Raw genomic sequence first — 288,358 nt, forward strand, 5'->3', positions numbered from 1 at the left:
TATATGCAAAATTCACTTTGTTACAAAACCTGTCCTTTACTACTCATTCAAGAACATGAAAAATATAATGTGCAACTTGGCACATAAAATGGCACTATTTGGTATATTTATGAAATTTAAATATTGATGCCTTTGATTGATTCAGACCATAACTGCAAGTCTACCCAGTGTGATAGATGGCACTGCAAACAGCTGCACCCCAAGGGCCCAATCCTATCCAACTTTACATTGCTGATGTAGCCATGCCAACAGGGCAGTCACAGAGGCCTTCTCAGTGTAAGAGAATATTTGTTCCCTTACCTTGGGGCTATACCGCAACTGCATCAGTGCTAGGAAGTTGGATAGGATTGGGTCCAAAGATACCTAAGTATTTCTTAGTTTTACCAGTTGGGAAACTAGAAAAAAAGAATTAGGCTAAGCATTATCATGCAGAAATTTAAAAACAAAAATATAATTTTTTGATGAAAACTATAAAAAAAAATTCCTTGAACATAATTGAGTAGCAATACGTTTGGGTACTATACATACTTGTGATTTGGGCTCACTGAGTTCAGTGGGATTTGCTTCTGAATAAACTGGCATAGGCCCAGGTTCAAGTGACCATAGTAAAAAATTGAAAAAATTAGTTGAAAAAATTAGTCTATCCAGTACCCATGTGAATTCTGTAAGTAAGAGAACACAAATCACGAGTATAACTCAAATGTTTTTTCCCCTTAAATCACTGTCTGAAAGATCTGTACCATCTGGTTTTTAAATTCAGTTTGAGCTTAACCTTTACAAAATGGAAGTTTTTTGTGAGTTGTGAAAGAAAGTCCTTAACTCTTTCATGTGTTTTTTATTCCTTGGTGGCATGTGTGTATTTTCAGACAATCCTCAGTTTACCTCATGATACTGAAGGGTGGTGGAATCTGAGATAATTAAAGTCCAAGAAGAGGCTGAGGCCTTACCCTGACATTGTCCCCCAGTTTTTCTCTTCAACGCTACAGGTTGAGACACATGCCTTTTTTAATTGAACAAAACTGTGTGAAGGAAATTAAAATACATTAAAAATCAAAACGTCTTCCTGCAGTTGTTGAGAAGAAAGATACCTTAAATCTATTGTCTGAGCTCTTTATGTAGAGAAACACGCCCCCCCCCCAAACTGCTTGTAATGTTGTGTCTTCATTCTGGAATACATAAGAAGCTATTCTGTGTCTGAAATAGCTTTCTGCTCACATTATGTGGGAAGCTATTCAGATATGGAGCTAGAGTAGTTTGCAATAGAATTAATGGAGGGAAGAGTCAATTGTGACAATATTGCAAGTTTAAAAAAAAACAAAAAACCTTTGAATGAAAATGGTCCCGATTTTGGTCAAGAAGCTATGGAACTATAAACACTTCTCTAAAAGCTCTTGCAAAAATACTTATCTGAGTAAAATGGAGGTCCTTCAACTTATTTAGGTGTACTGCATCTAACATGACTGGCAGTGTTCTATCCTATACAGTTCAAGGGCGTTGCTTAAGTAAAATAATCTTTGTGAAGTGTACAGTACAGCGGAATAGGAAAGAGGATGTGACCGTAGTTTGTTTCATTCTGGAAAAGTCTATGTTTGATCACAGTCCTCTCTGCTTTTTTCCTTTCCCTTTTTTCTTTATATATCCCTGCATGTTTGTTGGAAAGAAACATGGATAGATCTTGTCTGTCTTATTTTCTGTCCCCTCATTTTTATCATCATGGCTGTTTCTGTATATTCATTGGGGCAGTACAGTGTGCCTAACCAGCTGCTATCAAATGACAAGATATGCACTTTATTGGAGACTCATCAAAGTTCTGATAAGAGATTCGTCATTTGCAGATTTGGGGCTCCTTTTACTTCATCATCAGTATTAATGTTTGCATTGAACTTGCAAAAGTGCTTAGCAGGAGAGCATCACAACCTTATATACACACACCTTGGGGGATAATAGCTAACAGCGGTGTGATTCCTCCACAGTATCTTGCAGAAAAGTGGCAATATCCTTTCAGTTGTACTCCTTATCCATATTTTATTGCAGAAACATGCTCTAAAAGAACATAAGTTGTGTTTCTCTGGTGCCTTCATGTTGTAACCTTAGTTGCGAGTTATCCCCTCGTTTCATTATTTCCAAAAGGTACAATATTTGTTCTAATAATGCTTCATTTAAGGTCTGTATAGCATAATTGTTTTTGTAGTGACATGTAAAGAGAAAATGGCATGGCTTACTGCACTTGCGAAACTTGAACCAGATTGAACAAATGTGCATGCAGTTCTTAGAACTGTGTTCAGTTATCCAGGTAAAATGATAGATCCACCTCTCCTTAAATTGTTCCACCCCAGAGCTACACATGATACTCAGAACCACATTATGCAAAGCAATTGTATTTACATATAGATCCTTATTTTGCATGCTCTTCTTCAAAGGGCAATGGTTCCAAAGAGAATTTGATTTTGGACTTACATTGGCAGACTGTTCAGAAATGGGGACAGAGAGCTGTACTAAGTCCTGAAACCATGTTCTTAGAGCACAGGGAATCCTTCTGACTGCCTCTCAGGTCTAGAGCAATGTTTCTCAAGCCAGTGGTACGGGCACAACAATAGTACTTGAGGTGGTGTCTGGTGGTACTCACAGAACCCCTGAACTCTGCCACCCAACAGTGAGACCAGGAATGCAATGCAACAAATAGTGGTAAGAGGCTCAGCTTGGTGGGCAGGCTTGAAAAAAAAACCCCTATCCACCCTGAGGCTCTTACTGGTGTTTGTCGCATCTGGCACCCCAACTCAGAAGTAACTGGTGATGATGTTATTGCCAGTTATTTCTGGTAGTATTTCAAATAGATGGACCATGTGAAATGGTATGGCGGAGGACAGACCTTGAGAAACGCTGGTCTAGAGAATTTACATTTCCAGGTCTTATTTCTGCTACCAAGCAGCCTGTTTAAATGAGGGAGGAAAAGCTGAAATTGATTCTCAGAATGCCAAATTCTGTGACTGTCACCTTTTGTTGCTTGTGAAGTCATCCTGAAGACTCAGAGTGCATGCACAACCATGGTCAGGGCACCCTTTTGAGTTAATTTCATCAGTTCAATTAAATCACATCCCACCAAAATGTGAGTTAAGAGGATAATATTGCCTCGTGTTATCATCTTACTAGTTTTCCAGTGAAATTGCTAATTTATTTCTGTTAAAGCTTGGTAAAAATAGTCATATTGAATGCAGATACTAAGCAGGGGCAGATTGTCTTTCTCTTTCATTTTGCTCTAAGGCGGTGTCTGTGTAATTTAAAAAAAAATTACTGAATCTGCCACTGATACTGTTGTGTATAGTGGACACAATTTATGCTGTTTCCGGTGAACTCTGTGTTGGTGCTCAATTTCTTGGGTTTCTTGCAAAAAAGGTGTTAGAGGCTAAAGCATTTTGCATCATTGGTACAGATTGAATATTTCCTTTTTGTGGCCAATATTCTGTCTCTCCTCAGTTCCAAATGAGGTTTCATTATTGGTTTAAAATGAATTTGCACCATTGCACCCATTTGCTTAGACTTCTTACTAAGTTCACCTGTTTAATAGAAACTGAGAACCTGACCATAATCTCCAGATTTGGGTACTCTGTGATTCCAGCAATCAGGCTCATTACGTTCCAGCTCAAGTCTGTCTAGTGTCCTGTTCTACCCACCTCCATTTTTAAACTTACTGGACTTTTACACAATGTGGTAAAGGTCAAAAGTGCATGAGTGCAATTGCATACTGAAGGCTCACCAAGATTTATTGCTAGCCCACTGAGGAATGATGAAATGAATTGTGAAAAGTGTTAGAACAAACACAGCCTGAGCGTGCACAGGTTGAGCAAAGTTCATTTATCACATCCGTGATTAAGATATGTGACCTGGAATTTCAGTTGTGACTGGTACAGTGTCTTCCATTGTACTGTGAGTTAGTTTTCTACTGAAGAAAGATGGAAGTCTGTCAATATTTGATAGACAAACTGATAGTGGGCAAGACGTAAACAGTATTGCATGTCACCTCATTCTACAGTGGCTAACTTTGCAGGGTTAGGGTTTTGGGCTCTCCTTCCTAAGATCCTGATGGTTTCTTTTCCATTTCTGTGTTTATCCTTTGCAGTCATCTAGGCAGGGCTGAAACTGATAAACCACCGTTTCAAATTCCCCAAAATGGAAGGCAACAATAAAAAGATTTTTAAAAGGTTGAACACTGAAAGCAAATTATAAATGTCTGAATTATATTTTGACATCTAGAATTAGCAATATTATCTGAACAAACACTTTGACACTATATTACTCTTTTCCCCCTTTCACAAATACTAGCCAGAGTGTAATCTTTCTTGGTAAGTTACTAGTGCTTCCTATTTCTAGGCTTTTGCTGTCTTTTGAATTATTGTGCATTCACATCTGGTGGTATCTGCATAGCAATAGTAAAATGTTTGATGGCTGTATTTATGTAGATTATATCGGAAGCTGCCTTGTAATGATTCACACCATTTGTTCATCTCACTCAGATGGTACTCACAGAAGTGGTCTGTGCCAAAAAAAAGGTTGTAAAACCTTGCATTAGTGTGACCAGTTGCAAAGGGACTGAGGGCCAGATCCTATTCAATTTTCCAGTGTCGGTGCAGCTGTGCCAATAGGGTGCGCACTGCATCCTGGGGTGGAGAGGAAGTCACAGAGGCCTCCTCAAGGGAGGACAAATGGGAACATTTGTTCCCTGAAAAGTTGGATAGAATTGGGCTCTGAGCTTCCTGTATCTTACTAGTTGCATAGGGGTGGGAATTTTGGCAGGTGCAGCTTTACTCACTTGCCTGTACTTATCCACTACACAACTGTTCAAGGCACAGAGGCCCATCTTTGGAGTAGATCACGTCACACTCCAAACAAGATCCCAACAGTTATTCTGACTTAGAACTCTTAATAATACATAGTTACAGTTCCTGATGACTTTCGAGGTTTATATGCAAAAAAACCTTTCTTTCATTTCTTCTATATTCATCCTCAAACCTGATCTCTTGTTTTAGATAACATATACCAGAATCAACCCATCAAAACAAAAGAGCAGAATGATTCTGGCCACAGGCATTAAAAGTCTTCATAATTATTGCTTTTGAGTGTGGCCAGGATATTTGTCAGATAAGACTACTATCCTAATACACTTTTTATTATAGTTGAATGCAGTATTTGTGAGGAAGGATGAGGGTGAAATTTAATAATTTACATGTTGTCTTTATAGTCCATTAAGTGTTTGATTTAAAAAAAATACAAAGGGCATTTTAAAATACTTTAGCAATTTTAATGTTGGTAAACGATATATTTGGTAAAATACAGATCTTCTGTTATATCCTTAAATTGTACCTTTTGTGTACACTTAATGAAATGTGTGGCTGTCATTAAGAATTAGAACACTGTTTCTCTTGGCACAGGGCAATCTTCCTAGGTATTCGTAAAGGGCCTGTCCTGAAATGAAAAGCCTCCTTTCCAAATAAACTTTTCCGAATAACGTACCTGAGCCTCCTACAGCCTCCGGGGGTGCGTGAATTTCTGCAGGGCTCCCCACAGCTTTGAAAGTGAAAGTGGAGTGATTGCAACCTGCTAAATCAGAGGTGGAGTGCAATTGATCCACTTTTACTTCTGAAGCTGCGGGGAGCCCTGCAGACGATCGCACAGGGCTCCTTGCGCTCCCGGGAGGCTGTAGGAGGCTCAGGTAAGTGCAGCCAAGCTCCTGCAGCTCCCCTGAGTGGCGTGATCCTGGGGATTGCGCAGCTGCCTTCCCCTTGCCCCCGCTGCCTCCCCCTGCCCCCGCAAGAACCTAGAGCGGCTCAAACTCTCCCTGAGAGTTTGAAAACTACTGGGCTAGACCCTTACCTGCAGTGGAGCACGGAATGTGAATATCAGTTGGATTAAGCACATGTCCAGCTTGAGGCATGGTAGTACAGACCGACAACTTCTATAAAGTGTGCCAATAGCCAAGAACTGACAGTGTAAAATTTAGTCAAAATTAGGACTGCAATCCTATATGCTTTCCTGGGAATACACCCCATTGAATGCAATGAGATTTCTTCTGAGTAGAAATATATAGGATTACTCTGGAGGATTGGTGGTGATATTTTTCTCCATCCTTTATCTGATTGCAGTGAAAAAGTGGGTGTAAAGGGAGGAATAGGTGTGTTGCCATAAGATTTCACCTGTTCGCTCCCTCCCTAGAAGAGGGAGGAATTAGTCTTCTTGGGCATAGCTTATGTGTTGAAGTTCTGCTAGCAGGAATTGTCTGTCTGCTTCTAGCAGAATGATGTGGCTGGCAGACTTCTTCAACTAATGACCTGAGCATATGTAGGACTACATGCAGTTACATGAAAAATTGAGGAGGTTTCTATTTGCCATTAGAGTTGAAATAACTGACTGAATTCTTGTTTTCATGTATTGATTTTGAGGTATTATGTGTGAAACAAATGATTTTAAAAATGGAGAGGAGCTTTCACTCAGGAATTTCTATATCTTGCTTTTTGTTTAGCAGTGGATATCAGCCTCTAACTCCCTGTTAATTTCCAATGCTAGCAGAACATAATTATATAAAGTACATATATATGGTACTAATTATGTATTTTCCCTGATACTTGCCAAACTTTCAATGCAGGCAACTGTCTTGTTTTGTAAGACATTGATTGCTACTGAATGTATAGGAAATGCTTCCATTTTGTAAAAGGAAGTAGTGTACATTTGGTATACCACAATATGGTGTGTCCCAACCAGCAAGTATGGTGCCTTTCTTCTTTTTTTCCTTTAATTTTTAAAGTATAACATTTCATTCCATTGTAGCATTACGTGAAACTGTCTTCTAAAACATCATTTGCTTCTCTAACTGTACTGTGGTTCCGAAGTTATGTACAACTGATCTGCTGTTTTAGCATGAAAATGGACAATAATAGTTCAGTAATCACCAGTGTGCCACAAATGCATTTATTAAATGCATAAATATACATTTCTATAAAAGCCAAAACTGTATATGTATGTTACTTTGTCATTACATTGTAAAATACTGTAAAATTTTATGTCCTAATTTTGCATTATAAAAATGTTTTCTTACATAAAGGCATCAGTATAGCAACTTTGTATAAAAGTAGCTTTCTAGAGTTTTATTTTATAAAAAAAAGTCTAAAGAGTTGGGTATAACCATTGCCAAATGCTCCTGAAAAAAATAATCAAATCATGTGTTTACCATCCTGCCCTGGTGGTATGGTTCTCCCCCCCCCCCCAAGCATTCCAGGTTTCCTTTTAAAAGAAAGTGGTGATATACTATGCATAGTATGTATCTGATTTCAACATCCATATACTACCATTTTAATTTTGGCTTGTATTTTTCATTGAGCTTACCAGATGTCTGTTTTAAAATGTGTTCGGTAATATTGACAACATTGTCCCCTCGTCGATGCCAGCTCCACAAGAATTGTAGCATGGCAATAAAATATTGATTTTTACTATGTAAGAGTGTGCACTGTTCCTTGGGGGTGGGGGATTGGCTATGTAGTTCAGAAGCATTTTGTGTGTGTACGTTTTTCCTTTATTTTCAAACCTACATACAATATAATTTATTTTAAATATTATATATTTTAAAATATATTTTAAGTACACATTGTACTTCCTCATTGTGGCCTAGGTGTTGAAGGTGGTGGACATGGAGCTGTGCCAGGTGGCTTGGTCTTTATAACATACATGATGCTTACGTTTGCAGTGTGACAAAACCAACATGACGGCCCTCTGCCCTATGAAATTTAGACTCTAGCGTTGCTCTTGGCTCCTCTAGTCAGATTTTTGTGCTGGCCTAGATCAAGTAAGAGATTTTACATGCAAAAGCGGAATAATGTCCCAAAGTTCTTTGTCATATAATATGAAGGAAAGTGTTGAACAGTTAGTTGCTTTAGGGAATTCAGTTAAACCCTCCTGTTTAATTGAAAACTACCCAACCTAAAGCTTGTACTGTATATAGGGCGAGGCCGTATGTTTAGGGAAGGGATAAGCAGCAGGTGATCCAGGAGTTCAAAAGACTCCTAAGGAATTTCTCACCTGGCTCTTGTGGTAGTTGCCAGTTTTTGTACCCCACAGTTTGTTTCCTCTGAAAGCCTTGTAAAATATCTGTCCTGTGGGAGTACTTCTGTATGGCATGCTCTGGGCTCATCAACCTTTCTGTTGCAAGTACTGTGTTTCAGAGTACTGCTGCAGTGTGCAAAAGTGGGTGACTTGCCCTACAGCCAACCTTCTCTCAGGCTGCGCAGCTCTGTTTGAAGCCCTGCACAGCAGCCCCCTCAGTGCTTCAGAGCCTGATGATAGCATCATTGCTGGGCGCTCCACAGCCAGCCCTGCACAGCCATCTTATAGAGTTTTGCATACTCCAGGGGTAGATTAGAAAGTTTCCTGCAACAAGGACAAGGCATCTCAAGATGCTGCCTCCTGTCTCTGCTTTACACTCTTCTTGCCCAACCTTGACCTTTGAATGGCCAAACTGCCCCACAGCCACAGTTGGCTATCAGTGCCCAGCTCTCTAACTGCTGTCTCATCAATAACAACATGCAACAGGGTCTTTGGGAGAGTTTCACCCTTGGGTGCATCTTAGCCCATGTCTGCCACATTTCATCTTGGCCAGAATGCTGAGAATCCTCTTACATAATTGATAGAAAAAGGGCATCAGCTACTTTAGCTACAATAACTGGATCTTAAATTCAGAAATTTTTTTAGCGTTTTTTGAACATCATAATGCCTTTATAGTAAAGGTTTAACCAAAGATTCCAATTGCTGGCATTGTAATTACCTAAAACAGTGGTCCCCAATCTGTGAGGCATGGCTCCTGGGGCAGCATGGCGAATGTGCAAGGGTATCATGGGATGCTTGCTGCCCAGAAGCTATCGCCTGTTGCAACCATGAAAACAGCGCTAAGAGGCTTGGCAGGCATAGTTGTGTGCAAGGTTTTTGCTGTTGGAAGGGCCAGCCCACCTGCTCTGGGCCTCTTACCCCTGCTTTTAGGGTCATTCTATGGTCTCCAACCCAGAAGTTACTGTCTGTGACGTTCACATCACACATCATTGTCATTTCCAGGTCCCAAGCGCTGCACCTGCAGCAGGAGAGTGTCACGGCGGAGGTATGTCTGGGGAGCACTGACCTAAACCATCACTTAAGCACATGATGTGGTCTTGCACAGAGATGGTATTCTTTTGGGAAGAAGTTTTGGCTGTATTAGTTTTGTATTACAACTTACATTGCTGTTTGTTGGTGGTTTTATTCTTTTGAATTATTTTCCTGTTTTATGGAAGTTAACAGCAGGTCAGTGGAAACTGACATTTTATGCTCTGTGGCTAACAGGCTTACACTAAAACAGTGAAAGGATGTGTGCCTTCCCTATTATTAGCCAATGGACTGAGGCCCTTTTAACATTTGAACGGCTTATAGATGGCAACTACATATGGATCATTTTTGAGACGCTTGAAAGCCTCTCTGTGATATGTATGCATACATAGACTGTTAATATTGGAAGTATGCTTTGTAACCTGTATGTATTTTATTCATATTATGTAATAATTTTTTAACTAATAAAGGAAAAGGAGGGAAAAAAACGGATGCATGGGAGTTAGAACTTCAAGCTTTGTATAGAACCAATGTTTTATTTGGCCCTTCATATTTTGCTTATATAGTACCCTTGCTGAAAATAAGAAACCTGTTTTTCCTGTGAGTTGAGCTAAAGTCCTGTAATTTGATAAATTTGACAGTGCAGCCTTACGTATACGGTATTGATCTAGTAGTCCTGTTCTCTTCAGTGAACCTTGCTCTCACAAAAATGTACATAGGATTGCAGCCTTGGTTGGTTGAGTTTTGATTAAGTAACTGATTAAATCAGCATATTGTGCATGACCCTGCACATGCCTGATCTCATCTGATCTCGGAAGCTAAGCAGGGTCAGGCCTGGTTAGTACTTGGATGGGAGACCGCCTGGGAATACCGGGTGCTGTAGGCTTATACCATAGTCTTTTGAGACTGAAGGTTGCCAACCATTGTGCATGACCTAAAACCAGTGGCATAGCTAGAGGAGGTGCAAGCACTAAATTTTGCAGGCCCCTCATCTTGCCGTGCTAATGGCCCTTCCCCTTCTGAACCATTCTGGGCTGCTACAGTAAAAAGGCGGCATTTGCTTCTGTTTTGTTCTAGCAGCCCTGAATGGCTCGGAGAGGGAGGGGCTGCTTGCATGGTGCATTCAGGTACAGTGCTTTACACCTCCTCTAGCTATGCTACTGCCTAAGGGCCCAATCCCTTCCAATTTTCCAGTGCCGGGGCAGTCATGCCAATGAGATGTGCACTGCATCCTGTGGCGGTGGGGCAGTCACAGAGGCCTCCTCAAGTTATGGAAGCATTAGTTCCCTTACCTCAAGGCTGCATTGTGGCTGCACCATTGCTGGGATATAATTGGGCTCTAAAACAATAGTTATGGAGAGGATGGGTGGGAAAATGTGCCCACTTGGAGCAAATGGTTGTTGGGAGTAGGTAGATCTTTGGTCTTATGTACTAAAACTTTTTCTATGTTTTTAGGTGATGTGCCCATTCATGTGTCTCAGTGGTCACCATCTCAAGAAGAGACATATCTTCCTGTGTGCGTGAGGGAGGAGAAATGTCTTTTGGCACCACTCACCTCTTGGATTGGTAAGTAGTTGCATTAGCAAAAATTTTTAAAAAATCTGCCCAATTAATGAGGGACTAGCGTTTTAATTAAACAAAACAACAGATCTTGTTCTCAAACTTTTTGGTACCAAGACCCAATGACAGTCTATCGCAGCAATTTTCAACCTTTTCCATCTCACGGTGCACTGACAAGGTGTTAACATTGTCAAGGTACACCATCAGTTTTTGGACGTTTGTCAGAGCACACTGTACTGCCAGCAGGGGGCTCACATCCCCCAATGGCCCAACTAACAAATGACCCTCCCCCAAACTCCCGTGGCACACCTGTGGACCAATGTGCCATGGCGCAGTGGTTGAAAATGGCTGTTCTGTCAGGATCTGTCTAGATTTAAAAGACTTTAAATAAAAGGAGCTATAGAAAGAAATTATTTATTTATTTACAAGCAGTAATAACCAGAAAAAAAAACCCTCAGCCATTTATCTCCAAATGTTGACACAATTTTGCACACTGCAGCAGCTCAGTTCCTTGTGAAGCAGTGAGCAGCTGCCTTGCGTGCTGCGGGAGCCGAGCTCTTGTCATGGTCACCGGCTGCTATCTGATTTTTGGAGCAACTTCAGGCCTGAAGGCCACTAGTTGTCTGACCTTTCCATGAGCCTTTGGCGACCCACCAAAAGTCAGGCCGTGACCCACCAGTGGGTCCTGACCTCAGTGGGGGAAGCAGTGCCATGGCTGGTGGAGGGCTGCAGCCACCAGCCTTCCAAGGCTCAAGGCAGTCCTGCGCCTCCTTCCAGCCCTGCAGGGCCCGGAGCATCCTCTGGGTGGCTGAAGCGGTCCCCAAGAAGCCGCTGCTGTCAACCGGCGCTCTCTAGCGGCCACCCGTCGTATTGCAGTGACACCAGCGGGGAAGCGACGCAGACGGAGGGACTACATCTCCCGGCATGCCACCCACCCCTCGCGGCGAAGGCCCGTTTCCGGTGACGGAGGGCCATTTCCGGCCTTGGTCTCCGCGGCTCAAGAGCGCGGCAGGCACGAGGCGGCCGGAGAGACCCGAGCGAGAGGCCCCGAGAGCGTCGTCGCCATGGTGGGTCCCCCGGGAGGGCTTCGTGCCGCCGCCTGCGGGGCGGGGGGCGCCTGGCGGCCGGGAGGGCGCGGCCTGGAAGGTTCCAGCAGTCTCTCAGGCGGCCGTTATGGGCCTTGCGGCGCCCCCCAGTGTCCTCGGGCGGGGCGGGGCGGGCGCGCGCGCGCGCGCGTGTCCCATTCCCCTTCCCATGCATGTCTACTCAGAAGTAAGCCCCATGTTAGTCAATGGGGCTTCCTCCCAGGAAAGTGTGGGGAGGACTGCAGCCTCAGAGCCCATCCTATGCGGGTCTACTCAGAAGAGGTCCCATTCTAGTCAGTGGGGCTTCCTCCCAGGAAAGTGGGGACAGGGCGGCAGCCTCAGAGCCCCACTTAAGCATGTCTACTCAGAAGTAAGCCCCATTACAGTCAGCAGGGCTTACTCCCAGGTAAGTGCAGAGAGGATGGCTGGATAGAGTGGCCAGAGGTGCTGGTCTGTGGAACTCCTTGCCACAGGATGTGGCGATGGCATCTGGCCTAGATTTCAGAAGCGGGCTACCTTAGAATGCCAGATGCAGGTCTCTTGCTGTCTTGTGTGCCCCCTGGGACATCTGGTGGGCCACGCAGGAAGCTGGTCTAGGTGGGCCCCTGGCCTGATCCAGCAGGGCTTTTCTTTTGGAGCCTCAGACCCCCTTCCTGTGCAGGCCTCCTCAGAAGTAAGCCCATTAGAATCAATGCAGCTTACTCCCAGGAAAGTGTGGATAGCACTGCAGCCTCAGAGCTCCTATGCAGGTCTACTCAGAAGAACTTGTTTCTCCCAACACTCAGTGTTAGTGGCTTCCTCCTGGTTCTGGTGCTGTGTGAGAGGGAAGAGAGCATCCCTCTGTCCACCCCCTGCATGATTGTGCATGTCTCAATCATGTCTCCCCTAAGAGCCCCAAATGCTGTAACCTTTCCTTGCAAGGGAGGTGCCCCAGCCCAGTCATCATTTTGGTCCCTCTCTTCTGCCCCTTTTCCAGTTCCATTGTGTTATCCTATCCATTGCGTAACCCTTGTGTTATCCTTTCTTTCCTTCCTTGTCTAGCATAGGTTTGGGAGGCACCAAGCTGAAAACACAGTTGAAAATCCTGCTGATGGGGAGATGCTTTGCCTCCATTATATAATAGTATTCTCTGTAGTCTCACTCATGAGCTTGGGGGCAGGGGGTTAAAACACAGTGACACAGCTCTTATAAAGACATAAGTGGTTCAAAAACAACTTGACTAGCAAATGGTTGGTAGAACTTTGAAGTTAGAATAGGGTTTAATTGTCTGGCCCGAACCCTAATAAGTGTTGCCTGTTTAGAAGTCCGTCTGTGAAACTGAGAGGATAGAAAAAGCACAAATCTGCTACTTTGAAGTACTTGAAATATTAACTGAGATTCACTTCATGAGTTTGTTGCCCTGAACAGCAACCCGTGAGAATTTCTGCTGAAACAGATTAGTTAGTCTTTATGGTACTGCTAGACTCTGTTTTCAGAAACAATGTATTTGCTATGTGTGAAAAATTACCACGACTGCTGTTATTTCAGGCGTCCTTGTCCTTAGCTCCCGTGAACATTTTCAAGGCTGGTGCCGATGAAGAGAAAGCAGAGACAGCCCGACTGGTAAGTGTAATTTGAATTGACAGGAATTTTATGCTTCATGTGAGAAATATGAAAGCTTGAGCCCCTGTTCTGTGTGTGAATTTTCTTTTTCTTTTTTAATTCTAGTCATCTTTTGTTGGGGCTATTGCCATTGGAGACTTGGTTAAAAGCACCTTGGGGCCTAAAGGAATGGTAAGATATTTGTACGTCCAGAACTACATTGTGCTTGTCTCTGTTATCACTGGGAGTAAAATAGCTAATATTGTGAAATTTGGATCTGACAGGACAAGATTCTTCTGAGTAGCGGAAGAGAGGGCACAGTGACAATAACCAATGATGGGGCAACCATCTTAAAAGCTATTGGAGTCGACAACCCTGCAGCCAAGGTTTTGGTTGGTACGTCTGACTAAATGTATTCTAATGATTTTGATGTATAAGGCTGTTGCTTTTCTGTTTTCTTTGAAAAATGCAGTACATCTCCCTGATCCAAGATTGACCCTGTATCCATTATATCCTGCTGCCTCTCTGCACAGGAGCAGTCAAAATTATGTCAAGAAAAGCTGGATGTGCAACCGATGCTTTTCTTAATTCTGCTCTTGCTAGTCGACAGAGGTAGTGGAGTAAGGACCTATTTGAGTAGAAGCAGAACACGTGCAACCTCTTAGTCCCATGAGCATGTACACAATGTGGCTAAAGCTTTTTATTTGTAGCACCTGTACCAGGTCTCCACTTTACTGGAGTAATATTTGATATTTCAGTAATAAAACTGATAATGTTAATGTTCTTACAGATATGTCAAAGGTTCAAGATGATGAAGTTGGAGATGGAACTACTTCAGTAACTGTTCTTGCAGCTGAATTGCTAAGGGTAATAAAACGTTGATATTTACATTTGTTTTATTTGTTTATTTATTAGATTTGTATTCCGCCTTTAAGAACATAAAAACAGCCCCACTGGATCAGGCCATAGGCCCATCTAGTCCAGTTTCCTGTATCTCACAGCGGCCCACCAAATGCCCCAGGGAGGCACCCAAGACGACTAACAATCAAATTTAAAATATAAACAGAGTAAAATACAAATAAACATTAAAAATAAAAAAACAAAAATAATTAAAACAAATGTATAGATCCTAAAACATTGTAGGATCTATGCATTGTTTATCTTACTAACGTAAAAATATCTCAGCATGTTGATATGTTTTAATCCTCTGATCTGATATTTTAATCTAAACTAGCCTAATTGTGTCTAGGTTTTTAGTTTGGCACTGTGTAATTTGAAATAAAACAGCTCCATAAAAATGTATGATAAGTTAATAAGTTCCATTGAAATGTAAATTGTAAATTCATTTTTTAATTTATATTGTAAATGAACATAGATGTACCAGAAACAAGTTTTGTAGATAGTCAAAACTTCCACATCATTTTCAGGGACAACTCTGAATCCATAGGCTACTGTTTTAGCCATTGAAGCAATTAGAATGTGTCTGACAAAAAATGAAATACATCCTGAAGTAGCATGTGCTCACTGAAGAACAAGCTATAGGTATTTAATTTCAGGTGCTCGTTAAGATAAACTGCATTTGTGTGTGTGTTTTTAAATAGGAGGCAGAGTTATTAATTGCAAGGAAGATCCATCCTCAAATCATCATTGCAGGTTGGAGAGAAGCCACAAAAGCAGCAAGAGAAGCCCTGGTGAAATCTGCTGTGGATCATGGGTTAGTTCTTGCCTTGGTAGTAATGTTTGTTTCCCTGTTAATACTAAGTGCATGATACTAGGAGTTAATGCCACTTGGGAATGAGAGACTTTTAAAGTGTTTTCTAGTAGAGAGAGAGGAATCTCTTTTCATCCCAGCATAGTGTCTCTGCTAGTACCTTTTTGCTGGTGTCTCTCTTGTAGCTTTTTAGATAGGCAACCATTTTCTCAGTGCTTTTGCTGTGTAACCTGCTCTGTGGTCTTTTTGTGGAAAAATACACAATATCTTTAAAAGCCATATAATACAAATGTGCAACCTCTGCACAGTTATCAGGAATATCCCCCTTGTTCTGCAGTCTGCGTCCCAGCACTGCAATCCAATTCTCAGGAGCTGTATTTTTAAGGGGGAGGGGGACTGGAGAATTGCCCTGCTAAGGAGGGGCCAGGCATGATGGGCAGCATGGATGCTATTGAGCCCTTGCTACTCAGAATACAGCCCAGTGTAACAAGCACCATTAAACATGCCTGAGGGCTCATATATGTATTTTGGGCTTTTTCACATGTTTCTAACATATTGTACTGTGCTACAGGCTAATACAATCGTGGGTAAGTTCTTGCTACTGGTGGCTGCTGTTCTAAAGAGTGGAGACTTAGAAAGCCTGCTATTATATACAGAACTTGCTGTGTGGCTCAGTGAATCAGGGCCTCACTTTTTGAATGAATAGTAACTGCATTTTATGTTCACTGTTTCTGCTTTTCAGGGAAGATGAAACCCAGTTTCGTGCTGACTTAATGAAAATTGCCGAAACAACTCTCTCTTCAAAACTACTTACTCATCATAGAGAATACTTTGCTAAACTTGCAGTGGATGCTGTCCTGAGGCTGAAGGGATCTGGTAACCTGGAAGCTATTCATGTTATCAAGAAACTCGGTGGTAGTCTGATAGACTCTTATTTGGATGAAGGTACCATTTCCCTTATTGACAGCCATTTCATTGAACTGTGTGTGAGAGCCACGATTTGTTTTGCAGGAAATCTTTCATTGCTTAGTGTGGTGGTAAAATAGCAAGGTTGTCACTACACAAGCATGTTAGTTACTGGAAGGAAACAGTGAGGGCTCTTTTAGCTTTAGCAATTTTTAAAGGCAAGTCTCTCCCCCCCACCACCCCCAATAATACTTTGCACCCAAAGTGTGGTCCCTGGAGTGATGGTCATCATTGCAGCTCTTCCTGAGTGGTTCTGGTTTGCATCATTGGTCAGCAGATTCCATAGCTCATTTTGATTAAAAGATACTTTGATTATTGTACTTGAAGGCTGTTGTGAATTGAGCATCTGAACTAACTTCAACTTGCCCTTAATTCTGAGCTAGCCTCAAATTGTCATTATTTAAGGAGCTTTAAAGTCCAAATAATTGCTCAGAACTTGTTCTTTGAATACATTACTTTGACTTAGCCTATTTGTAGGTTAATGTTCTCAAGTCAAATCCCATTATGCAGGTCATTATGTGAAGCAGATCTAGGTCTGATCAGAGCCTGAATAGATGACCACTTGGGAACCCATGTATGCCCCCTTGAGTTCCAATACAATTGAAAAGATGGTATATAAATAGAGGTGTTTGAAAATGGTGTTATTTATTTTACTCAGAAGTAAGCCTGTATTCAATGAGACTTGGGTTGTAATCCTATCTTTCTAATCCGGAAACAACCACCTCTAGATATAGTTGTCATAAGTATTTGAGTTTTAAAACTACTTTTATTCTAGGCAGTGGGATAGAAAACAGTTTTTCTTCCCATTTTGTTTCTGTCACCCAAATAATAGTTTATGTTGTTGCAAAATAAATTTTGTACTTTGCTATTAAGTCTGCACCTTCTAATGCTCCTTCTAATGCTGTACACAAGCTTGGTTCTTCTCTTCCACTTTAGGTTTTCTGTTGGATAAAAAAATTGGAGTCAACCAGCCAAAAAGAATTGAAAATGCAAAGATACTTATTGCAAATACTGGCATGGATACTGATAAAATTAAGGTAGGTTATTTTGTGGGGCAAATCTTTTTAAAGCAATCAAAACAGTTTAAATTTATGAATGACAGTTGCTGTCTTTATCAATTTAGATATTTGGCTCCCGTGTAAGAGTAGATTCTACTGCAAAGGTAGCAGAAATTGAACAAGCAGAAAAAGAGAAAATGAAGGAAAAGGTTGAGCGTATTCTGAAGCATGGAATAAATTGCTTTATCAACAGGTATGTGTTACTGTAAAATGCAGTCAGTTATTATCTACTGTGGTTAGGGTCCTGAAAAACCCTTATCCAGTGTACTTCCCCTACAGCCCCTATGGGTCTACTTGGATCTACTTGGCCGGCTTCTCCCGGCCGCTGCAACGTGCACATGTACATTGCCTGGGCAGGAGATCAGGCTGTGAGTCACGCATAATTTTAGAGAGGGAGCCTGTTATTTTAGCTGGCATGTGATGAAATGTCTTTGTGCTGATTTTTTGTTACACCCCAGTGATTTGATATTCTTGTAGGGGATCGCTCTATTTGTCAGTCCCACAGCACTCTGAATATTAAGTACCCTCTTTGTGTGTGCATTGAAGTACTATAAAGGCAGAATAAGTGTATTTTCTAAATTGCAGGCAATTGATCTATAACTACCCAGAACAGATGTTTGCTGCTGCTGGTGTTATGGCCATTGAACATGCTGATTTTGCTGGAGTGGAACGTCTGGCTCTTGTTACAGGTACAGTGTACAGTGTAAAATTATTCTATTCTCGTGCATGGCTGAAAGTGGGGTTAGAGCTCAGATTGTATTTTCAGTGACTTTCAGGCTAAGTTGAGGGAGTAGTTTCAAAAGCGAACAAATGACTTTATTGTAGTAGCTGACAATGTCCAACTCCCAGAGGTGTATCAGCAGGAACACCATGGAGTCCCTAAACTGTATTCAGGGTTTTAGCAGTAAACTGAAGTAGTACATGACTACATCCTGCATCCTGTGGGAAGGGCAGGGATGGCAGTCAGGGAGGCTTTCTCAAGGTAAGAGAACATTTGTTCCTTTACCTCGGGGCTGCATCGTGGCTGCATCAGTGCTGGAAAGTTGGATTGGATTGGGCGCTTGGGCTTTTGGTCAGCCTTACAGTGTAACCATCATCAAAGCAACATACCTGCGAGGAAAGGAAGAAAAAAAACACCAACACACACCTGTTCTAAGCCAAGGGCACAATGAGAACAGCAGAGTCCACACTGAGTGGCACCATCTGTTTCCATAATCCCAATACAATAATCCCCAAACCTCTGTGTACCTTGAATTTGGCTGATAATGGACTACTTAGTCATTATTGGGACAGTTCCAAATATTTTCAGTGCATGTTGGCTACAATATTTTTTTCTTGAAAGCAGAGAGTGCTATCTTCAGTTTACACTGGAAAATGAAGGATAGCACAGCAACAGCAGCCTAAGAGACTGCAAGTCAGGGCTTTTGTTTGAGTCTCGCCTCAGCCATGAACTCACCTTAGCAAGCCATTTCTCCTCAGCCCCATCTGCAATATGGGGATAATATTTATTTTGCAGGGTTGTTGTAAGTACAACATCTAGATAATGTGTGTGAAGTGCTTCACACACTCAAAACACTGTGCCAGCCGTAACTGTCATGTTTCATTGTGTAAATTTCTCTTTCTAATCGAGAGAAACTAATGTATGAAAAGACATTTGTTCGTGCTGGTAGTAGAGCATGTTGCAGTTTTAGGAAGTTCAACTTCCAAGTGCTATAAAAAAGCTAATTTCAAAAACTGTCTCATACTAATTAGCAAGATTAACATGAGCTTGTATTCTCAGGTGGTGAAATTGCTTCAACGTTTGATCACCCGGAGCTAGTCAAGCTAGGAAGCTGTAAGCTTATCGAAGAAGTCATGATTGGTGAAGATAAACTTATTCATTTCTCTGGAGTGGCCATGGGTAGGTTTTGTTATCATTTAGAACTCTTGACAGATGTGTAGCGTTTCACAGGAGTGATTTTACTCAGTGGGGCTTGCTTCTGAGTAGACATGCTTAGGATGTAAATTCTGTTAATTTCAGTGGGAGAGTCCCTAACCTAGGATACAACACAGTGTTGGGTTTTATTACCATCGGCAATAATGACAGCATTCAGTAATTAGTACATCATATTGAAGTAAAATATCTATGTAGCTCTAGTTGTAGCTCTAGTTTGTCACTTTGGTATACTGTTGGAAATGGATTCATACCTGTCATCTTTTGAGGCTTAATTTGGAAGTATAGGTTGGGCATCCTTATCAAAGTGTTTGGGACCAGAAGTTTTTTGGATATTGGAATGCATTTTGGAATACTTACATATACATAATAATATACATATAATATACATATGCGTAATAATACATAATACTTACATGTACATAATGTAATACTTATATATACATATACATAACAATATATATACATAATACATATACATAATATACATAATATTATGTATTATGTACATAATAATGTACCTATACATTATGTAATACATAATTACATTAATTATATACATAATGTGGGGTAATACATAATACCCCAATACTTGGGGTTGGGGCCCAAGTATAAACACAGAATTCGTTTGTTTCATATACCCCTTATACACATGGCCTTACGGTAATTTTATACAATAATTTTGCACATGAAACATTGTTTGCATGAAACAGTTCGTGATTTTTTTTTTTTATGCAAAAAAGTTAAAAAAAAAAGGTGGTGCTCAAAAATGTTCTGTATTTTGGAATATTTGGAATATTTTGGAATTCTGGATAAGGGGTTCCCAACCTGTACTATAAATGATGGTACGGTATTGCCATTTACAGTGTACATCTGATAGGCAACCAAACAGATATTGTCCAGTCCAGAGGATTATGTTGAATTCTTGATGACTGCCTAACCTTGTAAATATCAAGTGCTAATGTTAGGTTAAAAATTAAGGATATCCATATGTTCTCCAGTGGGATCTCCATGGAGACCACTGAGAAGGGGGATTCACGGTAAGTACAAATCTCCCCGTTTTTGTTTAAGCTTTGTTCAGAAGGTGCTTTTGTGACCTGGCTGTTGCTGAACCTCATTAGCTGCATTTCATTAATTTCAACCTCTCCCATCATGGGTATTTCTCCATACAAGCATCAGTAGCTCTGATGGAAGGGTGGGATCCTGAGATGCTGTAGATGCTGTAGACCCACGTGGTGTAGAATTTCAGATACTACCAATGCAGTATGTGAGCCAGTTGGGAAGAACACCAACCCATGTGTAAAAGTAATATTTGACAGGTCTTGGTAGCTCAGTTAGTGGAAGACTGAAATTTCTGAACTGCATTTGTTTTAATTTCAAATATTTTGAATGTTTTTCTTTGCGATTTTGTAACTTTCTAGGTGAAGCATGCACCATAGTTCTGCGTGGTGCAACACAGCAGATCATAGACGAGGCAGAAAGGTCTTTGCATGATGCTCTCTGTGTTCTTGCTCAGACTGTAAAAGATACGAGAACTGTCTACGGTGGAGGTGAATAGTCAAGCTTTTTATTTTCACACTTTTCACTGATGCAGGGATTATCTTTAATACTTGCTGAGATTGATGTAAAATATCTGGACTCCTCTAACTTACAGGATGTTCAGAGATGCTGATGGCTAATGCTGTTACAGAGCTTGCAAACAGAACACCAGGCAAAGAATCAGTTGCAATGGAGTCTTTTGCTAAAGCCTTAAGAGTGGTAAGCTTAATGTTAGTCCTTTACTTGATTAGATTTTTCATATTACCAGAACTGCAGTATATGTATCTAGAGAAGTGACTCATTGAATCAATATCTGCCAGTCATCTTAGAAGAAAATATTGTTCTTACTTTTTTTCATTACTTCCAACAGTTCACATGCCGGAACCAAAATAGCTTCAAAAATAACCAGACTTTGTCTTGTCTCCACCAATTAAAATTACTATTACTTTTAAAATTTCTATTACTGTCCTCCTTTAAACTTTCTTAACCTTTAAATAGAGTAGGTCAGTGATATCTCCAGTAGCTGCTAAGCTGCAATATGTGTGTGTGTTGTTGGGGGGGGGAGAGAGGGGAGAATGGGACTGACCAAGTAGTTTGGAAGCTTTGTTCAGAACTAATGTATAACAACCTCATTTTACTAGCTCCCAACCATCATAGCTGATAATGCTGGTTATGACAGCGCAGATCTGGTTGCCCAGCTTCGAGCTGCTCATGTTGAAGGGAAAACTACCTACGGACTTGGTGAGTGTCTTTATGTAGAATTTTTGTGGAGAGATTTAGGCTGCGATCCTATGCGCACTTAACCTGGGAGTAAGTTCCGTTGACTCAGTGGGGTTTACTTTTGAGTAGTCATGCCTAGGATTGTGACTTGCTGTGTTTTTTAAAACTGCTAGTGATCCATGGGGTGCTGTTCAGGGGTAACAATGAAAATTATATGAAATTAATTTTGCATTGGTAAGTTTGAATTTCATTGAAGCTTTGAGCAAGTTATACAGTTTGTTAAAGCAAATTTAAAATAGTATGTAAACTATGCAGCAGTTCTTATTCTTCCTACGTACAGGCATGCCCCTGCAGAGCTCCCCTCATCTCTGAAGGGTGCACAGGGGGGCGTGTGGATCTCTGATCTACAGATAAGTGAAACCGCGGAAACAGGATTCACAGATATAGAGCCCCATATTTACCAGAATACATACACTAGGTAGAGCTTGAATAATAAGAGAGCTCATTTTAAAGGGTCCAGATGGCGAAAGCAAATTATTCTGGAAATTGCTTGCTTGCTGATATGGCTTGCACAGCAGGAAGCTAATAGTTTTAAATTCTCTTGAAGATATGAAGCAGGGTGCAGTTGGAGACATGGCAAGTCTGGGAGTAGTTGAAAGCTTTCAAGTGAAACGGCAAGTTTTGCTGAGTGCTGCTGAAGCAGCAGAAGTGATTCTCCGCGTCGATGACATTATTAAAGCAGCTCCAAGGTAAAACAATGTAAAACGTTTTCAGTTCTTGTGAAAATGCATTGAGCTTAAAATAACAGAAGAATTGCTTTTTAAAGACAGACTATGTCTGTCTTCTAAGTGGTGATCACCTGAATGTTTGACGGCTTTTAGCTTTACTAGCTAATATGTAAAAGTACTTCTGTATTACTCGAGCATAACTTGAACTATAGGCTCAATGTCATTTTGAGAATTTTTGAAATCTGTTTATACTAAATTCTGACTTTGCCTCTTCTTTTAGAAAACGAGTACCAGACCGTTACCCATGTTAAGATATTCAACGGTCAGCAACAACCTCTGGACCAGAAGTTTGCAAAGTAGTCAGTGTTTTGCTTTTAATGGATTACAGAATAAAGAGTGGCATATCCAGCACTGACATGTGATAATTTTTTTGTTGGTTTAACTTATATTGTGTTAAAAGACCAATTCGTCCTTAAATGTACAACATCTACATTTTCCCCACCATTCCCTTTGTAGTATTCTGCAATAAAAGTTACAGGTGCCTATATTGACCTTTTATTTTCTTTAGTATAGTACCATGGAGTTAGTGTTTTATAGAAAAGGCAGTGTGTGTGTGGAGTGTAACTGAAGTCTGAAGAGTATCTATTGAAACCTTACCAATGATAATCTAGTCATTTAAGTGGACTTGAGTGCAAATAGCTAAAAACTGTTGCATCCTTTTTGTGTTAAGGCCTCAGATAACAATATCCTGGAAATGTTCACACAAACTTTTGAATGCTGCCATTTTTCATGGCCATTTATACACAGGTATTCCCTTACACAGAGATTGTTCTGCTTGTCCTGTTGAGGAAAATGTCACTATTTGCAAGTGATGGAATGGATACACACACAATAGATTGTCTGAGCAGATATGGGTACATATTTGGAACTTGTAGTAAAATTCAGGCCAGGAGCACCTCTAACTTCAGTTTTATCAAGGGCTATCTCTTGTGTGCTGTTTTTTCTTTAGCCTCATTGTGAACAGTTTCTCTTCCAAGATTTAATTTAGGCTTATATCTCATGTATGTGACAAAGCTGATTACACGCTACAAAAATCGAAATGCAATATATTTGCTAGTATTTGTGGTACCTCAAGTCTTGTTTTGTGCAATGAAAAGTGCCATTTTTTTCTAGATTTTGAGAAAGTATGTTAGCTAGAAAGTTAAATGATAAACTTTTTGCTTATTGTAATTTATAGTTTAGATCAGGGATCTCCAGTTTGCAGGTTGGATTCAGCACGCTGCCTTTTCTCTCCCCCATGTGAATGCCATTTACCATTCCATGGGGGAGCCATCCTTCCCTGCTGCCAGTCTCCCCCAAACTGTACTCTGGCCCACCACTTCCAGTTCCCTCACCCCAGCAGCCACTGCACCTGGATTTCCAGGCAGACGTGGCAGGCTGGAGCGCAGTTTGAGGGAGATCCGAGGGCAGAGAAGAAAGGCTCCCTGGCAGAACAGTACGTGCTGGTCGCACCAGGGACACCTTTCCCTTCACACAGCGGTCTCCAGTTTGGAGATGTATGATTTCCACAATCAAGGTTTAAGCAACTTCCCCTTGCTATGGTTTGATATTAAATACAAGCAGTTGAGTTTGGACAGCTGAATCATGCAACACTTAAGAATCAGCTTTTTAAATCTAAAATGCATTTGTGGGGGGGGTAGAATTCCCTGTCTGATTCCCTGTCGTCTGATTTTATGCCTCAGATTGTCACGAAAAAGATTTTATACCACTTTTTCAAGAAGTCAGTAGCTCATAATACAAAAAAAACCTGCCGAATTAACAAAAATTTAAAATCACAGCAGCTGGAAAAGTTTTGCAACTCCTCTGAAATTTGGACAAGACTGCAGAGAAGAATTAGGCAGGAAGATCAAGGGTGAAGGAGAAAACTTGCTGGCCAGGTTCCGGAGGATTCATAACATGGTTATACCAAATATAGTGCCTTCTTGAAAACTACAATTCCATTAATTCTGGTGCACAGAATTTACAATTCCATTAATTCTACGTAAGAAACTAGAATAACATTTTCCTCATTTTGTTTTGATCATATCTTGGAACACTGACGTAAGCCTAGCTATATTTGCAGTTGTAACCTGGGGCTTTAATTCCTTCCTATTAAAAAAAATGAGAAACATTACTGTGAAGGTGCATGAATCTTACCATCTGTAGCCACGTTTATGATTGGCTAATGCTGAAGAATTAAAAGACAACAAGCCTATGTTATCAACATACCTACGAATATTGCCTTTGCACCACTTTAGTTATGATTTCACCAAAGAATCTTGGCAATGTTAATTTGGTGAGTGTGTTGCAAATTATGGTAGAGATCTTATGCTAGCTGCCCCAGCCCTTTCCCCTGGGGAAAGGGACTGTGTTAACTGGTGTGCTGCTGAACTGTATGTTGTCTTCAGTATCCCCTGGTAATTATAGGGCTTGATTCTGTGGCCACTCAAGCACAAAGCTTTGTATTAACCAGAACAGATTCAAGGTAATGCGTTACTTACATCAACACCTCTAGACTGCTTGAGGGCTGTCACAGTTGTAGTTCTCATTTTGCAGAAAACAAAGCATCAGGTTTGCCCAGCTGTTGCATTTAGTTGCACTCCCCCAATTTGTTTCAGATGTGCTTTTGCTCCTCCAGGTAGTTTCTTTAGAAGAGAGGCTTTTGCAGGTATTGAAAGCATTGCAGCTACTGATTCTTGCTACAGTTTGAAGTTTATCTTACCCAAGCATTGCTTGTTGCAATTCAGGGATGTGTGGTGAGTGGGGTGGGAGGTGAGGCAGAGCCTACCCACTGGAGTCCTTCGAAAAGTGCTGCTGCATGTGAGGTGTGCAAGGGTTGCACATGCACTGTACGCATGGATTGTGTGTGCTTGCACACCTCACACACAGTGGTGGTTTTCAAAGGACTCCGGTGGGGAGGCTCTGCCTCATCTGCCTCCCCACCCACCGCATGCCCTTGCTGCAATTCCTCAGAGTTATGCATACACATATAATGTAGAAATCAAGTGAAATCATACATGGAGAACTGTATGCAAGATTATAGTCAGTAACAACCAACATTAGCCCCTTTAAACCACTCCAGAGGCAAAGTTTTTCACTGCTGGGATACAACCTGACTGAAAGGGGATCTGTGGCAGGCTGCCAGCACTGTGGTCTTGTGTCAACTGAGGAAGGGTTTGTTGCTCCTTAACTAGACTGTCTGCAGGAAAGAGGAGGAGGGGGGAGAAGGGAAGTGATGTCCTCAACTCCTTTGTCCCTGCCCATCCCGGATCGCTTCCTTGGCTCAGGGCTCTCTTCAGACCACCGCCCGACCCTATGCACTCCCTTAGCCACCTTGGGTGCGTTTTGACAGGGGTTACGGTCGTAGATCACCAAGCTGCTAAGGTGCATGAGGCTGGGGAAGTAATGGATGTTGTTGTGGTCCATGTCAATGACCTCCAGAAAGGGCATGTGCAGCAGCACCGATGGGAAATCGGTCAGGAAGTTGCTTGAGAGCCAGATGGTCCGAAGCTCCCGCAGATGCTGGAGCTGTCCAGGCAGGGAGCAGAGTGCGTTGGATCCAACACGCAGTGTCTTGAGCTGCCTCAGCTCGCACACAACTTTGGGCAGATGATACAGCCAGTTGGATTCTATCCATAAGGTCTTGAGATTCTGCAGGTGGCAGAGCTCCATCGGGAGGTCCTCCAGTTTGTTGTTGCCCAGGTAAAGGATGCACAGTTGCCTCAGCTTGCACACCACAGGCGGCAGAGTTTGGAAGTTGTTGAAATCCAGTGCCAGGATCTGAAGGTTCTGCAGCTGCTCTAGTTCAGAGGGTAGATGGTTCAGGTTGTTGTCACTCAAGTACAGCTTGACCAGCTCCCTGAAAGAGCAGATGCACAAAGGAAATCGCCTCAGCTGCCTGCCGCTCAGATCCAACATTTTATCAATTGGCATCTCTTCAAGGTCTCCTAGGAGGTATTTCTGGCAGCTGTCAGCAGGGATAAAGGCAATGATGGTTCTGAGAGTGTTGCCCATCCTGAACAATTGGTGAAGTTACTTTGCTACAAAAGGATAAGCCTTGTGGACTGGGGGGGACTGCCTGCTTTTTGCAGTCTGTGGTGGTCTGCTGGCTTTTCCTCCTTCCCACTGTAATATGTACATGCTGTACATAGCAACAATCATTAAGAGCCCTGAAATGTTTCTGATAAGTGAATGAGTGTCTGTTGATGAGTAGTGCGGACATGATTTTGGAACCGCTCTCGCACGGAAAGGAAGCAAAGCCATTATTGTGAAGTTATAAAATTGTACTGTGGTTGATCAAAAGTATCGGCCAGAATCCTCTATCCATTTAGGACACGCAACTTTTAAGGGACAGTCATTTGTACGTATTACAGCCACCTGATAGTGGCATGCATGAGCTAGGCTGTCAAGGACTTGTCTACCCACTTGTTGATGTACATGCTCTCAACTACTACAAATAGAATATATTGCAATAAATGTTTTTGTGACCAGCTCTGTAAAGAACATGTAAGGATGTGACATTGTTCTCTTTTCCCAGAGGGATTATTAGAGGATAAGAGAGATGTGGCACAGAGATCAACACAGGTGGTGGAGATGGACTGGGGTGAGGTCAAGTGGGTCAAGTCAAATATGCACGGAACTTTATCGAGAGTGTGATGTTCTCCATGTTTCGTATTGCCTTGGGTTGCCTTGGGGTATGGGAGAGATTTTTGGCATTTGAGGAGAAAGTAGATGAATGAGGAGAAGTTTTTATTATTATTATTATTATTATTATTATTATTATTATTAATATTATTATTATTATTATTATTATTATTATTATTATTATTACCAGTATTTAGATACCGCTTTTCAACAAAAGTTTACAAAGCGGTTTACAGAGAAAAATCAAATAACTAAATGGCTCCCTGTCCCAAAAGGGCTCACAATCTAAAAAGATGCAAAAAGAACGCCAGCAGACAACCACAAAAAAGACACTGCTGGGGTGAGGTGGGCCAATTACTCTCCCCCTGCTAAATAAAAGAGGGGCACCCACTGTCACGGGGTGGGGCAAGTCTCTTTCCCTTTAAGATGGTTTAGGCTGGGTGTTGGTTAACCAGGTGTAGGGTAACTTAAAGAATAAAACCTGGGTGCCTGAAAACAGAGAGCAGGGGGAAGGGTGCTCACAGCTTTTATATTGGAAGTAATACTGAGACCTGTAAGATGGTAGTTTTAGCCTCTATTTAGGTAAGATCTTTCTTGTTTTTAAAGCTATTGTGATGCATGTAGTTATGTCTTTTTGGAGCAATTGAAGCTCCCTTAAGCTTTAATAAAAATCTTTTATAAAACATTGGGTGCAGTGATTGACCAGGGACATGTATGATGGGACCTGGGGCTTGGAGTGAGCAAAAATAAATAAGCATTGCTCTTGGGGGTTGTGGAAGGTGGTGTAGGTGGAGGAGGGTTGAGCCCTGGCTGGTTTGGGGTCTCCCTTGGTCCTTCCCTACCCCAGGGGTGATGTTTGTTACATGGTGGCAGCCAGGGTTCTTAAGTGCCTGACACGGTAAATAGTAGTGGACTCTGCTAAGTGTCTGGCATGGTAATTAGTGGTGGGTACCTCCAGTGGTGAGTTGTTAGGTGGGTGTGGTGAGTCACCAGTGTTTGGTGATGCACACCTGTACAGAAGGAATAGTGTTGTTGGTCACTTGGAATAGAACTGGGTGGTGCTAACCAATGATACATGGTCCTTGGTCAATTTGCACTGGTTAACATGCATTTTACAGTAGCTGTTTTTTGTTTTGTGGAGTGAGGAATGCAACAAGAGATTAGGACAGATAAGGGAGCTGCTGAAGTAGTCCCAGAAGCGGTGTAGCTTCCTGTCAGTGATTGGGAGTTGTTGTGGAATTTTCCTACACCCAAAACGGAGTGCTTGGAGTTTTGTCTGTCCCAGAAGCAAGAAGGTGGTGTAATGATGTCGGCAGTGGACAGTTTGATGCCTACTACTAGTTTGCAAGGGTCAGAGGCCAGAGTACAAATTCTGCGGCAGATGTTGAAAAATCAAATTCAAATGCTAGTCCAGTGGCGGAAATTTGCCAAAGCTACTTTCCCACAGTTGCAATGGCAAGAAAGAGAGATGGAACCAATTAATGATATATTGGAGTTACCAAAAGTGGCATCTGGAATGGATGTGTCTGATTCTGCAAACTGGAGGCAACCAGTGGAGCAGGGGGAATCGGAACCAGTGAAGAAGCTGCATGCCATGGAGTTGGCAAAGGAGAGAATGTGTAAGTCTGGTTTAGACTATACCAAATGTTGGCAACTGAGTGCAGTTTTTACAGAAAAGATGGCAAGTCTGCCTGAGATGCAACTGGAATTTGACTATAAGAACTTTTACAGAAATAGAATGGTTGCTTCTAAGATCCAAGTTGTGGCCCAAGAGAACATAAGTGAAAGTGGGAAGGAGGCTTCCAGGAAAGAAGAGGTTAAACAGATTGTGCTGGGTGCAGGAGAGAAGGAGTCTGTGGAAGTGGCTGCAGCTGTTGAGCTATTAGCATTTTCTTCTACTTCTGCTAGGCACAAAGGTACCTCTCAAGGGCTCAGTGAGTTAAAGGAGATAGAGACATGTATCCCAACTGCTTGTTTGTCTTTTGTAAAGCAAGTTGTGGAAGATCTATTCCAGGATACTGATGATTTGTCTGGACTTTCCTTAACACAATCTGAAGCAAAGGACTCCTCAGAAGAACTTTTTCCAGGTGTGGATGGTCCATTGGAGTCTGTTTTGTGGCAAACTGAAGTAAAAGCCTTTTCAAAAGAACTGTTCCCTTACAGTTATGAAATGACTGAACCTGTATTATTGCCAGAAGGACTGAGATCTGCTGAACTAGCCCAAGAGGCAGTTGCAGGATGGGAGGGTGTACCTTCATGTCCAGAGAGTGGGAGTAAAGTTTTTCAAGATCATAAAGTTCAGGACATTGCTTTACCAGCAAAAACGTTGAACAGGCTAAATAAGGGAGAATTAGGGACTCTACAGTTCTCAATGCAAATGGGAAAGCAGTCTCTAACCCCTGTAGTTGATCTATGTAAGCCAGTGTTGGAATGTTTAAAAATACCTGTGTTCTCCCCAGTAATTGGTGGAGGGGGATGGGTGTGTCAGATGTTAAATTGTAAGTACCATCATGAAATTATAAAGGGTGAAGCAGTGGCTTTAAAAGATCTTTTACCTGGCAGAAATTTTTCTGTTCCCAAACTTTCTTTTCAGCTACAAAGCTATTTGTGTACATTTTGGGTTTGGTTCCAGCAAGTGCACCCTATGGGAGCTGTGTGTATGTTGATTTTCTTGCTCCAGTTGGACTATGAGTTTTGCAGAGGCTTTTTGGCTGCAGTGATTTCAATACAATGGAAGACATCTGGAACTGACAACCTTGCTCATGGTGGAATATTGAAGAAGGAAGAGAGTTGTGATATACAATCTGTTTTCTGTAACCCCAAATATTGGCTATATTTTTGTAAAGGAAAAGTTGTGGAGGGATTTTTCTTCCTTTATGTAAGGTTTTTGTTCCTTTTATGTATGTATGTTCCTATACCTGTAAGATCTGTATCAATAACTACAGTATGCCATTTTCTTTTAGGCACCCATTTTCAGATCCAGAGTGATCATAGTCCCCTTCAGATTAAGGTGGTCTTTGATTTTACAAGTTTATTCATTTTCTATTTCCCATATTCAGGGAGTTTTAAATTCTGTGGCCAATTCATTGTCATGGAGATGGGGTCCATAAGATGATGATTGACAGTTCTAGTATAAGCATAGTGCAGGCACTGTGTCTTACGGGATACCGAAATGTTTTATGGTTTTAATTTTAATGTGGATCTCATTCCGTGGGTTGGAATAGTTCCAGTTTTGGCTGGAATCTCTTCCAACTTGGGAGGCGCGTTTCACAGGATGGGGCAAGTCCCTTTCCCTTTAAGATGGTTTAGGCTGGGTGTTGGTTAACCAGGTGTAGGGTATTAATAACTTAAAGAATAAAACCTGGGTGCCTGAAAACAGAGAGCAGGGGGAAGGGTGCTCACAGCTTTTATATTGGAAGTAATACTGAGACCTGTAAGATGGTAGTTTTAGCCTCTATTTAGGTAAGATCTTTCTTGTTTTTAAAGCTATTGTGATGCATGTAGTTATGTCTTTTTGGAGCAATTGAAGCTCCCTTAAGCTTTAATAAAAATCTTTTATAAAACATTGGGTGCAGTGATTGACCAGGGACATGTATGATGGGACCTGGGGCTTGGAGTGAGCAAAAATAAATAAGCATTGCTCTTGGGGGTTGTGGAAGGTGGTGTAGGCGGAGGAGGGTTGAGGCCTGGCTGGTTTTGGGGTCTCCCTTGGTCCTTCCCTACCCCAGGGGTGATGTTTGTGACACCCACTTGAAAAAGTGCCTCTTACCCAGTTAGCAAGGGATAACACTTTTCTGCAAGGTCCCTGTGGGATCCTCTGATTAAACAGATTAGCAGGAGATTCAGGACAGGCAAGAGGATATATATCAGAATTAATTTACTGCATTTATTGCCACAAGATATGGTGATGATTTAGACCAGTGTTACTCAAACTGGGACTCACTAGGTGGGTTCATGAGCCAATTTCAAGTGGGTCTCCGTTCATTTCAATATTTTATTTTTAATATATTAGACTTGATGCTACCAAGGTATGTGACTGCATTTGGGGAAACGTGACAGACGTAGGGAGGTTGTGCTCCTGGGCAGTCCTCTGGGGGTAGCAATCATGACGCTTGCTTCTTCCGCTTTTTTTAAAGCAGTACAAGCGGGTGGCTGAGCCACTCTGAGAGTGGCTGCGAGGGACAGAGTAGGACTCCTGCCCCCCCTTACAGCCACTGAGCACCACTTTGAACAGCAGCCCAGAGTGGTGCTCAGTCAGCCGCTGAGGTAATTTGTAATGGCGGAGAATACTTCTGACCTATACAGGTCATTCCCTGACAGCCCTACTTGTGGTGGGTCACTATGGGAAATAGGATGCTGAATGAGATGGATCTTTGGACTGACCCAGCAGGACTCTTCAGCATCAGCTTGGCCATCCTAGACGGAATTGTTCCAGTATTCCTCCCTTGAATGGTTAGCAGGGACAGATCTGGCCTAAACTGAAGCTGTGCTTGAAGCCCTGCCGCCTCCACTTCATCCTTAGAGAGGAGAAACATAGGAGTGGACAAGGTTCTGCTCCCAGAATTCTCCTGCCTATCCAGTCTAGAAGAAGAGGTAGGAGAACAGAGGCGGTAGAGGAAGGCAACTGTCTTTCTGATTGTCGTCACAATCACTCTTGGAAGGACAGTGACTGGAAATAGAATCACAGTGGCTGCTATCTCCAGCTCTACCACTGTGGTCTTTGGTAGCAATGGAGGAGAAGGAGGTAAGCCCCCCCCCAGTTCTTTTCTCACTTGCTGTCCAAGAACGAGCAAGAAAAGATTGGGATAGCAACCGGGGGGATCAACCAGGCAGACAGCAGGTTGGGGAGGTTTGGGCACCCCCTGGCAGTTTGCCACTTTCCCGAGTTCACCACCCAAAGCAGTTGCTTCTTCTGGCTTCATGAGGTCCAACTCTGAGGTAAGCTCTCCCAGTCTTTCCAGCTATACAGGGGAAAAGACAAAATACCATGACCTCCCTCAAGCTGGTACCCTTACTGCGGCCTCCAGGATTATGTGGCTGCCTTTCCTCTTCCCAATATTCCAGGGGAACAAAGCAAACAGAGGCAGCTTCTCCAACTCTGGGGAGAAGCTTTTGAAGGATCAGACGAAGGGAAGACGGGCTCTTGAAAGACTTGGTGCATCTGTGGAATTCTGTGTACTCGTCTTTGGATCTGGTCTGGAAAGCAAAGTACATTCAGAAAGGTTGCACCAAATTTGAAAGTTCAAGGAACACTAGTATATAGAGGAATGTTCCCAGTTCAAAACTGAACAATGTTAATAGATAATGTGTAAAATTTATGTTTTTTTCTGAATATGCAGGAGAATCCAATTTCATTCTGATAAACTAGAAATATGATAGTTCATAAATATATAACTTGTTAAGTGAAATATTTTTAACTGATTGACTATTTTGGGGGGGGGGGGGTAAAAAACGCTGGCTCATAGTTTAACTATTAATCCGGCTTATCAAAGGTCCCTATGACTGTAGATCACTGTACTTTGGTTGGCAAAGCCAAAGTCTCCTTAAAATGAGCTAGTGAGATCATAGCATTGAAAAACTGACCCAGAGTACGTCGTTTTGCAAGAATGCTTCCCTCACACACAACATCACGTCCTAAGTGTATGTTTTTTTTAAATTAATAAAGTAGAAACAAAACCCAGAGAAAAGACTTAGAAGAACTTAGTGGCCCTTAGGGAGCACTTCCGAGGTAGAAAGGCAGGATATAAATACCTAGATGGATGAATAAGGAAGAAAGATTTGGCTATTAAAATTAGCTATCATCACAACCAACTGAATTCATAAGATATCAATAAAAAAGAATATTGCCTTTTCAACTGGAATGTAACTTCTCAAGTTATATTGTTAGTGGCATAGCTGGAGGGGTGCAAAGCATTAAGTTTTGCAGGGACCCTCAACACAGTGTGCAAGCGACCCCTCCCCTTCGGAGCCATTCCGGGTGGGGAAAGAAAATGCAAATGCCTGAATTTTGCTTCCCCCCCCACCTGGAATGAAGGGGTCCAACTCAGAGCTGATCTCTCCCAGTCTTTTTATCCCTGTTGCATATGTACAACTTTGGGGCAGAAAAAGCTTAAAGCATTCATGGAGATCACCTATCCCACAATATCTCACTTTTGTAATAAGTTTGAATGGATTGTAGTATTTGCACAAATCAGTGGTTACTTCAACAGCCCATCACAAATGTTCTACCAACTGCTGACCTCCAGCCATTGATTGACCTGATGAAAAGCTGATTATGATTCAATGAGGTATAAAGAGGGACTAGAGAAAAACAGTCTCGTATTTGTTTAGACTGAGCCGAAGCCATGAGGGTGCTTTCAGCTGTGCTGATTCATATTTCATTCATCACAGCTCTCGAAAGGGAGGGAAGCATTTCAGATATCCAATAGATTGTGGTTTTGGTTGAGTGTCTGCCTTTTTGCAAAGGAATCTCGTCTGTGTCTTCAAGAACTTCTTCAACGGAACTCTTGGTGCGTGCATGATGTGGAGTGATATATTTGCTCTTAAGATGTTGCAGGCCTTAGGCAAAATCAACTAGAGAACATCCCAGCTGAAACAGATGGAGTCTGCATAAGGCCCCATCCAGATCTGTGCACAAGTCCCATTCATTTTGATGAGGCTTCTGCAGGTGACTTGCTTGGTGCATTGCATCCCTTAAATAGTAGTATTCGTGCAGTGACTTTTAAGTATGCAAAGTACTTCGCCTGTATTACAACAGTCTTGGAAGGTAAGTAGCAGCTGAGAGGGAAAGCCACTGGTGAATTCATGGTAGAGGTGAGACTTGAAGCAGGGAAATCCCAATTCACAGATCAATGTTTAACAGTGCAGTCCTATATATATCTACTCAAAAATTATTCCAATTAAATTCAGTGGGACTTATTCTCACGTAAGTGTGTATAGCATTGGTTCCCAAACTTACCTGGTCATGGTGCCAGTTGTGAGCCACCTTGGGCAAAGGTGCCCAATGAGGAAAGGTGGGGTAGAAATCTTTTAATAATAATAATAGCAATAAAATCTCAGCCCAGCCAAGATGGTGGTGCCCAGAAGAGCCGGGAAGAAGAGGCCACTATGGACATACCACAGTGCCCCTGTGAGTTCATCATGGCGCCCTGGGGCAGCCATGGCACTCAGTTTGGAAGCCATTAGTGTACAGGATTGTGACCTCAGTTTGTTCCCTGTGACTGCACCTGTTCCTTGACATTAGATACTTGCCCACAGTGGGAAACAAGGACAAAGCCTGGAACCTGGTCACCCATTGTATGTCACACCCACAACATATTTCTGTTGTTCACTCAGGATCCCTCTAACTCGATTTCAATCAATCAGTGGACAGCTTCGGAGAAGAGGAGAACTGAACCAGTTTTTGCAAACCAATCAACCAGATGTTTTTGCGCAGAAGCATCTTCACTGCTTCCCTCCAGACATTTTTTTGGTGCGATTTACAAGAGAAAAGCTCTATAATTACTTGAATGTGAGTTTGGACCTCAATCGGATAAAAAAGTGCAAGGAGGTTTTGTCAAAGCATGTATCTTTATAGAGTATAATGGATAGACAGGCATGCATTTACGTATGTTTTATAAATCAGCCAGTAGTACTTCCCCAGAAGTATTTCTTGTTGTGCTGTAAATTAAACCTTAATTGCCTTGAAAACATCAGATCATCTGGTTTCATTCCAGAACAAAGTGGGATCAACACTTGTAATTAGAGGTGTTTGAAAACAGTGTTATTTTTACTCAGAAGTAAGCCCATTGTGTCCAGTAAGACTTAAGTTGTAAACTTATCTTATTCACTGGAAACGCACACCTCTACGTATAACTCAAGTCAGCAAGAATAGATTGTCATGATTATGTTTCTGAAGGTATAGTAGGGGCCTTGTAAATACCTGTTAAGCACATGTTTATTTTAATAGACTTCAGAGGGAAGGAGGATGGGGGCTTGGGAATAAAAACAGTGACTATCCTTGAATGTTGCCAACTGCTTCAGATTTCTGGTTTAGGAATTTATGGCTGATCTGGGTTTAGATCTGTTCATATTTGCTTGAGGAGTCAGCTAGGCTGAAGACAGGTCTTGTGGCAAGGGTTGTGACCAAAGGGGAGAAGAGTGGGATGTTGGGGGCATGCCTTTGGATGACAGATATGGAAAAAGCAACGCCTTCCCAAACTGGTGTACAGAAGGCTACAGGCATGGAAAACGGTTTCCTTTCATTTGAGCGAAATGTGTTTTAAAGATTGTCCAGTGTCACTATCAAAAATGTGGCCTCCCTTGCCATTTTTGTTTGTTTTTTCAAGCCGCTCTGTTTAAAAATTGCATATTAACTAATAGGCCGGACACACAGATAGCAATCCTGAGTGAAACTTAGCTCCCCTTTCTCCATAACCCAGTCCTGATCGGGATCAGTGTTCTTAAGGCTGCTGATTAGCCCCATGCAGTGGTGTAGCTAGAGGGAGGTGCAAAGCACTAATGCAAAGGTGCAAAGGTGTTTCGGAATGAAACACCTTGAATGTAGTCGTTCTTGAAAGAAAGAACCTTCTTTGAAATTGTAAAAATCCCTATTTAATAGGGATTTAATAAAGCCTGCCTATGTAAACCGCCTTGAATAAAGTCTTGAATAAAGACCAAGAAAGGCGGTATATAAATACCTGTTGTTGTTGTTGTTGTTGTTGTTGTTGTTGTTGTTGTTGTTGTTGTTATTATTATTATTATTATTATTAAGTTTTTGCCTCTATTTTGTTTCCCCCCACTTGGAATGGCTCCGAAGGGGAGGGGGAAGGGCTGCTTGCACACCACGGTGAGGCTCCCTGTGAAACTTATTTTCACCCCCTTTAGCTATGCCACTGGCCCCATGAGTAAAAAAAATCAGTCACAGAAGGCCAAACAGCATCTTTCATGTCATGTCTAGCTTGGTCCTGGGCTCTTTGGTGCAAGAAGCAGTGAAAATCACTCCCAGATTTTCACCTGAGTAGCCTCCAACCAACTCCTCAGGCCTTTTTGCTTTAGACTTTGCTGAGTCCATTAAATATGCAAAAGATACATCACTAATCAAAGCAGGGAAAATACTAATCAGACACCAGCAGAATGCTGAAAATGTTTTTGGCAGACCATATCACTTTGCGATCGGCAGCAGGTGGTGGAAACAGCATGTCCTATAAATAGAGTGTGAGACTCTTGCTGTGCTGCTCCAAAGGTTGATGTGGGGGTGGAAGATTGATAAACTCCTGACGCCAGGGGTCACTGGGGCACTCATGAGTACCTCTTGGTGCCCAGCATGCTTTGTCTGGTTTCTGAATCCACTTGGGTAGTTTGTGTAGTCCACAAAGCAGAGATTCCATTCACTCCCCTTCGGTATTATTCAGGCTCACTAAGAATTGCTTAATGAAGCATAATTGCATATGAGAAGATCCGTGGCGTAGCTAGAGGGGGTGCAATGCAGCCCCCCCTGCTCCCCTTCAGAGCTTTCCACCTCTGTTTTGCTCCCACCGCCTGGAAGGGCTCCAAAGGCGAGGGGCTGCTTGCACAGTGCATTCAGGCACCTGCAAAACTTAGTGCTTTGGCTACACCACCCACACCACCCTTTGGCTACACCACCGAAGAAGATGAGTCTCAGCAAGTGTATTACACGTTGATAACAGACATTTTCTGTTCTCCGAATTTTAAGAACTGTAAAGAAAGGTGGTGTTAGAGGTTTGTGGACTTCTACCCCCATGGACTGGTGCCGCTAATGTTGACCCTGTGATCCCCCTACTTTGCTATATAGCCTGCTTGGGCAGGGGGGACCATTGCAGGCTATACACAGTGATTGTATCTCAAGGCTAGGATGGGCTTGTGGGTGGCTGCATCTGAATCTGGAGAGCATTTCTGACCTTGAGAGTCTTGAGGTCAGTAGTTTGGCCTGAAGGACAACAAGCCAGAGATCCTGCTCTGTTGACTGGCAAAGGCACGGGGCAAGACTCCTTGTATTTAAAATAGGGTTGCTAAATCCACAGCAGTGTAGTTGCCATTCTCCTTTGTTCATTCACTTTTCTTGGAGAAACAAAATCAAACGTGTGACTCGACTGTGGACTGCAGAGATTTCTGTGTTGTCCTCCTGTGTTTTTTTCAGACCTGATTTTTGGTAATTGTTTTTTTTTAAACAATAAAATGCGATTGCACCACCATCCTGTCCAGTGTGGGGAGCAAATGCGATGCAGGTTTAAGAGTCTTTAGGAGTTACTGTGCCTTTATTCAAAAGCTTCCTATCTGCTGGTTCTGTGCATTCTGTACAGCCTGGTTGGAAGATTAGCATTTTCATTTAACTGACCCGGACTAGGTTCTATTACCTGGAGGAAGAGTGGAGGGCTTTACTGGTTTTCTTGTATTTTTTCCCCACTCTATTCCATTTATTAGAGGAAAAAGTTTTCCTTGGATTATTTCCCTTCTAGGCCCAGTACTATGGCGTGGTGAGCGTTGGCACCCCCCCCCCCCCAGAAATTCACTGTGATCTTTGACATCGGCTCCTCCAATTTTTGGGTTCCATCGGTGTATTGCATCATTTCTGCATTCAAGGAGCAGCAAAGGAAAGTTCAAGAAAGTCCAGATTCACAAACTAAATAATATAGAATGCATATGCCTCTGTTTTGCTCCCACCCCCCGAAATGACTCTGAAAGGGGGGTGAGTCAATGACTCACCTTGAATGATGCGGTGAGGCTCCCTGCAAAACTTAGTGCTTTGCACCCCTTCTAGCTGCACCACTGGGTACAATGATTTAAGTATAGGTAAAAGCCACTGAAGAAAATAGGTGATACCCCTAGGATTGTGCTGCAAGTTACATAAATGAAATATCACTGTGGCCATCCTTAAGAAGCTCTCCGCAAAATACCTGGCAAGGATACCTGAAAGGAAGGTTTATAGAGGAAGAGGGAAGAGGGAAAAGTCTGGTTTAAGAGAATGGTTTAAAGAAAAGTGGTCGATCATTGTGTTGGCCATTGGAAAAACCCCAAGGTCACAGTCTTCTAATTGGAACAACAAAAGTGACATGTTCTTGGTATTGGACTAGGTATTATTGAATAGTTCCTTTTTTGTCTTTGTGATGCACTGAAAAGTGATACCTACACTGGAGGAGGGGGAATCCTGCTTATTACCAGGGTTTTGAGTGGGCTTTGTTTTCACAGGGAAGCATCCAAAATTCAAGTCATTTCTTTCACAATCCTATGCGCACAGAGGGAATCCATTTTCTTTACACTATGGTACTGGACAGCTGATGGGCATTGATGCCAGTGAAACACTGAAGGTGAGTGCGTGAAACTCAAACTGTTATTACCTTTTAGGGGCCTGCTTTTCTTTGGTTTCCTGGCACCTGTAAGGGAATCCGACTTGGGAGACTGGCAGCAGAGTCCAGATGCCTTAGTCCTTGTGCCACCAGGGCAGCTTTCAGGCAGGAGTGACAAGCCTGGTCTTTGATGCACTGCAACATCCAGGAGTGACATCAGAGGTGGGGCAGTGGCCCAGCCTCAGCCTGGCCAAGTCAATCCTGAACCTTCAGTACTGTAGTGCCCAATACACCATTGTGGGAAGCCTCCAGCAGAAGAGATCAGGCCCAGGAGGGAGGTGGATTTGGTGGCGTCAGTGCACACCGTATCCTGACCCCCTTCCCAGGCCTGATCCCCCTTAACAGATCAACTTGGGCTTGTGTCAGTAATCAAGCTGGCGCAGGTCCAAGTTGACCCATGGCAACTGCTGGGAGTTCCTGCATGGTATATAGCAGAAACTGTGCCAGTACTGTTGCATCACTGCCCAAGGATTTAGTTAGGATTGGGCTGTTCCTCTGCTAAATATAAGATGAGCACCCCTTGAAAAAGTGCTTCTTTGCTCAGTTAGCAGGGTTTGGATTTATAGGTTACAGTTACAGGTATGAGTTACAGTTAGACCTTCTGCTTTACCTTGATAACCAAGGCAAAGAGTATGAGATAATGAGATAAAAAAAAAAGATGGCTTATGTTCTTGCAAACATTCTATGTACAGAATAACAGAAACTGAAAATATTTGAATGAAGTGGTTGGCTTTTATTGTATTTTCTAAAGAGAAATTACACTTGGATATTAAAGTAGAATTTTTTATTATATGAGGGAGAGGTTCATGAGTATAGCTATTTTGTGAAATGAATAATATTTTAAATTGGTGAAAAAGGTACTTCTTTGGAACCAGTGGCGTAGCTAGAGGGGGTGCAAAGCACTAAGTTTTGTAGGGAACTGCACCACAGCATGCAAGGGGCCCCTCCTCCCTCCCTTTGGAGCCATTCCAGGTTGTGGGAGCAAAGCAGAGGCATATGCCTTCTGGGAGCATTCCAAGGATGCCTTCTGGGCATATACCTCCGTTTTGCTCCTCCCACCAGAAAGGGAGGGGGAGGGGTCTCTTGCATGGTGCAGTGAGGCTCTCTGCAGAACTTAGTGCTTTGCACCCCTTCGAGCTACTCCACTGCCTTGAACTATTCTGCAGCTGGAATGCAATTGTTCATTTTTCATTTCTTTTTTAAAATCAATAATTTATTATTACAATATAATCAGCAATCTGAAGACACTCATAAAAGAAGCAATACACAAGGAAAAAAACACCAAATCCATTTTCCTCTCCTTTCATTTTGGGAAATAAATCAACAGATCGGCAATATGACCATTGCAAACCAGGGCTTCGGAGAGTCTGTTTTTGAGCCTGGCCCAACCTTTACCTATGCCCACTTCGATGGGGTGCTGGGCTTGGGCTATTCCTCCTTGACGGTTGATGGTGTGGTGCCAGTATTTGACAACTTGATGATGCAAGGTTTGGTAGAGCAACCAGTGTTCTCCTTCTTCTTGAGTAGGTCAGTATCTTGCAGGGAAATGAGAGGTAGTGACAAATCACTCTTTCTGCATTTATTTTGTATTTATGGGATATTTCTCCAACTACATCAGTGGTTTGACATTTACAATCTTGAAGAACTTTAGTTCAAAGCCCCAACCTCCAGGGAACTTTCTTTTGCTGGTCTTGACTAAGATGTTATGATAAGATGTATATCTCTGGCATCCACAAATTTGACTCACTGTGGATGCAGTGGATACTGGGGAATGCCACAGTTTGATGAGCAAACTGCCTTTCTCAGGTCTCTGGCAGGCCTTCTAAGGCCCATGGAGGCCAGTGTTCAGAAAGTCCAGGTTGCTTGTCAAACTGGAAGAGGCTCAAATCTGGAACAGATCCCCCGCAGATAATGAGGTCACACCTGTAATTTGAAATGAGGTTGTCTGTTGAGTTTCCTGAAGTCATCCCAACTGTGTTTGAGTTGCATTTCAGGTTTGGATTTCATGGCCCTTAAGTACTGAAAACTACTTTGATATAATGACAGGTAGTTAAAACTTGGGGTCTCCCCTGTGATTTCAATCATCCTTATGAAAATGTATGCAAACTTTGAAACAAGTTCAAATAAGTATAAAATCTCCAGTAATCTCAAAGATGTTCTTGTCCAGGCTAATTTTGAGGGTGTGTTTTTTTTTCGCCAGCTCTACTCACAACAAGGATGCTTGACATTTCCAGACTAATACACATCTCTGAGATGGCAGAATTTGGTTCCATTTCGGTTGTTCTGTGTCACACCAGGATTGCATGTTTTGCTGTTGTCTATTGAATCGCTTATCTTGAATGTTTCATCTTTTTAGAGATGACGTTGAAAATGGGGGTGAATTGATCTTTGGGGGGATTGATCATTCCCTCTACAAAGGTTCCATCCACTGGGTTCCGGTCACCGAGAAAGGATACTGGCAGATTCATATTAACCAGTAAGTTGCTTGTTTAAATACTAGGAACCTTGGTGTGGGAATGTAGAAAAGGAAGTGTCTTCTGAGTTGGCTGCACAAGCTACTAGAGACCAATTGCCTCTTCTTTACATTAAGAGCCTCTTTGTTGTGTAAACTGACACTGTGCCTCAAGCTATGGGAGACCTGATCGCTTCATATACAGTCCCTCGTTAAGCAGAAGGTTGATAAGTGACACACGCCTGTATATGAAATTTGAATTTCCTGTTAATATTAAAGTAATAAAATCTATATTAAAAGAAATGGCTGATAGACTGTAAAACAAAAGTCTAACTCTTTCCCTCCGTATGTCTGTGGATTATATTCTTGCCCTTAAGAATCAGGAAATCAGAAGATAGGGTTGCTTCAATCATGAAGAGACAAAGCAGTTATTTGCCGCGTGAATGTGTTTTACAATATTCAAAGTTAGAACAGACAATTGCCTACAATTAGGTACCAAGGTAGAATTCTCCATAAGATAACTTCATCTGAAGAATTTATCTTTTAACTGCCAATATGTCGTGCTCTTTTTCCCATGCACAATCTGTTTGAAGAGCATCTACACTGGTGCCCTTTTTTCTCCCCAGCGTGAAAATTTAGGGACAAAAATTATTGAGTGATTCTGGCTGTGAGGCCATTGTGGATTCGGGGACTTCCCTCATCACTGGCCCACCTGCAGAAATAAAAAGGCTACACGAATACATTCCTACCCAACAATATAAGCCTACCCAACTTCATATGGAGAGGTAATTTGACCTGTGAGGCAGGTAAGCCCTGCAGAAAAACTGTGTGATCTGATGATGAGATGGTACATATTGGGTCCAGGGGTCTGATGGTTCATTTTGAAGTGCGTTGGCTTAAAGCGCTCCAAGACTTTTGGTTGCTTTCTCTGCCACAATCTAAAATTCTTTGAAATACTTGTGGTACCTTAAAGGCCAACAGAGTTATTATAGCAAGAGCCCGCACTGGCCAGTTTCTCAAATGCACAATATATCTGACGGCCCATGATGGCTTACACCACAATTAACGTCTTGGTGTCTTAAGACTCCTTGATATCTTTGACATTGACAAGCCTTGTTTCTTTGACTTTCACAGACATATCTGACAGGAGTGTTGCCACAATTGTTCTAGAAACTGGCAACATCCTAAATCTGGATCTAATCCCTGTATTATTGTTCATGTCTCATCTGATCCAATGAGTTATGCATGTCTTGAGGTGTGTTCCTTTCTCTCCCCATGAGCAGGAGGGATCTTCTGCTCTACAATGGACAACTGTTAAGTTCACAGACAGCCCAATCCTATCTAACAGCCCAATCCTGAGCTGCCAGGCACATGGGGCTGCTGCGGTGCCAAAATAACTGCCGCAGTATCCTGAGCACACTGGGCAGCCTTGGCCCCCGGGGGGAAGCGACATTCATAACGAGTAAGGGAACAAGCCCCAAATTGGGGCTGTTCGACTCTGCAGTGGCTATTTAGTCAGAGAAGAGTAAAGATACCTTGTGTCAGGCCACAAGGCCCGACAGGGCTCTGAATCCAGCAAAGCAGGGTGGCCCTTTGGAGCCATTCCGGGCTATGAGAGCAAAATGGGGAGGGGGAGGGGCCGCTTGCATGCCAAGGTGAGGCTCCCTGCAGTGCCTCAGGGGGCACTGGGCCCCCTTTGGTCCCTTTGCTTTGCACCCCCTCCAGCGATGCCAATACAAACTGGGATTTCTGCCCATCACCTTCATGACCCATTTATGAAGTTACCCAATCCCTAAAACCGATTTGTCATTTGATGTGGCTGATATGCTTATTTGAATGACAGTGGTTCTGTGTTCAGTGAGTAAATTCTTGTACATTACAGTACATTGCAGACTGCCAAAGACTGTCCAGTATGCCACAGATAACATTTACTATTGGAGGCAGAGACTTCACATTAACAGCAGAGCAATATATAATTAAGGTATGTATCTCAATTCTCACAGTCTCCCGAACAATGTAGTAGAAGCCAGTGCAGGGCTGAGTTTTCACAGGTTCGATTTTTGATATGAAAAGTGGGTTTTCTAGGGGTGTACAAAGGCCTGTGAACACTTCCCTATCTTGCTGGTCAGTTTTTTAATGCTATTTACAACCCCAGTAAGGCAGTTGTTGCTTTACTGCCACTTTTAAAACGTGTTTCTTTTCCACTAGTAAATCAACCCAGCCAATCAGGGATAGCACAGTGAACATGATGACATCACAGTACCACCTAACCAATCCACTTTGGCTGTGTGATAACATTACTGAGGTCAAATTACACCCTTCCATGGTTCTTACTCTGAATGTGGGGGAAAATGGGTCTACATTGCCCAAATAACTGGGTAATGCTTCTTGCCTTGCTGATCTATGCTGCATATCTCATCCTGATGTGCTTTGAGTCATATGTAGTTATGAATGACTTGTTGGGGCAGAATGTGGATGGTGATACACATTGAGATGTAGGTCTGATCTGCCTGTAGTGCATTACTTTTAATTGGATGTAGATGTGGTTATATATCTGAATGTGCATCGTCATCCTATTGTACATTAGCTAGACATAATGTGAGGTCTGGTTGTCTTGGCAATAGGGCTGTCGTTCCCAAACTTACCATGATCAAGGCACCCTTCTTTCATGGTGGCCTCTTCTTCCCAGCTCTCCTGGGTGCTGCTATCTTGGATCATGTGAGACCTCATGAGTCGAAGATGGTGACGCCCAGGAGAGCCTCTGGGGACATCCCGTGGTGCCCATGAGCTTGCTGTGGTGCCCTCAGGCACTGTGGCTTACAGTTTGGGAACCACTGCAATGGGCTACATCCCCCACCCCATCTTCTTCCCAGTGCTCATTCTCTTGCAAATACATTTGCAACTTTTCATGAAAATGTCAAAAGGAGTGAATGTTTTACAGATCCCGAAACATGTCAGTTTCAGCTCAACCCTAGTAGAACCACAGCATCTAAACAGGTATTTGATTTTATGTTTCACAGGAACGAACAGAACTTGATGGTGTTGTGTGTATAAGTGGTTTCCAGGGTATGGAACTTGGTATCCAGCATCAACCTATGTGGATTCTTGGAGATGTATTTATGTCCACTTTTTATTGCATTTTTAATCATGGGAATGATACGGTTGGATTTGCAAAAGCCGTTCATAAAGTGAAAAGGCATCATGAAACTTCTCATAAAGTGAAACTTTCAACTGTATGACCCCAGAGGGCAGAAATGGGAAAAGAGAAATTTGCATAATGTTTATAACTCTACTCTGTATGCAGTTCATAAAAATCATTTCTCATTGTTTGGGTGGAGAATGGCAAAGAGAAAATGTTGAGAGGGCTTGAAATTCTGAAGTCAGGTTTTGAACCTGGATCCCCCTCTGTGTGTACATGTAGTTGAGCTGCACTTTTATTATTAAATTGCTTATTTGACGCCCCAGTCTTGAAGAGCCACACTGCAAACCACCAAATCTAGAATGGCCAGTACAATCTTAACATCCTGTGTGATGCTGCGGCTTCTGCTGTATCATGCGGGGATGTTTTAGCATGTTGAGGCCTCCTCAGGGTGAGGAAACATTTCGTTCCTTGCCCAGGGGCAAGTCCCAGCAGCTCCCATGGACCAACTTGGACCTGCGGTAGCTCAGTAGCTGGCAGAAGTCCGCATTGAATTGTGCAAGCAGATCAGGCCTGGGAAGGGGTTAGGATTTGGAGGGCACCTTTGCTGAATCTGACCCCTTCCCAGGCCTAATCCACCCACCCTGCCCCATTTCCTCTGCATTCTACCTACCCCATTCCACCTTCTCCCTCCCAAACCCTGGGCAGCCTTACCTGTTCTGGCAGGAAGGCTTGATCTGTCCTTTTTCTGACCACGCCACTTGCAGCAGTGGCCAGGCTGTATGCGCCAGTGGTGTTGCAGGTGCCACAGCTGCAGTGTGCCAGTGCATTATGCCAGTGGAATGCACAGCTCGGAGCAACCTTTACCTGATCTGGCACAAACTCCGTCTGGATCTGGTGCAGGCGAGACAGCGCCACTGACTTCTGCACTGTTGCAATGTGTTTGTGACAGCTGAATGCAGACTCTGCTGGCGCAGACGGGTGTTAGGATAGCTTTTCTCCAGTTATCATCTTCTCTTTTTGTCCTGGTTTGTACTGCAACTTCTCAGGGTCATTTCAGCTGTGTGATGCTATGTAGGGAATTCATGTTTGATACAATGCCCATGTTTCTAGCAGGCATGTGAGGAGGGCTTTTGCATGTACAACTGAAAAAGTCATTTCGGGTGAAGTCAGGCAGTATATAAAAAGAGAGCCAACAGCAGGATCCCTCTGCCAAGGGGTCAGCCTTGCTTCATAACTGAAAGGACAGCCATGACTACCAGTGAACTGAATGCTGGTCCGTCTGCCAGACCTGCTCCAGCCTCCTGCCTTTTCTAATACTTAAAAAAAAAAATCCTGCATCAACATTCATTTGTCCATTGCCTTTTTCATTCAAACAAGGAAATGTTTTATACAGTGCAAAATCACCCTAGGGATGTGAGCGGATGGGAGGGTTTTTGGTGAGTCAGCCAGCTAGCTTCTTACTCATAGTTTTTTGATGCTTAGGCCTGGAGAAGAAATGTATATTTGGGCTGAATGCATCAAGCACCCTACCAGAGCAGCCAGTAACGTGGGCCTTTACCCAGCGGATGCATGTAATGGCATGGCTCTTTTCTTCTAACGCAATCCTACCTGAGAGATAGGCTGGCACAGACCCCCTACATTGGCCTAGTAGTGTTGCATATGTGCTCTAGTCTAAAGCATGTTCACGACTACTCTCAAGCCAGCTGGGCTGGTTCAAGGACATGCACTGGTCTGCTAGCACTGGATCCTGTCCTGGAGGGGATAAGGCCAGGGCAGACCAGCACAGGGGTTGGGATAGAGTGATGGGAGGTCAGAATGGGGTGGACAGGGGTGTTTTTGGGCAGGGAGGCAGCCCAGGAGGCAGATGGGGCCCGGGAGGGGGTGGGATCGGCGGTGGCAGGGCAGGCTGTATCCTAACCCCAGTCCCTGGCCCAATCCGCCTTACAAGGGATGCTTGGTTTTGTGCCAGCAATTGCATCTGCTGGCACAGATCTGAGTAGCCCCATAGGATTGGCTGGAGTGCTACAGGGTGTAAGGGAAAAAATATCCTTTTACCCCAAGTTTTCCTCCAACCAGCTCCTAGCCTGCCATGGATACAGTGCAGGCCACTCAGCCTGTCTGTGCCAGCACAGGTTAGGACTGGGCTATTGGTGGGAGAACTCAGCTGGTATCCTAATGGAAAAGGAGAAAGAACTTTGCTCTTGGAAAACTGGAGTTTCTCTTTCTTTTAATTGTGCCGAGGGGAAGAAGAAACCAGTTCAGGGGGCTGCAATGTGATAAGCATGGGCACTTTGGGCTTCAATGCTACTTAAATGATTTAGTAGAATGATAAAAGAGATTCTTTTTGTAAGTATATCACTTGAGTAGTGAAAAAGAGACCATTTACAAATGGAATATACAGTATTCCATATACAGTCAATGCAGTTTTAAAGTTGAATTTGAGAGATGTCAAGTTCCATGACCAATTTAACTATTACTCCTGAAAAATGGCACGAATCTTCTACGTTCAAACCCAGGTTTGTGCTGGTCCCCATGATGAAAACCACACTTCTGATGAAAACCTATTTTTGCAGAGGTCAAATATGTCCAGAGCCATTGTGGCCAAGAGGCCACAATTAAAATAGCATTTCTTATGATGAAATTCTCAACGATGCCTTCTTTGCTTGTTAGATCTGATTCCAGATTCAGATGTACAAATAAATTAAAGTTGATTGAGAAAATGACCGCTGGGTTTGTGCAGTTCTCACTTTATCTGACCATTTTGTTTTCTGCTGCAAATGACATCATTCAATTTGTGTCCTCTTATGGATTTCGTCGTGGGAAAGGGGAGTGGTAGATGTTAACTGTGCTATGCAAAGGATCTGTTCTTTGTCGAGAGGCTTGAAAGGTGGAAAATCCAAATGTAATAGGGTGGAAATCTCCAAAGGGATTGCAAGGAATAGCAGTCACTGCCTCTTACTCTGATTTACTCTGATTTCTCCTCTAAAGACAGTCAGTTCCTCATATGACAGTTGGTTTGGAAGGAGATCTCTAGTGAGGCTGACATCGTAACTTTAAAGGATTATCATTGCCTGTCACATATACAGGATAGTCCTTCCTCAGAGCAAGAGGACAGCAATCCTGAAGATGACCTTGACAGCTTGTATGCATTGAGCATGCTTTGATTTTGCTTTCATTATTATAGGTGCCCCATGACCTTACATGAGTATGGCACAGTTAGTGCCAGACATGCTGGACCCCTTTCCTAGACTTGATCTGCTTGCACAGATCAATGCAGACTTGCACAAGCAATATGACAGGCACAGGCAGTGCTGCTGGGGCTTACTTTGGGACAAGGGGACAAATGTCCTCTTACCTTGATGAGTCCTCTAGCAGCCAAAATTCCCCTGCGGGATGCAGCGTAGCCTGCGCTGATGCCACTGCATCACCAAGCGGGGATTTAGTTAGAATTGGCCTGTTTGTATTGGGAAATTAATGTGCATAACTGAGGTCGAACTAGACCTGACATGAGAGTTTCTTACTTTCGCTGCTGACTCTCTAATCACAGCTCTGCTATCAGTTCTAAACACTTCTAGAAATGCATATAGGGATGTTCAGGGTTGATCTTGATCTTGGTGGAGGCAAAGCAGTGAAGACACAATTGTCCCGACAAATGGCAGAGCACACAGATCACACAGGAGAATACAAAAGGGCGGAGGCACACACAACAATGAAAAGGTTCTTCACTCCAACAGGACCCTGTAAGCAGAGATCCAATGAATCTCATGTCTTTTCTGACCTGAACAGCACTGAAGAACATTCCCAGGTGAAGCATCATCAATCACAGTGTTATAGGAACAGAAACAAATGACACCTGCTGAGGGTTGACCCCCACCGGAGTTCATACAGAAGATAGATGTGGTTCCCCCAACACCCTCCCATCTCCCGTTTGCCTGCCCAGTCTGAACTGATGTCTGTTCAAGAAAAACACAAGAGGGGAGGTTTCAAACATTTGCACTGTTTTATCCAAAGGAAGCTATTCCTTTAATTTTCTCACCATTAAACTATGTCAACGATATCAGTTTCTTTAGTATCAAGCTGTTCCAGTAAGTGGCTTATGCCAAACTTAATTGCAGAAGTGGTGCTTTCAGGGCTGACACTGTTTTTGATACAGGGTGTTCCAGACTCGGTTGACAGAGGTTCACTTGTTGCGCTGGGTGCCACCTGGTGATCGTGAACGCTTGGGAACAGCCACATCTGATTATCTGGGCGGTCTGGTTGCTTCCCAGCTTTTTCACTGGTGGCTGAATCCTGTGGTTTGGTTTCCAGAAGTGGTGGTGCAATTTCTGAAGGAGATCCCTGAGAATCCACAGGACTATGGTGTGGCTCAAAAAGGATCAGGGTGAGTCCTTCAGAGTCCGTCGGTGACTCACTTGGACTGCTTGAACTTTTTCCCGTCAGAATATTAGGAGTGCTGTTTGTTTGTGAATCTGGCCTGGCTTCTTTCTTTTCGGTTTCAGGGACAATCTTTCCAGAGCCCAGTGAGTCCATCTGGGCTGTACTCTCATCCACGCTGAACTGGGAGCATGTCTCTAGGGCTTCAGACTTGCTGGCTTCTCGAATGACTCCTAGATCTTCGCTCCCATGCACTTTCATGTTCCGGTCAGGTCCTTCATGGTTTTTCCAGCCATTGGAGGGGAAACGTCTCCCTCTAGAGTGCATTTCTTGCAAATTCCCAATGTGGCGCATCTCATGAGATGGGAAAAAAACTGAGTTCTCACTGGACTGTCTTTGGTACCTTCTCCTGCTCGGGGAAGGGGACTCTTCACGGACACTCAGAAATCGCTTCATTTTTCTCAGTACAGAGTGTTGCCTTTTGGGTCTCCCATCATCCCTGTGCCAGTTTTCTCCATGGAGGAACTGGCTGTCCGCCAGACTGCAAGATGAAAGCAGGAAAGGAGTCAGGACTTTGCATGGCATTTCTTTTCAGCATTTGGAGTTTGGTATTGGGGCAGTAGCATGATATTAAATAGGAAAATATTTTTAACGGCGTTGCAGTGTGTACAGTACAGAGCTGAAATACTGTGACTAGTTGGACATGAAGAAGCCCCACTGATTTCAAGAGGACTTGCCTGTGCATAATCTATAGTCTATCTGCAGAAGGAATCTTTCATGCTGATGTAGTGTGGCTTCCCACCCATGCCAAAATGAGAAACCTCCAGGTTGCATAGGCGAAGCTCACACTTTGGTTCCTTCCACACACTAAACTCGGGACAATGCAGCCATAAGAAGAGGTCACTGTGTGGTCCCTTTCTATGTACAGCTGGACTCCTGTATCCGTGGATCCCATATCCATGATTTCATATCCATAGATATGGGGGAACCCCCTTGCGCACCCATTTAGTAATTTAAAAGTTTACTGTCTATGAGTTTTTTTTATTAAACTGAGTGCTGTAAGCCTCAGCTTACAGTGCTTTTCAAGCTACCTTCCAGCAGCCAGAACACTTTAAAAAAACTCCAAGGAGGTCAATGGGAAGTGATGTTAGCACTTCCTGTTTACATCTTTTGAGTTTTTTCAAGTGTTCTGGCTGCAGGAATACTTAAAAAAACCCAAATAAGGTCAACAGGAGTACTTCTGTTTTGCTCTGGTGGCCTGGAATGGCTCTGAAGGGGAGGGGGAAGATCCACCTGCACACCAAGGTGAGGTGCCATGCAAAATTTAGTGCTTTGTACGCACTTTAGCTATGTACTGCTGCTACCTACTGTTTTCTTGTTTTATTTGTTATAAGCTACTCTGAGCATCCTATTTAGGCAGGTCATCAAATAAACTAATACATTAAGCACCTTATAAATACTACAATAGATATTATGAAGATAGAGGGCCATCCAGATGGAATCATCTAGTATTTGCTCTGCTCATGCATTTCAAATCTCTACTGAATTAGTCATGCTTAGAACGCTGATCTTTATAGGAACGGTGTGTCAACATGTTGGCATCCTTCAGTCTCGGAAGACTATGGTATTGCACTCTGAATGGTGGTTCTGGAACAGAGTGTCCTCTCCAGTGTGCGAAGCCTGGGTAAAGCAAGTATGGAGGATAGGCTGTTACCCATGCAGCAAATCCCCCCTCTCCACGTCGCTGGAATGGTCCAATGGAAAGGAGGAAGCCAATATGGTTGGTTCCAGCGGCGTCGCAGGAGTTGCCAGAACGTGACTGTGTTCAGCCATGAACTGCCTCAGGGACTCCGGCTCCAGATTTTGCCTCGAGGTTGACTCCTGAAGCCTTTTCCATAACTGGATGTAGCCACAAGGCAGTGGAGGTTTGGGATCAGAGTCTTCCTTCTCTCAGATGAGCTGCTTCCCAGGCTGACGAGTCCCATCTACCTGGTGGCTGTTTAGTCACGATAAGTACAGCCAAACTGAGGGCCTATTCTTATCCCCCAGCCCCCAGGGGTCAGTGTGTGTCAATACACTGGGCTAATGAGGAATCATCTTTCCATATAAAACTACAGCAGTAAATTGCAGAGGTACCTACCCCATTTCGATCGTGGATCCGAGGAAGGATGGAATGCAGTAATCGGCAGCTGCTAGTGTATATGGTGGGCGGGCGGCAGAATCATCCCAGTACATATCTTTCTTCATTTTGGGTAAATTCATATGCATTTCATCAACAGCCAGAAGTGAGACCTGGGAGAAGAACTATAAATTAGAATATTTGGAACACTGTTTGAGGCATAATATAATTAGAGCCCCTTCCTATTCATGGCCAGCCTGGAGCATATAGCATTGCCAACAAAACATGCGCTGGATGTCAAGGGTTGGCCAGGGACCAGGCAGCATGGAAGAGGTAAGTAAAGGAAATTTCTATTTACCTCTCTGTAGGCATCTTCCAAATATACATTTTGAAGTAGATATTGTGCCCTTACGTAGACAGAAAGGATATTTTATGGTAAATGAATGGCTTCATGATTGGGAAAGGTGAAAAAACAGAGGATTCTGGCTGTGTGATCTGCTTTGTGGTTTAATGATCCATTGCATAAAATAAAGATTATATCATCTGCATACTCAAAGAAAAGAGTAATAAGTAGAAGCAAGATCATCTCACCTGCAGATTTCTATCAATGCACCAATTTGTTTCGAAATCATCATCATCTTCACCAAATGGGTTGATAAGCTGCTCAGCAACCTGCAAGCAGAATTGCACCAAGAAAGTGTGTGGGTACATCACCTAAAGTTGCACTCTTTAATGCTCTTGGCTTCAGATTTGAATTGATGCAGTGGTTCTCAAAGATTTTAGCACCAGGATCCACTCTTTAAAATGACACTCTATCAGGACCCACCTGGCTTAACATGACTTAAAAAAAAACGGTGAGCTAGAAAGAAATATTTTATTTATTAATTTATTAATGTTTGTTTGTTTGCAAAAAACCTGATCCATTTCTAATAATGAGACAGCTCTAATGAATAGCCTAAAGGCTTAAAGGGCTTAATTATGTGACCAGCCTTCACCTGCCCTCACTACCTGTCATTGATGGACTTGGAAAAAAAAATCCCAGAAAAAAGATGCTCAAAATATTTATCTCCTTATATTTACTCAAGCTTGCAAACTGCAGGAGCTCAGCTGTTTGCAGGGCAACTAGCCGCTATCTTGCAAACTGCAGGACTCAGCTCTTTGCTGGGCAGTTAGCAACTATCTGATTTTTTAATAGCCTCAGGGTGCAGTATGGCTTTTAGAGACAAAACTGATTGAGATATTGCCAGTCATAGACCTCAAAGGGATGAGCAGAATAGGTAATGTGTGTTTACTCTCAGGTACTTATAGCACAACCGTTTATAAGATGGCTAGAAATTTATGGGTTGTGTTTTTATTCTATTGCTGTCTGCTTCCTACATTCCCATTCCACCTAGCAAACTCCATAACAGAATGAAGAATTAGACCCTGAGTTTCTCACAAGGCAAACCCAGCATGATACTAGTTTCTAGAAGAATTGAGATTTCATGTATATTTATTTATTTCACCATTTTTTGCAAGAACGTTACCCTGCTCTTCAGTTGGAAGGTTTTCAGAGCAGCTTCCATTAGCTTAAAAAAAGGGGGGGGGGTTAACTGCAATAAAATCAACACAAAGTTAAAAACAATCAGCAGCTCTACATAACCCCAGAATTAAACAATACAAACCATGAGATTCCAATGCCTGCAAACTCTAAAAGGTCTGGGCAAATGAAAATGTTTTCATCTAGTGCTGAAAGCAATGCCAAGTGAGTAACGCTGGGGAGAAAGTACCATAATTGCATTGTGGGTCCCTGTTACCCATCTCTAGGGCGGCACAGAGTCTGGCCACATTGGGAACTGGCCGAGAGCCCATGCCCATCAGAAGACCACTTGGCCAGATGACCCTGAATCCTTAATATTGGTAGCAATGGAACAGCCCACTGCACCATCAGGGAGTGAGAAGGGATGTGTGCCGTGGGGAGTCCACTGCAGGACCTTTCTCCAGGGCCCCTAGCAACTTGGGGCTGTGCTGATCCATCTTATGTTCAAAGGTGGGGGAATTCAGAGAAAGGCCTCCAAGGATGATCACAACACACCATGATGTCACTGTCAGCCCAGGAGAAAGAGGATGACAAGACTCACTGCCCAGTTCGCTGGCCTGATACTTGTGAACAAGCAAGCACACATCAGGGCATCCTGAAACGAATGTGACCGATATATGTGAGAGTGACTACAGGGGAAAACATTGTCCTGGCTGCATCAATGGCTGTCCTGCCACAGGCATATGGCTCATGATCATCACAGCCTGAAAAAGAATGCCACACACTACAATTAAGTGCTATTTTTGGACTCCTGGCTTTGACAGCCAAGGAGATTAGCGACTAAACCAGGACAACGAAGAGCAGGATTAAAGAGACCTCATGTGAGAGAGCCATTGTCCGATATAGAAGCCATGCGCCTGGCAGCCCATGAATGATTTCCAGTAGCCTGCTTTCACGACAACTGCACTTACAAAGGAATAGATGAATGTGGTAATTAAATACCCTTTCTACAGCAAGGCAGAGTGATTAAAAATGCTTCAAAAGAAAATATTGTGGAATCCAACATGCTGTTATATCATATGGTCAGCTCTGTAGCGACTGCTTCAAGATCATTACAGTGGAGAGCATCATATCTGTTTTGATGGCCTAAACCTGACAAAAAGATGTACCAGTGCTCCTTAATTCTGGGTTGTCACAAATGTGCTTTATGGCGCAGCTAGCATGGGTGCAACATGCAACCCATAGGATTGGGCCTTTAGTCCCCAACATATATACCAGCTCCATTCCAGAGGTCTCTCTGGTAATCAAAATGTACGTATCTTGAAGCTGTGCTATCGCGCCTGTATGAAAACACACAAAGGACATACTGTCCCTGTGCAAACATGCGATGCAGCCATTCATAATTCGGAGGTCTGTAGCTCAGTTATCTGATGTATTAATGAGAACATTCCATGTGCTGCACAACTTGCATTTGTAATGAACTGCTTTGTTGGTTAGCAGAGGGGCAATAAGTATTAGCTTGAATTGTTTAACGTGCTGGAATCCCTAGCATATATGCACTACTGAAACAGAGACGCCTGCGTTGGCTCGGTCATGTCTTGAGAATGGATGATGCCGGATCCCAAAGGATCTCCTCTATGGAGAACTTGTGAAAGGAAAGTGCCCTACAGGTAGACCACAGCTGCGATACAAGGACATCTGCAAGAGGGAGCTGAAGGCCTTAGGAGTGGACCTCAACAGGTGGGAAACCCTGGCCTCTGAGCAGCCCACTTGGAGGCAGGCTGTGCAGCATGGCCTTTCCCAGTTTGAAGAGACACTTGGCCAACAGTCTGAGGCAAAGAGGCAAAGAAGGAAGGCCCATAGCCAGGGAGACAGACCAGGGACAGACTGCACTTGCTCCCAGTGTGGAAGGGACTGTCACTCCCGAATCGGCCTTTTCAGCCACAGTAGACACTGTTCCAGAACCACCTTTCAGAGCGCGATACCATAGTCTTTCCAGACTGAAGGTTGCCAACAACTATGGTATTTAGTAAATTCTTTAATGGGCAGTGCAATCCTGACATGCGCTGGAATGGGGAGGCCGGTTGGCCTGCCCTGTATCCAGCGTGAGTTTGGGGTTGAAGGAAGCTCAGCCTGGGGTAAGGGCAATCGCTTCCTCTTACCTTGGAGAGAGCCACAGCAGTCCCAATGGGTCTACTTGGATCTATGTCACCTAAAGAGGTGGCTTGAAATCATTCATTCAGACTCTGCCTGTGGTGTCTTTCTCAAGAGAAACAAAGCAGGTAACATGATACCTCCACATCAAATGCAACATGTTCTTGGTGCCTCCTGCCCCTCCAGTTATGGAGACTGTTCATGCAACTGGGCTGGCACATACTATTAAAGATTTGCAAATGTTATGGGCTCCCTCTGACTTTCATGGACCTCCATAACGAGCCTGGAGCATATAAAGTAGGCCCCAGCTTAGACTGGCAGAGAAATCTGCAAACACTGAATATCACAGAATGACAGGCAGCAGTGGTGTAGCTAGAGGGAGTGCAAAGCACTGAATTTTGCAGGGAGCCTCACCACAGTTTGCAAGTGACGCCTTTCCCTTCGGAGCCATTCTGGGTGGTGGGGGCAAAACGGAGTTGTATGCCTTCTGGGAGAGTACCAGGAAGGCCTTTTGGGAGTATGCCTCTGAAGGGGAGGGGTCGCTTGCATGCTGTGGTGAGGCTCCTTGCAAAACTTTTAGTGCTTTGCACCCCCTCTAGCAACACCACTGGCAGGCAGAATGGAAAGAGATTGTACAAGGGGTGGGGAGCGGTTGGAGATGGAGAAATATTTCCAGTAATGATAATGGGCTATATATAAACTGGAAAATTATGTGCTACTGATAATGAGCTGTTTGTGAGGGAAGGTTATAAGTGGCTGGACACATTTACATTGCTGATAATGAACAGGACAACATAAAAGACTTGGAATTGGTAAGTAGAGTAAGAGATACAGAAATATTGCAAACAACTAGAGTTGCAAATTCCAGATGTTTTGCACGTGTTCAACCTCTTGTAACAAAGCAAATACAGTCCGTGCAGAGGGTTCACACAAGCATCTGGTGTCCAGGTATTTTTGAACAGCTCTTAAAGCAAATGCTGTACGGGAACAGAACAATTGTTAAATTTCTCTTCCGCAGCCTGCTGTTAGACACGGGTGCCAAACACATTGTTGACCCAGCACTAGAGATCACAGCAAAATGATAGATGGCAGTCTTAACAAAGGGCCCATGACGTCTTTTCACTCTGAGAAATTTCATTCCCAGGCATCCATTTTGTACAAGAAAATGCCAAACGTTTGAAACTACTGAGGCTCTTTACCTTCAGCCATCCTGCATAGAAGAAAAACTGTAACAATGTGAAGATTGGAATGTAAAGATCTAAATCATGACCTGCGTAGCTTTGTTCGGGGTCCAAAAACTGGCGTCCTATCAGGCACGCAAAGAAGAAGGTGTAGACAGCAAGTGTGACAACCTAAAGTGAATTAAAACCCATGTTAAAATACTTCTCCAGAAAGTCTTACTGAGTTTCTATCAAATATCACTAGGAAAAAAACCCTGGCCAGAAGTTTTGTTTCAGCAACCCAAGGCATTTAGTCATTTCCCAATCGGACACTCTCAAACCTTGAGAATAAACCTCAAAAAGGGGGTCATAAGGGAGAAGGTTCTCTCCCAGATATTCAGAGCCCAGGCAATGGATGGTTCTAAAGGCCAAAACCAGCACCTTGACTCCATCTATTGACATTGGGGTGGCCACATTTTGAGTTTGTTTCTGAATCATCTTCAAAGGGGCCAAAGCCACTGGGAGGTTTGGGGGTCTGTAGAATGATCAGAGTTCTTGGTTCTTCTTTCTGGGGGCAGCATTAGGTGCTAGCCACTCTCATGCTGGGTGATATAAATGCGTCATGGCAGAGGGCGGGCAGTTCTAAAGTTGGACTTCTGTGGTTTGACCTCAGTTTAATGTTTTCCTAGTTGCATGGTGTCTCCCTTCCCTAACTATGCCCAACAGCATGCACCTCTTGGAAGAAAGTTAACCATTGGTGAAAGAAGGGGAAGAGAGCCACATAAAGCTTCATGCTTAGGTTTAAACTTCTTAGAGACCAAGATTTCTCAGCCTTTGGGAATAGTGAAGCTTTATACTTTAGTACCTGTGTATACACTAGTGGAATCCCGACCCAGTCATAACCAAATAACAGGCTACACCATGACCGATACTTATTCATCTCCTAAAGGGAAAAATGAAAGAAAAATATAAGCTATGCTATCCAAAATATCCACCATAATTACTACTATTGGCTGATTGACACTGATAGTAGGGTGGGGGCTTGGGAGATAGATATGTCATGGCCTCTGGCTGTCATTGGCTTAGGTTGATCTGATATCACAGGTTGCTAGAGCAGGCTAGTACTAGCAGTTGCTTGCTGAGGAAGACTTTGGAGATCTTGAGTTGAAACACTGAAGTCAAAGAACTTCATTTTATTATAGTAAACTGCATAAATATTGTCCATGTGTAACGGACTTCCAAATTTTACTTTGCAGTGTCTTGCATTGCCACACACAGTTTGATGACCCTTGTGAGGCAATCATCTCTGGGTTCTCCCTGGCGCAAGACTGTGACATCACTGCCCCAGGCACTGGTGCAGTCAGTTATGCCCCTAACCAGGACCAAGGAGGGGAGACTGTCTGGATAAAGACTTGCTGCTTCACAGCATCCACCCTTACATTGGCAGGCTGAGAACTTGCAAAGCAGCCAGTCACTTCAAGAGGAATCAGGCGACCTGGGGAGGCAACAAGGGCCCTGCTGGTCTTGCATAAGAACTCTGCTAGACTTGACTCCACAGCCTGGCAGCTAATCATAAAAAGGAGCAATGCAGATTGCCTTGCCTCATCAAGTCCGTCTCAAAGCTTGTCTCAGAGCTTGGTCGAGGTCTGATGCTCACTGTCAGCCTGTCTCAGAGCTTGGCGCTCACACATTCAGACACAGACTGCATGCAGTGTCCCTTAAAGGCTGCTAAATGTGTTGGATTTGTGCACCTGATCACAGGACTAGCACAGGGTGTGAAACCCAGTAATCCATGGAGTGGTGGAAAGCAAACAAGACTGGCTAGTGGTCTAGACAGAACAGACAAGTTGAGGATGAAGCACAATTGAGGCTCAGGTTTTAAGTACTTTTCATAACTTTCTGCTGCATTTCCTTACTTACATTCATCAACGTCTGCAAATCTATACTGTCTCTGATCCTTCCATCTTTTCGTGCTTTAGCGACCAAATTTCCGAACCAGACAAATGGGACCCAGTATTTAAGATGGGGAGACTGAAGATTATCAAATAATCTTCTTTCCTCCACTGTCATAAAACCTGTTCAAAGAGAAATATATCTGGCTTCTAATATCCTCTTTCCTCTGAGAATACATGCTCTGAACAGGTGCTGATAGAGCACCAATGCATCTGAACACAAGTGGTTCTGAATATCTTATGAACGTGTTCATATTTTCCACTGAGTGCCCCTTCAAATAGCCATACATTATTAACCCGGAGGGCTGACTGGCAGCCCATAACCTGGATCTGTCCCTTGAAACAATGATATCTATTCCCCATGGCCTGACCAAATTTTATTTAAATATTTAAATATAGTTTTAAAAAATCCAATGCTCAAAATTTCACCTGTAATTTAAAAAAGCAATGTGTCCCCAATGTGTGTGTGTGTGTGTGTGTGTGTGTGTGTGTGTGTGTGTGTGTGTGTGTGTGTGTGTGTGTGTGTTTTTTAAGAAACTTTACTGCATAGCTATCTCATACTCATTCTGGAAAAATCAAGTAACACAGCTAATCACACTTGTTGCTCAACCTCCCCTCCAGCAACTCAACAACTTCATGCCAACCAGGCCCATGTGTGAAACTCTGTAATGCTTTGAGATGCCAGTTCTATTATAGGAAGTACATGGCTGCTTATGAGGTGGGTCAGATTGTTCTGATCCCCTGGACAGGTGTCTGGAGAGCAGCGTGGTCTACAAGAATACAGAATTTTACCATCCCCAAATAATGAAACTCAGTGTCTCAATCCATAAGAAGTTGTAGCACCCAAGTCTCATTGAAATTCATGGGATACATTAGGGCCAAACTAGGTGGTATGCAGGAGAGTCAGAAGTAGAATTCCAGATAGGGGAAAAAGATGCACATGCCAGGACTTCAAACCCTCCTGCTCTCCTGCCTTTGACACTAAAGATAACCACTGTGATTGAGACAACTGAGGGAGTTGTTGATGGCTGAACAGACATTCTGCCAGGCACCTAAATGAACAAATGCTCATTTATTATGATTGGAGCACACAGGGATCACTATAAGAATCACACATATTTAAATTTCAATATTTAAATTTAAGTGATGGTTTTTCAGCATTTTGATTCTTAGCTTCTGAACTTCAAACAGCACCGGCTTGTGGAATTCTTGTAAAACAATTCCATATCATGTAGGATTGTTCTGTCCCTCTGTTGATCGTTCTGCTCACCACCTACAGTGGTGTAGACGGGGGGGGGGGCAAAGTACTATGTTTTGCAGAAAGCTCACCACAGCGTGCAACTGGTCTCTTCCCTCCCCTTTGGAGTCATTCAGGGCGGTGGGTGCAAAATGCATATGCCTGGCTCGGAAGGGGAGGGGGAGGGGCTGCTTGCACGCTGTAGTGCGGCTCTCTGCAAAACTCAGTGCTTTGCCACCCCCTCTAGCTATGCCACTAGATAGCACCATCCAAAGCAGATACTATTCATTGATGGAGCATCTCTTAAGAGGAGGGTAAAAGTGGTGCTTTTGCTTTTGATGGCCCTATTTTTTTTATGGCTGTGCACCATGAATACAGTGAGGATTGTCATCTGCTCAGTTACTGCCACTAGAGCTGGACAGAGATGGAGAAGAAGGGGGTAAGAAACAGACGGTACCTGCTTCCACCACATGGTCTATGGTTGGAAATCGTTTATAGACAGCTGTGCTCACAGAACGAAAGATGAGGAGGGACGTCAAATTCACATAACGCATTAGAGTCCTCCTGAGTAAGCGGCCATATTCATCTCTTCCCTCGACAGTACTGGAGATCAAGAACATAAGTCTGTCTGGCCAGGGTAGATTTACAAACTGGTTCCACCAGCGGTTCACCACCAAAGTAACATAGAACCCTGGAGATTTTGAAAAATTTTGATTCACATTTCTTGCTATGAAGCTTATACAGATTTGGGTCTCCTAACAATGTACACAGTTTAAGATACACCTAGATTCACAATAATTCTCTATCACAAAGCACTGTGAGGCTGCACTCTGATAAAACTTTCCTAGGAACAGCAGCATAGCAAACGGGGACGGGGCTGGTCTGCCCCAAGTACCAGGCCAGGAAGGGGTGCCACATGAGGCCCAGCCAAGATGGCAGAGCAAGAGAAGCAGCAGAAATATCAGGCATGGTTGCAGGTATACACTAGAGACCGCTGCCTCCTTCTCATATTTTGGCAACCTGGTGATCTGGCTGCTGCCCCCATTCCTTCTCCTTTTGAGGCTCAATGACAGCCTCCAAAAGAGAAGGAACAAGGGTGACAGCCAGCTCATGAAGCTGCCATCGCCTCCTCCTTTGAGAGGAACTAGAAGTGATGTCATGAAGCCACATGATGTTGGGACATCACAAATGTCACCACCCTGGGTGCTTCTGCCTCTGCCTGGGAGTAAGTCTCATTGAATTTAATGGGACTTACTTCTCCTTTCCCAGAACAACCACTGACACTGTGACTACACACTGAAACAGCACATACTGCACAAATTATAGCCGTATGAATCTGCCCTTAGACCACTGACGTCAGTGAAAATTCCTGATTCAGCTGTGCATCAGGTACATCGTGGTTGAACATTCAGTGTGCAGCTAAGCTTACAATCTGCACTGATGCTGGGTGTGCAGCTGAATCAGGACTTTTCACTGTTGCAGCTGGCCCAAGAACAGATCATTCAGTTTGAATCTAGGCTAGGGAATTGTATGTGCTGCTGCAACATATTCAATCTTTCCACAGGAAGGGAGAGTAGGCTTCAACCTGCCGGATCCTTCATTCATTCATATGGTACCCCACAACAAGGGGATCAAGGCAAGATGTTTTCAGTTTGCATGGTTTACTGCCTATAGGAAACACATTAAGGAAAAGATTCCACCTCAACCTGAAAGTCCAGGAAATTGCTATGTATTTTTCAGACACAGTGTGTGTCTTGCTGACTGACCTGACTTAACATGAGCCAACTGCAAGCTATATAAGGTTACAGAATGCCAAGATCTTTCACCACCACAGCATAAAGAATTGATGGCAAGCCTGAAGAGTTGCCAAGGAGCATGCTTCTTCCCATTTTGTTCTCACACAAACAACTCTAGAAGCTTTTCTAAACAGACAAGAAGCATATAAGTATTTTAAAGAGATTTTTTTTGGGAGAAAAACACCTTGAGAATATTATTACGAGGGATGGTGATTTTACTGCAAATGAATAGTGACTTTACAGCTTTCGGCAGAATGACACACCGAAAGGGCAACATGGGGTTGCATAGTGCAGGGCACTGGGTAAGTCAGCTACGAGGGAGAATTGGCAGGTGGGATGATGGCTTCACCACATAACTTTATAAAGGCTACTTCCGATCTTGATTTATCTTTTTGTCCAGTGGATTTTGTCCTTTTCCCCACCACCTGTACTGGGCCTGCAACTCCAGCAGTAGGGCAGCCTAGCATCCGGCTGTTTGTTTTTCCCAGTACAGGTGGTGGGTGTCACAAACATGCTGTACATGTCACATGTTTGTGACACCTGGAGAAGAAGCAGCACCAGTGGGGAGGCCTGCTGACACCACAGATTGACCCCTGGCCGGTACTGCCAAGCAGGTATGCACCGAGTGGCATGGGGAAGTGGGGAGGGTGGTGGGAGGGTAGGGGGAGGCATTCCTGGGCAGCCCTGACATAGGGCTTCCCAAGTCTATGATAGTGAAATAACTGGCGCAGACTTGAGAAGCCCCATTGAGCAGGCTGGGGCTTTACTCGGGTAAGGGAAGAAGACATCCAATCTGCTTGGATCCAGCACAGGAGTTGGTGGTAACCATTTGGAACTGCTGTTCCTGTGCAGAATAGGTTGGGCTATAAGATCCCTTCGCTCAACACACTGCTATTCCCTTACAAATAGACCCCCACCACCATCACAGCCACCTTCATGTTTACTCAGCAAACATGGGCTTTGGAATATGTGTTTGAGGAGATAACATACAGTTCTGTCCCAATCTGCTTTTCCTGGGGAAAAATTGGCAAGTCCTAATAAAGACACACTGTGGGTTCAGACATCATGGAATGTATGCTCACCAAGCACAAAAGTCACTGGGATTTGTTCAGCATATTTGTCACAATAAATGGACAACTTTTCAAAGTACCGTTTCTGGCTTCCTGTAAGAAAAAATCTGTAAGGAAAAAAAGTACACGGCCTTTTTAAAAATGGGGTGACATAAAAAAACAACACAAAATGATTTAATTTTAAACCATTTCCCCCCAATATATGCATATATGTTGCATATATGCAACAGGGATAAAAAGTGTACACCTCTGGACAGGGCAGAAATGGGCTTAAGGATATTCTCAGGACAGCATAGGAAGCTTACAGTGCAAGCCTGTGCATGTCTACTCAGAAGTCGGCTCCACTTAGTTTAATGGGCCATAGTGAATGTGCACAATTGAGCTGGATTATAACCAAATTCAGCAAGACAGCAAAGTACTTCATTGATAGTTAATGTCAGCCATAAATAGTGGCGGTGAGTTCCCAAGTCAACAAGTCTCACGGGTCGAAACAAAATGCACAGGAGCTGCAGAAGAATATAGAATGCTCTTGCATACTTTAGTTAGTTCCAATGGTGCTTTGCAGGAAAACTTCCTTGTTGGTTAGGCTCCATTTAATATTAGGCTGCAATCCTATCCACACTTACCTGGAAGTAAGCCCCATTGGCTACAATTGGACCTACTTCCTAGCAGACATAGTTGCATTCTTGGTTCTTCTGCCACCCAGGGCCAGGAATGCAAATGCTGCTACCCTAAACCAGAAGCAATTGCAGTGACAAGATGAAGTCACTGCAATTACTTCCAGCACGCTCTGGGCAGCTGCCCACTTCTTACACTTTTTTTAAAGCAAGAGAAGCTGGCGGCCACTTTGAGCAGCCAAGTGTGCACCATGGGTCCAGTGGATGGTGGCATGGAGGTGCCTCCCCGGCATGCTACCCAGGGGCACTACCCCCTGACCCCCCTGTCAGGTACACTCATGAGTTGACCTGCATAGGATTGGGCTGAGTTAGTGGGCACTGCATTTGACACCAGAAAGGTGGAAGGACTTACAAGAGAAAGAAACAAAGATGTACCTGTACAATATACTTATTGATGTATAAAGACTAGCAAAGAGAAGAAATTCCCTGTAAAGCAGTTTGTAGATGCTCCCTCGCCACTTGAGAAGAAGTCTGTGAAACCCAAAGAAGGTGGCATTGGCAACTTTACTGGAGTAAGTGACGGTCATCGTCTCTGCTGACTGCTTCTGGAAAAACAGGGGCTAAAATGCAACAGATCAGAAATATTTTGTGACAGAATATCGACTTCAAAATATGTGATTGTAGTTATCACTATGAATTGTCTGTGTCATGAGGGTAATTATAATTGGCACAGGAAGGTGTGATTTTAACAGACACAGATTTCATTTTTTGCAAGTGTTTTACAGAACCAGAAGGGATTGAAACATATTTTTTTGTTGCTGTTATTTGTAATAAAATATGGTGATGATGGATGTTGCACAGACAGCAGGCCCTGCATTCATGTGGCAATTCTGCTGACAGACTGAATGCATAGAGCCCTTCTTAGCCTCCAGTAATGGTCGCCTTACAAGCTATTAGCAAGGATGCTGCATCACACATAGGAAAAAAAACAAATACATCTTCTAGCAATCACTGCCTTGGACAACCAGTTAAGGCTTTGACATTCTCAGGAAATGACTTCCCATTTCCTTGGTACAATCCTTAGCCGGAGAAATAGATGGTTTCAAACTGATGCAACATTCCCTTGATGAACCTGGAGCTGTGACCCAGAGGTAAAGAATGCATTTGTTTTGTTGTTATTAGCAGCATCTGATTGTATAGGTTAGTCACAGCTCACCTGATGGTGGTTAGCCTTTTCTAAATATCAAGGCCTTCCCAAGGACTTGGGCTATTCAGAGGCATTTACTGACTGACTGACTGACTGACTGACTGACTTACACACACTTTATCACAGCCTATGCTGGACTGGTTATAGCCTACAATTTGAGATCTGTTATTATTATTATTGGGATGGTGCAGTGGTTCTGATGTTAGACTTGGAAGATCCAGGTTCAAATTCCTGCTCAGCCACAAAGCTTTCTGGGTGTAGGAGCCTGCAGAGTAGGTCACGCCCATCAGCAGCCGTTTGCCTTCCTGAGCTTTTGTAAACTCACCTGGGAAGGCCAGCCCCCCTTTCAATCAGGAAGGAAGGAGGGAGGAGGAGCCAGCCAGGAGTATAAAGCTAGGCGGGCCATCGCGTGAGGCTCTCTGCAGATGCGTGTGGCCTCTGGGAACCAAGTGCCTAGGGAACTAAGTGCCAGGTAAGGCACAAGAGTTTAGTATCTGGGCGAGGAGAAGGCAAGGAGACCTCTGAGTTTTGGAGAAGGAGAGGAGGAGGAACAGGAGGAGGAGGTAAGTGTACTCATTCTAACGCTTTGTCTTTCTAACTCCCTGTCTTCTAACCTTAACCTTACCTTTAAAGCAACCTTAAATCAAAATTGAAAGTTAGCACCTAAGGGAGGTACATAGGGCTACTTGTGAGTAAGAGCAGAGTCCTACTCGTGAGTAAGAGCCCAAGGGTCAGGCATTTAAATCAAAGTTGAAAGTTAGCTGCACCTAAGGTAGCACCTAATCGAAGGAAGGGAGGAGGATAAAGTGGAAAGCAGGTTTTTCTACTTGTTTAAATTAAACCTATACTTAACCCAGGTTAAACTTAATCTAAGTTAGAACATAACCTAAACAGGTCAGTAAATTGGGACACAGGATCTAGAGAGCAATAAATAATTAAACAAACCCAAATAAAAACTAGCTTGAGGTTACAAAAACAGTCCAGCCTAAGAGAACAGAACTAGGAGGGAAAGAACCTAGGAAGGGCCAATTCCCAACCCATTAAGAGCCCCATTAGGCTAATCCAAGCAGTCCATTCAGGAGCCTGCAGAGTAGGTCACGCCCATCAGCAGCCATTTGCCTTCCTGAGCTTTTGTAAACTCACCTGGGAAGGCCAGCCCCCTTTCAATCAGGAAGGAAGGAGGGGGGAGGAGCCAGCCAGGAGTATAAAGCTAGGCGGGCCATCGCGTGAGGCTCTCTGCAGACGCGTGTGGCCTCTGGGAACCCAGTGCCTAGGGAACTAAGTGCCAGGTAAGGCACAAGAGTTTAGCATCTGGGCGAGTTCAGCAGCAGGGCGAGGAGGCCAGGGCCCCATACACTGCCCTTCCTCTTCCCTAGAGAAAAGGGCTGCTATCCATTGTACGGTTTTTAAAAGGACCCCTAAATAAAACAACAACAACAACAACAACAACAAAAAAGCTATGCAGTCAGACAGCCAGCAGCAGGGTGGGGGCTATCCAGTGTTCTGCATCGAGTGCCACATGTATGATTATATGCCTCTGGGGCATAAGTCATGGGTGTGTCCTCGGTGCAAGGAGCTCCAGGCTCTCAGGGAACGCGTCCGCTCCCTTGAAGCCTTGGTGGCCAACCTGGAGAAGCGCAGGCAGCCAGAGGAGGACCGTGGGGAGACTTCCGGGGACGATCAGGCTTCGTCCCAACCTCAGGTGTGCAGCTCCTCGGCTGCCCGGGTGGGAAGTCTCGGGACTAGAGGACGTCATCCTGGAGAGGAGGGAAACAATCCCCTGGGGGGGGATCCCTTCTCCAGGGGATGGGCCCGTATCCGAGCGCACTCGGGATACTCCTCGGCGGGAGGGGGGTCGGGGGCTTCTTGTAGTGGGGGATTCGATTATTAGAAACATAGAGAGGGGGGTTTGCGACGGATGTGAGGACCGCATGGTGACTTGCCTGCCTGGTGCGAAGGTTGCGGACATCACTTCTCGTCTAGACAGGCTAGTAGACAGTGCTGGGGGAGAGGTAGCGGCTGTGGTGCATGTCGGCACCAACGACGTGGGCAAGTGTAGCTGGGAGGTCCTGGAGGCCAAATTTAGGCTTTTAGGCAGGAAGCTGAAAGCCAGGACCTCAAAGGTAGTGTTCTCTGAAGTGCTACCTGTTCCGCGCGCAGGGCCAGCTAGGCAGGCGGAGATCAGGGGTCTCAATGCGTGGATGAGACGGTGGTGTAGGGAGGAGGGGTTTAGATTCGTTAGGCACTGGGGAACGTTTTGGGACAAGCGGGGCCTGTACAAGAGGGACGGGCTCCATTTGAACCAGAATGGAACCAGACTGCTGGCGCATAACATTAAAAAGGTGGCAGAGCAGCTTTTAAACTGATCCCTGAGGGAAGGCCGACAGGAGCTGAGGGGCATCCGGTTCGGGACTCCTCATCCCTATGGGATGATGATGGGGAGGTTAGAGAACAACAAGACAAAGGCAGGGTAGGAGAAGAAATTGGGAAAGGTAGGGTGATGGGATGTGATAGACGGTTTGGCACAATGAGAGGATGCGGGGACAAAGGAGTGAATAAGCAGCCCATCCTGGGGCATTCCGTGTATAAATGCTTTTATGCGAATGCCCGAAGTCTACGAGCAAAGGTGGGAGAACTGGAATGTCTGGTGACAAGGGAAAATATTGACATAGTGGGCATAACGGAAACCTGGTGGAATGCAGAGAATCAGTGGGATACCGCAATCCCGGGCTATAAACTCTACAGGAGGGACAGGCAGGGGCGTGTTGGAGGTGGGGTGGCCCTTTATGTTAAGGAAGGGATAGAATCCAGCAAAGTAGAGATTGAAGGTGGGTCCGACTCCACCGTAGAATCTCTGTGGGTTAAATTACCAGGCTTGTGCAGCGATGTAATACTGGGGGCGTGCTATCGTCCTCCAGACCAGAAATCTGATGGGGACCTTGAAATGAGGAAACAGATCAGGGAGGTGACAAGGAGGGACAGGGTTGTAATCATGGGGGACTTCAATTATCCTCATATTGACTGGGTCAATTTGTGTTCTGGTCACGATAAGGAAACTGGATTTCTTGACATGCTAAATGACTGTGGCTTAGATCAGCTAGTCACGGAGCCCACCAGAGGATAGGTGACTCTGGATTTAATTTTGTGCGGTACGCAGGCCCTGGTTAGAGATGTAAACGTTACTGAGCCATTGGGGAACAGTGATCATGCTGCGATCCGTTTTGATGTGCACGTTGGGGGAAGAATACCAGGCAAATCTCTAACAAAAACCCTTGACTTCCGACGGGCGGACTTCCCTCAAATGAGGAGGCTGGTTAGAAGGAGGTTGAAAGGGAGGGTAAAAAGAGTCCAATCTCTCCAGAGTGCATGGAGGCTGCTTAAAACAACAGTAATAGAGGCCCAGCAGAGGTGTATACCGCAAAGGAAGAAGGGTTCCACTAAATCCAGGAGGGTGCCCGCATGGCTAACCAGCCAAGTTAGAGAGGCTGTGAAGGGCAAGGAATCTTCCTTCTGTAAATGGAAGTCTTGCCCTAATGAGGAGAATAAAAAGGAACATAAACTGTGGCAAAAGAAATGTAAGAAGGTGATATGGGAGGCCAAGCGAGACTATGAAGAACGCATGGCCAGCAACATTAAGGGGAATAATAAAAGCTTCTTCAAATATGTTAGAAGCAGGAAACTCGCCAGAGAAGCGGTTGGCCCTCTGGATGGTGAGGGAGGGAAAGGGGAGATAAAAGGAGACTTAGAGATGGCAGAGAAATTAAATGAGTTCTTTGCATCTGTCTTCACGGCAGAAGACCTCGGGCAGATACCGCTGCCCGAACAGCCCCTCCTAACCGAGGAGTTAAGTCAGATAGAGGTTAAAAGAGAAGATGTTTCAGACCTCATTGATAAATTAAAGATCAATAAGTCACCGGGCCCTGATGGCATCCACCCAAGGGTTATTAAGGAATTGAAGAATGAAGTTGCAGATCTCTTGACTAAGGTATGCCACTTGTCCCTCAAAACGGCCACGGTGCCAGAAGATTGGAGGATAGCAAATGTCACGCCTATTTTTAAAAAGGGAAAGAGGGGGGACCCGGGAAACTATAGGCCGGTCAGCCTAACATCCATACCGGGTAAGATGGTGGAATGCCTCATCAAAGATAGGATCTCAAAACACATAGACGAACAGGCCTTGCTGAGGGAGAGTCAGCATGGCTTCTGTAAGGGTAAGTCTTGCCTCACGAACCTTATAGAATTCTTTGAAAAGGTCAACAGGCATGTGGATGCGGGAGAACCCGTGGACATTATATATCTGGACTTTCAGAAGGCGTTTGACACGGTCCCTCACCAAAGGCTACTGAAAAAACTCCACAGTCAGGGAATTAGAGGACAGGTCCTCTCGTGGATTGAGAACTGGTTGGAGGCCAGGAAGCAGAGAGTGGGTGTCAATGGGCAATTCTCACAATGGAGAGAGGTGAAAAGCAGTGTGCCCCAAGGATCTGTCCTGGGACCGGTGCTTTTCAACCTCTTCATAAATGACCTGGAGACAGGGTTGAGCAGTGAAGTGGCTAAGTTTGCAGACGACACCAAACTTTTCCGAGTGGTGAAGACCAGAAGTGATTGTGAGGAGCTCCAGAAGGATCTCTCCAGACTGGCAGAATGGGCAGCAAAATGGCAGATGCGCTTCAATGTCAGTAAGTGTAAAGTCATGCACATTGGGGCAAAAAATCAAAACTTTAAATATAGGCTGATGGGTTCTGAGCTGTCTGTGACAGATCAGGAGAGAGATCTTGGGGTGGTGGTGGACAGGTCGATGAAAGTGTCGACCCAATGTGCGGCGGCAGTGAAGAAGGCCAATTCTATGCTTGGGATCATTAGGAAGGTTATTGAGAACAAAACGGCTAGTATTATAATGCCGTTGTACAAATCTATGGTAAGGCCACACCTGGAGTATTGTGTCCAGTTCTGGTTGCCGCATCTCAAAAAAGACATAGTGGAAATGGAAAAGGTGCAAAAGAGAGCGACTAAGATGATTACGGGGCTGGGGCACCTTCCTTATGAGGAAAGGCTACGGCGTTTGGGCCTCTTCAGCCTATAAAAGAGACGCTTGAGGGGGGACATGATTGAGACATACAAAATTATGCAGGGGATGGACAGAGTGGATAGGGAGATGCTCTTTACACTCTCACATAATACCAGAACCAGGGGACATCCACTAAAATTGAGTGTTGGGCGGGTTAGGACAGACAAAAGAAAATATTTCTTTACTCAGCGTGTGGTCGGTCTGTGGAACTCCTTGCCACAGGATGTGGTGCTGGCGTCTAGCCTAGACGCCTTTAAAAGGGGATTGGACGAGTTTCTGGAGGAAAAATCCATTATGGGGTACAAGCCATGATGTGTATGCGCAACCTCCTGATTTTAGGAATGGGTTAAGTCAGAATGCCAGATGCAAGGGAGGGCACCAGGATGAGGTCTCTTGTTATCTGGTGTGCTCCCTGGGACATTTTGTGGGCCGCTGTGAGATATAGGAAGCTGGACTAGATGGGCCTATGGCCTGATCCAGTGGGGCTGTTCTTATGTTCTTATGTTCTTATGGTGTCTGTGAGCCAGTCACTCTCTCTCTCACCTATCTCACAGGGTTGTTGTGAAGTCAAAAGGAGAGGAGGAACTATGTACACCACCCTGAGCTCTTCGGAGGAAGGGCGGCACTCAGCCACACATGGAACTCACATGTTTGAGAACTCAGCCACACATGGCAGGATCACACCATGAGTGCCAATAAAGCCCACTTCCCAAAAAAAAACTTTAGCACTGGACCACTACCCCCCAAAAAACTTTAGGGCTGGATCACTTATTCATTGAATTTCTAATTCAGACTATCCCAAGAGCATAAAATGAGTTTTAAAACCAAAAACCTATCTTAAGAATTAGTGACAAAATGTAGTATAAATATATATCATGAAGACAGAACCCATCACCCTTCCTTTGAGATCAGGTCACCCAAAAACCACCCAAACTTGGTGGTCACACAATGTTTTGAAACACGTTTGAGATTTACCCATTAGTCTTGAGGGGAGGAGGAGTCCTCTATCAGGAAACAAAGCCACCAAGAATGGATCTCCCCTTAAAAATGATTTTTTAAAATACAAAATCATATTGGCCAAATTACTCCATAAACTCTGATGTGTGTCTTTGAATATGTGTGCGAGTCCTAAATGCATAGTTGACTACCCAACCATTATAGGTGATGAAGAAGGACCTTGCAAGAGGGACATCATCTCTTCCTACACACAGAAATATGACAGCACTACGTAAATGAGATGCTGCTGCATTTTTTAATGAATCAAATTACATGTGCACACTGTAAATGCCATTTCAAGAAATCATATACTGATGAACCTGAGCACAAAGAGATAACAAAATCAAAGGCAGATACATGTACTAACCTCTGGTACTGATTAGGTCACAGATAGTGAAGTGAGGCCTTCTGTGTTCCTCCTATGTTTCCAGAGAAGGAGCGTTCAGGACAGGTCACTTGGCTCCCCTCTTCACCTTCGGCACCCAACCTATCAGTGCTTTAATTGCTCTGGAGGTCTCACAGGGGTGAACTGACAAGTGTAGGGGTGAACTTATCTTTCCACTTCTGGAAGCCTGTTTTTGCCAAGTTCTCTAGTGCTGTCAGTTACAGCAGGGGACAAATGCAAGCAGCAGCTGCTGAACCGGCTCTTTTCTAATCTATAATTATCACACCACTTGTTATCCAAAGGAGGACCCCTTTGGTTCAAATGAGGAATCACCGAAGGGATTTGCATCAACCTTTTTGGGTTAGGCATCAGTCCTTTGGTCTTCTGTTTGCTGAAGAGCAAACAGCAACTTTAAAACAGTAATTGGAGCCACAAGGAATTCTGCCAAGCTCAAAAGCCTGTGCAATCTAGCCAAAGGAAAATAGACCAACCGTATTGGCCTCTGCCTTTCCATTGGACCATTTCAGCGACGTGGAGAGGGGGGATTTGCTGCATGGGTAACAGCCTATCCTCCATACCTACTTTACCCAGGCTTCGCGCACTGGAGAGGACACTCTGTTCCAGAACCACTATTCAGAGCGCAATACCATAGTCTTCCGAGACTGAAAGATTCCAACAGTGTCTGGTATATCCTTGCAGAGTTCCACTTTCCCCTCCCCTCGCTGATGCCTGCCTAAGAAAAAGCACTGATCACCTGTTGGGTGATGATGGGCAGAGAACTGGAAAGCAGATGGTGTTTAGACTCAGCCCAGAGTTTTCTCCCTCCAGTCATCAGCACCTGGGTTGAGAAACCTTGTCCCATTTTAGATGGGAAGGGAGTTGCTGCCAGTGTCTTCTGCTGGATTTGGGCCATGGACTTTTTGCTCAGGGGCACGGTGGCTGCTTCATTTGATCTTGGCAGTCCCTGGAAAAACATTGGTTGACTGAGCAGCTGATACAAGTTTCTCAAGAGTCAGAAACACAACATCCTGGCAGACTCATACACAGAAGGAAAAGTGCACTCCTATACGGTAGTGATGATGATGATCCCGCCATGCTGGTCGGACGCTGATGTAGTGGCAGCCAATTCCATCACTTGCCCAGAACCAAGGCAAAGGCCAATGGAAAGACTCAGCAGATTCTGAGTGCATGCAACCCACTGAGCCCTCCCCCAATCCTGATGGGACTAGGGTTTGCCAAGAGGAAACAGTCAGGGGGCAGCTGAAGCAGGCCCAATGCACGGTGGCTGCCAGGACGATGCCTCTCAGGTGGCTTCTTGGAAGAATAATACATATAATTTAGTTTATTGCACAAATCAAATCCATCAGACTACTTGACAGCGCCTCCTCCGTCTTGCTCCCCCAGCCCGGAATGGCTCCAAAGGTGAGGGGGAGGGGCTGCTTGCACAGCGCATTCAGGCACCTGCAAGACATAGTGCCTTGCCCCCCCTCTAGCTACGCCACTGTGGTTGTGAGCCCTGCACATCCATGCACAGGGAAAAGACGGCCACAAAAAAGCGGCTCCAGAGATTTCTGTCCAGTGTTTGCACAGCGTCCTTCTTATGGGGGTGCTTGTGAGCGTTGTGGGGGGCACCCGTGCAACACAACCATGCACCGTGGGGTGTATCTGTGCAATGAGCCTGCAGGGGCCACACAAGGCACTCCTGGCTGCTCCTTGTGCGCAGAGAGGCCAGGCCAGGCCAGGCTGGGTGTGCTGCCACCGGTGCCTCCTGCCTGCCTCCTGCCGGCTCGTGCCTCTTGCAGTCTTCTCCACGCGAGGGCGGCAGTTGCAGGATGCCACCTCTAGGGGGAGCCGCAGAGCTTGTTCCGGCTCCTTTTGAGGCTCCGCCCACCCGGGCTTTTCTACCTGGCTTTCCAGTCGACCAATTCCGCCCGGCTTGAGGCTGCCACGTCACGCGCCGCATGCGCGTCCCTGCCTACGCAACGCCCCCTCGCCTGAGGAGACCGGAGGAGGAGGAAGGTGAGACGTCGTCGCTGTGTCGCCTCCGCCTGAGGACCGGCTCGCAGCAGGTGAGTCTGGAGGCACTGCGGGGCGCTCCCTCGGCGCCCCGGGCGGGGAGGCAGCCACCCCGGACTGGAGCAGCAGCCGCTACTCCCTGCCTCCTGCCGTCAGCGGCGCCTGGAGCCTGCGTGGGCGCCTGGCTCGGGGCCTCTCCTCAGCCCCCTGCGCTGCGTGGCAGGGGGCTCGCTTCCCCCAAATGGCCTCCTCCTCTGTGCCCCCCACCTGGTCCCCCCCACCTGGTCCCCTCCTTTTTCTGTGCCCCCCACTTGGTCCTTCCCCCAGTCTGGTTCTCTTCCCCCGCCTGCTCCCTTCCCCTCCACCTGGTCCCTTCCCCCAACCCGGCCCCCTCTTCTTTCTCCTCTGTGCCCTCCCCCACCTGGTCCCCCTCCTCTTCTTTCTCTGTGCCCCCCACCTGATCCTTCCCCCACCTGGCCCTCCCCCACCCTTCCTAAGGGTTCTTTTTGGGTTGCCTTCCTGAGGGTCTCATTTGGGGTCCCTTCCAGCCTTGGCTCTGTACCCCCTGGAATCCCCTCTTTAGCTCTATTCTGTTCCAGTGTGCATGTCTTGTGGCTCTTCTAAGCCTCAATCAGTGTTTCTCAGCCAGTGGTACAGGTATGACCAGTGGTACTTGAGGGGGTGTCCGGTGGTACTTGTGGGACCCCTGCCACCTGGCAAATTGGTTGGCAACCTTCAGTCTCGAAAGACTATGGTATAAGCCTACAGCACCCGGTATTCCCAAGCAGTCTCCCATCCAAGTACTAACCAGGCCTGACCCTGCTTAGCATCCAAGATCAGATGAGATCAGGCATGCGCAGGGTAGGCAGCAAGGCCAGAAATGCAACCATGGCAACAACAAACCGTGGCAGGAGGCCCCCAAGCATGAAAAAAGCCCTCCCACCCACCTCGAATCTCTTACTGATGCCTGCCTTGTGGCTTTTCCAACCCTAGTGCAGTGTTTCTCAACCAGTGGTGGTTGAAGTGGTGTCTGGTGGTACTTGCAGGATCCCCTTGTACTTACAGTCTCCTGGTACTCAGTGTGACCAGGAAAGCAGGAAAGCAATACAACAAACTGTGGCAGGAGGCTCCAAAGCACACTTTCCCCTGTTTGAAAAAGCCCTCCTTTTCTTACTGGTCTCTTACTGATGTTCGTTGCATCACATCTGGCCTCCGAGTCCAGGAGTAACTGGCAGGGATTTCAGTGCTTGTTACTTCCAGTGGTACTTCAAATAGGTGGACGTTGTGAAGTCATATGGCAGAGGGCAAATGTTGAGAAAAACTGTCCTAGTGCAAGTTCAGAAATGGTTCTGTGATTCAATCCAGTATGCAGTGCTTAGGAGACTGTGATATCAATATGGTGTGTTGTGTGTGACTGATACCCAGTCTATGATATGCACAAGGATGTGGCTGTAGCTGACTGGTTGACCCCCCCCCCCCCCTTGTCTTGTTTGTGTTTTTTATCCTTGTGTTAGGATCCCAAGGTGACTTACAGCTGATGAAAAATATAGTTAGTTACTAAATACAAAGGAGGACAGAGTGCCTATATCTTTAACCATTGTATAAAGAGGGCATTTTGGCAGGTGTAGCTCAACATGGAAAGGTTTAAAAAGCTGCACCTGCTAAAATTCCCTCTTTAACAATGGTTAAAGGTATAGACACTTTGTCCCCCTTTGAATCCGGTAACCCTATAAATTCATAGGTTAAGTTAAACCAGTTCACAAGTTATAAAAAAAAACCATAATCTCCTATAGGGGGCTTGGTACCGAGCATTTTTGGACTTTTTTAAGCCCTTAGTACAGTGGTTCTCAAACTCTCTGGGAGGGTTTGAGAGCCAGTAAGTCCTTGCAGGGGCGGGGGGAGGAGGCAGCAGGGGCGGGGGGAAGGCAGCAGCGTGATCCCCAGGATCGTGCCACTCAGGGGGCTGCAGGGGCTTGGGTGCACTTACCCAAGCCTCCTGCAGCCTCCCTGGGGTGTGGGGAGCCCGGCCCAACTTCTGGGGGTCGCACCACTGCCTTCCCCCTGCCTCTAGGCTGCCCCTGCCCCTTAAGGTGGCAGAGACCAGGGTCCTCAGGCTGGGGCATTGCGACGCCCCAGTTTGAATATTATTATTATTATTATTATTATTATTATTATTATTATTATTATTATTATTATTATTATTATTATTATTATTAACAGTATTTATATACAGCTTTTCAACTAAAGTTCACAAAGTGGTTTACAGAGAAAAATCAAATACCTAATGGCTCCCTGTCCCAAAAGGGCTCACAATCTAAAAAAAAAAAAAATAGCACTGCCTTAGTATTTTGAACTTCTTTCCACCTATCTGACATCCATGTCTGCCTCCCAGAACCCCAGCAGTCCTCCCCTCCCCCACCCTGCTTCAGGCATCCACAACTCCTCATATTTTGCATTGTCAGCCTTCTGTTTTTCAGAAACCTGGCTCACATAAGTTACCCCCAAAGCCTGTATATGTGTAGAGCAACACTTGCACCCATTTGTAGCTGCGGTTTCTTAGCTGTGAACCTTGTATGAATGCTCTCTGATTTCCTCCATCTAGAACCCTGGTCCTTTGCCCTCCTTCTGCCCTTATCCTTTATATCTTGAAAGCGGAATAAATTATACAAAATAACTATGCGGAAATGTAATCACCATAATTTGAGCTCAGAAGCTTGATTGATGCAGAATTAAGTGTGTGTTGGGCATGGTATACAGCAAAATATGTAGTTGGCAACCTTCAGTCTCGAAAGACTATGGTATCACGCTCTGAAAGGTGGTTCTGGAACAACGTCTAGTGTGGCTGAAAAGGCCGATTCGGGAGTGACAATCCCTTCCACACCGGGAGCAAGTGCAGTCTGTCCCTGGTCTGTCTCCCTGGCTGTGGGCCTTCCTTCTTTGCCTCTTAGCCTCAGACTGTTGGCCAAGTGTCTCTTCAAACTGGGAAAGGCCATGCTGCACAGCCTGCCTCCAAGCGGGCCGCTCAGAGGCCAGGGTTTCCCACTTGTTGAGGTCCATCCCTAAGGCCTTCAGATCCCTCTTGCAGATGTCCTTGTATCGCAGCTGTGGTCTACCTGTAGGGCGCTTTCCTTGCACGAGTTCTCCATAGAGGAGATCCTTTGGGATCCGGCCATCATCCATTCTCACGACATGACCGAGCCAACGCAGGCGTCTCTGTTTCAGTAGTGCGTACATGCTAGGGATTCCAGCACGTTCCAGGACTGTGTTGTTTGGAACTTTGTCCTGCCAGGTGATGCCGAGAATGCGTCGGAGGCAGCGCATGTGGAAAGCGTTCAGTTTCCTCTCCTGTTGTGAGCGAAGAGTCCATGACTCGCTGCAGTACAGAAGTGTACTCAGGACGCAAGCTCTGTAGACCTGGATCTTGGTATGTTCCGTCAGCTTCTTGTTGGACCAGACTCTCTTTGTGAGTCTGGAAAACATGGTAGCTGCTTTACCGATGCGTTTGTTTAGTTCGGTATAGAGAGAAAGAGTGTCGGAGATTGTTGAGCCAAGGTACACAAAGTCATGGACAACCTCCAGTTCATGTGCAGAGATTGTAATGCAGGGAGGTGAGTCCACGTCCTGAACCATGACCTGTGTTTTCTTCAGGCTGATCGTCAGTCCAAAATCTTGGCAGGCCTTGCTAAAACGATCCATGAGCTGCTGGAGATCTTTGGCAGAGTGGGTAGTGATAGCTGCATCATCGGCAAAGAGGAAGTCACGCAGACATTTCAGCTGGACTTTGGACTTTGCTCTCAGTCTAGAGAGGTTGAAGAGCTTTCCATCTGATCTGGTCCAGAGATAGATGCCTTCTATTGCAGTTCCAAAGGCATGCTTCAGCAGGACAGCGAAGAAAATCCCAAACAAGGTTGGTGCAAGAACACAGCCCTGCTTCACGCCGCTTCGGATGTCAAAGGGGTCTGATGTGGAGCCATTGAAGACAACAGTGCCCTTCATGTCCTTGTGGAAGGATCTGATGATGCTGAGGAGCCTGGGTGGACATCCAATCTTGGGGAGAATCTTGAAGAGGCCATCCCTGCTTACCAGATCGAAGGCCTTCGTGAGATCTATGAAGGCTATAAAGAGTGGCTGTTGTTCCCTGCATTTCTCCTGCAGTTGTCTAAGGGAGAATACCATATCAGTGGTGGACCTGTTGGCTCGGAATCCGCACTGTGATTCTGGATAGACGCTCTCTGCAAGTACCTGGAGCCTCTTTAGTACAACTCGGGCAAACAGCTTTCCTACAACGCTAAGGAGAGAGATGCCGCGGTAGTTGTTGCAGTCACCCCTGTCACCTTTGTTCTTGTACAGCGTGATGATGTTTGCATCCCTCATGTCTTGAGGTACTCCACCTTCTCTCCAGCAGAGACAGAGGATTTCATGCAGCTCAGTGACGATGATCTCTTTGCAGCACTTGAGGACTTCAGCAGGGATGCTGTCTTTTCCAGGTGCCTTGCCAAAGGCAAGGGAGTCCAGGGCCACGTGAAGTTCTTCTAGGGTTGGTTCACTGTCAAGCTCCTCCAACACAGGCAGGCACTCAATGTTGTTCAGCGCTTCTTCGGTGACTACATTTTCTCTGGAGTATAGCTCAGAATAGTGCTGCGCCCAGCGTTCCATCTGCTGCGTCCAATCCTGGGTGACCTCGCCTGTGGCAGACTTCAGAGGGGCAATTTTCTTCTGCGTTGGACCTAGGGCCTGCTTGATACAATCATACATGCCCTTGATGTTGCCCGTGTCAGCTGCTATCTGTATCTCAGAACAGAGCTGGAGCCAGTAGTCGTTAGCACATCTCCTGGCAATCTGCTGGACTTTGCTGCGAGCAGCTCGGAGGACCTGCAGGTTGCGCTCACTGGGACAGGCCTTGTATGCTGCTTGAGCTCTCCTCTTTTCCTCAATGACTGGTGTCAACTCCTCAGAGTGGGCTTCAAACCAGTCTGCCGTCTTGTTGGTCTTCTTGCCAAATATGGACAAGGCATTGTTGTAAACGGCATTCTTGAAATGTTCCCATCTGTTGGATGCGTTTGCATCGACTGGGCCTGGAAGAGATTCCTCAAGCGCTCGTGCAAATTCCTCCACTTTTCTCTGATCCCGGGTCTTGCTGGTATCAATGCGAGGTCTTCCTTCCTTTTTCGTGTGATACAGTCGCTTTGTTTGCAGTTTCACTCTGCTGCACACCAGGGAGTGGTCGGTGTCGCAGGCAGCACCCTGATAGCTGCGTGTGATCTTGATGCTGGGAAGGCTGGAGCGTCTGGTGAGAATCAGGTCGAGCTGGTGCCAGTGCTTTGATCTTGGGTGTCTCCAAGAGACTCTATGTTGGGGCTTCGTGTTGAAGAACGTATTGCTGACACAGAGACCGTGATGACAGCAAAACTCTAGCAGGCGTTGGCCATTTTCATTCATCTTTCCAGTGCCGAACTGACCTAAGCAAGTGGGCCACGAACTGTTATCAGCACCAACTCTAGCATTGAAGTCGCAAAATATACAGCAAAATATAATAATATTAAATGAACTTAAGAATCCTGGCATTTCTTAGAAGAAATATTTGGATGATTTGTGTGATTCAGTGGTAATTATTAAAATACTTGACTGTGTTAAATCTAGAGAGTGCATTAGCATTGCTCAAAAATGAGTGAGGGTAAAGGTTTGTTCCTGGAGTTAAACATTCTTAGTTTGTCTTCCAAACATTGCCTGTGACCTGAGCTGAATTGTCACAGCATCAGGATATGAAGCATAAGTACCTTGTTTGTAATTGCATACATTACAATGCATATTTTCAATCTCTAGAATAAGTTGTTCATGGTAGACCTACTTTTGGTAGCAAAGTTAATACCTTGTAACTGGCTATTTACTAATACAGTTTAAGTACTACAGATTTAAGATAATAGCATTATAAAACCTGAGGTTGGCAGAACCCCTCCTTATGGCCTGCCCCAGTCATGAGTTCTTTCAGTTTCATGTTAAGTCCTGAATGGTGGACTGTGTGGAATGAAATGTAACAATTTTAAAAGTGCTTTTCTGAAGCAGTATTTGGCTTTAAAAAAACAAAACCTGTGATGAGAACTTTGTGGTTTGTCTGTCTTTAAATCTTTTACACCAACTTTCTGTAGAAGTTGTTGATATCTAGAATCTAAGAAAAAACATTTGAAGAGGAACAAATCTTGGGTAGTTCGTTTGAAAGCTACTTTCAGCACAGATGGAAGGCTGATAGCGTATGCATTTTAATATCATTACTATGAACCTAATAAATTATACATGAAACAGGGGCATTGGTGTGCAAAAATTGAAGCAAAATTATGCTTATTTTTTCTTCTGGCAGATTGTGTATGTTTTATATATTGTGTGCATGGCCACATCAAGCCCTTTGTCTTTATTTTCCTATTAGTATGGTTGAGTTCTGTTACACTAGGTTAACATTGCCTTGAGAATGAGAAGGGATAAATAATTTATTCTCGTCATTACGCTTTTAATAAATAACTAATGTGTTTGTACTCTGCAGCTGATACTGAATACTTAACTCTAAAGGGACAACACTTGGTGGGGAATATTCCAGTGTAATTCAGGATTTCACTTTTTATAGCCTTCATAGATCTCACAAAGGCTTTCAACCTGGTCAGCAGAGACGGCCTCTTCAAGATTCCTCCCAAGATTGGATGTCCACCCAGGCTCCTCAGCATCATCAGATCTTTCCACAAGGACGAAGGGCACTGTTGTCTTCGATGGCTCCACATCAGACCCTTTTGACATCTGAAGCGGAGTGAAGCAGGGCTGTGTTCTTGCACCAACCTTGTTTGGGATTTTCTTCGCTGTCCTGCTGAAGCATGCCTTTGGAACTGCAACAGAAGGCATCTATCTCCGGACCAGATCAGACGGAAAGCTCTTCAACCTCTCCAGACTGAGAGCAAAATCCAAAGTCCAGCTGAAATGTCTGCATGACTTCCTCTTTGCCGACAATGCAGCTGTCACTACCCACTCTGCCAAAGATCTCCAGCAGCTCATGGATCGTTTTAGCAAGGCCTGCCAAGATTTTGGACTGACAATCAGCCTGAAGAAAACACAGGTCATGGTTCAGGATGTGGACTCACCTCCCTGCATTACAATCTCTGCGCATGAACTGGAGGTTGTCCATGACTTTGTGTACCTTGGCTCAACGATCTCCGACACTCTTTCTCTCGATACCGAGCTAAACAAGCGCATCGGTAAAGCAGCTACCACATTTTCCAGACTCACAAAGAGAGTCTGGTCCAACAAGAAGCTGACGGAACATACCAAGATCCAGGTCTACAGAGCTTGTGTCCTGAGTACACTTCTGTACTGCAGCGAGTCATGGACTCTTCGCTCACAACAGGAGAGGAAACTGAACGCTTTCCACATGTGCTGCCTCCGACGCATTCTCGGCATCACCTGGCAGGACAAAGTTCCAAACAACACAGTCCTGGAACGTGCTGGAATCCCTAGCATGTATGCACTGCTGAAACAGAGACGCCTGCGTTGGCTCGGTCATGTCGTGAGAATGAATGATGGCCGGATTCCAAAGGATCTCCTCTATGGAGAACTCGTGCAAGGAAAGCGTCCTACAGGTAGACCACAGCTGCGATACAAGGACATCTGCAAGAGGGATCTGAAGGCCTTAGGGATGGACCTCAACAAGTGGGAAACCCTGGCCTCTGAGCAGCCCGCTTGGAGGCAGGCTGTGCAGCATGGCCTTTCCCAGTTTGAAGAGACACTTTGCCAACAGTCTGAGGCTAAGAGGCAAAGAAGGAAGGCCCACAGCCAGGGAGACAGACCAGGGACAGACTGCACTTGCTCTCGGTGTGGAAGGGATTGTCACTCCCGAATCGGCCTTTTCAGCCACACTAGACGCTGTGCCAGAACCACCTTTCAGAGCGCGATACCAGATTCTTTCGAGACTGAAGGTTGCCAATACAATTCAGGATTATCCTTTTCGTTGGGGGAAAAATTATCTAGAGTCTGTACACAAGGAGGCTGTTTGGCATTTTGAAAATCAAAGGATTCAATGATTTTTAAATTACTTGGATGGCTATTCTGATAATGCGTATTCTATCATTTAAGTTGGTGTCATACTGTGCACATATTGTTTGAGACAGGTAGATTAATTTTGCTCTATGCAAAAAGTAGACAACATTTACTCTTAGCTTGCTTGTGAAAACAGTCCTGGCTTTTTGTCTAGCTCAGTGTTTCTCAAACGTTTTAGCACTGGGCCCACTTTTTAGAATGACAATGTGTCATGACCAACCAGAAATGATGTCATTAAGCAGGAAATTGTTTATTATCCCCATACAACAAGATGAAATTTAAGTTTTTAAAAGTTACAATAAGTATAAATTTAGCAATTTATATTAAAGAAGAACCCTCTTAAAGCTCCCAACCTGTTTAAAAAAAAATCCCCAAACATTCCAAATGCTGCAGTCCTATCCATACTTATCCGGAAGTAAGCCCCATTGACTATCATTGTCAAAAGCATATACATAGTAGCCTGTTAAAAGTACAGATCTGTCACACTTCCTCAAATGCAGTCACGTGCCATTGTAGCATCAAGTCTAATATAATAATAAAATTCACATTGAAATGAATGAGGACCCACCTGAAATTGGCTTATGACCCATGTAATCAGTCCCGACCCACAGTTTGAGAAACACTAGGCTAGAGAACATAATTAGTTCCATGGGTGTATTACTGCAATTTGTTTAAAGTTGCATCTGACAAAATGGGCATTAGCACTGCAAACAGGATTTGAGACTTCATTACCTAATGAACATGGCACTGGATGGGGGTTTTAAAAATTCACAAGCAATGCACATTCTTTTCTCCCCCCATTAAAAAGATGCTGAATGGTATTCCTTTTAGTTAAATATAACAATTAGGCTTGGTGTTCTTGAACAGCCACTGAAATTGGAATTTCTTAAAAATCCATGGAAGAGGCTGAGAGGACTATTAGGCAACTTCAAGGTGAGCTGCTGTTGTTCTCTCTGTTCTGGTTGAATGCAAAGGCCAGTGACCATGGCAGAAATTTGAGGGATCTGGACAATGTCCCAGCATTGTCATTTGAATATATTGGAATAAAAGAGCTTTTTGGGAGGGGGTGGTCCCCTCCAGAATTTGTTATAGCTATAACATTTATTAAACTTGTACAGGTTGGGCATCCCTTATCCAAAGTGCTTGGAATCAGAAGTGTGTTAGATTTCAGATTCTTCTGTATTTCAAAATACTTTCATACACATAATGAGAGATCTTGGGGATGGGGTCAAAGTCTAAACAGAATTCATTTGTTTTATATACCCCTTATACACATAGTCTGAAGGTCATTTTATACAATATTTTTAATTTTGTACATGAAACAAGGTTTGTGCATGGAATGCATCAATTTGTAATTTTATTTCTTTAGGCAAAAAATGTTTTTTAAAAAATCATGTTGGTGCTCAAAATAGTTCTGTGTTTTAGAATATTCCGTATTCAGAATTCTGGATAAGGAGTATTCAATGTGTATTTATTTCAGTCTCTTGCTTTGTTGGGGTAAGTGAGGTGGCCTTACAGCTGTTTATTCAGTGATATCCTGAGAAGGGCTACTGTTAGTGTGAAGGTTTTTACACACCATGGGAATAGTTCTTGAATCTCTGTGCTGTGTGTGGTTTAGTAACATATGAATTCAACTCAGAAAAATTGGTGAAACCGCAACTAGCCCTGCATCACAAAGGCCTGTTGCTGAGTAACTTGTATATTCTTGGTTTTTGTTCTGTGTGCTTGCAGAAGTGGCATTAAAGGTGAGAACTGACAGAGGGCTGCTTGGCCTGTTCTCCAAGTCCTTGGTACCACTTGCAGTGGTGGCACCTCTAGTCTGATAATGTATCTGATGGTACATTGGGTGCTATTAGAGGTCCAGTGTAGGGCTTTCTGTCAGGGTCCTTGTTAACCTGGCACCACCAGTGCGTGCTTGCAATGTGCTCTTCAGGAATTCATTCCTTATATATAAACATGCGATAGTCTAGTTAATCCTATTGAGAACTGCTGCTTAAATGAAATGGGAATTGCAGGGTGCATTTTTTCATATGATCAGAAAAAGCACAAGCACTTCTGTATTTGTAGATGGCAATTAGACCTGTTTGGGGATGAGGGCATTTTTGCCTAGTCCACAGATGTGTATATTTGGTCCCTGTTGCGTATATGTGATGTTGGGCAGAAATGACTTAAGGCAAAAAAATTACTGAATAAAAGAGTGGCAGATTACATATTAGAATGGAAAATCTAACTAGCATTTGAGAATATAAGATGAGCCCTGCTGGATCAGACCAAAGGCCCATTTAGTCCAGCTTCCTGTATTTCACAGCGGCCCACCAGGTGCCTCAGGGAGCACACAAGACAACAAGAGACCAGCATCCTGTTGCCAGTCCCTTGCACCTGGCATTCAGAGATAGGTTGTGTCTAAAACCAAGCTGTTGCACATAGTCATCATAACTTCTAACCTGTTATGAACTTTTCTTCCATCAATCTGTCCAGCTCCCCTTTAAAAGACATCTAGGCCTGGTACCATCATAACATCCTGGAGCAAGGAGTTCCACAGATTGATCATTATGCTGAGTAAAGAGAAGAGCTGCAGAGAGTGATTTTAGTATCTGGAATATACCTTTGCTATATATTGACACACAAATTCTTAAGCATTGACTTGACTTGATCTGAAAAATGTGTTCATGGTTCTGTTTATGAACTATGAGTTTCGTCTCTTATAGAAATAAAAATGAAAGGCAAGGCCTTATTGGAGTTTGGAAGCAATCCGTGTAGTGTAGCACGTGACTATGGGTGCAATCCTATGCACTTACCTGGATATAAGTCCTAGTAAACTTTGTTGGCCTTACTTCTGAGTAAACATGGCATAAGATTGTGAGGTAGGTGGGCTTGGGTAAGCCACACTGTCTGTCAGTCCCTTCCAACTAAAATATGGTGATAATGCTTTTTCTATAGGGTTGTAAAGTTACATCATAACGGATATGAAGTACTTTGCATGCTCAAAAAGCATAATACAAATGTCAAGTGGAGTGTCAGAAAGCTGCCTTTGTGGCGAAAAAACAGCCAGCTCTTAGAAAGCTATGTGGCGGAAGAGAGATCTAGCGTGCTCTTCTCCCTGCAGTGATTGTATTCAGCGGCCTGGAGTTTGTTGTGTGAGAGAGTGTCCAAGTGTTCAGTCTCTTTCCCTTCTACTACCACTATATTCTAAAGAGGTTCCATTCTAAGGAGGGCTAGTTTATATTTTGTCTAATGTTGTCCTTGGGTCACTCTGTTCTGGAACTGAAGTGGCTTCTGCTTAATGAAAATGATGTCCATAGTGCTACTTAATAGTGACTTGTCAGAAGTGAAGTACAAAGCCCTTTGTAGTTGGAGGCATTTTCCTTTTGTTTGGTTTGACAAATGAGACTCGGACTTGTTTTATGGGGTTGTCTCAGGGTTATAGAACATGTACACAAGCCCTGAGTGACTGTGAAATGTTTATCACTTTATCTCTGTTTGTGGAACTAAAACACTAGTGCTCTGCAATAGTGATTTGTTTTGATAGCTTGTTTTGCGTTCATGACTTTGTCACTTTAATAAGGAACAAAATACTGGCCTTGGGTCATCTTTTCACATGAGACTGGATTTTATCACCTTGTGCATAACGTATTTAGCAATTAGGCACAGTTATCAAATGCCAGTATGCAACTTACCATTGCACACAGTTATCAAATAACTGGCAGCTGAATTGTAGGATAGTGCCTAACTGTAGTGTAAAACATGGGTAACTGTTGACTGTTGCTGCTGTCTTTCAAAACATGAAATCATTTCTGTAATCTGTTTACATCCCATTCAGTGCCATTTACCATACATTTCTTGTCCTTTGTCTACATGCATCTGTCTGAAAATGTTGCTGAAAATGTCTAACACCCTCAAGACTTGCGAGGGAAGGGAGGCCTTGCATCAGGTGGCAGCCAACTCTCTGGGGTCCAGCCTCTAGGAAGGGTTGGATTACATGACACAAAGGTTTAGTGTGGTACTGCTTTTCTGTCTTCAATGTTACCACTAAATACAGAGTTATGACATGTGCTGCCACTTTGCTTGTGTTCCCATCCTGATGAAATTTATGAGTTTAAAAAAATGGATGCCATAAAAGATCTTCCCAATAAGATTAAGACCGAAATAATACATAGTGTTTACATAGTACGTACTTCCAGATGTTCAAAGAGAACATAAGAACAGCCCCACTGGATCAGGCCATAAGCCCATCTAGTCCAGCTTCCTGTATCTCACAGCGGCCCACCAAATGCCCCAGGGAGCACACCAGATAACAAGAGACCACATCCTGGTGCCCTCCCTTGCATCTGCCATTCTGACATAGCCCATTTCTAAAATCAGGAGGTTGCACATACCCATCATGGCTTGTAACCCATAATGGATTTTTCCTCCAGAAACTTGTCCAATCCCCTTTTAAAGGCGTCCAGGCCAGATGCCATCCCCACATCCTGTGGCAAGGAGTTCCACAGACCGACCACACGCTGAGTAAAGAAATATTTTCTTTTGTCTGTCCTAACCCACCCAAAACTCAAATTTAGTGGATGTCCCCTGGTTCTGGTGTTATGTGAGAGTGTAAAGAGCATCTCCCTATCCACTCTGTCCATCCCCTGCATAATTTTGTATGTCTCAGTCACGTCCCCCCTCAGGCGTCTCTTTTCTAGGCTGAAGAGGCCCAAACGCTGTAGCCTTTCCTCATAAGGAAGGTGCCCCAGCCCCGTAATCATCTTAGTCGCTCTCTTTTGCACCTTTTCCATTTCCACTATGTCTTTTTTGAGATGTGGCGACCAGAACTGGACGCAATACTCCAGGTGTGGCCTTACCATAGATTTGTACAACGGCATTATAATATTAGCCATTTTGTTCTCAAAACAAAAGAGCTGCAGAAGAGCTTTGCAGATGTCCTTTTAAGTTGGCCTGCATCTGTCCCCATGTTGTAGATTTGCTATGTTTTAGAACACTTAATAAAATCAGAATACATTGTGCAAATATGGTCATTTTTTTTTGTAATTGACACATGAGCATTCCATTTTTAGCTTGCACAATTTGCTGTTCAATCTTACATTTTAGACCAGGTGACGGACTCAAACTTCTGAATTTTTTATAGCATCAATGCAATCAATTCCCCTGGGGGCTGGGGATAAGAATAGGCCCTCAGTTTGGCTGTACTTGTCGTAAGAGGCGACTAAACAGCCACCGGGTAGATGGGGCTCGTCAGCTTGGGAAGGCAGCTCATCTGAGAGAAGGAAAACTCTGATCCCAAACCTCCACTGCCTTGTGGCTACATCCAGTTGTGGAAAAGGCTTCAGGAGTCAACCTCGAGGCAAAATCCGGAGCCGGAGTCCCTGAGGCAGTTCATGGCTGAACACAGTCACGTTCTGGCAACTCCTGGGACGCCGCTGTAACCAACCGTATTGGCCTCTGCCTTTCCATTGGACCATTTCAGCGACATGGAGAGGGGGGATTTGCTGCACGGGTAACAGCCTATCCTCCATACCTACTTTACCCAGGCTTCGCGCATTGGAGAGGACACTCTGTTCCAGAACCACCATTCAGAGCGTGACACCATAGTCTTCCGAGACTGAAGGATACCAACAATGCAAGTGGCGCTTCACAGAACAACCTAAATTAAACGAGCATCTAAGATTTTAAATTCACAATGCAAGCCTATGCATGTTTACTCAGAAGTAAGTCTCATTGTATTCAATGGGGCTTAACTGTTGAGGACAGTAGCCTTGCTGTCCAGTCCTAATCCGCTTTCCAGCACAGATGCAGCCCCAAGGTAAGGGAAACCCCCTTACTTTGAGGAGATCTCCATGACTGCTCTGCCTTTGCAGGATGTGTGTCTCATTGGCACAGCTGCATCAGTGCTGAAAAGTTAGTTAGGATTGGGCCGTCTGTTTATAAACTTTTGTTGAAAAGCGGTATATAGATACTGTTAATAATAATATGCTTAATATTGAAAGTTGGGAGATAACAAACGGAGGAAGAGAATAACAGTAGGGTGATAAGGGGTGTATGTGAGCAAGTGCAATTGCACCAACAGGCTTAGTTTTGGGAATTGTGTTACCCTTTATGCAAATGTAGGATTGGGGTAGACTTTAAATTGTACGCAGTTTGCATTACAGTGCAATACACACATTACTGCACAGGTGCTCAACTCATCATTTAGGGAGGAACTGAAACTACCATGAGATGGGGAGATGTTTTGAATATATGCCCTAGAATAATTTGCTCAATGCTGTCACAAATGTGGTAACTTCTGGGCTCTTGGGTGTAGTCAAATTCTGCAGTTTTTAGCTTGAATCAGCTTTATGTGCTTGACTTGTGACTCATTGAAATTTGGCCTTTTCAGGGTGAATATGCTTTAAACCGTGAGGCTCAGGCATGGACACAACAAGTGATGGTAAGCGTAGTTCCTGAATAAATAGGCACTGAGAGAAACTGGGGGCCCTATGTGTCTCTGCTTTATAAAATGTAACTGAATGCTGAGTTTGTTGCAGGCCAGAAAGGAAAGTTCTGGTCCAATTTCATCCTGAAGCAATAGCCTTAACTTTGAGAGCTCACCTTCTCTCTCAGTCTTCTGCATGTATTAAAAGTTTTTATTATAGTTCAGAAGTGTGACCGCAAAATGAGGTGTGCAGTTTGCATAAAACATAGATCTAAAATTTTCTCTTCTTGTCACAGCAAACATTGAAATCAGATTGGATATGACCCTTTTTCTCAATAGTGTGTGTTAATAGAAAGGTAATTTGCAGTCTGACAGGCTAACAGGCTCCTCATTGTGTCTTGAGTGGGGAGGGGAGTTCTTGGCAGAGCATTTTGCAAGTAGCAAGGTGCAGCATTCCAGAGAATAACAGTGTTCCTTGTGTTTGTGCTTCTAGGTTTTTAATCAAAGCTTAAGCAGAGTTGTCGTGGTATTAATTTTCCTCACTTCTCTGCATGCAGTATGTAATACAGGAGACAGAATAATATTTTGAGGTACATTTAAGCCACGGTTTAACTATTTTCAGTAGTTATATTAAATCATTGCATTGTATCTTATGTATTGGTATGTTGTAGGTATCTCAGTAACTCTGTGAGATACAACGGACTCTCCACATCTGCGGGTCATGTGTTTGCAGATTTGACTCGCTGCAGACATAGCTCCCTGGATGTGGAGGGTCCCCTTTGCGCAGTTACTGTATAGTACTTACCTGAGTTCTCCAGAGGCTGTTCCTGGCCTGCAAGGCGCTCCCTTGGCCTCTCCAGGCCTCAGAATGCCTTGCAGAGGTGTCTGGAACTGACAGGAAATTGTAAAGTTGCTTTTCACAAGGCGCTCTGAGGCCAATGGAGTCTAAAGGAGTGTCCTGTAGGCCTGGAATGGCCTCCCAGGGCCTTAGGATGCTGGAATTCAGCATCCACAGTTTTTGGTATCTGGGGATTCCAAGAACAGAACCTGTAAGTATGAAGGGCCAACCTGTAGTTGTCAACGGAAAGGAGCCATTCTTGGACCCAGGTTTCTCAGCCCAGCACTCCAGCCACTACTCTGTGCCCACTCTCCATACAGGTTTGCATGTTGAGTGGGAACATGTTTTCTTTCACCAAATATATTTGGGTCACCTACTTCAGTACTAATAGCTGTACCAGTTTCTTCTCTTGTCCTTGCTGCTGAGCATTGCAGAATGGAAACCTATTAAATAAACTCAGGGATAAGTAATGACTGTAAGATGTTGTAGATCCTTGTAACAGCTCTTGAATCAATGACCTTCTGGCACCTGATCCAGTTTACCCTGTGCACAGAATTGTTCATGTGCATTTTCTGCTTAATGTGAATAGTATGATATTGGAGGAGGGGATTTGTGTAAGATAGGAAATCTGTGACTGGGTGATAAGGAGATGCAAAATGCAGTTTTCTGTATACAAAACTTAATGCATGTGGATGATTGCTTATGATTCCAAAACTTAATGATGTGGATGATTGTGGATGACCAGCCTCATTCAGAACTCTAGTAGGATGGTTAAAAATGATTTCTAAAATAGATAATTTCTGTATGAATATTGTTGAAGATAACTACACATGGCACAATTGGCTGTGTACTCTGTTGTAGTAGTAGTGGGTTTAATCATGAATGCAAGTTACTAGAAAGTTATCACAGCCACAGGGATGCATTCCCTGACTTCAGGAGAAACCATTTGTAATAACCTAAGGAAGCTCATTCGCTTCCATAGTACCTAGAGGAAATGGAATGCTTCTTGTATTCTGTTTTTTACTCACCTAAGATCTGGAATTTGCTCAGTTCGCAAATATTTACTCTCTAAACAAGGGTGCTTCCTTCTCAGTTGATGAAAAGAATTGCATTGCTTTATAACTACCAACTCTAGCTCCTGGATTTTGCAGGGACCTTTAGTGATCTCTAAACAGGCCAGGACATAGCCCCTGAGAAGAATTTTATAAGGGAGTACATAGCTTCTTTTGAGACCCTTCCCTTCTCCCTTCAAATATGAATTTGGTTCCCAAGTTTCCTTTTTGACCCGAGCCCAGGTACTGTTGTCTTGTGTGCTCCCTGAAGCATTTGGTGGGCCACTATGAGGTACAGGAAGCTGGACTAGATGGGCCTTTAGCCTGATCCAGCGGGGCTCATGTTTTTATGTACTGTACAATGTACTCCCTCCCCCCTGACCCCTGTCAGGACACATGGGTTGCAGTGAGCAAAAGTTTTAGATTTTGAACTTTTCTGTTTCAGGGCTGGCAATGGGGTAAAAGTATTGCAGAATATAAGAGAAGGAAGAGAAGTGAAACAGGAAGCCACAGTAATAGAAAGGAAAGAAGGAAGACTATGTTCTGTGTACAGTTTCTTGTATTTGTTTCAACACAGTCTCAGGAGGGGGAAAACATCTTAGTAGTTTAACCAATTAAGCTTCATCATTGCTTAGGAAACATGACCAGTGGAAAACATGATATTTATATACAGATACTGCTTTAGATAATCATCATTGGCATCCTTTAGTCTCTGGAGACTCAGGTACCGTGCTCTGAAAGTGGTTCTGGTACAGCGTCTAGTGTGGCTGAAGAGGCCAATTTGGGAGTGACAATCCCTTCCACACTGGGAGCAAATGTAGTCTGTCCCTGGTCTGTCTCCCTGGCTGTGGGCCTTCCTTCTTTGCCTCAGTCTGTTGGCCAAGTGTCTCTTCAAACTGGGAAAGGCCATGCTGCACAGCCTGCCTCCAAGTGGGATGCTCAGAGGCCAGGGTTTCCCATCTGTTGAGGTCCATTCCTAAGGCCTTCAGATCCCTCTTGCAGATGTCCTTGTATCGCAGCTGTGGTCTGCCTGTGGGGTGCTTTCCCTGCACGAGTTCTCCATAGAGGAGATCCTTTGGGATCCGGCCATCATCCATTCTCATGACATGACCAAGCCAGCGCAGGCGTCTTTGTTTCAGCAGTGCAAACATGCTAGGGATTCCAGCTCATTCCTGGACTGTGTTGTTTGGAACTTTGTCCTGCCAGGTGATGCCGAGGATGCGTCAGAGGCAGTGCATGTGGAAAGCGTTCAGTTTCCTCTCCTGTTGTGAGCGAAGAGTTCATGACTTGCTGCAGTACAGAAGTGTACTCAAGCCGCAAGCTCTGTAGACCTGGATCTTGGTATGTTTCGTTAGCTTCTTGTTGGACCAGACTCTCTTTGTGAGTCTGGAAAACGTGTTAGCTGCTTTACCGATGAGTTTGTTTAGCTTGGTATTGAGAGAAAGAGTGTCGAAGATTGTTGAGCCAAGGTACACAAAGTCATGGACAACCTCCAGTTCATGCGCAGAGATTGTAATGCAGGGAGGTGAGTTCACATCCTGAACCATGACCTGTGTTTTTTTCAGGCTGATTGCCAATCCAAAGTCTTGGCAGGCCTTGCTAAAATGATGCATGAGCTGCAGAAGATCTTTGGTGGTGACAGCTGCATCGTCGGCAAAGAGGAAGTCACGCAGACATTTCAGCTGGACTTTGGACTTTGCTCTCAGTCTGGAGAGGTTGAAGAGCTTTCTTTCTGATCTGGTCCAGAGATAGATGCCTTCTGTTGCAGTTCCAAAGGCCTGCTTCAGCAGGACAGCGAAGAAAATCCCAAACAAGGTTGGTGCAAGAACACAGCCCTACTTCACTCCACTTTGGATGTCAAAGGGGTCTGATGTGGAGCCATCGAAGACAACAGTGCCCTTCATGTCCTTGTGGAAAGATCTGATGATGCTGAGGAGCCTGGGTGGACATCCGATCTTGGGGAGAATCTTGAAGAGGCCGTCCCTGCTGACCAGTTTGAAAGCCTTCATGAGATCTATGAAAGCTATAAAGAGTGGCTGTCGTTGTTCCCTGCATTTCTCCTGCAGTTGTCTAAGGGAAAATACCATATCAGTGGTGGACCTGTTTGCTCAGAATCCGCACTGCAATTCTGGATAGATGCTCTCTGCAAGTACCTGGAGCCTCTTTGTACCTGGATGCTGGAAGTACCTGGATGCTCTCTGCAGGTACCTGGAGATTGAAGGTGGGTCCGACTCCACCGTAGAATCTGTGGGTTAAATTACCAGGCCTGAGCAGTGATGTAATACTGGGGGCGTGCTATCGTCCTCCAGACCAGAAATCGGATGGGGACCTTGAAATGAGAAAACAGATCAGGGAGGTGACAAGGAGGGACAGGGTTGTAATCATGGGGGACTTCAATTATCCTCATATTGACTGGGTCAATTTGTGTTCTGGTCACGATAAGGAAACCGGATTTCTTGATGTTCTAAATGACTGTGGCTTAGAGCAGCTAGTCACGGAGCCCACCAGAGGACAGGTGACTCTGGATTTAATATTGTGCGGTACGTAGAACCTGGTTAGTGATGTCAGTGTTACTGAGCCATTGGGGAACAGTGATCATGCTGCGATCCGTTTTGACATGCACGTTGGGGGAAGAATACCAGGCAAATCTCTGACAAAAACCCTTGACTTCCGACGGGCGGACTTCCCTCAAATGAGGAGGCTGGTTAGAAGGAGGTTGAAAGGGAGGGTAAAAAGAGTCCAATCTCTCCAGAGTGCATGGAGGCTGCTTAAAACAACAGTAATAGAGGCCCAGCGGAGGTGTATACCGCAAAGAAAGAAGGGTTCCACTAAATCCAGGAGGGTGCCCGCATGGCTAACCAGCCAAGTTAGAGAGGCTGTGAAGGGCAAGGAAGCTTCCTTCCGTAAATGGAAGTCTTGCCCTAATGAGGAGAATAAAAAGGAACATAAACTGTGGCAAAAGAAATGTAAGAAGGTGATACGGGAGGCCAAGCGAGACTATGAGGAACGCATGGCCAGCAACATTAAGGGGAATAATAAAAGCTTCTTCAAATATGTTAGAAGCAGGAAACCCTCCAGAGAAGTGGTTGGCCCTCTGGATGGTGAGGGAGGGAAAGGGGAGATAAAAGGAGACTTAGAGATGGCAGAGAAATTAAATGAGTTCTTTGCATCTGTCTTCACGGCAGAAGACCTCGGGCAGATACCGCTGCCCGAACGGCCCCTCCTGACCGAGGAGTTAAGTCAGATAGAGATTAAAAGAGAAGATGTTTCAGACCTCATTGATAAACTAAAGATCAATAAGTCACCGGGCCCTGATGGCATCCACCCAAGAGTTATTAAGGAATTGAAGAATGAAGTTGCAGATCTCTTGACTAAAATATGCAACTTGTCCCTCAAAACGGCCACAGTGCCAGAGGATTGGAGGATAGCAAATGTCACGCCTATTTTTAAAAAGGGAAAGAGGGGGTACCTGGGAAACTACAGGCCAGTCAGCCTAACATCCATACCGGGTAAGATGGTGGAATGCCTCATCAAAGATAGGATCTCAAAACACATAGACGAACAGGCCTTGCTGAGGGAGAGTCAGCATGGCTTCTGCAAGGGTAAGTCTTGCCTCATGAACCTTATAGAATTCTTTGAAAAGGTCAAAAGGCATGTGGATGTGGGAGAACCCCGTGGACATTATATATCTGGACTTTCAGAAGGCGTTTGACATGGTCCCTCACCAAAGGCTACTGAAAAAACTCCACAGTCAGGGAATTAGAGGACAGGTCCTCTCGTGGATTGAGAACTGGTTGGAGGCCAGGAAGCAGAGAGTGGGTGTCAATGGGCAATTTTCACAATGGAGAGAGGTGAAAAGCGGTGTGCCCCAAGGATCTGTCCTGGGACTGGTGCTTTTCAACCTCTTCATAAATGACCTGGAGACAGGGTTGAGCAGTGAAGTGGCTAAGTTTGCAGACGACACCAAATTTTTCTGAGCGGTGAAGACCAGAAGTGATTGTGAGGAGCTCCAGAAGGATCTCTCCAGACTGGCAGAATGGGCAGCAAAATGGCAGATGCGCTTCAATGTCAGTAAGTGTAAAGTCATGCACATTGGGGCAAAAAATCAAAACTTTAGATATAGGCTGATGGGTTCTGAGCTGACTGTGACAGATCAGGAGAGAGATCTTGGGGTGGTGGTGGACAGGTCGATGAAAGTGTCGACCCAATGTGCGGCGGCAGTGAAGAAGGCCAATTCTATGCTTGGGATCATTAGGAAGGTTATTGAGAACAAAACGGCTAGTATTATAATGCCGTTGTACAAATCGATGGTAAGGCCACACCTGGAGTATTGTGTCCAGTTCTGGTTGCCGCATCTCAAAAAAGACATAGTGGAAATGGAGAAGGTGCAAAAGAGAGCGACTAAGATGATTACGGGGCTGGGGTACCTTCCTTATGAGGAAAGGCTACGGCGTTTGGGCCTCTTCAGCCAATAAAAGAGACGCCTGAGGGGGGACATAACTGAGACATACAAAATTATGCAGGGGATGGACAGAGTGGATAGGGAGATGCTCTTTACACTCTCACATAACACCAGAACCAGGGGACATCCACTAAAATTGAGTTTTGGGTGGGTTAGGACAGACAAAAGAAAATATTTCTTTACTCAGCATGTGGTCAGTCTGTGGAACTCCTTGCCACAGGATGTGGTGATGGCGTCTAGCCTAGACGCCTTTAAAAGGGGATTGGACAAGTTTCTGGAGGAAAAATCCATTATGGGTTACAAGCCATGATGTGTATGCGCAACCTCCTGATTTTAGAAATGGGTTATGTCAGAATGCCAGATGCAAGGGAGGGCACCAGGATGAGGTCTCTTGTTACCTGGTGTGCTCCCTGGGGCATTTGGTGGGCCGCTGTGAGATACAGGAAGCTGGACTAGATGGGCTTATGGCCTGATCCAGTGGGGCTGTTCTTATGTTCTCTTTAGTGCAACTCGGGCAAACAGCTTTCCTACGTCGCTAAGGAGAGAGTTGCCGCGGTAGTTATTGTAGTCACCCCTGTCGCCTTTGTTCTTGTACAGCGTGATGATGTTTGCATCCCTCATGTCCTGTGGTACTCCACCTTCTCTCCAGCAGAGACAGAGGATTTCATGCAGCTCAGTGGCAATGATCTCTTTGTAGCACTTTAGGACTTCAGCAGGGATGCTGTCTTTCCCAGGTATCTTGCCAGAGGCAAGAGAGTCCAGGGCCATGTGAAGTTCTGCTAGGGTTGGTTCACTGTCGAGCTCCTCCAACACAGGCAGGCACTCAGTGTTGTTCAGCACTTCTTTGATAACTACCTTTTCTCTGGAATACAGCTCAGAGTAGTGCTGCACCCGCGTCTCATCTGTTGCGCCCGGTCCTGGATGACCTTGCCTGTGGCAGACTTCAGAGGGAAGTTCTCTTCTGTGTTGGACCTAGGGCCTGCTTGATACCATCATACATGCCCTTGATGTTGCCTTTGTCAGCTGCTATCTGTATCTGGGATCAGAGTTGGAGCCAGTAGTTGGCACATCTCCTGGCAGTCTGCTGGACTTTGCTGCAAGCAGCTCGGAGGACCTGCAGGTTGCGCTCACTGGGATTGGCTTTGTATGCTGCTAGAGCTGTCCTCTTTTCCTCAATGACTGGTGTCAACTCCCCAGAGTGGGCTTCAAACCAGTCTGCCCTCTTGTTGGTCTTCTTGCCGAATACAGACAAGGCGGTGTTGTAAACAGCGTTCTTGAAATGTTCCCATCTGTTGGATGCATTTGCATCGGCCAGGGCTGGAAGAATTGCATTGGCCGGGCCTGGAAGAGATTCCTCAAGCGCTTGTGCAAATTCCTCCACTTTTCCCTGATCCCAGGTCTTGCTGGTGTCAATGTGAGGTCTTCCTTCCTTTTTCGTGTGATACAGTCGCTTTGTTTGCAGTTTCACTCTGCTGCACACCAGGGAGTGGTCGGTGTCACAGGCAGCACCCTGATAACTGCATGTGATCTTGATGCTGGAAAGGCTGGAGCATCTGGTTGAGCTGGTGCCAGTGCTTTGATCGTGGGTGTCTCCAATAGACTCTGTGTTGGGGCTTCATGTTGAAGAAGGTGTTGCTGACACAGACCGTGATGGCAAAACTCTAGCAGGTGTTGGCCGTTTTCGTTCATCTTCCCAGTGCTGAATGAGCTAAGCAAGTGGGCCACGAACTGTTATCAGTACCAACTCTAGCATTGAAGTCGCCAAGGATGAACAATGACTCTTTCTCGGGGACTTTCTTGATAGTGGCGGCCAGGTCATCATACGAGTTCCATGTACCTGGTGGCTGTTTAGTTGCTTTAAATCAGGGGTCTCCAAACCCTGGCCCTGGACCAGATACGGTTGGTTCCAGCGGCGTCGCAGGAGTTGCCAGAACGTGACTGTGTTCAGCCATGAACTGCCTCAGGGACTCCGGCTCCTGATTTTGCCTCGAGGTTGACTCCTGAAGCCTTTTCCATAACTGGATGTAGCCACAAGGCAGTGGAGGTTTGGCACACAAGGCAGTCAGAGTTTTCCTTCTCGCAGATGAGCTGCATTCCCAGGCTGACGAGTCCCATCTACCCGGTGGCTGTTTAGTCGCCTCTTACGACAAGTACAGCCAAACTGAGGGCCTATTCTTATCCCCTAGGGGGAATTCTAGGATTGAATTCTAGGATTGAATTATATATTGGGAAAGGCCAGTGAGATGTCTGTACCAAGTACCTGCTTAAATATTTTGGTTTGGCTCAGTCACAGATATTAGTGATGACAAAATATGACATGTTTCTTGATATGCTGTGTTTGATAACCAGAACTTGCAGGCCTGTTCTTGTGTCTTTGAAGACCCATGCAAGAAGAAGAATACTTACAGTGGCACTTTTTTCTGAAACCAGTGCACCAATTCGTAACTAAAAATACCATTTTTTCAATTGCACACCAGTTATTATGTGAGCATATTCTATGAACAAGTTTTTGGACCGCATGTTCTAAAAAAATTAAGATGGCAGGAAATTGTATATTCACTCTTAATTACAGTGGGCCCTCTCTATCAGCGGGGGGATCTGCTCCTGGATCCCATGGATACTGATTTCCACACATAATAGAATCCATGGAGAGGCCTGGCCCGGAAAACCAGAAATGCATTTCACAAGGCTCCCAGCAGGCCTTCTGAGGTGTAGGGAGGCAGTGCATGACCTCCCAGCACCTCAGAAGGTCTGCTGGAGCCTTCTGAAAGGCATTTCTGGTTTGACGGAAAAGACCTGGGGAGGCAATGTGCTGCTTCCCCTCAGAACACCTCCCAGAAGAGACCAGAAGGTCATGTGCAACCTTCCAGCAAGGGTCAGCTCCTATATCGAGTCAAATCTGTGGGTGCCAAGCTTGCAGATAAGGAGGGTGTACTGTGTATCCTTTAACACTTTGCAAACTCGCAACCATAACTATTAAGAATTAATATTTAGTCTTAATATGATTTATTATGTCGTTGTTCGTTTATATCCTTCAGTAGATGTTGGCCTAAGCTGGGTAATGCTCTATAGTTCCCTTGGGGTCTTAGTCCTTTTTTTACCTCAGGAAAAAAACATGAATTGGGCCTCAGTTGACAAATTTGATCAAATTGAGAATTTCTGTTCTAGTGAAATTTTTGTTTGTGGTGGTCTAAATTGCTCATGCCCACCGTGATTATGGCTTGTTTGATGGGCAATGTACATGTCAACTAAAGTAATAGCCATCTCCTATCCCCCTATTTTAGATCTTTGTATGATGAATCTTGTATTATGGCCAACGACTCTCTGGAAGGTTTTCATGAAGTAAATCTAGCTTCACCCACCACACCAGATCTTCTGGGAGTGTATGAATCAAAGACTTCTGAACAATCTACCTCGCCTACTGTCATCTACCGGCTTCATCCTTCAGCTGTGTGCTCTACACCTGTTCAGCCAAGTGCTCTGAATGTTTCTGATCTCCCTACGCAACCTGTCTATTCATCTCCCAGGCATCTAAATTGTGCCGAAACAACAGGCATCAGGTTGGTTGGGAGAAATGCCTATTGATGATTCCTGTTTAAATGGAATCGCCCATAGCTGTAGAAAAGTATTGCTAAGAAATGTTCTTCTCTTTCAGCATCCATGTTACAGAAACTGTCCCTTGTTCTACCTCTGGACCCCAGGGTGGCTTGTCCAAGTATGATAATTCTAGAAAGAACAGCAGTAATGCAGAGAGAGAATTTTTGCAGAGTGCAGGAATAACGGACTATTCAGAAGGGAGCGATGATGTGATGGGGCTGAGCACAGACAGCCTGTCTCGCCTGCGGAGCCCATCTGTATTGGAAGTAAGAGAAAAAGGTTATGAAAGACTGAAGGAAGAACTCGCTAAAGCACAGAGGGTAAGATTTAACACTTTGCGATTAATGCAAGCATGGAATTTTGGCACTGGCACAGAAATCAGCATTCTGAAAACTTTAACTTTTGTTATATAAACAGCTTCTCTCTACAGTCACGGTGATCCTGTTTATTTACAACATGCCAACATTTTTAAACAGTTGTTCACAAAATGGGATATGGTGTAGAACAATGGCTCCCAAACTTTTTGGCACCAGGACCCACTTTTAAAAATGACACTGTATTGGGAACCACCTAGGTTTACCAGACTTTAAAAAAAGATCTAGAAAGAAATTCTTTACGTATGAACATTCTAAGACTTTTGTGGCTGGATGAGTTTATATGTTGCTCAAGTCTTTAAGCCACAAATTAAAACACTTTATAGAATCTAGTCCCAACATTTCACTTTCAACTGTGGAAAGCATCTTCAGGGGTTGTAAAGAACTTGTATCTAATTTGTACAAACTTTTATTTGTAAATAAATTTTATTTATAATAACCAGAAAGACCCACAAACATTTACCTCCATATTTACACATGTTTGCAACTTGCAGGAGCTCAGTTTCTTGCAGGGCAGTTAGCAGCTACAGTACAGTGGTACCTCGCATAACGAATGCCCCGCGCAGCGAAAAACTCGCAGAACGAAAGCGTTTTGCGAAGTTTGGTAACTCGCACAACGAATTTTTATGACCCGTGCTTCGCAAGACGAATTTTTTGTTTGTTTGTTTTGGTTTGACTTAAGGGGGGATCTTCATGCCAGTTTATGATCCCGTTCACCCTAGTAAGGGGCAGATCTTCATGTCAGTTTATGATCCCGTTCACCCTAGTAAGGGGAGGATCTTCATGTCAGTTTATGATCCCGTTCACCCTAGTAAGGGGAGGATCTTCATGTCAGTTTATGATCCCATTCACCCTAGTAAGGGGCGGATCTTCATATCAGTTTAATCCCGTTCACCCTAGTAAGGGGAGGATCTTTATGTAAGTAAGTCCCATTGTGCTTGCTCCCAGGAAAGTTTGCACAGGATTACAGCCTTCAAACTCCCCACTCAGCACCCCCCCATCGCTCATTCACCCTCTCACTGCCCCATTTCCTTCACGTTTCCCCCCATGATCACGGCAAAAGCAAGCAATTGAGTGCAGCTGCTCTGTCCTTCCCAGCTTAGAGCACAATCCTGTGCGTGTCTCCTCAGAAGTAAGTCCCATTGTGCTTACTCCCAGGAAAGTGTGCACAGGATTACAGCCTTCAAGCTCCCCACTCAGCATCCCCCCCCGTTTTTGAAATCCTCTGTACAGTATGTATGCCTTTAAAGAGCACTTAATAAACACTTTGTAAACCAAATTTGACTTTGTTCTGACTTTTCTTGCCCATAGGAACGCATTAATTAAATTTCAATGCATTCCTATGGGAAAACGCGCTTCGCAAAACGAAAAACTCGCATAACGAAAGGACTCGCGGAACGGATTAATTTCGTTATGCGAGGCACCACTGTATCTAATTTTCCCATCACCCTTTGGCGGCCCACCAAAAAATCAGGCCACAGTTTGGAAACCATTGGAATGGAACATAAACTAATAAAATCACCCTTCCTCTTAAGCACAGTTGACTTGCTCAAATTCAATTTCATGCTGTCAGCAAACAAACAAACAAAAAACCCAGCAGTTTAATAGTGCGGTTTATTTCACCCATCTTTCTGCTTACTAAATAACTGCCTAAGAGTGCGACTGGAGAATGAAGCTACTGTTTCCTCCATTGGTTTTAGTTCTTGGCTGCGTCATCTTTATTTTCAGATACAATACTTACATTCCAAATGCACCAGGTTGTGCCTGTTGTCTTGTGTGTTCCCAAGGCATTTGGTGGGCCACTGTGAGATACAGGAAGCTGGGCTAGATGGGCCTTTGGCCTGATTCAGAGGGCTCTTCTTATGTTCTTAAGGGATAATCAAGGCAATTCTGAATACAAGCATCCTCTGGTATCTCAGATCCATTATCCGCTGTTTCACTTATCTGTGGCCCCCCTTCAGCCATTACCTCCATTTTTCTTTACTAACTGTGGAAGCAAGCATTTTTTTTGCTTAACACAGGAATAGTTTCTTTAACTGAGGAATGCGACATGCAGGCAGACATCCTGCACACTAGAGGGACACAGCCAGAATGTTAATGGGAAGCAGGAACTATTCTGTTTCCTGTTAACATTCTGGCTCTGTCCCTCCAGTGTGCAGGCTCCCTGCCTGCCTGTCATGTTCCTGTGTTAAGCAAGAAAATGTGCTTCCACAGCTAGTCAAGGAAAAACAAAGCTAATGGGTGCGGGATGGATACATATTGTACTTTATATAGGGTTCTCCTATATCCATGGTTTCTGCATCTGTGTGGAGGGACAGAATGGAACCCCTACAGGTATGGGGCATGCGCCTGAATGTGCTATTTAATTTTACAGTGTTTCAGGATTGTAATCCTTGCATAAAATTAGGGGCAAGTGTGCCAACAAAAATAATCACCTCCGTACAACAGATCAAATACAGTAGTATACAGATCTTTAAATCACAGTTTAATGAGAGTTCTCATTAACAGTTCTCCTGTTTAATGGCTTACTCTCAAAAGCCAAAGTGTGCTTGCTTATTCCCAGAGGAGGAGCCTTCCATAACATTAGGGTGACTGAAAAAGCCCTGCTGTTAATGGATACTAATCTTGCAACTAAACAGGACCTCAGAAGCAGATTTTAAAGCATGGGATTATAGGGGTTTCCTTGGACCATTGAGGGCTTTATAGCCCATTGAAATTAAGCCTGGAAGCAGTCTGGTAGACAGTAGAGCTGTTATAATACACTCTTTTTGGAATGCCTGTGAAACATTGGCAGCAGCTTTTTGAAGTAATTGAAGTTTACAAGCAGTTTTCAAGGGCAGCCACGCAGAGAATTACAGTAGTCCAGAGGTTCTCAAAGTAGAGAATAGTGACATCCCAGCCTGAGAGGCTCTGCCTCTAGTCTTTTAAGGGTGGGGGAAGGTAACAGTGTGATTCCTAGGATTGGGCTGCTTCCGGCGACAGGAAGGTTTTTAAACTTACCAGCAGCATGGTGTTGGAGTCCTAGTAAAGTCCAGGGGAGAAAAAGGGAAAAAATGGGCACTTCCAGTTTCCAGCACAAAACTGGAAGTTAATTTGTAGATGTTTGGATGTGCAAGGAGCCTTGCAGAACCGACCCAGGACTCTGGCGCTGGCTGCTGGTAAGTTAAAAAAAATCTCATCCATTCCTGGCAGCAGCAGGATCCTAGGGATCGTGTCTCTGCCTTAGCCCCTTCCCCGCACACACTTTTCTCGATTCTCAAACTCCTGAGGAGGCTGGAAGTCACTTAAAAATTAACTTTCCTTGGTGCATTAATTTTTAGCACATGCAGCTTTGTAAATGTCTTGCTTTATCATCAAAGTACCTAATAGTCTTATGAATTATGAATTCATAATTATGAATATGATTATGAATATTATGAATAGTCACGTTTCAAACAGGAATTTTGCAAGGTTATTACAAAAAAGAACAGACTTCTGAGGACATCTTGTTAATTCCTCCCAAAATTCTAGGTTAATGGTTCCCAACCTTTTTAGCACCAGGACAAACTTTTTAGGTATGACAACCTCTTGGGGCCCCCTGAGACTAGAAGTGATGCCATTGTTTAATAAACCACATTGGTGAAAAACTGAAGAAAAGAATATTCTTCCTCGGTCTTTAGAGACATACACATAATGGACAGACTTGGGCTTACTACATATTCTTCAAACATCGATCTAGAACAGTGGTTCCCAACCTGGGGGTCGCAAGCTGATTTTCAAGGGGTCGTAGAGACGCCACTTACTATCGTAGATGCATTTGTGCAATATTAAAAAGTTGCAGTTTTGCAACAGTTTCAGAGAACCTCCAAACAGAGAAATAAGTTCTTGAAAAATTTCAAGGTGTTTCCACATACCTGAAAACAACTGTTGCATTAGGTAACCTATGGCAGTCTACATACATGGTTTTTACAGGTACTGTACTGGGTGCCTGATATAAATCAATGTGACTTATTAAACAATGACATCACTTCCTGCTTATTGAGATCACTTCCAGTCTCAGGAGGACCCAACAGGTTGTCGTACCTAAAAAGTTTGTCCTGGTGCTGAAATACACCAGGCATCTACAACACAGTTGTTCACTGATTTTAGTTTACAAAAGCTCCTGTAATAAGGTCTGAACCTTTACTAGTTGTCTGGGGTTTTTCTGTCCCTGTTCTGTGTAAAAGAGCACATATGCCAAAAACTAGGGAAGTGCTGTGTGGTACAAGCACTAGTGTTCTAGGAACTTACACAGCAGAGAAGAAACAGCCCTCCCATGTGTGTTCTGCCTTGCTCTTAATCAAGGTTATTCTTGTCACAAGCTTCAAGCTGCTTAGTTCACAGTAATGTGTACCTGTGTGTGTGTGTGGGGGGGGGGCTTAGAGATTGCAGCCTGGAGTTCAGTCCTTGAAACTTGCTGCTCTGCTTTGTTTGCTTTCAAAATGAACCCCCCTTGCTGCGTGCAATTCTAAGATACAGGACTTCTAGAGAGCTTTGCTATCCTTGACTTGAGACTTGAGAAGTCTTCTAATAATAGAAAACATGATTGCTGCTATTGATATTATTGTTGCAGTCTTTTCTCTCATAGATATTATGTAGCTTTCTGCTCTATAAGTTTGGAATCCTTGTCATGTCCTATGTTTTGATCAGGCTTCTAAATATTGACTGCTGCCTAGTGCTGTGTTTTGTCATCTACATTGATGCTACTAAATAGAGATGTAAATGGAACTTTGATTTTTTTTTTCCTACTTGGTTTTCTTTTGGCTAACAGACTCTTTATAGTGTTCTGATGAGTTTGGAATGGGAACATGGCAGCCTTATTGATCCTGCAAGATGCACATTGTGCTTCATTACTAGCAACTCAAACCAATACCAACAGTTTATAAGAACAACAAATGCAACAGTGACAGCCAGACCTAGAACTGTGGGTGTTTACAGTAGTTGTAGCTAGACTACATGGACGATCTTATTGAGGACACAGCAGCTCCTCTAGACAGGCTGGTAGATAGTGCTGGGGAGGAGGTAGTGGTTGTGGTGCATGTCAGCACCAATGTCATGGGGAAGTGTAGCCGGGAGGTCCTGGATACCAAATTCAGGTTATTAGGTAGGAAGCTGAAAGCCAGGGCCCCAAATGTAGCATTCTTGGAAGTGCTACCTCTTCCACGTGCAGGGCCAGCTAGGCAGGCTCAGGGGTCTCAATGCATGGGTGAGACGGTGGTGTAGGGAGGAGGGGTTTAGATTTGTTAGGCACTGGGGAATGTTTTGGTACAAGTGGGGCCTGTACAAGAGGGACGGGCTTCACTTGAACCAGACTGCTGGCGCATAATATTAAAAAGGTGACGGAGCAGCTTTTAAACTGATCCCTGGGGGAAAACAGACAAAAGCCAAGGGGCATCCGGTTCGGGACTCCTCATCCCTATGGAACAAGGATGGGGAGGTTGGAGAACAACAAGGTAAAGACAGAGTAGGAGAAGAAATTGGGAACGGAGGTATGATGGGATGCGATAGACTGTTTGGCACGAAGAGAGGATGCGGGGATAAAGGAGCTAATAAGCAGCCCACCCTGGGGCATTCCATGTGAAAATGCTTTTATGTAAATGCCTGAAGTCTCAGCAAAGATGGCAGAACTGGAATGTCTGGTGACTAGGGAAAACTTTGATATAGTAGGCATAACGGAGACCTGGTGGATTGAGGAAGATCAGTGGGATACCGCAATCCTGGGCTATAAACTATATAGGAGCGACAGGGAGGGGCGTGCTAGAGGTGGGGTGGCTGTTTATGTTAAAGAAGAGGTAGAATCCAGCAAAGTAGAGATTGAAGGCGGGTCCGACTCCACCATAGAATCTCTGTGGGTTAAATTACCAGGCCTGAGGAGTGATGTAATACTGGGGGTCCTCCAGACCAGAAACCTGGACCTTGAAATGAGGAAACAGATCAGGGAGGTGTCAAGGAGGGACAGGGTTGTAATAATGGGGACGTCAATTATCCTCACATTGACCGGGTCAATTTGTATTTTGGTCATGAAAAAGAGACCAGATTTCTTGACATGCTAAATGACTGTGCCTTAGAGCAGCTAGTCATGGTGCCCACCAGAGGACAGGTGACTCTGGATTTAATATTGTGCAGTACTCAGGACTTGGTTTGAGATGTAAATGTCACTGAGCCCTTGGGGAACAGCGACCGTGCTGTGATCTCTTTCGACATGTGCATCAGGGGAAGAATACCAGGCAAATCTGTCCCAAAAACTCTTGACTTCCGATGAGCAGACTTCCCTCAAATGAGGAGGCTGGTTAGAAGGAGGTTGAAAGAGAAGGTAAAAGAGTCCAGAGTGCATGGAGGCTGTTTAAAACAACAGTAATAGGGGTCCAGCAGAAGTGTATAGTGCAAAGGAAGAAGGGCTCGACTAAGTCCAGGAGGGTGCTCACATGGCTAACGAGCCAAGTTAGAGTGGCTGTAAAGGGCAAGGAAGCTTCCTTCCATAAATGGAAGTCTTGCCCTAATGAGGAGAATAAAAAGGAACATAAACAGTGGCAAAAGAAATGTAAGAAGGTGATACGGGAGGCCAAGCGAAACTATGAGGAACACATGGCCAGCAACATTAAGGGGAATAATAAAAGCTTCTTCAAATATATTAGAAGCAGGAAACCCACCAGAGAAGCGGTTGGCCCCCTGGATGGTGAGGGAAGGAAAGGGGAAGTAAAAGGAGACTTGGATATGGCAGAGAAATTAAATGAGTTCTTTGCATCTGTCTTCATGGCAGAAGACCTCGGGCAAATACCACTGCCCAAATGGCCCCTCCTGACCAAGGAATTAAGTCAGATAGAGGTTGAAAGAGAAGATGTTTCAGACCTCATTGATAAACTAAAGATCAATAAGTCACCGGGCCCTAATGGCATCCACCCAAGAGTTATTAAGGAACTGAAGAATGAAGTTGCTGATCTCTTGACTGAAATATGGTTGCTGATCTCTTGACTGAAATATGGTGCCAGAGGATTGGAGGATAGCAAATGTCACACCAATCTTTAAAAAGGGAAAGAGGAGGGACCCGGGAAACTATGGGCCGGAGAGCCTAGCATATATTCCAGGTAAGATCACTGAAGATAGAATCTCAAAGCACATAGACAAACAGGCCTTGCTGAGGGAGAATTAGCATGGCTTCTGTAAGGGTAAGTCTTGCTTTTAGAATTCTTTGAAAAGGTCAACAGGCATGTGGATGCAAGAGAACCCGTGAACATTATATATCTGGACTTTCAGAAGGCGTTCGACACGGTCCCTCACCAAAGGCTACTGAAAAAACTGTGGAGTCAGGGAATTAGAGGCAGATTCTTTCATGGATTGAGAACTGGTTGAAGACCAGGAAACAGAGAGTGGGTGACGATGGACAATTTTCACAGTGGAGAGAGGTGAAAAGCCGTATGCCCCAAGGATCTGTCCTGGGAGTGGTGCTTTTCAACCTGTTCATAAATGACCTGGAGACAGGGTTGTGCAGCGAGGTGGCTAAGTTTGCAGGCGACACCAAACGTTTCCAGGTGGTGAAGACCAGAAGTGATTGTGAGGAGCTCCGGAAGGATCTCTCCAGACTGGCAGAATGGGCAGCAAAATGGCAGATGCGTTTCAATGTAAGTAAGTGTAATGTAAGATGCGTTTCAATGTAATTCATGCACATTGGGGCAAAAAATCAAAACACATATAGGCTAATGGGTTCTGAGCTGTCTGTGACAGATCAGGAGAGAGATCTTGGGGTGGTGGTGGACAGGTCAATGAAAGTGTCGACCCAATGTGCGGCGGCAGTGAAGAAGGCCAATTCTATGCTTGGCATCATAATGCCGTTGTAAAAATCAATGGTGAGGACACACCTGGAGTATTGCGTCCAGTTCTGGTCACCACATCTCAAAAAAGACATAGTGGAAATGGAAAAGGTGCAAAAGGTGCTAAGTTTGCAGACGACACCAAAAGTTTCCGAGTGGTGAAGACCAGAAGTGATTGTGAGGAGCTCCAGAAGGATCTCTCCAGACTGGCAGAATGGGCAGCAAAATGGCAGATGCGCTTCAATGTCAGTAAGTGTAAAGTCATGCACATTGGGGCAAAAAATCAAAACTTTAGATATAGGCTGATGGGTTCTGAGCTGTCTGTGACAGATCAGGAGAGAGATCTTGGGGTGGTGGTGGACAGGTCGATGAAAGTGTCGACCCAATGTGCGGCGGCAGTGAAGAAGGCCAATTCTATGCTTGGGATCATTAGGAAGGGTATTGAGAACAAAACGGCTAGTATTATAATGCCGTTGTACAAATCTATGGTAAGGCCACACCTGGAGTATTGTGTCCAGTTCTGGTTGCCACATCTCAAAAAAGACATAGTGTAAATGGAGAAGGTGCAAAAGAGAGCGACTAAGATGATTACGGGGCTGGGGCACCTTCCTTATGAGGAAAGGCTACGGCGTTTGGGCCTCTTCAGCCTAGAAAAGAGACGCCTGAGGGGGGACATGATTGAGACATACAAAATTATGCAGGGGATGGACAGAGTGGATAGGGAGATGCTCTTTACACTCTCACATAACACCAGAACCAGGGGACATCCACTAAAATTGAGTGTTGGGAGAGTTAGAACAGACCAAAGAAAATATTTCTTTACTCAGCGTGTGGTCGGTCTGTGGAACTCCTTGCCACAGGATGTGGTGCTGGCGTCTAGCCTAGACGCCTTTAAAAGGGGATTGGACAAGTTTCTGGAGGAAAAATCCATTATGGGGTACAAGCCATGATGTGTATGCGCAACCTCCTGATTTTAGAAATGGGTTAAGTCAGAATGCCAGATGTAGGGGAGGGCACCAGGTTGCAGGTCTCTTGTTATCTGGTGTGCTTCCTGGGGCATTTGATGGGCCGCTGTGAGATACAGGAAGCTGGACTAGATGGGCCTGTGGCCTGCTCCAGTGGCGCTGTTCTTATATGTTCTTATGAATTGCTATGTGCATGTGCAACCTCCTGATTTTAGAATTGGGCTCTGTCAGAATGCCAGATGCAAGGGAGGGCACCAGGGTGAGGTCTCTTGTTATCTGGTGTGTTCCCTGGGGCATTTGGTGGGCTGCTATGAGATAGAAGATGCTGGACTAGATGGGCCTATGGCCTGATCCAGTGGGGCTGTTTTATGTTGTGGTGGCATAGACTGTGGCTCATTCCCCCATCCATTCTTTTCTCATACCAGGGCAACTTTTCTGGCTTAATCCCCCCATTTGTTCTTCCTACCTTTCCCATTGTTTTCTGTAGTAATTATTAGCATCTCTTCTAGGAGATTGTTTGTGTTAGTTCTCCTCTATCCCTTATTGAGGCACTAGCAGCATCTGAGTTGTTTATGCCAGTAGCTAAAGAAATGGGATTTATTGGGTCTATCAAGTCCCTTCATGCTTGAAAGTGTGGTGGACTGTCCAGGGAGATGCAAGTCTTATCCCTGTTAGGCCACAGGTTGAGGTAATTGGTACTAGCCAATCTACCCCTCACCATGGGAATGTATCCCACATACATGGTTTAAATTTGGAGATGTGTGTTGAGCTGGCTCTTTTTATTCAGAACCATCATAAGGGCAGGGGATAGAGTTGAAATCGAACACTTCATGTTTGTAATGGCTTCAAATAGGAACAGCTAGCGCTTCTGTAGTCACAGCTGCTGTGGGCCTCTCTTATCATCTTCATGGCACCAGGTGGGCCTTCATGAGTGTTGCTTGGATGCTTATGGAGAGACAAGGGGTGCTTAGCTGTGTACGTTTTGATTTGCCTGGAAGCATATGATCAAGTTGAAACTACTGGCTACATACCAGTAGTAATGATTGTTGTGGAAGGCTTTATTTAGCAAAGTGTATTTGTTCCATTGAAGGCTAAGTGTTGTATCGAGTTCTGCTAGCTTTGAAACACTAAAAATTATTACACTGTCTGAACAAATGCTATCCTTTTTTTGCTAACAGGAGCTCAAGTTAAAAGATGAAGAATGTGAGAGACTTTCGAAAGTGCGTGACCAACTTGGGCAGGAATTGGAAGAACTTACAGCTAGCCTGTTTGAGGTTTGCTAGGAGGATTATGCTTTGAGGAAGGGGTGGCTATTTTCTTAATGTGTCTTCTCCTCCAAACCCAAGGTTGGGGACTGGTTTCTTCTTGTGTTAAGAAACAAAACAGCTTCCTATTCAGATTGCGATAATTTGACCACATCAGTGTGCATGCACTTGAACCAGGCTGTGATGAGGTTGAAATTTCTCAAACTACACTGGCAAGTTGCTTTTAAGTGGGGTAAGGTCAACACAACTCCCTTTTAAGTGGGGTAAGGTCAAATCAGAGTGAATGTTTGGCTGAATCAGGCCTCAGTCATGCAATGTAAAGTCAATTCTCATTAACCGCTGGGGTTAGAGTCCTGGAAACATGTGGTTACAGAAACCTGAACTGAGAAGCTTTGCAAGTTTGACCAAATTCTTCCAAAATCTTGTTCCCGTCTTATGATTTTTATGAGGCATAACTTTTTTGAAAAAGTTCCTGTTTTCAAGTTGCATGTAAACTTGTGTATTTATATCACAAAAAACATTTGTTCTCACAGGAAGCACATAAAATGGTGAGAGAAGCTAATGTAAAACAGGCTACAGCAGAAAAACAACTGAAAGAAGCACAAGGAAAAGTGAGTTTAAGTGCTCAGATATTTTGTTAAAGCACAAATGTTCATGGATGCTATGAGATGGGATCCAAAGGGTTTCATGTATGTGTCCTGTGATCATGTGTGACTCAAAAAAAACCTTACCCATCCCATTCACAAGTATCCATATTGCTCTTTAATAGCCTTGACATAAGTAAACATTTGAGTGGGGCTTGCAGTTTGCTCATGAAAGCAGTATAATGGAAAACGCCTGGTATTTGTGAGCACATTCCGTGTACAAATTCCGGGGCATTCCGTGTACAAATGCTTTTATGCGAATGCCCGAAGTCTCCGAGCAAAGATGGGAGAACTGGAATGTCTGGTAACTAGGGAAAACATTGACATAATGGGCATAACGGAAACCTGGTGGAATGCGGAGAATCAGTGGGATTCCGCAATCCCGGGCTATAAACTCTACAGGAGGGACAGGCAGGGGCGTGTTGGAGGTGGGGGTGGCCGTTTATGTTAAGGAAGGGATAGAATCCATCAAAGTAGAGATTGAAGGTGGGTCCGACTCCACCGTAGAATCTCTGTGGGTTAAATTACCAGGCTTGTGCAGCGATGTAATACTGGGGGCGTACTATCGTCCTCCAGACCAGAAATCGGTTGGGAACCTTGAAATGAGGAAACAGATCAGGGAGGTGACAAGGAGGGACAGGGTTGTAATCATGGGGGACTTCAATTATCCTCATATAGACTGGGTCAATTTGTGTTCTGGTCACGATAAGGAGACCGGATTTCTTGACATGCTAAATGACTGTGGCTTAGAGCAGCTAGTCATGGAGCCCACCAGAGGACAGGTGACTCTGGATTTAATATTGTGCGGTACGCAGAACCTGGTTAGAGATGTCAATGTTACTGAGCCATTGGGGAACAGTAATCATGCTGCGATCCGTTTTGACATGCACGTTGGGGAAAGAATACCAGGCAAATCTCTGACAAAAACCCTTGACTTCCGACGGGCGGACTTCCCTCAAATGAGGAGGCTTGTTAGAAGGAGGTTGAAAGTGAGGGTAAAAAGAGTCCAATCTCTCCAGAGTGCTTGGAGGTTGCTTAAAACAACAGTAATAGAGGCCCAGCAGAGGTGTATACTGCAAAGAAAGAAGGGTTCCACTAAATCCAGGAGGGTGCCCGCATGGCTAACCAGCCAAGTTAGAGAGGCTGTGAAGGGCAAGGAAGCTTCCTTCCGTAAATGGAAGTCTTGCCCTAATGAGGAGAATAAAAAGGAACATAAACTGTGGCAAAAGAAATGTAAGAAGGTGATATGGGAGGCCAAGCGAGACTATGAGGAACGCATGGCCAGCAACATTAAGGGGAATAATAAAAGCTTCTTCAAATATGTTAGAAGCAGAAAACCCGCCAGAGAAGCGGTTGGCCCACTGGATGGTGAGGGAGGGAAAGGGGAGATAAAAGGAGACTTAGAGATGGCAGAGAAATTAAATGAGTTCTTTGCATCTGTCTTCACGGCAGAAGACCTCGGGCAGATACCGCTGCCTGAACGGCCCCTCCTGACCGAGGAGTTAAGTCAGATAGAGGTTAAAAGAGAAGATGTTTCAGACCTCATTGATAATCTAAAGATCAATAAGTCACCGGGCCCTGATGGCATCCACCCAAGAGTTATTAAGGAATTGAAGAATGAAGTTGCAGATCTCTTGACTAAGTTATGCCACTTGTCCCTCAAAACGGCCATGGTGCCAGAGGATTGGAGGATAGCAAATGTCACGCCTATCTTTAAAAAGGGAAAGAGGGGGGACCCGGGAAACTATAGGCCAGTCAGCCTAACATCTATACCAGGTAAGATGGTGGAATGCCTCATCAAAGATAGGATCTCAAAACACATAGACGAACAGGCCTTGCTGAGGGAGAGTCAGCATGGCTTCTGTAAGGGTAATTCTTGCCTCACAAACCTTATAGAATTCTTTGAAAAGGTCAACAGACATGTGGATGTGGGAGAAACCGTAGACATTATATATCTGGACTTTCAGAAGGCGTTTGACACGGTCCCTCACCAAAGGCTACTGAAAAAACTCCACAGTCAGGGAATTAGAGGACAGGTCCTCTCGTGGATTGAGAACTGGTTGAAGGCCAGGAAACAGAGAGTGGGTGTCAATGGGCAATTTTCACAGTGGAGAGAAGTGAAAAGCGGTGTGCCCCAAGGATCTGTCCTGGGACCGGTGCTTTTCAACCTCTTCATAAATGACCTGGAGACAGGGTTGAGCAATGGGATTGCAAAGTTTGCAGACGACACCAAACTTTTCTGAGTGGTGAAGACCAGAAGTGATTGAGAGGAGCTCCAGAAGGATCTCTCCAGACTGGCAGAATGGGCAGCAAAATGGCAGATGCGCTTCAATGTCAGTAATTGTAAAGTCATGCACATTGGGGCAAAAAATCAAAACTTTAGATATAGGCTGATGGGTTCTGAGCTGTCTGTGACAGATCAGGAGAGAGATCTTGGGGTGGTGGTGGACAGGTCGATGAAAGTGTCGACCCAATGTGCGGCGGCAGTGAAGAAGGCCAATTCTATGCTTGGGATCATTAGGAAGGTTATTGAGAACAAAATGGCTAGTATTATAATGCCGTTGTACAAATCTATGGTAAGGCCATACCTGGAGTATTGTGTCCAGTTCTGGTCGCCGCATCTCAAAAAGGATATAGTGGAAATGGAAAAGGTGCAAAAGAGAGCGACTAAGATGATTACTGGGCTGGGGCACCTTCCTTATGAGGAAAGACTAAGGCGTTTGGGCCTCTTCAGCCTAGAAAAGAGACGCCTGAGGGGGGACATGATTGAGACATACAAAATTATGCAGGGGATGGACAGAGTGGATAGGGAGATGCTCTTTACACTCTCACACAACACCAGAACCAGGGGACAGCCACTAAAATTGAGTGTTGGGAGAGTTAGAACAGACAAAAGAAAATATTTCTTTACTCAGCATGTGGTTGGTCTGTGGAACTCCTTGCCACAGGATGTGGGGATGGCGTCTGGCCTGGACGCCTTTAAAAGTGGATTGGACAAGTTTCTGGAGGAAAAATCCATTACGGGGTACAAGCCATGATGTGTATGCTCAACCTCCTGATTTTAGAAATGGGCTATGTCAGAATGCCAGATGCAAGGGAGGCACCAGAATGAGGTCTCTTGTTATCTGGTGTGCTCCCTGGGGCATTTGGTGGGCCGCTGTGAGATACAGGAAGCTGGACTAGATGGGCCTATGGCCTGATCCAGTGGGGCTGTTCTTATGTTCTTATGTTCACTGTATTTCTTCCCTGGGCCCTCTTTCTAAATGTGATTCACTTTCAACAATACTATGCTGGCCATGCTCATTTCTTTTTGAATAACATTCATATTTTTTTGATGTGGGCTAAAACTTGTTCAGACTATATAAAAGATTCCTGTTCTGTGAGGCACTTGATCCATGGTAAAACTGTGTTTTTTGGAGCATATATAGAAACTTTCTGTGGTACTGATATTAATGTAGGGTTGCTGGTCTCAGGAATAACCTTGTCACTGGTTTGCTACCGATGTGGTGAAGACCCGAGTCTTGGTGGGGCTACATGTCCTTGCTGCTTCAACTCTTAACCTTATGACCTGCTTCCCTCCCACCATAGTACTTTAGGGGCAAATATGCCAGTAAGTTGCCATAAATAAGCAAATGGAGTAGAAGAATGTCTCTCCCTGCTGATTCTGTGCAGCTTGCAGATCTAATGTGGCTCTCTGCCTGTTTTATTTAGATTGATGTCCTTCAGGCTGAAGTAGCAGCTCTGAAAACATTAGTGCTGTCCACTTCGCCAACCTCACCAACAAAAGAACTTCAGTCTGGTGGGAAAACTCCCTTCAAAAAAGGCCATGCAAGGAACAAGAGTACAAGTAGTGCAATGGGTGTCAGTAACCAGGATCTCACCATGATGCAACCAATTGTGAAAGACTGCAAAGAGGTATTTTGAAGACTGGATAATGGGATTGCATGTTGGCAACCTTCAGTCTCGAAAAACTATGGTATGGCGCTCTGAGAGGTGGTTCTGGATCAGCGTCTAGTGTGGCTGAAAAGGCTTGTGCAGCATTCCTATATGAAGGGGCTATTGCCTCCATGAATGGTAGTTGTGGCATGAAGTGTACATTTTCTGTCCAGATAATTGGTTATTACTGTAGATACTCACCTACAGTACCTGAAATTTTTGCCAAGCAATCAAGCTCCAATTCTCACTTCGCCTTATCTCCGGGTCAATCAGAGGGCAGAGACTTTCAAGTCTGAACAGTTTCCTTTCTCTGCTAAGCTTAGGCAGGCAGCTGGTTAGTTGCTATAGTACTTTCCTGGGATGTTCCAGCCAAAGTTAACCTTTTATTCCCCTCCGTTCCCTTTTGCTGCTGCAACCTGATTCCCTTTTGCAAAGGCTTTGCATTTGGCAGAGGTCTTTATTTTTCAACACTAGGATGGGATCCCCTTTCCATTTGAAGCAACAATTCCCAGGCAGCATTACTTAAGAATAACACCCATGGAAAGCAGTGGGTCTACTTCTGAGTAAAAAGGGTTGCAAATATATGCAGCTGCATCTCTCTGCTGTGAATTGAATTGCACACTCCCAGTTATGTGTTATGGGTTGCATGTTGTATGTGGAACTTCTGGCTTAACACTCCAGACACCTTAAAGGTGGATTTGATTCCTGGTTCTCCTGCAGTGGTTCCCAGCCTTTTTCACTTGCATAACCGTTGGCAGCCCATTTCCATAAATTGTACCCTTCATATTAGCAAAATGTTTGTAATTAGTAAGACAAGCCCTCCTCTCCTCTCTGACTTCATGTATTCATCACATATTTTCTCTTTTTGTCTGTTTGAAGAACAGAAGACTCTGCCTTTGCACTGTTTTGCACCAGAAGTGTGCTGAGAAATTCTGGGTGATTGATCACTTTGCATATTATGTTTCAGCTTATTTACTGTGCTGGTTTTCAATCACTGATTCATACATGAATTGATGACCAAAAACTAGCTGTTGGTGGGGCTTTCACAGCCAACTAGCTACCTCCCTTCCTGCCTTGCTGGCCCTTGCAAGGCATTCTGGAGCAGGACCTGCCTTTTTCTGCCATTATTCCGTTCTTTTTCAAGTACCCCTAAAGGTCCTGTTGAGTGTCCCTGGGAGTACGTGAATACCAGGTTGGGAACCACTGATTTACTGGTATGTTGTTTACAGTGCACTTACTCTGATAGTGTTTACAAAAAGGTGGTGAAGACTGCAGCGAGTCATGGACTCTTCACTTACAACAGGAGAGGAAACTGAATGCTTTCCACATGCGCTGCCTCCGATGCATTCTCGGCATCACCTGGCAGGAAAACGTTTCAAACAACACAGTCCTGGAACGTGCTGGAATCCCTAGCATGTATGCACTACTGAAACAGAGACGCCTGCGTTGGCTCGGTCATGTCGTGAGAATGGATGATGGCCGGATCCCAAAGGATCTCCTCTATGGAGAACTCGTGCAAGGAAAGCGCCCTACAGGTAGACCACAGCTGCGATACAAGGACATCTGCAAGAGGGATCTGAAGGCCTTAGGAGTGGACCTCAACAAGTGGGAAACCCTGGCCTCTGAGCGGCCCGCTTGGAGGCAGGCTGTGCAACATGGCCTTTCCCCGTTTGAAGAGACACTTGGCCAACAGTCTGAGGCTAAGAGGCAAAGAAGGAAGGCCCATAGCCAGGGAGACAGGCCAGGGACAGACTGCACTTGCTCCCGGTGTGGAAGGGATTGTCACTCCCGAATCGGCCTTTTCAGCCACACTAGATGCTGTTCCAGAACCACCTTTCAGAGCGCGATACCATAGTCTTTCGAGACTGAAGGTTGCCAACTAGTTGTAATTGGTGAAGACCAGAATTTAAAAAGAATAAAAATGTATCTTATGATCTTTTACTATGTTTTTAATAAATTAGAAACTACAGTTCTCAGGTAACAATTAGTGGTAGATTATTTTTCAGGATCTGGCCTCAGGTAAAAGCAGACAAAACTATAGTCAGACACCCCCTAAGTTTAACCCCTGACCTATCTGAGGGTCATAGAAAATTCCATGATTATTGGCTCAAAACCTGCCCTCGACTTATCTGTGGGGTCGACTTATAGGCGAGTGCCTGCAGTAATTCCCTTGTGTGACTGTACAGATCAAGCTGTTGCCAAATATAACTCCGAAATGTGTGTGACGTCTGTTTAAGGGCTTCTGATAAAATGCTTGTCTTTGATTTCAGTGGTTGTTTAGTTTCTGCATTCAGCTGGTGAACAATTGTAGAAAGAGGTACAAAATACTCTGTCCTCCAAGTTACAGAAGAGACAATATATTAATCATCCATTTTTTTTTTCTGGTTAAGAGCACAATCCTAACCAACTCTCCAGCACTGACATAGCTGTGCCAATGTGGTGTGCACTGCATCCTGCAGTGGGGAGGCAGTCAAGGGGGCCTCCTCAAGGTAAGGGCATGTTTGTTACCTTTCCTTGGGAGCTGCATTGTGGCTAAGTCAGTGATGGAAAGTTGGTTGGGGTTGTGCCCTAAATGTTCAGTGGTGTGAGGTATAGAAAGCAAATAGACTTGACATTTTATAGTGGTTACTAATAAGAGCTCTAAATTCGTAGGAACACTTAGAGAGAAGTATCCATAAATATAAATATAGATCTTTGGGATTCTTGCCCAGTACTATCCAACCTTTCAAGCACAGGTCCATCTGCAATGCCGCCCTGAGATAAGGGAACAAATGTTCCCTTACCTTGAAGAGGTGTCTGTGACTGCATCCCCACTGGAGGGTGCAGCGCATGCCCTGTTGGCATGGCTGCATCAATGCTGGAAAGTTGGATAGGATTGGATTGGGCTGGGCCCTAAGGCTCTTGCCTGGCTGATTTCCCCTTACCTGCATCCGATATGTTAATATAAAGGTTTAATGCGGCCTATCATGAACTTCAAACATTAAATTCTGACCTTTGTATGTGTGCACTCAGAATTGTTTCCTTCTGAATGCTCAGAAAGAGAAAAACTGATTATCTGCACATTTAGGTAAATAGATCTATATGGGTGTTCTTCAAGATCTTAAGACACAAAAGCTTAGAAGCTGACAAATAACATGCCCTAGTTCATATTATACTAAATCTAGGTACACAGAGAGCGTAGCTACTTCTGTGCAACTCGGTGTTGAGAAGCTACTGTGTAAAACAAAAACGGAATTGCGTTCTATTTCCAATGACTTGGGTGAAAGAACCCGGTGTGTGCAAATCATGAGATGTACTAGTTCTTAATACTGACTGGTTTCCCTCTATGAAACTTGGCTGTTGAAATGCAGATACTATATACAGTTCAAGGATGCAGCAGCTGTCAAGTCCAGTATGAATGTGACTTTTGTTTCTTTTATGTTAGGCTGACTTAGCTTTGTATAATGAATTCAGATCCTGGAAGGATGATCCGACTATGGACAGGTCATGCACTTTCCTGACTAAAATCTATCAGGAAGATATCTTTCCATGTTTAACCTTCTCAAAAAGCGAGGTAACTTTTGAAACCCTCGGTTACTTAAACCACTTAATGTGAAGGTGGAGTTGAGATCTAATGATATCGTGGGGAGGGGTTCAAAAATCCTCCAAATGTGTGTGAAAAACCTATGTGTGACCATTTAGCCTAAGTTCTTTGGTAAATTAGTGGAGTTAATAGTTTTAAATTTTATTACCTCTTGTAGTAAGGGCATTTGTGGTTTCAAGCCCATCCTCCTCCAGTTTCCTATGTATGACTGCAAGATTATGACTGTATGACTATGTAAGATTGTTTGATCTTGTTGCTGCTCCTAGTATTGCTCCACTGATGAATTTTGGGAGCTGGGGGGAAGCACTAAACTGCTGGGGGGGGGGGAATGACTTCTGCCCATGTGTTTGGGCCTACAGATTTATTTATCTGGAAGTCAACATTGCTGCAGGGTCTGCAACAACTTGATGACGTTCCTGCCAGATGTACTTCTCTAGGGAGGCTTGAGCATCCTGAGTGTGGCTGTTCCTTGAGCATGGTCACTGGGTGCCAGCGTTCCTCTGCTCCCATGGTGGGACCTGAAGGTGGCATGCAGGTCACTGGCAGAGTCTTATGAGGTTCCTTTAGCAGACCATTTTAATACATCACTTCTGCTGAGGGTATACACTGCATCTAGCCTAAACTTTTAAATGGGTATTGCTCTGTCTGTGACAAGGAAACCATCTTGGACTCTTCTGCTCACCCACTATTCTCCTGTTTGAACAGAAAACTAAGCTAGGAGTATGACCTGCTTTGTGTGTTGAGCCAGGTTTAATTTGAGACAGGCCCACCAAGGCTATCATGGTGATTATGAAATCCTGCACTGCAGCAGCCAATCTTGACATGGAGTTTGAAGTCCCCCATGACAGTAAGCTGAGGGGAATGCAACAGCAAACAGACTGCGTCTCCCAGCTCAGGCAGGGAAACGGTCAGGAACCAGGGTGGGGCTGTATACTGACAATCCATATTCTGTCTCACTGGCCCGGCTTCAGATACGAGCCTTTGAACATAGGAGACAGACTTCTGATAGACGGAGGGTCCTCTGCACCTGAGCCTACACTACTGCACCAAGATACGCAGTGGCCATAATTGATAGACTCTCGTTCCTCTCCCAGCCAGGTCTTAATGATGTGTACCAAGTTTGCAAACTCAACCTGTCCCTAAGAAATACATCACGGATTCCCCTTTGAAAACCTTTACAATTCGACACTGACCCTTTCACTGGAAGTGTGTATTCTCCCCCCATAATATTTTCCTTAGAGCCAACAGCCTTAGTCAGATGTTCTTGGTAATCCTTACAATAAAACACGCCACTACTATTATCCCCATATTACGGCTGAGATTGAGAAGGCTGTGGGTGGCCTATGGGGTCAGATTCGAACCATGGTTTTTCCAGCTTATGTGTCTTAATCACTGCACCAGCTCTTTATCCTGGAAATCAAGCAATACATTTTGCTCTCTGTACTGAGTGAGAATGAGAGTTTTTCTGTGTAGAGCTTGTAATGTGTGTCATGTGCCCATAGGAAACCTGAATTGTGGTCAAAACTCCTTTTAACTTCTCTGTGGTCTTTTTTCAGTTGGCATCTGCTGTTCTGGAGGCTGTAGAAAACAATACATTAAGCATTGAACCAGTTGGCCTGCAACCTGTCCGATTTGTGAAAGCTTCTGCAGTTGAATGTGGAGGACCAAAGTAAGTTCATACAAAAGGAGTCCCGTTGTACAAGAGCCATGAAACTAGTTTTCAACACATTGGACAAATTCCTGGCCATCTGCAAGAACCGGTTGGGATTGGTTTGCTCTAGCTCCAAAACCTTATTGAATGCTGCACAGAAGGGGCCAGAGGGAACCCCATTCCCTCTGCTAGAAGAGTCCTACAGCCACAGTTGTGCTGTGGCAAAGACAGGGAGTAGTTATACTTCCTAGAACATAAACGTGTGCACTGTCCAAGCCCTTTGGAGGAACAGTAGAATATAAGAGTCCTAACCTAATTAAAGGGTGGTCCCAGTTTGGTTTGTGCAGTGATAATTTGGATTTATATCGCCACTCAGACCAGGATTTGCCAAATGACATTAACTTCGCAAAGTATAGTTTCTGCATCTGAAGTCTGCCTCTGTAATATTGGGAATAACAATGGCATTCTCACTTAAAGGTTGGGGGACAAGAAAGGCTAGGAATAGAGATGGCAGGTTCTAGGCGTAATTATAGCTACTGTATCATCTATTTTCATGTAAAAATTATTTTAAATCTCTTCTGTTAATGTAGGAAATGTGCTCTCAGTGGACAAAGTAAAACATGTAAGCATAGAATCAAGTTGGGGGACTCAAGCAGCTATTACTACATTTCTCCTTTTTGTAGATTCAGGGTAAGTATCAGGCTTTCCTGTGCTTTGACATGGGGCTCATGTTTCAGATAATGGCGTAATATATGAAACTAAGCATGTTGAATTAAAACTTGAATGTCCTTTTTCTTGTGTATGTAGATCACATCTGTATGCAACTTCTTTACATACATCCGGTATATTCAGCAGGGGCTTGTGAAGCAACAAGATGGTAAGATTTATTCCAGTATGAATATAGGGAAGCCCCTTCCCCCACAAAAAAGAAGAGTCTGTGTTGGGCCATAGAGCAGATTTTCATGACTTCCCAGATTGCCACTGTTTGTTCTTATTGCGATGAATTCCCAGAACTGTGTGTCGATAATACTTGACCTCAGAATTCAGGGCAATTGTCGTACTATAGTGTTGGCTGTGCAGCTTCTCAGCTTCTCAGCTTCTTGTATCTTCTCAATTTTATAATTGTAGTTCCTAAACATGTACAGTCTCCTTTTTGCAAATGTAGAACAACTGTTCATGAAGGCATGAATACAAGGCTGACTTGCCTATGAGGCAGATTGAAGTGGTTGTTTTGTTCGCTGGCTGGGGGTGGAGGCAGACCAGGGATGGATGTCTTGCGCCTGCCTGCTGTCACTTTCATCCCTCCAGCTGGCCGCTGTCCCAGCCTCTTTTCCTTGGAAAGCTGTGGCAGTGGCCCTGTGAGGTGAACACGGGTGGGAAGAGCAGTGAAGGGTAGTGGAATTTCAGCACCATTTCAGGTATCTGTTTTGCCTGGGCCTAAGCTCAAACTTGATGTAAGTTTGAAAGTGAAGTGCCAATTGAATTGGCGTCCTTCAGACTTGGGAGACTCTGGTATCGTGCTCTGAAAAGTGGTTCTGGAACAGCGTCTAGTGTGGCTGAAAAGGCCGATTTGGGAGTGACAATCCCTTCCACACTGGGAGCAAATGTAGTCTGTCCCTGGTCTGTCTCCCTGGCTGTGGGCCTTCCTTCTTTGCCTCAGTCTGTTGGCCAAGTGTCTCTTCAAACTGAGAAAGGCCATGCTGCACAGCCTGCCTCCAAGCGGGCCGCTCAGAGGCCAGGGTTTCCCACCTGTTGAAGTCCACTCCTAAGGCCTTCAGATCCCTCTTACAGATGTCCTTGTATCGCAGCTGTGGTCTACCTGTAGGGCGCTTTCCCTGCATGAGTTCTCCATAGAGGAGTTCCTTTGGGATCCGGCCATCATCCATTCTCACAACATGACCAAGTCAACGCAGGCGTCTTTGTTTCAGCAGTGCAAACATGCTAGGGATTCCAGCTTGTTCCAGGACGTGTTTGGAACTATATCCTGCCAGGTGACACTGAGGATGCGTTGGAGTCAGCACATGTGGATAGCATTCAGTTTCCTCTCCTGTTGTGAGTGAAGAGTTCATGACTTGCTGCAGTACAGAAATGTACTCAAGATGCAAGCTCTGTGGACCTGGATCTTGGTATGTTCCATCAGCTTCTTGTTGGACCAGACTCTCTTTGTGAGTCTGGAAAATGTGGTAGCTGCTTTACCGATGCGTCTGTTTAGCTCGGTATTGAGAGAAAGAGTGTCGGAGATCGTTGAGCCAAGGTACACAAAGTCATGGACAACCTCCAGTTCATGCGCAGAGATTGTGATGCAGGGAGGTGAGTCCACATCCTGAACCATGACCTGTGTTTTCTTCAGGCTGATTGCTAGTCCAAAGTCTTGGCAGGCCTTGCTAAAACGATGCATGAGCTGCAGAAGATCTTTGGCAGAGTGGGTGGTGACAGCTGCATCGTCGGCAAAGAGGAAGTCACGCAGACATTTCAGCTGGACTTTGGACTTTGCTCTCAGTCTGGAGAGGTTGAAGAGCTTTGTCTGATCTGGTCCAGAGATAGATGCCTTCTGTTGCAGTTCCAAAGGCCTGCTTCAGCAGGACAGTGAAGAAAATCCCAAACAAGGTCAGTGCAAGAACACAGCCCTGCTTCACTCTGCTTCGGATGTCAAAGGGCTCTGATGTGGAGCTATCAAAGACTACAGTGCCCTTCATGTCCTCGTGGAAAGACCTGATGATGCTGAGGAGCCTGGGTGGACATCCAATCTTGGGGAGGATCTTGAAGAGGCCGTCCCTGCTGACCAGGTCGAAAGCCTTCGTGAGATCTATGAAAGCTGTAAAGAGTGTGCTACGATTCTTTAAAACAATGCAGATCCTGGATGAAAGTAATATGGAGTATCTTTCACATGTGAATGCACAGTTATGAGGACACTTTAATTTTTCTTAAAGCTGGGTGGAAATTTCAGGGGCTGATATTTCAGCCTTGGAATAGAATAGGAAAACATTTTTTTATCTGCATGGCGCTATCTGGTTTTAAGTCTCTCACTCCCATCCACCCATATTTTACATTTTGTTTTTAAAACAGAAAAGTAGTAGGTTTAGCTATTGAAGAAGAAATTGAGGAGTGTCTACCAATGTGGTCCAAAAACTGGAGAAATAATTTTTGTGAGGAATTACTGCTTTTGTTTAAAGACTACTTTCAGTTTCCACCCAGCTTTAACAAAGATGAAGAACCAGTTCTAGGATAAAATGATTTGCTTGCATTGAATGCCTCAGCAGTCAAATGAAGGCTAAGAGTCCAGCAGTTAATGTTTTCTGAATGCCAAATGCCTTAGCCTTGTGCTTGATAGCAAAGCCCCTATTGCTGCTGTCAACAGATGTGCTATTTTTAAATATTGAATTATATCTGAAAATTCCAAGTTGACTTTTAAAAATGGATTGTGTGTCTTGAACCAGGACATTTTGACCTACTGTGACAAGGTAAATGGATAACAATGCTTTTGGGAATGCCTTTATGTCACTGACATGACTTGTAGTGTTCAGTGTTTTGGGAAGCAGCGTGATGAGAACACGTCTTTTAAAATGAGGGTGGAAATGTCCTTTACACAAGAATAGATACTCTGTAATGGAACAGCTTTTATTTCAATAGTATGTCTGTTCTTTTTCTCCTGTGCAGTGGACCAGATGTTTTGGGAAGTTATGCAACTGAGAAAAGAGATGTCATTGGCAAAACTTGGATACTTCAAGGAAGAGCTATAACTCCTACACTGGACAGCTTACATGAACTTCCATAAGTGTACATATCTTCAAATGATCTGGAAAATCCTTGTTGCTTGATATTTATTTTGAAGAGGGTCCAAGGCTTCTCCTTCTGTGCAGACTGCAGTATAGTAGTTCAGCAAAAATAGTCTTGTGTAAGGATAAACAGCATAATTCCATTTAGAACAAAAGCAAGATTTTCTTGTGTACTTGTGATTGTAATTTACCACTGAGAAATGCAGGTTAAATAAATGCAGGATTTGTGTTTTTTTGCATTCTGGAGAGTTTACAGCCTAGGGTTTCAGTTTAATAAAAGGTAGCTCAAATCTGAACCCTGTGATGTCTGAAATTTCAAACACATGTTGTATGGAAGTATGTACATTTTTCCAAATTACAGAAATAAGTCTCTGTACTAGATATTTTCATTGCTCTAGAAAGATAATGGTAGCAGTAGCTTGAGGTATGGAAGAGAACTATGACATTAAAATCATTTTATCTTCTGCCCTGAATTCCCAAGACTGTTTGATGTGGGAGTTGATGGCAGCTTTGTGTGATAGAATGGCTATTTAAATAGCTAATCTCCGATAGCTGGTGATCCATACACTCCCTCGGAGTCACCCATGTAGTGACCTGTGTGACACATGTTAATTGTAGAGGTTTAACATCAGGCTTTTTTTGTTTTTTAGAGCAACACCGTCTAAACTTGTGTTTTAAAACTGTTTCTCAACTTTTCCCATTCTGATTGACTTTCTTTCTCCATGTAAACTACCAAGTCCTTGGCACAGAAACTTTTTAAAATCATCTTCTATGGCCTAGGCCTTAAAAGTTATTTCATTTAATTTGAGATGCACACAATTTGATTAAACATAATCAGACCTGTTTACCATTTTAAAGAAAAATACCTTCTTGGCCAGCTAAAGGGATCACTTTCACATGTGCAACTTCTTTTCATGAGCTTTTAGTATGTAACTGATCAAGGAACAGCCACTGAACACATTTGAAAGAAACACTAGGGACTAGCCACTCTGCTGGTGGCCAGATTCTAATTCAGTCTGCACTGCATGGTGTGGAACATGGTAAATAGAGGCACTGGAGCATATTTTGCACATTCACACAATCTACATTATGGTAGTCTCCAAATGAGGGCAGGGCTTTCTGCCTAGTCTGCTTCTGCTAGGCAATTTAATGGACATCCTTGTAACACACAAGTGGTGGGTTGAGCTGTGTGTATTTATGCACAGAGTGGTAGGGGGTATGGACTAGAATAACCTACTTTAAAATCATTTGTATTTCTGAACAAATTGTCAAAATAGAAAAACTGTATTTAATTATCTTATTCATAATTTAGTTCTTATGAAAATCCGTTTACCATTCCTGTCAACTTGTGAAGGCACTGTCATCAAAATGCCCATGACATCTGAATAAGATGTTGCACTCTTAACACCAAAGACATTGAACAGTGAGAGCTGCTGCAATAAAATGTCTGGTACTAGACAGCGGTGGCTTATTCCCACTCTGTCTGCATGAGCAGTGGTATGATGACAGTAGCAGCATGACATTTAAAAGTAGCTGCAGGTGAGCGACTGCACAAGGAGGTAAGGATGTGTGGCTGCTTTCTCTATAGTTCTGACTTTTCACAACACCCCTCCAAGTCTGCAAAAGGATGTTTGTCAGTGGAAACCACTGGATCTTGGGAAGTGGTTTCCACCCTCAGAGTTCTCTTTGCAGACAGTATGGAGCTGGCTGTAGAGCCTCTTGTATCAATCCTGGAACTAAAACTGCCACTATTGAGACTGTTTCATTTTCTCCTAGCTCACGTATGTTTGCTGTGAAAACCTGTGTGAGAGGGGGTTACCCGAGCTGCTTTGACAAGATAAATGGAACCTGCATTTTTAAACTTTTGCTTTCAGTGAGGAATATTGTGTGTTCAGAGTTGCCTTTTCTGTATTGTACATAAAGAGATGCATATATATTGTAATCTGTTATGAACAGTTGAGATGGGGTAGAAAAGAAATCTAAATAAATACTCAAATATACAATAAGCTTACTGTAGATGTTGGGAAGATTTAATTTTTAAAAATGTACCTAGTTTCCATTTTAACTGCAAGACAATGTTCAAACTTCTACTCCTCTCATCAAAATTGTGCTAGGAAATGTGCTCCACTGTGATTAGCAGGGGCCTAATATGCCCACCAGTAGGAAACTCAGAATCCCATAGAGAAAGCAGGCACAATCTCACAAAGGAATAAGCACACATAAAATGCTTTAATTTTATGACAGATGCCTACTGTGCTCTTTAGGAACCCTGGCTATCAGTTATAATTATAAAATGCAAATTACAAGCCTGTATCCTTCCCTCCAGACCCACTGCCATGATGTTGAAAATGCTGCTGTTCACTGATATGCTACCAGATGCTTGTTTGCCTTGCTGATTGACATCTATCATTCAGGGTGTCCTGTTGAGGGCGATCTTCAGCTCATTGTAAAGTGAAACCATTGTAAAATGGGGGCCCACTATACTTCATTTCAGCACTGAAAATGTGTGCTTTATACAAGCTCCACTGCTAAGACTTCTCTGTTAAGCTGGAAAAAGGAAAATGGCACTTTCCTCTCAACTAGTTCCCAATCTATGAGAGGACCTGTCCTCTAATTCCCTGACTGTGGAGTTTTCTCAGCAGCCTTTGGTGAGGGACAGTGTCAAACACCTTCTGAAAGTCCAGATATATAATATCCATGGGTCCTGCCACATCCAGATGCCTGTTGAACTTTTCAAAGAATTCTAAAAGGTTCGTGAGACAAGACTTACCCTTATAGAAGCCAGGCTGATTCTCTCTCGACAAGGCTTATTCATCTTTGTATTTTAAGATTCTATCTTTGAGGTATTCCACCATCTTACTTGGAACAGACATCAGGCTGACCGGCCTATAGTTTCCCGGGTCCCCCCTCTTTCCCTTTTTAAAAATAGGTGTGACATTTGCTATCATCCAGTCCTCTGGCACCGTGGCTGTTTTGAGGGACAGTTGCATACCTTAGTCAAGAGATCTGCAACTTCATTCTTCAATTCCTTAATAACCCTTGGGTGGATGCCATCAGGGCCCGGTGACTTATTGATCTTTAATTTATCAATGAGGACTGAAACATCTTCTCTTTTAACCTCTGTTTTGCTCCCCTACCCAGAATGGCTCTTAAGGGGGGGGGGCTGCTTGCACGCTGTGGTGAGGCTCCCTGCAAAACTTAGTGCTTTGCACCCCCTCTAGCTGTGACACTATTTGAAGAAACCGCTGCATTTTTAACCTTTTTTTTTTAAAAGCAGATGTTTCAAATGAAGAACTTTACCCTGTTATAAAGAAACTCAGAAAAGGGAAGGACAGTAAAGAGCTAAATAACCTTTGCTGCGGCCTTCACTGAGCACGTGTTTTGTAGTCTGAGTGTGAGGGTAAAGGTCTTGAAAACCAGGAAGGGAGCACCGAGTGTGCTTGTCTGCAGTTGTAGTAAGAGGGGGCATGCTATGACACTTTTGCCCTAAAGTTGTGACAGTCGTGTTTTTAATGTAGACATGCTGTACATGAGTTCCTGATTCTAGATGTGCAAGTGCTGAATTCTCTTTGGGCAGAGACCTGGTTTGTTACTGGAAGAATGAAGCATTGGCCTTTTGGGTACAGTGGTCATCTGGAAAAGCATCCACTGCTATTACTCACTGAGGAACACTGAACAGCCTCAGGTTGCTGTGAAAACCACCTGTCCTCCTCCTTGCCCATGGATGTGGTGGGTGAAAATGAGGCCCTGCAACAGTTCTTTGAAGGTAAGAGGCTCAAGAAAAAGGACTTGCTGGCAGCAGGGCACTTCATTAATTTTTGATGTGTCTCATTGTTCCTGGTTCTTGGGCCCCAAAAGAGGAAGCAAGTTAGTTATTTTCAGAGGGAGAGCAGGCCAATACTAAGCTGCGTGTTATGTGGGGCTGCTGCAGTGCTGATAATGGCTGCCGCGGTACCCTAAGCACACCAGGCTGCTTCTGGTGGCCCCTTAGGAGAAGAGGATATTTGTCCTCTTCCCCAGGTAAGGAAAGTAGCCCCGCAATGGGGCTACCTGATTCTGTGGCAGGCCTGGCTCAGTCAAGAGCCTCCATGCCGGGCCACAAGGCCCAAAGCAGAGCTCAGGATCCGATACTGCTGGCTCCACCAGTCTTGCTCCCCTCCCATTCCCTCCCCCATCGTGCCTCCTCTTCACCTTCTCCCCACCCTCCTCCCACCTTGGAATTCCTCCTCCCTAACTCTCTGCTGCCCAGCAGTTCAGGCGACCGCTGAGTGGCAGAGCACCAGCTTTCAGCGCCAGGTAGTACTGGGCCAGTGCTAAGGGCTCACAAATGTACTTTACAGCATATTTGCGACAATGCCTGTCGTCAGTGAGTCAGCACACACTGTTTAGGATTGGGCTGTTAGTCAGCTATCTTGGTCCTCAGGGGGTTAAAGTATGGGGCAAAGCCACCTGAGTGTGTAGAAAAGCAAACACGTATGTGAACTGCTTGGAAGCCTCTCCAGTCCAACTCATGCAGCCATGGCCATCATCTGTTGATGGCTGCACCTTCAGGAGAAATTTTCCACATCATATGTGTGAAAGAGCCAACACTGCAGGAAAGATTTTCTTTCCTCGAAAATATTTTTGTAGTAATTTAAATGAACAATATTAAATAAGACAATAGTATTAGTTTTTATCCAAAAGGGAGACAATAGACAGAAGGGGGGGGGGAATTTCTCTTTATGAGAAATGGATCAAGGTGTTCTTTTTTGTGTGTTTTTAAAGAAACATTACTTGGAAAAATTTATTTCTTTAGATCATCTTTTTTAAAAAAAACATTTCATAAAGCTAGGTGGGTCCCGATAGGGTGTCCTTTAAAGAGGTGGTCCTGCTGCTAAAGAGTTTGTGAACCATTGATCTATGAGATATGGATTTCAATCCCACCCCTGACATGGACTCATTGGACCACCATGGAAAATTTCTTAAGGTCCAAGCTGTGTCAGTGGGGCACATGCTGCATCCTCTGGCGGGGCAGTCACAAAGGCCTCCTCAAGGTATAGGAACATTTGTTCCCATACCTTGAGGTTGCTTTGTGGCTGCATTGGTGCTGGAAAGTTGTATAGGATTGGGCCCATAGTAAGCCCATCTGTAAAACAGGAATGATGGCAGTCTGTTTTACAGGGTTGTTGTAGAGGTTATAAAGCATTTTGCTATAATGATTGTAAGCAAAAATGCATGTCACAAATCAGGCAGGTCAGATGACAAGTCAGCCATTTTTACCTACTGAATTCTGATCTGCTCTTGGCTCAGCCCAGATTTCCATCCACATTAAGGCAGTTTGTTCTGCTGTAACAGATTACACATGACTTAATAAGCTGTTACACCTACTAACCTTTGTACACTTCTACTGATTAAGAGGCAAGGAGAATGATACAAAACAGCTGTTGAAAGTTTGTGGCAGGTGTCCTGTCTCTCCTTACTGCTGCCAGAACCAGAGCTACACAAGAGGAAGTAAAGACAGAGATCTGCATTCATGGTCATTTCAAATAGTTATTTAAGGTGACTATCAAAAACTGCAGCAACTGTTACCCTGCCATGCCCAATCTTGTCTGATTCTCAGAAGCTAAGCAGGGTCAGGCCTGGTTAGTACTTAGATGGGAGACCGCCTGGGAATACCGGGTGCTGTAGGCTTATACCATAGTCTTTTGAGACTGAAGGTTGCCAACCACCAAATATTAAAAATGGGGTAATCTAGCCTGCAGCAAAGGCCCTACTAATAAATGACCTCCCCCCAAACTCCTGTGGCACACCTGCGGACCATTCACAGCACACTGGTTGAAAATAGCTGTAAGTGCTTAGTGCTAGGGGTCATCAATATACAGATGACACCCAGCTGAGGAAGTTGTGGAAGTCCTGACCTGGTATCTGGAGTCAGTGAATGACTGGATGAGGGGTGTACAAACGAATTCAATCCTGACAAGGCAGGTGTCTTTCTGGTCAGGAGATCTGCTGACTCAGCAGTGGTGGTCAAGCCTGCTTTAGATGGGGTTGTGTACCCTTTGAAAGAGCAGATTTGCAGTTTGGGAGCCCTTCTGGACTTGGCCTTACTCACAAATATCCAGGTGGGTGTTGTGTCCCAATGTGCCTGTACCCATTTATGTCTGAGATGGACCTGGCCGTGGTGACCAATGTCTTGGTCACCTCATGCATGTTTTAGTGCAACATGCTGTTCCTTGAAAACACCCCAGAGGCTTCAACTGGTCCAAAATGCAGCTGCAACAATCTTGACTGGGGCAAGTCTTTTTGATCACGCCTTGTCTCAATGTCTCCAGCCATATTGGTTTGTCAACATTCAGATGAGAGAATGCCAAACAGCATTTTTAGCCCAACACTGGAGTCCTAATTGCAGGGATGATGCAAGACATTGCAGACTAAATTCTCAATATTTTGTCGGAAGGGCAAGATGTGCACAAGGCCCTGGAGAATGCAACAATGGACACAAGTATGCTGGATGAATTCATAGGCAGTGACTTGGAGTTACTTGAATCTTTGTAAGTATTAAAAGTTCTACCCACTGTTCTTGTGAGCATTTGTCTTTTGGCCTCAGCTACTTCATTACAGCTGCCCCCAGAAGAGCCTTGCATAATCCCATATCAGAAAGAAGGTGCATTCATGTTCTGCTTTCTGTGGAAAGTTCCCTTTTCAAATAGGAGTTCTTTGCAGAATAAGACAGAACAGATTCTCACTGAGCCAAATATGGGCACAGTGGGGTTCACTTTTGCAAAGTCATCAAGGGGACCACATGATGCTAAAAATAACAGTAGGCATGATCAAAGAACTGGGAGGGATGAAGGGGGAACTATTTAGAGAGCTGGTTGTTTCCAAGGGTTTTGCTAAGGATGAGATGGGGCAGTATTGTTTATGCCTTCATCCCACTGGCATACCTGGGGAGGCCAGGGGGGCAAATAACCTAGGATGCCATCTGGCAGGGGGCAGTACCACAGCTGCCTTTCCCTGCCACTCTTTTTAACCCCTTAAACCCCCTTTACAGGGCCTTAGGAGGCTTTCTGAGGGACGAGGAGGATGCACACGGGCCTCTGGAATGCCTAAAAATATCACTTCCAGTTTTTGCTGAAAACCAGAATTGATCTTTTTAGGTTGGGGGGGGGGGAGATGCATTTTGCAGCCCTGGCCGCAGGCAGCACAGGGGCCTGAATCACAATTGCTTCCGCCTCCTCCATAGGTCATGAAGAGTGTGATCATTTAAATAACTCATGTGACCCGACTGTAATTACTATAAAGGTAATAGCAGAAATACAATAAGCCCTGATGTGTTAGATGGGGGGGGGGGGGGAGAGAATACAAATGTTGCTTTTGTCTTAATTTCTCATGAATTTATTACATTCTTCACAGTGTTTGTAATTGCTCTCCAATTCTTGTTATACTCCTATCTAAGTTTTTGGAGATTTAGTAATATACACGTTTATTGGGTCTGTTCAGCACCTGTGCAGAATAAGATCTGAAAGTGAAAGGGCCTTTTCTGTGGTTGCCCCTCATGTGTGGAGCTCAGATGATTCATTTGGCTTCTTTGCAGGCAGTGTTCCATTGCCAGCTGAACACTCCTTGAAAACTGAACACTCCTTTTCAAGGCCTTTGTGAGTTTTAATGTCTGTCGTCTGTTCTCTCTTCCACAACCCCCCACCAGTGTGCTACTTGTGCCTGCAGCTTTCAGTCATTTTTTGGAATGAGAGTATCTTGTTTTACCATGATGAGATGGTTAGCCACCTCAAATATCTCCAGATTGCAGGGGAAAAGAAGGAAATAAAACGCTGGAATCAATAAATAAAGCAGTGTAGCCCTGTGGAGCCATGGCATTGAACAAATAGCTGGAACCCTGATTTTCAGTTGGTGTGCCATGGTACATTGGTGTGTTGCGAAAGGTCCACAGGTGTGCCATGGAAGTTTTGGACCCAGCAGTTGAAAATTGCTGAAAAACTCTTCCTGTGGCTCTGTTTCTAGGGCAACTGTTTCTAGGGCTCTGTTTTCCTGTGGCTTCCTGTGGTTCTGTGGCTCTGTTTCTAGGGCAACTGTCTACAGTAATGAATTGTCTGTCCCTCTTCCTCTGTTACTGGTGGAAGAAGATGGAAAGACAATTCATTACTACAGACACCTTAGAAACAGAGCTACAGAACCTGGAAGGGTCAACTGGAAGTTGAAAGTGACATCATGGACCATAGAGGTCAGCATGCCATCAGAAGAAAAACATTGAAAATTGCTGAGCTAGAAAGTACAATTTTGTTAGTAGTCAAATGGCATTCTTCTACACCCCCCCCCCACTTCAATTCCAGGCAAAGCCAGCTACCAGACTTCCCACCAGATTCAGGATCAGAACGATGTTCGCCACCTCAATTCAAAGGTTAGTTTTATGAAGTCCCACATTCTGTTTCATTGCGTTTTTCTTAACCGTCATCCTAAACAGTACCTGAAATATGATGCACCTTTCCTTCTTTGCCAGCTGTGCACCAAAATACCCCGTGCTTGGTTGGAGTCCAACCTTCCTCTGCTTTCCCTCCAGCGAGGCCTGCCTCTAGGATGAACTCTGGTGGACAACTCTGTGGGTTGCACCAAGACTGCAGTCTGAAAACAGGCAACACTCAGGCCCCCTGGAACCATTTGACACCTTCCAGTGGGCTGGGTTTGAATTATTCTTGTCCTCCAGTACAACCCTCTGTCAGCCCTAGGTAATTCATAATTTCTATTGCTCTAATTCACAGCTGTAGCTGGAATCACTGGCTTGATAGAAGCAACCAGAAAGAAAAATAGCTGCTGAAATATTACTAGGGCTTGGATTCTAGGAGCATCTTAAAGTGCAGCAAAAGAAAGTAAAAAAGAACTGTGGTGTCTTAGAGATATCCCTGCTTAATCTGGCAGGAAATCTGACTGTCTGCATTGGATACATGGAACTGACATACTGTACACGAAATGGGATTTACAGCTCTCCACAGTGTGGCAGTATTTAAAAGCTTAAGGGGCCATGTGGTTTATTTGTCTTTTTTAAGATTTAAAAACTCATTTTTTAAAATTAGGCTATTGTGTTACTCATTGTGCAATTCCATTTTGTTTGGATAAGGGGTTCTTTTCTCTGTTAACAGCTTATTTGGAGGTGGGTGGGAATTTTGGCAGAGTGTAGATCAGGGGTTTCCATCAAAAGGCCTGTGGACTGATTGTAGCCCCCAGAAGCAATTTATCTGCCCCCCCCATTATAATTAAGCTCTTCCACTCGATAATTAGGCTCTCTCATATCTTAAAAATATGAACCAGATTTGCACATTTTCTCTTCTGTCACTTGCAGCTAATGAGTTTCTATGTGAGAACAAAGTGCTCATTTCTGGCTATCTCGTACTGCTTAAGAATGTCACTTCCTGCTTGATGATGTCACTTGTGACTGTCAGCAGGCACCATGAATGCTAAACTTCGGCTCTATATGAAATGAGTTTAACATCCCTGGTGTGCATGATTGGTTCTGTAGAGGAATGAGATGGCTTTCCCTCCTGGCATTGGTTTCAGGAACTTGACAACTGTGCAGACAAAATGGGGAAAGGTGCAGGGAGACCTTTGACTGCATGGCAAAAGCCTCTTTGGGCTACCTCTGTTTTCTTGTTCCCTCATTTTTATTTGCTGGCACTTCATGCAGTCCAGTGCAAGTCAATGAAGGGGTGAAACTGAGTGGATGAGATGATAAACAGTTTTACATCTTGTCAATTATACACACAGAGAGATGGGGTTGGGGCTTTAAATACAGTGGCTTTAAAAGTGCTGGCATAAAGCCAGCTTTAAAAGTGCTGGCTTTATGTGTGCACAAAATTCGAAGAAAAATAGACATTTTTTAAAAGCTCAAAATGGTAGGTCATTACTATTTCAAGTCACCTTGAAATACATATTTTCTTTTTTAAAAAGGCTGCACAAGTACTGGTGTACCTGAGTGGATCTGCTCACTCACCCTTCTTGGCAGGAAATCATTATTTGATTTCTTTCTTTTAAACCATCTGCCTTGGCCTGCAGAAGTGCTTGACTTACCATGAATGATTTCATGGGCAGTACCCTGTTTTGCTGAGATTCTTGCCAGAAGATCAAGCCAGATACCAGGCCCAGCACAGGTATTTTGCTTTGTGCTCTCCATCTAGAAAGCCTAGCAAGGACTGTTGGGTGGCATTTCATATTGGGGAAAAAAAAGAATTCAAACTCTTTAAAAAAGGAAGTAACCTAGTGGTATAGCTAGAGGGAGTGCAAAGCACTACATTTTGCAGGGAGCCTCACTGTGGCCTGCAAGGGGCCGCAGCAAAACAAATGCCTCCTTTCTGCTCCCAGCACTGGGAATGGCTCTGAAGGGGAGGGGCAGTTGCAAGCTGCGGTGAGGTGCTCTGAAAAACCTGGTCCTTTGCACCCCCTAGCTATGCCACTGAATTAACCTGCTTTGTATAATGTGCGTTTTGCTTGAATTCATGTTTTAATCGTTTGTATTGATAATAGTTTTCCCAGCATTTCCTTGATGCCTAAAAAGAGGAAGCTTTCTGAGATATTGGATGACCCCCTAGAATGTCTAACATGGACTGGCAATGCTGAAGAACGTAAGTGACACTTTTGTGTAAAAAACAGCGTTCTGCACACCTAACAGGGTGTTGTCATACCTTACAAATAATGGAATAGTGGGGCTGGAAGGGTACCCCCAGCCATAGAGCTGGAAAAAACAACAACCCAGCAACCCTGCCTTGCAGGCCATTTCTTTTTCTGTTGTTCTCTCTATCACCAAGGCAGTTGCAGAAAGCTAAGGCTTAAAGTTGTTCATTGGTTTTATTTTAACTTATGGCTTTCTGTGTTCCATTGCCTCAGTGGAGTATCAGCAATAGATTTAAATATATATGCATCAGTATTGTGTTGTAGGGGACATCTACTAAAACAGAGTGGTGGGAGAGTTAGAACAGACAAAAGAAAATATTTCTTTGCTCAGCATGTAATTAATCTGTGGAACTCCTTGCCACAAGATGTGGTGATGGTGTCTGGCCTAGATGCCTTGAGAAGGGGATTGAACAGATATATGGAGGAAAAGTCCATCAGAGGTTGCAAGCCATGATGGGTATATATATCATCCTGGTTTTAGACGTAGGCTGTCTCTCAATGTCAGGTGCAAGGGAGTGGCAACAGGATGCAGGTCTCTTGCTATCTTGTGTGCTCCCTGACGCATAAGGGAAGCTGGATCAGATGGGCCTTTGGCCTGATCCAGTGGGGCTCTTCTGATGTTCTTATGACACACATATATAGTCAGATGTCTAAATTATTGCACCAAAACAGTACACCATATGAATCTTGCCACCAATTGCTAGGCCATGGCAACAAGAGGCTTGTCCTTGATTTGTGTTGTTGATCGCATGTTACAATGAAACCCCTTCTAATGTTAGCCCCATGGCCGCTTCTCCATAGCCCAGTGTTCTTGCAAGAGGGTGGTTTGCAATGGAGAACAGGGTTGTTACCAAAAAGGCTGCTTTGTTTAGGGGAATTATTTATATTAGCCTTTTGGAAACTTTTCGGACCATAGGCTGGATACCAAGACAGCGTTAAGCAAAGAGATCCCTTGTCTAGCTTAATGAGGAGACTGGGAGGATGGTAACTTTCAATCAAAGGATTATATTTTTATTGCAAAAACACACAAAGGTAACATAATACACATGGAGAATTGATAAGTATAGATTACTAGTTACCCTGGGGGCTGGGGGCTAAGAATAGGCCCTCAGTTTGGCTGTACTTGTCGTAAGAGGCGACTAAACAGCCACCGGGTAGATGGGACTCGTCAGCCTAGGAAGGCAGCTCATCTAAGAGAAGGAAACTCTGACCTCAAACCTCCACTGCCTTGTGGCTACATCCAGTTCTGGAAAAGGCTTCAGGAGTCAACCTCGAGGCAAAATCAGGAGCTGGAGTCCCTTAGGCAGTTCATGGCTGAACACAGTCATGTTCTGGCAACTCCTGCGACACCGCTGGAACCAACCGTATTGGCTTCTGCCTTTCCATTGGACCATTCCAGCGACGTGGAGAGGGGGGATTTGCTGCATGGGTAACAGCCTATCCTCCATACCTTCTTTACCCAGGCTTCGCGCACTGGAGAGGACACTCCAACTTCGCCATACGGCGTCGGCACAACACGGGAAGCAGCAGTTTACCGGTTATAAGTCTTTGCTCGATTGGCGTAGAGCATGACGCCAGGGGCTGCTTCCGACGGTGGGAGAGATCATTTCATCTCATTGGGCAGCTACCGCCCGCCTTAAGCTGGGCAGTCCCCAGCCAGTAAGGTGTTGCCTCGCCACGGTCCGTTAACCTCATGGGGTGCGTGGGGTTTAGGGTGAAAACCGACAAGCGGATCGACAACTCTGCACCATGCAACAGAAAACAGAAAACTACTGCCCTAAAGCTGGGCACCTGGAACGTTAGGACAATGACACCTGGCTTCTCTGATGACCTGCAAGAAATAGACGACGCACGCAAAACAGCTGTCATCGACATGGAGCTGAGCAGACTGCAGATGGACATTGTCGCCCTTCAAGAGACTAGGCTGCCAGATTCCGGATCTGTCAAGGAGAGAAATTTCTCATTTTTCTGGCAGGGAAAACCACCAAATGAAACCAGGGAACATGGCGTTGGCTTTGCGGTTAGAAATACCCTGCTGAAATCCATCATCCCACCTACTGTGGGAAGTGAAAGAATTTTGTCCCTGAAGCTCCAGTCATCAGCAGGACCTGTCACTCTCATCAGTGCTTATGCACCGACTCTGTCGTCTCCAGCAGAAGCCAAAGACAAATTCTATGATGACCTGGCCACCACTGTCAAGAAAATCCCTGTAAAAGAGCCATTGTTCCTCCTCGGCGATTTCAATGCTAGAGTTGGTGCTGATAACAGTTCATGGCCCACTTGCTTAGGTCAGTTTGGCACTGGGAGGATGAACGAAAATGGCCAACGCCTGCTAGAGTTTTGCTGTCATCACGGTCTCTGTGTCAGCAACACGTTCTTCAACACAAAGCCCCAACATAGAGTCTCTTGGAGACATCCAAGATCAAAGCACTGGCACCAGCTCGACCTGATCCTCACCAGACGCTCCAGCCTTCCCAGCATCAAGATCACACGCAGTTATCATGGTGCTGCCTGCGACACTGACCACTCCCTGGTGTGCAGCAGAGTGAAACTGCAAACAAAGCGACTGTATCACACGAAAAAGGAAGGAAGACCTCGCATTGATACCAGCAAGACCCGGGATCAGAGAAGAGTCTGCACAAGCGCTTGAGGAATCTCTTCCAGGCCCGGCCGACGCAAACGCATCCAACAGATGGGAACATTTCAAGAATACCGTTTACAACACCGCCTTGTCCATATTTGGCAAGAAGACCAACAAGGCGGCAGGCTGGTTTGAAGCCCACTCTGAGGAGTTGACACCAGTCATTGAGGAAAAGAGGAGAGCTCAAGCAGCATACAAGGCCTGTCCCAGTGAGCGCAACCTGCAGGTCCTCCGAACTGCTCACAGCAAAGTCCAACAGACTGCCAGGAGATGTGCTAACGACTACTGGCTCCAGCTCTGTTCCGAGATACAGATAGCAGCTGACACGGGCAACATCAAGGGGATGTGTGACGCGTGTGGCCTGCAGACGCGTGTGGTCTGCAGACGCGTGTGGCCTCTGGGAACCAAGTGCCTCTGGGAACTAAGTGCCAGGTAAGGCGCAAGAGTTTAGCATCTGGGCGAGGAGAAGGCAAGGAGACCTCTGAGTTTTGGAGAAGGAGAGGAGGAGGAGCAGGAGGAGGAGGTAAGTGTACTCATTCTAACGCTTTGTCTTTCTAACTCCCTGTCTTCTAACCTTAATCTTACCTTTAAAGCAACCTTAAATCAAAATTGAAAGTTAGCACCTAAGGGAGGTACATAGGGCTACTCGTGAGCAGGAGCAGAGTCCTACTCGTGAGTAAGAGCAGAGTCCTACTCGTGAGTAAGAGCCCAAGGGTCAGGCATTTAAATCAAAGTTGAAAGTTAGCTGCACCTAAGGTAGCACTTAATCGAAGGAAGGGAGGAGGATAAAGTGGAAAGCAGGTTTTTCTACTTGTTTAAATTAAACCTATACTTAACCCAGGTTAAACCTAATCTAAGTTAGAACATAACCTAAACAGGTCAGTAAATTGGGACATAGGATCTAGAGAGCAATAAATAATTAAACAAACCCAAATAAAAACTAGCTTGAGGTTACAAAAACAGTCCAGCCTAAGAGAACAGAACTAGGAGGGAAAGGACCTAGGAAGGGCCAATTCCCAACCCATTAAGAGCCCCAGTAGGCTAATCCAAGCAGTCCATTCAGGAGCCTGCAGAGTAGGTCACGCCCATCAGCAGCCATTTGCCTTCCTGAGCTTTTGTAAACTCACCTGGGAAGGCCAGCCCCCTTTCAATCAGGAAGGAAGGAGGGGGGAGGAGCCAGCCAGGAGTATAAAGCTAGGCGGGCCATCGCGTGAGGCTCTCTGCAGACGCGTGTGGCCTCTGGGAACGAAGTGCCTCTGGGAACTAAGTGCCAGGTAAGGCACAAGAGTTTAGCATCTGGGCGAGTTCAGCAGCAGGGCGAGGAGGCCAGGGCCCCATACACTGCCCTTCCTCTTCCCTTGAGAAGAGGGCTGCTATCCAGTGTACGGTTTTTAAAAGGACCCATAAATAAAACAACAACAACAACAAAAAAAAAGCTATGCAGTCAGACAGCCAGCAGCAGGGTGGGGGCTATCCAGTGTTCTGCATCGAGTGCCACATGTATGATTATATGCCTCTGGGGCATAAGTCATGGGTGTGTCCTCGGTGCAAGGAGCTCCAGGCTCTCAGGGAACGCGTCCGCTCCCTTGAAGCCTTGGTGGCCAACCTGGAGAAGCGCAGGCAGCCAGAGGAGGACCGTGGGGAGACTTCCGGGGACGATCAGGCTTCGTCCCAACCTCAGGCGTGCAGCTCCTCGGCTGCCCGGGTGGGAAGTCTCGGGACTGGAGGACGTCATCCTGGAGAGGAGGGAAACAATCCCCTGGGGGGGGATCCCTTCTCCAGGGGATGGGCCTGTATCCGAGCGCACTCGGGGTACTCCTCGGCGGGAGGGGGGTCGGGGGCTTCTTGTAGTGGGGGATTCGATTATTAGAAACATAGAGAGGGGGGTTTGCGACGGATGTGAGGACCGCATGGTGACTTGCCTGCCTGGTGCGAAGGTTGCGGACATCACTTCTCGTCTAGACAGGCTAGTAGACAGTGCTGGGGGAGAGGTAGCGGCTGTGGTGCATGTCGGCACCAACGACGTGGGCAAGTGTAGCTGGGAGGTCCTGGAGGCCAAATTTAGGCTTTTAGGCAGGAAGCTGAAAGCCAGGACCTCAAAGGTAGCGTTCTCTGAAGTGCTACCTGTTCCGCGCGCAGGGCCAGCTAGGCAGGTGGAGATCAGGGGTCTCAATGCGTGGATGAGACGGTGGTGTAGGGAGGAGGGGTTTAGATTCGTTAGGCACTGGGGAACGTTATGGGACAAGCGGGGCCTGTACAAGAGGGACGGGCTCCATTTGAACCAGAATGGAACCAGACTGCTGGCGCATAACATTAAAAAGGTGGCAGAGCAGCTTTTAAACTGATCCCTGGGGGAAGGCCGACAGGAGCCGAGGGGCATCCGGTTCAGGACTCCTCATCCCTATGGGATGAGGATGGGGAGGTTAGAGAACAACATGACAAAGGCAGGGTAGGAGAAGAAATTGGGAAAGGTAGGGTGATGGGATGTGATAAACGGTTTGGCACAATGAGAGGATGCGGGGACAAAGGAGCGAATAAGCAGCCCATCCTGGGGCATTCCGTGTATAAATGCTTTTATGCAAATGCCCGAAGTCTACGAGCAAAGGTGGGAGAACTGGAATGTCTGGTGACAAGGGAAAATATTGACATAGTGGGCATAACGAAAACCTGGTGGAATGCGGAGAATCAGTGGGATACCGCAATCCCGGGCTATAAACTCTACAGGAGGGACAGGCAGGGGCGTGTTGGAGGTGGGGTGGCCCTTTATGTTAAGGAAGGGATAGAATTCAGCAAAGTAGAGATTGAAGGTAGGTCCGACTCCACCGTAGAATCTCTGTGGGTTAAATTACCAGGCTTGAGCAGCGATGTAATACTGGGGGCGTGCTATCGTCCTCCAGACCAGAAATCTGATGGGGACCTTGAAATGAGGAAACAGATCAGGGAGGTGACAAGGAAGGACAGGGTTGTAATCATGGGGGACTTCAATTATCCTCATATTGACTGGGTCAATTTGTGTTCTGGTCACGATAAGGAAACCGGATTTCTTGACGTGCTAAATGACTGTGGCTTAGATCAGCTAGTCAAGGAGCCCACCAGAGGACAGGTGACTCTGGATTTAATTTTGTGCGGTACGCAGGACGTGGTTAGAGATGTAAACGTTACTGAGCCATTGGGGAACAGTGATCATGCTGCGATCCGTTTTGATGTGCACGTTGAGGGAAGAATACCAGGCAAATCTCTAACAAAAACCCTTGACTTCCGACGGGCGGACTTCCCTCAAATGAGGAGGCTGGTTAGAAGGAGGTTGAAAGGGAGGGTAAAAAGAGTCCAGTCTCTCCAGAGTGCATGGAGGCTGCTTAAAACAACAGTAATAGAGGCCCAGCAGAGGTGTATACCGCAAAGAAAGAAGGGTTCCACTAAATCCAGGAGAGTGCCCGCATGGCTAACCAGCCAAGTTAGAGAGGCTGTGAAGGGCAAGGAAGCTTCCTTCCGTAAATGGAAGACTTGCCCTAATGAAGAGAATAAAAAGGAACATAAACTGTGGCAAAAGAAATGTAAGAAGGTGATAGGGGAGGCCAAGCGAGACTATGAGGAACGCATGGCCAGCAACATTAAGGGGAATAATAAAAGCTTCTTCAAATATGTTAGAAGCAGGAAACCCGCCAGAGAAGCGGTTGGCCCTCTGGATGGTGAGGGAGGGAAAGGGGAGATAAAAGGAGACTTAGAGATGGCAGAGAAATTAAATGAGTTCTTTGCATCTGTCTTCACGGCAGAAGACCTCGGGCAGATACCGCTGCCTGAACGGCCCCTCCTAACCGAGGAGTTAAGTCAGATAGAGGTTAAAAGAGAAGATGTTTCAGACCTCATTGATAAATTAAAGATCAATAAGTCACCGGGCCCTGATGGCATACACCCAAGGGTTATTAAGGAATTGAAGAATGAAGTTGCAGATCTCTTGACTAAGGAATGCAACTTGTCCCTCAAAACGGCCACGGTACCAGAAGATTGGAGGATAGCAAATGTCACGCCTATTTTTAAAAAGGGAAAGAGGGGGGACCCGGGAAACTATAGGCTGGTCAGCCTAACATCCATACCGGGTAAGATGGTGGAATGCCTCATCAAAGATAGGATCTCAAAACACATAGACGAACAGGCCTTGCTGAGGGAGAGTCAGCATGGCTTCTGTAAGGGTAAGTCTTGCCTCATGAACCTTATAGAATTCTTTGAAAAGGTCAACAGGCATGTGGATGCGGGAGAACCCGTAGACATTATATATCTGGACTTTCAGAAGGCATTTGACACGGTCCCTCACCAAAGGCTACTGAAAAAACTCCACAGTCAGGGAATTAGAGGACAGGTCCTCTCGTGGATTGAGAACTGGTTGGAGGCCAGGAAGCAGAGAGTGGGTGTCAATGGGCAATTTTCACAATGGCGAGAGGTGAAAAGCGGTGTGCCCCAAGGATCTGTCCTGGGACCGGTGCTTTTCAACCTCTTCATAAATGACCTGGAGACAGGGTTGAGCAGTGAAGTGGCTAAGTTTGCAGACGACACCAATCTTTTCCGAGTGGTAAAGACCAGAAGTGATTGTGAGGAGCTCCAGAAGGATCTCTCCAGACTGGCAGAATGGGCAGCAAAATGGCAGATGCGCTTCAATGTCAGTAAGTGTAAAGTCATGCACATTGGGGCAAAAAATCAAAACTTTAGATATAGGCTGATGGGTTCTGAGCTGTCTGTGACAGATCAGGAGAGAGATCTTGGGGTGGTGGTGGACAGGTCGATGAAAGTGTCGACCCAATGTGCGGCGGCAGTGAAGAAGGCCAATTCTATGCTTGGGATCATTAGGAAGGGTATTGAGAACAAAACGGGTAATATTATAATGCCGTTGTACAAATTGATGGTAAGGCCACACCTGGAGTATTGTGTCCAGTTCTGGTCGCCGCATCTCAAAAAAGACATAGTGGAAATGGAAAAGGTGCAAAAGAGAGTGACTAAGCTGATTACGGGGCTGGGGCACCTTCCTTATGAGGAAAGGCTACGGCGTTTGGGCCTCTTCAGCCTAGAAAAGAGATGCTTGAGGGGGGACATGATTGAGACATACAAAATTATGCAGGGGATGGACAGAGTGGATAGGGAGATGCTCTTTACACTCTCATATAATACCAGAACCAGGGGACATCCACTAAAATTGAGTGTTGGGCGGGTTAGGACAGACAAAAGAAAATATTTCTTTACTCAGCGCGTGGTCAGTCTGTGGAACTCCTTGCCACAGGATGTGGTGCTGGCGTCTAGCCTAGACGCCTTTAAAAGGGGATTGGACGAGTTTCTGGAGGAAAAATCCATTTTGGGGTACAAGCCATGATGTGTATGCGCAACCTCCTGATTTTAGGAATGGGTTAAGTCAGAATGCCAGATGTAGGGGAGAGCACCAGGACGAGGTCTCTTGTTATCTGGTGTGCTCCCTGGGGCATTTGGTGGGCCGCTGTGAGATACAGGAAGCTGGACTAGATGGGCCTATGGCCTGATCCAGTGGGGCTGTTCTTATGTTCTTATGTTCTTATGTATGATGGTATCAAGCAGGCCCTAGGTCCAACACAGAAGAAAATTGCCCCTCTGAAGTCTGCCACAGGCGAGGTCATCCAGGATCGGGCATAGCAGATGGAACGCTGGGTGCAGCACTACTCTGAGCTATATTCCAGAGAAAATGTAGTCACCGAAGAAGCACTGAACAACATTGAGTGCCTGCCTGTGCTGGAAGAGCTTGACAGTGAACCAACCCTAGAAGAACTTCACGTGGCCCTGGACTCCCTTGCCTTTAGCAAGGCACCTGGAAAAGACAGCATCCCTGCTGAAGTCCTAAAATGCTGCAAAGAGATCATCGTCACTGAGCTGCATGAAATCCTCTGTCTCTGCTGGAGAGAAGGTGGAGTACATCAAGACATGAGGGATGCAAACATCATCACGCTGTACAAGAACAAAGGTGACAGGGGTGACTGCAACAACTACCGCGGCATCTCTCTCCTTAGCATTGTAGGAAAGCTGTTTGCCCGAGTTGTACTAAAGAGGCTCCAGGTACTTGCAGAGAGCGTCTATCCAGAATCGCAGTGTGGATTCCGAGCCAACAGGTCCACCACTGATATGGTATTCTCCCTTAGACAACTGCAGGAGAAATGCAGGGAACAACGACAGCCACTCTTTATAGCTTTCATAGATCTCACAAAGGCTTTCGACCTGGTCAGCAGAGACGGCCTCTTCAAGATTCTCCCCAAGATTGGATGTCCACCCAGGCTCCTCAGCATCATCAGATCTTTCCACAAGGACATGAAGGGCACTGTTGTCTTCGATGGCTCCACATCAGACCCTTTTGACATCCGAAGCGGAGTGAAGCAGGGCTGTGTTCTTGCACCAACCTTGTTTGGGATTTTCTTCACTGTCCTGCTGAAGCAGGCCTTTGGAACTGCAACAGAAGGCATCTATCTCCGGACCAGATCAGACGGAAAGCTCTTCAACCTCTCCAGACTGAGAGCAAAATCCAAAGTCCAGCTGAAATGTCTGCGTGACTTCCTCTTTGCCGACGATGCAGCTGTCACTACCCACTCTGCCAAAGATCTCCAGCAGCTCATGGATCGTTTTAGCAAGGCCTGCCAAGATTTTGGACTGACAATCAGCCTGAAGAAAACACAGGTCATGGTTCAGGATGTGGACTCACCTCCCTGCATTACAATCTCTGAGCATGAACTGGAGGTTGTCCATGACTTTGTGTACCTTGGCTCAACGATCTCCGACACTCATTCTCTCGATACCGAGCTAAACAAGCGCATCGGTAAAGCAGCTACCACGTTTTCCAGACTCACAAAGAGAGTCTGGTCCAACAAGAAGCTGACGGAACATACCAAGATCCAGGTCTACAGAGCTTGCGTCCTGAGTACACTTCTGTACTGCAGCGAGTCATGGACTCTTCGCTCACAACAGGAGAGGAAACTGAGCGCTTTCCACATGCGCTGCCTCCGACGCATCCTCGGCATCACCTGGCAGGACAAAGTTCCAAACAACACAGTCCTGGAACGTGCTGGAATCCCTAGCATGTATTCACTGCTGAAACAGAGACGCCTGCGTTGGCTTGGTCATGTCGTGAGAATGGATGATGGCCGGATCCCAAAGGATCTCCTCTATGGAGAACTCGTGCAAGGAAAGCGCCCTATAGGTAGACCACAGCTGCGATACAAGGACATCTGCAAGAGGGATCTGAAGGCCTTAGGGATGGACCTCAACAAGTGGGAAACCCTGGCCTCTGAGCGGCCCGCTTGGAGGCAGGCTGTGCAGCATGGCCTTTCCCAGTTTGAAGAGACACTTTGCCAACAGTCTGAGGCTAAGAGGCAAAGAAGGAAGGCCCATAGCCAGGGAGACAGACCAGGGACAGACTGCACTTGCTCCCGGTGTGGAAGGGATTGTCACTCCTGGATTGGCCTTTTCAGCCACACTAGACGCTGTGCCAGAACCACCTTTCAGAGCGCGATACCATAGTCTTTCGAGACTGAAGGTTGCCAATACAATACATACAGATTACTAGTACTTGTCTGGTGTACCTAGCTAATGGTGAATGCACGTGCTATGTATTTGGGTGCATCCGAAAAGGAATCAGAAATGGCTAAGGTGTAGGGAAGTATTTAGGGGTTCCTTAATCTGCTAAACCCAGTTGCTGACTAAAGATGGGGGAGAAGGGAGGGATAGGGAAGAGGGGAGGGAGTGTAGACGCCAGATATATTTACCTGTCCGGGGGGGGGGCAGTTGGAGGAAGAGTCCCATGTAGGACCACTCCCGCAGGAGAGCAATCAGAGAGAGAGAGCATGTGCTCTGAGTTCTCTCTTATAAGAGTTGTCTTTGACCTGGAAGTTGACCTAAACTGACCGGAAGTATCCCAGAGCTGTGCACATGCTCAGTAACACACAATGGTACACGTGGAGTATGTGATGAACCGGAAGGAAGGCAGCTTACCAGCCAGGCTGACCTTCTGGGGGAGGGAGGCAATTTGCATAAGGTGCTTAAGAGTGTTAAAGCTACAACAAAAGAACAATAGACTTCCTCCTCAGTAGGTGCATGCTTGTTTTGCATAATCAGGAGACACAGTGATTAGGTTCTACATTGACCTGCAAGGAATTGGGGGTTGTGTAATTCATGTGCTTGTAGCTTGGCCATGGCCCTTAGAAACATGTGCTGGGGGAGGAGTGGCCTGCTTGCTTGGTCTGTATAGTCCAAAATACATAACTAGATATAAAAACACAACTTAAAAGGGAAAAGGGGATTTTCACGTAACAGGGTTGCTGAATCCTGTTTCTACTCCCCACTCCCTCCTTAAGGGGTTCCAGATCAGTGTTTGCGAGGCACTTGCAGGTATGCAATCCAGGCAGGAACTGACATGGTTTAAGCGCTGCTCTTTCCTCGTTCCCCCTCCTTTCCATTGAAAATCTTCCCTTCTTGATGCTTTATAGTGCAGTAGGAGCTGGCATGCTCGCATTATGCATGGCTCCGCTGTCACACATCACTTGGCCCTAAGCCAGTGGCACACCTGGCTCACTCAGACATCACAGGGAGAAGGCACAATGGAGATGGCAGACTCTGAGGACATGTGGAGCCAAAGTCATGAGATCACGGCAAAGATCAGCATCTTGAGCTGTGAGCAGAGGGTGATCTGAATACTCCTTGAATACTGATGATATTCTGGCCTGTCCAAATATATGTCTGTCTCTATCTTCCTGAATTTAAAGTTCTGTTTTGGAGTAATACTAGTGACTTAGGGCCCAATCCTATCGGACTTTGCAGCACTGGTGCAGCTGCAAAGCAACCCTGAGTTAAGGGAATGTTTGCACCCTTCCTTTGAGAAGCCCTCTGTGATTGCCCCCCTACTACAAAATGCAGCACATGCCCAGTTGACATGGCTGCATCAGCACTGGAAAGTTGGATAGGATTGGGCCTGGATGAACACTAGACAGTAGAGCGCAGGCTCGGCGCTGGAGTTAGCCCTGTGTGGGCTTGCATTGGGCTAGCTTGGGTGCTGGGCCTGCAGTAAGACTTACAACATGTTTGTGACAGTGTGCACCAGCATAAGCTAGCATGCCAGACTCTGGATTGGACCCTTAGTTCTCTGTGCCCCATGTGAGTGTCTAATGAACACAAAAGGAGTGCAAGATGGGAGAACTGGATTCATCCATGAATGTATAAGTAATTGTGGTGTTTGCCCGTCTCTCTATACATTGAGCTGCAATTATGCTGCACTGTTGTCCTGTTTTTGTCATGTTCATGCCTTGGGTTATGCAAAGCCTTTCAGTTTTGCCGCTCAAAGGCCTGTATAGTCCTGATTGCATTCCTTTTATTCAACTTATCCAGCCCTTCTCCATTTCTGCAACCACGTAAACAAATACTCAGGTTAGGATCTGTCACGGGTTGAACCCCGGCCTGACTGGTAATTTACTGGCTGCACAGTATCAGGCCTGAAGCCTTGGCCAGACCAGGAGTGCACAGCATCCTGGGAGCTTCATGCTGATGCAATATCTGATGATATTGCATCAGGTGATCTCATGTGTGTGTGTGTGTGTGTGTGGCAGCAGCTGCACAGTCAGCCTGACTATGCAGTAATTCCCAATGCTGTGATTGGCTGCAAGAAACATAAATGTCCAGCAGAGGCAAGCAAGTGTGTGGAAGAAGCAGAGCACTGTGAGCCGGAGGCTACATTGGTTGGAGAGTGGATCGTGTACCGTTTGTACTACTTGGACTTGTAAATATCTGTACATAAGTAAAGGAGGAGTGTGGTGGATGACTTCTGCCTCTGAGTCTTCCTTGTTGCCGGGGGTGATTGTGGTTCGGCCGTGAGGCACAGAAACATCAAACTGCTGTGCAAAGCAGCTCGTAACAGGTTATGGGCCAGCACGCGACAGCTTATGAGCTGAGAGCACAGGACTTTAATTTACGTTTGCTGTGCCAAGTTTTGCCCTAACCAAAACACCCCGGTGAGTCTGCTGAGCGTCGTTTATCTCAGAGACCTTTGTACAGAACTGCATGATGGCAGTAGTCCAAGGATATCCACTCACAAGGCTAAATGTGCACAATTACAGGGGCTGGGCTGTGAAAATGAAAGCCCTGCTTGTGAAACAGTCGCTGTGGGCAGTGGTGGACACTGCGGAGCTTGATGAGGACAGCGAAGAACTGACCAACGCAAATGAGCAAGCCCTGGCCACAATCATTTTGGGTCTGGAAGACTCTCAGCTTTTCCACATCCGCGGCTTGGAGTCAGCGCACCAGTGCTGGAATGCACTCCGTGCGGTGTATGTGTCTGACTCAGTCGTGTCGAAGGTCAGCCTAACAAGAAGGCTGTACTGTAAGCACCTGGAACCTGGCACGAGCATGACTGAGCATTTACGTGCCATGAGGCAGCTATGCGCCGACCTAGAGGAACGAGGACTTCGAATTTCGGAACTGCAACAGGTGGTTATAATTTTGTCTTCCCTCGACGAATCATGACACGATGGCAACGACCTTGGAAGCCCTCCCAGAGCGGCAGCTAAGTCTGTCCTACCTAACCGGCAGGTTGATGGAGGAAGAAATGAAGAGGGCTGATAACCGCTGGGAGCGTGGGCTAACTGCCAAGGCATCTACAGCGAGGGAGGATGTTCCACTTAAAGCAGCTGTCCAGGGAAAGGGAGAGAGCCCTGGAGTGTTTGTTGTGCAGCGTTGCTATGTCTGCAGATCTACACGGCATCTACGACGTGAGTGTCCCTCCCTGAAAGATCGCTTTGCAGGGAGGAAAGATACCAGGCGGAGGAGGGGCGGCAAGAGCTCCGACGTGTCCGTCGTTCAGCTGGTGGAGCAAGAGAGCGAGCACGAGTGGCTGCTAGACAGCGGAGCCAGCCAGCATGTGGCCTGCCAGAAAGAACTGTTTACATTCCTGCAACCAACTTCAAAAGCTACTGTACATTTAGCTAACGGACTCGACTCCCCAGTGCAGGGGGAGGGCACAGTGACGGTGCCAGGATTTGATGGGTCTGTATGCAATGTATTGTATGTACCTGAGCTCAGACATAATTTACTGAGTGTTACTGTGTTAGATAGAAAGGGGTATTGTGTAACATTTGACCAAGGGAAATGTAAAATTTTGCGTGGTGATAAGGTCTGTGCGCAAGGCACAGAAAGAGGTGGCCTTTACGTACTTGACAGTACACTATTTGAAGGTGCCACAAACCTCTGCAGAAATGAGGCAGAGCATGACAGTTGCTGTCACATTTGGCACAGAAGACTGGGGCATCCATCCTATGCTGTGCTAGAAAGGACGGTGCAGAACGCCAGTGGCATAAAATTAGAGAAATGCCAAAGGTACCTTGATTGCCAAACCTGTAAAAAGGTAAAATCAAAGGCCTGTCCTGTCAACAAGAAGAGTGACAGACAAACGGACAGAATGTTTCAAGTGGTATCAGCAGATTTGATAGGGCCACTTGATACGTCCGTGGGGGGAGCAAAATACGCTCTGACTTTGATCGATCACCATTCCAGGTTCAGTTACTGTTTTCCACTTAAAAGTAAATCTGACACCTGTCAGCGCATACGTGAGTGGGTGAAGTTCATGGAACAAAAATATGCCCGTAAGGTTGGGGAATTGCAGACCGACCGAGGCACAGAATTCACATGTGCAGAATTGGAAAATTGGCTGAAAGCACAGGGCATACGTCACAAGCTAACAAACAGGGGAGTGCCTGCAGAAAACGGGATGGTAGAAAGACGCAATGGGTTATTGCAAACAAAAATGAATGCATTGTTGTCTGACGCGAATCTGGGCAGACGTTATTGGGCTGAGGCCATGCAGACCCCAAACTATCTAATAAATCGTCTGTGGACATCTGGAATTGGCAAGACACCATATGAGGCTTTATACGGGAAACGCCCTTCCCTAAGACACCTCCACATTTTTGGTGTGTCTGCCTGGGTCCAAATCCGCAAGGGACAAAAACCTGGGAGTGAAACGGAAAAACTGACGTTTCTGGGCTATGACACTGGCTCAAAAGCTTACCGTTTCTGTGACAGGAATTGTAAATTAACAATCTCCCGGTCAGCGGTGTTTAATGAATCAGAGGGGTGGAACAGACTTTCAGCCAAAGCAAAGCACAGTAATATTGCCTGGAACACCAGCCGGCAATCTGCCAAGGCAGACAGATAAGAGCAGGCTGGAGGGGCCGAGTGCTGAGCAGAGGCAAAGGGAAGAATTAACCCTGAAACTGCCGAAATCAGAGCCAGACTCCGAGGAAACAAGTAAATCTGACATACCGAGGCGTTCAGAAAGGGCAAATAAGGGAATGCCTCCCAGTAGGTATGGTTATGATGGTGAAACAAATTTTGTCACTATATGTAATGTGAAAACAGCAAAAGAAATTGTGAAGTGTAATAAATTGCATTGCATGCCCTGGGAAAGAAAACGTAATCTAACGTGTGTAACAAGCTGTGAAAAGATGTATGTAAATGAAATACTGAAATGTACCCACTGTAATGAAAATGTTGCCTTGCTGAAGGGAAATGTAACCATGAATGTAAATGCACTGCACAGCCAGAAATTAGGAGGGGTGTCACGGGTTGAACTCCGGCCTGACTGGTAATTTACTGGCTGCACAGTATCAGGCCTGAAGCCTTGGCCAGACCTTGGCAGTGCACAGCATCCTGGGAGCTTCATGCTGATGCAATATCTGGTGATATTGCATCAGGTGATCTCATGTGTGTGTGTGTGTGTGTGGCAGCAGCTGCACAGTCAGCATGACTGTGCAGTAATTCCCAATGCTGTGATTGGCTGCAAGAAACATAAATGTCCAGCAGAGGCAAGCAAGTGTGTGGGAGAAGCAGAGCATTGTGAGCCGGAGGCTACGTTGGTTGGAGAGTGGATCGTGTACCGTTTGTACTACTTGGACTTGTAAATATCTGTACATACAGTAAAGGAGGAGTGTGGTGGATGACTTCTGCCTCTGAGTCTTCCTTGTTGCCGGGGGTGATTGTGGTTCGGCCGTGAGGCACAGAAACATCAAACAGCTGTGCATAGCAGCTCGTAACAGGATCACTGGGCATCTCTAACCTATTTTACGACTGTGTGCCTGGAGGTTAGAAACACTTCTGATTTGAGGGGGGCGGAGCTAACTCTCAGCGAGGTTGCAGTGATCTTTGGGGGCTCCCGAAGAGACTGCGAAATAGATGTGTTTTCATGTGCCTAAACAACAGAGGCACGCTTCGGTGCCAGGAAGACTGTACGAAGAGCTGAGAGCTTGAACGGGGGGGGGGGGGGTTCCTTAGAAACAGGCAATTCCAAGGATTTCTCTCTGTTTTGTTCTGTGCTGAATCATATCTATCCCGGGAGCCATATTGGAGAAGCTCGGAGAGCTGAGAACCCGTCCTCCCATGGCCTAGATACAACAACATCGCAGCGAAAAAAGCTATTAAGAGTGAGTGAACTTGGCTCGTTAAAAAGTTTTACCGAGAACTGTAAGTAAGAAGTCTGGAGGAGGAGAAGATAATTCAAGATTATTTACGCTGGCCGTTAGCCACCCAGGGGGGGAATAGGTGAATTGATATTTCCCCTGCTGGAGTAAGTACAAGATTATATATTTTTTAATGGTATGTACCGAAGAGAAATAAATAAGTAATTTTCAACGAAGGAAATAAAGTCTATTTTCGTTTTCCTAGCAAAAAGCCTTTATTTAAGCCTGGACATTGTTACTTTCGGTTTCTCAGCAAGAGGCTTGAATTTCTTTTTTCTGTTTTTGGTCTTTTAAAGGCATACGAACCTAATTTGACTGTGTGGAAAAAATTTGGAAAGTAGCCTTAGATACAAAACTAGAAAGTAGCCCTGCAGGAAGTGGTTCGAGTTGGTGTTGATAAAAATGGCTTTTGAAAATCTAAAAGATGATCATGAAAGCCAGGCCTGGTTGGTGGATTTTCTGATGGATTTTAGAAGAGAAATGGAGCAACAAGTCAGAGAATAAATTGGGCAAATAAGCTCCTCCCTTGTAAGCTCACGGGGATGGATTATAAACAATAGAGAAGAAAAAAGAATGGATCAGATGTCAGGTGAGGTTAAAGAAGTGAATCAGATGTCGGGTGAAGTTAAAGAAGTGGAGTATTTTGAAATGGGACACGAGATGGAAGAAGCAATTGTCATAATAACTAAGAACCTTAAGGAAGGAAAAAGAGGAAATGTTCAGAGAGTAAGCTGTCTCAAGAAGAGGAAGAATTTATGGATTGAATTCAAGAATAACAGAATGAAAAAGAAGAAAGAAAAACGGGGGGGGCTTAAGAAGAAAAAGAAGAAAAACAGGAAGCGGAAGAACCAGTCGGAGGACTAAGAGGGAACACCAATAAGACAGAGTACAAAGTAAACAATAAGAAGGTCAAAATGGTTGAGTAATAAGTAGAATTTTTTTTTAAAATTATATTAAATTAAAATAGATGCAAATGAAAATTTGAAATATAAATATTGCGGAAATTAAGTGGTATTAAGATAAATATTTTATTAATTAGATTAAATTAAAGTGGATGAAAAGGGAATTTGGAATATAAGTATTGTGAAAATTAAAGTGGTAAACATGAAATAAATATGGTAGTGGTAAACATATAAAGTGGTAAACATATGAAATAAATTAGATGGAATTGTAAATTTGGAATATAAGTATTGTGTAAACTAATGTGGTATTAAGAAATAAAAGGGTTATTTTATAAAAGAGAAGGTAAATAAAATGAATTATAGATGTCAATTTATTTTGGAGAAAATATTAAATCTGTATTTTGGGTTAATAAATATGTGGTGGATAAGCGAAGTATAATACCACTATAATTGGAGATATTTGTTTTTAGATGTGATATTAGAAATTAAGAATTAGATAAGGGATTGTATTTTAGAGGTTAGTTTAGTGGTAGGAAGAGTTTATAAGTAAAAATTTGAAGCCTTTTTTGATTGGATAGTTATGGAAAATGATGTATAATATTTTATAAGAGATATTGAAGGGGGTAATACCATTGTAATCGAAGACTTCTTTTTTAGATCTGATATTAGAAATTAAGAATTAGATAAGAAAGATTTTATTTTAGAGACTAGTTTAGTGGTAAGAAGAGTGTATAAGTAAAAGTCTGAAGTGTTTTTTTATGATGGGATAGATAAGGTTAGAGGAAAAATATGGAATGTTAAAGTATTAACCAGTTGGGTTATTGAATATGATAATTTTTGTATTGATTATTAATTTCGTTTGGACTAATGTTTGTTGTAATCGATGGCCACCAGCCTTGTGTGTAACCTGTGTAGTCCTAGCCCTAAGTCTATCCGATTTTCCTTACCTGTATCTGTAATAAATAAATAAAGCATTATAAAAAAAAAAAAACACTTCTGATTTGAAAGCATTAGTCAGTCAGTGCTCTCAAGTTCTGTCAAGCAGAATAGTTTAGGCCTTTGGGCCTTTTCTTGTGTCAAGAGGGAGATGCTGCCTTCTCTTTCACAAGTGACACCTGGCTTGGAAGATCAGCTGTAGAAGGCCATTGAGCCGATCCATGACCGGGAGCAGTGCTGGCCTTGCGTTTGCAGGATTTGGGTGCAATCAGTGAGACGGTGTCTCTGGCTTTAAGCTCTCGTGTTGGAAGTCTTGTGGACTTTTGCTCTAGTTGAATCAGGGCAATAGCATAGTCAGAGGAGGGCAGCATGCTAAGTATAGCAGGCACCACAATGCGCCATGTAAGCAGACCCTCCCACCAGTGGTGTTACTAGCATTTCTGACATCTGGTGCAGGAGACCAGCACATCCCCTCCACAATGGACCACCTCCCATGCAGTGGATGAGGCAATGCCCCTGGCAGTGTACATGGCAACAAATCATTGCCCCTCCCCACTGGTTTTTTTGGCTATATCTTTTGATAGAAAAGAGATATTTCAACATGGTTTATTTCGTTGCATTCTGCATGAAATTACGCATTGAATGATATATAACATGACATTATTCCTAAAAACTTCAATTTTAATCAATTTGGCCGGTAGTGGTGTCACCCCCCCCATGTGCGTCATCTGGTGCGGCCTGCACCCCTCTAGCTATGCCATTGCCTCCCACTCACCATCAGAGTCATTTGGGGCAGCAACAGCAATACAGTAGCAGGCAGTTTCCCAGGTCGCACTGCCTAGTACTGTGGTATTTGCCTTCTGGACATTTGTGTCCTGGTCATTGGTGTCCGTGTCCCTGGACATTTGTGTCTGGTTTTCTTTTTCTGTGTGTCCCAGTTATTTGCATCCCACCATAACTGGGCAACAAACCCCAAGTTATATAGGCTAAGCCTCTTATTCCAGCCCTAGCCCTAACCTTATCTTTGCATTTTAAAAATAAAAAAGTACATCTAATATAAATGTACATATATTGGGACACAAATTTTCAGGACTCCAAAAAAAGGACGCAAATGTCCAATGCCAGGATGCGTTTGATCTGGACACAGTTGTCCCAGGATGTAATGGTCCTGTCATCACACTGCCCTGGCCCCTCCTCGTTGTGTGCTAATTTTACCCCACTGAATGTTTCTATCCATTCTGAATGGTGTGGTGAACCCTGCTCAAGTACGATTCCTTGATGGCTGGCCCAAGACCTCTAGTACCTGAGACAGCATGCCAAATGCTGTTGTCCCTTAGCAGGTTATGTGCCAGCACATGTTCTTCCCAGGAATGGAAGAGAGGAATAGAGGAGAAGTAGTAGTATGGCGGGGGAGAGAGAGGTGAGCGAGAGCATCTTCCAATGGTTTAGCTTACTGCTCTTCTGTTGTCCACACTTCCTCATTTTCCAATCCAGGGAGGAAGGTTCCGTGGAGGCAAGTTGGTGGACAAAGGTGGTGGTGGACAAAGGTTAGTTGGTGAACCAATCTGCTGCATGAGATGACCCCTTCAAAGTTGGCCAAATGGATGGGCCAGTCCTTCTCAACCCTGACTTTGAATCTGTACCCAACTCCTACGGAAAATCTGCCTTCCTCTTCTGAATTCTGTGCCTTATTAACTGCATCCATGCCTGATTCAAAGCAAATGAAGAGGCCCAAATGCATTGCGTTTAGTATCACGTAAAACATGTTGCAATCCTGGTTTGTGAGCTGCACTCCTGGCATCCTAGTGAGTCACATCAACACAAGGGTTTCCCCCCTCCCCCGTGGCACAATGCACAACTAGTGGTAGCATTGTGTTTACAGCTAGACACAGCCTCAGGACCAAGAATATGATGCTGCTAGTTTGAGAAATGAATTTACATGTTGGTCTCTTTGCAGTGGCAGTGAAGGGTCCTTCTTCTGAAGTGCAAGAATATGACAGCGATGGGCTGGATGCAGCATCTGTTGAAAAATGCACTCAGTCCCTAGCATGGCAACAATATCAAATATCTCCCTGGAGTAGTCTGTTTAACCAAAATTACGAAAAACTGTAAGTGCTGATCATGTTCTTTTTTTCTTAACTATTATGCTCAGGTAGGTATGAAAACACCCTAAAGTAAAAGGCACAATTTGCTTTCCTGAGAATGAGCACGGGTGGGTCCTACATATTAAAATCTGTTCAATAGTCATTGTTCGCCTGTGGCTTCCTCAGGAATCAAGTATTAGTTAGAGGAACCCAGGTTAGCTGTGGCCTGTGAGAAGTGTCAGAGAAGTGTACTTGGAGAGTTTGTGTCATAGATGGATCCTTCAGTATAGTGCCGTAGCTAGAGGGGGTGCAAAGCACTAAGTCTTGCAGGTAGCTTCACTGCAGCATGCAAGCGGCCCCTCCTCTTCGGAGCCATTCTGGGCGATGGGAGCAAAATGGAGGCAAACACCTGCTTGTATGTCCATCAGCCTTCTCCTGTCTTTGGTTGAGAGCTTGCAGCAGGTGTTAGGGGTTATTTGCAAGCAGGGATGTGCTGACCCACTGTGTCGAGACTTGAGTCAAGGGGTTGCTTGTGCACTGAGGTGAGGCTCCCTGCAAAACTTAGTGCTTTGCACTCCCTCTAGTTATGCCACTACTTCAGTGCACACGGGACCAGGGATTACAGAGAGGCCAAGTATTCTGCAACATTCAGTGCCACAGAATGCCAGATGCAAGGGAGGGCACCAGGATGAGGTCTCTTGTTATCTGGTGTGCTCCCTGGGGCATTTGGTGGGCTGCTGTGAGATACAGGAAGCTGGACTAGGTGGGCCTATGGCCTGATCCAGTGGGGCTGTTCTTATGTTCTTAACTACAATTCCCAGGAGGCCTTGCAGGTCTTCTTGTTATCTGGTGTGCTCCCTGGGGCATTTGGTGGGCCGCTGTGAGATACAGGAAGCTGGACTAGGTGGGCCTATGGCCTGATCCAGCAGGGCTGTTCTTATGTTCTTAACTACAATTCCCAGGAGGCCTTGCAGGTCTTCTTGTTATCTGGTGTGCTCCCTGGGGCATTTGGTGGGCCGCTGTGAGATACAGGAAGCTGGACTAGATGGGCGTATGGCCTGATCCAGTGGGGCTGTTCTTATGTTCTTAACTACAATTCCCAGGAGGCCTTGCAGGTCTCTTGTTACCTGGTGTGCTCCCTGGGGCATTTGGTGGGCTGCTGTGAGATACAGGAAGCTGGACTAGATGGGCCTCTGGCCTGATCCAACAGGGCTGTTCTTATGTTCTTATTTGTGGTCATTGCAGTGAATGATCCGGGGTAGGGGTATGCACCACCTGCATGCCTGTAGGAATTTTTCAGATAGTGTCCTCAATTATCAGCTACCTGTATAGAAACCAAGAACTGGTTTTCAGATTCCTGGAGATTTGTTCCCACAGCATGATATAATGTTGGGCATTCCTGGAGACCATGTTTAAAAGCATCTGATGATAGATGTGGATTCCTGAAGACTCCCCAGTGACAGCCCTACTGTCAGAGAAACCACTTGACCGGTACAGCCAGTGAACCCTCAGTGCACTGACAGTTGAGGTCCTCAGAATGCAGTTGGGCTGGGCAGGGGGTATGGGGGAGCCAACAACCCAAACCAGCACTGCTGGTATTCTTATTGTTTTGCAGACAAGAATATAGACATTTTTCCACACTGACAAAAGCGGTCGGATGGAATGCTTGCACTGCATTTGTAGTACATGGCCAAACCTACTCTTGAAAGGAAGAAAATAGTCATCCCAAAGCTTATTAGAGTTATAAAAATGAGGCACAGTTTTATCCCTTTGCTGCCTTTGCCCCTGCTAGTACCATCAAATGAAATGACTGCCAATGCACCTGCAGTTAAACATAGGTTACCATGTTATTTCTTCAATCATTCTGAAGTTCCGCAGGTGTGCTGCGTAGAAATTGCTGTTCTAAGGGAAGAAAATAAACATAGGGACACATTAGTGGGGATTTGAGTTTAGGATGGTGAACATTATTTGTCAAATATATGAGGAAAAACGATTAAAATATTATTTACCTTATATTTATGTATTAGTAATTAGGAAGATTATTTATCAGTAAAGTATATCTTTGTAATTCATATTATTTGAGGTTTTGTGGCCCATCAAGTGAACGTTCTTCATTCACAAGAAGGGAAAAAATTGGGATTTGCAAATATTTGCTCTCCAGTAGCAAAAGTCACTGTGCGTGTAGAAAACCTTTAAAGGCACAGACATTTAAAGATACAGATTTTCAGTTATGTTCATCTGTTTGTAACCTGATGTCCTTTCTGTTGTGCTCTTTGCAAACTCAGAAGCGACTGAACTTGTCATTTATGATCCTGTTCCTATTCTCTCTGTCTGCTAAAATCAAGCGAGGAAAGTGAATCTCAAAGGGATCCTTTCCTCCTTATTCATCACCCTGATAGACAATAAAGTTGATATAAATCTTGTGTAAAGTCCATACATGAGACCCTTCTCATCTCTAATAGGCAAATCCTAAAGGGCTGCCTTTCATTGGCTGTGTGCAGTGAGGGTCTCTCCAGCGCCATGTGATAAGAGAGATTATTGTTCAGTCTTTCCTTAGTGAACAAAATGACTCTGCGTACAATGAAGACTCAGAGTTGTGCGCTGCAGCTCTGGAATGATGTATGAGTTGCACAAACAGAGAGGCATGATTCTCTCCAGACAGCTAATTCATGACTTCTTTCAAGAAGATCTTTGACACCTTTGCCCCTCACAGAACTGCAGAACATAAGGGAACTCATTTTACGTCCCACACTTGGTAATACACTTTTGAATAGTTCAGGATAGTCTCTGACAATCCTCATCTGAATTTGTGAGTGTCAACAGAAGGACATCTTTTGTGATTGGCTTTCTACATATGCTCCAAGATCTATTATGGGAATGGGCATTGACTCACAGAGAAGAGTTCTTCATTCATTTACATGACAATATTTACAAGAGTCTCCTCAGTTTCAATAGTGGTTCCTTATGGATATAAGGAACAAAGTAAGTATCCGAAATGTTCAGTTTACCTACATGTGCATCCACAGAACATTGTTTTACTGAAGTGGGTGGATCCTACATCCTGTTGCCCCAGTCCACCAGATGCGTCAGGCAGCACACAACAAAAGACTTGTATCCTGTTGCATCTGGCATTCTGACATAGCCCATTTCTAAAATCAGGAGGTTGCGCATACACATCATGGCTTGTACCCCATAATGGATTTTTCCTCCAGAAACTCGTCCAATCCCCTTTTAAAGGTGTCTAGGCTAGACGCCAGCACCACATCCTGTGGCAAGGAGTTCCACAGACCAACCACATGCTGAGTAAAGAAATATTTTCTCTTGTCTGTTCTAACACTCCCAACACTCAATTTTAGTGGATGTCCCCTGGTTCTGGTGTTATGTGAGAGTGTAAAGAGCATCTCTCTATCCACTCTGTCCTTCCCATGCATAATTTTGTATGTCTCAATCATGTCCCCCCTGAGGCTCCTCATTTCTAGGCCGAAGAGACCCAAAAGCTGTAGCCTTTCCTCATAAGGAAGGTGCCCCAGCCCACAATCATCTTAGTCGCTCTCTTTTGCACCTTTTCCATCTCCACTATGGTAATAGAAGGTAACCCTGCCCTGCACTTTCCACTGCTGGGAGGCCGTGTTCTCCTGCCTGCCAGTTGTGGAAGAGGACAAACATGTTTTTGAAGAGAAAACATGTGAGATAGCCCTGAACTCTTCTGAGATGATCTGCAAGGTTTTTGTATGTTCTCATTCATTTCCTGTTCAAATCAGAATTCTTACACCTGCCTCAAAGGTGAAAAGAACAAGCTTGAATCATTGTCAACTGTGATGTTCACGTGTGTGTGTTTTTGCCTGGGTGATGTGCGTTTCTGTTCCTGCGGACATTTTAATCCCATTCACAAATATTTCTTGATTCCTGTTTTTGTAGCCCGGATGTGGGATATCACATTGTTACAAACAAAGGATTTAATTTTTCAGCAGCAGATGATGCTTTTGTTTGTCAGAAGAAAAACCATTTTCAGATCACCATCTACATTCGAGTGGTTGGAAATCCGACATTTGTCAAAACCCAGTTAGGGCTGAAGCCAGTAGAAAAATTCTACTTGAAGCCTTTTGGAATTAAGGCAAGTGTGTCTTTTTTTTCATTTTTCCTCTGTACATTACTTCTCCGATAAGTATGGCTGTCAGCCTTTACTTGCTTGCAGATGGTCAACAGGTGCATTTTCTGTTTCCATAGTGCTGTAATGGGTTAGTCATTGCCGTAATTCCCTACTATTGTCTACCCTAACCCTAACCCTAACCCTACTGTTGCTAGGAATCGGCGAAAAATAATACTCTGTGTAAGATACACAGCAAAGGTTGCTGGCACCTAAACTGTGCTGTATGTAGAGTGGAAGTTGTGTCTCACCTCTCCCCTCCCGCCACTTTTTTTCCACTTACAAAAAAAAATTTTGTAGCAAAAAGTCTTCCCTGCCTCAATCAATGACACAGTATACAGGTCCATCCTTCTTATCCATGGATTTAGCATCTATGGATTTAATATACTGCGGGTTCTGAAACAGCAGTGGAGGGCTGGACCTGAGCTTCCAGACATGACCAGAGGCATTTTCTAGTTGCGTTGGGGAGGCCTTTTGAGGACTTGCCTATCTGTGGGTTTCGGTATCCACAGGGGGTCCGGGAATAGATCCCTGTGGGTACCAAGGTCCAACTGGATTAAGGAGGCCTGCACCGCTCCAAGTTGGCTTCCACAGCTGAAGAGACAGGCAAGCATATCAAAAAAGCACATGTAGACTGAAACCTGGGTAGGCCTGCACAGTGGCGTACCTAGCCCATCTGTCACCCAGGGCAAATTAACATTTTGGCGCCCCCCCCTGATTTAATTAATTAATTAAATTTATTATTACTGTATTATAGAAGATAGCAATGTAAAAATGGTAGATGAAATAACTTTAGCTTACAAAAACTTGTGCCACATTACTTTGTTAGGGCAAGATCCTAGGCAAGTCTACTCAGGTAAGTCCTATTGTGTTCAATTGGTCCTACTCCCAGGAAAGTGAGGTTAGGATTGCAGCCTTGGGGCCCAATCCTATCCAACTTTCCAGCACCAGTGCAGCTGCAGTGCAGTCCCAAAGTAAGGGAACAAATGTTCCCATACCTTGAGGAGGCTTCTGTGTCTGCCTCCCCACCACAGGATGAAGTGCATGCCCCACTGGCATAGTTGCACTGGTAAATTGGATATGATTGGGCCCTAAGTTGTCACAGGGTCCTGAATATTTTACAATCTTGGCACATCTCCCACACATACAGTTCTGTCATAAATAGCATTATGAACTCTGAAAATATCTGATCAAAAGCATTCTCTCAGAGACAACTGCATCGTAAAGTGTTCTGTGTCTTTAAAATGCAATGTAAGAAGTTGCCCATAAATCATAATCCTGAGCACATTTATTTGGAAACAACACTGAAATAAATTAAATTTACTTACAAGGTAAAGGTGTTTGGGTCCATAGAGTTAGGTATACCATTTGTTATCATTATAATATGAAATCCGTAATGCTCAGAATGGTGCATTTGCACAGGATATTTTTCAGGGACTAAAATCAGTGCATCAGTGCATCCTGCAAGCCTGTCATAAAACACAACCTTCTTTTCTGGGGCATAGTTCCCTCTGTTTCTAGTTTTGCATTTGACATAAACACAGATCTCTCCTAAACAAATATGCCCAGAAAATGACCTCATATGATACTTAAATCAGACACAAATCAAAGGTGCAGCTAATCAGTTACAAACACACTCAAACAGCTTTGATTGGCAGAGTGGCCATGCATCCTAAAATGTACACAGCACTCATGAAATTGGCAGGAAACTCCAGGGCTAGCCCAGGCTAGGAGGCAAAGGCTGCAAACCTAACCACACTTCCCTGAGAGTAAGCCCCATCAAACAAAATAGGACTTACTTTTGCGTAGACCTGTTTAGGATTGTGCCCAAACAGGGAGCCAGATTTCTGCTTCTCCAGCAAGGCCATACCACAGTTACTGTGGGAGCCTGCTTTGGGTCCCATCCCCACATGTCTCCTGTGCCTGTAACAGTGACATTCTAGACAGGCAAGAATTCAGTTCTTTTTGCACCAGGGAGAAGCTCTGGGAATCTAAGTTCAAGGCTGGAGAGACTGGGATTCTCTCATGTCAAAAGCAACAGAAGAGAAGGAAGAGTTGCCTCTGTTCTCTCCTCCCCCAGCAGTTTCATCATGAAGCATCTTTTAATTTTCCCCACCCACCACCCCTTTATTTGGTGCTTAACATTAACATGATAATGAACTGAAAAGGAATGTTTGTTCATGCTTTGGTTCTCATGTGTATCAGTTGTGTATGTGTGTGTGTTGGGGGAGGGTGACTAACAGCTTTCCACTGTGCCAGGGACTTTTCAAAAAGTCACCCCAGACTACCCACCCCTCATCGTCCAGGCTTTACCTGGGGTGGACTCCTTTCCAGACAGCTAAGACCCCCAAGCCCCTCCTTCCAGAGGATGCACACTTCTAGTGGGAAGAAAAAGTTCTGAATGGAAGGAGCTTTCAGGCTGCAATCCTCTATGTCAGTGGTTCTCGAACTTTTCTGGTCCGCGGCTCCCCTGATCCTTGTAGTCATTGGCCATGGCTCCCCATTACAACACCTCACCTCAGTTACCCCCAAAATGGGGTTGAAGGTGTTATAATTATACACTAGAAGCCAAAAAACAGCTGCCATCCTAACCACACTTACTTGAGAGTAAACCCCATTGAACAAAATAGGACTTACTTCTGAGTATACCTGGTTAGGATTGTGCCGAGTTTGTTAGCAGCACACCTGGAGCGTTTTGGAAATCAAGGGGGGGAAGTGATGAATTTGCTGGGGGAGGGGAAGACTTTGTTTTGTGTGTATCTGCTAATTGCAAACTAAGACTCGGAGACTGGCTGCAATCCTAACCTCACTTTCCTGGGAGTAAGTCCCACTGAACACAATAGGACTTACTTCTGAGTAGTCCTAGCTAGGATTGTGTCTTTTGTCTTACAATAGCAGCCAACATGGGAAGTATCCCCCCCCCCCAAAGGAGGCAGGAGGAAAAAGGGGGATGTCTGAAAAGGAATGGGTATTTTTATTTTTTAATCAATTTTTGGAGACAAAACCATCAAGAGTGGCTTTTTTTGAAGGGGGAGGAAAAAGAGAAAGATGAGGATCCTGGGTTAAGCTGACACAGACTCCAAGCCTATGTAGTAAGCAGGCTTGGGCTCCCTCCTTCCCAAGCAGAGGAAAGCGCTGCCCTGCCTGTACTTACTCTTCCTTCCCAGTTTGAAGCCTGCCCTGTGATGAGATGCAGCATCTCTGCCACTGCCCAGCCAGCCTTCTCCCCCATCTCCCCCCACCATGTTTTCCACCTCACACTGCCCCATCCATCTTGTTCACAGCTGCAGAAAAGCAGCAAGGCAGCACAAGCAGCTATGGCCACCTCTCTCCCCCAGGTGCCTCACAGAGGCTAGCCATGCCCCCTAGGGAGCTGGGAAGCACAGATTGAATACCTCAGCTCTATGTCTTACCTGAGAGTAAGACCCATTGAGCACAACAGGACTTACTTCAAGCATTTTGCTGCTTTTTCAGCAGAGGTAATGAGTGCCCCTTCTCCTTTAAGAAAAGAACAAAGGATGAGGCTGGTGCGGGCACCCCCAGAGGGTCAGCGCTTGGGGCATCTGCCCCATTTGCCCCACCCTAGGTCTGCCAGTGGACAGTAGATTGGGCCACCCCTGGATCTGAGTGGAGACAGTGTGTTAAAGCCTAGGAAGTTGAACTTGGATGCAAGAGTATCCCAAGTTCAAATCATTGCTCACTGCTCAAGTTTGCTGATTGGCCAATCACTATTTCAGCCTAACCTACCTCACAGGGTGGTTGTGAAGGATAACTCCTACCTTTCCCTTCAGTTTTTCCAAGGAAGGATGCAATATCAATGTAATAGACAGTCATCTTTGAATTCAGAGTCCCCACAATACATGGTTCTCTTTACCAGAATATATTTTGCGTCAGCTCTATATACTAAAATATAAACAGGGCCTAATATATATTATCTGATATAATATCTTTGCTTCCCCAATAATCAATGGCAACCCAACTTGTCCCAGACTTTGTATATGCACTCATAATTCAAGACTCTATAATAGTTTGATATCCTCATAAATAAGCTAAATGTCTTTTAAATCTTCTTGAAGTCAAAGCCTCACATGCAAATTCTTTTGCTTTTATTTCCATATATAGATGGAAGCTCCCAATCAAATAATCACAATTGAGCAATCGCAGTCCGACCGAAGTAGAAAACCTTTCTATCCTGTTGAGTAAGTTAAAAAGCCCACAATGTCCTGAAACATTTCTTTGGCATTGAGTACATTCATGTCTCACTTTCCCTTGCTGTTATAAAGACTAGCAGCTCTTCCCCCCCTATTGTCTACTTAACAAGGGGCTCTGTTCTTCAATTAGCACTGGGGACAGAATTGACTACATGTGGGACCTCAGTATCCACTGATTTGACTTACCACTGATGCCAAGGTCCTCTTTTATGCCTTGTAACAAGGAAAAAAGCTCCAAAATCCAATAACTATAATTTCATCCCACTAGATTCCATGAGCCACTGGATGGGTAAATGAATATGGTAGAGCATCTATAATAATGCATTCTGGGGAGACAATGGAGGAGCAAGAAACCTGGAAGTGGGTCTTTATTTTTCCACTGATCTGGCATCTACTGATTTTTTTGATCCACTAGGGGTTCCAGAACAGAGCCCTAGTGGATAATGAGGCATGACCTGTAACTGTTGGATTTCATATTTTTTAAAATGGGTGAACCGCCAATATTGTTTCTCTGCCTCTGTAGCCCCGCATGCATCCCAAAATCAGTGGTTGGCTCAGTAGTGAACCTAAGATCTCAATCCTAGGCTTATCTACTCAGAAGTAAGCTCCATTATACTCAAAGGGGCTTACTCCCAGGTAAGTGAGGATGGGATTGCAGTTTAAGGGCCCAATCCTAACCTGTGCATGCCAGTTTACCACTGGCACGCACTGTCACAAACGTTTGTGAGCCCTTTGCGCTGGCCAAGCTCCACTAGTTCCAGAGCCTCCCAGTCCAACATAGGGCTGCTTTACTCTGCACTGGTTAAACAGCCAGCGTAGAGTCGAGTAGCTCATTGTACGGTCTCCTCTTTCCTGGGGGAAGGGGAAGAATGTCCCCTTTCCCTGAGGAGCTACCGGAGATTGGATGCAGCAGCAGCCATTTCAGTGCTGCTGCTCCCCTTGGCGCTGAACAGCTCAGGACTGGGCTGTCCAAGTGTTTTTCAAGGATGGTTCATGAAAATGATTGTTCCCATTGGTGTTTCACCTCTGATCAGCAATATAGCCTGGCATTACTCTGCAGTTACCTTGCTATGTCTTATCACAAGCATAACATATAAATGGATGGACACCTGAGAGCTCTTGTGGAAATTGGGGTGGGAGCAGAAAGTCACCTCTTGCAGTAATTACGGTTCAAGGTTCAAATGGAGTGGTGGTTCAAGAGCAACAATTCTGAATCAGAAAAAAACATATAATTGCAAAAGGCAAACTGTTTTGTCCACCTTACGAATTCTGAATACCTGCCTTAACCTAATGCGCACCTTAGGGATAATTAGGTGAGGATTAACAGTTAATTGAAAGCTGTGTGCTTTTCTCTCTTTTTATTACAGGCTTGCTCTGCCAGGAGACCAGGTAACCAAAGTAACACTGGCAAGATTGCACTTTAGTGAAACGACAGCAAATAATATGAGAAAGAAGGGAAAACCAAACCCAGATCAAAGGTATGGTGCATTTTGGCATCAAACATTTTGCACATTGGATTCAATCCTTCTATTAAACACTCGCACGTAAAGCGTGATGAATATGCAGTGTACTTTGCAAAATATCAGGTCTTTGCCCAAAGAGTCCAGTGCTGATTTAGACCAACAGGGGTATATGTATGTGTGTGCCCTCAGCAGTCCTCTAGTAATAGGACTAGAGACGGCCCTCAGCAGTCCTCTATAACTTGAACTGTGTCGCCACTGGTAATACTGTTGATCCCCTTGACTGCTGTTTAGACAACTAGGGTCAGCACTGGGATTGGTTGGCAGGCAAGGGATGTGCAAAATCGGCCTGCCTGGCACTCCAATGTCATTTGCCAAAAGTATATCAGGAGTCTTCAGGGTATATCCTATATCGCTTCTGTGTTCTGTGCTATGCCTAGCGCAGGGGTGTCAAACTCATTTAATCCTGGGGGCCATGGCACCTGCTGAGGGCCGAATTCCAAGTGTGGCACCCACAGGAAGTGATGTCACATCACTTCCTGTTTTTTTAAAAGCTGAGGCTTCCCCCATGCTCTGCTACCTCACCCGACCCCAGACCCCATTCTACCACCAAGCATCCCCTGCCTCACCCCACACCGGACCCCATTCTACCACCAAGCATCCCCTGCCAGCCAGCCAGCCAAGCCTCCTAGTCGCCCCCCCCAGCCCCCACCTACCTGCCACTAGTCAGGGCCAGGGAAGCCACGCACAGTGGCTCCTGCTCCCAGACCCCCTCTGGCCATGACCAGAACTCGGGAGAGCTCTGGCTGTGGCTGGAGGGAGGACTGAAGGCTGGAGATGCCATGCACAGGTGCTCCAGCTCTGTTGCCCTTCTGGCCGCAAGTGAGCCCTGCTCACGCCGGAGGGAGGATGGAGGACCGGGGACGTCGTGCACAGCTGCTCCAGCGAGGCCCGCTCGCAGCTGGAGGGAGGACCAAGGGTCAGGGACGCCACATGTGGCTGCTCCAGCCCTGGGAACTCTCTCTGGCTGCAGAGCTGTGCTCGTGGTTGGAGTGAGCGAGGGTGGGGCAACCCTAGAACTCCACCAAAGCTGAGGGACCTCCCAAAATGGCTCTGCGGGCTGGATCTGGCCCACGGGCCTTATCTTTGACACCCCTGGCCTAGCACATTAGGGCCACTGAGATGAATTTTATCCAGGGGTACAAAGTTTCTTTTGGGCCCCTTTGCAAAGGGGGAGGGGTGAAACAGAGCAGGGGCGACAGGTGAGCAGAATAGGAGCAGGGAGGGATGAAGCAGGGGGAGGGGGGAGACAGCTGGGAAAGTCTTAGGACCCCAGGTCTACCCACCCATGTGGCATCGGTAGTGTCCCCAGCATCCTGTACGGGCAACAAGTCTGAGTAGATAGGAAAATGTCAGATCCCAGGAAATTTCTGGGCCTCCTCCTTTGGCTTCTGGGCTTCCCTTTAGACCCTGGGCCTGGATACAAATTTCCCCCTTTATTCCCCTCTCCTAGGCCCTGTAGTGCATTGCTGATGCAAAATAAGCACTGAGCAGTTCAGAAATGTTTATGGTAGCCCAGTGGCATAGCTAGAGGGGGTGCAAAGCTTTGTAGGGAGCCTCACCGGGATGTGCAAGTGGCCCCTCCCCTTTGGAGCCATTCCGGGTCATAAGAGTGAAATGGAGGCAATGCCACAGTCTCACACCAAGATCTCTTAACACCTCCGTTTTGCTCTAGCAACCCAGAATGGCTTGGAAGGGGAGGGGGTGCTTGCCCACTGCAGTGAGGCTCCCTGCAAAACTTAGTGCTTTGCACCCCCTCTAGCTACACCCCTTTAGTAACCTTGCAAGTAAAATAAAATAGAAATAGATTTCACCACATGGGAGGAGAGAGCTCAGAGAGTTAACAATGCTTGAAAAAGGAGTTCAAAATCCCAAAAGCTGTTCTAATTGGAGCTGTGATTTTGCTTTAACATAATAACAAAGCTTTGAAGTCTTATCCTCCTTCCCCAATTACAAATGAAAACTGTTGGAAGGGGAGGAAACTGGAAAAAGAGCAACAAACCCAAGACATTTCAGAGCAGGGAACTGGAGAAGACGTGGGGTGGAAAACATGTAGCAGATTGTTATTATACAGGTATGTAAACATGCCAGGGGAGTTCACAGGAATTCTGTGGAAGAGTGACAGGTCAAAATGTAAGGAGTAAAATTAAAAATGACCACTAGACAAATACAAGATACCTTAGTATCCCCAATCTGTGCGTCGTGAGCACCTGTCTGTTAGCGAGACCATGGCTGAGCTAGAGCATGCAAAAACCACATGCTGATAAAGCCCCCCCCTCCGCCCCAACTCTCTTACCACTGTTTGGAGGCTAACATTAGGTCTCTGGACCTGGAAGTGAATGGCAGTGATGTCATTGCATGACACATTTCACATCGTCATCACTCACTTTTGGGTTCTAAGGACATCACAGCAGTGGTAAGTTTGGGAACTGCTGCTCTAGAGCAGGGAGTCTCCAAACCCCGGCCCAGGGGCCAGATGCAGCCCACGGCCAGCTTCTTGTCCCCTGAAAACCTCTGGTCCACTTGGCCGAACATGATTGGAGTTGTGCTCTGGTTGCATCTGGAGAGTGTTCTAAGGGCCAGAAAGGTTGAATGAATGAGCCCATTTATTCATTTATTCACTCATCTAAGTTCCATCTCTAATTTATTTATATAAATTTTATATTTAAATTGTTTTTCTGGCCCTCAACACCATGCCAGATATACGATATCTGATGATGGGCTCGTATGATGCAGCCCTCTGGCCAAAAGGTTTGGAGACCCCTGCTCTAGAAGAAAGTGCTGGACTTTAAAGAAATGCCACTGACATGGACTAATGTGTACATACCTCTGATTTATGTGTTGTACATGATGATCTAACTGTTCAACAATTCCAATGCAGATACTTCATGTTGGTGACTGGATTATATGCTGTCAGTCAAGACCAGTTTTATCTGGTGATTGCTCATGTCTCAGAGAAGATTATTGTCCGGGTAGGTGCAAACTAATGTAACTTGAGGAGGCAGGGAGAGAGACTTGGAAGTTTACATCCAGACAAGATCTCTGCAACTTAAAATGTTTTTTTTGTGCTACCAAAACACTTTTCTGAAGGGGATCATCGGGACAATTTCATAGTTGTTATAATGTAATTGTATCCTGCCCTTCATCTAAACTGCTTAGAGCCAGTGACACAGCTAGAAGGGGTGCAAAACACTAAGTTTCTCAGGTACCTAAACATATAGTGCAAGCTGCCTCTCCCCCTCCCCTTTGGAGCCATTCTGGACAGTGAGAGTCCGAAATGGCTCCAAAGAGGAGGGGAAGGGGCCGCTTGCATGATGCATTCAGGCACCTGCAAAATTTAGTGAATGCCATCCTATTTGGCCAAGTGAGGTCTGAGTACGGTCTCAATCCAAAACTCTAACTGCTACACTACACTGGCTCTCGTGTGAGATCCTGATATTCAAAACTTGTCCAGAGACACTTCTTTGATGGTCTTGCTGAATATGAATGCTTTGTGTTGGACATACTTTCTGCTTTCACATAATGAAGAAGAGAAGTCACTCCAGGCATACGAATTATACTAGAGTGCAGATATAGAGAACTGTATATTGGTGTGGCTGGTATAACCATGTCTGGTATAACCATGCAGGTGTGGCATGGGGGGGGAATTAAAGCAGCGAGGGGAGGCTGTATGTTGATCTTGGCCTGGATTCAAATCCCTCCTTATCTATGAAGCTCGCTGGGTGAGCTTGGAGCAATCGGTCTCTCAGTTTAACGCACCTCGATGGGTTGTTCTGAGGATATACCAGGATACGCCATGTGTAATTCTCTGAGCCCCTTAGATTGCAAATGTGATAACTGCCACTGTTATACTTGGAACATGGATAAAATTGGAGCAAGAATATGTCATTCTAAGCTCTCCGCTTGCCCCAGTATGTCTGGCAAAGAGGAGGGTCTACAAGGGAGGAACTCAGGCCCTGGTCAAGATCAGAAACCCACCCACTGAACTGTGGTTTACAGGCATATTGGATCATGCGCTAATTCTGGTGTGCTTGGCTCTGTGTACCACAGATGGCACCTCCGGGTAGAAACACAGAAGGCTTTTCTAATGAATGCCAAACTTCTGGGTTGATGTTTTGCTTAGATACAAACTGAGATGCTTGAATTCCATCCTGATTGCTCTATCTTTTAAAAGAAAGGTTAATATTTTAATGAAAAGTTAGCATCTGCATCATTAAGTTTTGTACCATTTGCAGCCAGACTGTGCACTTCAGATTTGTTATATTTGAACATTACGGTTCATATATTTATTTATGTACATTCATTTATTAAATATCTTATCTCATCTTGGGGGCCTAAACCCTACAGGGTGATAGATGTGGGACAGTGCCTTCTGGCTGTAGAGCACCCTAATAAGGGAAGCTATGAGGCCTTGGGGAGGCCTGGACGAGAGGGTAGGCTTTTACTGGGAGAGTGGAAGCATACGCAGCTCTATTGATTCACTGGGCAGTGGCCCATCCAACCCTTGCGTGGCAGCCTTGAAGTAGTTGGGGTTCTGGTTGAACAACCCTGTCCACAGGAGGGCTAGGAGAGAGATGCTTAGCAAGGACAGCAGCTCTTACCTGCATTCAGCTGGGTGGGGCAAGGGATTGGAGGCACCTGGCAGGGCACAGATGGAGCTTGGAGCAGTCCATAAAAGAGCCCTCATACTGTTACCGGGTGGGGAGAGAGACAGCTGGCAAAGGGCAAGTCAAAGGCCATGTACAAGAGGGAGAAGATAGAATGGAAAGGCCAAGAGGAATGGGTTGGACAACAGGACAGGAGGAAAGAAGGTCATGGAGGAGGTGTTAGAGATTTTAGGGGTTAACCTAACTTCTCTCAGAGAAGGAACATTAGGAAAAATGAATAGTGTTTTTCTGTTAAAAACAAGGTAGAAAATGTCAAGATGACCTGCAGAGAAAAACATGTGTGTCATAGCATTCCCAAAAAGAACATTCCAAGGTGTTGTGAAATCAAAGCGCAAGCCAGAACATGAGTCACTTGTTTTTCATAAAATACAAGTATAGAAGTTTTAGGTGTGGTTGGGGGAAGAAATCAAAGATCCACCATAAGGTAACTTAGAACCTGTATCCCTCCAAATCTATTCTTAAATCTGTAAATAGCATGTAAATAAATTTTCTATATGCTTATAAAGAAGTCTATGTCTGCTTAGCAATTTGACCCAGAGACCAAGTCCCAGAAATCTCTCTATCAGTTGGCGACCCAGATGGGACTCTAGTTGTTCTCTGCTAAGCAGTTAGGAAAAAACAAGCAACTTAAATTGGAAAAGACATGGGATACAGGTTCTCCCTGTACATGATGATTTCTCCCCTGATTGCACATGATGTCTACTGGTGTGAGTGGTGCAAGCAGGTAAGTATGTGAAAGTGTTGTCTAAGTGTCTGTCTGTCTGGTCGACCAGTGGAGCTGCAGTGCAGTTGTTGCAGTGGAGCTGCAGTGGAGTTGCTGCAGTGGAGTTGCTGCATGAGGGTGTGGACCTCAAAGTAAGTACAGGGTACAGAAGTACAGTAATGTACAAGGTACCTACCACAAGGAAGAAAGAGTACAATAAGAGCAGGTGTCCTTGTCCTGGGTACCTTGTCCTTGGTATCTTAAGTAAACCGTGTTGGGTAAATAAGGGCCCTTGGGGACAAGTGTGTATATCCCCGGTGACTGTCTGGGTAAGACAGGTTCCAGTTCTGGGTGGCCAGAACTGCGGTGAAACAGGTAAAAAAAAACCCAAAACATTGTCTGGACCCTTGTGTGTGGTAGACATACCTGTGGGAAAGTTAGTAAGCAATCTTTAATTAGTGCTCACTGTCTCTTTAGAGACAGAAAAAAAGAGTTTAAATTTGTAAATATTAAAGTGACTCAAGCAGTTTCTGTAGTTAAAAATTCGCTTTAGCAGCGTAGCAACTTGGCAGTTCTCCTAAAAATAGTCAGTGAATCTGCTTCCTGTCTAAGGCTGTGTTGTTTTAAGCTAAAGTGAGTTAATAGTTTTAACAGAGCTGTGTGCTTTTATGTGCTGATTTAAAAAGAATATGGGCCAAAGTAAGAATTTAGGAGGAGCGAATACGAGGAAAGTTAAGAAAAAAATTAAAAGAACACTGTGCCCATTGTTGATTCAACAATGAGATCTAACAGAAGTTAGTACCTGAAGTAGTAAGGCTGTCGTGGCATGAAGAGTAGAGAGGTAAGATTGTATTGTAAGTGCTTTCAGTGTTGGAAACCTCGGAATAGAGGGAAGTCTGAAGTAAGTATAAAATGTTTAATTCTTTTGCATGTACATTAGAGCTGTAAATTATAAGCATGTGTAATGTAAAATATGCTATTTATAAGTGCAGATGTGTATAGAGTAAGCAATGTGTTTGGATTGCTTGAAGTCCATGGACATGTGTGAAGTGTGAGAATGAGAGTGATAAAGTAAATATAATATATGCTATAGTATTATGAAGTGCTCTTTGTCAAAGTTCTTCCCTCACAGGAATTGCTATTTGTTATGCAAACGTTAGTAAGCGTCACTTCCAAAGTGACTGTGAACTTAAGTAATGAACTCATTATGATTTTGATTCTATGCTGCCTGTTTATTTCATGTTTCTGTGTTTCATGTTGTCTATCACATGTGTCTTATCTCCTGTTGTCTAAATAGGGTATGTAAACTTCTCTAATTCTTCTAGTTGCAATTAGTGCTTCTAGTTGACTTCTAAGTAAAGTCAGCTAAGTTAACGGCAGTGATTTTTTTTAACAGTGAGTGGAGTCACTCCAGTTTTCAACCTGGCCAGGCGAGGGAAATTTGAGTTAATTTCCCTAGTTTATAAATATATGTTTATTTTTTGGACTTTAGAAAGTCCTGAGTTTTTTTTCAGTTTAAATGTTAAAAAAAAGAAATTCCTGCTTGTGCTCTTAGCAAGAGTTAAGCTAAGATTGTCTGTCTAGGTATTCACCAGTTGTTTGGCAATTTCCCAAACTGGTTGCGTAAGCTCCCTGTTGCAGCTATTTTTAACTGTGATCTGCTCGGTTCAAGTAAGAATTTTTCCTTTCTGTGCAGTCATGTGTAAAAAAAAAAAATTGAAAAGATTTTACTTGCAAGTAAAATAATACGTGAAATGATTGTTTTAAAGGCTGCACCTCAAAGTACTAGTCCACAAAGAGGATTTTAGTAGCTTGCTGAATAGCAAGGCAAGATTCTGAACTATGTTCCCAATAAACAATGAACCAACATAGCAAAGGGATTTTTACTTGTTGAGTACCTGAGTTGCAAGAAGTTGTAAGAGCAGATGATAGGAGTGTCTGAAACCTTTAAGGACAGAGTCTTCCCTCAGTGAGGCTAAAAGCAATTTGCAAAGCTATCCCCTTGGTTTCCCCTTCCCATTGGAAGTCTACAGTTGCATTCCACTCTGGTAGGTTCCTGGCAGTCTACGGAAGTGCCACCTTGTCACCTTCTGTGGGTTGTAGGTTCCTTGCAGCTAGGAATGCAAGCCCTTCTGTGTTGTTAGGTTACTTTGGGTCAAGCTTTGCAATGCTGCTAAGTCTAAACTGTACATATTCATGACACCCTCCTCTGCTGACTGAACCTGAATGAATCTCATAGTTGTTTGCAGTGCCGCAATAAGATCTGTCTTGTTTTCACCCTGGAACGCAGACTGTTGTAGCCCTTGCCTGCCTTGCAAGTAGCTGCATCTCTTCTGGCTTTCCTACAACCGTGATCTTGGGTGGGAAGTGTCAGTGTTACTTAGCTATGTTGCTAGGTGGGTGATGGTGCTGGTTTCCTTTCTTCCTATGCTAGATACATCTTGTACTGATAGGATTTAGAGCTGCAGTGCATGCCAGTGAGTCTGTATTCTAAGAGAGCCTGATGTGCAATTGCACACCTCTTTGCAGTAAAGTATCCACATTTTGATAGAAAAAAATGCTAGTCCCCTAAAGTTAGTTAGCTTGGCTAGCTCAGCTGATGTTTCTCAGTCCCAACCTCTGCCCTATTATTTCTGTGCCTGAGTCCCAGAACTGTCCCCTCATACCCCGGTCCTCAAACCCAGATTTTTCTACAGCATCACTGTTATGGGCGCAGCAGCAGCCAGAGCTGTGGTAGCAGATTGCTAGCAAGTTCTTGTAGATGGCTTTTGCTGTAAAGCAAGGTGAAGCCAGCCACCAGCAGTGCAACTGATACAACATTGTGCAAGTGGGCTGTACAGTAATATGCCTGAGTGTGCAGAAACTCGAAATGACATAAGACTCCAAAATCTCACCAGGATCCCTGCAAAGAGCAGGATGGCCCGAAGGTGACCCCACCAAAAGGAGGTTGAGGAGTCCCACCAATAGATTCTGGACTGGGACCAGCATCGCACATGCCCAGCTGTCCAGAGACCCTTGTAGCTCCAAAGCCCTTTCTTAGCATAGGGAGGAGGTAGCAGCAAAAAGACCTCTAGAACGCCTTTGTGCTCTAGAGACCCTAAATCGATCCTTTCAGAGCGTGTGTCTAATCCCATGGCAGCTTCTTTTTTAGCTGCATTCCGAACCTGAGTTCTGTACCCAGTCCCCAAAGACAGTCCTATTTCCTTTCTTATCCCTTAAAATTTTTATCCCTTGATTTCTAGGCTGTGACTCTGTTGTGTATATCCTTGTCAAATCAGCCCCACATCTAGTCTTTGCCTGTTGCTCAGGTGCTGATTTTAAGAAAAAGTGAATTAATTTGTGTGCATTTGAATGTGTAAAGCTAATGTTGCGAAAATGCAAGGCTCAAATAGTTTGTATGTTTAGTTACTACTATAGCAACCTTCAGTCTTGAAAGACTATGATATCGCATTCTGAAGGGTGGTTCTAAACAGTGTCTAGTGTAACTAAAAAGCCAATTCGGGAGTAGCTGTGTCTTTCACACTGGGAGCAAGTGTAGTCTGTCCTTAGTCTGTCTCCCTAGTTATAAGTCTTCCTTCTTTGTCTTTTTGCCTCAGTCTGTTGGCAAAGTGTCTCTTCAAACGGAGAAGGGCCATGCTGTGTAGCCTGTCTCCAAGCGGGCCACTTAGAAGCCAAAATTTCCCATGTGTTGAGGTCTATTCCTAAGGTCTTTAAATCCCTTTTGCAATTTCTATCAAAAGTTACCTTTGTGTTGAAAGTGCACAACAGTATAAATATGTGTTCCTCAATGACTGGTGTCAGCTCCTCAGAGTGGGCTTCAAACCAGTCTGCCGCCTTGTTGGTCTCCTTGCCGAATATGGACAAGGCGGTGTTGTAAACGGTATTCTTGAAATGTTCCCATCTGTTGGATGCGTTTGCGTCGGCCAGGCCTGGAAGAGATTCCTTGAGCGCTTGTGCAAATTCCTCCACTTTTCTCTGATCCCGGGTCTTGCTGGTATCAATGCGAGGTCTTCCTTCCTTTTTCGAGTGATACAGTCGCTTTGTTTGCAGTTTCACTCTGCTGCACACCAGGGAGTGGTCAGTGTCGCAGGCAGCACCATGATAACTGCGTGTGATCTTGATGCTGGGAAGGCTGGAGCATCTGGTGAGGATCAGCTCGAGCTGGTGCCAGTGCTTTGATCTTGGATGTCTCCAAGAGACTCTATGTTGGGGCTTTGTGTTGAAGAATGTGTTGCTGACACAGAGACCGTGATGACAGCAAAACTCTAGCAGGCGTTGGCGTTGAGGAAAAGAGGAGAGCTCAAGCAGCATACAAGGCCTGTCCCAGTGAGCGCAACCTGCAGGTCCTCCGAACTGCTCGCAGCAAAGTCCAACAGACTGCCAGGAGATGTGCTAACGACTACTGGCTCCAGCTCTGTTCCGAGATACAGATAGCAGCTGACACGGGCAACATCAAGGGGATGTATGATGGTATCAAGCAGGCCCTAGGTCCAACACAGAAGAAAATTGCCCCTCTGAAGTCTGCCGTAGGCAAGGTCATCCAGGATCGGGTGCAGCAGATGGAACGCTGGGTGCAGCACTACTCTGAGCTATATTCCAGAGAAAATGTAGTCACCGAAGAAGCACTGAACAACATTGAGTGCCTGCCTGTGCTGGAAGAGCTTGACAGTGAACCAACCCTAGAAGAACTTCACGTGGCCCTGGACTCCCTTGCCTTTGGCAAGGCACCTGGAAAAGACAGCATCCCTGCTGAAGTCCTAAAATGCTGCAAAGAGATCATTGTCACTGAGCTGCATGAAATCCTCTGTCTCTGCTGGAGAGAAGGTGGAGTACCTCAAGACATGAGGGATGCAAACATCATCACGCTGTACAAGAACAAAGGTGACAGGGGTGACTGCAACAATTACCGCGGCATCTCTCTCCTTAGCGTTGTAGGAAAGCTGTTTGCCCGAGTTGTACTAAAGAGGCTCCAGGTACTTGCAGAGAGCGTCTATCCAGAATCGCAGTGTGGATTCCGAGCCAACAGGTCCACCACTGATATGGTATTCTCCCTTAGACAACTGCAGGAGAAATGCAGGGAACAACGACAGCCACTCTTTATAGCCTTCATAGATCTCACAAAGGCTTTTGACCTGGTCAGCAGAGACGGCCTCTTCAAGATTCTCCCCAAGATTGGATGTCCACCCAGGCTCCTCAGCATCATCAGATCTTTCCACAAGGACATGAAGGGCACTGTTGTCTTCGATGGCTCCACATCAGACCCTTTTGACATCCGAAGCGGAGTGAAGCAGGGCTGTGTTCTTGCACCAACCTTGTTTGGGATTTTCTTCGCTGTCCTGCTGAAGCAGGCCTTTGGAACTGCAACAGAAGGCATCTATCTCCGGACCAGATCAGACGGAAAGCTCTTCAACCTCTCCAGACTGAGAGCAAAATCCAAAGTCCAGCTGAAATGTCTGCGTGACTTCCTCTTTGCCGACGATGCAGCTGTCACTACCCACTCTGCCAAAGATCTCCAGCAGCTCATGGATCGTTTTAGCAAGGCCTGCCAAGATTTTGGACTGACAATCAGCCTGAAGAAAACACAGGTCATGGTTCAGGATGTGGACTCACCTCCCTGCATTACAATCTCTGAGCATGAACTGGAGGTTGTCCATGACTTTGTGTACCTTGGCTCAACGATCTCCGACACTCATTCTCTCGATACCGAGCTAAACAAGTGCATCGGTAAAGCAGCTACCACGTTTTCCAGACTCACAAAGAGAGTCTGGTCCAACAAGAAGCTGACGGAACATACCAAGATCCAGGTCTACAGAGCTTGCGTCCTGAGTACACTTCTGTACTGCAGCGAGTCATGGACTCTTCGCTCACAACAGGAGAGGAAACTGAGCGCTTTCCACATGCGCTGCCTCCGACGCATCCTCGGCATCACCTGGCAGGACAAAGTTCCAAACAACACAGTCCTGGAACGTGCTGGAATCCCTAGCATGTACGCACTACTGAAACAGAGACGCCTGCGTTGGCTTGGTCATGTCGTGAGAATGGATGATGGCCGGATCCCAAAGGATCTCCTCTATGGAGAACTCGTGCAAGGAAAGCGCCCTACAGGTAGACCATGGCTGCGATACAAGGACATCTGCAAGAGGGATCTGAAGGCCTTAGGGATGGACCTCAACAAGTGGGAAACCCTGGCCTCTGAGCGGCCCGCTTGGAGGCAGGCTGTGCAGCATGGCCTTTCCCAGTTTGAAGAGACACTTTGCCAACAGTCTGAGGCTAAGAGGCAAAGAAGGAAGGCCCACAGCCAGGGAGACAGACCAGGGACAGACTGCACTTGCTCCCGGTGTGGAAGGGATTGTCACTCCCGGATTGGCCTTTTCAGCCACACTAGACACTGTGCCAGAACCACCTTTCAGAGTGCGATACCATAGTCTTTCGAGACTGAAGGTTGCCAATACAAGATGAATCAGACAACTATCGAAGTTACTCACACTCAATTAAATAAGGAATGTCTTGCAAAACACTTTTTTTCTGGGAAATAGGGAAACACGTCTTAAGAGCTTCTTCTTTTACCTACATTCACTTACACTTGCAGTGTCTTTGGATTTTATCACCTTTTTTAACTAGGTGTGATAGGTGTGCAATAGGTTAACTATGTTTATGTTTTTTTCACTTATTTTTTTATTGCTTTTTTGAGCGATTAGAATTAAACAATAACAATTTGGTTACACTTCAGGCATTTTACATACAGCTTAACTCACACATTCATCTATCAATAAGAAAACAACAACATTGTAAAACATAATACAAATTAACATAATAAACAATCATGAAATATAAAATGTGAAAAATATTGGAACAGTAAAAAACATTTTAAAATATCACATCACAACAGACTACAAACACAGTTGTAATCATTAAAGAAAGAGTCTATTAAGAAATCATTTGTAAAAGTCTATGTTTTGAAATCGTTAGAAAAGTTCAAAGTAATGCTCTATAGGACATCTGTCTTAGTAATTATTTCTTTCAAACAAAGTCACAAAGTCCATGTCATTTTTACTGTTTGCAGGTAGTAGTTTATTTCAAATTGATAGCTCTCAAGCTTCATGCTTATTTCTTTAAACATAAGCACTTGGTTTACTTGAAAAAGAATCAGCTCTAACAAGATATTAAAACCCGAAAACATTTTACTTTTTTTTATATGGCTTTGCAGGCTTCAGTTTAAACTTTGAAACAAAAAGGAACTCATTTTTTTTTCTTTTCTCTGAGCGATCTTGGCTAGCTTCTCAGAAACTTTTGGCTTATTTCTTAGAACTTCAACACAGAACTTAGATCATAAAAAAAACTTCGGTTTACATACAAGCCTCTGTTATTGCGAGCATACAAATGAACTTATAAGAAATAGAACATACAGATCAAAACAAACTCACCTAAACTTATTTCTTTTGTACTTTGTGAATGCATAGTGCTGCTTGTTCAACTTTGGAACGTTGAGGTTATTATTTTTCCATTATTTTAAAAATTATTTACTTAAATCACCTTGCTCCTGCATTTGCAAATTTTCTTTAACTTTCCTTTACATACTTGATAAGCTTGTTATTATACATGGTAGAAAACAAAAGAAAATACAAACGAAAACACACATATGCCAAATGGCAAAACACAGCAAAATTAATTACTTTATGTAATACTTAATCAACTCTATACTTAATTAACTCTATACTGCCAGCAGAAGCGTCCTTCTGATGGCAGCATCATGAACAATATAACAACACAGTGGCACACTAATAGAATAGGCCACCCAGGTACCAGAAGAGAACTGGAAGGGGTTACTATTTGAACTTTAACTAAGATAACAATAAAGTAGCATAGCAAGGAAATTTTTTCTTAAGAGATCATTACTTTTCTAATTATTATTTTAATTCACAATTTGAATGTGCTCTAAAAAAATTTCCTGTAGTTAGCTTACACAGACACTGTTAACACATATTTATTGTATTGGCAACCTTCAGTCTCGAAAGACTATGGTATCGCGCTCTGAAAGGTGATTCTGGCATAGCGTCTAGTGTGGCTGAAAAGGCCAATCCGGGAGTGACAATCCCTTCCACACCGGGAGCAAGTGCAGTCTGTCCCTGGTCTGTCTCCCTGGCTATGGGCCTTCCTTCTTTGCCTCTTAGCCTCAGACTGTTGGCAAAGTGTCTCTTCAAACTGGGAAAGGCCATGCTGCACAGCCTGCCTCCAAGCGGGCTGCTCAGAGGCCAGGGTTTCCCACTTGTTGAGGTCCATCCCTAAGGCCTTCAGATCCCTCTTGCAGATGTCCTTGTATCGCAGCCGTGGTCTACCTGTAGGGCGCTTTCCTTGCACGAGTTCTCCATAGAGGAGATCCTTTGGGATCCGGCCATCATCCATTCTCACGACATGACCAAGCCAACGCAGGCGTCTCTGTTTCAGCAGTGAATACATGCTAGGGATTCCAGCACGTTCCAGGACTGTGTTGTTTGGAACTTTGTCCTGCCAGGTGATGCCGAGGATGCGTCGGAGGCAGCGCATGTGGAAAGCGCTCAGTTTCCTCTCCTGTTGTGAGCGAAGAGTCCATGACTCGCTGCAGTACAGAAGTGTACTCAGGACGCAAGCTCTGTAGACCTGGATCTTGGTATGTTCCGTCAGCTTCTTGTTGGACCAGACTCTCTTTGTGAGTCTGGAAAACGTGGTAGCTGCTTTACCGATGCGCTTGTTTAGCTCGGTATCGAGAGAATGAGTGTCGGAGATCGTTGAGCCAAGGTACACAAAGTCATGGACAACCTCCAGTTCATGCTCAGAGATTGTAATGCAGGGAGGTGAGTCCACATCCTGAACCATGACCTGTGTTTTCTTCAGGCTGATTGTCAGTCCAAAATCTTGGCAGGCCTTGCTAAAACGATCCATGAGCTGCTGGAGATCTTTGGCAGAGTGGGTAGTGACAGCTGCATCGTCGGCAAAGAGGAAGTCACGCAGACATTTCAGCTGGACTTTGGATTTTGCTCTCAGTCTGGAGAGGTTGAAGAGCTTTCCGTCTGATCTGGTCCGGAGATAGATGCCTTCTGTTGCAGTTCCAAAGGCCTGCTTCAGCAGGACAGCGAAGAAAATCCCAAACAAGGTTGGTGCAAGAACACAGCCCTGCTTCACTCCGCTTCGGATGTCAAAAGGGTCTGATGTGGAGCCATCGAAGACAACAGTGCCCTTCATGTCCTTGTGGAAAGATCTGATGATGCTGAGGAGCCTGGGTGGACATCCAATCTTGGGGAGAATCTTGAAGAGGCCGTCTCTGCTGACCAGGTCAAAAGCCTTTGTGAGATCTATGAAGGCTATAAAGAGTGGCTGTCGTTGTTCCCTGCATTTCTCCTGCAGTTGTCTAAGGGAGAATACCATATCAGTGGTGGACCTGTTGGCTCGGAATCCACACTGCGATTCTGGATAGACGCTCTCTGCAAGTACCTGGAGCCTCTTTAGTACAACTCGGGCAAACAGCTTTCCTACAACACTAAGGAGAGAGATGCCGCGGTAATTGTTGCAGTCACCCCTGTCACCTTTGTTCTTGTACAGCGTGATGATGTTTGCATCCCTCATGTCTTGAGGTACTCCACCTTCTCTCCAGCAGAGACAGAGGATTTCATGCAGCTCAGTGACAATGATCTCTTTGCAGCATTTTAGGACTTCAGCAGGGATGCTGTCTTTTCCAGGTGCCTTGCCAAAGGCAAGGGAGTCCAGGGCCACGTGAAGTTCTTCTAGGGTTGGTTCACTGTCAAGCTCTTCCAGCACAGGCAGGCACTCAATGTTGTTCAGTGCTTCTTCGGTGACTACATTTTCTCTGGAATATAGCTCAGAGTAGTGCTGCACCCAGCGTTCCATCTGCTGCACCCGATCCTGGATGACCTCGCCTGTGGCAGACTTCAGAGGGGCAATTTTCTTCTGTGTTGGACCTAGGGCCTGCTTGATACCATCATACATCCCCTTGATGTTGCCCGTGTCAGCTGCTATCTGTATCTCGGAACAGAGCTGGAGCCAGTAGTCGTTAGCACATCTCCTGGCAGTCTGTTGGACTTTGCTGCGAGCAGTTCGGAGGACCTGCAGGTTGCGCTCACTGGGACAGGCCTTGTATGCTGCTTGAGCTCTCCTCTTTTCCTCAATGACTGGTGTCAACTCCTCAGAGTGGGCTTCAAACCAGTCTGCCGCCTTGTTGGTCTTCTTGCCGAATATGGACAAGGCAGTGTTGTAAACGGTACTCTTGAAATGTTCCCATCTGTTGGATGCATTTGCGTCGGCCGGGCCTGGAAGAGATTCCTCAAGCGCTTGTGCAAATTCCTCCCCTTTTCTCTGATCCCGGGTCTTGCTGGTATCAATGCGAGGTCTTCCTTCCTTTTTCGTGTGATACAGTCGCTTTGTTTGCAGTTTCACTCTGCTGCACACCAGGGAGTGGTCAGTGTCGCAGGCAGCACCATGATAAAGGTATGAGTTTCTTTTCATAAAGTCCTATAAATTTTTTTATAAAGTTAGCAAACACTTCTAAAGTATCTCTACATAAGAAAGCATTTTCATATAGCTTTAGTTAGGTACACTATTCACAAATAAAGTAGTCTGTCCTTAGTATTATTTAAAGTTAAAAGAATAGATTTGCAAAGTCTAAAGTACTTCTTTTACAGAATATTACTCTTTTAAAAAGTTGTATAGTGTGCATTTGAGCATTGTGTCAGCCATAAAATAAGCTAGCTTCTAACTAAAGCACTAATCTAAAGACAACTTATGTCTAAAGAGACTTAAGTTGGCTTGTATAACAAGGCCTTTAAAGTATAAGCAGCCATAGATGCACAGCATCAGGTGACACGGATGCTCGTTGCATGAGCAAAATCTGCATAGTCTGACAAATGTAAGAGTACTACGAACTCAAATATTAAAATTACATATTGATTCACTAAGGATGTTGCACTTTATGCAAGAAAACATGTGTTTAAACACATATCTCAGTTACTGCTATCAATAGCAGCTTTGCATGTTACAAGAAACTTCCTAAAAGTTGCGTTGTATTCTTTAAGCTACACCATTGATATAGCAACTCTCTTTCTTGCTATAGTTTCTGTCATCATGACAGGTTCTCTTTCATAGTTAGTCTCCCAAGTATCAAGAATGTACCTTTCCAAAGCAATGCAAGACACTAGAGTTAGTAAGGCTTCAATACCAAAGAGTTAAGGTGTACTTAAGAAAGTGTAGTTAAAACTAATTGTTTTAGTAAAATATACATACAGCTACATACAAAGGCCTAGCAAAGGAGTTCAAACAAATATATATGTCCCTAAATCAGTAGTATAAAAGTGTGACCAAGATAAACACCAAGATGTTTATTTTGGTCAAGAAAAAAAACGAAGGATTGTTAGAGATTTTAGGGGTTAACCTAACTTCTCTCAGAGAAGGAACATTAGGAAAAATGAATAGTGTTTTTCTGTTAAAAACAAGGTAGAAAATGTCAAGATGACTTGCAGAGAAAAACATGTGTGTCATAGCATTCCCAAAAAGAACATTCCAAGGTGTTGTGAAATCAAAGTGCAAGCCAGAACTTCTTCATACATGGATAACGGATTTCCCAGTGAGGGCTAGAACTATGCACCAGTATGCCAAATAAGGAGAGGGAAGTAACATGAATATCACATGAGTCACTTGTTTTTCATAAAATACAAGTATAGAAGTTTTAGGTGTGGTTGGGGGAAGAAATCAAAGATCCACCATAAGGTAACTTAAAACCTGTATCCCTCCAAATCTATTCTTAAATCTGTAAATAGCATGTAAATAAATTTTCTATATGCTTATAAAAAAGTCTATGTCTGCTTAGCAATTTAACCCAGAGACCAAGTCCCAAAAATCTCTCTATCAGAGGAAAGAGAGTCTGCAGGAAAGATGGATGGGACAATGGATGGGAGGAGAGGATATGGATAGGAGAGGATCTCCCCAAGAGAGGATCTTGGGAGATAAGTGGTCCTTATCGCCTAACCTTTGACAGAGAGCAAGAAGGCAAGGACCCAATCTGATCTGCATCCGAGATTGCGCTGAAAGGGGAGGAGGTGGAGATGACAGAAGCCCATCTCCCTTCTTCTTTGTTGGCCTTCCATAGTCAGGTGAAGACCATTCTTGTTAAATAGGCCTTTGTCTCATAGATTTGTTAAGTTTCTCCTCCTGTTGGTTGTTTTAAAACTGATTTAATTGGACTAAACTGCCTGTCCCAGACTCTCTTCTTTTTACGTCATTGCTTTAACTGTTGTTTCTTGTTGGAAATGAGCTTGAGCCTTATTAATGGACAGGAAGGATAGCTGTATTAACGAACAAAGCAGGATTTTTTTTTTTTTAAAAAGAAATAAACATAATAAACGTTAAACCAGTGTTCTTTTATTAACTCCTACAATGCCCATGGAGAACTTATCAGCCAGTCATTTCTGATCATTAGTAAAGATCAACTTAACAAAAGATGGCCATCCACCGTCCATTTATAGACAGAATGTTGAAGATAGTGGCTGGTTACCTTTAGTGAAGCTTGTGTGTGTGTGTGTGTGTGTGTGTGTGTGTGTGTGTGTGTGTGTGTGTGTGTGTTGGGCAAATGACTAACAGTGACAGCTGGTTGATTTTAGTTTGAACTAATCATTTGTGTTGCAGATGGTAAATTCTCCAGGAACTGTGGCTTGAAACCATTCAGGTCTCTGAGCCTATGCAAATATAGTTTACATGTGATTGCAGTGATTGATTGAATTATTTAACCATTTCCCATCTTTCCCCTCCCCCAAACGAGGTGCCCCCAGGTAGCTTACAATGCATAAACATCACAATAAAATACAACAAAGCAATAAAATCAGAATAAAACAATGCCGTACTTAACAGCCCCATAAAAAAAGAGATGATGGCATAAATAAATTGCTATAATGAAAAGGTGATTTAGAAAAGTGTTAAAACCTCGCTGGAAAACCTTCTACTATAAGCAGAATTCCTATGGTAGCAGGGTTGCTTTAAAAGCTTGGAACATCCCCAGTGTACCGCAGGGCACACAGGGTGGGTAAAGGAGGAAAAGATCTTGGGATTACAAGATTTAAAAACTTGGTAAGCTATGTATATTCTCCTGTTATAACCAAGGCCTTCGTTCAAACAAAGGTGGTAGATTTCAAGATTAATGGTTGAGATTTCAAATTTTCCCAAACTACTTTGACCTAAATTAAAAATCTGTTAAGTTTGCCCCTACTTAAAATTGTATTACTTCATTTCTATACGTAAAAGAGAAGTCCCTCTTCCAATGAGCACACGTTACAAACTGACAAACATCACGGGCCCAATTCAGCACTTTGTGGCAGTGCAAGGAGCCCATGTGCCCACAGAGCAACAGAGGCTCTAACAGCTCTTAAGCCTACCACTGCCTTACCCAGCCCCTTAACTCCAAGCAGAATGGTGGTGATAGTTGCAACACCACTTACATAAACACAGAATGCAACAGTCAGTTTCCCTACCAACTTCTTCACATGGTCCCTTTGAATAAAACAGAAAGTGTGGGTTGTGCTAGGCGCAATCCCAGTGCATTCCACACTTCCTGTTTTATTTAAAGGGATCACACCAGGAAGGAGACAGGCAAGGGAGTTGACTTGATGGTTGCCTCCTGATCTGCTTCCTGCTCCATCCACAGTGGGTTGGAGGAAGGTGGTGGCAGCGAACTGGGGTTAAAGTCATCCTGAGCCTGTTTGCCACTCCTGGCAATCCACTGCTCGACACAAGCTCCATTGTTCATGCTATCTATGGGCCAGCCCTGCACATAGCTAATTTCATTCAGTTTAAAATTTACCATTAAATTTACCTGTAGGAAATGAATGTTTAAATGACACATGACTCCATTGGAAAACAGGTCTACTCATTTGTATTCTTCTAACTTTACAATGCTTTCAGGCTTCCAACCCTGGGCAGTTTGAGAATGACAGTGATATGCTCTGGCACCGAGGACTTGTTCCAGAAGCCACCATCTGTCATGGTCGAGTAGGCATTAACACGGAGACACCAGATGAAGCTCTGGTTGTCTGTGGAAATATGAAAGTCATGGGCTTGGTCATGCATCCATCTGACAGCCGAGTCAAACAGAATATCCAAGAGGTGAGTCCTATGGGAGGAGTTCAGGTGTGTTCGGTTTACACCAGATCATGTAAATGGCCATGATGAGAAGGGCGCGTGTAAATTCTGACATTACTGCATTCTTACTTTGTGAGATAGCCACATTTTAGGTTTTGTGGGTGGATGAGACTAGCAAGGTGTCAGGTGGATGGTTACAAGAGTACAACATTACAAGCTCACTGGGGAAAAATTTTTTTAAAATGTTTCTCTTTGTATAAAAAAAATCTATTTAAAAGGAATGCCTACCACAGGGGTGTCGAGGTCTGGGAGCTGGATGCGGCCTGCTGAAGCTTTTCATCTGGCCCTCAAGCTCTCAGCTGCTGAGCAGTGCTGAGGTGGCACAGCTGAAAGGGCGACCTGTGTGATAATTGGGTTTCCCATATCTTGAAATATTATCACATTTTGCATATTTTCCCTTCTGTCATGAATGCTATTTGGCCCACTGTACGAAATGAATTTGACACCCCTTGCCTACCCTATGGTTGTCTGATACCGGCATTTTGCAAGTTAGGATGCCGGTGCTTTGCAAGTTAGGAAGATGGGCTTACCCAGTGGGTGAAAAACCTGCAGTGGCTATTCTTAAAACCCTACATCTGCCCTCCCAAAATGCAAAAGAATAAGGATAAAAGCATAAATTATAGTTGGTTAACAATAAGAGCACAGTCCTACACTTGCCTGGCACTGCTGTATCCTGTGGGGCCGGAGGGGCAGCCAGAGGTGTCCTTGGGGTAAGAGAACATCATTTCCCTTATCCCATGTAGAACCTGAAGGCTCCAATTGGTCTACTTGGAGCTGCACCAGCTATTTAGCTGGCACAGAACTGAGGAGTCTGTGCTGGACTCAGAGGCCCAGGAGGAGGGATAGGATTTGGCTGCAGCCTCTGCTGACGTTCCTGCCCTCCTCCTGTGCCTAAACCACCCCCTGGCCTGCCATCCCCACCTCATTTTGCCCCTCCCTGTGTAGTCCTCACCCTCCCCCCCACCCTGAAACACCTTCCTGCCACTCGGAGGGATAGTTACAGCCCAGCTCTCCTCCTCTTTGTTCCACCAGTGGGAGGCTCACTAGTGCCTCTTGTTGCCTGGCGACTATAATGTGCCTTATATACCAGGGCAGTACAGGTTGCTGGTGCTGCCCTGATGGATGATTGGTCTGGGAAACAAACTCTAACAAGCCAATGAACTGCAGCCATGTCAAACTTCTGAAGTACGTGTGTGTTGCAGCCTTTAACAAGACTCAATTCTAATATTTTAATGTATCTTTGATCAATTAGGTGGATGCAAATGAGCAGCTGAGAAGAATAGCACAAATGAGGCTGGTTGAATATGACTACAAGCCTGAGTTCGCATCTGTTATGGGAATTAACCAGATCCATGAAACAGGTACTCCGTCAAGCCATCAGCTGTTCTAGTTTTTCAAGCTCTGAATCTGTCCCGACCTCTTCCTCACAGGAATACCCTGACCATGCCTTTGTCTTCAGACCAGGGACATGTGGTGGGTAGGGAGGCAGATGAGGCAGAGCCTCCCCACCAGAGTCCTTTGAAAAGCACCCCTGCCCTGTGAGGAACACAAACACTCCCAACCGATGAGACAGAGATTACAGAAGTCATCTTCTGCGGGTATTTTTTCTGCTTCTGGTTGTACCCATTTCCTTATATCTGTACACAGGAGTAATTGCCCAGGAAGTGCAAGAACTTCTCCCGCGAGCCGTAAAAGATGTAGGAGACTTTACATGTCAAAACGGAGGAAAAGTTCGTAACTTCCTCATGGTTGATAAGGTAAAGGGTTTTTGCTTGCTTTTGTTTTAAGAATGGTTGTTTTAAGTTGGAAGCAAACCAAAGTGTGGTTTTGATCACGATCACATGTGCAGTGGCGTAGCTAGCGGGGGTGCAAAGCACTAAGACTTGCAGGTGCCTGAACAGGACATGCAAGCAGCCCCTCCCCTTCCCCTTCAGAGCCATTCTGGGCAGGGGAAGCAAAACGGAGGTGTACGCCTGACTCCGAAGGGGAGGGGCTGCTTGCACAGTGCTTTGCACTCCCTCTAGCTATGCCTTATATGCATGGGATGCTGGACTCGATTGTGGGTCGGATGCATCAAGAGTCTTCTTACTTACTTACACACTTAGCTGTAAGCTAAGCAACCATGTAGCTTGCATGTTCATATTGTCCACTGGCCACTCTTCCATGTGTGCAAATATGGGGCAATCCTTTTGCAGGGTTGAATGACTTAACCCAGTTCAGCGGTAGGAAGCAAGGCAAGCTCGTAGCAGGCCGGCAAGAAGGCCTGGGACTGGTATTGTCTCTTCAGTGCCATTTATCCCTTTGCTCAGCAGACTTCTCTAGCGCTCGTTTCAGAAATAGCATAAGGGACACTCCACTTCCATCTGTCTTTTCCTCCCTTGGGAAGCTGTGTTGGAGTTGCAAGATGAATGGTTCAGCTGAGCCTGTTTGCACCATCTGATAGGCACAGAATGTACTGTGTGTTGGGGAATTCTGGAGTTGTCTTTGGGAAACAGTTTGCAGAGGAAAACATTTAGAAACCTCAGATGCCTGTCATGATATATTTAGTGTTCAGGCACAACATTAATTCAAAACAAATGTTTTAGCGTGATGGTGCATGAACCCCTGTACTTTATTGCTGAGTCTCTTGCACAATCTCTCACTGGCAATTTCCTGCAGATGGAACATAATTTATTTATTTTTAACCAGTGATCCAACTATTTAGGAGGGAATTTTATGGTCCAAAATGGCCCTCTGTTTACTTTGAAGTAACCTGTGTTCATGTTATAGGCACTCAAGCTCTCTTTGGGGTAAAATTAATGAGCTACTTGCCAAGGCCAATATCCAACAACCTATGCAATTAGTTTCATGTATATAAAAAGGTTTTGGACTTGTGTTTCCTGAACAGCATACCCCGATGCTTCCAGGCACATCTTTTCTGAAAATGAAACGTCTTACAAACGGCTTCTGATATTCTATTTTGGGGGAAGGGAGAAGGATCTGCTGTTTAAGCAAACACAAGATAATGTAGAAATTACTCTGGGATGTGTAAAGTTCTTCTCTGGGGCTTTGCGGGATTTCACATCTTGGTGAGTGACGAACTGCTCTGTTGTTTTCTAGGACCAAATTTTTATGGAAAATGTGGGTGCAGTGAAACAGCTCTGCAAATTAACAAACAATCTTGAAGTCAGGATAGACGAGTTGGAAGCATGGAATAAAAAACTGGCTCGGCTGAAACGAATCAACAGCTTAAGGTCTTCTACAACCAGTGAAAAGAACCCCGTGAGGTATCTTCATTTCTCACCAGGGCATGTACTCGTATAAGACACACATAATTAAAAAAACAACAAAAACCTGAGTACAGAAAGGTATGGTTGAATTAGTTCAAGTTTCTGGTAATTATAGGCTTGGTTTTGTATAACTCTATTATTATTATTTAGAGCTGTGAAGGATGTCATCATCATACTTTAAGAATGTAGTGAATTTATCTAAATAATTATCTCCATGGTCCTAATGGCACTTCAGTACAAATAATTTCTGGAGACGCCATGTTCTTCTAACATAGTTTTTAGTGGGACATCATTTTTAAGCAATTGTCCACCACAACTTTTGGAGAAGAAACTGGAAGAAATAATTCTAAGCAATTTTTTAAAATGAAGATAGCATTCATCTTGGCAAGTTCATGGTAACTGTAAATGAGTCCCCTCCCCCATCCTGTCTGTAATATTTATTTTTCATTACTTACAATAATGAATTGAGAAAACAAAGCATATTTTATTCCAGGAGATGTAGTCAAGCAACCTCTTGTTTACCATCAAGAAAATCAGTTCCTATAAAACCCAGGAAGGTGAGTAGAATTAAGAATGTTGATTGTGTGTTTCTCAGAGAGAGACTAGATCAGCAATTTTCAACCAGTGTTTCACATTGGTGTACTGTGAAAGGTCCACAGGTGTGTCATTGAGAGTTTGGGGCACAGTGTTAAAAATATCTGAAAAACTGTTCTAGGTTCTGCAGCTCTGTTTCTAGGGCAACTCTAGGAACAGACAATTCATTACTAGATAGTTGCCCTAGAAGCAGAGTCTCAGAACCTGGACAAATCTCCCAGAAGCCAGAAGTTACATCACAAGAGGCAGGGACCACAGAGGTCAATGTGCTGTGAGAAAAAAATGTTGAATATTATAGGTGTCCCATGCCAGTTGAGCTAGCCTGATTTAAGAACTAAGGGCCCAATTCCATCCAACTGTCCAGCACTGATGCATCTGTGCCAATGGGTGTTCATTGCTTTCTGCAGTGGCCAGGCAGTCATGGAGGCCTCCTCAAAGCAATGGAATGTTTGTTCCCTTACCTTGGGGCTGCATCGGCTCTGGACAGTTTGATAGGATTGGAACCTAAGGTAGTAAAATGATCCAGATTGCTCAAACAGTTGAATTGAGTGCTGCAGGTGAAAGAGCAATGCGGCTCCCCCGAGGGCCCAGGCACATCCATTCAGCATCCTCTTCAGGCATAGTAGAAGCATGCCCAAATTCCATCCATGCAGCCCTCTCTGGGATTCCATGGTGTCTGGGTAACAAAAGAATCCTATACAAATTGGATCCACAGTGTGGATCCTGGGAAAATGTAAGAATCTCCCCCCCCCTTATAGCCACATGCTATGTGGAAACAGGCACAATGACTTTGCAATGGTTCTGTAATGAGCCTTCCTGTCCTTTTAGACTTTCTGTCCTTCCAAGAGTTAAATCCATATCAGTACCTTAATACTGATGCAACTCTGTATATGCAGGAAAGGGTTGTGAGGGGTTCTAGAAATGAGTGGTGCCCCTTTCATGCAGCCATCCCTGAATTGCCATATTCCTGCCTTCCCCCCCCCTTAGGTGAGTTTTCCGAAGAAAAACCAGGCATGGTCCAGTACCAGGATTTTTCAAATAACTGTAATTGCACTGGTTGCTGTGATGGCACTCTGGTAAGACAAGTCTATTGATTAACTGTTAGGTTCATTCATTGACCCATTCGTGGAAAACCTGAAACAACCTACGATTACTACTTATAGTGTGGAGTGAATTTTTCCAGCCTTCAGAACATGCTGCTATAAAGGACTTTCTTTCATGCATCTGAAAAGTTAGTGGGACCAGTGGAGTCACTAAGTCTTGTGTTACCCAGTGCGGGAGGCCACGCGTCACCCCCGTGATGGACCTCCCCCCGTGCAGTGGGCCGGGCAATAACCTGGGCAGTGGGCACAGTGATACACCATTGCCCTGACCCCACTGCTTTTTTTTTTTGCTATAACATTTGATAGAATAGCGATATTTCGACATGGTTTGTTTAATAGCATTCTGCGTGAAATCACGCATCAAATGATATATTCCATGATGGTATTATTCTAAAATAACAAGATTTTAAAGATTTTAGTCAGTAGTGGTATCAGCCAGTGCAGACGGCACCCCTTAGCAATGCCACTGAGTGGAACTTTTAACTGCTACACTCTCTGATATACTGCTGATATACTGCTATCACTGTATACAATAATGATAGATACCAATCTGTGAAATGCCTGTCTCTTTGCAGTGTTATGACAATATCCACCCTGTATGTATTTAGCATCCCAGAGCAAGAAGTTGTCCATCCTGAGCACAGGCAAGTAGATGGTCTCTCTATTCATTTGCACTTTGATTCTTCCCTGTTCAAATACTCTGGTCAGATAACTGCATATTGAAAGCATGTAAGAATATGCAAGAAATGAAGAATCTCTCTCTCTCTCTCTCTCTCTCTCTCTCTCTCTCTCTCTCTTTTTTTTGCTGAAGATGCCAAGAATCAAGTTTCAAGTGTTGAGCATTAAGAAAATTGCTGAGCCTCCAGGGCCACATGGCATTTCTATCTGACTTTCATGTGTCATTGTCCTGCAGATTTAGTGCAGGGATGGTAGACTTGAAAATGCCTTAAATATCCTTGTTGGTGCTAGGTTGGATTAACACCTGCATGTTTCTATTGCTGATGTTATTTTTATCACCCTTTCCCAGCAATTCAACAAGTCTGACAACACTCCCTCCCTCCACCACTCTGACAGGTACTGTGCTACAAGCCACTTTTTTGCAAATGAAAAACACCAACAGGAATAGGATATGACTGTGGAAACTTACATCGTACCACAATTATGCCATGCATGGAATTTGGCATTTGGCACAGAATCAAAGGCTCCTGGAGCCTAATCCTGGGACTCATAGTTCTGGTAGAACAAGCGTTTCACCAGTGCTACCTGCTTTAGGACTGTCGTAGAAGTGCTCTGGTCTGTGAGCAAAGCAGCATAGGGCCAAAGTGCCGGAAGGAACGCCAGAGCCTTTGCACATGCATCACAAGATCACTGGCCACCTGCCAAGGCAGGTAAGATGTCAGGAGAGGTGGGAGTGGGCGGGGAGTGGGTGGAAGAGGGGTGGAGGCTGTGGGACGGGTTGGATCCACTGGCGACGGTGTGTCCTCAATCCTTTCCCCTCCAAGGACAGCCTCCATACCCCCATTCTCTCCTCAGACTTGTGTCAGCTAAAAAGCTGGCACAGATCCGAGGGGATTCATTGCAGAGCAGGAGGCTTACAGAGGTGTAAGGGATTATAAATCCTCTTTTCCCTCCAAAACCTTCCAATCTAGCCCCCCCCCCCAAGCTGGATACAGCACTCTTGTTTTTTGGCACAACTGCACCATTGCAGGGGGGTGTTAAAAAATAGGATTAGGCTGCTAGATTTTCACAGAAATGCCCCACCTAACTGGGCACACGTAGTTGGGTCCAAGGGTTCCCCCCCTTTTTGGGGGGTTGGGGTGGGGACGATGGTTAAATAGTGTGGTGTGTGTGTGTGTGTGCATGTGAAATGGCGGAAAAGAGTGGCAGGTAGGTAAGGGGGCTTTAGAACTTTGCCCTGCCACCATTCTGACCCCAATTGCATCTCCCCACACATGCTATTTATAGGAGAAAAACTATGACTATGCAATCAGGATTAATTTATATAAGTTATTCAGGTGGTAGAATGTGGAGCGTCTTGATACAGAGCTTGACTTTGTTAAATATGAGTCATGCGAGAGTTGCTGCTGAATTTCTTCTCCTGTAGTGACCAGATACAGCACAATGCCTTCACATTCAAAGCCTGCCCCCATTGCTGCTGAAGTCAATTTCTGCAATCTTTTGCCTTGTGACACAACATACTGCTGTCCACTTAACTGGCCACTGAGAACCAATCGAAGTTATCAGAAGATGAAGGTTAAGGAGAGTAAGTTAAACTGTGAGCTGGTGAATTGCTGTTGTGTAAGAGAAGGATGAATGCGCTTGGTGGCGGTTTCTGCGGTTAGGGAGGCGTTTTTAAGAAGAGCCATGATTGTGAAAATTATTACAGTGGGCCCTCGGTATACTGAAATTCCGGGGTGGGGGGCAGGGTTGCAGTGCCACAATGACTTTCCTGGAGACCACGCTGGGCCCTCAGAAGGTCACATGTGACCTCCCCATGCCTCAGAACACCTCCCAGATGTAACTAGAAGTTGAAGACTATTTGGAGCCCACCCCTGTGTGGCACACAGCCTCCTCCCATGTACCTTTTCTCTTTCCGATGGAGTGATGCTTGCTCCATTCCTGCACATACTGCTCTGTTTATTCAAAAGAGAAGTGGCATGAAGGAAACTTTGACTGTGTCAGGAAGCCAGGCAATCCAACAAGAGCAGAAACAGAAACTTTTGCCTGAGTGACTTGAAACATTTGAAGAGAGTTTGAGGAGTGGTACTTGGGTTTTTCCTGCGCTGGCAAGTGGCTGAGTTCAGAGGACCAGAACTGATGATGATTTGGGGCTAGCATTGACTAGATCTGCAGGTTCATTCCCACAATAGCTAATCAGCCTGCAAATACATAGATTATTTTCACAAAATATGCAATTCCTGTGCAATCTGTCCTCTAAAAAAGTGGTCCCTATGAAACCTGCCATAAACTTCACAGTGTGAAAAAGGACCCCTTCATATCAGCTGTCTTTAGAGTAGTTCTCTACAATCATCCTTCGAGTCCATCCTGGACACCAGAAAACATCCGATGGAAGCTCATTTTGCTGTCAAATCTTTGCTCTTGTCATATAATTGTTTCACTTTGTGAAGGTCTTCTACAAGAAGATAAATACCCATTCTTCCCTCAGGAAACAAAAGAAGAGAACAACCTGAACGAAACTGGATTGAAAAGCCTGACCTTGGAAATGACTGTGAGTTTTCCCCCCTCCCGCTTATCATAAAATCCTTTGAAAACTAAATGGTTGCACTGGCCAGTTGTGGCTTTAAAAGTTGAAACTGAAGAGTCCACGGTAGAGGAGTATAAGTGGTACATAGAAACCTCTAGCCCAGCAATTTTTATCCTATGTGCCATGGCACATCGGTATGCCGTGAAAGGTCCGCCATGGGAATTTGGAACACAGCAAATCACTGAAAAACTCTTCTGCGTTCTGTGGCTCTGTTTCTAGGACAACTGTCTGTAGTAATGAGTTGTTTGTCCCTGTTCCTCCACCAGTGGAAGAAGCGGGACAGACAATTTGTGACTACAGACAGTTGCCCTAAATACAGAACCACAGAACTTGGAAGAGCCTCCTGGAAGCCGGAAGTGACATCCCAAGAGGAAAAGACCATGGAGAAGACCACAGAAGCCAGTGCGCCATGAGAAGAAAACATTGAACATCGCTGCCCTAGCCAGTGGTGAGGAGGAATGGCAAGTGCCGGTAGTATTGCTGTTCAAGCAGGCCAGTGGCAAATTGGTAGCCTGCCTGCCATTTCTCTTCCCTTTTTCAGCCTTGTTTGGGTGTTCAGCAGGGCACTTGGGAGCCCACAACTAGCCATGCGTCCTGGTGCAAGTGCAGTCTGTGGCTTAACCCAGCTTGTCTGCAGAGACAATCTAATACCTCATTAGAAAGGGCAGATGTTGTCTATATAGAGACCAGTGCCACTGGCGCAGGGTCAGCCCATCCTGCGCTCTTGCTATTCACCTAGCTGCATCTCCTGCATGTCCTTCTCCTGTTTCAGTCTCTGGCTGAAATGGTAGAAATCTTCTTAGGAAATATTAATGTGTCCAGCTGGGAAAAGAGGAGGGAAAAGTGGATGAATCTCACTTGCTCTATGACACACCAAGTGAAATGAATAACTTAGCTTGGTGTGCCATAGAGCAGGGATGTCCAAACTTTTTGGCATGAGGGCCACATAATCTCTCTGACACTGTGTCAGGGGTTGGGGAAAAAAAGAATTAATTTAAATTTCAAATTTGAATAAATTTACCTAAATGAAAATATTAGAGATGGAACTTATATGAATGAATGAAGGTCTTGCAATAGCTCAAGGCCTATAAAAGGCCTTGCACAAAGCAAGGCCAGCCTTTCCTTAGCTGCCGCTGCTACATCACAGATGTGAAACAGCAAGCAGTGGAGGGAGCCCTCGTCCCACAGCTCATGTGAGAGGTCGAACAGTTGGCCATCATGCTGAGAGCAGCTGCATCAGGCCAGCGTGGTTCCAGCAAGTCTACGGTGGGCCAGAGGCTCATTGGAGACTGGGGGCTCCCTGAGGGCCAGATTGGAAGTCCTCAAGGGCCACAAGTGGCCCCAGGACCAAGGTTTGGGACCCCTGCCATAGAGCAAGTGACATCCATTCACTTTTCACATGAATTTGAATGTCACATAATCCATTCACATGAATGTTATACTTGGTGGATGAAGAGATTCAGGAAGCCACCATCAGCCTCCTGAAAACATGGTACAAGCTGGGATCAAAGGTTCCTTAAAAAGTTTGTGCACAGGCCAGTGGTTCTCAAACTTTTTAGCACTAGGACCCACTTTTTAGTGTGACAGTCTCTTGGGACCCACTGGAAGTGATGTCATGAATGTAGAAGTGGTGTCATGGCCAGAAGTGACATCATCAAGCAGGAAATTTTTAACACCCCCATATGACAAAATGAAATCAATCAATCAAGTAAAATAAAATGACCCAACTTTCATTGGGTCGATGAAAGTGTCGACCCAATGTGCGGCGGCAGTGAAGAAGGCCAATTCTATGCTTGGGATCATTAGGAAGGGTATTGAGAACAAAATGGCTAGTATTATAATGCCGTTGTACAAATCGATGGTAAGGCCACACCTGGAGTATTGTGCCCAGTTCTGGTCGCCGCATCTCAAAAAAGACATAGTGGAAATGGAAAAGGTGCAAAAGAGAGTGACTAAGATGATTACGGGGCTGGGGCACCTTCCTTATGAGGAAAGGCTACGGCCTTTGGGCCTCTTCAGCCTAGAAAAGAGATGCTTGAGGGGGGACATGATTGAGTCATACAAAATTATGCAGGGGATGGACAGAGTGGATAGGGAGATGCTCTTAACACTCTCACATAATACCAGAACCAGGGGACATCCACTAAAATTGAGTGTTGGGCGGGTTAGGACAGACAAAAGAAAATATTTCTTTACTCAGCGTGTGGTCGGTCTGTGGAACTCCTTGCCACAGGATGTGGTGCTGGCGTCTAGCCTAGACGCCTTTAAAAGGGGATTGGACAAGTTTCTGGAGGAAAAATCCATTATGGGGTACAAGCCATGATGTGTATGCGCAACCTCCTGATTTTAGAAATGGGTTATGTCAGAATGCCAGATGCAAGGGAGGGCACCAGGATGAGGTCTCTTGTTATCTGGTGTGCTCCCTGGGGCATTTGGTGGGCCACTGTGAGATACAGGAAGCTGGACTAGATGGGCCTATGGCCTGATCCAGTGGGGCTGTTCTTATGTTCTTATGTAAAAATGTATAGCAAGTTAAAAAATTTATTTAAAATAAAGAAGAACCCTCCTAACTATCCCAAGCTGTTGCGGATGTGTTTAAAAAAATTCCCCAAACATCCCAAAGGCTGCAGTCCTATACACACTTACCCAGGAGTAAGCCCCCCATTGACAATCATTGCTTAAAGCAGTTTTTCCCAAACTTCCTATTCCCAAACTGTGGGTTGCGAGTTGTTTCTTTTTTTTATTAATTTTTTTTTTCAAAAACAAAATAACAAACATACATAACACATAATACAATACATACAATACATAAACACAGTATTAGAGGGTGCAAGATATCATACATCACTATAACTAATAAATCATTACATATTTCCTAATCCAGTTCCTCTTGTACATTAGCCTCTTAATATCATTTATAATTTATCTATCATATATCATATCATATATAATATATCATACGTATAATATATTCATCTAAATAACCTATCTTATACTTCTACAACTTTATTTTCAACCAAGCATAAAATAATTTTCATTACTCAATCTATATCGGTTTCACTGTTGATCCAAGCTCTCTAGAAATCTGTCCATTTCCACCACATTCATTATTTTCTCTTTTAATTCATCTTTCTTTGGGATCTTCGTGTCTTTCCAATATCTAGCATATGAAATCTCACAAGAATTAACATCATAATCCAGTATCTAACATATTAAATTCTAATTGACTGGAATACCTATGGTATGAGGTAATCTTCATATCCTCAAATTAAATGTCACATTTTCTGATATTTTTCTAGTAATTGTGAATCCAGCCTTTTGTCTAGCCTGGAAGTCCCTAACAGCACATCTTGCTGCACATCTAGTTCAGCCTTCTGGGTACCCTGGAATGACTGTAAAGGTTTGGGGGAACATTGAACCTAATTTCTAGTGAAGAGACTAGCAAATATCTACACACACTCATACTATAAATAAGGTCTCTAATGGGAGCACAGGACCTGGTTTGTTTATTAATAATTTATTAATATTATTAATAAATAAAATATTTCTTTCTATATCTTTTTATGTCTAGTGGGTTACGATAGATTGTCATTTTAAAAAGTGGGTCCTGGTGCTAAAATGTTAGGGAAACACTGGTTTAAAGCATTCACATCGTAGCCTGTTAAAAGTACAGATCTGTCACATATCCCCAAATGCAGTCATATCGAGTCTAATACATTAAAAATAAAATACAGTGGTGCCTCGCAAGACGAATGCCTCGCGCAATGAAAAACTCGCAAGACGAAAGTGTTTTGCAATTTTTTTGGTGACCCGCAAGACGAATTTTTCTATGGCCGTGCTTCGCAAGACGAATTTTTTTGCTTTTTTTTTTTTTTTGGTTTGTTTTCAGTTTTCAGTGATGCCTTGCAAGACAAAATTTTCGCAATATGAAACAACTCACGGAACGAATTAATTTTGTCTTGCGAGGCACCACTGTACACATTGAAATAAATGGGGACCCACCTGAATTTGGCTCATGACCCTGTTGTTGGCAACCTTCAGTCTCAAAAGACTATGGTATTGCGCTCTGAATGGTGGTTCTGGAACAGTGTCTAGTGTGGCTGTGTGCCGACACCGTATGGCGAAGTTGGATTGTCCTCTCCAGTGTGTGAAGCCTGGGTAAAGTAGGTATGGAGGACAGACTGTTACCCATGCAGCAAATCCCCCCTCTCCACGTCGCTGAAATGGTCCAATGGAAAGGCAGAGGCCAATACGGTTGTTCCCAGTGGCGTCGCAGGAGTTGCCAGAACGTGACTGTGTTCAGCCATGAACTGCCTCAGGGACTCCGGCTCCGGATTTTGCCTCGAGGTTGACTCCTGAAGCCTTTTCCATAACTGGATGTAGCCACAAGGCAGTGGAGGTTTGGGGTCAGAGTTTTCCTTCTCTCAGATGAGCTGCCTTCCCAGGCTGACGAGTCCCATCTACCCGGTGGCTGTTTAGTCGCCTCTTACGACAAGTACAGCCAAACTGAGGGCCTATTCTTATCCCCAGCCCCCAGGGGATGGCTCATGACCCACAGTGTGAGAAACAATGGCATAGGAAATCGGATTAAACTGTGAAGCATTCTGGCTGTCACCTTTGGAGGTACAAGGAAGTAGGGCCAGCACAGGAATAAGATCTCAATCATCCCCAGAACCCTTAACTCTGGTTAGCTGGCCAGGCAACAAAGGAACCGATTTGCCAGCTCACACCAGGGGCTGTGAACGTATACTGTGAGACTCCAGCTAGCAAGGTTTTAAAAGGTGATTTTGGGAGCTGTCCAAAACTGACCTATGCAGGTACCACTTAGATTCTCCACAGGCTGTGTCTCAAACCAACAATTTCCCATGTGTTCTAAAAAAAAAACAACTATGCAATGAAACAACTGCCTTATAGTAGTGCTTTTTGTATAGCTTTTGGTTTTAAAAAAATGTGACAATTGCACTAAGATTCTCTGCATGTGGAAGAATCTGGACAAAAATAATTCTTTCCTTTTTTAGGGATTGATACAACAATCAGCTCTATGCAGATTTTGGAGACACAGCAGAAAATTGATCATCGCTATTGTAGCAAAAACCTACAGTGTCGGTGGGTGCAATGTGTGTTTTTAAAAAATGTCTCGTTTGTGCAATGCAGCACAAAATCTGACAATTTGTGCTGGGCTACAGCTGCTACCACCAAAGCCTTTCTTTGAGGCAAAATTGAGGATTGTGCTTCAGGATGTTTATGTAAAATTATTTTGCAGTATTTACTTATTTATTTGTAAAAATCCTTGTTCTATTTCTCATAATGAATACCATAATGAATACCTTCAAGGCTTCAGGGGCTTAATTACGTGATCCGGCCTTCACCTGTCCCCGCTGCCTGTCATTGATAGACTTGGACAAAAAAGAAAAGAGAAAAGATGCTCAAACATTTATCTTCCTATATTTACACAACCTTGCAAACTGCAGGAGCTCAAAACTGCAAAAACCTATCTGATTTTTGAAGAGCATTTAGTTATCTGATCTTTCCATCACCTGTGTTGTCAATGGAGGCTCTGCAGGACCCATCAGAAATCAGGCCCTGACTCACCAAGTGGGTCCTGACCCACAGTTTGAGAAATGCTGAATTAGTGGCTACAGTTACTATTTAATTGTACTCGGGGCCAAACTACTGTACTCAGTGCAAACCTGTTTCACTGACTATGACTTGTTCTCACAGCTGACCAGCCTATTATGGTATCAGGCATCTTTTCATAAATGCTTTCACTCTTTTTGATATGCTTCTAGAATTGGACAGTATCAACATTATTGTTGTTGCTGTCGTTTTAGGTCTGGAAATTATAGTTATGTTGTTCCCCTTAACAAACACACACCCGTCAATGTGAAAATCTCTCTGGAAATCAAGTAAGTACAGTGGCAGGTCTGCCTGCAGAAAAAGTATTTTTCATAATGTATCTGATATTGTGTGTAAAGACAAGGGTTTAACAGTCCTTATGCAAACCTATAAGGGTAGGAGTGTCTCAAGCACTTTTTGTTGAATATGATCCTCCTTCTACTGAGGTCATTGACAAAACCTCCATTGACTTTAATGGAGCTGGGTGGCGTTCTCCAAGCTAATTCATGTACTGGTTGCTGATGTTTATATTTAATAGTTCTTGTAAATAGTGTATTCACATGTGCAGTGTAATGCACAGGATTGGTGCTACGATCAGCAGGGAAGTCCCTCCTTTTGAAGGCTTACACTAACTGATCAGCAACTTTTTTTTTTTTTTGGAAGTTCTTCACTCACAACATCTGAAGGAGTGACCATAGTTCACAAAAGCTTGTGCTGAAATGACTTTCAGTCTTCAAGCTGCTGCAAGAATCCTTGTTGTTGTTTCTGCTGCAACAGACTAACAAAGTTGCATCCTCTGGAAGTCTTCACTTAACCCACTTCGTCCCCTGTGGTGCGTTGCAATGCTCCTGGTGATGCTGGAGGGAGCCCAGGGTAGCCTCTGGAGGGGTCATGCCAAGCTGCAGATTACTCTATCAGCTTCCTTGGGAATGGCTTGAGAAGCCTCCGGAAGCCACTTCTGCTTTTTGGAAGCAAACCAGAAGTGCCTTCTGAGAACCAGAAGTGGCTTCTGGAGGCTTCTGCAGGTCATTCAGAGGCCCATGGAAGCTGACAGAGTGGGTCTGCAGCCCGGTGCAACTTGGAGGAGCCCTCTAGGGCAGGGGTGCTCACACTTTTTTGGCTCAAGAGCTACTTTGAAACCCAGCAAGGCCCGGAGATCTACCAGAGTTTTTTTTACAATGTTTGCGCCATCATAACATATAACATTTATGTGTACAATGTATGTTGGTGTACCTTGAGCCCCACTGAGTATAACAGGACTTACTCCTGAGTAGACATGCCTAGGATTAGGCTGTGAGGCTGCAATCCTAGCCACACTTACCTGGGAGTAAGGCCCATTGAGTACAATGGGCCTTACTCCCAGCGTTTCCTCCCAGAGGCACCTGAAGGGGGGGGTCGGCACTCCGCGATCTACTCATTTTGCCTCGCGATCTACCGGTAGATCGCGATCTACCTATTGAGCACCCCTGCTCTAGAGGCTCACAGAAAGTCATTCAGCTTCCAGAATGGCTTTGGAGCTATTTGGGAGCAAGGGTCAAACCTGCGACCCACCTCGTCTGGGTTCGCGACCCACAGTTTAGGAACTCCTCCAGTAGATCATTCATTTGAGCTGCGAATAAAGTGGCCAGACTGGAACTGGCACATCAGTTAAAAATATAACAGCAGACATTAATATTATACTAATCAGCCGTGGCGTAGCTGGAGGGGGAGCAAAGCACTAAGCTTTGGAGGGTGCCTCAGCATGGCATGCAAGCGGCCCCTCCCCCTCCCCTTCTGAGCCATTCAGGGTGGGGGGAGCAAAATAGAGGTGGAGGCAGGGAAGCCTTTGTCCTTTCTTATGATATGATCTTTAAAAAAAAAGCAACAGAATGGAACCTCTCAGCTTTTCATATTCTTCTTATTTGTTGAAGAACAACAGAGCCCTTAATAATCTTTCCGTGCCAAGTCACGTTTGGAAACCTTTGCTCCTCTCGTCCGCAAGCCCGTGATAATTTGGAAATGTTTCAAGAAACCACCCAGGTAATGGTTTTTGTTGCCTCGTGTATAGGAGTGTTGTTGATGCGTCACTAACAACCAACCTTCGGAATGAAAAAGTAATTTCAATCTTCCTGAAATTACTTCCGGGGGGCGGGGAGTGAATGTTGAGGGAGAAGCTTCCATTCAGTGATGCCACAAGATTATTGACTGTGCAGTGTCTTTTGAAAATGAGGGGGCATGTGGTTTTTTGAAATGGCATAGGAAGAGTTGTAAAAGTTAGAGGCATTTTTCACAAGCTGAGGCAAAAGATGGAAGGACAAATTCACATGACCCATGTCAGTTATGGGTTCAGTCATATTCCTGGACTTCAATTGTCACAATTCAAGTCATCTTCAGCTTCTGGCATGGTCACTGTTAAATTGTGTCAAGATGCTTTTAGGTGGCATGCCAAAAGCCAAATTGCAAGTTCATTTAGGGCGCAGTCCTAACCCCTTATGTCACTGCTTTCCAGCACTGGCATAGCGGTGCCAACAGGATGTGTGCTGCTTCCTGCAGTTGGGTGTCACTCACGGAGACCTCCTCAAAGTAAGGGAATGTTTGTTCCCTTACTTCAGAGCTGCATTGCCCTTATGTCTGTGCTGGAAAGCACCGACATAAGAGATTAGGATTGCGCCCTTAGGCTGTAAACACATGTAAACACGTGTGACAAGCTTATGTTGAAGGGACCAGCATCATGTGCTTGAAGGGTCAGTATCAGTTAACTTTTTCCTACTGCTAGAACTCTGAGATTGTGTGAATCTGTGTGGGCACATCCATCTTATAACAGGATGTAATATAGTATATAGTATAATATAGTGTCTAACTGATCTAACCTGGCAAAAATGGGATGTTGCTCAGATATGATTCTGAGAAATACAGTGTTTATTTATGAGAACATAAGAAGACCCCCACTGGATCAGGCCAAAGGCCCATCTAGTCCAGCTTCCTGTATCTCGCTTTGGCCTACCAAATGCCTCATGGAGCATGTACGCCAATAAGATACCTGTTGCACACATGTAACTAGGCCCTTAGACCTTGAACAGATTTTTCTGTTTTCCTGAACAGAAAACAAATCACAAAGGACATGTGAACCAAAATACACAACCTCCAGGTCTGTGATTTGCTTCTTTATTTTATTGTGGTCCCTGGTGACTGTTCATTCTGCTAAGGAGATTTGGGCTGCAATTCTTTACACACCTTCCTGTGAGTAAGCCCCAGTGAATACAGTGGAACTTACTTCTGAGTAGCTGTGCCTATGATTGTGCTGTAAGCGTGCAAAACGGATGGTTCTTTATGTGAATGACAACCGTTTCTCAAGAACAAGGAAACCAAGGCAGCTGCTTTCAAAAATGAAATGTGTTCAGAGCGCCAGGCCACCATCCCAACATCCTGCATTCAGTTTTGTGATTGTGTTCTACGTTTTGTTAGGTTAAATTTCCATGTGTTGTGCTGGTTTATCTGTAAGCAGTGGTGTAGCTAGTTTTGCTGGGAGCTTCACTGTGGCATGCAAGTGACCTCTTCCCTTTGGAGCTATTCCAGGCTGTGAGAGCAAAATGGAGGCAGGGAGGGGGAGGGGCCACTTGCATGCCACAGTGAAGCTCCCAGCAAAACTAGCTACACCACTGCTTACAGATACTGCAAAACTTAGTGCTTTGCACCCCCTCTAGCTACACCACTGACTGTAAGCTTGTTTAATCTCATTGATGACCCTTTTGTGCAGGGATGCACACTTGGGAACTGGGTTGCTTCACGCATGCTGCTTTTTGCTAAAAGCCAGTCACGTCTATGTAGGGGAAAAAATGTGCAGTTGAATGAAACGTCCAGCCACACATGAGCATCTGTTTGGACACACGTCTTTGGAAAATGCCCCAGGCTGCAGCTTTCAAATGTATCATCACAGCAAACTCGACACTATGTGCAGCGTGTGGCCTCTCACTTCTCTCGCTCTTCCGTTTGTTTTATAGGGTTACCAGCATATTTGGGTGCTTCCTGTGGCCGCAATGTACGACAGCGCCTTCCATTTCCGGGTGGCCGCTCCAGTAAGTCTGAAAGGGAATGAGAATCAAAGAGAATCACATTTAGGTTCTGTCTTAATCTGCTTTATTTTATTCCGACAGGACCTTGCAGACTGTTCAACGGATCCTAACTATGCGGGGATATTTTTCACTGATTACTACTTCTACTTCTATCGCAAGTGCAACTGAATGGATGGCGTTAAATGGGAAGCAAAGACTGAGAGATTGTTTGTCCCATTAACCTTGCTTGGTGAACGCTTACTCAGGTTCAGCCTTGATGCTCCCGTACTGGAAATAAATGGAAGCAAATCAAAGCATTATACGAACTGCTTTGTAGCCAGTGCTAGTAAAACCACATGATTACTGACCATTCAAACAGAACATATGAGCCCACTTCAATTTAAGCTGATTTCAGAGCAGTAAGACTCAGTTGGCTTAAGTCCAGCTATCTGTCTGATCTCGTTTGTGGTTTGGGCTACAATCATTCATTTTAATGGTGCTATAGGGCAGAGGAACTGCATGGAAACAGCCTTATTTTTGCAAGATCCCCCCAGGTTTAATTGTCCCCAAACGAACATTAAGACATTAGGATTTCTAATGGGATTTGTGCCACAAAGATTGTCATGCCCTTGCAGCTCATCTAATCAATCAGGAAAAGCTGGCCATGTTACTCTAGAAGCAAAACTAGCTTCTCTTCATATCATCATGTATGACATGATTGTATAACATGCATTGTTAAGGTGGTGATGGGAAGTAATCCCACGCTTCTCTTTCTTTGGAAAGCTTGAATGGATCCTGCTTTGTCCCTCTCATGGGCTTTCATATGGTTGCTGGCAACTTATCAGATTTCTTGATATGGGTCTGCATAGCACCCTCATGGGGCACCTGATGCAGACCTGTAGCAAGGGACCAAGGAGCATGGATTGTGCTGAAGGGACAGCGCGTGGTTGCTTCACTGCACCCAAGCACAACACAGCCCCCTGACCCGCTTCTTTCCAAACTACAGTGAAATACACACACCAAACCCATGTGGGGCTGAAATGAAAGCTTTTTTGTTTCTCTCTGGCTTGACTCCAGAATGCACTAGTTTCCCTATGACAGCTGGCAACGGTTTCAGATTAAAAGGCACAGCAAGGAGGCTGCATCCATGTGCCCTTGGTTTTCCAGCAGGGTCACCTTTCACTCATCCTCTCCTAACTTCTGTTAACTGACCCCTTCCTATTTCCATTAAACCACCTGTATGTTCCTGAATTGCTTCCTGTAGTCAGGTGAAGGCCTTGCCACTGGTTTACTTCTTATGTCAACCTTGATGTGATAGAACATCTTTTGAGTCATCCTATGGCAGTCAGGCAGGCATCTGTTTTCTTGCTTCTTGACCAAAGAAGTTGTAGAAGACCTTAATACCAAAGAGAAAACGGTTTGTTATCTCAGAACAAGTGGTGGTCGTGGCCATTACTGTTGCTATGAATGTGGTTTCAAGCCAATTTGTCATGCTGAAAGGGATGGGAGTGTTTCCATTTCCAGCTGATACATCTACGTTATCGCTCAGCAGCATGTATTGTATTGGCAACCTTCAGTCTCGAAAGACTATGGTATCGCGCTCTGAAAGGTGGTTCTGGAACAGCGTCTAGTGTGGCTGAAAAGGCCAATCCGGGAGTGACAATCCCTTCCACACTGGGAGCAAGTGCAGTCTGTCCCTGGTCTGTCTCCCTGGCTATGGGCCTTCCTTCTTTGCCTCTTAGCCTCAGACTGTTGGCAAAGTGTCTCTTCAAACTGGGAAAGGCCATGCTGCACAGCCTGCCTCCAAGCGGGCCGCTCAGAGGCCAGGGTTTCCCACTTGTTGAGGTCCATCCCTAAGGCCTTCAGATCCCTCTTGCAGATGTCCTTGTATCGCAGCTGTGGTCTACCTGTAGGGCGCTTTCCTTGCACGAGTTCTCCATAGAGGAGATCCTTTGGGATCCGGCCATCATCCATTCTCACAACATGACCAAGCCAACGCAGACGTCTCTGTTTCAGCAGTGAATACATGCTAGGGATTCCAGCACGTTCCAGGACTGTGTTGTTTGGAACTTTGTCCTGCCAGGTGATGTTGAGGATGCGTCGGAGGCAGCGCATGTGGAAAGCGCTCAGTTTCCTCTCCTGTTGTGAGCGAAGAGTCCATGACTCGCTGCAGTACAGAAGTGTACTCAGGACGCAAGCTCTGTAGACCTGGATCTTGGTATGTTCCGTCAGCTTCTTGTTGGACCAGACTCTCTTTGTGAGTCTGGAAAACGTGGTAGCTGCAAACAAAGCGACTGTATCACACGAAAAAGGAAGGAAGACCTCGCATTGATACCAGCAAGACCTGGGATCAGAGAAAAGTGGAGGAATTTGCACAAGCGCTTGAGGAATCTCTTCCAGGCCCGGCCGACACAAACGCATCCAACAGATGGGAACATTTCAAGAATACCGTTTACAACACCGCCTTGTCCATATTCGGCAAGAAGACCAACAAGGCGGCAGACTGGTTTGAAGCCCACTCTGAGGAGTTGACACCAGTCATTGAGGAAAAGAGGAGAGCTCAAGCAGCATACAAGGCCTGTCCCAGTGAGCGCAACCTGCAGGTCCTCCGAACTGCTCGCAGCAAAGTCCAACAGACTGCCAGGAGATGTGCTAACGACTACTGGCTCCAGCTCTGTTCCGAGATACAGATAGCAGCTGACACGGGCAACATCAAGGGGATGTATGATGGTATCAAGCAGGCCCTAGGTCCAACACAGAAGAAAATTGCCCCTCTGAAGTCTGCCGTAGGCAAGGTCATCCAGGATCGGGTGCAGCAGATGGAACGCTGGGTGCAGCACTACTCTGAGCTATATTCCAGAGAAAATGTAGTCACTGAAGAAGCACTGAACAACATTGAGTGCCTGCCTGTGCTGGAAGAGCTTGACAGTGAACCAATCCTAGAAGAACTTCACGTGGCCCTGGACTCCCTTGCCTTTGGCAAGGCACCTGGAAAAGACAGCATCCCTGCTGAAGTCCTAAAATGCTGCAAAGAGATCATCGTCACTGAGCTGCTGCTCAGCAGCACATACTAATAAAATGAAAGCATTTGTAAATATGATAACTTAGTGTGCAGAGATACTTTGCCATGGTGATTATGATTGTGTTTTTTTCTCATGTAGTTTTTTTTTTTTAAAGTTACAAAGTCAGGGAGCAGCTGGCTCTGTTGACTAAGTTGTTCTGCTTTCCGTGTATTTTTGTGGCTTGGTTCTAGAATTATAAAGGGCTCTGGCTTGATCAGAAAGTAAAATGTAGCAATTACAAACCAAATGTCATGTATTTGTTGTTTAATTTCATCCTGCTTTTCCTACTTGCAGTGCACTCAAAATGAATATGGATATAAACACTACACATACTAAACCGTAAAACAGCATTAACAAAATTAAAGAAGATAACACACAAAGTGTCCGTTTAAATAAAATAAGTTTTTCACTTAAAGGTGGGACGAGATCTCCTTGGAAAGGGTATTTTGTTCCTGTGGTCCGACATTTGAAAATGCCATCGTGCCCACCAATTGGAGTAGAGATAGACTAGAACACAGGGTCTCTTAAGGCGGATCTTAAGTCTTGGGCAAGATCATATAGACAAGGCTCAACTTTGATGGAAGTTGGTCTTAGGCCATTTAGGGCGCAATCCTAACTGCGCCCAGGGCTGTCGCAAGTCCCTTGCGCTGGCCCGGGAGAGCCGCAAATGTACCTTAAAGCACATTTGCTTCTCTTTGTGCGTTGCCTGGGCCAGTGCAGGGATGTGTGCCAGCATCCAGCATCTGTGCTGGCAGGGACGGGTAGGTCCACGCCAGCTGAGCTCGGCTAGCGTGAAGGTCTGGGGGAGGCATGGGGAGGGCAGGGTGGAGTAAGTAACCGGCCCATGTCCAAAGTAGATATTGAAATCTTTCCAGGACTGGATTATTTGGCCTCTCTTGACAGGTAGCGTAAGGAAGAGAAAGTATGGGACCACTACAGTCTGGAGCTATAGGAAGTCCCTGCTGTTGTATGCACAAAGCCTGTATCATTAATGAAAAAGCTATTATTATTTGCAAAGATACATTCCTTTCAGTGGGACACTTATTAGATCCAAGCTTTCAGTCTGATAAGTGTCCCACTGAAAGGATTGTATCTTTGCAAATAATAATAGAAGCTTTGTCAGCTTGCAAAAAACCCCATTCGTGATGCATTCCACTGTGTTCTGTCGGATCAGTTCAAGTTCCTGCAGTGTTCCCCCCCTCCCCAAGTTTCTGGGAATGCCATGACATGTTGTGACTCCTTTTGGAAGTTGCAATAAGATTTCCATTCTTTATTCCATTAAAGACATTTGCTGGCCAATAAATGTCATTTCCTATATTGCCTATAACTACATCAGGTCATGTTTTTGAAATATTCCATGCTGTAATAGGGCCCTTGGTGCGGGAGTCACCCAATCTCCATTGCAAGAACAATGATTGCATAACATCATTAAAACAATGTCATCCTAAGTTGATTTTCGATTTTGTCCCTGGTGGTAAAAATTCAGGCAGGGCCCCCCACCCTAAAGAGAGAAGCTGACTCTTCTCCTTTTTGTAAATGTCAGGGTCTAGTTTTGTTTGAAACAAAGCATGAAAGTGGGAAACATGATTGGGAATGCTAGAATCAGTGTGACAGAGATATGGGCGAACACACTCAGGGACTGAAATCAGACCTGAGAATTACTCTTCTTGCGCCCTGGGTGTAAAGCAGTGACCTTCAACCTATGGGTCCATGACCCCAATGGGGTTGGAAAGCCTCATGGGGGGTCACTGCACCCTTTCAAACCTGTGCAAGAGAGGAATTGGGTTCAATCCAATAATGGTATCGCTTTATCAAAACTGAGTTCTTGATTTAATCCTGTACAGCCTCTTCTTGCTGACTTGTCCTACAGCTCCTAAGGTTGGCCCTGCTCAGACTGCTACCTCACAGGCATGTTGTGAAGACACAAGACATTGGAGGAAGTCAGGCAGGCGTTGGGTTCCAGACCCTGGGTTCTGGAAGGGATCAGCGCTGGGTTCACAGTCTCATACAGAGGGGCCCCCCATATCCACGGATCCCGTATCCTTAGTTTCACTTATCCACAGTTTCAGATTTTATTATTTTTTTTGCTGAAAAACCGGAAGTGTTTATTCACTTGTAAAAGTCATTCTGAGCTCAGCGGGCGAACACTGAGTGGAATTCAGTTCCCCTCACCTCCGGAGGATGGGGGGCACCCCCTGTATTCATGGATTCAGGTATTCACAGGGGGTTCCAGAATGGGGGCATGCCTTTCAGAGGCATACCCAGGGCTTGTGGTGCCCAGGGCAACATTGTTGCATCAGCATTAGGGTGCATTCTCTCCAAGTGCTTCCCTAGTCATAAAGCAGTTGGAGCATGAGAGCACACTTGGCAGTCTTCCTGGTGATTTCACCTAATCGGCTGCTGAGAGGGTGCATGTGCTCCAATTGCTTCTTGACTAGGGAAGCAATTGGAGTGCATGTTTTGGTGCCCCCCTCCAGTTGGCACCCAAGGCACAAGCCCTGTTTTGCCCCAGGGGCAGTATGCACTGATGCCCCTACTTTGTCTGTTTGTTTGGGTCATGGCATGAAAATGTTTGAAGACCACTGGTGTAAAGAATGGCAGAGTTGATCTCTCTGAAAGGCAGAATTTGCAGTTTCACAGCAAAATGCAGTGGCCTGTGACTACTACAAGTTTTCATTAGACAGGTGTGTAGACAAAGGTTGTAACTACCATGGGAAACAACTCTGGGCTACCAACCTCTGTATTTTGAACATGTAAATGTCAGTGCATTTTTATTGTGGCATCCATGGCTAAGATTTTTCTTAGGTCACCAGAACATTCAAAAGCATTTCAAAGCCTTTTGGCAGAGGCAGGGTCTCGGAGGCCTTGTGCGCCACTGCTTGCTCCCACGAACAGGGTACGGCCTCCTTAAGTACCCCTGCCAGCACCTCTTTCGCCTCCATCAGCAGATGGAAGGTATTCTCCTGGGAGTACTTTTTGAGATCTTTTGGCGCGGTCACTGTGGGTAAATCCACGTGGGCTGCCAGGTACGCCCACACCCTCATCAAGTCATTGTCCTGGTATGGTGCGCTCAGTACCCACTGACTCACTGCGTCAAGAGGTGCTTCCAGGCAGCTCGCCCATACCACCGGACTCATCTTCCCTTTGGGCGAGAGGAAAAAGTTTTCCATCCTCCTCACCCTCTCCATCTCCTCTTCAGTATCCATCAAATCGCCCCCCAAGACTTCACTCTCGCTCCCTGTTGTCAGTCCCACCTCCTTTCTCCACGCCACAGCGTCCGCATCAGGCATTGGGGTCCCCACCGAGAAAAGGGCTGCTTCTCCAGAGGTCTGGAGCCAGGGAAAAGGCTCCATACCTTCTGGATTGGATCCCCTCCGAAAACCTTGCAACTGCAAGGTACTTGGAAGCTGGGTTTCCTCCACCAGGCCTGTATCAGCCTGAGAGACCAGGGACTGTAGTGATGGCTCCTGCCTGACCAGGCCTACTGCTGCTTCTCCTTCAGTGGGGGGCTCTAACAGAAGAGACCCCCCTTCCATATACTGCTCTTTCGATACTCCCGGTTGTGACGAGTCCGAGGGTACCACTCCCGTCCTCCTCCCTTGCTCCTGCGCTCGGATGCCGGCGGATCCCCGCGGCTCCTCTAAGTTCTGAATTGCAGGTTCACTGCATGGCTGGCCCAAAATGGCTACCTCCTCCTCAGCTGAGAGAAATTCCATTTCTTCCTCGGCGCTTTTCCCTGCCATTGTGGCCCGCAAAGCCCCAACTCCAGTTCCAATCAGAACCCCAGAGGTTCCCCTACCAGCCTCCGCACATTCCTCCCGAAATTCCTCCATCTCCGACAGTGTGGGAGATGGTTTTCGGCCAGAAACCGAGGAGCTCCACGAAAACTGCTCTCTCCAGACTCAAGGATTAGGGTTAGGGTTAGGGTTAGGAAATATAGATTTTAGGAAATATAGATTTTTATTTTAAAAAACCATTCTACATTACAAATTACTGATGCCAGATTTACAAAGACAGATTACAGGTTACATTTCACTTAGGTACAGGTGACTTGGTTACACGTTAGGGTTAGGGTTAGGGTTAGGGTTAGGGTTAGGGTTAGGGTTAGGGTTAACCCTAACCCTAACCCAACACTTAGAGAAAAAAATTGAACTTTTACATATACATTTGCAGTTACATACTCTATTTACACTATTTACACTCTCTGGAGTTACAAAATGTAGAAACCTAAAAGAAAACATATCTACACACATTTGACCCATCAAAAACACACCCACGGGCAGGGACCGAGGCTTTACCTGATTGGCGGGTGAACCCTCTCCAGCCACCCCCAATGGGCATCCCACCTCGTTCTGTTCATTTTGTCCCATTCGTAGGCTGCAAGGTCCTTCAACCTGGTCACCACAAAGGCCACCCAGGTGCCATCCTCTGCGCGGTCTTGCCCCTCAGTTCCTTGTCTCTTTGGAGACTAACAAAACGAACAGATTGATTACCCTGCCTACCGTCCACGGAACTCTCTTGACCACTTTGTCCCCTAAACTCCCTGGGGGGAAATCCTGGGCCCCTTGATCTTATCTCCGTTGGGCTCCATTCCGGAGACGAAGTCCTCCCAGGATTGCTCTGTGAGCTCCGGCCAGCTCAGCACCCTGGCCACCCCTTTCCACAGCAGCCGGGCTGAGGGGCACTCCTTGACGAAATGCCCCACCGTTTCCTTGACCAGCGCCCCCGTGGCTTCTGTAGAGGATGAGCCGGCGCAGCCCACCCTCCAGCACGCCTGACGACTCTGTGGCAACCACGGGCAAGTGCCCCCCACCTTCAGGACCTGGTGGTAGGCCCTCCGCTTCAGTTCCCACAGAGAGAAGGGGATCCCTTTCTCGGCGAAAATGGCTTTCGCTGCCTCCTTTTCGAACATGTACTGAGACACCCCAGGCCTTCGGAGGCGCCTCTCCTCCTCCAGCGCTCAGAAAGCCCTTTCCATCACACCTTCGTAGATGCGGCCTTTCAATTGCCTTCCATCTAGATCTGCCGCCTTACAGTCGGTCACCTGTATTTCCAACTCCCTGACCCAGGAGGCAATCTCGCCAATGTAATCTGGTAGAGGAAGCTTCAGAGCCTGGGAGAGGGTGAACCCCATCTCCTCCTGTGTCCACCACCTCCTCCCCCAGCCTGAGTTCACCCATCCCTCCTGAAAAAGCTCCCACAGTGCCTTGCCCGGGAAACCGGTACCACTCCCCCTTGCCTCCTCCTGCTCCCAGCGCTCCAGGCCCCTGAAGTTGTAGGCCAGGAAGGTTGCTGAGAACAGCGGGCCTAAGTCCCATGCTCCCAGGCCCCCCTCTTTAACCCTCTTATAGGCCACGGTCCTGGGCAGGGGGAAGAATTTTGTCCCCCAGATGAAGTGGAAAAAGCTTCTGACTGCCTTGTCCAGCCGAAGCCTGGGCAGGGGGTAGACTGCCGCCAGGCCGAGGGCCATCGGCACACAATAGGCATTGAAATACTTGACCCTTTGATAAACGTTTAGCCTCCATCCCTTCCACATCTCCAGCCTGGCCTCGACCCTATCCGCCCAAAGTCTCCAGTTCTCTTCCCAGTCCCTGTCCCGGAGACCAAACCTGATTCCCAGAATTTTCACCGAAGACACCAAGTGGACGGGGTCGTCCCCCGCCAAAGAGCTGCAGGCCACTTTGAGGCTCCGAGGCGAGAGGCGAAAGCATCTCGACTTCGCCTCATTGACCACCGCTCCTGACACCGCACAGTATTCCTTGGTGATCGCCTGCAAGACCTCCTTCTCCCCCTCGTTGTTGAGGAAGACGTAGACATCGTTGGTGTGAGCCACGGTCTTGACCATCCTCCCGCCCGACGAGGCCCCCCCTCTGCCTCTGACCGTCAGGCCCCTCAGAAGGCTCACTTCCTGGATCCTGAACAGGAACGGATCCAGCTCCAGGACGTACAGTTACGGGCTCTGGGGGCACCCCTGCCAGATCCCTGACAGCAGTGGGATACGCTCCCCTTCCCAACCATTGACCAGGGGGGAAACGTAGGCCTGCTCGTACAAAGTCCGCAGAAACCCTATAAACCTGACCGGGAGCCCCTTGCGCCATAGTGTCCACCACAGGAAGTCCCTATCGATCTGATTGAAAACCTTTGATTGGTCCATCTGAACCAACGTCCCGTTCCACCGTCCGGCCTTGACCGACCAAAAGACCTCCCCCATCAGAAGGAGGGAGTCCGTCATCCTATGCCCGGGGACGGCGCTGGTCTGGGAGCAGACCAGCATCCTGTCTGCCAGAGCAGCCAGCCTGTTGTTAAGCACCTTGGCCAGGATGCGATAGTCGATGTTGGTCAAGGTGATCGGTCTCCAGTTTCCGGGGAGGGTCGGGTCCCTGTCCTTATAAATAAAGGTCAGGATGCCCCCAAAGAACTCCTGACTGAACCTGCCCTCTCCTCGCAGAGCCGCATTGAAAGCCGCGGTCATGGGGCCGACCAGCTCACCCTGGAACATCTTATAAAAGGGGTAGGTCAGACTGTCCGACCTGGGGGCCACCATGTCCCTTCCTCCCCTGATCACCGCGCTGACTTCCTGCTCTGAAATGGGTCCCACGAGTTGCTGCTTCTCCTCCTCGCTGCACCCCTCGCTGTCGGGTAAGTGGCTAAGAAACTCTTCCGCTACCGACCCCTGCTCTTCCCAACCCCAGTAAATATCCTTGTAGTAGGCTCCCATGATCTCCAGCATCTCCGTGTGGGAGCACCGGACATCTTCCCCGGGGGTTCTCCTGAGGCCTTCCAGGACCCTCCTTTCTGCCCACCACGCCTGTGTTTCTCCCACTCATGCCGCTCGACCAGAGGGCCCTTGGATCGACACTTCTGCTTCCTCTGCCTCTCCGTTCGCTTCCTCCGGTGGTATTCCTGGATAATCTCCCCATTCTCGGCTAACTTCTTCCTGTCCCAGCTCAAGCCCCAATTGAGCCTGTGGTGGGCCTTGAGAAAACCTGCGAGAGCTCTGTGGTACGTGGTGAGGTCTCTCCTATAAACACGAGAGACCATCGCCACACAGCCCCTCCTCACCTCCGCCTTGAGCCGCTCCCACCACTCTATCGGGTTCTCTCCTCTGGCCTGTGTCAGTTGGAGCCAGACGCTGATGATCTTCTCGATCATCTCCCTCACATTGTTCTCTTTGAGGAGGGACTGATGCAGTCTCCATCGGGGCCTCCCAAACACCGGGAGGTGGGTCGTGTACAACTCCGTGGCCAGAAAGCCATGATCTGACCAGGTAGTGATCCCTACTTGGCACGAGCCCACCTTCCAAAAACCATCCGCCCACAGGCAGTCGATCCTGCTGGCTGACCTGGGGCTGTAATGGGTATACTGCCCCTTCCACCGCTTGGGAAAATTAGCTTTTCCTGCACGAGATGGGATGGAATCCCAGCTCATTGTCCCTTTGAAGTGCCGCATCCTGCAGGCCCCTCGAGGCCATGAAGGCATTCAGGTCTTGCTCCTCTGGCGTCAGAGGAGGCGGGGGCTTTGGGTCTAAATTTGGAGTTAGAGAGAACCTGTCTTCTAGCCGGGACCGGTTGTTAAAATCCCCGGCTATCAACAGGGATCTGCCCGTGGAGGCGTAATCCTTCAGCTTCGCCCATAAACTCCTGTGGGAGTTTAGGGGAATAGGGGCATACACTGCACACAGCTGCATCTTTTCCTGAAAATCCCTCCCTTCCTCAGACCGCCCCAGGATGTTAAAGTCCAGGACCAGGAGGTGTCCCGGCACCACGTTGATCCAGTTCACCACCCAGAGATCAATCCTGGCCCTCATCAGCACAGCCACTCCCCCTCCACCTTCAGGCTTAAAGGACCAGTAGGACGAGTAACCCCAAGTCCACCCCCTCTGCGCTTCTCGCACGTCCCTCTGGTCCCCAAAATTAAGTTCCTGAAGAACTATAAAATCCTGCCGGAGGGTGTTGAGAAAGTGCAGGATGTCCGCCCTTCTCTCCCTCTGCTTTAAACCATGCATGTTCCAAGTCAAGATTTTCAAGTTCAGTGCCTCCTGCGCCCTAGGTGTTTGAAAAACACCACTCGATAGAGACCCCACAAATGAAACTAAAAAGGAAGTGATATCTTCTCACAACTGAAAAAACTCTCATCGTTCAGATGGAGTGCAGCTTTATTCAGCTTTATCTATCGAGCGACTGCTCTTCAAATCCCCTTAGTCTAGAGGCTCAATGCCGAGGCCTGAGTCTCCATCACCTCCATCACCTCTGTTATTTCTACCCCCTCGGGAATCTGTTCCCGAGGTGTAGCCCTACGTTGGGAGGATGGGGGACCCAATGAGCCCTGTTGTTGGAGCTCAGGTCCCCCTGTGTCGACCGGAGCTGGGAGGGGGGGAGGTTTGCGCATGGGACCCTGCGGGGCCCATCGCCCCTCTCCCAGCCTCCCCGGCCTGAGTGATCTCCATCCCCTCCTCCTCCTGGTTCTTCGGCCCCCGCTTTCGGGAGGGTGAGGCGGCAGGCACCTTCCCATTGTCAGCCTCCCTCACCTCCTCTCCTTTCTCCTGGCCATTCCAGCCACAGATTTCTATCTGGGGCGCTCAGCTGGTCCATGAGGGAGTTCCACTCCTTCTCCAATGAGGTAATTTCTCTCCGCTTCTCTGAGGAGGGGGACTCCTCCATCCTCTGCCTCCACACCTCAAGATGCTTCTCGGTCCTCAGGAGCTGCGCAAAGGTACTGTCCCTCTTTTTGTACCTCACCGCTCGGGGGACCTCCTCATCCCCCTTCGGAGAAGAGGAGTCCACCCTCACCTTCTTTCTGTCTCGCTTCCCTGCTCCCTTCAGAGGGGAAGAACCCTGCTTCTCGACATTGCCCTGGGGAGAGGTGACGCAGGAGTCTCCCTGGCATTTCCTGCCTGTCAGATATTCCCTGCTGAGTTCTTCGCTCCCCTTCACCTCCCCCTCGGTCTCAGCATCTTGCAGACCCTGGAGGGCCCGAAAACTGTTGTCCCAGATGCCCTGCCCCGACCTCCTCTCCTGATTCCTGTTGTGTCCGGCCCTCCCGGTCCTTTGTTTTTTGGAGACCGTCTCCCACCCCTCCTCTCCCTGGGCGCCAGACGGTCCGTCTCCTGGGTCTTCTCCAGCCCCCTCTCCAGCCGCATTCGGAGAGGTCATACCCCGCGGTTCTTCTTCTTGGGGCAGGGGGTTATCAGGCTGACTCCCTGTATCTGTACTGGCCTTCCGATTCTGACCCCTTCTCCTTAGCTCGTCCCGGGCTTGGGTTTCCCTGGCCCTACTGAGATCCCTCTGGTAAGCCTCAGGGAACCTCCTATTGAAGAAGGCCTCGGGACAGAACCGATAGGTGTGTCCCTGCATGCCGCACAAGCTGCAGGTGACCCCCCTGGTATAAACAGTCATCCTGTGTCCTCGCACACTGCATTTGGAACACAACTCAGTCAAACAATACTTTCTGATGTGGTCAAATGCTCCACATTGGTAACAGGCAGGGGCTTGGCCGCTATAGCGCGTAATTTCCGTCTGCCCCCATGAAAAAATATTTTGGCAGGTGGCGGACCTGCCCGGTGTACGGATCCCTTTCGAGGGCTATGATGGCCCTGAACTCGCCAGTCCAGAGGCCCCACTCATCCCTCCTTTTTTCTGGCTGGAGCAGTATTTTACACCTACACTCCAGCCACTTGGTCAGATCCTCCTCAGGGATCACCGTTGTCCTGAAGGCGATTGTGAGGACCTTCATTTCCCCCCTGAATAGAAGTACAATGTTAAAGTCCCTGAGGCAGTCCGGTTGTACCCTGACCGCTGCCCGACACAGTTCCCAGAAACGCTGATACCCCCTTTCCATTTGGAAACAGATATCAATCTCCAGGATGCCCGGTGGGATAATTAGAGCCAGAACCTCATCCCTCGGGAAGTTGAGAAGGCTTCCCAACAAGTCCTCCACCACATATTTCCTAGTTAGTTTCTCCTCGTCTTGACCCCAATACCTCAGTCTGGCTATGTAATGCTGCCTGGGGTCCTGCTCCTCTGGCATGGTGCCTTAGGGTTAGGGTTAGGGTTAGAGCACCTTAGGTTAGGGTTAGGGTTAGGGTTAGGAATATAATTTTTTTATTTATATATAAACATACTACTTTTGTTTTCGACATCCTGAGTGCGAAAAACCGTTACATTGTCAGATTTTTGCAAAACTTCTTTCTAATACATAAAATTTCTCAACTCACCTAATGCTAATACACAAGTGTACACTACCACTATTTTTTGTCTCTTCACTTCATCACTGTCTTCATCTTCTTGTTTCTTGACTTCTTTATGTCTATATTCATCTTCATCTATTCCTTATTCTGTCTTTATCTTTAAAAATTTATTACTAATTTATTATTAATATTATTTCTAATATATTACTAATGTATTACTAATTTACCTACTTGCTAATTTGCCGATTTATGCAATTACTAAAATACTAAGATTCTCAAATACTTAATCACTAAGTTACTGAATTACAAATATGCTAAATTGCTAGTATTTTAACCATACAAATATTTTAATTATACCCAAAATCTTAATTACTAAGTGTCTTAATTACTTAGATTTTTACTTATCATATTTTTCGCTCCATAAGATGCACCTGACCATAAGACACACCTAGTTTTTAGAGGAGGAAAACAAGGAAAAAAAATATTCTGAACCAAATAGTGTAATAAAATATTTAATAAACTATAACAGAATAACATTTGCACCATGTAAAGTGAACAGCAGTCAACAGTGGCATTAAGAACCATTATCACTGTCATTAACAAATGGAGAGACTTAAAGGTTTGAGTACTCTAGTTTTCTGGAAACCCCAACAACACATCATCGCTAGAGTCAGAATTTATGAAGCTCAAAAAAGACATAGTGGAAATGGAAAAGGTGCAAAAGAGAGTGACTAAGATGATTACGGGGCTGGGGCACCTTCCTTATGAGGAAAGGCTATGGCGTTTGGGCCTCTTCAGCCTAGAAAAGAGACGCTTGAGGGGGGACATGATTGAGACATACAAAATTATGCAGGGGATGGACAGAGTGGATAGGGAGATGCTCTTTACACTCTCACATAATACCAGAACCAGGGGACATCCACTAAAATTGAGTGTTGGGCGGGTTAGGACAGACAAAAGAAAATATTTCTTTACTCAGCATGTGGTCGGTCTGTGGAACTCCTTGCCACAGGATGTGGTGCTGGCGTCTAGCCTAGATGCCTTTAAAAGGGGATTGGACGATTTTCTGGAGGAAAAATCCATTATGGGGTACAAGCCATGATGTGTATGTGCAACCTCCTGATTTTAGGAATGGGTTAAGTCAGAATGCCAGATGTAGGGGAGGGCACCAGGATGAGGTCTCTTGTTATCTGGTGTGCTCCCTGGGGCATTTGGTGGGCCACTGTGAGATACAGGAAGCTGGACTAGATGGGCCTATGGTCTGATCCAGTGGGGCTGTTCTTATGTTCTTATGTTCTTATGAAGCTCACAAAAGCAGGTGCACACAAATAGGGATGTTCTTATGAAGCTCACAAAAGCAGGTGCACACAAATAGGGGATCACATTATCTTTCTGCTACAATGATGTTCTGCCAAATTCCAAACCACTGGGCCTCATGCCCGCTTAAGGCTGATCAGTCCCCCTTGTGCAACTCACCAGTGCAGCAAGCAAAAGTGAGTCCAGTTCCAATCCACAGATGCCAAGTAAATCAGTCCCATCAATCAGAGTTACCAAATCAGAGTCCAGAGCCAATAAGCCAAATTACAGTCCAAGGTCAGGTTCCAGGTAGGTCAGTCAAATCCATCAGGGTATCCAAGTCCAGTCACAATCCACAGTCAGATTCCAAATTCAATAAACCCAGTCAGTCTCCTCTCCTACCTCCAACCTGCACTCTTTCAAAACCCACAAACCCTTTCTGCCTCTGGTACTCCTTATATCCCTGAGGGCCCTATTGCCTTCCAGTGGCTGCAGCTGTGCAGCTGTGCAGCACACCCAGGCCTTACCCTTAAAGGGGCCACTGCTGACACCACATCTACCTCCTCACCAGATCTTCCTGGATTCCAATACAAGGGGGGAGGGGGAAGCAGATCTCTATACATACCAGTGCAAAAGCAGAGGAAAGGTGTGGGGAAGGGAAGATCTCTGTATAGACATCACAGCAAGACCAGTGCAAAACCCCTTGCACACAGAACCACACAGAACCGTCAGGTGCTCACTCCCTGGGTTCCCTGGACTCACTCCCTAGGCTCCCTCCCTGGGCTCACAAGCCTGCCAGGGGCTCACTCCTAGGGATGCTTGGACGGGAGAGAAGCCTGCGATTGACTCATTTCGCCTGGAGATCGACTGGTAGCTCTCAATCGACATAATGAGCACCCCTGCTCTAGGGGCTTGCTCAGCAAGACTGCCACCCCACCCACGCTTTCCTGGGAGTGAGCCCCAGGAAGGGCTCTGGGAAGGCGAAAGGCGAGCAGAGCAGAGCAGGCAGGGGGCGGGGGCGGAGTTGTTTTTTTTTTTTTGCAGTATTCGCTCCATAAGATGCACACACTTTCCCCCCCACTTTTTGGGGGGGAAAAAGTGTGTCTTATGGAGCAAAAAATACGGTATTTTCTTAATTACTTAATTTCTCAACTCCATGTTATAAAGATTAAACATTATTAAAGATTCATTTTTATACATTATTAACCATTATTATCATTATTATACATTATGAAACATCGACATTCTTCTTTATGTATTACTTTATATTATATTTTATCTAATACACTAAATACACTAAATATATGTTATCAATATATTATCTATATATTTCCATATTTTTATATATTTCTATATTTCTCTACACTTTTATTACTTCTATTACTACAATAATCAAATTTCCATGCTTGCAGTCAAAACAGCGTCTTCAAATTCAGAACTATCTTCCTTCTCGATAGTCTCTTTTTGATGACTGTCTTCTTTTCCTACCTCCTTCGATAATATCGAAGGCGTAGCAATACTGGAAGGTTCTGTGTCCTTATCTGGAGGTTCTGGATATTTCAAAAGCATAGCCCCGGCAGAGTCCAGTGTCAAATCCTCTTCTTCTCCCGCTGTCCTATCCAGATCAGCTACTAAGTCATTCATACTTTTCTCCAAAATGTCAATTTGAGTTTTTGTTTCTGCAATTGTCTTTTCTAAAATATCTCGCTCCCCCTCACTTAGAGAGCCTCATTTCAGTCTTTTCTGATATTTTTCTAATTGTTCACATTTGTCCATTTTACTTTCTGCCATGAGGTCAAAATCTTCCGTGATGCCTTCCTGCTGTTGGAGTAAACGTTGTTTTACATTTTTAGATTTCTTAGCTTTTCTTTTTGGAGAACGTTGCTCTTTTGAATGGGTTATGTTTCCTTCTTCACCTGACTGTAACACACTGTTGTTCTCCTCCTCCATATCCTCTCCTTCATCTGTTTGCAATACTTGAAATCTATTTTGGCTCGTCACTGATTCACTTGTAAAAGTTGTTTGACGATTACCTTGTTTTTTTTATAGATGCATCCTCAGCCTCTTGAGACCTACTGGATGTTACCTTAGTCTTATTCCATTCTTCAGAATCACTGGTTCATGTTGCTGTCTGTGACCTCTCATTTTCTCCCTCTTTAGCTCTTCTGGCTGCATCCTGTTTTTCGAACCATTCTCTCTTATTGAAATATGCCTCAGGGCATCTATAATAAATGTGTCCTGAGGTTTCACATAAATTACAAACGATCCCTCTCTGACACATGGATGCGTCATGCCCTCTACTTCCACATCTTGAACACAATGCAATTGAACAAAATCTTCTAATGTGGTCATAACCTCCACAATGGTAACATGCCGGTGGTTGCCCGCTAAACCTGGTAATGCCTCTGTCCGAGCCCAAGAAAAAGTATTTAGGAATAGATGTATTTCCGCGCCTCATGGCTACGATCACACGGTATTCCCCTGTCCAAATTCCATCTTCGTCCATTTTTTTATCAGGACCCATAAGAATGTTAGCGTACCTTGAAATCCAGGTAGTGATGTCCTCGGATGGAATCGTCGTAGTTCTTAAAATAATTGTCAACACTTTAGTATCACCCCGATAAAGGGGAACAATGTCATAGTCCTTTAAAAGCGATTCATTTCTGACCCGAAGGGCCTTGCAGCACAACCAGAATTTCTGATAGGCTCGTTCTGATACCAAACAAAAGTCAATTTCTTTTGATCCCGGTAATTGGATAACTGCAACTATTTCTTCCCTTGGGACATTGAGATATTCTTTTACCAAAATCCTAATTAAATATTTCCTTGTACCTTTTTCTGGATCGTCTCCTTTATACGTAAATCTTACCACAAAGCGCTTTTTAGGATTTCTATCATCTGATGCACTTCCAGTAGCAGTTTCCCAATAAGCTTCTTCTTCTTCCTCCCAATCTCTCCAGTCAGTTGGTACTGACTGACTGAGGTACGAGGGGGATGTCTCTTTCCAGTTGCAGTTCTTACATTAGAGCCAGTCACATTAGCATATGATCATCTTTCTCTTAAAGGTACTTACATAAGAACATAAGAACATAAGAACAGCCCCACTGGATCAGGCCATAGGCCCATCTAGTCCAGCTTCCTGTATCTCACAGCGGCCCACCAAATGCCCCAGGGAGCACACCAGATAACAAGAGACCTCGTCCTGGTGCTCTCCCCTACATCTGGCATTCTGACTTAACCCATTCCTAAAATCAGGAGGTTGCGCATACACATCATGGCTTGTACCCCATAATGGATTTTTCCTCCAGAAACTCGTCCAATCCCCTTTTAAAGGCGTCTAGGCTAGACGCCAGCACCACATCCTGTGGCAAGGAGTTCCACAGACTGACCACGCGCTGAGTAAAGAAATATTTTCTTTTGTCTGTCCTAACCCGCCCAACACTCAATTTTAGTGGATGTCCCCTGGTTCTGGTATTATGTGAGAGTGTAAAGAGCATCTCCCTATCCACTCTGTCCATCCCCTGCATAATTTTGTATGTCTCAATCATGTCCCCCCTCAAGCGTCTCTTTTCTAGGCTGAAGAGGCCCAAACGCCGTAGCCTTTCCTCATAAGGAAGGTGCCCCAGCCCCATAATCATCTTAGTCGCTCTCTTTTGCACCTTTTCCATTTCCACTATGTCTTTTTTGAGATGCGGCGACCAGAACTGGACACAATACTCCAGGTGTGGCCTTACCATCGATTTGTACAACGGCATTACAATATTAGCCGTTTTGTTCTCAATACCCTTCCTAATGATCCCAAGCATAGAATTGGCCTTCTTCACTGCCGCCGCACATTGGGTCGACACTTTCATCGACCTGTCCACCACCACCCCAAGATCTCTCTCCTGATCTGTCACAGACAGCTCAGAACCCATCAGCCTATATCTAAAGTTTTGATTTTTTGCCCCAATGTGCATGACTTTACACTTACTGACATTGAAGCGCATCTGCCATTTTGCTGCCCATTCTGCCAGTCTGGAGAGATCCTTCTGGAGCTCCTCACAATCACTTCTGGTCTTTACCACTCGGAAAAGTTTGGTGTCGTCTGCAAACTTAGCCACTTCACTGCTCAACCCTGTCTCCAGGTCATTTATGAAGAGGTTGAAAAGCACCGGTCCCAGGACAGATCCTTGGGGCACACCGCTTTTCACCTCTCTCCATTGTGAAAATTGCCCATTGACACCCACTCTCTGCTTCCTGGCCTCCAACCAGTTCTCAATCCACGAGAGGACCTGTCCTCTAATTCCCTGACTGTGGAGTTTTTTCAGTAACCTTTGGTGAGGGACCGTGTCAAATGCCTTCTGAAAGTCCAGATATATAATGTCCACGGGTTCTCCCGCATCCACATGCCTGTTGACCTTTTCAAAGAATTCTATAAGGTTCGTGAGGCAAGACTTACCCTTACAGAAGCCATGCTGACTCTCCCTCAGCAAGGCCTGTTTGTCTATGTGTTTTGAGATCCTATCTTTGATGAGGCATTCCACCATCTTACCCGGTATGGATGTTAGGCTGACCGGCCTATAGTTTCCCGGGTCCCCCCTCTTTCCCTTTTTAAAAATAGGCATGACATTTGCTATCCTCCAATCTTCTGGTACCGTGGCTGTTTTGAGGGACAAGTTGCATATCTTAGTCAAGAGATCTGCAACTTCATTCTTCAATTCCTTAATAACCCTTGGGTGTATGCCAAAGAGGGTGTACTTCTTTTCCAACAGGGCCTTCTGCTATCGGTTTTTGTTCTTTATCCTTTCTTTGTTCCTCTGTTTGTTCTTTTCTTTGTTCTTGAACTTGAATCATTTTTGGCCTAGTTCCTTGCTTATCATAGTTGTTTTCAGTTCCAACATTCGACCCTAAGGAGTGTTGATCTGTATCTTGTTCTTGATTTCTTTTATTTGGTACTGATTCCACTAATGACTTTGATACATGTGTAGATACTGACGCAGATGATACAGTTACAGGTGAAAAAGCAAAAGGTTCTGGTACAGTATTCAATTCTGGCTGAAATGGTAAGTCTTTCTTCTCTGGTTCCAACACCTTATTTTGTTCATTGCTTTCCATTTGTATCTCTTGTTGTTTCAGGAATTTTTGTCTGTGTTTCAAATCATTGATAACACGTGTCATGTTGTTTAGAAAAAGGGAAACATCTATATGGCGAGAACCCTCAAAAGGAGCTTCTCTAAAGCGCAACTTGGTACCTTCCGGAGGATGTTCCCATATCCTTACTAAATTTTGCAACATTTTAATCAATTTTGCTTCCTGCAACCAATCCGGTATAGGTTTGGAAGCTGTCCTGGTCTTTCTAAAGACCATCACCTTCTTAACAATTTCAAGCGTTATTGTTTTTGCTCGAATGGGTTCAAGTCCTATCTGTATTGGTGGTACGCCTCGTAGCATTTGTATCATTGGCTCTCCTTGGTGTTCAAGCAAGTCCCACAAAGCATCATGACCCAACTTTGGTAATTTATAGCTGTCATCAACAGGCAAGTCTATATGAGCTACAATAAAACCCCACAGCTTAACCATATCAAATTCTCCTATTACTGAGGGGTGAATAATATCTTTAATTGCATCTCTAAAATCCTTTTTTAATAATACTTGCCAAGGGTTTTTACTTTCCTTTTCTTTAGAAGCCTTATTCTTTAATTTATTCCCTTTCATTTTGCCCTGTTGTTCTTTCTCTTCATAGTCTTGATCTTCCTCACTTTCCCTCTCAGTATAAGGTTCTCCTTCTGAAGCTGTCACAGAACTGTCACTGGGGTAATACATGCTTACCCACTGGACTTCATCGTCTTCTTCAGTCTGCCTGGATTTTTTCACTCCTTTCATACAAGTTGGGCTCTTATGAAGCTTCCTTTCAGCTTCATCCTTCTTTAATTTTTCATATTGTTCCTTTGAGATCCATGGCGAAGTAGGCCGATGGATCAATTTCACATTGAATTTCTTTTTCTTAAGTTTATTTACAGTTTCTCCTTTGCCCCGCAAAATTCCCACATTGGGTTTAAGGGGAGAACGATCTCGATCAGCTGAAAGAAAAGCAACTTCTTCTTGAAAATGGGAGAGAAGTCCCCCTATCTGAGTTTCAGTATGAGGCACCTTTTGGGTCTGAGGCACCTTTAAGGGCATTGGGGGGTACTTAGAAAAAATTCCCTTTAGACTGGGTAAAGTTATTTCTGGACAGAAATCTTTTTCTTTAACTTTAAGTGATTTTCCTTCATTTCGGCCTAGCGATTTACCAGAAACTGGGGACTCGAGTATTTTCTTCCATGATTTGGGTTCCAGAGACTCTCGGCCTACACTCCCTGAACGTGGGGACTTTCCTGAAAGTTTCCCCGAAAACAGTTCCAGAAGAGCTGAATCAGATGGTTCTGGTGACTGAGACAGGCCTAGTTGCACTGACAAAGCAGGGGCCTTGCTTGATTGCTCCCCAGCTTGGGTACCAGAGCTTCACCCCCAGGTTCCTTTTGGGCCTTATGGCCTGATGGGTCTAGGGAAACCAGGGACTGTAGTAGGTCCCTCCCCGATGAAGAATGGAGAGAAGCAGACTCACCCTCTCCTTCTTCAGCAGCCATCTTGTCTCCATGGTCTGTATCTTGTTGTCTGGAAACAGGTCCTTTTTCAAAGTTTTCAGGGGGTTCTTTGGGAAGTTCCCCAACATGCAATATATCATTGCGATCGGCAGACATTCCCACAGACAATGGTACTGTCAGAACCGGGACATCTCCGCCGGAAACAGCCATTTTCTTTGTTTTTTGTAAGTAAGCAGGAGCTTCAATAAAACATGACCACACCCCACAAAAATAGGGTTAGGGTTAGGGTTAGGAATATAATTTTTATTTTATTTTTAGGAATATAATTTTTTATTGTATATAAACCATCCTACAGATAAAGAAAACATATCAGTTACAATTCAAATTACTTTACATCTTGGCAGGTATATACCTCCTTAAACACAATTGAAAAAACTAAATTATATATTAGCATATATCAGTCACTTTTACATATTTAAAAATTACATACTATTGTCTTTTCCTTCCAAATACACATTACTTACAAAATACAAATTACTTATTACAACTTAGATGAAAAATTAAAAGTATATTACTAACTATCACATCTCCTCTACCCATTTTTATTCTTTTTTCGCTGGCCCTCCTTACTTTAAATGTAAAGGAGTTCCCTTTCTGCCCCTTTGGGAAAATTTTCCTTTTGTGCAGCCCTACTTTATTAGGCATCCACACTCATTGAATGCATGTTGGATGTTTTTATTTCTTCATCGGGTGGGTCAGGAAGCTTGGGTGGTTCCCTATCTGTTTTGTTTCCCATCTCCCTTTCCATGTCTCTTTCTTTCTCCTTCTGTCTCATCTTCTGGTCTTCCCTTTCCTTTTCCTTTTGTACTGTGGCCTCTAACTGCCTTTCTAGTATGTCCAAATCTATCACACAGTCTTTCTCCTTTTCCTTTAATTCTGTAATTCTCTCCTTACCTTCTACAGATGGCTTAATTACTTGCTGTTCTTCTAACCATTCTCTTTCTCCCATCAGTGTTGATTGCCTCACTCTCAATCTCTTATGCTTAAAAAGAGTTCAATAGATGTCTTTTCGGTTATGTTTGTCTTTTTGACAACTGTCTCCCTTTCTCTCCCTACTTTCTGCACTGCTCCTACCAGTTGTTCCTTATGTTGAGGTAAAGGTTCTGCCTCTTTTCTAGGTGTTGTGTTTCGGTCTTTCTCTTTCTGTTTCCTTTTCCTCTTCTTTAATTCACTCCATTCTGACTTACTTCCCCTTCAGTAACTTCTATTTCCCCAGACTCCTCTCTTTCCTGTAAGACTCCATATCTATTAGCCGTCGAACAGGTAGCCCTAATTTCCTCTTGCCTTTCTACCCCTATCATTCTCTTCTTCCTTCTCACATCCTCCCATTGAGCATCATCCCTGCTTACCAAGGATAAGTCAGAATTTATACCATCTTTTTCCACAGCTCTGGCACCCTCAGCCCTTTCTTGATCCCTTTGATAGCTTCGGGGTAACGGATGTTCAATTCTGATTGCGGACAGAAACGGTAGACATGTCCCCTCTCATCACACAGACTACAAGATATTTCTTTCGTACAGTCTGCTGTGCTATGGCCTCTTGTGCCACATTGTGAACATAAGGATGAAGGACAGATTTTACGCAGGTGGTCAAAAGCGCCACACCTAAAACAGGCGGGAGGCTGACTGCCATAGCGGATTATACCTCTATCAGCCCCCAAGAAAAAATATTTAGGTAAATGACAAAGACGGCCTGTATAAGGATCTCTCTGCAATGCGACAATAGCTCTATACTCTCCTGTCCAAAAACCATTTTCATCCTTTCTCTTTTCTGGTTCCATCAGGACTCTGCATCTTTTGCTCAACCACTTAGAAACATCTTCTGATGGAATGATTGTTGTTCTAAAACTAATTGTGAGAACCCTAGTCTCACCTCTAAACAAGGGAATAACATTGTATTCTTCCAAACAATTAGGGTCATTACTCATCTTAAGTCTTAAATTATCCCAGAAGCACTGGTATGCTATTTCCGAAATAAAACAGATATTGATTTCTTTGGACTCTGGGGGAATAATAAGCGCTAAAATGTCCTCCCTTGCAATATTTAACCGTCTCATCACAATCTCTCTACCCACATACTCTCTAGTCATTTTATTTGGATCTTGTCCTTTGTACTGAAGCCTAACTACGTATCTTTGTCTGGGATTCCGTTCTTCAGGTGTTGTCTCGTAAAACTTTTTGAGGAAATCTTCATCCTCAAAATTTTTTAGTTCTGAGTAACCGTATCTTCCTATAGGATCAAGACTCAAAGCACCCCGAACCCTTGGCCCTTGAGTAGTAGCCCTTGCATATGAAAGGTCACCTGGCCATGAAACAGTTGGTTGACCTCTTTGTTCTCCCTCCCCCACATGTCTCAATTCACCTCCCTCCCCCCCATGTCCCCGATCACCTTGCAATCCCTGTTGTCCAATTGAAGTCCCAGTTGTCACCTTTCCATGTTGATTTTTATAAGTCTGTTGATCTTTCCATTGATCTTTCTGTTGGGGATTACTCCCCCCTTTGTCCATCTTGAAGTCTTTCTTTTGGACACTCAGATCGCTGAGTTCAGTTACTGTCTTTGTGTCTGTCTTCCTTGCGACCAGTCCTTCCTCACTTGCAACAATCACATTCCCTGGGTCAGTTGTTTCCTTAACAGGAGGGAAGTTAAACACAAAGCGAGTATCCGGTGCTTGTAACTTATTTTTACCTTTACCCACCCCCTCCCTTTGCTCCTGTTCTGTAACCTCTTCATTCCTTCTCCTTCTCTTGTTTTCCACCTCCTCCCTCTTATCCTCTCCTTGTTCATTCATTTCCACTTCTGAACCCCAACTAGTTTTAATACATGTGGGTTCTTGTTCTGTTCCCAATCCACCTGTTTGACTTTCTTCCCCGTCTCCAAAGAGACTCCTCCTAGCTGTGTGTCCTTTCCCTTCCCTCCTTTCCGTGTCCTTCAGGGTAATTAAAGTAGGCTCCGAGGACAAAGCCAAGCCTGAAACAATAAATGTTGTCCTCCCCTCCTTTCCAAGCTCACCCATTTGTGGGGACACCCCTTTTATTGGAGGTGTCCCCTGATTGCTGCCAGAAGCTCTTCTGATTTCCTCATCATCGGTACTGTCTATGTTGATCTCCTTCTGTCCAGCTTGGGCCACCTTTCCTCCTGCTTGAGCGCGCGACCTCTTCGATTCAGGTGTCCTATTCTTATGTTTCCGTGGCGAGCATTCTTCCCTCCGCATCTCCTGCCTTCTTTGTTTCAAGTAAGTCACCAGTTTGGTTAACCAGGCAACAAACTCCTTGCTGTCATAACTGAATGTGGATCATTCAAATCTTTTAAAAAAGGTGGCTTCTCAGGACTAGATCCCGTTGTTTCTGCTGCGCAACCTTCCCAATAACGTAAGATTTCTTGAAACATGCGAACCATCTCGTCCTCCCTTAGCCAGTCTGGGTATCTGCTTTTGGTTTTCTTGAGTTTCCTCATACAGATAATTTTTCTTGTAACTAACAAGGCTAGAGCTTTGAGTTTACTAGCCTCACTGATAGAAACTTCTAGATTTTGTTTTAATCCCTTAACCAAGTGTGTCTTTGTCTTAGTAAAAAACTGGAAAATCTTTTCCTGGCTAAATTTGCTGAAGTCCTTACTCAGATATGTCTTTTTCAAGTCCATGTGGGCCACCATGTAGCCCCACAGCCTAACCATGTCATTTTCATCAAATGGAGGAGAAAGTATCCATCGATGAATTTGTTCTAAAGGGGCTTTTAGTTGCTCTTCCCAAAAGAGAATTCTAGAATCTTTTTTGGGATCAGGTCCTTGGTCTGATAAAGTTGTGTCTCTGCTATGTAGTTCTTGTTCCCGCTCACTAAAATGTTCCTCATCAGAGAAGTTTTCAGAAACAGAAGCTACATCATCTGTCTCATACCCTTTAGTCAGTGGTCTTGGTCTTTCTTTTACTTGATATTCTGACTCAAGCCCAGATTCAGTAGTGTCTACAATAGCATCTGCCAGACGATACTTGCTTTTAAGGTCATATTTGTCTGGTGGATCATTTGGAAAGGTAAGGGACCAACCTTTCCTCCTTTCCTCCTCATCAGGTTCCTCCAACCCTGCTCTCGTAGCTTTCAATGGGGATCGATCCCTATCTCCTGTAAAAACCAACTCAGGACTCCATCCTGTCTTACTTTGCTTTTTGTGCATTTTAGGGGTAACTTTCCGAGGTTTGGTTCGCCGTGCCAATTTATGAGGACTTTCTTGCACAATCGGGGGTCCCTGGGATTGACTAAAAAATTTTTTCTACCAGGTGAGTATATGTAGAAGGTTCTGAAATCTTTTCCCTGATGTTCTTAATGCTAAGACCTGGAAAAATTTCTGAATCCTGAACATCAAATATTAGGTCTTCTGCAGTAAGATCAATTACTGTAATGTCACCTTCTTGAGAGGGCCCGGGTAAAGGACCACTTTCAATTTGTTCCTCAACTTGATCCCCAGATAGTTGGGCAAATGTAACAGAAAATTCAGGTTTCTGACTTGCATGATTAGGGTGGATGGCACTGGATTCTGCTGTCCCCCCATTAAAGGCCTTCTCCGATTCTTTTGAACTTTCACCAAATTTAGCTTCTTCTTGGGAAGCTGAGTTCACAGATTTACAAGAAATATCCATCCTATCATAGTCCCCAGACTGTTGGGTAACTTTAGAAGTCATTGCAGGATTCTCCCTTGCAAGATCAGGGTGGATGGTTGTGGATTCTGCAGCACTCCTAAGCAAGGCTTGATTTGGGCCTATTACAAACTGGTCAGAAAATCCTTCCTTTTGGGGGGTCACGTCAAGAGATTCACAAAAAAATTCTTCTGTAACACGATCCCCAGACCGTTGGGCATCTTTGGTGACAATTGTTACGTTCTCCTTTACAAATTCAGCATGGATGGCAGTGGATTCTGCAGTCCCCCCAGGCAGGGCCTTTGCAAACTCACCCATCATGTCTTCCTCCTCCATTGCAGACTGAAAGTCCATGTTGTCATCTGAACTTATTGGGTCAATCCTTGCAGGTAGGGCCTCCATCCTCGTCTCCTCTGGAACCCCAAGGGTTCCCGCACATACTCTTTCAACTTCTGCAACAGCACCCTCCGTTCTTAAGGCAAAAAAGGATGCTTTTATCCCCCTACCCCAGGGAACTGAGCACATCTTAGGGTTAGGGTTAGGAATATATATTTTTAGGAATATATATTTTTATTTATTAATAAAACATACTACTTTTGGTTTTCTACATCCCGAACGTGAAAAACTGTAACACTATTGGATTTTGCAAAACTTGTATCTAATACATTAATCTTCTCAACTCACCTAATTCTAATACATATTTTTCACTACCACTAATTCTTGTTCCTTGTCATCTTCATTATCATCTTCATATCTGTATCTGTATCGTCTTCATCTTTTCCTTCATCTTCATCTTTATTTCTATTATTATCATCTTTTATTTATTACTAATTGACCAATTTATCAATTTATCATTTTGCTAATTTATTATACTAGTCAATTACTAAATTGTTCAATTACTAATATTCAAAATATTCTAAATATTCAAAATATACTAAATATATTCAGGATATACTGAATATATTAAATATAAATATGTTAATTATACTCAGATACTTAATTACTTTTTTGTACTTAAGTCTTATTCATTTTAAAACATTAATAATCATTAATAAACTCTTTTGAATATTATTAAATATTCAACTCAAGACACCAAGTTATATTACCAAATTATACCACATTATAGTACCAATTTACGTTATTCACTTTACTTACTAAATTATTTACTAAATCACTGCTCTGTTATGAAATATAAAACCATATCTATATTTTACCTTATACCATACTCTCTATCATTATCTATATTAGTGACTAATATAGATAATGATAGATCTGTCCTGGGACCAGTGCTTTTCAACCTCTTCATAAATGACCTGGAGACAGGGTTGAGCAGTGAAGTGGCTAAGTTTGCAGACGACACCAACCTTTACGAGTGGTAAAGACCAGAAGTGATTGTGAGGAGCTCCAGAAGGATCTCTCCAGACTGGCAGAATGGGCAGCAAAATGGCAGATGCGCTTCAATGTCAGTAAGTGTAAAGTCATGCACATTGGGGCAAAAAATCAAAACTTTAGATATAGGCTGATGGGTTCTGAGCTGTCTGTGACAGATCAGGAGAGAGATCTTGGGGTGGTGGTGGACAGGTCGATGAAAGTGTCGACCCAATGTGCGGTGGCAGTGAAGAAGGCCAATTCTATGCTTGGGATCATTAGGAAGGGTATTGAGAACAAAACGGCTAGTATTATAATGCCGTTGTACAAATCGATGGTAAGGCCACACCTGGAGTATTGTGTCCAGTTCTGGTCGCCGCATCTCAAAAAAGACATAGTGGAAATGGAAAAGGTGCAAAAGAGAGCGACTAAGATGATTACGGGGCTGGGGCACCTTCCTTATGAGGAAAGGCTACGGCATTTGGGCCTCTTCAGCCTAGAAAAGAGACGCCTGAGGGGGGACATGATTGAGACATACAAAATTATGCAGGGGATGGACAGAGTGGATAGGGAGATGCTCTTTACACTCTCACATAATACCAGAACCAGGGGACATCCACTAAAATTGAGTGTTGGGCGGGTTAGGACAGACAAAAGAAAATATTTCTTTACTCAGCGCGTGGTCGGTCTGTGGAACTCCTTGCCACAGGATGTGGTGCTGGCGTCTAGCCTAGACGCCTTTAAAAGGGGATTGGATGAGTTTCTGGAGGAAAAATCCATTATGGGGTACAAGCCATGATGTGTATGCGCAACCTCCTGATTTTAGAAATGGGTTAAGTCAGAATGCCAGATGTAGGGGAGAGCACCAGGATGAGGTCTCTTGTTATCTGGTGTGCAACCTGGGGCATTTGGTGGGCCGCTGTGAGATACAGGAAGCTGGACTAGATGGGCCTATGGCCTGATCCAGTGGGGCTGTTCTTATGTTCTTATGTTCTTATGTTAATAGAAACAACATTCATTTTACTTAATGGAAAATATCAATAATATATTAATCAATATATATATAGCCTAATGTCTGTTTCACATGTTTCTAATATTATATTAATCTTTTTAGGTTTCCATACTTGTAGCCGAAGCAGCATCTTCAAATTCAAAAATGTCTTTCTTCTCAAAAGTCTCTTTCGAATAATTGTCCTCTTTCTCTACCTTCTTTGATGAGATTGAAGGCGTAGCAATACTAAAAAGTTCATTGTCCTTATCCGGAGGTTCCGGATAATGCAAAACTGTAGACCTAGCAGAGTTAAGTTTTTTCTCTTCTTCGTCTCCCATTGTTCTATCAAGATCAGCCACCACAGCATTCATTCTTTTTTCTAAAAGTTCAATTTGACTCTTAGTTTGTTTAATTATTTTTTCCAAAATTTCTCGCTCCCCATCACTGACAGGGCCACATTCCAGTTTTTTCTGACATGTTTCTAATTGTTCATATTTTTCAATTTTACTAACTGCCATAAGATCGAAATCTTTCATGATGCCTTCCTGCTGTTGAAGTAAACGTCGTCTTACCATTTTGGATTTCTTTTCTCTTTTTTTTGGAGAACGCTGTTCTTTTGGATGAGATGAAATTATTTCTTCATCTATCTCTGATACGCTATTGTCTTCATCCTCCATTTCCTCTCCTTCCTCTGTTTGTAATACTTGAAATCTATTGTGACTAATCAGCAATTCACTAACTTCCGTATTTTGAGAATTGCCTCTCTTTGTAGTCTCTTGAAACGTGCTCGACGTTGCTTTAGCCTTATTCCATTCTTCAGAATCACTGACAGGTGTTGTAGTTTGTGCCCTCTCATGTTCTCCTCCTTTAGCTCTTCTGGCGGCTTCCTCTTTCTCACGCCATTCTCTTTGGTTATAGTATGCCTCAGGACCTCTGTAATAAACGTGACCTGAAGTCCCACATAAATTACAAACAATCCCTCTTTGACACATACCTGCATCATGTCCTCTGCTTCCGCATCTAGAGCATAAGGCAGTATTACAAAATTTTCTGATGTGGTCATACCCTCCACAATGATAACATGCGGGTGGCTGACCGCTAAACCTGGTAATACCTCTATCTGCTCCTAAGAAAAAATACTCACCTAGACACCTTTAAAAGGGGATTAGACAAGTTTCTGGAGGAAAAATCCATTATGGGGTACAAGCCATGATGCGTATGTGCAACCTCCTGATTTTAGAAATGGGTTATGTCAGAATGCCAGATACAAGGGAGGGCACCAGGATGAGGTCTCTTGTTATCTGGTGTGCTCCCTGGGGCATTTGGTGGGCCGCTGTGAGATACAGGAAGCTGGACTAGATGGGCCTATGGCCTGATCCAGTGGGGCTGTTCTTATGTTCTTATGTTCTTATGTACTTAGGGATGGATGTGTTCCCATGCCTCAGAGTTACAATCACACGAAACTCTCCTGCCCATATTCCCTCTTCGTCTATTTTTTTATCTGGACCCATAAGAATGTTTGCGTACCTCGAAATCCACGTAGTGATGTCTTCAGCTGGTATTGTCGTGGTTCTTAAAATAATTGTAAATACTTTAGTGTCACCTCGGTAAAGGGGAACAATATCATAATCCTTTAAAAGGGATTCATTTCTCACCCTAAGAGCTTTACAACATAACCAAAATTTTTGATAAGCTCTTTCAGAAACTAAACAGAAATCAATTTCTTTTGATCCTGGTAACTGAATAACTGCCACTATCTCCAAGTACTCTTGGTACTCTTTCACCAAGATCTTAATTAAATATTTTCTTGTCCCTTTTTCTGGATCATTTCCCTTATACGTAAATCTTACTATGAAACGTTTCTTTGGGTTTCTGTCATCTGAGGCACTTCCGGTAGCTGTTTCCCAATATGCTTCTTCTTCTTCCTCCCGATCCCTCCAATCAGTTGAAGTATGGGGGGGGGCGTCTCCTTCCAAATGTGGGATCATTTCTTACATTTGATCGTGCCACACTAGCATATGAACATCCTTGTGGTGGTGGTGGTATTTCTCTTTCAACAGGAGGTTCTTCTATTGGGCCTTGTGTGTTATCTTTAGGTTCTTCAGTTTCTCTCTGCACCTGGGTTTGCACAATTCTTGGCCTAGCTCCTTGTTGATCATATTTATCTTTAACTCCAGAAACTGATCTCAAAAATTGTTGTTGGTCTTTCTCTTGGTCTTGATTTTCCTTATTTATTACTAACTGCGATTCCATTGTGGAAACTGTTACAGATTCCGATACAGGTGAAGGTACCACAAGCTCTGATACTGTTATTTCCGGTGTAAACTGTCAAATTTTTCTTCTCTTGTACTGATTCAGTTTGTTCATCTAGTTCAATCTCTATCTCTTGCTGTTTCAATATTTTTTTTCCTTTGTTTCAAATTATTAATGACATAAATCATATTACTTAAAAAATGTGCAATATTCATTCTATCGGAATTTTCAAGAGCTGTTTCTTTAAAACGTAACTCAGCCCCTTAGGTTTAGGTTTAGGGTTAGGGTTTAGGGTTAGGGTTTAGGAAAATATAATTTTTTTTTTTTTTAAGGAAAATATAATTTTTATTTGGTTAAAACCACCGTTCTACAAAAGACAAATACAGAGAGGGGAGGTGCCCGCTACATAAACCACAAGCAGAGCTCCTCAAGACAAATCAAATACATAAACAGGCTACATTCCCCAAACAGCACCCTCCCCCCGACAAAGTCCCTCCTGGTGCAAGCAAAGGGGAAAAAACACAAATGCATCAACACAAAGTTCCATCCTGGCTCAATTACACAACTAAAACAGCATTGAAAAACAAAATACAAAGTACAAAGTACAAAGAGTTACATATGTACATATATACAGTTCAAGGAGCCACGTCTAGGTGATGGGTGGGTGCACCCCCTGCAGCCAGCCCCACCGCCGCTGCCACTTGTCCCGAGGCAGGACGCCCCGCTCGTAGCCCACCTGCTCGCGGAGCCGGGACACCACAAAGTCCGTCCACGCCCGGGCCTCGGTGGGCTTCCCGCCCTGCAGCTCCTTGCCCCGCTGGATGGAGAGGGCCAGCAGCACGTAGAGGTTCACCAGCAGGACCACGGCCCACGGGATGGCTCTGGCAAAGGCCCGTGGCCCGCTCCACGCACCTGCAGCTGAGGGCTCCGCCCTGGAGACCACCGTCTCCCAGCCCTGCTTCGCCAGGTTCGGTCAGTCCAGAGCCCGGAAGACGCCCTCCCACAGGTGCCGGGCCGGGGTGCACTCGCTGACAAAGTGCGCCACTGTCTCCCGCGGGCGGGGCTGCTCGGCGCAGGCCGGCCGCCGGCAGAGCTTACTGGACTCCACCAGCCAGGGGCTTGTGGCCCCCCACCCGCAGCACCTGGTGGAAGGCCCACCAGTGCAGCTCCCACAGGCTGTGGGGGATCAGCCGGTCCCCGAAGGTGGCCCGGACCGCCTCCTCCTGGAAGAGGTAGTCCGAGAGGCAGGCCTGCTTGAGGCGCCGGTGTGTCCGGGCCATCTCCAGCAGCCCCTCGGTCAGGGCACCGTAGATGGAGCTCCGGAGGGCCGCCTCCTCCCCGGCGTCCGGTCCCTTGCACTGCGCCGCGCTCGCCCCAAACTCCCGGATCCAGCCTGTTGCCTCCTGCCAGTACTCTGGGAGGCCCAGCCACAGTGCAGCCGAGAGGCAGAAGCCCGTCTCCTCCCCCGTCCACCAGCGGTGCCCCCAAGCCGTGCCCTCGAGCACGTCGCGCAGCCGGGCCCAGGCCGAGCCGCCCTTTTTTACTGCTAGGGGCACGCCCGCCTCCTCCTGTGCCTGCAGCCGCAGCTGCCACCGCAACACGCCCCCACAGTTGGCCGCCAGGAAGACGGCCAGGAAGAGCGGGCCCAGCGCCCGCAGGCCCAGGCCGCCCTTGGCCACCCGCCCGTAGGCAGTGGCCTGCGCCAGGGGGAAGAATTTTGTGCCCCAAAGGAACGCAAACAGCTGCCCCGTCACGCCGTCCAGGAGGTGCTTGGGCGGCGGGAACACCGCGGCCTGGCTGGTGGCCATCAGGGTGCAGTAGGTGTTAAAGTACCGCACCCGCTGGTACAGGCCCAGGCGCCAGGGCTGCCAGAGCTGCAGCTTGGCCTCCACCTTCTCCTCCCAGGCCCGCCAGTTGGCTTCCCAGCCCCAGCCACGCAGGCTGAAGCACACGCCCAGGATGGGGACCGTCTCCGCCTCCTCACCCGCTGTCGCCTGGGCGCCCTCCTCATCCTCCTCCCACAGCGAGGCCATGGAGCGGAGCCCCACTGAGTCTGCCCGGGGCCGGAGGATGTAGCTCTGGGACTTGTCCGGGTTGACGGCCACCCCGGACACGGCCTCGTATGCCCAGATCTGCTCCCGGACGGCCCGCAGCTCCCTGGCCCTCCGCACCAGGAGCGAGACGTCGTCGGCGTGGGCCACGACCTTCATGGGCCCCTCGCCGCTTCTGCCAGACAGGTCGATGCCCCCGATCTGCGTGTCCTGCTGGAGGAGCACCAGCAGCGGGTCCAGCGCCAGCACATACAGCAGGGTGCTGTGCGGGCAGCCCTGCCGGATGCCCGAGTGCAGGAAGACCGGCTCCCCCGGGTGCCCATTCACCCACGGGGTGACGCCGGCCTGGTGGTACAGGGTGCGCAGGTACCCCTCGAAGGCCTCAGGGATGCCCTTGCTGACCAGCACCCGCTCCAGGTAGGCCCAATCGACCCGGTCGAAGGCCTTCGACTGGTCTACCTGCAGGACTGCCCCGCCCCACACGCCCGCCCGGGTGGCCTGGAAGACCTCCCACAGCACGATCAGTGACTCCACCATCCGCCGCCCGGGACCGCGCTGGTCTGTGTCCCGTGGACCAGCTTGGGCGACACCCTCGCCAGGCGGGTGTTGAGCACCTTGGTGAGGATGCGGTAGTCCACGTTGGTCAGCGTGATGGGCTGCCAGTTGGTGACCAGTGTGGGGTCCCCTCCCTTGTAAAGGAAGGTGAACGCCCCGCCAAAGAATGCCCTGCTGAAGCTGTTCTTCCCTGACAGCCTTGTTGAAGGCGTCTGTCAGCGGCTGGGCCAGGTGCTGCTGGAAGGCCTTGTAGAAGGCGTAGCCCAGGCTGTCCGGGATGGGCGCCGAGGCCTCTCGGCCCCGCCGGATGGCCTCTAGCACCTCCTCCACTGTCACCAGATGGGTCAGGCCCTCCTCGTCTTCTGCGCTGAGCCGGTCCCGCTTCTCGGAACCTCTGGGCCTCCACCCGGCCCTTCCCCAGGGTCCCCCTCCTCTGGCTGCCACATCCTCAGGCTGCACAAGCTGAAAAGAATCCCACAACACTGGACAAGCAGTTGCCAGGGGAACATCATCAGACAATGTGGCATCCAAGTCATAACAAATGCGATTGATTTTATCTGCAAAATGTTGCACAAACACGTCACAGTGGCTGACCATGTATTCCTCCTGGTCCACTGGCGGGGCCTGATGGAGGAGGCCCCGCACCACACGGAACAGCTCTGCCGGACGGCTATCAGCAAGGCCTCGTCCACGAGGCCCAGGTCGCCCTCCAGGAGCTCCTGCAAGCTCTGCTCCTCCGGCGTCAGGGGGGCCGGGGACGCTGCCGCCCCGGGATGCAGCGACACCCGGTCCTGCTCCCGGGCCCGGTTGTTGAAGTCCCCGGCCACCAGCAGTGACCACTGGGTCGCCACCGCGTGGTCCCTCAGGCGCGCCCGCAGGCTCTTGTGAAGCCCAGTCCGCTGGGGGCCGTAGACAGCGCAGAGCCGAAACCACCACTCCTCCGGCTTGCCGGACTCAGAGAGTCCCGTGAGGTTAAAGTCCAGCAGGGCTAGGTGCCCCGGCATCACCTCCACCCAGCGCTTGACTGTCAGGCCCTTTTGGGCCCGCACCAGCACCGCCACCCCGCCCGTCCCATCTGGGGTGAAGGACCAGAAGGACGGCTGCCCCGCCAACGCTGCTGAGCGCTGCTGCGCTCCTCCTCCCCTCGAAAGTGCAGCTCCTGCAACACTATGAGGTCCAGGTCCAGGCGGTCGAGCACCGGCAGGATCTCCCCCCGCCTCTCCTTCTGCCTCAGGCCCCTGGCGTTCCAGGTGGCCAAGTTAAGCCACCAGGCTGGACCCCCTTGGCTCTCCATCGTGATTGTAATAAAATGGGGTTGCGTCCCAAAACAAAGGATCGATGGTACAAATGAAAAATGCTTAAGTCAGTTGCAAAAGACTCCCAACTAACAGAAACCATGATAAATACAGAAAACACAAACTTAAACTGACTTCACTCAGCCGCCGCCCCATCGTGCGGCGCACCCGGTGCGGGACCACCTTCCTGCTGCTGCTGGTCTCTGCTCGGAGAGGAGTCCGGAGCCACCGACTGGCACTCCATGTCCTCCCCGGCGTCCTCCTCTACCCCCCAGGCTCGCGTCTGGGGGTGTAGCAATACTAGTGAGGGGGTCGGTGGGGTCTGTCTCGGTGCCCCCGCCACCCGGCCCTTCCCCGGGGTCCCCCTCCTCTGGCCGCCACTCCGGAGAGAGCGCCAGTTGCAGGCACTGGTTGCTCATCTCCATCTCATGGGACGAGGGGTCCCCCTCTCCCTCATTGCCATGCTCCACTGCCATGTGTTGTGCAGTGCCAGCCTCTGTTGTTCCTCCTGGCGTGCCGGGTGCCCTTTCCCCCTGGGCCACAAGGGCCGGACCCTGCTCCTGCTCCACTTCAGGGGTGGGCGAAGCCTTCCGAGGCTTCTTGCGCCTCTCCTTTGGGCTCTCCCGCACCTTGCCCCCCTCCGCGTCCCCAGGGGACTCCGGACCTGCCTTGTCCCCCCTCCGCTTGTGCTAGCTGCGCCTCTGCTTGGGCCACTGCTCTGCCCGGCTGCCTCTCAAGCTCTCCTCCTCGGACGAGGAGCTCCCGCTCGCCGCCGGGGCCTCTCCCTCCTCCTGCTCCGCCAGCACCCGCAGCACCAAATAGCGGGACGGGCCCGCCTCCTCCTCCACCTCTGGGCCTCCTTGCGGCTCTGCCCGGCCCGTGCTCTTCCCATGATGGCGGGACATGGTTGTCCAGCCCGCCTCCTCCTCCTGAGCCTCATCCTGCACCGCCCGTGCCAGGGCCTCCGTCCGCTGCTGTTGCTACTGCTGGCTCCACTCTACCCTGCGAGCCTGCTCCTCCCGCCGCTCCTTCGCGGCTCGCTCCCGGGCCTCTGCCTCCCGCCACATCCCCTGGGTGGCCTGCCGCCACTCATGCTCGTAGGCGTCGGGGTAGCGGATGTTAATGGCGGACTGGGGGCAGAGCCGGTAAGCGTGCCCGCGCTCCCCGCACAGGCTGCAGGTGACCGGCCGATCGCACAGGCCGGTCCGGTGGCCCCGCACCCCGCACTTGGAGCACAGCTCCGAAACGCAGTGGTGGTGGAGGTGGTCAAACCCGCCGCACAGGAAGCAGGCCGGTGGCTGCCCGCTGTACCTGGTCACGCCCCGATCTGCCCCCATGAAAAAATATTTGGGGAGGTGGCGCAACCTGCCGGTGAACGGCTCCCGCCCGAGGGATACGATGGCCCGGTACTCCCCCGTCCAGTACCCCTTGGCGTCCAAGCGCTTCTCGGCGTCCACCGCCCGACATCCTCCTCCAGCACCACCGTGGTGCGGAAGAACACAGTCAGGACCTTGGCCTCCCCCCAGAACAGCGGGATCAGGGAGAGGTCCTGGGCAAAGCAGGGGTCCCGCCGGTACGCCTCCCGTGCCCGCTCCCAAAACAGCTGGTACCCCAGCTCGCTCCGGAAACACAGATCGATCTCGGGGATCCCCGGGGGCATCAGGATGGCCAAGACCTCTGCGGGCGGAAAACCCAGCTCCCCCTCGAGGAACTCCTCCTCGATCCACTCCCGGGTACAGGTCTCGGCCTTGTCCCCCTTGCAGCGCAGGCGGACCACAAAGCGCTGCCGGGGGTCCTGCTGTGGCTGCTGCGGCCCCTCCTCGAAAAAACGGTGGAGGAACTCGGCGTCCTCCCACAGCTCCCTGTCCAGGTCCTCCCAGGTGGCCCTGCCAGGGTGCGCTCCAGCACCCGCCCCCTCGTTCCCGCTGCAGTGCCGCAGCTGCGGCAGAGGTGTAGCTCCTGGGTGGTCGCCCGCTGCTCACGCCCCCGCTCGCCGCCCTGTTCGTATTGGGCTGTGGCTGTGGCGGTGGAGCGTGTCCATTGGGTTTCCCCGTGTCCCTATTGTCAGTGTTTGTGTGGGGCAGAGTTGTACTCACTCTGCCGCCGATGCCATCAGACTGTACTTGCGGCCCCACAGTCGTCATGTTCATGCCCGCCTCCGCAGGGTCTGCGCCGCCCGCCGCCGTCACTGCACCGCTGCTCGCCGTCACCACCGCCGTCATCCGTGTGGGTTGATCCCCGGATGTCGTCGGATGGGGTTATTGGCCATTCTGCTCCTCCTCCTGCCGTTGTCTGCCAATGCCACTGCTGCCTCCACTGCTGCCACTCGATCCTTGCCCACCTCCGTCCGATCTCCCAGGTCCGCTCCGCAGGCTGGGTTCCCGATCGGGCCCCCGGTCTCGCTCCCGCTCCGCCTCGGCCGCCGCCCTGGCCGCCGCCTGCTGCCGGATCCGCAGCCTCTCCTGCAGTGCCTCCGCGATCCGCTCCAGGCCGCTCGCAAAGGCGCTGCCCGTCACCTCCTCTCCGCTCTCTCCGTCCAGGAATGGGGGCCGGTTGTCCAACAACAGAGCCTCCGCATCTGTCAGCGTGCGGCTCCTCCCTCCCAGTGCCCTGCCACTGCCTGCAGCACTGCCCGCATCCCTTCCTCCGTCAGCCAGGACGGGAAGCGGGCTTTGCGGTGCCTAAACCTGCAGAAGGCTAGCACCTTCCGCACGGCCAGGATGGTATGGGCCTTGTGCTGGAGCGCCTGCTCCAGGGGGCCCTCCCACTACTCCCTGAGCACATCCACCAGTTTCCCCTTTGCCTCGCTCAGCAGGTCAAACACCTGCTGCTGGCTGCATTTGCTCACGTCTTTGAGTTTTAACTTCCCTTTCACAGGCCCCTCTGGGAGACTGATGTTCCACACCAGGTCTCCCCAGAGCAGCAGGAGATCCCTGTCCTCCCAGGGGGGCTGCTGAAGGTCCTGAGCCCACTGGTCTAGAGTCTTCCCTGGGCGCTCCTCCCACCCAGACTGCCAGCCCTGCACCCCCTCTCTTTGGGACCTGCCAGAGCCATCAGTGTCCTCCACCTCCCGTTCTGTCTCCAGCTCCACTTCAGAGCTCTCCCTGCCACTCGCAAGACTCCCTGCAGAGGCTGCAGAGGCTACAGAGGCTACCTCCCAGTCCCTGTCCCTAGAGGCCCTTGCTGTTTTGCTCCTGCCTCTGGGGGGGGGCTTCCCCAGGCCGGCTCCCTCAGAGACCAGCCCCCAGGGAGCCTCTCCCCATCCCTGCCGCTGCTGCCACTCTCTCCCCCTCTCCCTGTGCCCAGCAGAGGCTTGCCTGCCTTCCAGCTGGGCTCCCTGAGCTTCTGCTCCAGAGGCCTGCAAAGCCTGGGGCTCACCTAGCCTGGCTTCCCCAGTGAGGCCTCCCTCCAGTTCAGCCTGCCCCAGCAGGGCGGGGCATGCCCATCCTTGCCCCAAAGGGGCCCCCCCTTGGTCCTTGGGGTGCCTAGGAACCCCTGCCACACTGTCCCCTCCCAACTCCATCCCCACAGGCTGGATGGGGAAGGATTCTGCTCTGGCCTCCTGGTTCAGCTGATCTTGCTGCAAGGGCAAAGGTTGCAAGATGGCCTCCAGGCCTCTCCCTTCCAAACTTTCCCCAGCTTCTCCTGCTTGAATCCTCCGACATCCACCCCCCAAAACACTCACATCGGGGTCCCCTAAGGTTCCCCTACATGGTGGGGTGTCCCCCACCCGTGCCCCCTCCGTATTCAGCGAAAAAATGAAGTTTTTTCCACACCAACCTGAGGAGCTCCCAACAAACACACCCTCACCCACCGGAAGTCAGGTTTGGGTTTGGATTTAGGTTTAGGTTAGGAAAATATAATTTTTTTTTTATTGGGTTAAAACCACCGTTCTGCAAAAACAAGTACAGAGAGGGGAGATGGCCGCTACATAAACTGCGAGCAGAGCTCCCCTGTACAAATCAAATACATAAACAGAGTTAAAGTGTTACATTCCCCAAATAGCACCCTCGCCCCAACAAAGTCCCCCCTGGTGCAAGCAAAGTGAAAAAAACACAAATGCATAAAGACAAAGGTCCATCCTGGCTCAGATACATTGGAAAAACCATGTACAAAAACAGTGACAGATATACAAATATTTACATATATTTACAGTTCAAAAAGGCCCCTCTATGTGATGGGCAGGTGCACCCCCTGCAGCCAGCCCCACCGCCGCCACCACTTGTCCCGAGGCAGGACGCTCCGCTCATAGCCAGCCAGGTCGCGGAGCCGGGACACCACAAAATCTGTCCACGCCCGGGCCTCTGTGGGCTTTCCGCCCTGCAGCTCCTTGCCCCGCTGGATGCAGAGGGCCAGCAGGACGAAGAGGTTCACCAGGTGAACCATGGCCCACGGAACGGCTCTGGCGAAGGCTCAGGGCCTGCTCCACGCTCCTGCACCTGCTGGCTCTGTCCCGGAGACCACCGTCTCCCAGCCCTGTTTTGCCAGGTCCGGCCAGTCCAGGGCCCGGGAGACACCCTCCCACAGACGCTGGGCCGGGGCGCACTCGCTGACAAAGTGTGCCACCGTCTCCCATGGGTGGGGCTGCTCAGAGCAGGCCGGCCTCCGGCAGAGCTTGCTGGACTCCACCAGCCAGGGGCTCGTGGCCCCCACCCGCAGTACCTGGTGAAAGGCCCGCCAGCGCAGCTCCCACAGGCTGTGGGGGATCAGCTGGTCCCCAAAGGTGCCCCGGACCGCCTCCGCCTGGAACAGGTAGTCCAAGAGGCGGGCCCGCTTGAGGCGCCGGTGCGCACGGGCCGTCTCCAGCAGCCCTTCGGTCAGGGTGTTGTAGATGGAGTGCCGGAGGGCCCCCTCCTCCCCAGCGTCCGGCCCCTTGCACTGCGCTGCACTTACCCCGTACTCCCGGATCCAGCCCACCGCCTCCTGCCAGTACTCCGGGAGGCCCAGCCGCAGCGCGACTGAGAAGCGGAAGCCCGTCTCCTGCCCCGTCCACCAGCGGCGCCCCCAGCCCGTGCCCTCGAGTATGTCACAGAGTCGGGCCCAGGCCGAGCCACCCTTTGTTACAGCTAGAGGCACGCCAGCCTCCTTCTCTGCCCGCAGCTGCCGCTGCCACCGGACCACGCCCCTGCAGTTGGCCGCCAGGAAGACGGCCAGGAAGAGCGGGCTCAGTGCCCTCAGGCCCAGGCCTCCCTCGGCCACCCGCCCATAGGCGGTGGCCCGCGCCAGGGGTAAGAATTTTGTGCCCCAGAGAAATGCAAAGACCCGCCCCGTCACGCCGTCCAGGAGGTGCTTGGGTATAGGGAAGACCGTGGCCAGGCTGATGGCCATCGGGGTGCAGTAGGTGTTAAAGTACCACACCCGCTGGTACAGGCCCAGGCGCCATGGCTGCCACAGTCGCAGCTTGGCCTCCACCTTCACCTCCCAGGCCCGCCAGTTGGCTTCCCAGCCCCGGCCGCGCAGACTGAAGCGCACACCCAGGATGGGGACCTTCTCCGCCTCCTCGCCCACTGCTGCCTGGGTGCCCTCCTCATCCTCCTCCCACAGCAAGGCCATGGAGCAGAGCCCCACCAAGTCTGCCTGGGGCCGGAGGACGTAGCTCCGGGACTTGTCCGGGTTGACGGCTGCCCCGGACACGGCCTCGTACGCCTGGATCTGCTCCTGGACCGCCCGCAGCTCCCCAGAGGTCCGCAAGAGGAGCGAGACGTTGTCGGCGTGAGCTACGACCTTCAAGGGCCCCTCGCCACTCCCCCCGGACAGGTCGATGCCCCCGATCAGCCCGTCCCGCTGGATGCGCACCAGCAGCAGGTCCAGCGCCAGCACGTACAGCAGGGTGCTGAGCGGGCAGCCCTGCCGGATGCCCGAGTGCAGGAAGACCGGCTCCCCCGGGTGCCCGTTCACCCATGGGGTGATGCTGGCCTGGTGGTACAGGGTGCGCAGGTACCCCACGAAGGCCTCGGGGACGCCCTTGCTGACCAGCACCTGCTCCAGGTAGGCCCGGTCGACCCAGTCAAAGACCTTTCACTGGTCGACCTGCAAGACCGCGCCGCCCCACACGCCCACCCGGGTGGCCTGGAAGACCTCCCGCAGCACGATCAGCGAGTCCACCATCTGCCGCCCCGGGACCGCGCTGGTCTGCGTCCCGTGGACCAGCTTAGGCGACACCCTCGCCAGGCGGGTGTTGAGCACCTTGGCGAGGATGCGGTAGTCCACGTTGGTCAGCATGATGGGCCACCAGTTGGTGACCAACGTGGGGTCCCCCCTTGTAGAGGAAGGTGAACGCCCCGCCGAAGAACGCCCTGCTGAAGCTGCTCCTCCTCGACAGGGCCTCATTGAAGGCGTCTGTCAGCGGCTGGGCCAGGTGCTGCTGGAAGGCCTTGTAGAAGGCATAGCCCAGGCCGTCCGGGCCGGGCGCCGAGGCCTCTCGGCCCTGCCGGATGGCCTCCAGCACCTCCTCCACTGTCACCGGACGGGTCAGGCTCTCCTCCTCCTCTGCGCTGAGCCAGTCCTGCTCCTCGGGCAGGGCATCCCGCAGGAAGGCCCACACGGCCTCCGGGTCTTTCCCCTTGCCCCCGTAGAGCGCCTTAGGGTTAGGTTTAGGGTTAGGGTTAGGAATATAGATTTTTTTTTTTAGGAATATAGATTTTTTATTTATAAATTCCATACTACTTTAAATTTCTTTTTACAGTCCCGAACACGAAAAGCCATTACAATTCTTGTTTTACTCACAATGTTACTAATACATTTAACATTCCTATCTAACTTACCTCTAATACATTATAGTTCCCTATTTCTAAATTTTGTATATTTTAATAACTTTAAAACTCTTAAGTTATTGGGGATGTAGTTTCCTGGTCCCGTGGCCAAAACTTTTTCCATTTTTGAGAAATCATTCTTTCTTTCTCATATCTGCTAAATTCTTCTAATTTTTTCAAAATGAAAGAAACTGACTGACTCACGCTTGATTCTTGCCCTGTTTTAATTTCCCTTCTTCTTTGAAAGGTCAGAGCCATAAGGACAAAAAGATTAACTAATCTGACCGTGGACCATGGAACCATCCAATAATCCATAATTAGCGCTACAGTATTTTCTGCTCGTTGCTTCCGTTGTAATGTCTTCTTAGGTCCCCTGAAATGTTCCTCGTTATTCAGTCCAGAAACAATCGATTCCCAAGATTGGTACTTCAAATCAGGCCAATCCATTTTCTTTGCCAACCCTTTCCAGGTTGCCCTGGCCGGTGGACATTCTCGTACAAAATGTTCAATTGTCTCTCCATGCTAGCATTTATCATCTGGCGCCGACAAGCCAGCCGAGGACAAAGTTGTTCTTTCTCTGATAGCCATGGTCTGGCTGCTTGAACCCCATATACTTGGTGGAAAAAACGCCACCGTAAGTCCCACAAGTAAAAGGGTACCCTTTTATCTTTAAACGTCTCTATAGGATACACCGGATTCCGCAAATACTGGGATAAAGAAACCTTTATCAACTTCTTTTTGACATCTGGCACAAAATAGCAGTTCTCTAAAATTTGTCTGTACATTTTCTTTTTCATCATTTTTGCAGTAAAACCTCCTTTTAACCATTCCGATTGAATTTTCCAAATTTTAACATAACTATAAACTTCCCATAAATAGTCCGGTCCAGTACATTTCATTGCAAAAGTTGCTTTATAAGTAATATTTCCTGCTTCCCACCAGACATCTCCCCATTTTCTCCCCTTCCAGCCCATAGCAAAGGCTACCAACCAAAACTTTATTTCTTCGATTCCGCCTTTTTGGGCCTCTATCTCTGCCCACCTTCCAAAATTAAAACTCAGAAAATTTACAATAAAAAAGGTCCTATTGCTGGGAGATCAAAACCACCCTCATCAATTGGTCTAAAGGCCGTAGCCCTTGCTATTGGAAAATGAACAGTTCCCCAAAGAAAAAGAAAAATTAACTTCTCTATTTCTTTTATCATTAACTGTGGCGGAGGAAATACTGTGGCTATATTGGTTGCTATAGGCATCAAATATGTTTTAATATAAATCGATTTCTGATAAAAGCTCAAATTCCAATTTTTCCAAATCTCTAATTTCTCTTTTACTTTCTTTTCCCACATTTTCCAATTAATCAACCACCCATCTCTTTTTAATGAAAAGTATATCCCCAATAGTTTAACTGTTTCAATTGTTTCTGTATTTTTATGAATTTGACCCAATACATCTCCCATTGAAGTGACAGTTATCATCTCTTTGCCATCCAATGCTATCATAAAACTTTTTTGAACATTCAAGCTTGCACCTGAACATTTTTCATATTTTTTAAACAATAACAATAACCTTCTTAACTCAAAGTTATTTCTTACTAAAACAGACACATCATCTGCATGAGCAACCAGCTTTACAATCACACTGCTTTTCTTTGCTTGTTCTTGTTCTTCTAAATCTCCATTTTCTTCAAAATCATCAGATATTCTTTTAAAAAGACCCCATTGTTCAGGAACAGTTAACTTTATCCCTGAAATATGTTTATCTAAACACCAGGGCTAAAACTGGATCCAGAGCCAGGACATATAACAAAGGGCTCAAAGGGCACCCCTGTCATACGCCTGACAAAATTGGAATCCGCTGACCACGCCAACCGTTCAGTTGTGGCCTGACAGAGGCTCCTTGATACAAAAGCTCAAGTGTGTTAACAAACCTCGAGGGGATCCCTTTCCAACGCAAAACCTCCCATAAATAGAAATGGTGCACATTGTCAAAAGCTTTTACTTGGTCCAATTGAATGAGATTCCCTCTCCATTGTCCCTTTTTACCTAGCTGAAAGATTTCTCTAAACAAACAAAGAGAATCTGTCATGTATCTTCCTGGGACAGCATTAGTTTGGCAGGCTAAAACAATTTTACTTGCCACCATTACTAATCGTCCGTTCAAAATTTTTGCTAATATTCTGTAATCCACATTTGTTAAAGCTATTGGATGCCAATTTTACGGAAAGGTCAAATCACCTTGCTTTGGAAAAAATATCAGCGTACCTTCATAAAAAGTCGTACTCAACTGATGACTATCTAAACAAAAATTAAGAACCTTAGTAAGTGGTCCGACTAACCAACTACTAAAAGTCTTATAAAATTTCCACCCTAACCCATCGGGTCCCGGAGCTGATTTTCCTGATTTGAAATGAGGAAACAGATCAGGGAGGTGACAAGGAAGGACAGGGTTGTAATCATGGGGGACTTCAATTATCCTCATATTGACTGGGTCAATTTGTGTTCTGGTCACGATAAGGAAACCGGATTTCTTGACGTGCTAAATGACTGTGGCTTAGATCAGCTAGTCACAGAGCCCACCAGAGGACAGGTGACTCTGGATTTAATTTTGTGTGGTACGCAGGACCTGGTTAGAGATGTAAACGTTACTGAGCCATTGGGGAACAGTGATCATGCTGCGATCCGTTTTGACGTGCACGTTGGGGGAGGAATACCAGGCAAATCTCTAACAAAAACCCTTGACTTCCGACGGGCGGACTTCCCTCAAATGAGGAGGCTGGTTAGAAGGAGGCTGAAAGGGAGGGTAAAAAGAGTCCAGTCTCTCCAGAGTGCATGGAGGCTGCTTAAAACAACAGTAATAGAGGCCCAGCAGAGGTGTATACCGCAAAGAAAGAAGGGTTCCACTAAATCCAGGAGGGTGCCCACATGGCTAACCAGCCAAGTTAGAGAGGCTGTGAAGGGCAAGGAAGCTTCCTTCCGTAAATGGAAGTCTTGCCCTAATGAAGAGAATAAAAAGGAACATAAACTGTGGCAAAAGAAATGTAAGAAGGTGATAGGGGAGGCCAAGCGAGACTATGAGGAACGCATGGCCAGCAACATTAAGGGGAATAATAAAAGCTTCTTCAAATATGTTAGAAGCAGGAAACCCGCCAGAGAAGCGGTTGGCCCTCTGGATGGTGAGGGAGGGAAAGGGGAGATAAAAGGAGACTTAGAGATGGCAGAAAAATTAAATGAGTTCTTTGCATCTGTCTTCACGGCAGAAGACCTCGGGCAGATACCGCTGCCCGAACGGCCCCTCCTAACCGAGGAGTTAAGTCAGATAGAGGTTAAAAGAGAAGATGTTTCAGACCTCATTGATAAATTAAAGATCAATAAGTCACCGGGCCCTGATGGCATACACCCAAGGGTTATTAAGGAATTGAAGAATGAAATTGCAGATCTCTTGACTAAGGTATGCAACTTGTCCCTCAAAACGGCCACGGTGCCAGAAGATTGGAGGATAGCAAATGTCACGCCTATTTTTAAAAAGGGAAAGAGGGGGGACCCGGGAAACTATAGGCCGGTCAGCCTAACATCCATACCGGGTAAGATGGTGGAATGCCTCATCAAAGATAGGATCTCAAAACACATAGACGAACAGGCCTTGCTGAGGGAGAGTCAGCATGGCTTCTGTAAGGGTAAGTCTTGCCTCACAAACCTTATAGAATTCTTTGAAAAGGTCAACAGGCATGTGGATGCGGGAGAACCCGTGGACATTATATATCTGGACTTTCAGAAGGCGTTTGACACGGTCCCTCACCAAAGGTTACTGAAAAAACTCCACAGTCAGGGAATTAGAGGACAGGTCCTCTCCTGGATTGAGAACTGGTTGGAGGCCAGGAAGCAGAGAGTGGGTGTCAATGGGCAATTTTCACAATGGAGAGAGGTGAAAAGCGGTGTGCCCCAAGGATCTGTCCTGGGACCGGTGCTTTTCAACCTCTTCATAAATGACCTGGAGACAGGGTTGAGCAGTGAAGTGGCTAAGTTTGCAGACGACACCAAACTTTTCCGAGTGGTAAAGACCAGAAGTGATTGTGAGGAGCTCCAGAAGGATCTCTCCAGACTGGCAGAATGGGCAGCAAAATGGCAGATGCGCTTCAATGTCAGTAAGTGTAAAGTCATGCACATTGGGGCAAAAAATCAAAACTTTAGATATAGGCTGATGGGTTCTGAGCTGTCTGTGACAGATCAGGAGAGAGATCTTGGGGTGGTGGTGGACAGGTCGATGAAAGTGTCGACCCAATGTGCGGCGGCAGTGAAGAAGGCCAATTCTATGCTTGGGATCATTAGGAAGGGTATTGAGAACAAAACGGTTAGTATTATAATGCCGTTGTACAAATCTATGGTAAGGCCACACCTGGAGTATTGTGTCCAGTTCTGGTCGCCGCATCTCAAAAAAGACATAGTGGAAATGGAAAAGGTGCAAAAGAGAGCGACTAAGATGATTACGGGGCTGGGGCACCTTCCTTATGAGGAAAGGCTACGGCATTTGGGCCTCTTCAGCCTAGAAAAGAGACGCTTGAGGGGGGACATGATTGAGACATACAAAATTATGCAGGGGATGGACAGAGTGGATAGGGAGATGCTCTTTACACTCTCACATAATACCAGAACCAGGGGACATCCACTAAAATTGAGTGTTGGGCGGGTTAGGACAGACAAGAGAAAATATTTCTTTACTCAGCGCGTGGTCGGTCTGTGGAACTCCTTGCCACAGGATGTGGTGCTGGCGTCTAGCCTAGACGCCTTTAAAAGGGGATTGGACAAGTTTCTGGAGGAAAAATCCATTATGGGGTACAAGCCATGATGTGTATGCGCAACCTCCTGATTTTAGGAATGGGTTAAGTCAGAATGCCAGATGTAGGGGAGAGCACCAGGATGAGGTCTCTTGTTATCTGGTGTGCTCCCTGGGGCATTTGGTGGGCTGCTGTGAGATACAGGAAGCTGGACTAGATGGGCCTATGGCCTGATCCAGTGGGGCTGTTCTTATGTTCTTATGTTCTTATGTTCCTTTCCCGCTAATTATAGCTTTCTTTACTTCTTCTTCTTCTATGGGACTGAGAAGGGATTGTGCATCTTCCTCAGTTAAACCTTTGTATAATTCATTCTTTGGCAGCTCTTCCAAAAATTTAGTAACCTCTTGGCTTTTAATATCTTTCTGAGAGAATAATTGCTGGTAATACTGTTCCATCACCAAAATCTTTTCTTTAGGGTGATGTTTCACAGGTTGACTTTTTGTCTCTCTCAGTCCTGTGCACTCTATTGGGGGCCTTGAACTTCTAGCTTTCGCCCATTGGTCAATATCTACAATTCCTCCCCTAGCCCGAAATTGTTTATAATTCCTTCTCTTTAATCTTTGTTTAGTTTGAAAATCAGTGATAACCTGCTTAGAGTTTTTTAAAAGGGTCTCATCTACAGGAAAACCTTTATTAACATTTGCATGACATCACAAAAACTGATAAATAGCTCTATGATAATTCATTATCTCTCTTTTGTATATTTTTCTCTCAAATCTCTGACATCTTTTTACAACTGTCCTTTTCAACCTTTCCCACCACTCAAGCAGATCATCAGTATAAACATCAAACAAAGTTAACACTTCTGCTAAAATTGTTTCAACAAACTCTTTATATTCCGATTTGTCAAGATTAATTGGATTCAACCTCCACAGGAGCTTACCTTTTGGATATATCTGACCGGTATGACACTCAAGGGCAAGCATCCCATGGTCAGACCAAGGTGTTATTATTACTCGGCATCTATCTACTAAAAGATCTTTCGGAGCTCATATACAATCTATTCTACTAGCAGATTTTGCGTGATAATAAGTAAATCTTACTCCATCCAATGCAGGATATTTATTTAAGTAAACCTTTCTACTTAGTACTGGGAAAAAGTCTAACTCAATGTCCAGGGCTTTATCTTGAAGCTCCATTTTTTCTAAAAAACTTTGTAACATTTTTTCTTCAACGGTTAAATCTTTACAACATTTTTTCTTTCCATTATCAAGAGAAGTAGTAGTCCTATCTGACATTCTTGCTCTGTTATTGAAATCTCCCCCAATAATAATATTTCTCCTGGTGGCACAATAACTGTTCAATTGTATCCACAACTTCTTCCTGGCTGTCATCACAAGAGGGGCATACACACCAAATAAACGAAAATCTTTCATCTCTGTTTTACCATCAGATAATAATTCCTTGTGAGTCTGGAAAATTCAGCATCATCAGATCCTTCCACAAGGACATGAAGGGCACTGTTGTCTTCAATGGCTCCACATCAGACCCCTTTGACATCCGAAGCAGCGTGAAGCAGGGCTGTGTTCTTGCACCAACCTTGTTTGAGATTTTCTTCACTATTCTGCTGAAGCATACCTTTGGAGCTGCAACAGAAGGCATCTATCTCTGGACCAGATCAGACGGAAAGCTCTTCAACCTCTCCAGATTGAGAGCAAAGTCCAAAGTCCAGCTGAAATGTCTGCGTGACTTCCTCTTTGCCGACGATGCAGCTATCACTACCCACTCTGCCAAAGATCTCCAGCAGCTCATGGATCGTTTTAGCAAGGCCTGCCAAGATTTTGGACTGACAATCAGCCTGAAGAAAACACAGGTCATGGTTCAGGATGTGGACTTACCTCCCTGCATTACAATCTCTGCACATGAACTGGAGGTTGTCCATGACTTTGTGTACCTTGGCTCAACTATCTCCGACACTCTTTCTCTCGATACCGAGCTAAACAAACGCATCGGTAAAGCAGCTACCATGTTTTCCAGGCTCTCAAAGAGAGTCTGGTCCAACAAGAAGCTGACGGAACATACCAAGATCCAGGTCTACAGAGCTTGCGTCCTGAGTACACTTCTGTACTGCAGCGAGTCATGGACTCTTCGCTCACAACAGGAGAGGAAACTGAACGCTTTCCACATGCACTGCCTCCGACGCATTCTCGGCATCACCTGGCAGGACAAAATTCCAAACAACCCAGTCCTGGAATGTGCTGGAATCCCTAGCATGTACGCACTACTGAAACAGAGACACCTGCGTTGGCTCGGTCATGTCGTGAGAATGGATGATGGCCGGATCCCAAAGGATCTCCTCTATGGAGAACTCGTGCAAGGAAAGCGCCCTACAGGTAGACCACAGCTGCGATACAAGGACATCTTGTAGCAAGAGGGATAGCAAGAGGGATCTGAAGGCCTTAGGGATGGACCTCAACAAGTGGGAAACCCTGGCCTCTGAGCGGCCCGCTTGGAGGCAGGCTGTGCAGCATGGCCTTTCCCAGTTTGAAGAGACACTTTGCCAACAGTCTGAGGCAAAGAGGCAAAGAAGGAAGGCCCATAGCCAGGGAGACAGACCAGGGACAGACTGTACTTGCTCCCGGTGTGGAAGGGATTATCACTCCCGGATTGGCCTTTTCAGCCACACTAGATGCTGTGCCAGAACCACCTTTCAAAGCGCGATACCATAGTCTTTCAAGACTGAAGGTTGCCAATACATGATCCCTATTCCATCATTTCGATCATCACCATATGTCCAAAAGGAAGGGCCTGAAGTCCACATCCTTTGTGCTTGACTCCTATCCCTTTCATCATTAAAATGAGTCTCTTGTAAAATATAAATATCATAATCCAAACTAGGAAGTTTTAAAAGAATTTCTTCTCGCCTATCCATTTTTTTTAAACCTCTGGTATTCCAGGTAAGTATTTTTAATTTACTCATCATTTTAAATGTTAAGATTTTAAGGTTTTATCATAGGGTTACCCACCACTTATTTTTTTCTCACACATTTCTAGTTACACAGTATCATATTCTGAACTATCCTCAGCTCTTTCCATACCTGAATTTGAAGAAAAGTCTTCTATTTCCACCTTCTCCGGTCTCAGGGAAGAACCGGTTTCTTCACTTGTCCCTGACAAAGAAGAAAATTCCAAAATCTTTTCATTCTCTACCCCCTCAGGAGAACCCTGAGGTGTAGTCCTACTATATCCCAAAACTCAGGGATCTGGAGGTTTTGGATCCAAAGATTTAAGATCAGGTGAATGAGTTAAATCAATCATATCTGGAGATGAAAATAACAGTGGGGAGGCAAGACTTGTAAAAGAGGTCGCCTCCTCACTTGGCTTATTTAACATTCGGTCAGGTGTGATCGGTTTGTTCTTATGACTCATCTCCAGTGACGGTTGTTCAAGTTGTTCATGTTCACCTCTAAAAGTCATCATCGTGGCATCTAACACCTCACCGTAAGTTTTATCCATCTTCTTGATAATCATAGTCATCTTCAGTTTAATAACACTACATTCCTTCTCACACTTTTCAATTAGAGCTTTGATTTCCTCCCTTTCCAGCGGGTCAAAAGTTTTATTTAACTTCTTATTTAAATCATCAAGTATATCATACTTCATTTGTATCTCCTCTCGAAGTTGATCCATCCTTTGTCTGCTTTCTGATTCAGCAGCTATTCTTCACTTGTATCTTTTGCATTCTCTTTTTCTAGTCTCAACCATTGTTCTTTTGGTTGTTGGAACATCTGCAGCTTATTTCCTTCCAAACCGCTTTCATCTATTTTAGAAAAAGTGCTCTCTAAACCTTGATCATCACTCAATTCGTCAGCATCCATTTGTAAAAAACTAAATTTATTATGTCCTGCCAGTTATTTCAGATTAGCTTTTGATTGTGCTTCATTAGACTTTAGAGCCTTTCCCCTTCCTTGCTTTCTTTGTCGCACATTTGTCCATTCTACACTTCTTTCCTCGGTTTTCCCAGAACCCCGAGCCTTGTTCTTCTCTAGTTGTTCCTCTTTCTCTAATATATACGACCCCTTTTCTTTTCCACTGCCTTCCGATTCTGCCTGTTGCTCCAAAACACCTTCTCCTTTTTCTGTTTTTCTGTTGACCAGCCTGGGGTTGCGATTTTGTTTGTTCCCTCCTTTCTTTATCTTTTTTATTATAATAGCTTGCGGACATCGGTAGTAAATATGTCCATAAGCCCCACAAAGGTTACAACATATTCCTCTTTGGCATGCTGAACTATCATGACCTCTCAATCCACATTGAGAACACAGCGGAGTAGAACAAAACCTTCTTATATGATCATATCCACCACAGTGGTAACAGGCAGGCGGCTGTCCACTGTAGCGAGTTATCCCCCTATCTGGTCCTAGAAAAAAATACTTTGGCATTTCTGCACATTGTGAAGTAGCATTAACTCTTTTGAATGAAACTATACATCTGTACTCACCAGTCCAATAACCATCCTCATCCCTTTTTTTATGCGGTCCCATAAGAACCTTTGCATATTTTGATATCCAAGTAGCCACATCTTCTTTAGGGATGGTGATCGTTCTCAAGGTGACTGTAAGCACTTTTGTGTTTCCCCGGAACAATGGTATAACATCAAAGTCTTCTAACAAAGTGGGATTGTGATCCACTATTTCTTTACACTGAAACCAAAATTTCTGATAAACCGTTTCAGAAGCAAGGCAAAAGTCCGTCTCTTTGGAGCCTGTTAATTGAATCACAGCAATGATATCTTCTTTAGGGAAGTTCATTTTTTCTTTTAATAATGTCTTAATCAAGTACTTTCTTGTGGCTTTTTCTTTATCCTCTCCTTTATATCCGAAACGGACCACAAACCTTTTTTGGGGGTCCCTCTCATCTGAAGCCTCACCTGTAGCAGTACTCCAATAGGCATATTCCTCTTCTCAAAAGTCTCTATGATCAGAAGGGTTGTAAGATGGACGTTTTGTATTTGCTTCTCTTGTATTCCCAGTACTTGTCACATTTGCATAGGACTTTCTGGGCCCGGGCCGATCCTTTCTTTCCACACGAGGGCCATTGCCTTCATCTCCTTTCGCCCTCAGATCTTGGTTCTGAAGGGTCCTCGACTGCAATGATTCAATACGTTTACGGTATACAGGATTCATCATAACAGGTGGTCAGGTAGACTTTGGTTTAGCTCCTAATCGTTCTAATTCTTTATCACTTGACTTTGAATATTGATCTCTTTCCATACTCGGATTCTCTGTATCAAAAAGTTCTCCATCATCAGATGGAACCACATCTCCCCATTCTTTACTAAGCCTGGGTTTTTTTTTGAACCGGGGCCTTCACCACCGCATCGGGTGCATTTTCTGATGACTCTTCCCCTTCATTCTCTCTTGATTCTTCTTCCTGCCCTTTGGTTATTTCCTTAGGTTGTTTCCCTTTAACAGGCGTCAAAAATTTTTCCTGTTCCAACACTTTCTTTTTATTGCCCATTTCGGGTTTATCCACAACATTGCTCACCTCCTCTTGTGACCTTTCAATTACTGAAATTGGTCTTTGTTGTTTTTGGATCTTGAGTCTTTGTTTCAAAGCATTAATGATTTCCTCCATTCGTTCTAGACACTCTGGAACGGTCACTATCGAAGCAGCTTCTCCAGACTTTACTCTAAGGAACATTTGGGCATCTTCGAAGGGGTGTTCCCAGAATCTAGCAGTTTCCTGAAAAGTCTTCAACATGTATCGCTCTTCCAACCATTTTGGAGGGGATTTAACCGAAGTTCTGGGTTTCCTGAAGACCATCACTTTCTGGATGACCTTCAATGTTGCTGTTTTAGAGCGGATGAGATCCACATTGTTCTCTTCCACTTTCTTCCCTTGCAAAAGTTGCAACAACGATTCCTGTTTTTTATCAAGAATAGCCCATAGAGCATCTTGACCTTGTTTTGGTAATTTATACTTTGCATCAATTGGCAAGTCTAAATGCGCCACCACAAATCCCCATAGTTTAACCATGTCTATATAACTAAAGTGTTTAGGCAAAATAATGTCTCTGACAGCTTCTTTAAAGTCCTTCCCCAGCAGAATTTGCCAAGATTTCTTTATTCCTCCCTCTTTCGATGGTTGAGTCTGGGTTTTCTTTCTCTTCTTTTGTGTAACAAGCTCTTCCTCCTCCTCCTCCTCACTTTCCTCTGCACCTGCATCTTCCACATCAGAAAAGTACAGTGGGGTATCCTCACCACCTTTGAATTCTGACCCTGCTGAGATGTATTCCATCTCATCTGCAGCCTGATCACTTAAATGTAACTGACTATCATCTTCTATAGTCTTTTCAGAAATTTGTTTCAATTGAAATCTAGACACATTCCTTTTAGTTATCTTGTTGTCTGACATAATGTCTTCCTGTGTTTTGAGGGGTGAACGGTCCCGATCAACCATCAATAATCCTGCATCATCCAAGGATCTAAATATTTTTGACAAATTCTTTATAACATTGGGTTGCGTTTGTACTTTAATTTCTGAGTGCACAGGTAATGACTGTATTAAACACTGTTCATCAGGTAGAGCCCTAGATGCTTCCTCATTATCACTCTGGGTCTCCACATCAATTTGAGTTTGGTCTTGTGCATCTATGCCAGAGGAAAGTAATATTTTCTGCTTTTTTGGTAGGTTACACAAAATGGATTGGGACCTTTCATCAACTGAGACATTGGTCTCAGGCTCCCCTTTGATTTGAGACATAGTTTGTAAAAGTACTCCACCAGGAACCCCACTTTTTTACATTGGTTTCACTTTCAAAGCCAGTCAATCCAGAGTCTTTGTCTTTCTACAAGCGCATCGGTAAAGCAGCTATCACGTTTTCCAGACTCACAAAGAGAGTCTGGTCCAACAAGAAGCTGACGGAACATACCAAGATCCAGGTCTACAGAGCTTGCGTCCTGAGTACACTTCTGTACTGCAGCGAGTCATGGACTCTTCGCTCACAACAGGAGAGGAAACTGAGCGCTTTTCACATGCGCTGCCTCCAACGCATCCTCGGCATCACCTGGCAGGACAAAGTTCCAAACAACACAATCCTGCAACGTGCTGGAATCCCTAGCATGTATTCACTGCTGAAACAGAGACGCCTGCGTTGGCTTGGTCATGTCGTGAGAATGGATGATGGCCGGATCCCAAAGGATCTCCTCTATGGAGAACTCGTGCAAGGAAAGCGCCCTACAGGTAGACCACAGCTGCGATACAAGGACATCTGCAAGAGGGATCTGAAGGCCTTAGGGATGGACCTCAACAAGTGGGAAACCCTGGCCTCTGAGCGGCCCGCTTGGAGGCAGGCTGTGCAGCATGGCCTTTCCCAGTTTGAAGAGACACTTTGCCAACAGTCTGAGGCTAAGAGGCAAAGAAGGAAGGCCCATAGCCAGGGAGACAGACCAGGGACAGACTGCACTTGCTCCCGGTGTGGAAGGGATTGTCACTCCCGGATTGGCCTTTTCAGCCACACTAGACACTGTGCCAGAACCACCTTTCAGAGCGCGATACCATAGTCTTTCGAGACTGAAGGTTGCCAATACAATATCATGGGCGTGGCCCAAGTTTGAAAGTGTTTGTTGAGCTCTAGGAACATCCAATTGAGATAATTCTGATGGCATTGAACTCCCCTTTTCCTGGCCTTCGATTAGAGGTATAACACCCTCACTTACTCTCAAGTAAACACCATCTTTCCCTCCCTTTTTGCTCTCCATAGGAAACAACTCACTGTGTTCTTGCTGCTTGGTTTCACTGAGGCCTCTTGGATACAAATTCTTCTCTTGCAGATTGCTCTGGCAGGAGTTGTCCATTCTGGGTGGTTCTGGTATCAAAACGCTCTCTCCGCCTTCCCCTTTATGATGGGGTGCAGCATGATCCACTTCTTGCTGTTTGGAGTGCTCCTGTGTTTTTTCAAAAACACGACCACCAAACAGACAGCCTTTCCCTTCACATTGAAAGGTTAGGGTTAGGGTTAGGGTTGGGGTTGGGGTTGGGGTTAGGGGTTAGGGGTTAGGGAAAATATAATTTTTTTTTTTTTTTTTTAGGAAAATATAATTTTTATTGGGTTAAAACCACCGTTCTACAAAACACAAGTACAGAGAGGGGAGATGCCCACTACATAAACTGTGAGCAGAGCTCCCCGGTACAAAGCAAATACAGAAACAAAGTTAAAAAGTTACATTCCCCAAAACAGCACCCTCCCCACCCCAACAAAGTCCCTCCTGGTGCAAGCAAAGGGGAAAAAACAGAAATACATATACACAAAGGTCCATCCTGGCTCAGATACATTTCTAAAGTAACATTGGAAAAACCATATACAAAAGCAGTGTCAAATATACAACTATTTACAGATATTTACAGTTCAAAAGGCCCCTCTATGTGATGGGCGGGTGCACCCCCTGCAGCCAGGCCCACCGCCGCCGCCACTTGTCCCTAGGCAGGACGCCCTGCTCGTAGCCGGCCTGGTCGCGGAGTCGGGACACCACGAAGTCCGTCCACGCCCGGGCCTCGGTGGGCTTCCCGCCCTGCAGCTCCTTGCCCCGCTGGATGGAGAGGGCGAGCAGGACAAAGAGGTTGACCAGCCGGACCACGGCCCACGGGACGGCTCTGGCGAAGGCCCGGGGCCCGCTCCACGCTCCCGCACCTGCTGGCTCGGCCCCGGAGACCACATTGAAAGGTTAGGGTTAGGGTTAGGGTTAGGGTTGGGATTGGGGTTAGCTCATGTTCTGGATGATGAAGAAGCTTCAGAGGACTTTCCCTTTACAACTGGTGTCCAGAAAGGGAGCATGCTGGAACCGAACCTGTTCATTATAATGTTTTCAGCCATGATATCAGATGCCTTTCAGAACAGTTGCTTGGGAATCAGCCTGAGATACAGGACTGATGGGAAATGGTGTAGACTCCAGGCTGTCAAAAAGTTAAAAGAGACTGTGCAATGAGATCTGATCCAGCATTCAGGTCACAGTCTACAGCACAAAGAAGAACAGGAAATGCAAGTCAGCATGGACAAACTTGAAGCAGCATGTGACAAATTGGACGTGCAAATTGGACTTTTACCAGCAGAGATCAGATGGATGAGGAGGATGCCTACTGGCAGAATGCTACGGGACAGGCTTCAGATAAAAGAAACCCAAAAAAACGATTTGTAGTCAGGTTTATGTACAAAGGAACGGACCCCGAAAAGGGGACCAGACAGTACCTGATTAATCTGTTGCTTAAGAAGAACCTAAAAATTCCAAGAGAGGATGTGGTTGCTGTGATCCAGCTGTCTGGTTCAAAGGAGAAAGATTTCTGCTTGGCATCAGAAAGAGCTTATCAAAAGTTCTGGCTAGATTGCAAAGCTCTAATGATCTGGGATGAAGCTCTGCTGCAGGAATATGATATAGTCCCTCTTTTCCGAGGTGATACCAAGGTTCTCACAATAATACTGAGAACCACAACCATTCCAGCACAAGATATAGCTACCTGGATTTCCAAGTATGCTGATGTTCTAATGGGTCCAGATAAGAAGAGAGATGAAGATGGTTATTGGACTGGAGAATACCGTGCAGTTGTTAGGGTTAGGGTTAGGGTTAGGAATATAGATTTTTTTTTAGGAATATAGATTTTTATTTTAAAGCACCATTCTACATTTCAACATACAGAGATCAAAATTACATAAAGCAAGATACAAATAACAAAACACTTAATTACACCTTCCAAACTTTTGTTTTTAATATATTACAGTTACATACACAATACAGATATATTACATTTACCTTTACCTTTATCTTTACCTTTACCTTTACCTTTACCTTTACCTATCACTTTGACGGAGCAAAGCTTAACTCAGCTCTATCTGCTCAAACAAAAGGGATAAAGGCCCCACAATGAAAACTAACAGTTTGAGGCCGAGACTTGCGTCTCCATCACCTCCGTCACATCAGATAAATCTACCCCCTCGAGAGCCATCCCTCGAGGTGTAGCCTTACTTGGGGGTGGAGGTAGGGGGCCTGCAGGGTCCTGCCGCTGAAAGTCAGGTCCCCCTATCCCATCCGAAGACGGAAGAGGGTCCGGGATACGCTCCTGGGTCCCCCCGGGCTCCCTTGCCTGAGTAGTCTCCATCTCCTCCTCCTGACATTGTTTTGTCCCCTCTTCACGGACCGGCGTAGCGCCTGGCACTTTCTTATCCACCCCCACCTCTGACTCTCTTTTCCTCGCCATCCATTGATCTCTGTCAGCAGCGCTCAGCCGCTCCATGAGGGAACTCCACTCGTGCTCTAACGTCCGGACTTCCCTCACCTTCTCCGGGGAGGGGGCTTCATCCCACCTTATTCTGTGCACCTCCATGAACCGCTACACTTTCCTGAGCTGCTCAAAAATAGCATCCCTCTCCTGGTTGCTGACCTCCCTAGGGGCCCTCCCATTCCCCTTCAGGACTGGGGAGTCCACCCTCACCTTCTTTCGATCTTGTTTCCCAACTCATTTCTGAGGGGAAGACCCCAGTTTCTCAGAATTATTCAGGGGAGAGGTAACAAGCTGGTCCCCTGTACGTTTTCTGGCCGTCGAGTATTCCCTACCAGGTTCCCCTCCTCCCCTCATATCCCCCTCAGTCTCCCCATCCTGTGGATCTTGAAGAGCCTGGAAGCTATTGTCCCACATGTCCCTCCTAGGCCTTCTTTCTTGGTTCCTGTTTCTTCTATTTTTCGCCGGTCTCTGATTTTTCAAGACCATCTCCCATCCCTCTGCACTTTGAGCACGTTAGGGTTAGGGTTAGGGTTAGGAATATAGATTTTTTTTTTTTAGGAATATAGATTTTTTTATTGATAAAACCATACTACACAAAGAGATACAGAAAAACATTCAAAATCATGTTTCTTAACACAGACAATACCATAAACAATAATTAAAACTCAATCACATTCAGATATATTACCTTCCTATTCAAGTACAACTTCAGCTGCCATTGCAACCACTTTTAGAATATCTTTCTCACTTACAGTTAAATTACAAATACGTTATTATATCATATATAGACTTCCAGAAACTGACAGATACACTTACATGTTCCTCCTCCAAAATACAAAATAACTTACTCATAATTATACATAAACTCTAAGTATACAAAGCACAATTAAACTATATTGATTAATAAGCATTCAAATTAAACTGTCATTATTTACATAATCATTAACCTTAGCCTTAACCTATCATGCACATTACAATAACAGCACTGATTAATGTTAGCCTATGCTTTTAATTTCTAATATATCAGTCTCTTTTTTTTAAAAGTTCCAATTCTTTTTCTCTCTCCTCTCTAACTAATAGGGAAGGCCTCTTTGGGAGATCCCTCTTAATGTGCAAACCTACCTTGTCTGCCCCTGTGGAGGTGTTTCTCCTCAGTGCAGTCCTACTAATATTTTTTCCACCTGCTCCAGTTAACTGTATGCTGGGTGGTTCTGCCTAGTCATCAGGAGGGTCAGGAGCAGGTGGTGGCTCCTTGTCTGTCTCCATTCCCTTCCTTTTTTCTCTCTCAGCCTCTCTTTGTTCCTCCTCCTGCAGTTCTTTTTCCCACTCTTTCTCTACCACTCTCTCTATTTGCCTGTCCAGGATATACATGTCTATTTTTATATCTTTCTCTTTTTCCTTAAGTTCCTGAATGTTCTTTTCACCTTCTGCAGTAGGTTTTGCCTTCTGCCGCTCCTCCCACCATTCTCTTTCGCTTATGATTACAGCCAAACGTACCCTCATTTTCTTTTGTTCAATGTACAGCTCACTTGATGGTTTTCCTGATTTTGCTGTTGACTTAACCACTGTCTCTCTTTGCAGCCTTGTTCTTTTTACTTCTTGAGTTACACGTTCCCTATGTTTTGGTATCGCTCCCTCAGTCTCCCTACTGTGTGGTAAGCTATAATCTCCCCTTTTCTGCCTTATTTCTTTTCCCTTTGGTTTACTACCTTCACTCTGTTTGGTTGACTCCATTACAACCTCCATTTCTGCTGTTTCCCCCTGCTCCTCTTGCAAGGCCACAAACCTGTTAGTCATGGAACATATTCCTTGGGTCTCTGTTTCCATCCCTGCTCCTGGATCCACTCTCCCCTCCACTCTCCTTTGTCTCCTATTCATATTCTCCCATGCATCTGTTGAGCCACCAGCCGCTTGGGCAGGGTCTTGGTCATTATCACCCCCCATCTCCTCTTCCTGTTCTTTTGTTGCCGCCTCCCTGGCCTTTTTAGCTCTCTCCAAATCCCTCTCAAAAAAATCCAGATAACAAATGTTCAATTCGGACTCTGGACAGTAACGATATACATGTCCCCGTTTGGCACAGAGGCTACAAGAGATCTCCTGCTTACAATCGGCTGTACTATGACCTATCGTACCACACTTGGAGCATAGGGCAGAAGGACAAAGTTTCCTCATGTGATCAAATGCTCCACACCTAAAGCAAGCAGGGGGTTGGCCACCATACCGGGTTATTCCTCTGTCAGCCCCCAGGAAAAAGTACTTGGGCAGATGACGGAGGCGCCCTGAAATGGGATCTCTGTGGAGCGCAACTATCGCTCTGTATTCCCCAGTCCAGAACCCATTTTCATCCTTCTTTCTCTCAGGTTCCATTAGGACCTTGCACCTTTGACTAAGCCATTTAGAAACATCTTCTGAGGGGATAACTGTAGTTCTAAAACTGACAGTAAGTACCCTGGTATCACCTCTAAACAGAGGAATTATATTATACTCCTCCAGAAAATGCGGGTCTAACTGTTTCTTCTTCCTAAGAGCATCCCCAAAATGCTGATAAGTAGTCTCTGAGACCAAACAAATGTCAATTTCTTTGGAACTGGGAGATATAATTAGAGCCATGATATGCTCCCTGGGGACATTCAATTGTATCATAACTATTTCCCTGCCAACATGCTGTCTAGAAACCTTATTTGGATCATCTCCTTTATACTGAAACCTCACCACATACCTCTGCCGTGGGTCTTGCTCTTCTGGTGTAGTTTCATAAAACCTTTGAAGGAATTGTTCATCTTCAAGGATTTCAAGTTCTGATCTTACCAATATTGTAAAGGGATCATAACCTGATCGTCCTCTAGCACCTGTTCTACGGGCAGCGGCACTTGCATAAGAGATGGCTCCTGAAGTTGGTGCCAATATTTGCACCTGTCTTTGATCTCCTCCACTCCCCGAATGTTCATCAAACCGTCCCTGATCCCTATTCCCCCCCTGTGGTCCTTTTTGTCCCTTAGAGGCTACTGTCACCTTTAACTTTCGATGTTCTGGGCGATGCCTTGCTTTTGTTCTTGGTTCGCTTCTTCCATTAACATTCTCAGAGTCCTTTCTGCCGCTTAGACCTCCTGACTCAGTTCCAGTCTCTGCACTTATGTTCTTTGTAGCCTTTCCATCGGAATATGAGGGCGGCTGCTTCACTACTCCCTGAGCAGCTGTTTCCTTAACAGGGGAAAAATTGCGCACAGCACGAGTATCTGGTTCTTTAAGCATTTTCTCTCCCTTCCCTTTATCTGTTTCCTCCATCCTCCCCTGTTCTTCCACCATCTCCTCCCTCCTCATCCTTTTTGTTTCCACTCCCTCTTCCCTCTCTGCTTCTCCTTTATCAGCCATCTCCATTTCAGAACCCCAGCTAGCTTTAACGCTTATGGGTTTTACAGGCTCCTGTCCTCTTTCTTGACCTCCTTCCCTTTCCCCAAAGAAGTTTTTTCTGGATTTCCTCTCTTTTCCTTTCACTCCCTTCCTTGTGCTCCTGAAGTATTAGATTTGGGGTCGGCTCCGATGACCGCGCCAAACTGGGACTAAAGTTTCCCCTTCTCCCCTCACTCCTGAGCTCACCGGTTTGCGGGGACAACCCTCCAATAGGGGATGTCCCCTGGGTGTCATGCAGGGCTTCGTTGCTCCCATCGCCATCAGTGCTGTCATCCTCCACCACTTTTGCTCTGATAGGGTTACGAGTCTTCCTCCTATTAGGTGTCCCGACCTTGCCTTTCCTAGAAGGAGTGTAGGTGACTGTTCTCATCTCTGCCCGCTCCTGCATTTCCATCTGCATTCTTTCTCAGTTTGAGATGTGAAACTAGTGTGGTCAGCCAATCAACAAAAAGGGTTGCCTTTAAAACAGAACTGGGGTCATTCATGTCATTAAGAAAATGTGACATTAATGGTTCTGATCCCTTGTGCTCCACCACCTTACGTTCCCAATGCCTCTGAATATCTTGGATCAATCGAATCATCTCATCTTCTCGCAGCCACTCCAGATACCTGTCCTTAGTCTTTTTCATCATGCGCATACAGATGATCTTCTCTATCACCACTAGTGCCAGGGACCGAAGCCTGCCTGCGTCATTGTCAGAGATGGATGACTCCTCTTTCAAGACCTCCACCAAATGGACTCCACCAGGAGTCCAAAGATCTTCTCTTGTCCAAATTTACTGAAATCCTTGGTCACTATGGCTCGTTTCAGAAGCATATGGCCCACTATATAGCCCCATAACTTTACCATGTTGGTCTCTGTATAGGGAGGTATCAAAATAATATTGTGGATCAGGTCAGGTGGGCCTGTCAACTGTTCATTCCACAAAGTAAGCCTCGGATCTGTCTTGTACGGTCTGTCGGACATAGTCTCCCATGCTTGATCCGACGGATAAGTGTCTCTGTCAGATCCCCTTCCGCTCATCAAGTTATCATCAGAAAAGGTTTCAGAAAGAGACTCCAGGTCTTCCATCGCCTCAGTTCTCAGGGCTTTTCTCTTCTCACTCTGCCCTTTGGGTTCCAACTCAGGTCCCAATTCCATAGAGTCTTTCGAACTGTCAACTTGAGAATGCCTCATAAGAACTTTTTTGCATCTTGGGGCATGCAGGGGGGACCTGAGAGACCACCCAGTCCCATCCTCCTTTTCAGTTTCCACCGTGTCATCATCCTATGTGTCCAGCACTCTCTCAGGCTTCAGTGGTGAGCGGTCCCTTTCGGAACCTGAAAACAGTTCAGGACTCCAACCGATCTTTTCTCTGTGTTTCCTGGTCACTTTTCCTTCCCTAGCAGGTCTGTGGGGCCAAGGGGTATCTTTTTGAGTTTCACAAAATTTTACTAGCTTGATCATGTCTTCCGGAGACACTGGGGGTCCCGAGGAGAATGTCAGACACTCTTGGACCAGTTGCAAAAAATCATTTACATTGGTGGCATGTTCCCTCAATGTTTCCAGATTGCGGCCTAGCCAGGCCTCCCAGGCCTGGGACTGGTCTTTTTCATCAGCGGATTGTGTTTCTACAGATTTTGAGAGGGTCGAAGAAGGTCGAGGTGTGGCAGGAGGACTTGGGAGAGTGGCAGAGCTATGCGATCTCACCACTCCTACCAGAGATGAAAGGCCTGAGGGAATTTGGGCCTCAGTTTGTTCTTCCCTGGTGAGATCAATAACTTCCACAGTTGTTCCTGGGGGGCCCCCTCCAATTTCTTTATAAGAGTGTTCCTCCAACCCTTGTGCATCCATAGGCCTAGCCTGAAGACTTGCACTCCCAATTTTGGGGTGGATGTCAATGGATTCCTTTTCCTTCCCTGTCAAGGGCTCTTTTGACACATCTAGAAATGATGCCTTTTCTACTACAGAATAAGCCTCTAAACTTGCTCCTGGGGGGATCAGGGATGAGGGGGTCCCTCCAATTTCTTCGTTTGAGTATGCCCCCAACTGCTGTGCATCTATGGTTCCAATTTGAGGACTCTCATTCTCAGTTGTGGGGTGGATGGCGCTGGATTCTTCCTTCCCCCCTGTGCAGTCTTTTCCTGACACACCCACAATTGCTGCTTTTCCCATTGTAGAACAACCATGTAAACTTGTTTCTGGGGGGGCTGTGGTTGGGGAGTCCCCTTCAATTTCTCTATAGAAATATTCCCCCGACTGTGCTGCATCTTCTGATGTATTCCTGCGGCTCTCACTCCCAGGACTGGGGTGGATGGCGATGGATTTCCTCTTCCCCCCCAGCAAGGGCCCTTCAGACTCACCAAAGATGTCTGCCTCCTCTGCAGCAGAGTGAAACTCCAATTCTTCTTCAAAGTTTGTTGAAGCCATCAGAGCAGCTACAGACTCCATTTCAGTCTCCTCTGGAGCCCCAGAGACTCCCCTACATTGTGCACTACATTGTGCCAGGGTAGTCCTTGTTTGAAAGTCCGAAAAAGACACTTTTGTCCCCCAACTCCAGGGAGCTGAAGCCAGAGACAACCTTCTCCTCTGGAGGTTAGGGTTAGGGTTAGGGTTAGGGTTAGGAATATAGATTTATTTTTTAGGAATATAGATTTTTTATTTATAAATTCCATACTACTTTAAATTTCTTTTTACAACCCCGAACGCGAAAAGCCGTTACAATTCTTGTTTTACTCACAATGTTACTAATACATTTAACATTCCTATCTAACTTACCTCTAATACATTATAGTTTCCCATTTCTAAATTTTGTATATTTTAATAACTTTAAAACTCTTAAGTTATTGGGGTTAGGGTTAGGGTTAGGGTTAGGGTTAGGGTTAGGGTTAGGGTTTAGGGTTTAGGGTTAGGGTTAGGGTTAGGGTTAGTGTTAGGGTTAGGGTTAGGTATATATATATATATATATATTTTTTTTTAGGTATATATATTTTTTTATTTGAAATTTTTCTTACTACTTCTTGTATTTACATTTCCCGTTCGCGAAAGTCCGTTACATTTCGGTTTATATATATTTTTTCTAACTAGTACAATTTTATTAAACTCTCTAACTTATCGCTAATACATTTTACCAACTATCACTAATAAAAGAATGCTTCAATATTTGTTGTTGTTCTTTCATGTTATTCTTTCACGTTATTGGAACTGTTGTTCCCTGGTCCCAAGGCCAAAACTTTTTCCATTTTGTTACCGACATTCTTTCTCTTTCATATCTACTTAATGCATTTACCTTAAACAATATAAATTCAACCGAATTTTTTATATTACTTTCTTTGCCACTTTTAATTTCTCTACTTCTTTGATACGCTAATGCTAATAATACTATCAAATTTATTAAGCGAACTGTTGACCAGGGAACACTCCAATAGTTTTTCATAGTTGATTGGTCTTCATTCCTTCTCCTTTTCTTTGTACTCTTCTTTCTTGGTCCCGTAAAAAACTCTGTTTCATTTTTTCTGGAAACAATATTTTCCCAATTCTGTTTGGCTAAATCTGGCCAGTCCATTTTTTCCGCTAATTTCTTCCAAGTTTCTTGTGCTGTGATACAATTACTAACAAAATGCTCTATTGTCTCTGTATAACATTGTCTTGTTGTAACTGATTGTCTCTGACATGCTATTCGGGTACAAGTTTGGTCATTGACAGCCAGCCACGGTCTGGCTGCTAACACTCCATAAACTTGATGATATAATTGCCATCTCAAGTCCCACAAATAAAATGGCACTCTCTTGTCCTTAAAATACTCAATTGGATAATCCGGTTCTCTTAAATAGTTACACAAATTAATTTTAAGTTTCTTTTTTTCTAATTCTGGTTGAAAGTAACATTTTTCTAGTATATGTTGATATATTTTCTTTTTTGCTGTTTTTACAGAAATACCATATTCTTTTAACACATCAGCATTTATATTCCACTTTTTTACATTTCCATAAATTCCACATAAGTAATCAGGTCCTGTAAGTTTCATTACCTGAGTTACATTATAAGAGAGACTACCTAATTCCCACCACTTATTACACCAGGGTTTTCCTTTCCAACCATATGCAAATGCTATTAACCAAAATTTAACATCTGTCCTTTTAGCGTCTTGAAATTCCAGTTGAGCCCACTTTCCAAAATTGAAAGATAAAAAGGTTGCTAAAAAAATTGGCCCTGTAGCTGGCAGATCAAGTCCTCCATCAATAACACGTCTAAATGCCGTTGTTCTTGCAAGCGGAAAATGAATAGTTCCCCATAAAAATTTAAAAATCAAGGTATCTGCTTCCTTAATTAACCACTGAGGAGGAGAGTACACCACTGCTATGTTTATTGCCATGGGTAATAGATAAGTTCTTACGTAAATTGCTCGTTGGTACACTGTAAGGGTCCAATTTTTCCATATTTTTATTTTTTCTGTAATTTTTTCTAACCATTTTCTCCAATTAACTTCCCATCCATTTTTTTCAACTGAAAAGTAGAGTCCTAATAATTTTACAAATTCTTGTTTTTCCATATTCATTGTTATTTTTAAATCTGAACTAATTACATCTTTCATTGGAATAACTGTCATCTCTTTTTCAAATGTCTTTAAAGAAATTAAAAAACTTTTTTGAATATTTAATCTTGATCCTGAACATTTTTCATAATCATTAAACAACATAATTACTCTTTCCATTTCTTCCTTATTTTTAACCAAAATGGATACATCATCTGCATGGGCTACCAACTTCGGGTTAGGGTTAGGGTTAGGGTTAGGGTTAGGGTTAGGGTTAGGTATGGGTTAGGGTTAGGGTTAGGAATATAGATTTTTTTAGGAATATAGATTTTTTTATTTATAAATTCCATACTACTTTAAATTTCTTTTTACAATCCCGAACGCAAAAAACCGTTACAATTCTTGTTTTACTCACAATGTCACTAATACATTTAACATTCCTATCTAACTTACCTCTAATACATTATAGTTTCCTATTTCTAAATTTTATATATTTTAATAACTTTAAAACTCTTAAGTTATTGGGGATGTAGTTCCCTGGTCCCACGGCCAAAACTTTTTCCATTTTTGAGAAATCATTCTTTCTTTCTCATATCTGCTAAATTCTTCTAATTTTTTCAAAATGAAAGAAACTGACTGACTCACACTTGATTCTTGCCCTGTTTTAATTTCCCTTCTTCTTTGAAAGGTCAGAGCCATAAGGACAAAAAGATTAACTAATCTGACCGTGGACCATAGAACCATCCAATAATCCATAATTAAGGCTTCGGTATTTTCTGCTCGTCGCTTCCGTTGTAATGTCTTCTTAGGTCCCCTGAAATGTTCCTCATTACTCAGTCCAGAAACAATCGATTCCCAAGACTGGTACTTCAAATCAGGCCAGTCCATTTTCTTTGCCAACCCTTTCCAGGTTGCCCTGGCCGGTGGATATTCTCGTACAAAATGTTCAATTGTCTCTTTTTTCTCCATGCTAGCTTTTATCATCTGGCGCCGACAAGTCAGCCGAGGACAAAGTTGTTCTTTCTCTGATAGCCATGGTCTGGCTGCTTGAACCCCATATACTTGGTGGAAAAAACGCCACCGTAAGTCCCACAAGTAAAAGGGTACCCTTTTATCTTTAAACGTCTCTATAGGATACACCGGATTCCGCAAATACTGGGATAAAGAAACCTTTATCAACTTCTTTTTGACATCTGGCACAAAATAGCAGTTCTCTAAAATTTGTCTGTACATTTTCTTTTTCATCATTTTTGCAGTAAAACCTCCTTTTAACCATTCCGATTGAATTTTCCAAATTTTAACATAACTATAAACTTCCCATAAATAGTCCGGTCCAGTACATTTCATTGCAAAAGTTGCTTTATAAGTAATATTTCCTGCTTCCCACCAGACATCTCCCCATTTTCTCCCCTTCCAGCCTATAGCAAAAGCTACCAACCAAAACTTTATTTCTTCGATTCCGCCTTTTTGGGCCTCTATCTCTGCCCACTTTCCAAAATTAAAACTCAGAAAATTTACAATAAAAAAAGGTCCTATCGCTGGGAGATCAAAACCACCCTCATCAATTAGTCTAAAGGCCGTAGCCCTTGCTATTGGAAAATGAACAGTTCCCCAAAGAAAAAGAAAAATTAACTTCTCTATTTCTTTTATCATTAACTGCGGAGGAGGAAATACTGTGGCTATATTGGTTGCTATAGGCATCAAATATGTTTTAATATAAATCGATTTCTGATAAAAACTCAATTTCCAATTTTTCCAAATCTCTAATTTCTCTTTTACTTTCTTTTCCCACATTTTCCAATTAATTAACCACCCATCTCTTTTTAATGAAAAGTATATCCCCAATAGTTTAACTGTTTCAATTTTTTCTGTATTTTTATGAATTTGACCCAATACATCTCCCATTGAAGTGACAGTTATCATCTCTTTGCCATCCAGTGCTATCATAAAACTTTTTTGAACATTCAAACTTGCACCTGAACATTTTTCATATTTTTTAAACAATAACAATAGCCTTCTTAACTCAAAGTTATTTCTTACTAAAACAGACACATCATCTGCATGAGCAACCAGCTTTACAATCACACTGCTTTTCTTTGCTTGTTCTTGTTCTTCTAAATCTCCATTTTCTTCAAAATCATCAGATATTCTTTTAAAAAGACCCCATTGTTCAGGAACAGTTAACTTCATCCCTGAAATATGCTTATCTATATACACCAGGGCTAAAACTGGATCCAGAGCCAGGACATATAACAAAGGGCTCAAAGGGCACCCCTGTCGTACGCCTGACAAAATTGGAATCCGCTGACCACGCCAACCATTCAGTTGTGGCCTGACAGAGGCTCCTCGATACAAAAGCTCAAGTGTGTCAACAAACCTCGAGGGGATCCCTTTCCAACGCAAAACCTCCCATAAATAGAAATGGTGCACGTTGTCAAAAGCTTTTACTTGGTCCAATTGAATAAGATTCCCTCTCCATTGTCCCTTTTTAACTAGCTGAAAGATTTCTCTAAATAAACAAAGAGAATCTGTCATGTATCTTCCTGGGACAGCATTAGTTTGGCAGGCTAAAACAATTTTACTTGCCACCTTTACTAATCGTCTATTCAAAATTTTTGCTAATATTCTGTAATCCACATTTGTTAAAGCTATTGGACGCCAATTTTGCGGAAAGGTCAAATCACCTTGCTTTGGAAAAAATATCAGCGTACCTTCATAAAAAGTCGTACTCAACTGATGACTATCTAAACAAAAATTAAGAACCTTAGTAAGTGGTCCGACTAACCAACTACTAAAAGTCTTATAAAATTTCCACCCTAACCCATCGGGTCCCGGAGCTGAGTTTCCTTTCCCGCTAATTATAGCTTTCTTTACTTCTTCTTCTTCTATGGGACTGAGAAGGGATTGTGCATCTTCCTCAGTTAAACCTTTGTATAACTCATTCTTTGGCAGCTCTTCCAAAAATTTAGTAACCTCTTGGCTTTTAATATCTTTCTGAGAGAATAATTGCTGATAATACCGTTCCATCACCAAAATCATTTCTTTAGGATGATGTTTCACAGGTTGACTTTTTGTCTCTCTCAGTCCCATGCACTCTATTGGGGTCCTTGAACTTCTAGCTTTCGCCCATTGGTCAATATCTACAATTCCTCCCCTAGCCCGAAATTGTTTATAATTCCTTCTCTTTAATCTTTGTTTAGTTTGAAAATCAGTGATAACCTGCTTAGAGTTTTTTAAAAGGGTCTCATCTACAGGAAAACCTTTATTAACATTTGCATGACATCGCAAAAACTGATAAATAGCTCTATGATAATTCATTATCTCTCTTTTGTATATATTTCTCTCAAATCTCTGACATCTTTTTACAACTGTCCTTTTCAATCTTTCCCACCACTCTAGCAGATCATCAGTATAAACATCAAACAAAGTTAACACTTCTGCTAAAATCGTTTCAACAAACTCTTTATATTCCGATTTGTCAAGATTAATTGGATTCAACCTCCACAGGAGCTTACCTTTTGGATATATCTGACCGGTATGACACTCAAGGGCAAGCATCCCATGGTCAGACCAAGGTGTTATTATTACTCGGCATCTATCTACTAAAAGATCTTTCGGAGCCCATATACGATCTATTCTACTAGCAGATTTTGCGTGATAATAAGTAAATCTTACTCCATCCAGTGCAGGATATTTATTTAAGTAAACCTTTCTACTTAGTACTGGGAAAAAATCTAACTCATTATTAATGTCCAGGGCTTTATCTTGAAGCACCATTTTTTCTAAAAAACTTTGTAACATTTTTTCTTCAGCGGTTAAAACTTTACAACATTTTTTCTTTCCATTATCAAAAGAAGTAGTAGTCCTATCTGACATTCTTGCTCTGTTATTGAAATCTCCCCCAATAATAATATTTCTTCTGGTGACACAATAACTGTTCAATTGTATCCACAACTTCTTCCTGGCTGTCATCACAAGAGGGGCATACACACCAAATAAACGGAAACCTTTCATCTCTGTTTTACCATCAGATAATAATTCCTTAAGGGAAAAATCCACTATCAGTAATCTACCAGGTATTGCCTCTATAACAGTATCTATTGTTAAGCTTTCTTTTCTCTTAAAAAGTATCCCTATTCCATCATTTCGATCATCACCATATGTCCAAAAGGAAGGGCCTGAAGTCCACATCCTTTGTGCTTGACTCCTATCCCTTTCATCATTAAAATGAGTCTCTTGTAAAATATAAATATCATAATCCAAACTAGGAAGTTTTAAAAGAATTTCTTCTCGCCTATCCATTTTTTTTAAACCTCTTGTATTCCAGGTAAGTATTTTTAATTTACTCATCATTTTAAATGTTAAGATTTTAAGGTTTTATCATAGGATTACCCACCACTTTTTTCCTCCTCACACATTTCTAGTTACACAGTATCATATTCTGAACTATCCTCAGCTCTTTCCATACCTGGATTTGAAGAAAAATCTTCTATTTCCACCTTCTCCGGTCTCAGGGAAGAACCGGTTTCTTCACTTGTCCCTGACAAAGAAGAAAATTCCAAAATCTTTTCACTCTCTACCCCCTCAGAAGAACCCTGAGGTGTAGTCCTACTAGGTCCCAAAACACAGGGATCTGGAGGTTTTGGATCCAAAGATTTAAGATCAGGTGAATGAGTTAAATCAATCATATCTGGAGATGAAAATAACAGTGGGGAGGCAAGACTTGTAAAAGAGGTCGCCTCCTCACTTGGCTTATTCAACATTCGGTCAGGTGTGATCGGTTTGTTCTTATGACTCATCTCCAATGACGGTTCATCAAGCTGTTCATCTGCATGTTCACCTCTAAAAGTCATCATCGTGGCATCTAACACCTCACCGTAAGTTTTATCCATCTTCTTGATAATCATAGTCATCTCCAGTTTAATAACACTACATTCCTTCTCACACTTTTCAATTAGAGCTTTGATTTCCTCCCTTTCCAGCAGGTCAAAAGTTTTATTTAACTTCTTATTTAAATCATCAAGTATATCATACTTCATTTGTATCTCCTCTCGAAGTTGATCCATCCTTTGTCTGCTTTCTGATTCAGCAGCTATTCTTTGCTTGTATCTTTTGCGTTCTCTTCTCTCTTTTTCTAGTCTCAACCGTTGTTCTTTTGGTTGTTGGAACATCTGCAGCTTATTTCCTTCCAAACCGTTTTCATCTATTTCAGAAAAAGCGCTCTCTAAACCTTGATCATCACTCAATTCGTCAGCATCCATTTGTAAAAAACTAAATTTATTATGTCCCGCCAGTTCTTTCAGATTAGATTTTGATTGTGCTTCATTAGACTTTAGAGCCTTTCTCCTTCCTTGCTTTCTTTGTCGCACATTTGTCCATTCTGCATTTCTTTCCTCGGTTTTCCCAGAACCCCGAGCCTTATTCTTCTCTAGTTGATCCTCTTTCTCTAATATATACGACCCCTTTTCTTTTCCACTGCCTTCCGATTCTGCCTGTTGCTCCAAAACACCTTCTCCTTTTTCTCTGTTTTTCTGTTGACCAGCCTGGGGTTGCGATTTTGTTTGTTCCCTCCTTTCTTTATCTTTTTTATTATAATATGCTTGTGGACATCGGTAGTAAATATGTCCATAAGCCCCACAAAGGTTACAACATATTCCTCTTTGGCATGCTGAACTATCATGACCTCTCAATCCACATCGAGAACACAGCGGAGTAGAACAAAACCTTCTTATATGATCATATCCACCACAGTGGTAACAGGCAGGCGGCTGTCCACTGTAGCGAGTTATCCCCCTATCTGGTCCTAGAAAAAAATACTTTGGCATTTCTGCACGTTGTGAAGTAGCATTATCTCTTTTGAATGAAACTATACATCTGTACTCACCAGTCCAATAACCATCCTCATCCCTTTTTTTATGTGGTCCCATAAGAACCTTTGCATATTTTGATATCCAAGTAGCCACATCTTCTTTGGGGATGGTGGTCGTTCTCAAGGTGACTGTAAGCACTTTTGTGTTTCCCCGGAACAATGGTATAACATCAAAGTCTTCTAACAAAGTGGGATTATGATCCACTATTTCTTTACATTGAAACCAAAATTTCTGATAAACCCTTTCAGAAGCAAGGCAAAAGTCCGTCTCTTTTGAACCTGTTAATTGAATGACAGCAATGATATCTTCTTTAGGGAAGTTCATTTTTTCTTTTAATAATGTCTTAATCAAGTACTTTCTTGTGGCTTTTTCTTTATCCTCTCCTTTATATCTGAAACGGACCACAAACCTTTTTTTGGGGTCCCTCTCATCTGAGGCCTCACCTGTAGCAGTACTCCAATAGGCATATTCCTCTTCCCAAAAGTCTCTATGATCAGAAGGGTTGTAAGATGGACGTTTTGTATTTGCTTCTCTTGTATTCCCAGTACTTGTCACATTTGCATAGGACTTTCTGGGCCCGGGCCGATCCTTTCTTTCCACACGAGGGCCTTCGCCTTCATCTCCTTTCGCCCTCTGATCTTGGTTCTGAAGGGTCCTCGACTGCAATGATTCAATAGGTTTAGGATATACAGGATTCATCATAACAGGTGGTCAGGTAGACTTTGGTTTAGCTCCTAATCGTTCTAATTCTTTATCACTTGACTTTGAATATTGATCTCTTTCCATACTTGGATTCTCTGTATCAAAAAGTTCTCCATCATCAGATGGAACCACATCTCCCCATTCTTTACTAAGCCTGGGTTTTTTTTGAACCGGGGCCTTCACCACTGTATCGGGTGCATTTTCTGATGACTCTTCCCCTTCATTCTCTCTTGATTCTTCTTCCTGCCCTTTGGTTATTTCCTTAGGTTGTTTCCCTTTAACAGGCGTCAAAAATTTTTCCTGTTCCAACACTTTCTTTTTATTGCCCATTTCGGGTTTATCCACAACATTGCTCACCTCCTCTTGTGACCTTTCAATTACTGAAATTGGTCTTTGTTGTTTTTGGATCTTGAGTCTTTGTTTCAAAGCATTAATGATTTCCTCCATTCGTTCTAGACACTCTGGAACAGTCACTATCGAAGCAGCTTCTCCAGACTTTACTCTAAGGAACATTTGGGCATCTTCGAAGGGGTGTTCCCAGAATCTAGCAGTTTCCTGAAAAGTCTTCAACATGTATCGCTCTTCCAACCATTTTGGAGGGGATTTAACCGAAGTTCTAGGTTTCCTGAAGACCATCACTTTCTGGATGACCTCCAACGTTGCTGTTTTAGAGCGGATGAGATCCACATTGTTCTCTTCCACTTTCTTCCCTTGCAAAAGTTGCAACAACGATTCCCGTTTTTTATCAAGAATAGCCCATAGAGCATCTTGACCTTGTTTTGGTAATTTATACGTTGCATCAATTGGCAAGTCTAAATGCGCCACCACAAATCCCCATAGTTTAACCATGTCTATATAACTAAAGTGTTTAGGCAAAATAATGTCTCTGACAGCTTCTTTAAAGTCCTTCCCCAGCAGAATTTGCCAAGATTTCTTTATTCCTCCCTCTTTTGATGGTTGAGTCTGGGTTTTCTTTCTCTTCTTTTGTGTAACAAACTCTTCCTCCTCCTCCTCCTCACTTTCCTCTGCACCTGCATCTTCCACATCAGAAAAGTACAATGGGGTATCCTCACCACCTTCAAATTCTGACCCTGCTGAGATGTATTCCATCTCATCCCCAGCCTGATCACTTAAATGTAACTGACTATCATCTTCCATAGTCTTTTCAGAAATTTGTTTCAATTGAAATCTAGACACATTCCTTTTAGTTATCTGGTCATCTGACATAATATCTTCCCGTGTTTTAAGGGGTGAACGGTCCCGGTCAACCATCAATAATCCTACATCATCCAAGGATCTAAATATTTTTGACAAATTCTTTCTAACATTGGGTTGCGTTTGTACCTTAATTTCTGAGTGCAAAGGTAATGACTGTATTAAACACTGTTCATCAGGTAGAGCCCTGGATGCTTCCTCATTATCACTCTGGGTCTCCACATCAATTTGAGTTTGGTCTTGTGCATCTATGCCAGAGGAAAGTAATATTTTCTGCTTTTTTGGTAGGTTACACAAAATGGATCGGGACCTTTCATCATCTGAGACATTGGTCTCAGGCTCCCCTTCGATTTGAGACATAGTTTGTAAAAGTACTCCACCAGGAACCCCACTTTTTACATTGGTTTCACTTTCAAAGCCAGTCAATCCAGAGTCTTTGTCTTTCTCACTATCATGGGCGTGGCCCAAGTTTGAGAGTGTTTGTTGAGCTCTAGGAACATCCAATTGAGATAATTCTGATGGCATTGAACTCCCCATTTCCTGGCCTTCGATTAGAGGTATAACACCCTCACTTACTCTCGAGTAAACACCATCTTTCCCTCCCTTTTTGCTCTCTATAGGAAACAACTCACTGTGTTCTTGCTGCTTGGTTTCACTGAGGCCTTTTGGATACAAATTCTTCTCTTGCAGATTGCTCTGGCAGCAGTTGTCCATTCTGACTGGTTCTGGTATCAAAACGCTCTCTCCGCCTTCCCCTTTATGATGGGGTGCGGCATGATCCACTTCTCGCTGTTTGGTGGTCGTGTTTTTGAAAAAACACAGGAGCACTCCAAACAGACAGCCTTTCCCTTCACATTGAAAGGTTAGGGTTAGGGTTAGGGTTAGGGTTAGGGTTAGGGTTAGGGTTAGGGTTAGGGTTAGGGTTAGGGTTAGGGTTAGGAATATAAATTTTTTTTTAGGAATATAAATTTTTATTTATATATAAAACATACTACTTTTGTTTTCGACATCCCGATCGCGAAAAACCGTTACACTGTCGGAATTTTGCAAAACTTCTTTCTAATACATAGAACTTCTGAACTCACCTAATGCTAATACACAAATATATACTACTACTAGTTCTTGTCTCTTCATTTCTTCATCACTGTCTTCATCTTCTCTTTTCTTGACTTTATCTCTATCTTCATCTTTTTCTTTTTTTGTCTTTATCTTTTAAAATTTATTACTAATATATTACTAATATTATTTTTAATATTGTTTTTAATACATTACTAATATACTAATATATTACTAATATATAATATATTACCAATGTACTACTAATTTACCTATTTGCTACTTTACCAATTTACACAATTACTAAAAGAATAAAATTCTCAAATAATCACTAAATTTCTGAATTACTAAATTAAAAAAGCTAAATTGCTGACATTTTAACCATACTAATATTTTAATTGTACGCAATATCTTAATTACTAGGTGTCTTAATTACTTAGATTTTTACTTATTTTCGTAATTACGTAATTTCTTAACTCCCTGTTATAAAGTTTAGACATTAGTATTAAACATTATTAAACATTATTATACCTTATCAACCATTATACATTATTAACCATTATCATTATTATTATTATCATTATTATACATTATGAAACATCTATTTTCTTCTTTATATATTACTTTAAATTATAATTTATCTAATACACTAAATACACTAAATAAATGTGATCAATATATTATCAATGTCTTTCTGTATAGTTCTATATTTCTATATATTTCTATATATTTCTATATTTCTATATATTTCTATATATTTCTATATTTCTATTTTTCTCTACATTTCTACTACTACAATAATCAAATTTCCATGCTTGCAGTTGAAACAGCATCTTCAAATTCAGAACTATCTTCCTTCTCAATAGTCTCTTTTTGATGATTGTCTTCTTTTCCTACCTCCTTCGATAATATCGAAGGCGTAGCAATACCGGAAAGTTCTGTATCCTTATCCGGAGGTTCCGGATATTTCAAAAGCATAGCCCCGGCAGAGTCCAGTGTCAAATCCTCTTCATCTCCTGCTGTTCTATCAAGATTAGCTACTAAGTCATTCATACTTTTCTCCAAAATGTCTATTTGAGTTTTTGTTTCTGCAATTGTCTTTTCTAAGATAGCTCGCTCCCCCTCACTGAGAGAGCCTCGTTTCAGTCTTTTCTGAAATTTTTCTAATTGTTCACATTTGTCCATTTTACTTTCTGCCATGAGGTCAAAGTCTTCCGTAATGCCTTCCTGCTGTTGGAGTAACCGTCGTTTTACATTTTTAGATTTCTTATCTTTTCTTTTCGGAGAACGTTGCTTTTTTGGATGGATTATATTTCCTTCTTCGCCTGACTGTAACACACTACTGTTCTCCTCCTCCATATCCTCTCCTTCATCTATTTGCAATACTTGAAATCTATTTTGGCTGGTCACTGATTCACTTATAAAGGTTGTTTGACAATTACCTTGTTTTTTTATAGAAGCTTCCTCAGCTTCTTGAGACCTACTGGATGTTACCTTAGTCTTGTTCCATTCTTCAGAATCACTGGTTCGTGTTGCCGTCTGTGCCCTCTCATTTTCTCCCTCTTTAGCTCTTTCATTTTCTCCCTCTTTAGCTCTTCTGGCTGCGTCCTGTTTTTCGAACCATTCTCTCTTATTGTAATATGCCTCAGGGCATCTGTAATAGACGTGTCCTGAGGTTTCACATAAATTACAAACGATCCCTCTCTGACACATGGATGCGTCATGCCCTATACTTCCACATCTTGAACACAACGCAATTGAACAAAATCTTCTAATGTGGTCATAACCTCCACAATGGTAACATGCCGGTGGTTGCCCGCTAAACCTGGTAATGCCTCTGTCTGAGCCCAAGAAAAAGTATTTAGGAATAGATGTATTTCCGCGCCTCATGGCTACGATCGCACGGTACTCCCCTGTCCAAATTCCATCTTCGTCCATTTTTTTATCAGGACCCATAAGAATGTTAGCATACCTTGAAATCCAGGTAGCGATGTCCTCGGATGGAATTGTCGTAGTTCTTAAAATAATTGTCAACACTTTAGTATCACCCCGATAAAGGGGAACAATGTCATAGTCCTTTAAAAGCGATTCATTTCTGACCCGAAGGGCCTTGCAGCACAACCAGAATTTCTGATAGGCTCGTTCTGATACCAAACAAAAGTCGATTTCTTTTGATCCCGGTAATTGGATAACTGCAACTATTTCTTCCCTTGGGACATTGAGATATTCTTTTACCAAAATCCTAATTAAATATTTCCTTGTACCTTTTTCTGGTTCGTCCCCTTTATACGTAAATCTTACCACAAAGCGCTTCTTAGGATTTCTATCATCTGACGCACTTCCGGTAGCAGATTCCCAATAAGCTTCTTCTTCTTCCTCCCGATCTCTCCAGTCAGCTGAGGTACGAGAGGGACGTCTCTTTCCTGTTGCAGTTCTTACATTAGAACCAGTCACATTAGCATACGATCGTCTTTCTCTTAAAGGTACTTCTTTTCCATCAGGGCCTTCTGCTATCGGTTTTTGTTCTTTATCCTTTCTTTGTTCCTTTCTTTGTTCCTCTGTTTGTTCTTGAACTTGAATCATTTTTGGCCTAGCTCCTTGCTTATCATAGTTGTTTTCAATTCCAACATCCGACCCTATGGAATGTTGATCTGTATCTCGTTCTTGATTTCTTTTATTTGGTATTGATTCAACTAATGTCTTTGAGACATCTGTAAATGCTGATGGAGATGATACAGTTACAGGTGAAAAGACAAATGTTTTTGGTACAGTATTTGATTCTGGCTGAAATGGTAAGTCTTTCTTTGGTTCCAACACCTTATTTTGTTCATCACTTTCCATTTGTATCTCTTGTTGTTTCAGGATTTTTTGTCTGTGTTTCAAATCATTGATAACACATGTCATATTGTTTAGAAAAAGGGAAACATCTATACGGCGAGAACCCTCGAATGGAGCTTCTCTAAAGCACAACTCGATACCTTCCGGAGGATGTTCCCATAACCTTACTAAGTTTTGCAACAATTTAATCAATTTTGCTTCCTGCAACCAATCCGGTATAGGTTTGGAAGCTGTCCTGGCCTTTCTAAAGACCATCACCTTCTTAACAATTTCAAGCGTTATTGTTTTCGCTCGTATGGGTTCAAGTCCTATCTGTATCGGTGGTACGCCTTGTAGCATTTGTATCATTGGCTCTCCTTGGTGTTCAAGCAAGTCCCACAAAGCATCATGACCCAACTTTGGTAATTTATAGCTGTCATCAACAGGCAAGTCTATATGAGCTACAATGAAACCCCACAGCTTAACCATATCAAATTCTCCTATTACTGAGGGGTGAATAATATCTTTAATTGCATCTCTAAAATCCTTTTTTAATAATACTTGCCAAGGGTTTTTACTTTCCTTTCCTTTAGTAGCCTTATTCTTTAATTTATTCCCTTTCATTTTGCCCTGTTGTTCTTTCTCTTCATAGTCTTGATCTTCCTCACTTTCCCTCTCAGTATAAGGTTCTCCTTCTGAGGCTGTCACAGAACTGTCACTGGGGTAATACGTGCTTACCCACTGGACTTCATCGTCTTCCTCAGTCTGCCTGGATTTTTTCGCTCCTTTCATACAAGTTGGGCTCTTATGAAGCTTCCTTTCAGCTTCATCCTTCGTTAATTTTTCATATTGTTCCTGCGAGATCCATGGCGAAGTAGGCCGATGGATCAATTTCACATTGAATTTCTTTTTCTTAAGTTTATTTACAGTTTCTCCTTTGCCCCGCATAATTCCCATGTTGGGTTTAAGGGGAGAACGATCTCGATCGGCTAAAAGAAAAGCCACTTCTTCTTTAAAATGGGAGACAAGTCCCCCTGTCTGAGTTTCAGAATGAAGCACCTTTTGGGTCTGAGGCACCTTTAAGGGCGTCGGGGGGTACTTGGAAAAAATTCCCTTTAGGCTGGGTAAAGTTATTTCTGGACAGAAATCTTTTTCTTTGACTTTAAGTAATTTTCCATCATTTCGGCCTAGCGATTTACCGGAAGCCGGGGACTCGAGTATTTTCTTCCACGATTTGGGTTCTAGAGACTCTTGGCCTACACTCCCTGAAGCAGGGGACTTTCCTGAAGGTTTCCCCGAAAACAGTTCCAGAAGAGCTGAATCAGATGGTTCTGGGGACTGAGACAGGCCTAGTTGCACTGCCAAAGCAGGGGCCTTGCTTGATTGCTCCCCCAGCTTGGGTACCAGAGCTTCACCCCCAGGTTCCTTTCGGGCCCTATGGCCTAATGGGTCTAGGGAAACCAGGGACTGTAGTAGGTCCCTCCCAGATGAAGAATGGAGAGAAGCAGACTCACCCTCTCCTTCTCCAGCAGCCATCTTGTCTCCATGGTCTGTATCTTGTTGTCTGGAAACAGATCCTTTTTCAAAGTTTTCAGGGGGTTCATTGGGAAGTTCCCCCACATGCGATATATCATCGCGATCGGTAGACATTCCCAGAGATGATGGTACTGTCAGAACTGGGACATCTCCACCAGAAACAGCCGTTTTCTTCGTTTTTTGTATGTATCAGCAGGAGCTTCCACAAAACACGACCACACCCCACAAAACTAGGGTTAGGGTTAGGGTTAGGGTTAGGGTTAGGGTTAGGGTTAGGGTTAGGGTTAGGGTTAGGGTTAGGAATATATTTTTTAGGAATATATTTTTATTAATTATTTTTCATACTACTCCTAATGTTCACAATCCCGAACGCGAAAGTCCGTAACAATGCGGTATGTTTTCATTGTTTTTCTAATACATTAATCTTTTCTAACTAACCTACCTCTAATACACTTTTGGTACTACTACTGTTACTATTTCAAGTAAATGTTTTCTTCTGATCCGTCTTCATGTAATTGGAGAAGTGGAACCTTGGTCCCAAGGCCAAAATTTTTCCCATTTTGCTTTTGACATTCTTTCTTTCTCATATAAACTAAACATTTTTACCTTAAACAAAATATATTCAACTGAATTGCTTACTTTAAATTCTTTGCCTGTTCTTATTTCCCTGCTTCTTTGTATTGTTAGAGCCAATAAAACAAAAAGATTTATTAATCGTACAGTGGACCAAGGAACCATCCAATTACTTCTAATGGGGATCTTTTCTTCTTCTTGTGTCCTCTTTCTGCTAATCTTCTTCCGTGGACCTTGTAGGTATTCTGCATCACAGGTTCCCGATACTATGTTCTCCCATTGTTGTTTTGCCAACTCAGTCCAGTCCAGTTTTTGTGCGAGTTTCCGCCACGTTGCTTTGCATGGAGGACACTTGCTCACAAAATGTTCTAGTGTCTCTTTTATGCTCTCGCCTGTTCTCGCCATCTTCCGACGACAAGCGATGCGAACACACATTTGTTCGCCTTCAGCCAGCCACGGCCTTGCTACTTGAATACCATAAACCTGGTGGTATAAACGCCATCTCAAATCCCATAAATAAAAAGGCACCCGTTTATCTTTAAAATATTCAATAGGAAAAACGGGTTCTTTTAGGTAATTACACAAAGTAAACTTTAGTTTCTTTTTTTCCAGATCTGGTACAAAATAACACTTTTCTAATACTTGATAATACAATCTCTTTTTAATTTCCTTGACACTGACTCCTTCCTGTTTAAACACTTCAGATTCTATCTTCCATCTTTTCACTGAGCCATAGATTTCACATAAATAATCTGGTCCTGTACACTTCATGGAGTGGGTCACCTTATAAGAAAGGCTACCTGATTCCCACCAGCAGTCTCCCCATGTTTTCCCTTTCCATCCCATAGCGAATGCTACTAACCAAAACTTGATATCATTTACTCTATTTCCTTCCAATTCCATTTTTGCCCATCTCCCAAAATTAAAAGATAAAAAATTTGTCAAGAAATGTGGTCCAATTGCTGGGAGTTCCAACCCCCCATCCTTGATAGATCTATAAGCTGTAGCTCTGGTAAGCGGAAAATGAACTGTGCCCCATAAAAAGGTAAAAACTAATGTTTCTACTTCCTTAACCACCCATTGTGGTGGAGGATAAATTGTTGCTATATTAGTTGTTACAGGCAAAAGATAGGTCTTAACATATACGGATTTTTGATAAACAGATAAACTCCAATTTTTCCATAATTTAAATTTCTCCCTTACTTTTTCAATCCAATTTTTCCAATTAATATGCCATCCATTACTCTTTACTGAAAAATAAATCCCCAAAAGTTTAACAAAATCTACTTTTTGAGACTCTTGGACTCCTAAATTCAAACTAATCACATCTTGCATTTGAATAACTATAATGTCATCACTTTTTGCAGTAAGAGAAATTAAAAAACTTTTCTGAATATTCAAGTTTGCTCCTGAACATTTTTCATAGCTCTTAAACAACAAGATAAGTCTTTTAATTTCATCCCCATTTTTCACTAGAACAGAAACATCGTCAGCATGAGCTACAAGTTTAACCACCACATAACCTTGATCCTTTTTTCCATCTGCTAATTCTGTACCATTTTCTAAATTTGAACACTCTTTAGAAATCAGACCTAATTTTTGGCATATCGGTAACCGGATCCCAGTAATGTATTTATCTAAATGGACCTTTGCTAAAATAGGATCTAGAGCTAAAACATACAACAAAGGACTTAAAGGACATCCTTGCCTAACTCCAGATAACAAAGGGATCTGACCTCCTCGCCAACCATTTAGTTGGGGTGTCACAGTTGCTCCTTCATATAGCAATTTGATCTTATTAACAAACTCATAAGGCACTCCTTTCCACAAGAGAACTTCCCATAGGTATTCATGGTGTACATTATCAAAAGCTTTAACTTGGTCTAACTGTGCCAAATTTCCACTCCATTTTCCCTTATTTACCAATTGAAATATTTCTCTAAATAAGCACAAAGAATCTGCCATAAATCTGCCCGGAATTCCATTTGTCTGACAACCAATTACAATTTTGTTTGCAACTTTTGCCAAACGTTCATTAAGAATTTTAGCCAAAATTCTATAATCAACATTTGTTAGTGCTATCGGTCTCCAATTTTGTGGAAGTGTTAGGTCACCCTGTTTGGGGAAAAAGATCAAAACTCCTTCATAAAAAGACTTATTCAACTTATGTTGAGTTAAAGAAAAATTAAGAACCTCTGTAAGAGGTTTCACTAACAAATCACTAAAGACTTTATAAAATTTCCATCCGAGTCCATCTGGACCTGGAGCAGATTTTCCTTTACCACCCACGATTACTTTTTTGACTTCATGTTCTGAAATTGGGCAGAGAAGTATTTGCAAATCATTTTCATCTAACCCTTCATACAGAAGACCCAAATCTTGCTTTGACAAATCTGATAAAAAAGTTACAATACTTTCTCTCTCAATATGCTTTAAAGAAAAAAGTTTACGATAAAAGGTTTCCATTATTATGACCATTTCTTTCGGGTGACGTGCCACTGGATCATTTTCATTCTCTCGTAAACCATCACATTCTATAGAGACTCTAAGACTCTTATGTTTTGCCCACTGATCCACATCCACTATTCCACCTTTTGTCCTGAACTGTTTATAATTAAGCCTCTTTACTCTCTGTTTACGTTGAAAATCTGCAATGATTTCTCTGGATCGTTTTAGAATGACCTCATTAACTGGGAGGCCTTTGTTTACATTTTCATGACACCTCAGAAACTGGACAATAGCTTTATGATATGCTACAATTTCTTTTTTATAGGTATTTTTTTCATACGTCTGACATTTATGAACAACTGTTCTTTTCAATCTGTCCCACCATTGGGATGGATCATCTGGATATAACTCAAACAGTGAAATCATTTCCCCTAAAACAGATTCAATGGCTATTTTGTATTCAAAATTATCTAGATTGTGTGGCCTCAATCTCCAGAGAGGTTTCCCTTTTGAATATATCTGCCCTATAGATCAGACCAGGGTGTAATTAATACACGACATTTGTTAACTTTCATATCTCTTGGAGCCCATAAGCGGTCAATCCGACTAGCACTTTTTGCATGATAATAAGTAAATCTAACACCATCAATATCAGAGTATTTACCTAAAAAAACCTTTCTACAAACCACTGGAAAGAAATCCAATTCATTTGTTATATCTAAGGCCTTATCATAAAGTTGTCGTTTTGCTAAGAAATTTTGCAACATTTCTTCCTCTGGACTCAACACCTTTGAATACTGTCTTTTGGTTGTTGGGTTTTGATAGCCACTTCTATCCGAAACCATTGCCCTGTTATTAAAATCACCCACTACAATTAAATTCCTTTTAGTAACACATACATCTTTTAACTGAATCCAAAGTTTTCTTCGGGCTGTAGATGTAAGGGGAGCATAAACTGCACATATTCGAAAACACTTTGATTCTTTTTTCCCGTTATATGAAAGTTCTTTTAGGGTAAAATCAACCACAAAAAGTCTGCCTGGTACTGCTTCTAAAATTGAGTCTATAATCAAATTTTCCTTTTGTTTAAAGAGTACACCCACCCCATCATTACGTTCTTCGCCATATGACCAAAAAGATGGTCCCATTATCCATGTTCTTTGTGCCCAACTTCGATCACGTTCATTACAAAAATGAGTTTCTTGTAAAACATATATATCATAATTTAAACTTGGAAGCTTTGAAAATATTTCTTCTCTTCTATTAGGATTTTTGAGCCCTCTAGTATTCCAGGTTATTATTTTTAATAAACCCATGAATTAATTAAATCAATAAAATAATTAAATAAGTAAATAATAAAAATTCAAATACCTTAAACATAATTTAAATTAGCTGAATCTGAAAAACCCTTCTATTACTATCGATCCATCAAGCTGACCCTTTCCCTTATTGGTCCACAAACTCATCTGCAGTTTCCATTTCTGAGCCAGAGGATCCTCCTTCTGACTCCAAGCCATCTTGTTTTTTAATAAACTCTGTAGATACACCAGTATGAGACAAGTAAACTTTATCCATTTGTTCTTTTTCTGTTTCTACCCCCTCAGATAGATTCTGAGGTGTAGCCCTACTCAATGCCTCCACTTGAAGGTCAGGAGGCTCTGGGTTTTGGGGAATGGGAGAATCTGTTAAATCAACTATTTCAGTAGTTGGTTCTGCAACACTCTTACATGATGAGCCTACCGTTTCCATGCCGTCTGTCACAGTTCTGCCCTTATCCTCCTCAATATGAATCAAAGCACCTTGTCTCGTCAAGATTCCTGTTTGTTCTTCAGAATGTATTTCTGTAACTTGATCTTTCGAGATCTGCTTCTGATCTTCCATTTCCCCCATTGTAATATCCATATTGAACATCGCTGAGCGTATTTTGTTTTCTATTATTGTGATTTCATTCTCAGTGTTCAAAATATTTTCCATGAGGGAATCACGCTCTTTTTCCTCAGAAACAATATTAAGCCTAATGCGGTATTCATCTAATTTCGCCCACTTTCCTAATCTTTCCTCTAGAAGTTGTTCTATATTTTCCTTAGCATGAGATTCATTTTTTAATTGACTTTTGTTTCGTCTCTGTTCTTTCTTTGCCTTCTTTTGCTTAAAACGCTGCTGCTTTGGAGATGGTTGATTTCCATCATCTTCCTGCTGAAGAGAACTCTCATCTATCTCAGATAACACATTCCTAATATCTTGATCACTACTCTCCCCCTCATCTTCAGGCTGTAAAAATTGAAATTTATTTTTCTCCACTAATTCTTCTAACACTATTCCAGATTGTACATGTTTCAATTTTTGAGACCTTTTCCCACCTTTTCTCTGTCGAACATCCTTCCACTCGGAGGGTCTCTCTTCCATGTTGTCGATTAATTGAGCAGTTGTTGTTTCCCTGGATACATCTCCCTTTTTCCTCATCTGCTTCAATTTCTGGTTCTCCCCATGTATTTCGGAATCTCTTGAAATCTCTGAGTTTTCCTCCTTTCTTTCCTCTTCCTCACTTTTCCCAGTTTGACGTTCGGTTTCTTTCCTCTTCTTTTGTTCTTGCATATTATAATATGCCTCAGGGCATCTATAATATACATGGCCACTCCTTCCGCAAAGATTGCAACATATCCCTTTCCGACAGGCCGCCGCCTCGTGCCCTCTCACCCCACATCTTGAGCACAGTGATGTGGAACAGAATTTACGTATATGATCGTAAGCTCCACAGTGGTAGCAGGCTGGGCGCTGTCCACTATAACGAGTAATCCCACGGTCGGACCCCAGAAAGAAATATTTGGGTATTTCTTTATTACCGTGTTTAAAGGAAATTACTGCTCTGTATTCTCCTGTCCAATACCCGTCCTCATCTCTCTTCTTATCAGGTTCCATTAACACTGTAGCATACCTAGAAATCCATGTGTCTACGTCCTGTGCAGGAATAGTTGTAGTCCTCAAGATTATAGTGAGGACCTTTGTATCTCCACGAAAAAGGGGAACTATGTCATAATCTTTAAGAAGAAGTGGATGTCTTTCCATTAAAAATTTACAGTCCAGCCAAAATTTCTGATATACTTTTTCTGAAGCTAGACAAAAGTCTATTTCTTTAGAACCAGGTAACTGTATTACTGCAACAACATCTTCTCTTGGGATATCCAAGTTTTCTTTAAGTAGAAGACGAATTAAATACCTCCTGGTTCCTTTCTCAAAATCCGTTCCTTTATAAGTAAACCTTACAACAAATCGCTTTTTAGGGTTTCTATCATCTGATGCTTCCTCAGTGATGTTACCCCAATAAGCATCTTCTTCATCCTCCTTATCTCTCTGATCAACAGGAACGTGGAAAAAACGTCTTCTCCTAGACAACGGCTCCCCTCTTGGGATAGATCCTATCACATTAGCATAGGATCGTTTTGGTTCTTGATGTATCAAATCTTCAACATGTTCTCCCTCCGTAGAGTCTTCCTGTCGTTGAATGCTTTGTGCAGAACTCCTTTCCTGTGCCAAATCACTTTCCCTCTCCTTTGAGGGGGTAGACTTTTCCTTGCTTGAAGACCGAATAACTTTAGGCCTAGCTCCCTGTTGTTCATATAATGTAACAGGTTGCGGAATAGACCCCGCAGATTGTTGTTGTTGTCCAACATTAAACCATGTCATATTAGATGATTCCTGACCATCAGGGAGAGGCTCATCTCCCCACTCTTTGCTTCTTTTTTGTCTTTTATTGGGTGGTACCTTTCTAACTGTATCTGGAACTTCCTCAGATGATCCCTCTTCCATTATGATTTCTCCTTTTTCCTGCCGTCCCTTAACTGGGGTAAAAAATTGATCTCCTGTAATTATTTCTAAACCCGTTCCTTTTTCTAGCTTACTAGATTCTTCTCCCTGTTTAGGGGATTTATGCCTCTCCTGGCTCTGTCGAGGATGGTGTTGCTTATTTATCTTCTGTCTTTGTTTTAAACCATTAATGACACAAATCATGTTCTCCAAAAATTCTTTCCTCCCCATGAGGCACGAGCCTTCTTCAGACCTTTCTCTGAAACGCAACACTACATCCCCTGAAGGGTGTTCCCAATGTCTTAGCAATTGTTGTAATGTTTTTATCATATTTGTTTCTTCTAACCAATCCGGCAATGAAATCATCGATGTTCTAGCTTTTCTGAAAACCATGGTTTTTTTAACTATTTCTAATGTCACCGTCTTGGCCCGAATAGGTTCCAGTTCAAGCTCTTCAATGGGTTTCCCTAATAACATTTGTAACATCGTGTCCCTTTGTTGCTCAAGCAAAGTCCATAGGGCATCATGACCCAATTTTGGCAATTTGTAGTTATTGTCTATAGGTAAGTCTATATGTGTCACTATATAACCCCATAACTTAGCCATATCAAGTTTATTGACTTCCTTTGGATGAATGATATTTTGTACTCCTTCCTTAAAATCTTTTCGCAGCAGAGTTTCCCAAACTTCTTTGATATTCTTCTCTTTAGAGGGTTTATGTTGTGGCCTTTTACCTTTACTCTTTACAAAATCTATTCTTTGCTCTTCCTCTTCCTCCTCGCTTCCCTCTCTGGAGGCACTTTCAATATCAGAAAAAATTAAAGGACTATCATATCCAGGTTCTAATTCAGGTAAGAAGGGATCTGCTTCCTGCGCCTGTTGCATTTCCGATTGTCCTACAATAGCCCCAGTCTTTACTGTCTCTCTTACTATGACAACACCATCATGCACATCCATTGCAGGAAAAGATCCCTGTTGTATTTGCCCAGCAGCGTGTTTCCTCTCTTCATCAGTTTCCCGGCTCAATGGGGAAAAATCATATTCAACCAGGCTATATTTCTTTTTAATTTCCTTTTGACTGTTTTCATCTTCCCACTCAAGTTTTCCTCGAGGCTTATGAGGTGAACGATCCCGCTCTAATGAAGACAATTCCTCAGCCTCAAACACTTTAGTAAGATTTCTTAATGCTTGTGATGGTTGTTTAGTTTTCCTCTCTTTAATATGTGGTTTTATTTTACTACCTTGCAATAATGGGATAACCCCCTTTTTGGAGGTTTCTCCCATCTTTGCAGAATTTTCAAAATACTTTTCCCTTGTCCCCATTACAGTTTTTGCCATATAAAACTCTTCCTTTGGTTGCATACACTCAATTAAAGGAATAGTAGTTTTCTCCATTGTTTTTATTGTTGGGCGTGGCTGTCCTTCTTGGACCCCCAAACTTAATATTTGCTGACTCTGGGAAGAGTCTACTGGCACTTGGGAACAGTGGGGGGTTGATCCCCTTAAATTCACAAAAGGTTTTCCTCCCACAGACATGGTATTCTGTTGTTCCAGCACTTCAGAGGCATCTTGGCCTAACAGACCTTCCAAAGCAGGGGCCTTGCTTAGATCTTTGCCCAGGCTGGGTTCCATAACCTCCAACAGTTTATCCTGTGAGGCTTTAAGGCCTTGTAGTTCAAAAGAGGCAGGGGACTTTAGTGAATCCCTCCCCAACAACAGTTCCAAGGAAGCAGACTCACCAACTTCTTGGTTTTCAGCCAAGTAGTCTTCTTTCTGCAATTCAAGGGAGCCACGCCCTTTACAAGCATTTCTTGAAGATTCCAGAGGCTGCACCTCAGCATGCCGTACCTCCTCTTGTTCAACAGACATTACCCCAGCTGTTCCTATGGTTGGAACCTGGGCATCTTCAGAAAAATAATGTGTTTGAGACGTTTTTTGTGCAAAAACCCAGGAGCTGCACAAAAACACACCCTCCTCCTACAGTATAGGGTTGGGGTTGGGGTTGGGGTTGGGGTTGGGGTTGGGGTTGGGGTTGGGCAGTTTAGGCAGTTTAGGCAGTTTAGGCAGTTTATTGGAAAACCCTTCTACAAATCAAATTACAGACACGGCATGGCCGAAATGATAACACTTCACATACAGAAACTGAAATGCAGCACTCAATTACAGAGACCATAAAACCCCTCCCCCCCACAGAACATACACAGGGTCCCCCACATTTCAATAAACTTTAAATCTTTACACTTTCAACTTAAAACTTTCAACTTTCAACATTCAACATTTAAAACATTTAAAACTTTTCAACTTTTAACTTTTAAAACTTTTCAACTTTTTACACTTTATACACTTTTTACTCTTTTAAACTTGACACTAAACTGTCCCCAGTCCTTTTTGCCCTCCCCCCTACAAAACAATCAAGAACCCCATCTTCCTTTCTTCAGTTACTAGTCCAGTCTCTGCTGCTGTTGCTGGGCTATTTGCTCAGTTCGGGGCCCAGCAACCCAGTCTTTCAGGTGATGGGGTTCGGGAAGCGACTCAGCCACCGCCAGCGCCGCCTCCACCACTCCGCATCCCTCCGATTCTCCTTTTCCCACAGCGCACAGTTCCTGAGTCTCTGCAGGACAAAGTCCCCCCACGGGGCAGTGGGCGCTCGCTGCCGGGCGTCCCGCGCCTCCCGCTCCCTGTGCAGCCCCCGGGCGAGCAGCACATACAGGTTGGTGAGCCGCACCACGGCCCACGGCACGGGCACGCCCGCAGGTCCGCTGCGTGCTGGTTCCGCCGGCCCCGCCGTCGTCGCTGCAGCCGTCCTGGTTGCCGTCTCCGCCGTTGTCTCTGCCGCCGTCTCTGCCGCCGTCACCGCCGCCGTCTCTGCCGCCGTCTCCGCCGCTGCCTCTGCCGCGTTGGTCTGCTGTTGCTGCTGCTGCCGCCGCCGCTGCTGCTGCCTCGGCTCCAGCCCCGAGACGACGGTCTCCCAGTGCTGCTGCTGGAGGGCCGGCCACCGGAGGACGGCCGCCACCGTCCGCCAGAGCCGCTGCGCCGTCGGGCAGTCGGCGCGCCTTAGGGTTAGGGTTAGGGTTAGGGTTAGGGTTAGGGTTAGAGTTAGGGTTAGGGTTAGGGTTAGGGTTAGGGTTTAGGGTTAGGGTTAGGGTTAGGGTTAGGGTTAGGGTTAGGGTTAGGGTTAGGGTTAGGGTTAGGGTTAGGGTTAGGGTTAGGGTTAGGGTTAGGAATATAGATTTTTTTTTTTTTTTTAGGAATATAGATTTTTTTATTTATAAATTCCATACTACTTTAAATTTCTTTTTACAATCCCGAACGCAAAAAGCCGTTACAATTCTTGTTTTACTCACAATATCACTAATACATTTAACATTCCTATCTAACTTACCTCTAATACATTATAGTTTCCTATTTCTAAATTTTATATATTTTAATAACTTTAAAACTCTTAAGTTATTGGGGATGTAGTTCCCTGGTCCCACGGCCAAAACTTTTTCCATTTTTGAGAAATCATTCTTTCTTTCTCATATCTGCTAAATTCTTCTAATTTTTTCAAAATGAAAGAAACTGACTGACTCACACTTGATTCTTGCCCTGTTTTAATTTCCCTTCTTCTTTGAAAGGTCAGAGCCATAAGGACAAAAAGATTAACTAATCTGACCGTGGACCATGGAACCATCCAATAATCCATAATTAAGGCTTCGGTATTTTCTGCTCGTCGCTTCCGTTGTAATGTCTTCTTAGGTCCCCTGAAATGTTCCTCATTACTCAGTCCAGAAACAATCGATTCCCAAGACTGGTACTTCAAATCAGGCCAGTCCATTTTCTTTGCCAACCCTTTCCAGGTTGCCCTGGCCGGTGGACATTCTCGTACAAAATGTTCAATTGTCTCTTTTTTCTCCATGCTAGCTTTTATCATCTGGCGCCGACAAGCCAGCCGAGGACAAAGTTGTTCTTTCTCTGATAGCCATGGTCTGGCTGCTTGAACCCCATATACTTGGTGGAAAAAACGCCACCGTAAGTCCCACAAGTAAAAGGGTACCCTTTTATCTTTAAACGTCTCTATAGGATACACCGGATTCCGCAAATACTGGGATAAAGAAACCTTTATCAACTTCTTTTTGACATCTGGCACAAAATAGCAGTTCTCTAAAATTTGTCTGTACATTTTCTTTTTCATCATTTTTGCAGTAAAACCTCCTTTTAACCATTCCGATTGAATTTTCCAAATTTTAACATAACCATAAACTTCCCATAAATAGTCCGGTCCAGTACATTTCATTGCAAAAGTTGCTTTATAAGTAATATTTCCTGCTTCCCACCAGACATCTCCCCATTTTCTCCCCTTCCAGCCTATAGCAAAAGCTACCAACCAAAACTTTATTTCTTCGATTCTGCCTTTTTGGGCCTCTATCTCTGCCCACCTTCCAAAATTAAAACTCAGAAAATTTACAATAAAAAAAGGTCCTATCGCTGGGAGATCAAAACCACCCTCATCAATTGGTCTAAAGGCCGTAGCCCTTGCTATTGGAAAATGAACAGTTCCCCAAAGAAAAAGAAAAATTAACTTCTCTATTTCTTTTATCATTAACTGCGGAGGAGGAAATACTGTGGCTATGTTGGTTGCTATAGGCATCAAATATGTTTTAATATAAATTGATTTCTGATAAAAACTCAATTTCCAATTTTTCCAAATCTCTAATTTCTCTTTTACTTTCTTTTCCCACATTTTCCAATTAATTAACCACCCATCTCTTTTTAATGAAAAGTATATCCCCAATAGTTTAACTGTTTCAATTTTTTCTGTATTTTTATGAATTTGACCCAATACATCTCCCATTGAAGTGACAGTTATCATCTCTTTGCCATCCAGTGCTATCATAAAACTTTTTTGAACATTCAAACTTGCACCTGAACATTTTTCATATTTTTTAAACAATAACAATAGCCTTCTTAACTCAAAGTTATTTCTTACTAAAACAGACACATCATCTGCATGAGCAACCAGCTTTACAACCACACTGTTTTTCTTTGCTTGTTCTTGTTCTTCTAAATCTCCATTTTCTTCAAAATCATCAGATATTCTTTTAAAAAGACCCCATTTTTCAGGAACAGTTAACTTCATCCCTAAAATATGCTTATCTATATACACCAGGGCTAAAACTGGATCCAGAGCCAGGACATATAACAAAGGGCTCAAAGGGCACCCCTGTCGTACGCCTGACAAAATTGGAATCCGCTGACCACGCCAACCATTCAGTTGTGGCCTGACAGAGGCTCCTCGATACAAAAGCTCAAGTGTGTCAACAAACCTCGAGGGGATCCCTTTCCAACGCAAAACCTCCCATAAATAGAAATGGTGCACGTTGTCAAAAGCTTTTACTTGGTCCAATTGAATAAGATTCCCTCTCCATTGTCCCTTTTTAACTAGCTGAAAGATTTCTCTAAATAAACAAAGAGAATCTGTCATGTATCTTCCTGGGACAGCATTAGTTTGGCAGGCTAAAACAATTTTACTTGCCACCTTTACTAATCGTCTATTCAAAATTTTTGCTAATATTCTGTAATCCACATTTGTTAAAGCTATTGGACGCCAATTTTGCGGAAAGGTCAAATCACCTTGCTTTGGAAAAAATATCAGCGTACCTTCATAAAAAGTCGTACTCAACTGATGACTATCTAAACAAAAATTAAGAACCTTAGTAAGTGGTCCGACTAACCAACTACTAAAAGTCTTATAAAATTTCCACCCTAACCCATCGGGTCCCGGAGCTGAGTTTTCTTTCCCGCTAATTATAGCTTTCTTTACTTCTTCTTCTTCTATGGGACTGAGAAGGGATTGTGCATCTTCCTCAGTTAAACCTTTGTATAACTCATTCTTTGGCAGCTCTTCCAAAAATTTAGTAACCTCTTGGCTTTTAATATCTTTCTGAGAGAATAATTGCTGATAATACCGTTCCATCACCAAAATCATTTCTTTAGGATGATGTTTCACAGGTTGACTTTTTGTCTCTCTCAGTCCCATGCACTCTATTGGGGTCCTTGAACTTCTAGCTTTCTCCCATTGGTCAATATCTACAATTCCTCCCCTAGCCCGAAATTGTTTATAATTCCTTCTCTTTAATCTTTGTTTAGTTTGAAAATCAGTGATAACCTGCTTAGAGTTTTTTAAAAGGGTCTCATCTACAGGAAAACCTTTATTAACATTTGCATGACATCGCAAAAACTGATAAATAGCTCTATGATAATTCATTATCTCTCTTTTGTATATATTTCTCTCAAATCTCTGACATCTTTTTACAACTGTCCTTTTCAATCTTTCCCACCACTCTAGCAGATCATCAGTATAAACATCAAACAAAGTTAACACTTCTGCTAAAATCGTTTCAACAAACTCTTTATATTCCGATTTGTCAAGATTAATTGGATTCAACCTCCACAGGAGCTTACCTTTTGGATATATCTGACCGGTATGACACTCAAGGGCAAGCATCCCATGGTCAGACCAAGGTGTTATTATTACTCGGCATCTATCTACTAAAAGATCTTTCGGA

General features: G+C 44.8%; 5 protein-coding genes and 2 pseudogenes across 12 annotated transcripts; 5 read left to right on the forward strand and 2 right to left on the reverse strand.

The window, feature by feature from the left end:
* Window positions 1–9,885: 9,885 nt before the first annotated feature.
* LOC136657838 (5S ribosomal RNA) lies at window positions 9,886–10,003 on the forward strand (annotated as a pseudogene).
* A 1,628-nt stretch (window positions 10,004–11,631) lies between these two features.
* CCT2 (chaperonin containing TCP1 subunit 2) lies at window positions 11,632–22,545 on the forward strand. Of its 2 annotated transcripts, none has more exons than XM_066633893.1 (16): window positions 11,632–11,744; window positions 13,290–13,364; window positions 13,470–13,535; window positions 13,628–13,739; window positions 14,134–14,210; window positions 14,945–15,057; window positions 15,797–15,999; window positions 16,957–17,057; window positions 17,144–17,271; window positions 17,664–17,767; window positions 18,859–18,978; window positions 20,433–20,561; window positions 20,666–20,769; window positions 21,192–21,291; window positions 21,878–22,019; window positions 22,279–22,545. In XM_066633893.1, exons 1-16 carry the CDS (start codon window positions 11,742–11,744, stop codon window positions 22,307–22,309), a joined length of 1,608 nt encoding a protein of 535 aa, XP_066489990.1. In that variant the 5' UTR covers window positions 11,632–11,741; the 3' UTR covers window positions 22,310–22,545. The 2 variants fall into 2 exon arrangements, with proteins under 2 accessions (XP_066489990.1, XP_066489989.1); XM_066633892.1 differs by lacking the exon at window positions 11,632–11,744 and adding an exon at window positions 11,836–12,168.
* On the reverse strand, window positions 20,552–26,149 carry LRRC10 (leucine rich repeat containing 10). Its single transcript, XM_066633894.1, has one exon. The coding sequence runs from the start codon at window positions 26,049–26,051 to the stop codon at window positions 25,224–25,226; it is 828 nt and encodes a 275-aa protein (XP_066489991.1). The 5' UTR covers window positions 26,052–26,149; the 3' UTR covers window positions 20,552–25,223.
* Window positions 26,150–27,987: 1,838 nt separating this feature from the next.
* LOC136657606 (uncharacterized) lies at window positions 27,988–46,343 on the forward strand (annotated as a pseudogene).
* A 1,142-nt stretch (window positions 46,344–47,485) lies between these two features.
* BEST3 (bestrophin 3) lies at window positions 47,486–70,163 on the reverse strand. Of its 2 annotated transcripts, XM_066634320.1 has the most exons (10): window positions 69,257–70,163; window positions 62,054–62,238; window positions 61,014–61,108; window positions 58,593–58,826; window positions 56,867–57,021; window positions 55,812–55,889; window positions 54,986–55,138; window positions 50,705–50,785; window positions 50,135–50,286; window positions 47,486–48,535 (listed from the first exon to the last, which is right to left on the reverse strand). In XM_066634320.1, exons 2-10 carry the CDS (start codon window positions 62,203–62,205, stop codon window positions 47,659–47,661), a joined length of 1,977 nt encoding a protein of 658 aa, XP_066490417.1. In that variant the 5' UTR covers window positions 62,206–62,238; window positions 69,257–70,163; the 3' UTR covers window positions 47,486–47,658. The 2 variants fall into 2 exon arrangements, with proteins under 2 accessions (XP_066490417.1, XP_066490418.1); XM_066634321.1 differs by lacking the exons at window positions 62,054–62,238; window positions 69,257–70,163 and having other exon boundaries at window positions 58,593–58,738; window positions 61,014–61,085.
* A 1,079-nt stretch (window positions 70,164–71,242) lies between these two features.
* Window positions 71,243–120,037, forward strand: RAB3IP (RAB3A interacting protein). Of its 6 annotated transcripts, XM_066634664.1 has the most exons (12): window positions 71,244–71,343; window positions 85,737–85,787; window positions 95,409–95,684; window positions 95,780–96,041; window positions 106,065–106,160; window positions 106,685–106,762; window positions 110,507–110,710; window positions 114,156–114,284; window positions 115,871–115,983; window positions 116,556–116,655; window positions 116,773–116,842; window positions 119,623–120,037. In XM_066634664.1, the coding sequence occupies exons 3-12, from the start codon at window positions 95,434–95,436 to the stop codon at window positions 119,703–119,705; spliced, it is 1,386 nt and encodes a 461-aa protein (XP_066490761.1). In that variant the 5' UTR covers window positions 71,244–71,343; window positions 85,737–85,787; window positions 95,409–95,433; the 3' UTR covers window positions 119,706–120,037. The 6 variants fall into 6 exon arrangements, with proteins under 6 accessions (XP_066490762.1, XP_066490761.1, XP_066490764.1 ...); XM_066634665.1 differs by lacking the exon at window positions 85,737–85,787 and having other exon boundaries at window positions 71,243–71,343; XM_066634662.1 differs by lacking the exons at window positions 71,244–71,343; window positions 85,737–85,787 and adding an exon at window positions 71,865–71,947.
* A 3,424-nt stretch (window positions 120,038–123,461) lies between these two features.
* Window positions 123,462–199,380, forward strand: MYRFL (myelin regulatory factor like). The gene is made up of 25 exons (XM_066634527.1): window positions 123,462–123,507; window positions 126,178–126,271; window positions 128,069–128,136; window positions 128,236–128,461; window positions 130,251–130,348; window positions 150,333–150,483; window positions 154,378–154,573; window positions 158,729–158,805; window positions 160,185–160,295; window positions 163,219–163,309; window positions 179,646–179,846; window positions 181,135–181,243; window positions 181,530–181,639; window positions 182,982–183,148; window positions 183,645–183,708; window positions 184,733–184,821; window positions 185,424–185,492; window positions 185,876–185,922; window positions 186,953–187,111; window positions 188,015–188,077; window positions 193,132–193,219; window positions 193,945–194,019; window positions 195,640–195,748; window positions 197,710–197,784; window positions 197,863–199,380. Exons 1-25 carry the CDS (start codon window positions 123,462–123,464, stop codon window positions 197,947–197,949), a joined length of 2,670 nt encoding a protein of 889 aa, XP_066490624.1. The 3' UTR covers window positions 197,950–199,380.
* Window positions 199,381–288,358: the final 88,978 nt, after the last annotated feature.

This window comes from Tiliqua scincoides, chromosome 7 (genome assembly GCF_035046505.1).
Source record: "Tiliqua scincoides isolate rTilSci1 chromosome 7, rTilSci1.hap2, whole genome shotgun sequence".
NCBI classification, from domain to species: Eukaryota; Metazoa; Chordata; class Lepidosauria; order Squamata; family Scincidae; genus Tiliqua; species Tiliqua scincoides.

Coding starts and splice junctions, on each gene's coding strand:
- LRRC10 (XM_066633894.1), bottom strand. CDS start 26,051: ATGGGCAACACTCTCAGAACCATCATTGCCTTTATCCCTGCTGACAGC.
- MYRFL (XM_066634527.1), top strand. CDS start 123,462: ATGGATGTGGTGGGTGAAAATGAGGCCCTGCAACAGTTCTTTGAAG. Junction 154,574..158,728: donor TGAAGCCTTTTGGAATTAAG/GCAAGTGTGTCT, acceptor TTCCATATATAG/ATGGAAGCTCCCAATCAAAT. Junction 185,493..185,875: donor GTTGTCCATCCTGAGCACAG/GCAAGTAGATGG, acceptor ACCCTTTCCCAG/CAATTCAACAAGTCTGACAA.
- RAB3IP (XM_066634662.1), top strand. CDS start 71,895: ATGTCTTGTGGCTCTTCTAAGCCTCAATCAGTGTTTCTCAGCCAGTGG. Junction 95,685..95,779: donor GCCGAAACAACAGGCATCAG/GTTGGTTGGGAG, acceptor CTTCTCTTTCAG/CATCCATGTTACAGAAACTG. Junction 115,984..116,555: donor GTTGAATGTGGAGGACCAAA/GTAAGTTCATAC, acceptor CTGTTAATGTAG/GAAATGTGCTCTCAGTGGAC.
- BEST3 (XM_066634320.1), bottom strand. CDS start 62,205: ATGACCGTCACTTACTCCAGTAAAGTTGCCAATGCCACCTTCTTTGGG. Junction 61,109..62,053: donor TCAATAAGTATATTGTACAG/GTACATCTTTGT, acceptor TTTTCCTTACAG/ATTTTTTCTTACAGGAAGCC. Junction 50,287..50,704: donor GCATTGATAGAAATCTGCAG/GTGAGATGATCT, acceptor TTCTTCTCCCAG/GTCTCACTTCTGGCTGTTGA.
- CCT2 (XM_066633892.1), top strand. CDS start 11,851: ATGGGCCTTGCGGCGCCCCCCAGTGTCCTCGGGCGGGGCGGGGCGGGC. Junction 14,211..14,944: donor TTGCAGCTGAATTGCTAAGG/GTAATAAAACGT, acceptor GTTTTTAAATAG/GAGGCAGAGTTATTAATTGC. Junction 17,272..17,663: donor ATAAATTGCTTTATCAACAG/GTATGTGTTACT, acceptor TCTAAATTGCAG/GCAATTGATCTATAACTACC.